This window comes from Callithrix jacchus, chromosome 1, assembly GCF_049354715.1.
Source record: "Callithrix jacchus isolate 240 chromosome 1, calJac240_pri, whole genome shotgun sequence".
NCBI lineage: Eukaryota > Metazoa > Chordata > Mammalia > Primates > Cebidae > Callithrix > Callithrix jacchus.
In genome coordinates, this window is record NC_133502.1 from 113,572,614 (window position 1) to 113,860,971 (window position 288,358).

At 40.9% G+C, this 288,358-nt stretch overlaps 3 long non-coding RNA genes and 1 pseudogene across 7 annotated transcripts; 1 reads left to right on the forward strand and 3 right to left on the reverse strand.

Moving 5' to 3' along the window:
* Nucleotides 1-30,799: 30,799 nt before the first annotated feature.
* Nucleotides 30,800-41,502, reverse strand: LOC128932122 (uncharacterized). The gene is made up of 3 exons (XR_008481570.2): nucleotides 41,350-41,502; nucleotides 37,876-38,046; nucleotides 30,800-33,449 (listed from the first exon to the last, which is right to left on the reverse strand). It is a non-coding gene; the product is annotated as an uncharacterized LOC128932122 (long non-coding RNA).
* An 11,665-nt stretch (nucleotides 41,503-53,167) lies between these two features.
* On the reverse strand, nucleotides 53,168-54,594 carry LOC100398523 (keratin, type I cytoskeletal 18 pseudogene; annotated as a pseudogene). Its single transcript, XR_621585.5, has one exon. The product of XR_621585.5 is annotated as a keratin, type I cytoskeletal 18 pseudogene (transcript).
* Nucleotides 54,595-62,097: 7,503 nt separating this feature from the next.
* On the forward strand, nucleotides 62,098-214,200 carry LOC128932123 (uncharacterized). Of its 4 annotated transcripts, none has more exons than XR_013526654.1 (5): nucleotides 62,098-62,171; nucleotides 104,999-105,239; nucleotides 138,992-139,078; nucleotides 148,555-148,698; nucleotides 210,513-214,200. It is a non-coding gene; the product is annotated as an uncharacterized LOC128932123 (long non-coding RNA). The 4 variants fall into 4 exon arrangements; XR_013526651.1 differs by lacking the exon at nucleotides 210,513-214,200 and adding an exon at nucleotides 185,225-190,019; XR_008481573.2 differs by lacking the exon at nucleotides 210,513-214,200 and having other exon boundaries at nucleotides 148,555-153,156.
* LOC144579317 (uncharacterized) lies at nucleotides 183,975-198,554 on the reverse strand. Its single transcript, XR_013526657.1, has 4 exons — nucleotides 198,333-198,554; nucleotides 197,847-198,128; nucleotides 190,016-190,214; nucleotides 183,975-185,317 (listed from the first exon to the last, which is right to left on the reverse strand). It is a non-coding gene; the product is annotated as an uncharacterized LOC144579317 (long non-coding RNA).
* Nucleotides 214,201-288,358: the final 74,158 nt, after the last annotated feature.

The following is a 288,358-nucleotide window of genomic DNA, read 5'->3' on the forward strand; positions in this document are numbered from 1 at the left end:
CCTCCCAGGCTCAAGTGATCCTCCCATCTCAGCCTCCTAAGTAGGCATATGCCACCACGCCCAGCTAATTTTTGTATTTTTTGTAGAGATGGTTTTGCCATGTTGCCCAGGCTGGTCACAAATACCTGGGCCTACCTTGGCCTCCCAAAGTGTTAGGATTACAGGTGTGAGCCACTATGCCAGGCCTATTATAGCATTAAAAAAAAAAAAAATGCGAGATTAAAAAAAAATTCAGTGTTTCTGTCACAGCTCCTGAAGACTAAGAGGCATTAGGTGAATATTTTCATAAGAGTGTATATTCTTGCATATGTAGATTTCTTTTGAATATATTATTTAGTATACTCACCCATTTGCAAAGTCTATATAGTTGGCCAAATATGGACTTGCCTTCTGTTAATTAGGCCAGGTGTGTGATTGATTGTGCTAGTGTGGGTGGTGGGTCTTTTCAGTGGAAGACAGGCTACAAAGAGGACAGGTGCACACTGGCCACAGAGCTGCCCTGGAAAGTCAAGTGTGGGGGGGGAGTCTGATCCTTAGCTCTAGCAGCCCCGAACACTGGACACAACCCTCTTGCAGCAGCTCTTTGGAGAAAGGCAAATCCCTTGGCCCCACACAGAAATGGGCTTTTCATACTCTACCTGTAGGAGTCCAGGGGTTCCAGTAAGGTTGACACCTCTCAGTTCACTGCATCTGTGTTTCTTCCAGTGTGCAAGTGGACTCCAGAAGGTGGAGTCAGATGGATCCAGTCATTCATCATATTTCAGATCGAACCCTTTTTTATTTGCCTCCTAGGTGGGTCTTCCTTTGCTTCCAGAAACATTTTCAGAACTCATTTAGGAGCAAAATGACCTTATCTGAACTGTTATGAAACTGCTTATATTTTTTATTCATTCATTTAGTATAAAAATTCACACACATCACTGCAGAATATTCACATGAGGTGTTAGGCAATATATAATATTTGGTAGGCCTTTCTAGAATCCGAACAATTCTGAATTCACACAAAACGAACCTAACTCCAAGTGTTTTGGATAAGGGATTGTGGACCTGCATTCTTATATTATCTGCTGTATTCATGCCATGCTCCACAGGCCTGATTTTTCTCCATATTTCCTGCACATATCAGATCCTCACTAAGCTTGGTTAAATACCAGACACTTGCCTGATTGAATGCTCTCACTGGTGTGATGGTTGATTTTGGGTGTCAACTTGACTGGATTAAGGGATAGCCAGATAGGTGGTGAAGCATTGTTTCTGGCTGTGTCTATGAGAGTGTTCCAGAAGAGACTGGCATTTGAATCAGTGTGCTGAGTGAAGAGGACTTCCTCTGATATGGTTTGGCTGTGTCCCTACCCAAATCTCATCTTGAATTTTAGCTCCTATAATTTCCATGTGTTGTGAGAGGGACCTGGTGGGAGGCAATTGAATCATGGAGCAGGTTTTCTCCCGTGCTGTACTCCTGACAGTGAATATGTCTTATGAGATCTGATGGTTTCATGAAGGGCAGTTCCCCTGTGTACACTCTCTTGCCTGCCACCATGTAAGACATGCCTTTGCTCCTTCTTTGCCTTCTGCTCTGACTGTGAGGCCTCCTCAGCCATGTAGAAGTGTGAGTCCATTAAACCTCTTTCCTTTATAAATTACTGAGTCTCAGATATGTGTTTATTAGCAGCATGGGAACAAACTAATACACTCCCTCACCCAATGTGAATGGGCACCATCCAATTGGCTAAGGGCTCAGATAGAATGAAAAGGCAAAGGAAAGATGAATTTGCTCTCTCTTTTCTGGAGTTGGGACACCCAGCTTCTCCTGCACTTGGACATGAGAAGTGCAGGTTCTCTGGCCTTCAGACACTGGGACATGTACCAGTGGCCCCTCAGTTCTCACTCCTCAAACTTGGACTGAGCCACACTTCTGGTTTCCCTGGTTCTCTGGCTTGCAAGCAGCATATCATGGGACTTAGCCTTCCTGATTGCACAACCAATTCCCCTAATAAACCCCCCCTCTCATATATATATATATATATATATATATATGTCTTTATCTAATCATCTATATCTCTCTATACCAACTGTATCTATCTATATACACCTTATTGGTTCTGTTTTTATGTAGAACTGTGACTAATACACTGGGCTAGGGGCTGATGGACTTTGCTTTGACTTTGGCCACTAGATTAACATCTCTGGGCTAGAGAGTAGCAGTACTGCTGACAAGCACAGGCACTCTGCCAGGTGAGGTTAGCTGTGAACACAGCAAGGCCCTGAGAAGGGGCATGGCAGTCTCCTGCCATCCTGATGGCAGCCCATAGAAGGGGCCAGATGTGCCAGAGGCTGACAAGGCTGCCTGCCAAGGCAGACTCACACTAGACAGACTCTTTCTTGCTTCCTTGACTCTAGAGATCAAATAGGTTCTTTCTTGAGGCTATAAAAATATAGGGGTATGGGCCACCTGAGTAGAGAGAAACATTTCTTGTTTGCCCCGAAACAAAGAGATTTAGACCCTAGGAGAGGGATTATCTGAGACCTGAAAGGCTGGAAATTGAAATGTCTGCTCAGCCCATAGAATGCCCTGCATCAACGCTTTGAGGCCGCCCCCTGTGGACTTCCAGTGTGTGACTTTACTGTGATATGATTATGCAGCTATTCATTTCATATTTTTCCTCCAAAATCAAAGCCACAATAAGAAAAAAGGCCTCGTAATCAGTTCTGTGTATTTTGGTAACAAAGGAAATGGCTGTTGATGATGATAATTTTAAAAAAAACTGCTATTCAAAAACTGGCACCCTTTGTTGCCATTTATAAATGAAGCCTGGTATCGTGGGCTCATTAGCAGCTGAACTTTATTTTGTCAAAGGAAATGGAGTCAAGAGAGATTATGTTTCATCTTTAATATGGTTGTTCAACAACAATGCCATTATCTTGAGTTTCAGATGAATTTAATTGAACCTTAATGAGCAAAATTAGTTGTTTTATGCAATTAGACTTTCATTTAAATGGGTTAGAAAATGAATAGGATTGTGAATGTGGTTGACTTGATTTTCCTCAAGACTGACTCTAGGCTCTTTTTGCCCCTAGGTTTTCTTTCCCCACTGAATAAACGGCTAATATTTTCCTAAGTTAAGAAGATTTTTGACTTCCCCAGTTTTCCCACCAGTCTATAGAAAATGCTTGGGACCTCTAAGAAGGTGGAGGCAGACAGAACTGGCCAGTGGGAACCAGTTACAGAGAACAAAGGTAGAAATGGTCTTCTTGTGCAGAATGTTCAGCCTCCTGCACAGCTGATCTCCCTTTCCTTCTGGAAATGGGAAGGTGGGTATTGAATTGCATCTAACAAGAGATAAGGAGAGATGTGCTTCAGAGTCAGACAGATCTGGGTACAAATCTTCCCTTTATTACTTAATAACTTGGTGACTTGGAGTGTATATCTTGACTTTGAACCTCAGTGTTTCTATTGGTACTATGAGAATAATATTTATTTCTGAAGAGTGGTGGTGAACGTTCAGTGAGGGAATGTATATAAAGTATTTGGTATAGTGCCCAGTTCAAATGTTGCTACTGTCATTATTGCTGTTCTTCTTTATCATCATCATCGTCATCACCATCATCATAATTATTAATATTGCAACTTCTTGCGACCTTGCCATGCTGAAGACCGTACAACTCATTAAGTTAGGCTGAAAATTCTGGTCAAAAATAAGCTTTCCCAAGTTATTGCCCTGAACACTTAACTGGAGGAAAAAGATAAGAGGAGGCCAATTTGCTTAGGGTGCTGGGAGGGTTGGCCCTCTTCTTGGGAAGAGTAGCAGGAGCTGGTAAATCTTGATATGGGGGAAGGCACGGTTGTGTGAAATTCATGCAGTGAGTACATAAACTCTCATCAGTTCCCTTGTCTGTGATGTGAGGGAAAGCCAATTCCTATGGACCTTTCCACCTCTGAAGGTTCTGACCCTGGCTTATGATTCTGACCCTGGCTGACTCTCCTGCCTAATGGACCACATTCCAAGGAGCCAGCCCTTGCTAAATACTCTTTCTGACTTGCATGGAATTGCCAAAGCTTCCTGCTGAGTGTTCCCTACCAGCATCAAGTTGACTCAGAGCTGTGGAATGTGGCTTCCTGAGACACAGCAGAGGTGAGAATGAGGATCTATGTGATTTGGCTCAGCTTTAATAAATACAGCCTTCTCCATGTAGCACAGCATCAACTGAGGTGAGACAAGGGAAGATCAAAGAATTATTCATGTTCACCTACATCCCATCAACCTGAAGGTTTGAATGGGTTCTCAGGGAAAAACCAAAGCATTATTTTTGTTCTAACTACAAGATGCTGTTGCCTCCTGTCAAATGCTTCCAAATTGTTTCTGAGAGTTCCCATGGGGCATCTCAGATGTGCTCATAAAATTCTGTTTCCACGTGATGACTGCCATTTTGCTCTGTTTCTTCCACGATGTTACTTCAGAAACGTCAGCTTTCTTGGCTGTCACTGTCCTCCAGGTGGAGGGAAAGGGCCTTTCTTCTCAGCCCCGTTGATAATGTTGAAGCTACCCGACATCACTCACAGAAACCAATATAACAAGGCCACAAGGCCACTGTTTTAATGTTTAAGATGCAGTGATGTGCTGCTACACCCCCTGCTGGTTGAAGTGGAAAATTGCAAGTCCAGGACTTCTGCCACTGTTCCTGTTGAGTTGGTGTTAACTGAGGCTGATTCCCAAGGGCATTATTCTGTGCCAGCCCTGCACTTCTCTGAAGCAGAAGTGATTGTTATCCCACCTTTGTGCCTCACTCCATGGTAGTGCTTGTCCCAAAGCAGTGCAATTTCATGCTTTTAACCTTTCTAGATTTTTTGTGCATGCTGACTTTTTGGGTTTTGCTTTGTGCAGTCCTTACTTTATAAGGGATTAGGGCACCAGAGGGCTGAATGTCAGAGGCTCTTAAGAATATGAAGAACACAAATTCCACAGATTGTTTCAGTACTGGTGGTCTTCTTGTAGGGACGAGAGGATAAAAAACTCAGCTGCATACCTTGGCCTTCGGGGGCTGTAGGAAGAATCTGGTCCTCATGACATTGCTGGCAACAGGCAGGTCTTTGTGTGACTTGCTTTTCCTACTGGGCCCTCACCCACAGTTCACTGGCATTTAACTTGAACACTCTGCTGCCACATGGCCTCCCTGTCAGCTTTCATGTTGGTTTTTTTCTTCTTCTGCTCCCAGTGTGACTCAACTGACTCTCTCTTTAAATATCCAAACCAAAAATGATCAGTTTAAGGAGGGCATAGAGTTTTGTCTCTTTTGCTTATTGATCTATCCCGAATACATCAAAGAGTTTCTTTACCACTTGATAATTAATTGATTAGTTGTTACTCCTTGGGGAAAGTTACTTAGGCTCTCTGCACCTCTAGTTTTCTTTACCTTAGAAAGAGAGAATAGTAGTAGTCAACTTATAGAGTTGTAATGAGAATTAAATGAATTAATATTTATAAAGCACATAGATTACTGTCTGACACAGAATGCACGCAATAGAAGCATTTATTAAATAAGATTTAAAAAATGTCTAAACATGGTGCACAATAAATATTTGTTAAATAAATTTCTTTAGGCATCAGATTGGCCTGCTTACTTGACCTCCCCTAATTGAGACCACTTTTTTTTCTACAGGGTATTACTCTGTTGCCCAGGCTGGAGTGCAGTGGTATGATCATGGGTCACTGCAGACTCTAGTGATTCACCTGCCTGAGTCTCCTAAGTAGCTGGGACTATAGGTACATGCCACCATGCTCGGCTAATTTTGACTTTTTATTTTTAGTAGAGATGAGGTCTTACTATATTTCCCAGGCTGGTCTTGAACTCTTGAGTTCTGGCTATTCTTGCTTTGGCCTCCCAAAGTGCTGGGATTACAGGCGTGAGCCACCACTGGCTGTTTGAGACTTCTTGTTCTAGGCTACCTCACATTCTCCTTTAGCCTCTATTGACCACCCTTGGATTACATTCCTACTCCAGGCCATTTTCTGGGGCTTGGGATCTTGTGTTAAGAGCAAGATAGCCTAAAGGAGGACTCCAGAAGTGGTAGGTGCCCTGAGTGTATTGGTCTGTTTTCACGTTGCTGATAAAGGCATACTTGAGACTGGGCAATTTCCAAAACAAAGAGGTTTAATGGACTTACAGTTCCACATGGCTGGGGAAGCCTCACAATCATGGTGGAAAGCAAGGAGGAGCAAGTCACATCTTACATGGATGGCAGCAGGCAAAGAGAGAGAGCTTGTGCAGGGAAACTCCCCCTTATAAAACCATCCAGATCTAGTGAGACTTACTATCACAAGAACAGCATGGGAAAGACCCATCCCCATGATTCAATTACCTCCCACCAGGACCCTCCCACAACACATGGGAATTCAAGATGAGATTTGGGTGGGGATGCAGCCAGGCCATATCACTGGAGCACACCTTGGGTTTCAAGGGTAAGGACATTTCAAAATATGCAAAATCATCCCTCTCCTCCAACGGCTGAATTACTGTGTTCAGGCACTGGCCCCTGCCTTAGGGCAATTATTTCCTGAGGGTTTTCTTTATCCCTTGCTGAGTTACTATGGTGGTTGCTCCTATTGGTTCCCTGAATAGGCTCAGTCTTCTCATTCTCTCACTGGTAAATAAAATACTGAGACTCTTGTTGTACAGCCCTCTTCTTTTTCTTTCTCTCATTCTTTGATCTTTTTCAGCTCAAGAACCTTCAGGTTCTAGAAAATTGGCTTCCTCCACTGTTTACCATGAGGACTTCATATGCAGTTACTGGCATTTAGATGCCAGGGTGTTCCATCTCTGACCTAAAGATACTTGGATTTTACATTTCCCAGCTAGGAGACCCCCTGAGAACTTGGAATAACACATCTGTGGCCACCAATCAAAGACTGAGCAGAGTGCTTTCTTATTTTTTCCTTCTGGCTCCTTTGAGAACTAAGTTCCATAAGAGGTCCTAAGTTATTAGGGAGGAAGTATTTCAATTTAGTTTTTTCAGGAAGTTGAATCCCTGAAGTCTCACAAGCTAAAATGAAGCAACCAAGGGAACTTGCAAGGGAGTCTCCATTGTGTGAGTGGGCAGGACCAGGTAATGAGGACAGAAGTGCTCCGACAAGGTCCTTGGGAAAGAGTGGAAGAGATGAAGCTGTTAGCTTAGGCTGTGGCAGGCTGGGTGGTTGCTGTCTGACAGGGTAAATGGTTACATTCTGGGAGCTGCCATTCTCTTACCCACGCCTTGAAGCCGGCGGGACCCTCCAGACCACTTCCAGGCCTTTTAGGGCAGCAGTTTCCAATTGAGCCACATTCTAATATCATGTAGAAAGCTATTTAAAAATAGATATTCTTGGCTGGGCACAGTGGCTCATGTCTGTAATCCCAGCACTTTGGGATGTTGAGGCAGGTGGATCACCTGAGGTCGGGAGTTTGAGACCAGTCTGACCAACATTGTGAAACCCTGTCTCTACTAAAAATACAAACATATTCTTGGCTGGACGTGGTGTCTCATGCCTGTAATCCCAGCTATTCGGGAGGCTGAGGCAGGAGAACTGCCTGAACTTGGGAGGTGGAGGTTGCAGTGAGCTGAGATCATGCCATTATATTCCAGCCTGGGCAACAAGAGTGAAAATCTGTCTCAAAATGCATATATATATTCTTGGTCTGCACTTTAGACCTTATAAATCAGAATCTCTTAGAGTTGGAGTCAAGAGATCTTAAGATTCTTTAATCTTCCACAGATGGTCCAATGCTGTTATGAAATCCAACTCTGTGGAAAATGAATCCAATGCCACTTTGATTGCCATTCTGAGTGGTTTATTAAAACATAAATATTGGCCGGGCGCGGTGGCTCAAGCCTGTAATCCCAGCACTTTGGGAGGCCGAGGTGGGTGGATCACGAGGTCAAGAGATCGAGACCATCTTGGTCGACATGGTGAAACCCCATCTCTACTAAAAATACAAAAAATTAGCTGGGCATGGTGGCGCGTGCCTGTAATCCCAGCTACTCAGGAGGCTGAGGCAGGAGAATTGCCTGAACCCAGGAGGCGGAGGTTGCGGTGAGCCGAAATCGCGCCATTGCACTCCAGCCTGGTTAACAAGAGCGAAACTCTGTCTCAAAAAAAAAAAAAAAAACATAAATATTGCCATTGCAGAAAGCAGGGACCAAAGGAAAAGCACCAACCTTGCTACTTCACTCTTGTTCATTGCCTGAATATCATTTCTAAGGTACAGACCAGCCAGACTGGAATCTCCTTGACAACTGCTAACATTACTTGAACTCATACTGTGTGTGCAGGCATTGTGCTGGGTGCCTTACATTTCTTATTCCCCAATCAATTAAGTAAGTACTGTTTTATTATAATTTTGTGCCAAGTGAAGGCTGATAAAAAGTGGATGTTTTGATCAAAGCTACATAGCTGGTGGTGGTAGAACTGAGTTCAGCCCCAGCCCCATGCTTCTGTTCATTACCTTGGTTCCTCCATAAATGAATCCTTCTTTTATAGCCTTGCTGATCCCAGGGATCAGTGCAGAGCAGGTGCTCAAAAGATTCCTCTTGGCTTCCTGACTGCTGCCCACACATTTCCAGAGTAGGATGCTAGGAAGATCAGCCTGGCTCAGTAGAGGGGCTGCTTCCCTGCAGACAGGCTGGGGCTCAGCAGCTGGGGTAGCAGTGACTCCTGTCTCCCAACCTGCTTGTTCTGCCCTTCCTTCCCAAGCTCGGGGAGCTCCCCCACATGCCCTTGATGTCCTGCTCCTGGGGAGAGGGCCCAGAAAGGTAGATTGGTGGCTGTCTGCCTCCTGGTGCATCTGTGGGAAGTGCTTCTAGCCCTGCTCTTGGCTTTCAGACACCTAGAGCATGAGCCAGGCCTTGTTAGTGCACTTCTCTCTCCCTCCCCCTCACCCCAGGGTCTCTAGCTTGCAGATTTGCTAGTGTACTTTAACCCTTGAGAAGAGTTACTCTTGAGCACTGTGACCTCTGCAGCCCCCAAGTTAGTGCCTGCCAAAGTGCTGGCATGGCCAAAGGTGTCTATCAGTTGAGACAATAGCCATGAGATGTTCTGCTCTCAGTCTCTGGGTCCAGGCTGGGGCAGAAGGAAATAATGTGGACTCCTCATGCTAATTCCTACTCAGCCACAGGAAGCTTGGCCACAGGACCAGCCTTACCAGTCAGAGAATAGGCAATTAGGCAGGTTTCTGTCCACCTCCTATCATGGTATGTTAAATACCTTTACTAGACACCTGTACTTTTTTGCCTTTGGAGTGTCCTATTAAAATTCAGATGCTCCTGGCAAGACTACATTATAAGTACCTATTACCTGACTTTTTTGCTAGGAATATTTGAGTGAGGTAATTATGAAAAACCTACAGTAATATCTTTAAGCAGATGAGATGGAGAAGAGTTGGAGCTTCTAGGTAACTAACAACAACAGGAATGGAAGAAAGACATGAATTAGGGAATTTTGAGGCACTAGGGACAGCCCTACATAACCATGTCAGTAAGGACAGGTTCTACAATTTAAATAAAACAAAATAAACTTATCCAAAAAAGTTATTAAGCCAGGAATATGTAGGAAATCCATCCATTCATCCGTCCATCCATCCATCCATTCATGCATCCATCCATCCATCCATTTATCCATCTTTCAAACCTATAACCTTTGTGCCAGGTACTGGGCCAGCTCCTGGGGTGTTATTTAGATAATTTAGGCATAATCCTTGCCCTCAAGTAGCTTCTAGTCTGATGAAGTTAGGGAAGAAAATATGTGATATATGTGAAAATGACCTCCAGACAAGATAGTAAGTGTTAAGGCTCATGAGATAGGGACAGATAAAGTGTTGTAGGAGTTTTGAGGTGAGCAAGCCCAGTGACACTGTGAGAAGCTTCCTGGAGGAGGTAGCATATGAGCCAGACCTGGAAGAGTGGGTAGAACAGAATTTAGAGCTAAATAAAGGCATTGAACATAGAAAGGGCAGAAGGAAAGGAAAGGAGCGGGGGATTGCAGGATACACTGTGACTGCGACTAGGAAGTGGCCTGAGTGGCTTCACAGAGTGTATGAAGGAGACGTTGGAGATGAAGCTGGATGGGCCTAGCCTGGACTCTGAGAAACCCTGAGGCCTTGGCTCAGGGTGGTCTCTGTTCCCAGGAGGGAATTGCTTTGCTCTGTTTGGGAAGCCTGGGAAGGCTGTGAAATGACAGCAAGCAGGGCTTTGTGAAACATGGAGGGCAATGGAAAGGGGGAAGAAAGAATGCTTTAGCATTAAACAGATCTGAGTGGGATTCTCAGCTTGGTGTTTTTCTTTTTTGCTGGGAAATTTAGAGCATGCTATTTGGGTTTTTGTGCTTTCAGTTTTTCTGTCTCTAAAAATGTTTCTTAAAATATTTAATATAATTAGATGTAGAACATTCTCAAACTCCAGGGCTGGAGACCATGGCCCCATGGCACTTTACAGATTTTTTTAGCTTCTGTGAGTTGCAAAGCAGGAAGAGGCAGTGTCTATTTCAACTCTCCTGTGCCCTACCCAGCACAGAGTGGGCATATCCCTCTGGCTGTTGGAGGCTGAGGTTGGAACAAGTGACATTATTAGCAGGGGATCAAGTAATTCTTCCCAGCTGTGCTCTGTGTCTTGAATGTAGAGCAGGGTTCCAACCTTAGAGCGGGGATTAAGCTTGGGCCGGGGCAGCCCCACGCTGACTAGCTCAGGATGACTTCTGCAGGAAGCACACAGTCAGGGCACCAGAGTCTAAGAGCCTGGCTTTTCATTCTCTGTATCAGTGAACAACTAAAAACAACCGAAATGTCCAATAAGAGGAGATTGATTAAATAAATTATGGAAGAAGCATGCTCTGAAATACTGTGAGACCATCTGGTATTGATCTAATTTTATTTATAAAGTAATATTATCAGAAGATAGCCAATTGAAAAGCAGATATTAAGGTAATATATATATAGTATAAGCCTATTACACATATGTATATGTTCCCTTTTATTATAATTAATCAGCGACCATTGTTCTAGCAAAGGCAGATTGCTCCACTTGTATAGAAGATTCTACTCACTCTGCCTCCTTTTAGGGCTTGGACCCGTCAGAATCACGTCCCCCATCTCCTCTGGATAATTCTCACCACCTTAAAAACTTGTCAAAGTATGACTCACTCAAAAAGCTAAAATGAAATATAAAACTTCACTTGACTCCCATCTCCTACAAGTTACTGTGTCACCTTTGCTTCCCTTCACAGCAAAGCTTTTGGAAACTTATTTATTTTTGCCTCTATTTCCTTTCTGCACATTTCCTCCTAAATTTACTTCGATTGTGTTTTTTTTCCTACTGTTCCATCCAAACTACTCTTGTGAAGTCATCAATGCCAAACTTGGCTCAGCATCGCCCACTAGATGGTCAGTTTCCTCCCCTCGTACTTAATCTTCCAGCAGCTTTTATTGCAGCTGGTCATCCCCTCCTGCTTATAACACTTCCTTTGTGTGGTTTCTGGGACATCAAACCCTCCAGCCTTTCCTCTTGCTTCTTTGGCCATCCTTTCTTAGATGATTTTGCCAGATTTTCCTCATTTCTCTTCCTTTTGAAAGTAGCTTTGCTCCAGGACTCAGTCCTCAGACCTCTTCTCTTTTTCATACTCTCTGTAGGAGACCTCATCTGGCCCATGGTTGGAAACATCCACACAGTGCAAATTCCGAAACGCCATCTCCGGTCTCAACACATCTCTGCTTGGCTGCTCAACAGGCATCTCACACTTTGTTCCCCAAATGGAATTTTTTATTTTTCCCAGACGTACCCCTTCTGTGCTCTGTGTCTCATAACATCCCCCTGTCCACGCAGGTTACCCCAACTTCCCTGTTTCTCTGACATCCTACGGTGATGCATTGGCAATTTTGCTGATTCTACCTGAGATCCGCTCTGATAGCAATGCCCTAAAACTTCTCCTATTTCATGTCACTCCACAGTTGCCAGCCTACTCTAAGCTACCAGTATCACTCTGATTCTACCTGGCCTCTCTACCTCCTCACTGTGTTCTCTATACAGCAGCCAGTCTCATCCTGAAGACATTCATCTCTGCTTACAATTCTCCAGTGGCTTCCAACACACAGAATGAATTCTAAAGTGTTTACCATGTCCACAAGGCCCTGTGATCTGGCCCCCACTACCTCTCTGATCTCGTCTTTGTCTCCCACCCTCTTCCTCTCACTCACTGCCCTCCGCCCACACCAGCCCCTTTGCTGTTCCGCAATCATGCCCGGAATTTCCTTGCCTTAGGATTTTTGCATTTGCTATTCCCCCACTTGAAAGTCTCCTCTCTCAGATTCCTCTGAGTTTTCTCTCTCACTTTTATTTTTATTTTTTCTTTTTGAGATGGAGTCTCGGTCACCCAGGCTGGAGTGCAGTGGCACAATCTCGGCCCACTGCAACTTCTGCCTCCTGGTTTCAAGCCATTCTCTTGCCTCAGCCTCCTGAGTAGCTGGGATTATAGGTATGTGCCACCATGCCCGGCTAATTTTTGTATTTTTAGTAGAGATGGGGTTTCACCATGTTGGTCAGGCTGGTCTTGAACTCCTGACCTCATGATTCTGCCTGCCTTGGCCTCCCAAAGTGCTGGGATTAGACATGAGCCACTGTGCCTGGCCAGGCTCTCTTACTTTCTTAAGATAACTCTTGAATATTCCCTATTCAGAGAGGCATTTTCTTATCTCTTATTCATAAAATAATATTTCTCCTTATTCTGCTTTATGTCTCATATCATTACCCATGATGTGTGGTATAGGCTGTGCACTGCCCAGTTCCTGGGGATGCCATTCATTTTAACTGCAGTGTGATTGGCTCCTGCTGGAGTTCTTCAGTGCACAACCTGTGTAGCCAGACCTGATAACACACATTATAATGGAAATTTATTTGGCTATTTTCTTGATTTCTTTTTCTTTTCTTTTTTTTTTTTTCTTTTCTTTATGAGACAGAGTCTTGCTCTGTCACCCAGGCTGGAGTGCAGCGGCATGATCGCAGCTCACTGCAGCCTCTGCCTCCGGGGTTCCAGTGATTCTCCTGCCTCAGCCTCCCGAGTGGCTGGGATTACAGTCGCCCGCCACCATAACTGGCTAAGTTTTACATTTTTAGCAGAGACAGCGTTTCGCCATGTTGGCCAGGCTGGTCTCAAATTCCTGATCTCAAGTGATCCTACCACCTCGGCCTCCCAAAGGGCTGGTATTACAGGCATGAGCCACTGCACCCAGCCTGGCTTATTTGCTTATTTTCTGACTCCCCCACTAGAATATAAACTCTTCAGGGACTTGGGGTCCTCCAGCATGTAGAGCAGTACCTACAACATAGTACATATTTAAAAATTATTTGACGTGCGAATGAATATGTGCTTGGTGTACGTGTATTTCTATGTAGATGCATACAGGAAAAAGGTCTAAAAAGAAATATCCAAATGTCAATGGTGATTATATCTGAGCAACGGAATTACGTGTGATTCTTCACTGCCTTCTTTATTCTTTCCTTTAGGCATGGATATTTTAATAAAATGAATATATTATTTTCACAGAGACAAAAGTATTTTGGAGTCAGATAAACCTGAGATTGAATTCTGGCTCTACTCGTGTAACCTTGGGCAAACCTATTACCATCCCTGTCTCTCTTTAAAATGGAGATTCTATCTAGTTCACTGGGCTGCTGTGAGGCTTAAAATATGTATGTCAAAGCTTAGCATGGCACCTGTCTGAGAGCAAGCCTTCAGTAAATAGTATTCCCTCATTTCCTCTTAATTATTATTTTTAATTTATATTTTATTATTTTATTTTTATTATCACCGACATGTAAATAAAGGCCCCCAAGCCTTGAGGATGAACCGGTCTATGTTTAACCCCCAACATCCTTCCCTGATGGAGAAGAGAATGGCTGGGCTAGGACAGTGCAGGGTAGTGAGTTAGTGAAGGAAAAGCCATCACACCTCAAGGGAAACCCATCATTAATACAATTTAAAATCTTTTAAGACATCTGTATGCCACTATGTTTGCTTGTGGACTGTGGGTGGAAAATGAGCTGGATGGGCAGGAAGAGGAGGGAGGTATCCTGCTCTTTAGTTTTCACTGGGTCTGGAAAAGGAAAAAACCCCAGTAAAAGAATGAGCGAGGCCGCTGGGGGCAAATGAAACGGGATCTCTTGGATCTGCTGGAAGGAAGAAGAGCTGCGGGTAGACTGTCAGAAGCCCAGTGTGCCCACCTGAGCTAAGCGCCCAGAACCAGGAGAACATCCTTACTTTGGGCCGGAGACCTGGGCGGCAGTGGAACAGGACAAGGCTCCAATCTCATGATGCCATCCTTTAGCTCAAACAGCAGAGGACAGGTGGGCTAGTCATAGATTTATGGTGATATTTATCTTGGTGAGAAGTCATGCTCATGTCCATCACAATGATGCACTTCGTTGTTCACCTGCTGGCTTTCCAGAGAGCACACCAAGGAATGTCTCAGCCAAATGGCTCAATTATCAATCCTGGCAATACTTCTGGCTTGAATCCTGCTACCTTCTTGCCATGGATGGTTCAGTAATATTAACTTAGAGTGAAATCTGAAGGTCCTACTTCCCGTCTGTTGTTTAAAACTGGAAGAGTGGTTGGGCACAGTGGCTCATGCCTGTAATCCCAGTGCTTTGAGAGGCTGAGGTGGGAGGAATGCTTGATCCCAGGAGTTCTAGACCAGCCTGTGCAACATAGTGAGACCTAATCTCCACAAAAATACAAAACTTAGTTGTGTGTGGTGACATGTGTCTGTAGTCCTAGCTTCACAGGAGGATGAGGTGGGAGGGTCACTTGAGCCCAGGAGTTAGAAACTGCAGTGAGCTGTGATTGCATTACTATACTCCAGCCTGAGCAACAGAGCAAGACCTGTCTGTAAAAAATAAGTAAATAAGTAAGCAAAAAAATAAATAAAACTGGAGCAAACCTCAAGCAGGCAGCTCCCTTCCCCCATCCTCTGGCCTATCCTTATTCCTGTAGAATTTCCAGAGCCAATCCAAACAGAAAACATCCCCAGCCCTCCAGCATGGGAGTAGCAAAAAGTAGAAAAAAGATCGTCAATAGCCAAAGGTCTTTCATTAGTCAGGAGTCTTAAAACCCAAAATATGATTCTTCCCAAACTTTGAACCTGATCCAATGACAGTGGAAACACTGGCCCATGAGGTTGTGTCACATAAAAGAAACTCTGCTCCAACTGAAAAGACCAGAGCAGTGACATTTGTGTCCTCAGGAATCTGAAATGGAGAAGATCTGAGACTGAAAGTTTGCATCTCCCAAGACAAGAGGGCCCATGAACCAGCTGTAGCTGGGATAAACCAAAATTGTGAGAAAGTAAAAAGCATGACATGGAGAAGACATGTATTAAAGGTGATGAGGCAGTTACTGGCAGCTTGGAAGAAGAGTGGTAGAAGCAAATGATGTTACTGAAGATTAGTTGTCCCTGGTAGAACTTCCGGATTTGATAGCTTCATAGTCATAACTTTGAGCAACTCCATAAACTGACCCATAGTATAGAGACTGCAGCTAGTTTTCCAGGCTCTTTTTTTTTTCTGCAGTACATGAAATAAGTAGGGTCAGTGTCACCGCAGGGCCTCGGTCTTCTAGCAGACATCACCAGCACATTCTTACTACTGACAGTCAGTCTTGGCAAGCTTGCTCTTCTCCAACCACCCATAAAGCTATTTTCCACTGGGCTTCTTTGAGGCCCACAGGAAGATGACATGAGAAGTAGCTTTTGTTTTCCCTGTTTGGCTCCGTGAACGCATTTCTATATTGAGCCATAACTGTACAATTAGACAGGTATATTCTCCTCCCTTGTCTGCTCCCATGTTCCTCAAGGGTGAAGCCCCAGGTGGATTCACAGCCTGGGCAAGCACATTTTTCATTTTGTAATAGAGCCCCTAGAGATTATGTGTGAAAGGATGCAACAGAGATCAAATCTCTTCAGACTCTTTGCTTTATATTGCATCTTGATTTTTGCCTTAGCTCCTCTAGTTTTTGCCTTTAATTATGTCCATAGAATAAGCCTAGAAGTTGCAACCAAGAAGATCAAGAGGGTAATTGAAAGTCATTTTATTACCTGGAAGAGGCTTAGCTTTAATAGGGAGTAGATAAAAAGATTGTAGGAGTCCCTACAGATCGAATGTTTATAAGCATACACATAAAAACAATTTATATCCTTCAAAAGCCAAAAAAATGTAAAATCCAATCAATTAATATAGCAGTGTGGGTAAGTGTGGCTGATTTGCCTGGAGAGATGAAAGAATTGGAAAACAGTTCCTATTCTAGACACATGGGAATCCATATGTTCCATCCATGCTGTGACAAAAATTCAGTCATCATCCCACAAGGAGTCTCTCTGGTAGTTAATAAATCATTGCAAGAGGGGATGGTAAATACAAAAATATTTGGGAAGATATCCCAAAATTGTTTGGGATTCTATAAATTAGCATCTTTTGCCTCAGATTTAGAATTGAGTAGAATTTTCTAAGAAAAGCAAATATAAATTATTTATATTTTTTGCATTAAGGAATCTGTACATGCTTAATATTTTATCATTTCTAAAACATAAAATAATTTTAGCCTGTTAGAATAAGTTCTGGTGTAGTAATTTTAATTTCATATGCATACTTCAGTAATTATTTAAACTTGTTATTTAAGTTGAAGTCTTTATAAATAGTATTGAATCTTTATAAATAGTATTGGAACATGTAAAAATACTAAGGTTTGCTGAACTTATAAATTCAATTCATAGCTTTAAGGGTTAAGTATTAGTTTTATATGCTAAATTCAGACAATCAGTGTATAAAAAGGCTATAGGATGCTAGTGATGATAGATTTGACACCCATATAACTCCCTTCCTCTTAAAATCCTACTAAAACTAGAGCAAATAAATTATCTTGTTTTAAAGACAGAAATCCATAAAGATGGGGAGAAAAGGCAAAAAGACAATGGCAATACATTTTGGAAGGTGAAAATAGAATGACTGTTAACTTACTTTAGCGATGCAAGAAACCTGAATCTTAATCCTGAAATGGAGAAAGCCAAGAATATCCTGATCTAAAGCACAGAGCCCTCAAAAGCCTCAGAACAACACACAGGTTCTTGGGAAGTTACTGGAGGCTATGTGTTATCACAACAATGGAATCAACAGTCCTCCCTCTGTTAAGAAATAACTGGAAATGCTGGGTTCTTGTATTCTTATTTTCTTTTAGGGTGAGAAAGTGGATCACTCAGCTTTGCTTTATAATATTGGGCTTCTGAGAATGATTAGTATTTAAGTGAGCAGAGATACTTCTAAAGTATTCTATTATGTAAATTATACAAGGATAAGAAAATGAGAGGTTAGCACAGACAGAGGTGGCGTGAACCCCCAGGGTGAGGGTGAAGAGAGATGTTTGGTACACAGCTCAGCCCCTGTTAGGGAGGACGAGCATCCAGACTCAAGCACTGAGATACAGGAAGTAGATAAGCTGTGAATTGTCATCACCACATCATTGGCCGCTGTACCTCCTCCTCCTTCTCCTTCTCCTCTTCCTCCTCCTCTTCCTTTTCCTCCTCCTCCTCCTCCTTTTCCTCCTCCTCCTCCTCCTCCTTCTTTTAATGGACTTCATTTTTAGAGTAGTTTTAGGTTCACAGTAAAATTGAATGGAAGATACAGAGGTTTTCCATAAACGCTCTGCCTCGACACATGCATAGCCTCCTCAATTATCCACATCCCCCACCCCAGTGGTATGTTTGTTCCAACTGATGAAACTTCATTGACACATCAAGATCACCTAAAGTCCATACTTTACATTAGGGTTTCCTCTTGGTACGTCCAAATGCTTTGGGTTTGTATAAAAGCATAATGACATGTGTCCCCCATTACAGTAACATACAGAGTACTTGCACTGCCCTGAAAGTCCTCTGTGTTCTGTTTGTCCCTCCCTCCCCCTTAACCCCAGGGCAATCACTGATCTTTTTACTGTCTCCATAGTTTTGCCTTTTCCACAATGTCATACAATTGAAATCATACAGTCTGCAGCCTCTTTCGATTGGCTTCATTCATTCATTAATATGCAGCTAAGGTTCTTTCATGTCTTTCATAGCTTGATAGCTTATTTCCTTTTAGTGCCGAATAATATTCCATTGTCTGCATGCACCACAGTTCATTTATTCACTCACCTACTGAGAAACGTCTTGGTTGCTTTCAAGTTTTGGCAATTATGAATAAAGCTCCTGTAAACATCCATGCGCAGGTTTTTCTGTGAATATAAGTTTTGACTCTTCGAGTAAATACCAAGGAGCATGACTGCTGGGTCATATAGTAAAAGTGAGTTTTTTAAAGAAACTGTCAAACTATCTTTCAAAGTGGCTATACAATTCTATATTTCCACTAACAAGAAATGAGAGTCCTTGTCACTCTACATCCTTACCAGTATTTGTTGTCAGTGTTTTGGATTTTGGTGATTCTGATAGCTGTGTAGTGGCATCTCATTATTTTAATTTGTATTTCCATATATGATGTGGGACATCTTTTCATATGCTTATTTGCATGCCCTCTTTTTAAAACTAGCTAAACTACAGGAGTATGTGCTCCAACCCAGCTGGGGCCAGACCAAGAAAGAGGGAGACATGAGGTCCAGGAAGCAGGGAGTTTTACTCATGAGAAAACAAAGGGTTTGGTATGCAACAAGATCTTTGAAGAAAAAAAAAAGACAAAAGGAATTCCTGGGATGACAGCAAAGTCATAGGGTGCTGTGCTGGACCCCTACTGAATCCAAAAGGGATGTACTGTGTCCTGTCCAAGAGGCTGAAGAAGAGACTGAGAGCCAATGGAGACACAGGGCTTATTGAAGAGTTGTATACAAGGATGGTCCATTGGCAGTGGGCTGGACAGGAGAACTGCTGCCGCTCATAAAAAACATGCAGTTTACATGGCAGTTTTCATTTAGCAGCCTCCACCTAGCAACCTCCATTTAACCCAAAACAAGGGCCTCAATCCTCTGTACAGCCTGTTACCCAAGGAATGGGTCAGGCGTTTGGATCTCCTTCAAGATAAAGAGTGGCTCTCAGCCAGAGCAGTGGCTCACGCCTGTAATCCCAGCACTTTGGGAGGCCAAGGTGGGTGGATCACTTGAGATTGGGAGTTTGAGACCAGCCTGGCCAACATGGTGAAACCTGTCTCTACTAAAAATACAAAAATGAGCTGGGTGTGGTGATGCAGGCCTGTAATCCCAGATGCTCAGGAGGTTGAGGCAGGAGAATCACTTGAACCTGGGAGATGGAGGTTGCGACGAGCTGAGATTGTGTCACTGCACTCCAGTCTGGGCGACAGCAACAACAATGCCCTGCATTGAACAGGATTTCAGAAGGACCAGGCATCCACAAATGTTGTCTGTCTGTAAAGGACCAGATAGTAAATACCGTAGGCTTTGTAGACCCTACAGTCTCTGTCCAAACTGTTAAATTGTGTCATTTTTGCACAAAAGCAGCCATAGACAGTATGTACACAGGCGAATGTGGCTGTTTCAATAAAATGTTGTAAAAACAGAGGGTGGTCCAGACTTGGCCCAAAGACTGTAATGTGCTGACCCCTGCCTTAGATGAATGTGTGAGGAGGTGGAAATGCTACGGACTGTGTTTCTAATGGTGGAATTTCAGACTGTTTGGCAAGTGGGTGAATATCAGTCAGAATATTGTTTGTTGCAATTATTGAAAGACTTTCCAAACTTGTTTAAGCCAAAAGGGAATTTATGGCCTATATAATTGAAAATACAGAGACAGATTGGCTCTAGGAGCAGGCGGGTGCAGGGATGTATTGACTTCTGTTTTTATTTTTCTCATCTTCAGGCTTGCAGTCTCCTCTGTTAAGTGTGTCCCCAATCAGCTTCTCTCCTCAGGTAAGAAAGTGGCTGCCAGCAGCTACCAGTGCAGATTCACATCCTGCAGAAAGAGCATGAGATTCCTGGCGGAAGATCTGAGATACACCCAAAGCACACCAGCTTCAGCTGGGCCTTGTCTGGATGGATGCCCCTTTACCTGCTCCCATTGGATCCCATACTGCCTGCTTCATAACATTAGCCACGCTAGAGTGTGGCAGCGCTCAAAGTCTCGCCTTCCGGCAGCATCAGTATCACCTGCACATTTGATAGAAATGCAGATTCTCAGACTCCTCTCACATCCTCTGAATCAGAAACTGTTGTGAGGGGCAGGCAAGAAATCTGTGCTTTAACAAGCCCCCAGGGGATTCGGATGCGCTCCCAGCTTGAGCGCTCTACTTGCTCTTCTGCGATTGCCTGTTTACTGTTGGGATCCCTCACCAGATGTAAGCACCAGGAGGCAGGGCTGCATCTGTCCCATTCACCACTGCATCTGCCAGGCCCATGGTAGGTGCTCCACTAATTCTAAGTGGTGGACTTCGAAAGACAAAGGTAAGAAAGATTGAGGGGACATGGCCGGAGACAGCTGCCGAGTGTCACACTTCTGCCTTCCTCCTTCCACTTTCTTACTTTCTCCTCTGGAGTCAGTCACAGTAGATGCCCCCATCTTCTTGCTTGCTTGTTTTTTACATTGTGTAGAGCTCCATTACCTTTCAAATAAAATGGCCTCTATAGAAGCAGTCCTGGTGCAGCCGTCATTAGCTTGAAGAAGCACCCTGGGAAAGGACACTCCCTCCTTTAGTGTTAGTGGTGGGATTTGGCTGAGCTCCTTCAAGTCTACGTCCCTCTCTGGGGGCTTTCAACAGCTTGTGGTTGGAAGGTGTGTTGTCTCCTCAGGAATTCATAGTGCAGCACAGCACATTCAGTGTGAGAGACAGGGTAGAAGCCAGATGACTGTGAGAGAACCAAGGGGACCAGCTGGGCGATTCGGAGGGTAACAGCCAGTGACAAAGGTTGCAGCATTGAAAGGAATTCTGAGGGTTCCCTCTGAGTTTTTCTTCCCTTCTCCACACTCCATCCCTACCCTTCTTTCCTTGTTTCTTTTACCGTCCAAATCCTGATGTATCCGTCATTCATATGTGGTCATTTTCAGAAAGGACAATGAACCCAAGTAGGAACTTTTGCTTGCTTTTTTTTTTGAGACAGGGTTTTGTTCTGTGTTCCAGGCTGGAGTGCAGTGGCGCTATCTTGGCTCACTGCAACCTCTGCCTCCCAGGTTCAAGTGATTCTCCTGCCTCAGCCTCCTGAGTAGCTGGGAGTACAGGTACATGCCATCACATCTGGCTAGTTTTTGTATTTTTAGTAGAGATAGTTTCACCATATTGGCCAGGCTGGTCTCAAACTCTTGACCTCAAGTGATCCGTCTGCCTCAGCCTCCCAAAGTGCTGTGATTATAGGCGTGAGCCACCACACCTGACCTCTTTTTCTTTTCTTTAAATAAAGTAAAACATTCACTGTACTGGACTGTGATTTCTGAGGAGCAGGCTTTCCTGTGTGCATGTAGAGAAGCCACTTTCCCCCTTCATTTCTAGACTGGCTTTTGGAACGACATTCAGGTCTGTTTCTTGGGCTAAGGTGAAAGTTGTCATCTCTGTTCCCATAGATGTCCTGTGGTTGTCTGTGGGGTGAAAGGGCTTCCCTTTGTGACTTCTCCTGAAGGTAGTCTGTGTCCCTGCTGTTAGTGTGAAGACAGTGGCAAGGGTGCTCCAGATGGCAGGGGTTAAAGATAGAGCCAGCCACAGGGAGCCAGGTAGACAGAATGTCCCTCAAAGGGACCCAAAATGAATGGGGGCAAGCAGGATCCTATTTGCCCAACTACTGAAGTCGGAGCTTGGCAAACTATGGCCTTTGGACTTGTTTTTATAAATGAAGTTTTATTGGAACATGGTCATGCCCATTCATTTACATAATCTCCAAGCCTGCTTTAACAATCCAATGGCAGTCAGGTAGTTATGACAGAGCCTTTCTGGCCCACAAAACCTAAACTCTTTACTCTCTGGCCCTTTACAGATAAAATTTGCCATCTTCTGCTCTGATGGAAAGTTTATTTCCCTTTTTATCACCAGCCTGGTCCTAGCCTGTTTATGTTTAAAGGGTCCAGCTTGATTTTATCTCTGCTAATGGGCTTCAAATATTTATTAAAAACATTTTAGTTTTTGAGACAGGGTCTCACTTCTGTTGCCCCGGCAGGAGTGCAATGATCATGGCTCATTGCAGCCTCAGCCTCCTGGGCTAAAGCCATCCTCCCATCCTCTTTTTAAATTTTTGTGGAGCCAAGGTCTCATTATGTTTCCCAGGCTGGTCTCAAACTCCTCAGTACAAGCCATCCTCCTGCCTCAGCCTCCCACGGGGGTTATGGGCATGAGCCACCGTGTCTGGCTCTAAATGTTTTATTTAGAAATAATTTTAAACTTAAAAAAATTATGAGAATAAGACAGTACCAAAAATATCATATACTTTTTACCAGACTCACCTATTGCTAACATTTTATGCTTTTTGCTTTATCATTTGTGCTTATTCTTTTCCTATAGAGGTATATAAAATTTATATTTTATTTTATATTTATTATATGTAATGTTTTTAATCATTTAAAGCTAAGTTATGTACATCAAAGCCCTGTATGTATAAATACTTCATGTACATGTACAGTTTTTTTAACAATTGGGATATTTTCTTTCATAACCAATATAGCTTTCAACTTTAGTGAAGTTAATATTGATACAATACTTTTATCTTTTCTACTATCCGCATTCCAGTGGATGTCCTTTGTAGCATTTTTTTTCTCCCATCCAGTACAGGATTCAGGGACAGGAATTGCATTTAGCTGCTATGAACATGAACCTTTGGCTTTTGAGGTTTGATTCTAATAAAGAATGAAGCACTTCCTTTAAAGCTCATCTTTAGAAAACTGTAAGGAAAAGGCAATCTTTTCTCCAGTCCTTTAGAGTTTCTACCTGGGGAGCACCTTCAAGAGTCTGGGGGAAATTTCTAGATAAAAGTCCATGGAGCAGGGCTTCTGGAAAGGCAGGTTCCTATAGCTGCCTACCCTATTCTCTGAACGTAGCGGTGATGCCACACATTTGGAGACCAGCATGGTCTTCAGATAAGATAGTACCATGCTGGCCTCCAAATGGCCCCCAGGGAGATTTCCAGTGGAAGCTCTTCATTCTCTGGCTGCAGTGGGTCCAAAAGATTCCTTTCCATGATGGATCCCAGCCTTACAGAAGAAATGCATGTTGCATCCTTCTATCATCCCAAGAATTTGGACAAGTGAAAATAAGCAAGAAATCCAGAACCAAATATGTATATTTGGAAGCTGTTGATCTGAGAAGGATCTAAGCTTGGTAACTTAATAAGAATCAGCTGCATGACATTCAAATTAATTATATCAATTAGAGCTGCTGTTTAAAGTATAATTACTGATCTTTTTAAAATAAAAAGAGAAAGATACTTTTTGTTAGCATCAATGGGTTAAGTAAAAAAATAAATGTATACCATAGGCAATGAAATTTGATTTGGTATATGTGCAATGTATATTCATGTAATCTTGTAGAAGTGAGTATATATATAGCATGCCACTCATTTAATAGTTCACTCATTTTTTCCACCAGTGATTTATTGAAGGTGTATTTATTGTGTGCTAAGTGCTGGGGATAGAGAAATGAATCACACATTCCTTGGTAAGCAGGGAAGGCCATTTTGTTTATTAAAAAATTTGGGGCCGGGCACGGTGGCTCACGCCTGTAATCCCAGCACTTTTGGAGGCCAAGGCGGGTGGATCACGAAGTCAAGAGATCGAGACCATCCTGGTCAACGAGGTGAAACCCTGTCTCTACTAAAAATAAAAAAATTAGCTGGGCATGGTGGTGGGCGCCTGTAGTCCCAGCTACTCGGGAGGCTGAGGCAGGAGAATTGCTTGAACCCAGAAGGCGGAGGTTGCGGTGAGCCGAGATAGTGACACTGCACTCCAGTCTGGGTAACAACAGCGAAACTCCATCTCAAAAAAAAAAAAATTTGGATTTATCTTTCAGAAAGTGTCATTCTCACTGGCTCTGGCCTGGACCAAGAGAATGCAAAGTTTGAAATTTTGAGACTTTTTTTAGAGGGGTCTGGTGGCAGTAATCTTTTGGAAAACATGAGCCCAGTAACTGTCTGAGGCTTAACACTGGTAAAGGGTTTAAGATTTTAACGAGTCTTCCAGAACAACCAGCCTGACAATGAGTAATATACAGTTTGATGTGAAAATTAGAAAACTGGCAGACGAACCCACAGAAGGGAAATTAGATTTCCAGAGAGACGAATGGGAGGCCATGCGGCTGAATCGAGTTCATAAGATGCAAACACATGCAGGGAGCTGCGGCCCTCCCTCATTCCCAGTGTGCAAAGGAAGTGCTTGCATTGCGTGCCTATTATTTATTTATTTATGGGGAAAAAGCGAGAGTTCCGTGGTGTGGTGTTTATTATCAAAATGGATGGATTCAATATCAGGCAATGATGTGTTCAAAATGAAAGCCACATCATTAAGTGTCACACGCGTTTATTAACAGAGTTTCTTCCTTAGTCGAATAAAACAGCCATTATCCCACCAGGTCCCACAACTCTCTCTCGTCTTGTTTCTTTGTCTGGCTTTGGAGGAGCTTCTGTTTCTGAAGGCAGCTTGGCCAAAAGCAAATCTGGGCATAGCAGAGATATCCAGGGGAAGGTGATGAGGAATGGAAGACTCCTAGATAGTAGTTTTAACAAAGAGGATTCCATTCTCTAAAAGTACAAGCATTACTTTTTAGTTGACTGCACTCTTGCAACCATCTATGCCATTAGCTCATCCATTTATTGTTCATCCCTTTTCTCCGCTCTCTTACCTCTTCTCGCATTGCGTATTATTAAAATCAAGAAATGGCTTCCATTCTGTGACCTGTGACTTCTAACGTGCCACATAGTGGATGGAGAGGTGGCAACCTTCATCTCCAAGGATCCCCTGAACTGCCTGCTCTATGCTCAGAGCAACCTCATGCTGGCAAGTACTGCACAGTTTTGAATGCCCGTGCTCCAATCAAAAGAAACCAATTTGTGAGAGATGATATAAATCCATGATTACTGCACTGAAACCTCTTTCTGCTCCAGGCAGAGAAGATAAATTGCCACCCGAGTGATATAAAGTTAGTTTGAATATTTCATTGGATCAAATGCGACATCATGTCTCAGAACCTCTCCTCTTTTAAGTCAGAATTAAAGAATTGTTATCAGGCATAATAATAGACACTATCATTTGCATACATTTTATCTCAAGAGACTTTTGAAGTTATGTAATACGCCAGTGGTTAATTGTTCTTCACACTCCTGACATATCAAATTACAGCTCAGACAAGGGAGCAACCCACTTATGATTGGAATGATTGACAGGAGCCTACAAGGAGAGCATCTTTGAGGACTGAAGGAGGAGTATCTTTTCAGGCTTTTCCATGGAGACCTTGGAGACCATGGGTTCTAGATGGTTCTGTTATAACATCATGGAGATTTCATTAGTCTGGATTCCTAGATGAGTGTGAATCACTTTCCCCGCTGACTGAATTATAATTATAATGTGAAAATAAATGTTTGTTGTGTAAAACTACTGAAACATCAGAGCTATGCTACTGTAGTATAGCAAATTCTGGCACATACATCCCAGCAGATTTTCAATTCCATTTAATTGGCTAGACCTAGATGATATGGTCACCCATAGCTGCAAGGAAGGCTTGGAAAGATGGAAGAGGATTGCTAATTTGACTTGAAAGAATCATGGTCTGCCCCCTGGGGCTGTTGTGACCCAGAAAGAAGTTGAGGTTCTATTTCACGGAAGAAAGATATTAGGTAGGCAACTTTCAGTGTCTGCCAAATCACCAGCGAGTGTTCAGGCTAAACAAGGAAGAAGCTAATGCCAAAAAGGCAGAGGTGAATATCCAGGTATTTCTGTAATTCCATGCCTCAGACTAAGTGTCCCAGAAACATCTGATCCCAAGTGGCTCCTTCTCCACTGTTTGAGCTGTCAAGATGCCTGGTTAAGTGACTGTTAAATGGCTACTGCCTCCTGCCTCCCACCTCCCAGGAGGCTGCCCTTGAGGTAGGGAGGGAAGTGATCCCACTATCCCTTTGCAGAATCTCTCAGAGAGGTTATGAGGCTGAACAGATTTCTGTTTGAAAGGAGCTTTGAGGCTCTGGCTTGAAAGGTACCACAGAAGTGCAAATGCCTGCAATTCATCGGCCTGCTGAATGGAACAGGAACTGAATTGCTTTAAACTAGAATTTCAGGGTCTATGGCTGGTGTCTGGGATTTGCACAATGGTTTTTTTTGCAAGTACTTTCTTCTGTGAAGGCTCCTTCTGTTCCCTCAGTTCCTCACCCAAGTTAACCCTCAGCACTCTCCTCTCCATCTCCTGCTGGAAGAGGCAAAACTGTGAATTGTCCAGAGTCTGGCTCTCAAACTTTTATCAGCTCTTTCCCTGACCTTTTCTGGTAGTCAACCCTTCTACCATTCAACAGTCTTCCCCTGCCTCATGCCTTTTCTGTTGGGAGAAATTGAACTTCTACCAGCCAGACCCAGGGATTGGCTCCATTGGGACAGGAGGATCATGATGGGACCCACCAAAAAAAACTACCTGGATGGTTTGTTAAAAGTGCATATTCCAGGTGGGCGGATCACGAGGTCAAGAGATTGAGAGCATCCTGGTCAACATGGGTGAAACCCCGTCTCTACTAAAAATAAAAAAATTAGCCAGGAATGGTGGCATGTGCCTGTGGTCCCAGCTACTCAGGAGGCTGAGGCGGAAGAATCACTTGAACCCAGGAGGCAGAGGTTGCAGTGAGCCGAGATTGCGCCACTGCACTCCATCCTGGCGACAGAGCAATACTCCATCTCAATTAAAAAAAAAAAAAAAAGGCACATTCCCAGGCCCAGGCCCAGTCCAGAGCCACTGATGCAGGATGTTCAAGGGTGAGTTTCAGGAGTCTGCATTTTCCCAGGCATGTGAGTGTTTTCTAGAACGTGTTCTCAGTAAAGATTCCCTACACAATGCAGGAATTGTGAACACTCATAGTGTGCCGGGCCCTGCACTGAGTATCTTCCCTTTAAATTCTCATTTTATCTTCTTAGGACCTTAGGAGGTAGCTGTAATTCTCTGCCTTCCTCCATTTTCCAGATGGGGAAACTTGATTGAGGAACTCAGCCAAGATAGGGATCCAGGCTCTACACTAACACTAGCCTGATTGAGTTGCCTCTTTCCCCTCCCTGAAAATTACCATTTTAAAAAGGATTTCAGGGTGAGAATCTGGTGTAATGGATCTGCAGTGGTGATGTCTCTGGCAGCAGAACTGGTGGGAGGCTATTACCCAATGCCGCGGTGTCAGGAAGAGTTAAATCTTTTTGACGATTCAATGGCTCCCTTTAGCTTTACCCAAATGGCACCTGTTGTTGAAGTCAATAGAGCTGACAATTTAATTTCATCTGCTTGCAAACAATCTCTTTCATTAGAGAGTGGAATGATGATAGGATTCTCCCAGCCATGCAGTTTCACTTTCTACAGGAGCAATGTATAAGTACAGTCATTGTTTTTTGCAGAGAGAGAGAGAAAGAGAGAGATTGAGAAAGACAGAGAGAGAGAGAAAGTCATTCCCAACACTGCCTGTTACAAGGAAGTAGGTGTCTGGGTAAAGGGGGGTGGGAATCAGCAGTGAGGATGAGAAGGGATGGGAAGGGGTCAAGCTGCACACGGGGGCTCCTAAGAGACTGCTCAGTCTTTTCTCTCTGTGAGCTGTCAGCTGTCCCCTTGCAGGCTCATCATTATGCTCAACAGACTCTGAATGCCTCCATTATCCAAATCACAAGGAGGTGGCTTTGACATCTATTATAGATGAACTCACAGCATGGACATGAGGGACTCTTTCTCTTTCAACTCTGAGCTAAATGGAACCTTTGGTTCAATAATAAAGGTGATGAAGATAATAATAACTAAGCAATAGCAGTGCTAGTAGTAGTTACCATTTACTCGCTACTGTACTAGGTGCATGGCATACATTTCTACAACTCTGGGAAGTAGGAATCTTGTGTCCATTTTATACAGGAGGAAGCTGAGACAAAGCTAGAAGAGATAACTGTCCAATGTCGCATAGCCAGTAAAAGAGAGCTAGGACTGAAACCCAAGTTTGTCTAAATTCAAATGTGTACTTTTCTACCACCCCCATGATACTCATCCTCCAACCGAGTTTCGGTAATGAGATAAAGGGTGCATCATTTTCTGTGGATCAGAACCATTTCCATGACAACCATGAAACATTACTTGTTACGTCCAGAGTATTGAAGGTATTTAGAGACTCCCTTCTTTTTTCCCCAGGGAATTTTTGAGAGAAATTGGCAGTTGGATACTGTTAAGAGATTTCATTTTATTTTATGAGTTATTGGTGATAGAGTGTACGTGTGTGTTTGCATGTTCTGGCAATACTGGTGTCTGGTGTGTGTGACCTGTTTTTTATTAAAGTTATAGCTTTTGCAGGGAGACGGGGTTATTACTGGTGCTTTGGGAAAGCAGGTGTCAATGCTGGAATGACTCCGGCATGTGGAAGGTGATTTCTAGTTCTTTGTCCAAGAGATGTACACGCTAATACGAAAAATACTTTCTTCTTTGCAGGCTAAGTAATGAAAGATTATACTAGCTCTGTGATTGCAAAAGGCAAATACAAGTACAGACATGGCCCTGGGAGGCAGACTTGGAAGGGACAGGAAAGGAAGAGAGAGCAATGTCTCTGAAGAATGCAAAGGAAAGGCACCGTTCTTTCCCGCAGCGCTGTGGTGTGCATGTTGCATGGGGCAGACAACTGGCCTGTTTCTATAAGCGCAGCTTTGTCTCTTCATCTCACCTCAACATCATCTTTTCCCAAACCTGCCTCCCTTCTTCTTATTCAGAACACTCCTGTCCCCTTGAGCCAATGCTCTTATCCTTGACCTGGGTTAGGGTTTATACTTTATTTGTTCTCTGCTGTTTCCAGATTCTGGTTCTGCTATTGTGACTGGGCAACTCCTCTTCTCTTGAAGTCTCAACCTGCTGCCTATACCCTGGCCCCTCATCCCTACCCAGTGCCTTCCAAGGCCTTCATGCTCTGCCTCTAGGTTGAGACCCCTTCTGCTCTCACTACCAGCTGTCATCCTCAGTGTCTTCAGTATTTATGTTACTGACCTTCCAGTACCTAAACTTCTCCTTTGCTTATTTTTCAGAGACAGGGTCTCTCTCTGTCTTCCAGGCTAACAGGAGTGGAGTGGTGCAATCATAGCTCACTGCAGCCTTGAACTCCTGGGCTTAAGCAATCCTGCCTCAGACTCCCAAGTAGCTGGCACTACAGGTATCCACCACCAAGCCTGACTAATTTACTTTTTTATTTGTAGAGATCCATCTCTATAAAAGATGGTCATGCTGTGTTACCTACTTTGGTCTCAAATTCCTGGGCTGAAGTGATACTCCCATCTCAGCCCCCAAAGTGCTGGGATGACAGGCACGAGCCACTGTGCCCTGTCCATCCCGAATTTCCGAATTTCTTCAGTCTCAAAGAGAGTCCTCTCTGCTCTTTCAGTCACCCATAGACACTCTTATTCTAGATCTTGTTACTGCTTAGGACCCTGCTGCTTATTATTTTACCAGCTATTTTGTGAATACCTTGAGGGTAGGAACATAGTTTAACTTGGATTTACTCATTTTTATCCCCTGACCCACCACTGAACATGGGATTTTGTACCTAGTGAGTGCCAGTGTACAATGAATGAATGGTGGCAGTGAATTCGAGGTTATAGAGCTAATGCTATGAAAAACATTGACATATATGTAACTTCCTATTCTCTAATTTCATGTTGAACAACAACCTTCCAATGGTGTGACAGTCAGCCAATCTCTAGGTCAGTCAGCCGATGTGCATGGTCATTTGCCATAATCATGGACACTCTACATCTTTTGAGCTCCCAGCTAACACTTTGGTGATTTTTCTCTTTGATATTTTCATCTTTGTACCCAGGTTCCAAGCCAGCCTTAACACTAATGACAGACGTGTGATCCAGTTTCCACCAGTGAAATGGGCCCCAAGACAAAGAAAGTCACATTCAGCATCCACCTTTCCAGAGAGAATGGCAGGAAGTAATGGGCTTTCAGGAGCAACAGAAGCAAAATACCTAACAGTGAAATCCTGTAGCCACCACAGCATGTCATGCGTGTGTCCACCGGGCAAGCTATGGTGCTGCATCCACAATGACAGTGAGACTGGCCTGTGAGTGATCCAGCGTCTGGGTTTACTTCTTAGCTGTAGGGTCTCTGAGCCTGATTCACTGGCTCTGAATTTCTGGATATTCTGTGAGTTTTGCATTATCTTTAATGATTTTCTTTTATGACCTAAACTAGATAGCGTAGGTTCTACTGTTTGCAACTGAAATTCCTGGCTTATGTGGGTGGGCATTTCTGTTTCTCACTGTGAGTTGAGAAGTGGCATTCTATCATACCTGTAATCTCAGCATTTCGGGAGGCTGAGGCAGGTAGATTGCTTGAGTCCAGAAGCTTGAGACCAGAATAGGCAACATAGTAAGACCCTGTCTTTATGGAAAACAAACAAACAAACAACAGAAAAATGAAGTGGCATTCTGGTTTTCCTGATTCTTGGCTGTTCTAGGACAGAGACAAGATCCACATTACTGAATCTGCAAAGCAGACAGTGTCAGGTCCTGGACCTGGATGGTGATGGCTTTTCCAAGGTTTCAAAGTGTTGTACTGGCTCGAGCATAGAAAGTCAACACTAAGATAAAAGTATGCTAAATTGCAGGGTCTTTATTGCTGGTGGCTAAGGAGGACTCACGTCTCTCCAACCCGTGTCCCTGAAAGGAGGGTGCTAAGACCTTTTATACTGGTAAAAATTATCTTGGGAGTGAGGGTGAGGGGCGGGGGTGGGGGTGAGGGGCTCCAGACATTCCGAGGGCTAGTGGATTCTGCAAATCACCTTCTGGGCGGAAATGAGGTGAGGGTGAGGGGATTCCGGACACTCCAGTGGGTTTCTGGGCGAAGATGAGCGTGAGGGGCTCTGGACATTCCGAGGGCCAGGGGACTTTTTTACATTCTGATTGTTACTTAAGTGGTTCACAAAAGCCAAGATTAGCATTCATTTACACATTGTCTGGGTAGGGTGGGGATCACAGTCCTTTATTACTTATTCACATTTGGGTTATAGAGAGCAGTTTCAACAGAAAGCTGAGGTATGGTTGAGGTATGCAGTTTATGGGGCTTTTTACCATGTCACATTCCCCCCTTGTTTTATTTACAGGAATTAAATCATTGATTCCTCTAACTGGTTAGTATTGTTTGTTTGTTCTAAGGACTCATATTGAGACCTTAATATTATTAATTTTATGGAGTCTACCCCAGATTTTATGAACTTGAGCAGTTGGTTTAGGAGGCAGGGGCCAAACATGAGACCCAGTAAGAGTAGGGCCAGATGTCCCACCAGGCCGGTGAGGAGGGAAGTGAGCCAACGGGACCTGGAAAACATTTTTTGATACTAACTTTCCGAAGCTTCTCGAAGTTGTTTTCTGGTTTTGAGATTCTGTCTGACCAGGGAGAAGCTCTCTTGGATGAGGCCTGACCTATTAGCATAGATGCAACATTGTTTGTTAAGGGCGGCACATAACCCCCCTTGCTTTAAGAATAGTAAATCTAGTCTTTGCCTATTTTGGAGGACTATTTCAGCTAAAGACTCAACCTGATCAGTGAGTTGGGAAATGGAGTTTTCTAAGTGGCTTAGGTCAGTATCTATGTGCCGAGAGAGAGTTTTAAAATTTTGGTCCCTAGTTATTAGAGCTGATATTCTAACTACAGTGGAGCCAGCAGTGCCTTAATCCAACCAGTAGGGGGATGACGATAGGGACTCGCTTTTATCGAGCAGTAATAATATCCGATGGGGTCAGGAGGTTAAGTCCCTGTTGGCCATCATAAATGTCAACTCTGGGGAGGATGTGTACCAGGGTGCAGAGTATGGGAGTGGAGCTGCTGAACTGGTATGTGGAAATGCAGTTGGTGAGGCTAAAAGTGCGGGCTAACCAAGTGGTATCTGGGTCCTGATGGTAAAGGTTTTTACTATTACATGTTACATCGTGGGAGACATTACAATAGTGCCCATAGGGAGAACTTGCAAGGGTGTAATTTGGGGAGTGGTAGCAGTGCCTATACCTTTCTATGTCTCCCAGGGTTAAATGGAGTGTGGATTGGGAGCATGAAGAATCGGACAGGTTGGCAGATAATTGGGAAGCCAACCCGGCATAAAATGGTGGTTGTGCGTTTAGACAGAGCCAACAGTCTTTTCCTAAATTTGGGTTAGATTTGTTGAGGAGGTGGTGAGCCGAGGACAACAAGGTTAACAGGGTTGTGTCCTCTTCAAGCTGAGTTGGAGTTGTAGGGGAAGATTGTCAAGGGGGGGTATTGATTATCTGGATGAGGGGGCTTTGTATTTTTAAGGGGGCCTCTTGTTGTATGACCTGGGCAATGGGTCCTATAGGGCGTTTGGGTCTGGGCAGGGTTATACGCTGGATGGTAAAGATGTTTCCCATGTCCCACCCACTCATATATACTCTGAGAACCCAGATTCACCCTGTTGTCCATCTACCATCTGGGGTAGTTACAGTTATTCTGAGTGGGTTACAAGACCTAGTGTAGCATGAGGATGGGGGAGAGTCTTGGTTAAAAGAGATGAAGGAATCTATGTTTTTGGTATATCCTGATATAGTGGAGATAGTTTCACAGCCCCAACGGGGGCAAAAGAATTCATTTAAGTCTCCACAGTTCTATCTTTTTTGTGGGGTGGGTCCTAGGCACAGATATAACCCCATGGTCTGGAGTTGTTGCTCTACCCCTAAACTGCTGCGCCCTGCTACACCTCCACTTGTTCTGAAATTTAGGTTGGGGCCCAGGAGGGCACAGAGGTCTAGGGAGAAGGTAATGGGGTTCTTTGGAATGTATTCCAGGGTTAAATTGACTAGGGTGGCTCCCTTCCTGGTTACGGAACTAACATATCCTCCAGTGGAGCCCTCGGTGATGACCCATTGATAGTAGGTGGGTTCCAATCGGGGGTTTGCTATAGGGATTTATAGCACAGATTAGGGTGGTGAGGGTGGTGACCGCGAAGAGTGCACAAGTCTTAGCTTTAGTGAGTCGGGGGATGAGTGTTTGATGCTCCATTGTCTTTCTGGTGGGGCATTCTTGACGTGATGTGAATCTAGGCCGTTAGTCCGTCCATCTTGAGTGCAGTGGGTGTAGTCAGGATAACCGTGTAGGGTCACTTCTAACAGAGAGTGAGGCCGGAGGTGACGAATCTTTTAATAAGGACAGAGTCTCCAGGCTGGAAGGGGTGTGTTGGCTGCTCTGCAAGGTCCAATGGGGTGGGACGGGTGTCCTTAATGAGCTGGTATATCTGGGATTGAATAGATTGGAGCACCTATAAAGACTTAAGGAGTATATAGTTATGGACTTCAGCATGCATGGTATCCACGGGTCTGGGGAGTAAGGGAGGGGGCCTACCGAACATGATTTCAAAAGGGGAGAAACCTTTTTGATAGGGTGTGCATCGGACGTGGAGGAGGACAAAAGGAAGCAGGCTGACCCAGTTTTCACCGGTCTCTAGGATAAACTTTGGCAGGGTTTGTTTTTGAGGTCTGGTTCATTTGTTTGACTTGCCCTGAACTCTGGGGACGATAGGCACGGTGTAATTTCCAGGCTACACCAGGGCCTTCACTAGGCCCTGAGAAATTTGTGCAGTAGAGGCAGGCCCATTTTCTGACCTCAGCATTGGAGGGAGGCCAAACCAAGGAACAAGGTCCTGTAATAGTTTTTTTGTGACCACCAAAGCAGTCTCAGACCTAGTGGGGAAGGCCTCGACCCAACCAGAGAACGTATCTATAAACACCAGGAGGTATTTATAGCCATTTGCTGGGGGGTTTAAATCTACCTCCCAGTGCTCCCCAGGGCTAGCCCCTCTGAGTCTCACTCCTACCTGGCTAGACCTGTTCCTGCCCGGATTTACTCGGGCACATACATCACACTGAGAAGTAATTTCCTTGATAAGTTCATGTAAGAGGGGAATGCAGTATTTGGCTTTTAGCAGCTCAGTTAGTTTGGTCTGTCTTAAGTGAGTGGCCTGGTATATGTCTTTAACTAGAGCCCGTCCTAGAACCTCAAGGACTACAATCTTTGTGTCCAGTAGAATCTACCATCCTGTGGAATCTTGTATACCCCCTTGTTCTTTAGCAAAATTTTCTTCATCAGGTGAATAAGGCAAGCCTGACCCTCAGTGAAAGAAATATTTGCTTGAAGTTTGTGGAGTAAGTCCTGTCCTAGGAGTGGGTACGGACACTCTGGAATGACTAAGAAGGAGTGGGTGACAGTGCCGTTCCCCATATCAACGAATTGGTTGGTGGTCCAAGGGCTTGTCGTGGTTTTTCCTGTGGCCCCCCTGGATAATTGTTTTTTACTGGATAGTCATCCTAGAGGCTGAGTAAGGACTGAGTGGGCTGCCCTGGTGTCGACTAGGAAGCTGACAGGTGTGCCCCCAATTTTTAAAGTGACCTTGGGCTCCTGGGGGCTTAATAAATAAGAGCCCCGGCCCCGTCAATCCTGGCTTTCTAAATTGAGAATGGCACTCGGTGGCTTTCCCTGAGCTGTTTCTTGCCTTCTCCTCTCCGGGCACTCGTTCTTCCCGTGGCCTATCTGTCAGTAGTACCTACACTGGTTGCGTCTTAGCCTGGGGTGGGGACCCCAGAGGTTCCCTGTCCCCGCAGGATAACTCAGGTTTCCTGAAGAGTTGTGATTACTGCTTTAGTAACTCTCTTATCCTGTCTGGCTTCTGAAGTGTCCCTATTGTAAAAAACCTTTTAGGCAATTTCTAGCAATTGGGACAAATTCATTCTCTGAAATCCCTCTAACTTCTGTAACTTTTTTTAAATATCTGGGGCTGACTGGGAAACGAAAGCCAGATTGATGGCCCGCTGATTTTCTGGAGCCTCAGGGTCAATAGGAGTGTAGGTGCAATAAGCATCCTGTAGATGCTCAAGGAAGGCAGCCGGCGACTCCTGCGGGCCCTGAGTTACAGTTCCTACCTTGGAGAGGTTAGTGGGCTTTCGGGCCACTTCCCTAATCCCTTCTAGGAGGTACCGGTGAAAATTGTTCAAAGCCTGTAGACTTGCCAAGGTGTTTGGGTCCCACTGGGACCGGGTGGAAGAGAAAGTTTCATTAATTTTCTCCTGGTGGTCCTCCACTGAGCCTCCCCGTGTTCCAACTATGGCCTTATAGGCCTCCTGTCTAATTCTGCCCCTTTCTTCTGCAGTAAACAGTATTAGGAGTAATTGTTGACAATCATCCCAGGTGGGGCGGTGGGTTAGTAAGTTAGATTCTAGGAGCCCTGTGAGTGCCTGGTGCCTTTCAGAAAAGGGGGGTTGTTAAGCCTTCCAATTGTATAAGTCACTGGAGGAGAAGGGGATGTGGATGAAGAAAGGGCGGCCCCGGCTACCTCCTTCCTTCCATTGAGGGCGCCTCTCAAAGGGGTAATACCTGGGGTGGGTATGGAGCCCTGTTACGGGTGTGGAGTGGGGACAAGGGCTGGCTACCAATGCTGTCTGGAGAGGGGTGCTGAGACCTCTGTCCAGAGGGTCTAAAATAAGGGGGAGGTAATTCTAGATCCTCTTCTGGGGCGGGGAGAATGGCCGGTGCAGTAGGGGCCTTCTTTGGGCCGGCTAACATGACCTGAAGCCCAGCCTGTTAAATGCAGTGCTTTAGCCATGGGGGAGGCTGTTGGACTGAACCTAACCATTGGTCGATGTATGGAAACTGGTCAGGGTATCCAGGAGTTTCTGCAACCATTTTCCATACAGCCTGGGTAATTTTTGGGTCTTAGGTCCCAGTATCTGGCCACCCAACTCTAAAAGACGGCCATTCTAGCTCACACAAAGAGCGGTGTTTTCCAGGGGTTAATTTCACCCCATATTGGCCTGAAAACCTAACCTTGAAGTTGGCCATCATGCATTGGACGGGGGTACAAGGCCGGGAGCTAGAGGACCCCATTTGTGGTTTTTTTTTTTAAATGCCAAATTTCCCCTAAGAGATTTCACTAATGTAAAACTGGCTTTACTGAGGATTTAAACCAACAACCTTGCAGTTGCAAATGCTGCACCCTGAGGCTGTGTGGCCTGCCTGAAAGCTGGGTGGGGCTGGTGGCCAGCAGAAAAAAAAAAAAAAATTTGTGTCACTTTAAAACGAAGCTCCCAGCTGCTGGGTTGGCTGCGAGTTCCCCACCCCTGCGGCTTTTTTTGTTGTTGTTGTTGCCTTGACACAGGGACCCTATAAAGCATTAAATTCCTCTCCTTATTTTTCTTATTTTTTTCTCTCTCTCTCCTACTTTTTCCACTCTCTTCTCTGTCTTCTGATAGTGACACGGGTCTTGTGGTTTTTGTAGTATTTCTAGTTTTGGCAGGCGTTATATTCATGTTTTGCCTTTTCTAGCACTGGTTTTAAAAGTGCTTCTACAGCTAAATCTTGTAAGGAAAGTATAATTAATTTAATGGGTCTGTCTTTTGTACGGGCCAGGGAATAGGTGGAAGGGGCCAAGAGTGCAGATAGGATTCCCTTAAGAAGCCCCAGAGGGGCCGGTAATAGGCCTTGTATAGGCTTAGTGCCACTCGGGCGTGGTCTTCTCTTAAATGACACCTGATACCTAGTGACCTTGGGAAAGTTGGAAAATGGCAAAACAAATGAACTAGGAGGTCTACAGGGTGTGAATTTTGAATCCATTATAGCATACAGAGTTGACAAGAGATTTGTTAGTCTGTTCTTATTAAGCCATGACACCCTACCTCCCAGCAGTCAGGGTGGTGTCAAAAAACTCAATAGGGGTGGGCTTCAGAGCACTGGCTATAACAACACTTAATATCTTTTTGAAAGAACAGACAATTATCTTGTTTCTACCCCCAACGGTCAAGAAGAGTTGGCACCTTTTTGTCCAGGAATTTATTTCCCAGGACAGAGAAAAAACTACACCCGAGACATCTCGGGCAGAATTCCCTTTTGGACATCAGCTAATGAAGGGAAAAGGAAATTATACCCAACATGGGCAGAAATACTCCTGTCCTGGGTGGGTGGGGGTGGCTGAGAGAACTTACAGGCCACAATGATTATAATAAGGAAGAAAACAGAGATAGGGCTAAAGCTATTTGTCACATGGCAGAGTCAAAAGAAGTGAGGTCTCAGTAGTAGAATAATAGGAGAAGGAGGGAAAACAGTGTTACTTCTAGGGCCATAAATTCAGTAAAGGTCCCCTGCAGCCAGTGGTCTGTTACCCACTGTAGAATATCTTCCACTCCAAGGGAAGCAGGCCTAAACTTCTGTATATTGGCCGACAGGAGTCTAACAAAACTGGTGAATCTACAATAAAGACAAAACCACATACAGGATTGACAGACAAAGGATGGGTGCCCCCCAGATGGGAGACCAGACTGACGCCTGCCAGGCCACGTCCCCAGAGGGATGTTTCAGAGCGTCTTGGCTAAGGTATACCCGTATAAACCCCGGGCCTGATCACTCCAGAATTTTTAGTCCTGAGGTGAATCACCGTTATGCCTTATGACGTCCCCGTGGAACTGCGGGTGAAGGCCCACACAAGCCCCGTAGCCTTGCAGCCATGGGACTACATATATACACATTCACTCTCTCACTCAACTGAGGTTATGGAAAACAAACAAAAACTAAATTACCCGAGCCTCCAGTCAGGTAACCTGAGCCTCCAGTGACGTCTCATGGTAGGCTTGCCTGGTCAGAGTTGCAGTGACTGCGTCTGGTCCCCCGACTCAGGCCCCCTGATGGACCGGTCCCCAGACCTGACTTACCTCTGGAGGTTCCCAGGACCCTAAGGAATTTCAGGTGAATATCGCTGGGTAGTTGCTTATCCTCCACGGGGCTGGAACTCTGGGGCCCTGGAACAGTTCAGGGGGCGCCTCCCCTAGAGGTCCCTGAGGTGGGGAGCGGCTGCCCGGGTGAGACTCTGAGATGGCTTTTGTCTGGTGATGGACAAAGATAAATCTCGGTGGAACCTCCAAAATGTTGTACGGGCCCGAGCATAGAAAGTCAACACTAAGATAAAAGTATGCCAAATTGCTGGGTCTTTATTGCTGGCGGCCACGGAGGACTCATGTCTCTCCAAACTGTGGCCCCGAAAGGAGGGTGCCAAGACCTTTTATACCCGTAAAAATTACCTTGGGAGTGAGGGTGAGGGGCAGGGGTGGGGGTGAGGGGATCCAGACATTCCGAGGGCCAGGGGACTATTTGACATTCTGATTGTTACTTAAGTGGTTCACAAAAGCTAAGATTAGCATTCATTTACACATTGTCTGGGTAGGGTGGGGATCACAGTCCTTTATTACTTACTCACATTTGGGTTATAGAGAGCAGTTTTAACAGAAAGCCGAGGTATGGTTGAGGTATGCAGTTTATGGGGCTTTTTACCATGTCACAAAAGTGGCAGATATTCCAACGCCATTGGAGACGTGCCTGCATGACAATCTGGCTTTCTGTAGGCAGCACTCTGAGCTTTGCTGTATTTCACACTGATTTTCCATTTACAATCACATCATGCAGTGATTATAATTTAGAGGGTCACATTTCTGTAGGAATCATGCTGGTCTTTGTTTCAATCTTCTTGGCCTTTTTTTTTTTTTTTTTTTTTCTGAGACAGAGTTTTACTCTGTTGCCCAAGCTGGAGTGCAGTGGCATAATCTCAGCTCATTGCATCCTCCGCCTCCCAAATTCAAGTGATTCTCCTGCCTCAGCCTCCCAAGTAGCTGGGACTACAGGCATGCACCACCACACCCAGCTAATTTTTATATTTTTAGTAGAGACAGGGTTTCACTACGTTGGCCAGGCTGGTCCCAAACTCCTGACCTTAGGTGATCCACCACCTCGGCTTCCCAAAGTGCTGGGATTACAGGCGTGAGCCACCATGCCTGACCTCTTCTTCGCTTTTATACTGCTTTGATGGTTTCATTACCCCATTCAGAAACTCATAATGGCTTCCTGTTGTCTATGGTCAAACTTCAGACCTCAAACTCTGGCATCCTGTGACATAATAAAAGCCCCATAAAACTGCATACCTCAACCATACCTCTGCTTTCTGTTGAAACTGCTCTCTGTAACCCTAATATGACAGGTAAGCAGTCCAAACCCACACCATGTTGGCCCCTGTGACTTGTAATAAGTAATTAAGGTCTGTGATTTCTACCCTACCCAGACAATGTATAAACAAATGCTAATCTTGACTTTTGTGAACCACTTAAGTAACAATCAGAATGTCAAAAAGTCCCCTGGCCCTCGGAGAGTCTGGAGCCCCTCACCCTCATCTTCACCCAGGAATCCACTGGAAGGTCCAGAGCCCCACACCCTCATCTCCGCCCAGGAGGTGATTAACAGAATCCACTAGCCCTCAGAACCTCTGAAGCCTCTCATCCCGACCCCTGCCCCTCACCCTCACTCCCGAGGGTTTTACAGGTATAAAAGGTCTTGATACCCTCTTTTCTGGGCCACGGGTTGGAGAGACACGAGTCCTCCGTGGCCACTGGCAATAAAGACCCTGCAATTTGGCATACTGTTGTCTTGGTGTTGACTTTCCATGCTCGGGCCAGTACAACAATTCCAAGCTTTCCACATCATGGTTTCCCTTTTCAGCTGTATTTCCCAATACTCTTATACCACTACCAAAGTGCAACATTTGCTTTTCCATTTCATTAAGAAAAAATCTGGCTGTTGATCATTATATTCTCTCTACCTGAAGGAATCTGTCCTATGGCTCTGTCTACCAGAATCTTACTCATCATTCGGCACTCCATTCAGATTCCAATTCTTCAGTGAAGCCTACCTAATGTCCTTCTCCAGAAATATTTGCTTTATCTTCTGAAATCTCTGCCACTGAGAGCATCTGTTCCATTATGACTTGCAGAAGAATTAGTTTGTCACTTTACTCATCTTCCAAAGTCAATTGTGCACTCTTTTAGGACTGGACTATGTCTTACCACATATGTTTCTTTCTGCATCACTGAATATTGAGCCTTGAATGATTTTGGCTCCAAGAGGAATAGATGTCATCAGAGTCAAGGAATAAACAAATTAGTAAACCACTCACAATAGATACACTATCTGTCAAAATAGAAGAAAAATAGTTTTTTTAAAAAGGCAAATGATATCTGGAAGTTTCACTAGATCTTCAGGATTGGGGTGTCCTTGGATTGAAAGGACCACACACATCACAATTCTTTAGCAGCACAACTTATAAACCTCGATTGTGACACGTAGATCTATAGTATTGGAGAATATCATGCTTAAGCATTATGGTCTAATGGTAATCTGTGGGTGAGAGAGAAACTTTCTCCATCCTTTTACATATCCTTTCTCATGTAGACTCAGTAGTGGGTGGGGGTGTCTTCAGAAGAGTAGGAAGAACAGAAGTCTTAAGAATCCAAAGTCCTGGTTTCTTTAGTTTTGAATCTGCCTCAAACTAGCTGGTGACCTTGGGCTAGTGATTTATTCTCTCTGGGCCTTTGTTTCCTCATTTAAAAGCTGGGCCATAACAATGTTTCATATGATTGCTGACAAGTACAATTAATGTATAAACACCTTGGATGTAAAGGAGAGGAAGTTGGGGATAGAAGCCAGTGGTGAGGGCAGAGAGAAAGGGATTAATAAGAAGGTAAGAAAGACAATGGTACAACAGAAGCAGAAATTGGCTGAGAGGCACTGGAGGTGGAGGGACTCTAATTCAGCAGAAAGGCATCAGGGAGTCCTTCTGAAAGTGTTTCTCAGGGCTGTAGCAGAGACAGCTATTTGCCTACCAAAGCACCAAAGCTTTCATTCTCCTTTCGTCTTCACTATCAGATGCCCATATTGTTAGGGTTAGCCACCTTGGGAAGAGCAAGGGTTCTCAAGCCTGGATCTAGGGCCTAGGAAAGCACTTGCATTTTCTAGGCATTCTGCAGACCTTGGAGTATCAGTGCTGTTGAAAAAGCCTTGTGAACTTCCTTGTGAAAAATTAGTTTGGAACAGAGTTTCAACAACAGCATGAGGCTGGGGCCTCTTTAGCTTGAGATACTAAAAGATCTCTTTTTACCTATTATCTCCTGGGGAAATATTTTCCCTCCTTCCTCTTTCCCTCCCCTTCCCTGCCCCTCCTCTTCCCTTCCCTTCCTTCCTTATACAGTCAAGTAGTCAGTGTTAAGTAGCAGATAGCAATGCTAAGATGTTCTAAAAGATCTATCATAAAAAGAATTGAGTGTATCAGGGAGCCCAGGCTAGCACATTTTAATCTACACTCTCACCTGTCCTCATTGCTGCTGCAGCCTCTTCCTCCTCTTTTTCATTCCGATTATGAATTTTCACCATGCTGTTTATCCCAAATGAAGAAAGATTTTTAAACACCCAGGTACAGTCTCATCCCTGTGGTCCTGCTTTGTACCAGCCTGGCCCGGAACAGGGCAGAACATTTTCTCCTCATTATCACCTCATCACTCAGTTCCCCTTGTCTGAGTCAGGTCAGGAGGTGGGGCTCAGAGCTTAAGCGCAGGAGCTGAAGTGCTAATGAGGAGAAAATGTTCAAGCATGAACCCTGCCCTCTCATTCAGGCCCCATGGAAAATGGTAACACCGTGAGCTCATCTTTCTTCTTACTCCTAAGTTCAAATGGATTTTAATGCAGCTTTTTCCTGGAGTAAGTAGAATGTAGAGTGCTTTAGTTTTAAGCTATAAATTGTCTGTTCCAGGGAAAAGAAAATTAATCAAATATTAGATTGATGCAGAAGGTTATTTTCTCTCTACCAAAAGAAAGACATCATTTATGTGGGGGAGGGAAATATTTTAGAGAACAAGGCAGAGCATTCAATCTGGTATATAAACCAAGTTTCTGTTAAACAACATTGGTGGGACACCTGCTATGTGACAAGCTTTAGGCTAATGATAAGAATATTTATACAAATAAATATTTAACACAAGAACCATCAGCTTGGAGCCTTTGTGATGGTTTTACTCTTTGTGGACTAACCTGAACCCCTTTTCCCAGGTGCCTTTTCTGGGACACTTCTGGGTTAGGAGTGACTGCAAGAGAAATCTGCCCGAGATTTGGAAGGTGAGACAGAACCTCAGCAGGTCTGCTCTGGAGGTAGGGTAGGGGACCAGGCGCTGCTGCAGCGTATGCACTCCTGACTGATCTGCCACTCACCTTGTCAGCATGGGGCAGCAGCGAAGCTGCAGGTCCTCGGAATCCCACACAATCTCCTCTTTCAGTCTCCTGAACCAGACACAGGTATGTCTTTGTGGCAAGGGAACCTGCATCTTTGAGGTAGAGGTGATGAGAGACAGGTGGGTTGCAGTTTGCCCAGTGGGTTCAGGTTTATGAATTCTATGTTTCCTCTATGTCCTCACTTCGCATCCTGACCACTGGCCCTGCTGACCCACCGCCACTGCCCAGGCTCTACCAGCTCCTCTTGGTGACTCTTCTCTGATGTCGCAGATATTCCCTTCAGGACTTCCACTTCACTGGTTTCTCCCACAGCTGTGCAAGGTGTAATCTATATAATAAATCCCTTGTTCACATCACTCATATGGCATTGGTTTGGGGACTGACAGCAGCTTGGAGTCCCATGGAGACTAGTTGTGAAAAATTGAAGGACAGTCAGTAAGCTGATTTTGAAGGCTGGAGAAAGGGCAACTCAAGTATGTGGTGATGAAAAGTTTGGGGACACAGTTGTATTAGTCTGCTCTCATGATGCTAATAAAGACATACCCAAGCCTAGGTAATTTATAAAGGAAAGAGTTTTCATCAAGTCACAGTTCTGCATGTCTGGGGAGGCCTCACAATCATGGTGGTGCAAGTCACATCTTACATGGCATCAGGGAAAAGAGAGCTTGTGCAGGGGAACTCCTTTTATAAAATCATCAGATCTCAAGAGACTTATTCACTATCATGAGAATAGCATGGGAAAGACCCACCCCCGTATTCAATTACCTTCCACTGGGTCCCTCCCATCACACGTGAAAATTGTGGGAGCTACAATTCAAGATGAGTTTTGAGTGAGGACATAGCTAAACCATACCAATAGTTAACTAGAATAATGTAAACAGTAGCAAATGTATCTAGTGAACTGGTAGATATGGTTAAGAAGATTTCTAGGAAGAATATGGAAAGTGCCAACTGGTTTCTTTTAGTAATGTATGATCAGGTAGAGATAGAGATGAGTTAAAAAGGAGACTGTTATGTTTTCAAGCAAAGTTTAGGAGCAATATAGAGGGCCCAGTCAAAAGCCAGCAAAGGGACTTCAAAGCGAGAAATGGTGTCAGGGAAAAGATCAAACTCCGGGCAGTAAAACAAGGTCTTAGAGTAAAATAAAAGTCAGGGGTGTGCCTGTGAAAGCTGTTGTTCAGAACTCTGAAGTACAGAATTAATTGTGTGTCTCGTAGACATCAGGTAGACAATAGTACTTCTAACAATTGTAGTGGTGTGCCTCTTACACATGTGCCTGACAGCAGAACTTCTAAGACTTTGAAGGGCATTTTCCTGCAGTGGCCTCACACCTGGCACAAGATAGAACAGGGCCTATCTCAGAAAGAAATCCAGATGTGGCATTTGCCCAGTGGAGTGGAATATAGTTTGATACATAAAAAACATATTTTAAAAGGAATTGTATTAAATTGAAGTGAAATGAACAGAGATCATTCAAAATGAAAAGAGGCCTGTGGGTCTTTCAACTTCTGCTGGCAGGAAGTAGGCTGAGAAAGCCACTCAGCTGTAGATGCAACCCATCTCTGATGGAAAAGGAAGGCCACCTGAGCAGAAGCTGAGCGCCTAGAGGGCGGAGTCAAGAGCGGCTTTATGGGCTTACAGCCTTCCCCTGCCGGGACCATGAGGATGTTCAGCCTGTTCAGGAGAGCCAGGAAGTACTGCAGGCTTAATGACCTGAAAGGCAACCCTCAAATGATAAGGAGCAGGATTCGGTGATAAATATGCCAGCTTCCATTTTTCCCGGTAAGCATATTATTCATGGTTTCTCAAGGGCTTCCCTGTGGGAATGAGCCTCAGTTGTAGAAAGTAGTTACCTCCTTTTTAACTCACTTCATTGGCTTTTCTCTTTTGCTACCTCACTTTCACCATTTCTTTTTCTTTTTTCTTTTTTTTCTGAGATGGAGTCTCGCTCTGCAGTCCAGGCTGGAGTGCAGTGGAGCGATGTTGGCTCACTGCAACCTCGGCTTCCCAGGTTCCGGTTCAAGAAATTTCCCTACCTCAGCCTTCCAAGTAGCTGGGATTACAGGCATGAACCATAATGCCCAGCTAATTTTTGTATTTTTAGTAGAGACAGGGTTTCACCATGTTGGCCAGTCTGGTCTTGAACTCCTAACCTTGTGATCCGCCCACCTCGGCCTCCAAAAGTGTTGGGATTATAGGCGTGAGCCACTGTACCCAGCCTCACCATTTCTTTATTTGTGCTTCCTAAGGACAATCCCCCCAATAGGCCACCTGCAGCCTTATCCTTATGTTAGGGTTTGTCTTTGAGAAATCTAAATTGAGACCAGGAGGAAATGATTACCTCTGACTAGGAGTGTGTGAGGATGCATCTGAGAAGGGTTCTCAAGGATTAGGAAACTTTTACCATGCCAGCAGGATGGGCGGGGTGGGGTTGGCTTTGGTAGTAGAGGAATAGCGTGTGTCAGTGCCTGGAGGTGAGAGAAGGGATGCTCAATTTGGAGTACCATTAGCTGCCTATACTGCTAGCCCATATACATACTTTGTGTGAAATAGACAAATATATCACTTTCCAGGTGAATTCAGCTTCATGAGCATGGAGTGCATTTGTCTGAATTAGAAAAAGTTCCTTAGAAAGAAATGGGCATCCTTTTCTCCAGAAGCTGCAGCCTGTTACCAGAAATCAAGGCTTGGCAAGTGGAGATGGGTGGGATTTTCATTTCCTCTTGACTCTTGGCCCAGTCCCCGTGTATGATGTCAGGAGATGGGATGGGATAGGTAGGCAGAGCTGATATGAGATGGGCTTATGGGTCATGCCAAGAGAGGCATCCTCTAAGTAATGGGGATCTGTGGAAATGTTTCAAGGGGGTGACTCGCATAACCAGATTTGTGTTTTAAGAAGGTTATTGTATCTGATGAGGATAAAGGAGCTTTGGTTTGGGGTCGGCACTGAAGGCAATGGTGATAAGGGCTTGAAATCAGTAATCTTTTTGGGGATGGGAAGGAATGGACATACTTTGTAGAAATGGGGAAGGTTCAGTGAGTAGGCATTGGTGACTGACTGGTCAGGGGTGGGGAGCAGGGATAAAGGGAAATGTAACTGACATTTTCAACAAAGGCATTCACTTCAAATTTCACTTGATCCCTACATTTCCCAGCCTCTGGCAGTTAGGTGGGTTTTTGAGGCTAAGTCTGCCTTATGGGCTATAGTTAGAAGTGATGTATAAAATATTTATCAACCTTCCACTGATCTATGATGAACACGTAGTTAAATGAAAAATAAACCATTTCAGTGAAGCCACTGTGGTTTGCTATCACAGCATAGCCTAGACTATCCTGAGTGACCAGGAGTCCTTAGGATGATGAGGCACATACAGAATAAAGACTCAAATAATCAAGGCAAGCCAGTGGCCCAAAGATGGGGAGAGACAGCTGCTGGATGCAGGCAGGGGGAGGTGAGTGAGTAGAGAGCTAGGTCTAAGGTTCCTGCAGTAGGGGTAAGGAGAAGGAAGCTCACTGGGATACACTACACTCCAGTAGGAAAACCGAGCTTAACATATGGGTGGCTACAAGACTCTAGAAGGTAACAGAGAACTAAAAAATAGAGCATCAGCCTGATACATTTGCCACGATAAAGACAATTGGAATGAACGTGAATCCCATGCAAATTAGGGTAGATTTGTCATGACTAGGTCAGACATTTAAAATTTCTTCCAGGTCATCTATCCCATATCCCCAAAATGATAAATGCCTCCATAAATAAAACGATAAATGCCCTCGTAGGCCAGTGGTAGAAAGGGATACTAGTGCTCAGATGCAGGAAGGCTTAGAATAGAGTGATTCTTTTTAATGCACCTTTTATTCCTTCTCCCCATCACCAGACCTCCCCTCAACATGAGTACATGCACAACATACACAGGCACATAATCGCACGCACCCACACTCTTCTTCCACTTCCTCCACCTCCTTGTCAGGAACACAGAGCTCCAGCCATAAAAGAGCTCAGAGAGCCATGTCTTGAATTGCTTCAGTCATGCGAGGAATCACTTTGTAAGAAAGCACAGAAAGGCAGCAGATTTCCTCTGAAGGGGCATGTTGGCTAATCGGATGTTAACAGAAGAGTCTCCAGGATTTGTAATCTGTGTGTTTATTTTTTTTAGCGCCTGGATGTATGGCTGCATCGGTGCTAACTTTCCTCACTTGGGATGTCTCTCATCTTCATTCCCACTCCTGTAAATATCTGAGCATCCGGCTCCCCAGTGCTATGGAGGCTATTAAATTAGTCTAGACAGCAGGTGGGTGCTAAAGAAATCAGAAACAACAGCTGATCTCAGCCACAGTGCACTGTGGACTCCTGTGAAGGGGACGTGAGATATTGACTCTATCATGAGAGCCCATTCAGCCCCAGAAACACCAGCTCCAAACCATCACTTACAAGTGGGAGAAAGGAATGCTTGGTTTCATTAGCAATGCCTTCAGCATCATCTCCACATGGAGTTGTTCAGCCTCTGAAGGCTGCCCGGGGCAGCGTGTGTGTGTGTGTGTGTGTGTGTGTGTGTGTGTGTGTGTTAGGGGTGGTTATAAACTCATAATTTTTTCTCCTTTTGACATCACAATAAAGGAGGTTCCATTTTACAAGAATGTAGATAGGAATGAGTGAGGACAGAAGAAAGGAAATAATAAAAAGAGCTAATCTTTGTTGAGTTTTCACCTATAAGCCAGGTACTGAGCATTACCTGCAATGCTTACCTGTAAAGTTTCGCTTAGTTTTCCTAACAGCCCCATGATGCAGGCACTATAATTTGTATGCATTTACAGAGGAGGAGACTGAAGCACAGAGAAGGCCTGATCAGCAGTTAACCTCAACAATCTCAACCCAGAGTGTGTACTCTTCACTACTGTGTTGGCAAGCAGCTAAAATGGGGAGGAGGTAGCAGAAAATAAAGAAGTGCCTTGAGTGAGCCACTGTTAACCTGCAGGAATAAACCATACCCTAGTCACGGGGAACACACCAGGCAGCACCTAGGAAGTTTAGCTGAACTGACTGAAGAGAACTGCTGCCGTCTTTGGGTTTTTGACTCGGAAGGATGTAGATAAGGGCTTGCTGGCTCTGCAGAAATAATTCTGCCCCTAAACACTCTGCTTACTGAAGATTGAGTTCTTGGATTTAGGATGGTGGGGAGAGGAGGTAATTTTCCCAGACTCTTCAGAATGGCTGGCCTGGAAGAAGATGAAGCTGGATCAGCAGCTGTAGAAGCATGGGGAGCAGTTGTAGGGGCCATAGAGAGCCTGGTCCTTTTCGCATTTTATAGTCATTTGCTCTTATGGGCATCCGGTTCCTAGTAGTAAATATGGTAGTAGTAGTAGGCTACTATGTGTATAGTGCTTTCTTAGGTGCTGAGCACTAAGAATGTCCTTTTTATGGTGAGAACTATGTGTGTGTTGTTGAGTATTTCACTCATATTTAGTCCTGACAATAACGCTATGAGGTAGGTATTGTTGGTATTATTTCTACATTATAGATGAGGCAGCTGAGGAAGTTTAAATGACTTGCCAAAGGTCACCCTGTGAGAGAGAGGCAGGCTACTAGGGTAGTCCAGCAAGAAAGTCCAGGTTCTTCACCACTGCAAGGCATGACAGAAGACGAGACATGGGCTTGTCTTCCGAGAGATGTCACAGATGCTGGTGGCTGTGACGTCCAGATTCTTCACCACTGCAAGACATGACAGAAGGCAAGATATGGGCTTGTCTTCTGAGAGATGTCACAGATGCTGGTGGCTGTGAAGTCTTTGTATCTAGCTAAAGAGCTGGGTACAGTGGCTCATGCCTGTAATTCCAGCACTTTGGCAGGCTGAGGTGGGCAGATTCCTTGAGCTCAGGAGTTCCAGACCAGCAATGGGCAACACGATGAAATCTTATCTCTACAAAAAAATTTTGAAAAGACTCAGGCTTGATGGTGTATGCCTCAAGTCCAGCTACTTGGAGGCTGAGGTGGGAGGATTGCTGGAGCCGGGAGATCTAGGCTACAGTGAGCTAGGATTGTGTGGTGGCACTGTAGCCTCCATGGTGACAGAGTGAGACTCCGTCTCAAACAACAAACAAAAAAATAGAAAACAACAATGAAAAAAGAGCTATGTGCACAAGGAGAGGAAACATTGGTTTCGCATTTAAGTCAAGAAGGATATTGCTGGGGTAGGGCGTGGCACCTGAGTGGAGGGCTGTGGCCTGTGCTTGCCATGGTTCCTGGGGATCCTCATGTGTGAGGAATCTCTGCTTTTTGGAAAAGTCTAGTTCCTTTCTTTCAAGATTCGACTCTAGTGGCTGTCAGAGGACGTAACTTCCTTTGGGACAAACAAGCAGCACATACTGCCATTTTGGAGCAATGTCAGGATTCAGTTTAAATGCACCATCCCACTGCTCTCTGAGTCTTTAACCCCCATTCTCTGTCCTGCTGGGGAATTCATTAAGGCATAGAAGCCTGACAGGCTGTGTGGCGAGTCCCCCCTGATCTGTGCCATGGGAGGTATGGGGCTCACCTCCAAGGGAGAGGAAGGTTCAGGGTAGCACTGCAGGGACCCTGGTACACCAGGGAAGTAAAAGGAGCATATGAAGCAAAAGGTCTCCTGTGGGAGGAGGAGTGGGGGGCAGGGTAAGCTCTCCAGAGCTTAGGGCAAGCTCACTGTAGGTGGAAAGATACCACTATATCACATCCATGGAGCAGGAAGGGAGCTAACGCTTCACCGAATATCCTTTTTATGGCAAGAACCATGTATGTGTTGTCTCATCCAATATTCTCAACTCCTGTGTGAGGATAGTATTTTGTTGTTCTTATTATACATAAGGAAACTGGAAGTCAGAAGTTAAGAAGTGTATCCGAGGATGCCCAGGTAAATAAGGGAAGAGCTGGAATTTCAGACCCCTTCAGCTTGCCTTTAAAGCCTGAAACTAACTGTGGATGCTAAGTCAGTGCAGCCCACTGCACTGTACCTGTAAACCAGCACGTCCACTGCTCTGTGCAGGTAAGCCAGGGCACCCCGCTGCTCTGTGCAGGTAAGCCAGGGCACCCCGCTGCTCTGTGCAGGTAAGCCAGGGCACCCCGCTGCTCTGTGCAGGTAAGCCAGGGCACCCCGCTGCTCTGTGCAGGTAAGCCAGGGCACCCCGCTGCTCTGTGCAGGTAAGCCAGGGCACCCCGCTGCTCTGTGCAGGTAAGCCAGGGCACCCCGCTGCTCTGTGCAGGTAAGCCAGTGTACCCCGCTGCTCTGTGCAGGTAAGCCAGTGTACCCCGCTGCTCTGTGCAGGTAAGCCAGTGTACCCCGCTGCTCTGTGCAGGTAAGCCAGGGCACCCCGCTGCTCTGTGCAGGTAAGCCAGTGTACCCCGCTGCTCTGTGCAGGTAAGCCAGTGTACCCTGCTGCTCTGTGCAGGTAAGCCAGTGTACCCCGCTGCTCTGTGCAGGTAAGCCAGGGCACCCCGCTGCTCTGTGCAGGTAAGCCAGGGCACCCCGCTGCTCTGTGCAGGTAAGCCAGTGTACCCCGCTGCTCTGTGCAGGTAAGCCAGGGCACCCCGCTGCTCTGTGCAGGTAAGCCAGGGCACCCCGCTGCTCTGTGCAGGTAAGCCAGTGTACCCCGCTGCTCTGTGCAGGTAAGCCAGTGTACCCCGCTGCTCTGTGCAGGTAAGCCAGGGCACCCCGCTGCTCTGTGCAGGTAAGCCAGTGTACCCCGCTGCTCTGTGCAGGTAAGCCAGTGTACCCCGCTGCTCTGTGCAGGTAAGCCAGTGTATCCGGCTGCTCTTTGCAGGTAAGCTAGGGCATCCCGCTGCTCTGTGCAGGCAACCTGAGAGTCATCAGGCGTGGTGTTCTAACCAGTGAATGACATTTTACAGGACAGGATATAGCAGAAAGAAACAAAAATGCTCACTTTAAAGTTAGCATTATGGAGCAAAGGTGAGAGGACCCTGCAGGGATTTGGCCCAGGATACAGAAACGTGGTAGAGCTGCCTCCATAACAGTTTGAAAGATTTTAAAGTTTCCTTGGTGGCATTTGGGAGCTGGATTTGTCATGAGAATAGATGAAGTATATTTAGGTCAGAGTCTAAAGGGAAAATTTCCTTTCCAGTGCAAAGGGAATTGCATTCTGGAAATCATGTAATCTCCTTACTTGAGTTCATCAAGTGAAAAAATAGATGTTCATTAGTGAAGGAGGGTAGATGCTGAAGGCTGTCTAATCTACCTGGTCTTCCCATCCCTATCTTGTGTGTAAAATACATAGCTGTATCCCAGTCTGACTGGGTCAGATCTGGAGGTGAGCCCTGGTATCTGTATAATAAACTCCAGTACTTTTTATGTTCCCCTGGGATTGACATCCACTGCGAGAAGTTGGAGACTTCCTCTGAAGCTATACCTTCAAGTTGGTGTGGAGTCCTTGAAAGCCATTTCCAGTAAGCTATGTAGCCATTCGGCAAACTAGCTTGCCCCCTTCCCTCCTCTCCCCTCCCCTCCCCTCCCTTCCCCTCCCCTTCCCTCCACTCCTCTCTCCTTCCCTTCCCCTTTCTCTCTCTCTTTCTCTCCTTTTTGTTCTTTCTTTTCTTGACAGGATCCAGTTCTGTCACCCACACTGGAGTGCAGTGGCACAATCATAGCTCACTGTAGTCCCCACTGCCTCAGTCTCCTGAGTAGCTAGGACTATAGGTGTGTGCCACCACACCTGGCTAATTTTTAGGTTTTTTTTTTTTTTAATAGGCAAGGGTCTCATTATGTTACCCAGACTGGTCTTGAACTCTTAGCCTCAAATGATCCTCCTACCTCAACCTTCCAAAGTGCTGAAATTACAGGCATAAGCCACTGCACTTGACCCAGACTAGGTTTTCTTAATCTGGGGTTCATTGCTGCCTTCAACATCACCAGGAACCCTGTAAAATTACAGGTAAAATTCTGTGTGTTTTTGTGAACAGAAAATTCATTATAGTCAGACATTGACACTGTCAAGATACAGAACACTGCCATTACCACAAGGATTGTCATAATCCCCTTAGATACTCATACACACCCCACTCCATCCTTAGCCCTGGGAACCACTAATCTGTTCATTTCTATAATTTCCATCACTTCTAGAATGTTATATACATGGACTATACTGTATGGAACCTTGAAGATTGGCTCTTTTTCACTCAATGAAATTTTCTGGAGAGTCATCCAACCTGTTGCATTTATTAATAGTTTCATATTTTTAATTGCTGAGTAATATTCCATAGTAAGGATGTACCACAGTTTGATTCATCCTTCACCTATTGAAGGATATCTGCATTGTTTCCAGTTTGGAACGATTATGAGTGAAGCTACTATTGATATTTGTGTACATGTTTTTGTATGAACATATGTTTTAATTTCTCTGGGATAAATGCACAAGAGTGCAATTGCCAGGTTGTGTGGTAGTTGCCTGATTAGTTGCATAAAAAACTGCCAGTTTTGTAGAATAGCTGTATCCGTTTACATTTCCCAGCAAGGAATTATTGATCCAGTCTCTCTCTATTCTCACTTCTTTTTATGTCAGACATTCTAGTAAGTGTGTAGTGATATCTCATTGTGCTTTTAATTTAGATTTCCCTAATGGCTAATGATGTCAAATACCTTTTTATGTGCTTATTGCCATCTGTATATCTTTTTCAGTGAAATGTTGGTTCATGTGTTTTGCTTATTTTCTTATTAGATTGGTTTTTTATTGGTTATAATTTTTAATTAACTAATGAGAGCTAAATGTTTTGAACACCTTGCATAGTTTGTGTAGTATGCTTTGCACTTCCACAAACATACCAATATATATGCACATATACAAACATACATACATATAACCAAAAATGTATGCATAAATACACACACACACCTAAAAATGTATATATAAATCAATCAGCTTCTTTTTCTTATAAGGATCTTAAATAAGCTCAGAGAAGTTATCAAAACATACTGAGGTTCTTTTTTTTTTTTTTTTTTTGAGATAGAGTTTCGCTCTGTTTCTTAAGCTGGAGTGCAATGGTGCAATCTCAGCTCACTGCAACCTCTACCTCCTAGGTTTACAGGTGCCCACCATTGTGCCCAGCTAATTTTTACATTTTTAGTAGAGTTGGGGTTTTGACATGTTGGCTGGCCAGGCTGGTTTCGAACTCCTAACCTCAGGTGATCCACCCGCCTCATCCTCCCAAAGTGCTAGGATTACAGGCATGAACCTTTGCCCTTGGCATCTGCTGAGGTTCTTAAACTGTTTTAATCACAGCTCAGGTTGGTGGGTGGGACTGAAACTGATTAACTTGGTTTTTCTGGTGACTATCCCCATCCTGAGGCTGGCTAGGGGTCCTATTCTCAGTTACCTCATTAGCATAAACTTGGGTGTGTTTATGTTTTTTGTTTTTCGTTTTTTCCCTAGCCCTGGCTGTAGTAGTGCAGTGGCATGATCATAGCTCATGCTTCCAGCTCCTGGGCTCAAACAATATCATAAGTGAATATTGCCTTCAATTTCTACCTCAGCTTCCCTTAGTAGCTGGGACTAAGATTGGCTCTTATGAAGAAGGGACTCTGATGAAGAACAGAAGGCACTCCTCTCTCAGGAAAACCCAAGGGTTTTAGGAGCTTTGTGCCGGGAACTAGGGACAAAGACCAAATGAACTTCCTATTGTACCATGAGGTCACATGAAACTGAAGAAACTTATTGAGTGAGTGTGAGTGTTATGTGCAGGCATAAAAATTGTGCTTGCAAAGTGCCCAGTGGGGCCAGCCAGCTGTCCCCACATGTATTATTTCACGAGATTCTCATGAAGGCCCTTCGTTTTGAAGATGAGAAAATGAGGCTTGGAAAGGTAAAATGACTTGCCTTAGGTCACATAACTAGAAGGTAGCCCAGGGAGTATTGAAACCAGTGTTTTCTTTTCTTTTTTTTTTTTTTTTAACCTCTGAACTTTTTATTGGCCTCCTGCTCCCCCAAGGGTCCCCTGCTTCTGCTGGCCTAATGTCTCAGAACTTTGGTGTCGTTGGTCTCAGACACCACTTTGCCATCCACTATCCGGCGGGTGGTCGTCTTTTGGATGGTTTGCATGGAGTTGCTGCTGCTGTTCAAGGCATCACTGAGACTGAAGTCCTCCCCATCTTCCAGCAGGCGACGGTAGGTGGCGATCTCAGCCTCCAGCTTGACCTTGATGTTCAACAGAGCCTCGTACTCCTGGGCCTGGCGCTGTCCCTCTGCCCGGGTCTGTGCCAGCTCTGACTCCAGGTGCAGCAGGATCCCGTTGAGCTGCTCCATCTGCAGGGCATAGCGGGCCTCCACCTCCCTCAGGCTGTTCTCCAAGCTGATCTTTGTATTTCTCATGGAGTCCAGGTCAATCTCCAAGGACTGGACTGTACGTCTCAGCTCTGTGAGTGTCATCCCAGCAGTTTCAACCTCAGTGGACTGTGTGGTGACTATTGTGGTACTCTCCTCAATCAGCTGAGTCCAGTACTTGTCCAGCTCCTCTCGGTTCTTCCGAGCCAGCTCGTCATACTGAGCCCGGATTTCTGCCATGATCTTAGCAAGGTCCTGAGATTTGGGGGTATCTACCTCCACGGTCAATCCAGAGCTGGCAATCTGGGCTTGTAGGCCATTTACTTCCTCTTCATGGTTCTTCTTCATGAAGAGCAGCTCCTCCTTGAGAGCCTCGATCTCTGTCTCCAGCTGCAGCCGAGTGACATTGGTGTCATCGATGACCTTTCGGAGACCATGGATGTCGCTCTCCACAGACTGGCGCATGGCCAGCTCTGTCTCATACTTGACTCTAAAGTCATCAGCAGCAAGACGAGCATTGTCAATCTGCAGAACGATGCGGGCATTGTCCACAGTATTTGAGAAGATCTGAGCCCTCAGGTCCTCGATGGTCTTGAAGTAATGGCCCCAGTCTCTGACTTGGGGTCCCTTCTTCTCCAGGTGCTCCCAGATTTTGATCTCCAGCTTCCGGTTCTCGGTCTCCAGGCTCCTGACTCTGTCCAGGTAGGAGGCCAGGCGGTCGTTCAGGATTTGCATGGTCTCCTTCTCGTTCTGGATGCCTCCCATTCCTGCCAGACCCCTGGCCATCCCCGCGGCCAGGCCCCCGACCCCCATGCCGCTCCGGACGCTGGTGGAGCGCGTCACGGAGACGCGGGAACCAGAGCCCCCGGCGCCTGCATAGACGCTGGCCGCGCTGCTGACCGGCCGGGCGCCATAGCTGGGCACCCGGACGGAGCCCACGGACCGGTAGTTGGTGGAAAAGGAGGAGCGAGTGGTGAAGCTCATGCTGCCCGGGGAAGAGAGCGAGAGGACAGGACTCAGGCTTCGCAGACGAAGGTCGAAACCAGTGTTTTCTGACCTTAAAAACCAGGTGCCTCCAGCTTTTTTGTGTAAATCTGCACAAGAGCTCTTATGGGAAGGGGCATTTGCTGGAAGCAAGACTAGCAAGGAAACCAGTAGGCCTTTTCCTTTCTAAGCCTTAAGCTGCTGGTTTGAATAACAGTGGAATTAAAGGAAAGCTGGGTCAGAGAATCTTCCTGAACTGAAGTAAAAAGGAGTGATTTCCCAGAATCTTTAAGGCAGAGGCAGACTGATTCCTCTGTCCTTTATCTAAACCTTTCTGTAAACTAAAAAGTTAACTCTGGTTCCCCCTAAGGACTCCCAATTGTCTGGCCCTTGGTTCCATATCCCAAGGGGAGAGTGTGTGAGGGCTCAGTGGATGGGCACTGGCCAGTCTCGTCTGTGCTCAGACTGCTTCACGTCCTTGGATGGCCTCTAAAACTTATGCCAGGGGACTACAGGGCTTGATGAGACAGACAGGATAGGGTGGCACCAGTCTGGGGCAGGCAGGATAGGATGGCAACCTGGGAGCAGTAGCCTTGGGTCCCTCTACCTCACCCTTTTTCTCTTCTCTGTTGGAAAGAGCACTTGGTTGAACAAATAAGCAAGACCGAGACGTAACAATGCAGTACTTAATTTAAAAATTATTTAAAAAGCAATTACATAACAGGAAAACCAGGAGCAAAAGTAAAAGTTAACAGTTAATAAAATACCACTTGATGCAAGAATAACTAACTGGAAATGTTGTGGATTCACAGTTTTATTGATTGAGCATTGTGTGCTAGTCGCTATGCTAAGGATTTCATATGAATTATGTCCTTTAGTCCACTCAGCAATCCATGAGGTGGGTACTGTTACTATTCCCAATTTACACACAAGAAATAAAGACACAGAGAAATTGTTACTTCTCAAAAGTCACGCAGTTAGTACAGGAGGGAGACGGAATTCAGATCTAAGTAAGTTGATTCAAAAGCCTACTTTTTTTTTTTTTTTTTTTTTTTTTGATACAGGGTCTCACTCTGTCACCCAGGCTGGAGTGCAGTGGTGCAGTCTTGGGTCACTGCAACCTCCACTTCCCAGGCTCAAGTGATCCTCACACCCCAGCCTCCAGAGTAGCTGGGACCACAGATACACACCACCAGGCCTGGCTAATTTTTGTATTTTTTGTAGAGATGGGGTTTCACCAGGTTGGCCAGGCTGATCTCAAACTCCTGAGCTCAGGAGATCTGCCCCCGTCAGCTTCTCAAAGTGCTGGGATTATAGGCATGAGCCACTATGCCAGGCCAAAAGGCTACTCTTAACTACACTCTACCAACTCAAAACCGTATTTATAATGCCTGGTAACCAAGCATCTCCCTTACCAATGTAGTGGTAGAAGCTTTGTGATTTTTCTAAGAGTTGCATGGCAGTCAGACTTCTCAGAATGCTGAATTGGTGTGTTTCATAAACTCTAGTGATCTGCTAATTTAAATTTGTGAATACTAAGCTTAGTCACCCTCAGCAGCTCATTCAGTGAATTATTTTTAAGGAGCTCTATCACTCTGAAATGGAGCAACATTCTGGGGATCAAAATGACTTGCATTTTTGCATTTTGAGCCATCAAGGAAGTCCCAGGAGCCCCAGACCATACCTTGAGAAATCTCGATATAGATGACCTAGTCAGAATTGCTGGACACATACTTTCTTCTGGTATTTTCTCTGGTGAGATCTCTTGGGACAGGGTAGATGCAACTTTTCAGAAGTTTTACTTCTAGCTAGAAGTCTGTAAGAATTTGCTCAGCTTATAAAAACAAGACAGTGCAACCAAGGTGCTGACTGCAGTGACCAGAGGGTCCAGCCAATCTCCCTATAAACTCGAATTCAGGACCAGGTCTTGTAAATTAGTTTGGGTTACCCCTTGCAGCCTGGAATCTTCAGAATTTGCATTCCTGAAAAAGGACTGGGGACAGTGCCTCACCAATAGCTTTACGTTTCCCCCAGAGCCTGGAGAGACCCTAGTGGCATACAATATTTAAATATAGATAGTTTCAGGCTCTTGTTAGGAGAGGGTTGCAGTGATTAAAGCAAATAGGAATTTTATTCAGATTCAACATTTCCCATTTGTAATTATCCTCTTGAAGTCCCTTTGTAATTATTCTTTTTTAGAAAAGATCATCTGTATTAGCATATTTAATCTAAAAATTTTAATTAGATGATGGTTTGCTCAAATTAGAGATGAATAAGTTTCCTATGTAACCCTCAAAAAAGATTGTTTTGTGCTTTGATATGCTGATGGAGAGAACACTCAAAAAAGCAAGGGAGGAAGGCGGGATTGCGCAGACATTGCCAAGTAATGATGTAAATTTCATATCCATGCTTTAAACTCCTCTAGCTTTATGTTACAGGCAAACACCAAGCTAACCACTTTGCATTTTTCCAGCTACCCCTAGCTAGCCTGTTCATTGATACATTAAACTCCATTAATATGCCAGACAATTAAAAGGAACTGCGGTATGGTGGAGCAAATATAGCATGTCTCGTAGTTTTTAAGAGCTTACAGTTTTGTGGCAAGACAGACATTAACTGAGCAATCACACAAGTGAGTGCTTACTTTCAAACTAAAATGAACACTTGGAAGCAGAGTAACAAGAGAGAGTGTGGCAAAGGAATATTTGAAGATAATTCTTTATGGGCCCTTCTGGTTTCTGCATGTCTTGTGTCAGTTTGTTCTGGACTATCTTTCCAAGGATATTTGTACAGCAAATAGACTTACAAGATAGAGATAGTACCTCCCTCCAGGGCAGAGGGCAGCTTGGTTTTCTGACAAGTATAACAAGATAAAGCCTCTCTTGTTATACTTAGGGCAAAGTATAGGGCAAAGACTGGGCAGGTTGGCTAGCAGCCTCCTTTTGAGATTAAAGGTTTCCTAAGATCAGGGTTCTTTAGCTATAATATAAACCTGTTGCATGTGTAATAACCATCTTGGCATGTGCAGTATCCATCTGGGATGGTCCACATCTCTTCTCCTCATGGGACTTGTGGCTTTGTGAGGAGCAGGGCAGGGGAACTCATACAAATATAAAGCCCATGCTGCCTGCTGTGCTGTGAGTAATAAAATCTTTTGTCTCTGATCCAGGAATCTTGTGTCTTCTGCCAGCATCCATGAACTGGTGGTAGGCTAACTTGTTAGCCCGTAAGTAGGGTAAAATCGGAGATCTTTCACAATTCTTGACACAGCTGGGAGGAGGACTATAGCCCAGTGTCATTCACAAGAGCTGCTTATAAGCTCATTGGTACTGAGATAGAAAGTGAGGGTTGGTCACTGGTTAACACCTTTCTTTTGGAGAAGGGAGGAAATGAGGCACAGAGCAGCCACCCTGATGGCTCCCCCACCCACCCACACACACACAGCACTGGAAGTCCTGTGCTTCACTACTGCTACAGAATGTGTAGAAGACAGAAAGCATAAGGTGTGGACTGCTATCTATTGTTGTTTATACTAAGCTAAGAGGTGGGAGAAGATCCCACCTCCCCAGCCTTTCTCAGGAAGGGATCAAGTTCTTAGGGGCCAATGAGAGAATTACTCCCCCCAAAAAGATACAGGGTCTGAGACTGCTCTCTAACTTCTGAACTTAGGGTCTGGCCGCATCCTAACTGCCAGTTTCTGTTTTTGGTAAAATGTGAAGCTGTTTGTCTCTTGCCCTTCTTGCAGATGAGGTAGGACCATGTGACACCATCCTACCTTAATAGCTATATAAAGTTTAAAGTAGTGAGGGAATAAGGCTGGTGGAGGAAGGGAAGACTGGCTGAGTCAGGGATTAGGATTGGGTCTTTGCTTGATTTTCTCACCTTGGCCCTTTTTTACAGTAGTTTTTCTTATCTTTTTTAAAAGACAGTTTCACAAAATAATTATGTACTTTAAAAATAGATCATGTTAGCAGACTTAAGTGAAGGAACCTAGAATGGTGGTAAGTCTGCAAAAGCCCTCTTAGCTTCCCTCCTTACACATGGCTACTCTTCAGAAGCCAAAGCAGGTACTCAGAGCTGAAGCTGGCCTCTTCCTTCTCAAACCCCAAGCTCTTGGGATACCTCAAACCTGTACCTCAACTATGGCATAGAAAGAATATATGACTGTCCTATTTGAAGAAAGACATTTGAGGAAAAATAAATATCTTTGATTATAAAAAGCAGAGACCATCCTGTCTGAAGGATGTACAGTAAAATAATTAATAGAGTTTCTGAAACTGTATGGAAACATTTTTTGAGCAAACTTTTCTTCTGAGGACAGGATGAAGGAGACAATGAAACATATATCCCCAAAGACAGAGGCTAGGTGGGGAGACAGTATCCTGAAGTTCTGGCATCACTGGGCCACTCTGATGGGTCCTGCCTTCATCTATAAGTTAGGGGTCAGAGAGAGGATTAATGATACTGGGTAGAAAAAAAAATCAATAACCTTAAAATTAATAGTCGTCCCTGCTGACTTGTAATTATGACTTTAATTCTATGTAGTCCTGGAATTTGAACTTACATTACTCCTAGTCTGAGAAACTTGTAATCCAAGAAATTAACTAGAAATGTTTTCAGGTTGGCGACTGCTTCCAAGCACCCAGCAGAAATCAGGACAAATCATTTCAATCCAAGCCCTTTGTGATTCCCAAAGTTAAATGTTAATAATAAGCTCAGAATAAAATCAAGCAAATATGAGGAATCAGACACATGAGCAAGAGTCAACACTAACTGCAAATTGCAGAAAAACACAGGCAAAAGCTGCAGACAGAAAATTACAAGCTACTGTATGCAAAAAAATGTGTGTTTTAAATGTTCAAAAAGTAAAGGATTGAATGTGTACACAAAAGAATTCAGTATCCAAAAAGACTAGGTAGTTCCACTTCCAAAAAGATGGCATATAAGTACTTTTCCTTAATCTTCCTGCTAAGCACAGCTCAAAACTCTGGACATTATATGTAAAGCAAACATAAGACCCCAAAAGGTGGACAGAAAAAGTCAGAATGACTAAGGACTTTGGGACTTGAGGAATAACATGGCATGAAGGCAGCATCAGCAAAGGCTTAATAGGGAGCCAGGAGTCCCACCCTTGCATAGCAGTAATGAGGGACTTTTCTACCCACTGGCTATTAACAGAGGCAGGCGGAGCGGAATGTGACCTTTCACCCAGTCAGGCTGCAATGTGGTGTGGTGCCCTTTTCCTCAACCTGCCAGAGTGGTATTAGAAAAGGCTGCCAAAATAGGAGATTTAATTAAGATCTGGTCTCAATTTATCATCCCAAGAACTTGATAGGTGAAGAGCCAATCAACAGATGCCGATGACAATATAACCCAAATGTTAAAATTAACTGAGAGGTCTGGCACTCAGTGCTCACGCCTGTAATCCCAGCACTTTGGGAGCCTGAGACAGGAGAATTGCTTGAGGCCAGAAGTTCAAGACCAGCCCTATCTCCACAGAAAATGAAAAGATTAGCCAGATGTAGTGACAAGCACCTATAGTCCTAGCTACTTGAGAGGCTGAGGCAGGAGGATTCCTTGAACCCAGGAGTTGGAGTCTGCAATGAGTTACAATTGTGCCACTGCCCTACAGCCTAGCTGACAGAACAAGCCCCATCTCTAAAAAAAAAAAAAAAAAAAACAAAAAAAACCTGAGAATGATTTTAAGGTAGCCATCACAAAAATGCTTCCATAAGCAATTATAAACATGCTTGAAACAAATAAAATGGAAAATCTCACCAAAAAAGAGAAAATTACAGTACTGTAAAAATATAATATCTAAAAGAAGAATCAAATGGAAATTTTTTTTTTTTTTTTTTTTTTTTTGAGATCAAGTTTTGCTCTTGTTACCCAGGCTGGAGTGCAATGGCGCGATCTCGGCTCACCGCAACCTCCGCCTCCTGGGTTCAGGCGATTCTCCTGCCTCAACCTCCTAAGTAGCTGGGATTACAGGCATGCGCCACCATGCCCAGCTAATTTTTTGTATTTTTAGTAGAGACGGGGTTTCACCACGTTGACCAGGATGGTCTCGATCTCTCGTGATCCACCCGCCTCGGCCTCCCAAAGTGCTGGGATTACAGGCTTGAGCCACCGTGCCCGGCCTCAAATGGAAATTTTAAAACCAAAAAATACAATAACAAAACTCTCAATGGATAGGCTTAACAGCAGAATCATGGGAATATAAGAAAGAATAACTGCACTTGAAGATAGAACAACAGAAATTTTGAACAGAGAGAAAATAGACTGAAACAAAGCAAAAAAGGGACAGTGCCTTAATGACCCATGGAACTATAGCAAAAGACCTAACATTCATGTCATCAAGTCTGGGAAGGAAAGGAGAATAAAGGCGATAAGCTGAAAGGCATTTAAAGAAATAATAGCTGAAAACATCCCAAATGTGACAGACAGCATAAAACTGCAGATTCAAGATGATGAGTAAACAACCCAGGATAAATCAGAGATCTATGCCAAGACACAGAACAAGCAAACTTCTGAAAACTAAAGACAAAGAGAATTCTTCAAAGCAATGAGAAAGTTTTACCGAGAGGGGGAGCAGTCGGAATGACAGTAGCTTTCTCATAGGAAATCATGAAGGCCAGAAGCAGCAGCCCCTTAAGGTCACATGCTGAATCAGTTTGTTCTTTCTAACAGTAATCTGCCCGTTAGGCAGCTTTACTCCAGGTAGACACCCCATGGGAACCTCAGAACTTACCCTCAGGTGGTGGTGTCTAGCGTTTGCTGTGTTTGTTTTTGCCTTTAAGGAACTTTGATCCTTTGATCCAGAGAAATAAAAATGCTTAGAAGGGCTGTCATTAGGAGATAGCTATTCATTAGCCCCTCAACCGCAAATTATCCTGCATGCTGAGAACTTCCGAGAAGCCTCCAGCACCCATTACAGCAGCACGAAAAAGCTAAGCCAGATGCCTTTTAGGTACATTTCATTCTGGGCCCAGCGTTATTTCCTTTATCTCACACTCACCTTGTTATTGCTCCTCCCTTTCAAACAGTTCTTAGTTTTTTGAAGGCCATACCCCTTCCTTCCCACACTTCGCCTTTTTCTCTATTTTTCTGGGACAGGGTCTCACTCTGTTGCCTAGGCTGGTGTGTAGTGGCGTGACCTCAGCTCAGTGCAAGCTCTGCCTCCTGGGTTCAAGGGATTGTCTTACCTCCGCCTCCCTAGTAGCTGGGACTACAGGTGCACACCACCATGCCAAGCTAATTTTTGTATTTTTTGTAGTCTTTAAAAAATATTTTAACATACACACACACACACGCACACACATTTTCAAAAGATTTTTTTTAAAAAAGGAATGGATTTGGGAAAGAAAAACGTGGGCCAACGGAGAAGCATGAAATAGAAAATGAATATATGGCTGACTCTTGAACACCACAGGCTTTAACTGCTTAGGTCAGTAAAAGTTACACCAAGTATGCCTGCCCCACCTTCCATCTCCTCCACCTACTAACCTCTGCCACCCCTGAGACAACAAGACCAATCCCTCTTCTTCTTCCTCTTCCTAGGCCTACTCACTCTGAAGACAACCAGGACAAAGACCTTGATGATGACACTTCCACTTAATGCATAGTAAATATATTTTCTCCTATTTATGATTTTCTTAATTTTTTTCTTATGATTGTCTAAATTTTTGCTCTAGCTTACTTTATTGTAAGAATACAGTATGTAATATATTAACATACAAAATATGTGTTAATTGATTGTCAGCTGGTTAGACTTCCAGTCAATAGCAGGCTATTAGCAGTTAAGTTTTGGGGAAGTGAAGTGTTATATGTGGATTTTTGACTGTGTGTGGGATAAGCACTCCTAATCCCTGCATTGTTCAAGGGTCAACTGTAAATATAAGGTAGTTTGTTAATTGTTTTATCACCCAAACAAACTAGTACAGAAAATGCCCTGTACAACGTAGGGCAATAAAGATTTAAAGATGGAGGTATTTCCTTTGAAAGACAGGATTTCAAAGTGTTGGGACTGAGGCTGCAGTCCTTGATTTTGGATGGATCATTAGTAGTGTGGCATCCGACTTGCTGTTGCTGTGGCTTTTTTTAAGAAGTCAAAAGCCTTCAGGGTCCAGTCATGGGGGAAGTCACACAATCTCCTGATGAAATCACTTCTCTTCCATTCTTTCTTTAATTTTCTTCATTTTTATTTTTTATGTTTTTGAGATGGAGTCTGACTCTGTTGCCCAGGCTGGAGTGCAGTGGCATGATCTCGGCTCACTGCAACCTCTGCCTCCTGGGTTCAAGTGATTCTTCTGCCTCAGCCTCCCAAGTAGTGTGCCACCAGGCCCAGCTAATTTTTGTATTTTTAGTAGAGATGGTGTTTCACCATGTTGTCCAGGCTAGTCTGAAACTCCTGACCTCAAGTGGTCCATCTTGCTCAGCTCCCAAAGTGTTGGGATCACAGCATGAGCCACCCCGCCTGGCCTTCTCTTCCCTTCTGAGGAGACTGCTCAGCAGGCCCATATTTCTGATGTGCTTGGAGAAAGTTTGCTCTGGTTTCTATAGCTTAGTTACAAAACTTTATAGTCATAATGCCTGTTCATAGCCTCTCTCCTCTTGGTAGTAAGGTCCATAAGTTTCTTCCTTATAGGGTAGAGCAGACATTTGGTCTTTGCTGGGAAGAACCTGAGTGTGGTAGCAAGACCTTTCTAGAGAGAACTTCGGGCAAAATGATAAAGAAAACGAAACTGAAATTAATCCACAGTGTCTGTAGCTGAAAGCAACTTCTAGGGCCTTCTGGTTAAGTCTTTCTGGTATGATAAGCATTGGATAGTTGGGTCCTGGGTTCAGGTCTCATCATCTATGAGACTTTGGGAAAATCATTTTAACTTCTTTGTGATTCAGTTTCAAAATCTATGAAGTGACCCTCTCAACAGGGGTGGATGCGATGAGCTGAAATGTATAGTAATAGACACCCAACAGATGGCCCTAAGTTGTTATGGCGGTGGTTCAAGGGGGTCTGGAAGGACTTGGGCTCCCTGCCTTTCTGCTCTGTCTTGTTGGTATGTGGTTGCTGTTTCCAACATCATCTCATGGTCTCAGATGGCTGCTGGGATTCCAGTCTGCTTCTCAGACATTTTGGTGTTACGGAAGTTGAAAGGGGAAAGAGCAAAAAGATCATATTTCACCACAGCGTCAGTGTTCCTTAAGCATATTAGCTACAGGAGAGGCAGGGAAATGTAGTCTTTGGGTTAGGCCCAGGGCTGCATGCAGTGGTGCAGGTGTTCTGTTGGTGAGAAGTGGCAGCATGGTGGGGAGGAGATGGTACTGGGTTGATGAGCAGCAGTTCCAGAGGCAACAGTTGCCCTGGATGGGGTTAGGAAACAGTCATCAGGGATGAGGTGGAGAGAAGAAAGTTGTCCAAGAGAAGGTGAGTGTTCTTCCATAACCATGCGGCGTTTTGATTTTTATTCTGTCAGTTAAGCATGAGCATATTTTGCCCCACAGAAGGGATTTTTTGAGGCTCTGTTTGGTTTAGTGTAGAGATAGGAGGTTTATATGGAAAACAAACAACTCAGCCAGCAGCTGGGCACACACAGTAAATGACTGCCAGGTTGTGGGTAACAGCAGAGTTGCTCTGAGCAGTGATTCTCATCTCTCTTCCTCTTTGATGAACACAAGGCCACAAACGTCCTTCTCAATGACAGTTGTTTTAGCATCAGCATTCTGAGTGACTGACTTACAGAGAATTTCAGAATAGGATGTTATTTGCCATTTCTCTTATCTGGAAGATGAAGCTGGTACAAGAGAGTGACATTTTAGGTGGGAAGTTTCAACTATAAGTACTCAAGATCTTTTCCACTTTTTTTTCTTTCATCCTTTATACCCAATCAAGAACACTGGCAATTATTTTCCTTCAGTATCTCCTACTTTGATCTTTCCCTCTCAGTTCACATTGCTCATGGGTCTGGATTACTGCCCCATCTACTTTTCAACTAACCTTTCACACTTAAACCTTCTCATCCTAACTAGGCTACTTATCTTGCAGAGCAGTAGCTCTTCATTAAATCTATTTCTCATACTGTTTTCTATCTGCTCAAAACCCTTCTACCACTGCCTCTTTTTTACATGAAGTTATCCATTTCTTCATAGGCATAACAGTGAGAACTGTTGGAGGGTAAAGGAGCAGATTACTCAGACATTGGAGTCTTAGACACTTCTGTAAGATAGCTTGCTTAGGCTTTATTTTCTATGTTGATAAAACATGGTTATTATTTTATATTTGCCCCAAGATAAATAAAATAATTTCCTGTTTTGTCTTTCTATAGCTTACTTTATGTATTTCATACAGTCCTATAACTTTTCTGATGTGTATGTGGTGTATGTGCTGCTTTTTGGCAGTTGGGTGAGCATCTATTTCTACTCCCTATACTATATTCATTCCTTCATTCATTAACTTATTGATTATTCTAACAAGTATTTTTCAAGATTTTCTGCTCACCAAACATAGCAGGAGCTGCTGGATTTATATTTGTATTGCAGTTGCAGGCCCATCACTCAAATTGATGTGGATTTCTCTCATCTCTTCATTTCACTCTTATAAAATTTTTATTTTTCAAGGCCCAATTCTAGATCAAATATTACCAAAAAAGTAATCCCCCCACTCCTCTAGCATTCATGGATTGATTCTGAATGTGTATGGGGAAGTTTTAGCTATGTTAGTCAAAGCTCTTTGAATGTCAGTGACAGAAACTCAACTCAGGTTGTGTAGACCCTCACAGCCAAATAGCAGGAGGGGCAGTTGCTGACAAGTTGGGTTTTTTGGAAGAAGAAAGTTGAAGGCTCTCAGGGCTTTCCCCTCCCTCTCTGTTTTCCTCTTTTCTATTTCTTTGCTTCCGTTGGTCCTGCTTGTTGCTTTCCTTCACCCCTAGAGCACACTGATGGGCTGTCAGGTATAGTTGGAATTTGATCTGTACAACCTTTGGGCTTCTATCATATAGCTTTGTAATCATAGAGGGAAAGAATCCTGGGGGATGATTCCATCTGGCCCAGCTAGAATCCCAAGTCCATCTCTTTGTGGTCTGTTGCTGTAAGAAAGGGATGGCACAGTGGATTGGCAGAAACGGTAGTTATTAGAGAGTCTTCCCTAAAATAATTGACCTGATCTTGTTCTGGGAAAGATAAAGAATTTTGTGTTGGCCAGTCGTGATTCTTCTGTGTTCATTTGCAGGCTGTGATTCAATGGGCAATCCCTGAGGACAGCAATCACATCTTGTATTCTGTTAGATCAGGTCTAGTCCTAATTAACATGAGGAAGGATGAGGGTAGGGCTCATTAAACACCCACTCTGACGAAAGAGATCATGAAGGCCACCGGGGCTTCCTCCATTTACCAGTCCCAGAGCTTTTGGGAGGCCAAGGCACAAGGTCTTCAAACACTTTCAAGAGCAGCATGTACCTGAGGCACACGGAAATTGCTGCCTGTCTACCCTGAGTTAAGTTGCAGTAATCCTCTGTATTAGTCCACTTTCACACTGCTATAAAGATATTATCTGAGACTGGGTAATTTATAAAGAAAGGAAGTTTAATTGACTCACAGTGCCACGTGGCTGTGGGGGCCTCAGGAAACTTACAATCATGGTGGAAGGGGAAGCAGGCATCTTCTTTACAAGGCAGCAAGAAAGAGTGAGAGGGAGTACAGAAAAAAACTGCCAGTTTTAAAACCATCAGCTCTCATGTGACTCACTCAATATCATGAGAATAACACAGAGGAAACTGCCTCCATAATCCAATCACTTCCGTCCCTTCACATGTGGGGATTATAATTCAAGATGAGATTTGGGTGGGGACACAGAGCCAAACCATATCATCCTCCCAGCTCTGACCTGCAGCCTGAGCTGGGGATGTGGCACTCTGAACCCAGACTAATAGTGGTTGTTACATCCCAGTGTTTCTGCCCAAAGGCCTGGTGAGGAGACTGTTTACTCAGTGTCCCTCATGGGGGCTTCCCTCTGATTAGAGTCACCCAAAGGCCAGTATGTGTTAGGACAGTTCACAGAGCTGGTCACCAAGGCTGATCAAGGCAGACCAGGAGGACAGTCTTGGATGAGTCTTGCATTGAGAGTTTTGATGATGAGAACTTGGATATAGTGGTTAAATATGAAGCCAGAATACTTAATTCAAATCTTGTTTTTACAGGTTATGAACTTTGAGATCTCTCATAAGTTACTTTATTTTTGTCTCTCAATTTCTTCAATAGTAAATCAGGGATAATCAGTCAAGCTGTTAAACCGTAATAATCTTCATAGATACCTGGTTAGACCAATCATAGTAGACTTGAGCACTGGTCCTGGAGCAAGGACCCAGGGACCCTCTTTAATCCTTTAGTTACTAAACATGGAGTGATGCAGAGGGTCCTAAAGGAAGTGCCCAGATGACCCCAGTGGCTGAGGACACACAGGAAGCTTGTGTTTTGATTTTTTTACCACCTGTAAATATTTCAATATTTTAAACCACTGCTATATGTGTAGGATTGGCCAGACATTACCCTGGGGATAGTAATGGTACTTCACAGGACTTTTGTCAGGGATACCAGTTAATGTGCAAGCCATGCATTGCTCAAGCCCAGCAGTGTCATTTACTTCTGAGCCATGTAGAAGTCTGGAGTTACAATGACAATTTTCTGGCAGACAGCGGTAAAGTGTCTCGAGGAAAGAGTGTACTCTAATTTGCACTATATTGCCATATGGTTTAGTGGAGGGACTGGCTGCTGTGGAGATTAAATGAGATAACCCATCCCAAGTGCTTAGAATAATGCAGGAGGGTAGTAAGACCTCAGTGTAAGTTAGTTATTACTCTCTATAAATGAAGTAATGTTGACTCACCGACAGCATGCTAAGAAGTAATTGTTCATCATTCAACTTCAAACTTGTTATATCACACTGTGCACTGTGTAAAATAAATTCACTTTAAAAAATTAGTTCTGCCTTTATCTGTTTTCTCCCAACATGCAAAATTCCAAACAGTCAGAAAAATTGAAAGAATTATGCACTGAACATCCATATGCCCATGGTCTAGATTTTCAAATTAACATTTTTCTTTGTTTGCTTTGTCACACATGTCTGCATCTACCTAACCCTTTATTTAGGCATCAATTTATTTTTAAGTGCATTTCAAAGTTCTTGACAGTATCAGTATACTTAATTATTGAACTTCAGCATGCATATCATTAACTAGTGTTCAATATTTGTGTTTTTTAAGGTAAAATATACATGTAATGAAATGTACAAAGTTTAAGTGTATCATTTGAGGCTGGCTGTGGTGGCTCACACCTGTAATCACAGCACTTTGGGATGCCTAGGTGGGTGGATAAGCTGAGGTCAGGAGTTGAAGACCAGCCTGGCCAACATGGTGAAACCCCATCTCTACTAAACATACAGTAATTAGTTGGGCGTGCTGGCACATGCCTATAATCCCAGCTACTTGGGAGGCTGAGGCAGGAGAATTGCTTGAACCTGGGGAGCAGACGTTGCAGTGAGCTGCGATCGCACCACTGCACTCCAGCCTGGGCCACAGGTATGTTTTATATCTTGATAGGGGTTTGGGTTACACATGTAAAATAGGCATTATTTTACATGCCCAGCCCAAAGTTCCCTCAGGCCACCATGCAGTCAACAACTATTGTCACAACTCCTAGGCAACCACTCTTCTGATTTTTTTCACTCTGTATTAGCTTTTTCTGTGCTAAAACTTTATATAAATGGATCGTTACTGTATTTATTCTTTTATGTAAGACTTCTTTCACTCAACGTATTATTTTTGAGATGTATCTATATCATTGACTGCATTAGCAGGTCTCAATTGATGAGTAGTATTATATCATATGATATGGCTTCTTATCCTCCTGCTGATGGACACCTGCAGTGTTTCCCACTTAGAGCTATTGTGAATAAAACTGCTGTCATCCTTCTAGTACAGGCCTTTTTTGTGGACATATGTTTTCATTTTGGGGGATAAATATGTAGGAGTAAAATTAGTAGAGTGGGTATCTGTTTCATTTTATTAAAAACTGTGGGACCTTTCCCCAAATTGGTCATATTTTACGTTCTCATCAACAAGGAATGAGGGTTATAGTTGTTGTGCATTCTTGCCACTATTTGATATTATCTGTCCTTGTCATTTTAGCTACTCTATGGGAGTATACTAGAATTGTGTTTTTAATTTGTATTTCCCCAATGACTAATTACTTGAGCACTTTTTGTGTGCTATTGGCCATTCATATATATCCATTTCTAAAGTGTCAGTTCAAATCTTCCCCATTAAAAACACCTTTTCATTTTGAATTAATTTTAGGCTTACAAAAAAACTTTCAAAAATGGTGCAGAGTTCATGTATGTGCTTCATCTGGTTTCTTCTAATGTTAACATCACATTTAACTATAGTACAATGGACAAAACCAGGACCTTAACACTGGCACAATACTATTCACTAAACTAGACTTGATTCAAATGCACCAGCTTCCCATAGTTTTTCTGTTTCAAGATTCTATCTAGGATCTCATATTGCATTAAAAATTTAAAAGAAAAAAATTTTTTGAGACAGAAACTCACTCTGTCACGTCGGCTCACTGTGACCTCCCCCTCTGGTGTTCAACTGATTTTCATGCTTCAGCATCCCGAGTAGCTGGGATTACAGGTGTGCACCATGATGCCCGCGCAATTTTTTTATTTTTATTTTTTAAGAGAGGAGGTTTCACCATGTTGGCCAAGCTGTTCTTGAACTCCTGACCTCAAGTGATTCACCGCCTTGGCCTTCCAAAGTGCTGGGATTACAGGCGTAAGCTACCGTACCCAGCTCATACTGCATTTAATTGTTATTTAGTATATTCCCTCCCCTTTTAAAAATTGAGTTTTTCTTTTTATCATTAAATTCCGGGCGTTCTTTTCTGAATACAAGTTCTTTTAGACTTATGCTGTGAAATTATTTTTCCCAGTATTTGACTTGCCTGTGCATTTTTGAAATGTTGAATTTGATTAGCAGACATTTTTAATTTTGATGGTCTAATTTATCCAATTTTTCTGTTATGGTTGTTGCTTTCTGTGTTCTACTTCAGAAAATTTTGTCTCTCCTTAACTTGGGAAGATAATTTCCTGTTTTCTTGAAGAGAAAATTTAAAGTTTTACCTTCTGTATTTAGATTTATAGTCCATCTCAAAGTAATTTTTATGGTGTATAGTGGTTGAGACTAATTTTTTTTCTCATATGGATTTTCAACTGCTCCAAGACCATTTATTAAAAAAAAATTTTCCTTCATCATTAGGTTTTTTTGGTTCCTTGGTTGGAAACCAAGTTATTTTATAGGTGTCTGACATTGGTCTATTTTTCTATTCTGCTGGTACTATAGTGTCTTCATTACTGTAGCGTTAGGGTAAATCTTGAAGTTGGTTAGTATCAGTTCTCTAAAGTTATTTCTATTTTAGGTACGTTGCATTTCCACATACATTTTAGAGTCAGCTTTTTGATTTCTACAACACAGGCTGTGGCATTTTTGCTGGGATTTGGGAAGAAATGGTATAAAAATGTAGTCTTCCAACTCATGAATATGATAACATTTTCAACATTATTTCTAAATGTTTCAAAAATTTCCGAAAGATCTTATCAGTCTTTATTTCCTTAGTTTCTCTGGGCAGTGTTTTGTAGTTTTTAGTCTTGTACATCTTCTGATGCACTAATTCCTAACTACATTATGGCTTTTGAAGCTATTGTAAGCGAATCTTTTTTTTTTTTTTTGAGATGGAGTTTTGCTTTTGTTGCCCAAGTTGGAGTGCAATGGCGTGATCTTGGCTCCCTGAAACCTCCGCCTCCTGGGTTCAAGTGATTCTTCTGTCTCAGCCCCCTGAGTAGCTGGGATTACAGGTGTGCACCACCACAAATGGCTATTTTTTTTTTTTTTTTTTGTATTTTTGTAGAAACGGGGTTTCACCATATTAGCCAGGCTGGTCTCAAATTCCTGATCTCAGGTGATCTGCCTGCCTCGGCCTCCCAGCATGCTGGGATTACAGGCATGAGACACTGCGCCTGGCCTGTAAGTAAAATTTTGAAACATTTTTTCTTTCTTTTTAAAAAAAATTTGTTTGGAAATATTGTTTTTTCTTTTTAAAAAATTTATTTATTATACTTTAAGTTCTGGGGAACATTTATTTTCCAATTTGCTACCAAAAATATACAAAAATGCAATTGGTTTTTGTATGGTGACCTTGCAAAATTCTCTTAGTTCTGATAGATTTGTAGATCCTTAGAATTTTCTAAGTAAACAATTATGTCATCTGTGAATAGAGATGAATTGGTTTTACTTTCTTCCTTTTTGATCTTTATGCCTATTTTCTTATCCACTGCATGAGATAGGATCTTTGGTACAATACTGAGAAGAAGTTAAAAAAAAGTGCTTTTCTCAAAACAATTTATGGGGAAAGCATTCAATATTTTACCATGAAGTTTAATAATGGGTTTTCTTAGATGTTTTTTGTCAGATTGATGTAGTTCCTTTGTATTTATTATTTGCTAGGAGATTCTAGCATAATGGCCATTGCATTTTATCAAATGTTTCTTATTTTTCTATTGAAATGCTTAAATAGTTTCTCTCTCTTAATCTGCTAATATAATGAATTATATTGACTTTCCAGTGTTAGTTTATCCAAGAAATATACAACCTTATATTTCTGGAATAAACTGCAATTGGAGTTTATATATATATATATTTACATATATAAATTTTTATATATTTCTATATATGATTTGCTAATATCTCTTTGAGGATTTTTTTTTTCTGTCTATTTCCATGAGGGATATTCAATCATTTTAAAATTTTTTGTAATTTCCTTATCAAGCTTTATATCAAGGTTATATGAGCTTCATAAATGAGTTGGAAAGCAGTCTCTTTCTATTTTCTGAAACAGTTTGTGTTAACATTCATATTAGTTCTATAAATCTTAGCCAGAGGCCATCAGATTTTTAGTTTTCCACATATAGATCTTGTATATGTGGAAGATATATATATATATATATATATAAAATTAAATATATACTTTAATTATATATTTAATATAATTATAATATATAATTAAATTTTATATTATTAATATATTATATATATATAGTATTGAGTACTATTTCATTGTCTGGATGTACCACAGTCTATCCCTTCACCTACTGAAGAAGGAGCTTGGTTGCTTACAAGTTTTGTCAATTATGAATAATGCTACTATAAATATGATTATGGAACTTTTTGTGTAGACAAGTTTTCAACTCCTTTGGGTAATACTAAGGGATGTGACTGCTGGATCATATGACAAGAGTATATTTAGTTTTTTGAGAAACTGCCAAATTGTCTTCCAAAATGGCTGTACCATTTCACGTTTCTACTAGCAATGAATGAGGGTTTCTCTTATTTCACATTTGCCAGCATTTGGTGTTGCCAATATTTTGAATTTTGGCCATTCCTATAGGTGTGTATTGGTATCTCATTATTGTTTTAATTTATATTTTCCTGAAGACATATGACATGGTCCATCTTTTCATATGCCTGTTTTCTATCGGTATATCTTTTTTGGTGAGGTGTCCCTTAAGGCCTTTGGCCCACTTTTTATTCATGCTCTTTGTTTTCTTACTGTTGACTTTTAGGAGTTCTTGGCATATTTTCGATAACAGTTCTTTGTAAGATGTCTTTTGCAAATATTTTCTTGCAGTCTGTAGCTTGTTTTCACATTCTCTTGACATTGTCTTTTGCAGGCAGAACTTTTAAATTTGACTAAAGCTCAGCTTGTCAATGATTTCTTTCATGGATTTTGACTTTGGTGTTTTATCTAAAAAGACATTACCATACCCAAGATCATCTAAGTTTTTTCCACTGTTTTTTCCTAGGAATTTTGTAGTTTTGTATTTTATATTTAGGTCTATGATCCAATTGTGATAATTTTTGGAAGACTGTAAGATCTGTGTTTAGGTTCACTATTTTGCATGTGGAGGCCCAGTTGTACTAGCACCATTTGTTAAAATTTTTTTTTCCACAGCTTTTACTCCTTTGTCAAAGATAAATTGACTACATTTACATGGGTCTATTTGTGGGCTCTCTGTTCTGTTCCATTGATCTATTTGTCTGTTCTTTTACCAATACCACACTGTCTTGATTACTATAGCTTTATTGTAAGTCTTGAAGTCAGATAGTGTTGGTCCTTTCACTTTTTTCTTCTCATTCAATATCGTGTTGGCAAATTTTAGGCCTTTTGCCACTCCATGTAAACCTTAGAATCGATTTGTTGATATCTAAAAATTATTTGCTGAGATTTTGATTGGGATTGCATTGAACTTATAGATCAATGGGAAGGACTGACATCTTGACAATATTGAGTTTTCCTATTTATGAACATGGAATATTTGTTTATTTATTTAGTTTTTTCTTGATTTTTTTCATCAGATTTTTAGTTTTCCACATATAGATCTTGTATATGTGGAAGAGATATATATATATATAAAATTAAATACATAATATATAATTAAATTATATATTATATAATATTTTGGGGAAGTGCCAATGTAAAAGTGTGTTTTAAATATCAAATTCCACATATTCACTGCTGGTATACAGAAAAGTGATTAACATGTTTATATTAGCTTTGTATGTTTCAACCTTGTTATAATTATATGTTATCAAGTTTTTTCTTAAAAAAAATCAATTCTTTTGGATTTTCTGCAAAGATGATCATGTCATCTGCCAAAAAGATAGTTTTATTTCTTTCTTTCCAATCTGTATACCTTTTGTTTACTTTTCTTGTTTTATTACCCTAGCTAGAACTTTCAGTACAGTGTCAAAAAGGAGCAGCAAGAGGGGACATCTTGCCTTGTACCTGATTTTAGTGGCAAAGCTTCTAGTTTCCTACTGTTAAGTACTCTTTTTAGCTGGAGGTGTTTTGTAGATATACTTTATTAAGTTGAGAAAGTTCTAATTTATTCTTAGTTATTTGAGAGTTTAAAAAAATCATGAATGGGTATTGGATTTTGACAATTACTTTTTTCTGCATCTATTAAGATGATCATGTTATTTTTCTCTCTTAGCTTTGTTGATGTGATGAATTACATTAATTGATTTTCAAATGCTAAACCAGTCTTGCACATGTGAGATAAATCCCACTTGGTCATGATGTATAATTCTTTTCATACATTGTTGGATTCAATTTGCTAGTATTTTGTTGAAGATTTTTGTATTTATGTTCATGGGATATATTGGTCAAAAGTTTTTTTCCTGTATAATATCTTTGGTTTTGGTTTGAGGGTAATGCTGGCTTTATGGAATGAATTAGGAAGTACTCCTTTTGCTTCTATCCTTTGAAAGAGATTGTAGAAAATAGGTATAATTTTTGCCTTAAATATTTGGTAGAATTTTTGAATAAACTTATCGAGGCCTAATGTTTTCTATTTTAGAAAGATATTAATTATTGATTCAACTTCTTTGATAGACATAGGCCTTTTCAAATTGTCTGTATCTTGTGTAAGTTTTGGCAGCTTATGTCTTTCAAGAAATTCATCCATTTCATCTAAGTTATCAAGTTTGTAGGCATAGAATTATTTATAATATTTCTTTATTCTTTTAATGTTCATGGAATCAGTAGTGATGCCCCTTCTTACACGTGTGATATTAATAATTTGTGCCCTCTTTTTTTCTTAGCCTGGCTATAGGCTTATCAATGTTATTGCTCTTTTCAAAGAACCAGCTTTTGATTTTCACCATTGATTTTTTTTTAATCTTCATTGATTTCTGCTTAATTCTTATTATTTATTTTCTTCCATTACTTTCGATTTAATTTGCTCTTCTTTTTCTAGTTTTCTAAGGTGGGAATTTAGATTATTGACTTTAGATCATTTTCTTTTCTATAAATTTTCTTTTAAGCTTTGCTGTATTCCACAAATGTTGATAAGTTGTGTTTTTATTTTTATTTAGTTTCATTTTCATTTCAAGTAATCAAAGTTTCGACTTAAGATTTTTCTCAATGTTTGTTGCCTTTTATTATTTTCTTCATTTAAATTACTCTGGGCTTATTTTGTTTTTCTTTTTCAGTCTCTTCTGGAAGAATCTTAGATCACTGATTTTTGTGACAGATTGCCTTTTCCCAAGTTGATCATAACAATATCTTTCATCCTACCAGTTCTTCTAGAATTTTACCACACCCCAACAAGAGTAAAGTCTAATTTTTCTCTTCTTGACTTTTAGGGGATTGTGAGTTACCTGTAACCAATATAATGCAGCAGAAGAGATGCTGTGTGACTTTCCAGTTAGGATGTGAAAAGTGATGAAATATCTTCTGCCTTGTTAGCTGTAAATTTTATTATTGGAATCTAAGTCTTCATATGAGAAGGTCAGCTACTCTCAGGCCACAATGCCGGGAGGAAGCCATGCTATGTAGGGAGGTATGTGTAGGTGTTCTAGTGGACAGTCCTGGCTTTTGTGTCCTCCAAGTCCAGGAGCCAGAGATATGAGTGAATGAGCATTGAGATGAATCTAGTCCCAGCCACTGACTTCTCCTTAGACTTCAGGTTGTTTCAGCGGATGCTCCTTCACTCCCCAGATACTGTAGAAGCCCAAAATGTAGCACTTTATGTGCTCTCTAGAAAAAAGGACTGTATTTAAAAAAAAATAGATCATGCAAGGCAAGTTTCTTCTTTGTTCCAAGTGTCAACTCTCTCCCTCAATTTCTGCTTCTTTTCGTGATGGTAGAGCCTTTGAATGGGTTGGTCTGATAGAAGCTCCTCAGCCCTTACCAGAAGTGAAACACAGCATTTGTCTTTCAAATCTATGAAATTATATTATCTGTATATTAACAGGCCATTAATCTGTTTAATGCACATACTTCATATTTATCACAGTTTTAGTAAACTTGTTTAGAATTTTTTTCATTTTAAAATTTGTTAGGAGTCTCACTTTTGAAAGTCCAGTCTCTGAGCTCCTAGAATGAGGAGAACTTGAGCTCAACTTCAGCTGCTCTCTCTGCCTCTGAATTTACACTGGAGGTCCCCGTCCCACCTTAGATTACACGCCTGGGAAACTTAGCAGAATTACCTTTCTCTCCAGGTATAATTTTAGGATATAGTCCAATAAACCAAATAGATAAGGAAGAAATAAGAAAAGTGAAGGCTTCTAGGAGTCAAGGAAAAAGAAATCAGAAAATATGCTCTAGCATGAGATTCTTTTGTTTTTTTTTTTGAAATGGAATCTTGAGATGCTCTGTTGCCCAGGCTAGAGTGCAGTGGTGTGATCTTGGCTCACTGCAGCCTCTGTTTCCCAGGGTTCAAGCAGTTATCCTGCTTCAGCCTCCCTAGAAGCTGGGATTACAGGTGCACACTACCATGCCTGGCTAATTTTTGTATTTTTAGTAGAGGTGGGTTTTCACTGTGTTGGCCAGGCTGGTCTCAATCTCCTGACCTCAAGTGATTAGCCAGCCTCAGCCTCCCTAAGTGTTGGGATTACAGGTGTGAGCAACCGCACCCCGCCGCAAGACCTTCTTAAAGCCACAGATGGAAGGTGGTGGGGAAATCAGAGAAGGCCTTACCTCTGGCATGTGCTTCTACACCAGGGAATTTGTCTCTGCATTCCCATCCCCCTCTGGGCTGCATAGAGCTTGTTTCAGCAGCACTGAATGCCATCCACTTCTTTGTAATGTCTAGCTTTTGCTTGGAACATTTTTTCCAGTGGGAGAATATTGCAGAAGGTAGGGACAGAGATGGCTTTGCAGAAAACAAAAAGTGAGGCTTATCCTCTTAAGTCAATTGGAACTTATTATAATTTATTAAAAGTGCAATTCTGTTCTGAACCTGAAATGGTGATAATGGCTTAATGGGCACATAAATGAGTGTTGAAATATGCACAGCTGAAAAGGGACCCACAGTAAAAGTGGAGAAGAGGTAATGATGCAGAGAGAGAACCAAAGCTTCTGATTAGAGTCATACTTAATCCACTGTGGAGGTTATTATCAAGAATTCAAGAAACTATTTGCTTACAGGGAAATGGGTAGTATGGAGTGTGTGTGTGTGTATGTGTGTGTGTGTGTATGTGTGTGTTTAGGGGGAAGGGTAGGTATGGGACGATGTATAGTATGAGAATGGGCTAATTAGAGAGATTGGAGGAAAATTCAGGAATCTTCCCACTCATTGTTTTTCTTTTCAACTTTTATACCTTTTTTTTTTTTTAACTAAAAGCACAGACCTAACTTATAGTATATTGCAAATGGTCAAGCTTTGGATTCAAGCAGCTCTACCACTTTCTATCTGTGTGGTCTCATTTTTTCTAATATGAATAATGGGAAAATGATAAGCAAAGATGAAGGATTGCTATGACAACTGAATGAGATAAACTGTCTGAAAGCACCTAATGCAGTGCCTGGCAGTAGTGGCTGCTGAAGCTGGTTTAGTTTACTCCCCTATTCCCCTTATCTCCTGCTCAGCCAGGCCAGTTTCTTTTACCCCTAATTCAAGTAGTAATTGAATTTGTTGTTACAGTTCTAGCATTTCTGTGCTGTATGAAATTACAAACTAGTCTAATCTTTAATGTGGATGGATCATAAACTTCAAGGGACTTGCCCACCATCTTTCAATTAGCTATTGAATCAACAAGTATTTATTTAACTTTATGTGCCAACTGTGCTAAGCATTATGATAGGCAGTGAATGATATCCACCCAGTCCCTGTTGTTTGTGGGGCTTTATAAACCAGTAGAGGGAAAGAGACTTTAAGCAAAATATTATTACAGATAATCCATGAGAACAGTGCTCTGTGGTAAGAAGGAGAAGGGAAGAGCTCAGCAAGCGAGCACAATGGTGAATTTGATGTAGACTTGGGTGTCAAGGAGGGGAGCCCCAGAGCAGTGGCTTTGGGTTAAGCCTTGAAGGATGACCAGGAGTTAGTTTGGTAAAGAGTGGGAGGAGAGGAGAGAAGACACCTTTGAGGAGCTGAGAGGTGTCAATGTAGCTGGAGAGGGATGGGATGAGTGGGGAAGGGTTGAGAGAGCTGTAAAAGTTGGCTGGCTGGGAGCTGTTGGGAGGAGAAGCTCAGGAGAAGCTGAACAGGTGAGGTAGCAGGGGCCGGATCATGCCATACAGGCATGTCAAGGCATCTGACAGTACAGGACAAAAACAATGTACAGAACAGGTCCTCCTTCCCTTGGGTCTTCTGGATGGTTCTCTGCTGCCCTCTATGGTCATGCAGGGCTGTGAAATTCTCCGTAGGGTAAGCATACAAAACTGGTTGAGGGTCTAAAGCTAACATTTTAAAGGAATCAAAATTAAGAAGTCATTTTTCTCCAGATGGATTAATGAAATGCCAAATAATGGATCTGAGTGCTCTTGGAATGTCAGGGGTACTCTTCCTCCTTTCTAGTTGGCAACTGGCCAGAGTTGAATGTTGACAGAAAATTGTACAGATTTTAATTTTCTTAAAAAACAACATACTTAACCTGCTTTTGAGAATGTTCTCAGAGAATGCTTCTTTAGAATTGCTATACACAGTACATATTAACTGCAGGGAATCCCTCACAGAAACCCAAATAAGCAACTCCAGAATTAAATTAGCCCTCAGCTATCTTAAGCAAATATCCTACAAGGGAAATTTTGTTATCTAACTGGCCAGTCGATTCTTGACTTTTTCAGCTTCAAGAAAGAATTTAAATGGCATCCCTGTGTGTTACTCTCATTTCAAATCCTCTGGAGCAGATAAACATTATCATGAAACTGGCCAAGGATGAAATTTAAATAAGTAGTGATTGGAAAGGATGACAGTAAGAGTTTCCAACCCACAAAAACAGACAAATTAGTTTAATTAACTGCAAAATTTGGAGGACAAAGATATGGGGAAAATTATTTATGTTGATGTGTAATGCATGCTCAATATTTTTGTAAACAGACTGTTAGAAAAAGAAATCCTACCAGTATAATTAATCCTTAAAAATGCACCGCTGAAGAGTGACTTGGAGCCAAGAACATGCTTTTGTCCTTGTAAGTTACTGTCCCTTGAAATGGCCATACAGACGGAAGACCTGTCCTCACCAAAGTTGGTCATCATGCTACTCTGCCAGACTGACTGTGATTGAACCGTCGTGTATATTTGTATAAGAATCACGACGGTTTCTCATGTGGTTGAATTATTGTCTGAATAGAGAAAATAGAGGCTGACTTATGTTGGAAGCAGCCGTCTTTTACTGATGACTGAAGGAAAAAGAACTTTAAATAGATAGCAGGGTGTTGCCATGCAGTAGCAGGAAGCCATGACAGTGGCCCAATAGTTAGCAAGAGATGTCTGCAAAACCATGTGGATAGCTAATGCTACTTCTCTCCTCCCTCATTATGAAACCAGGGTGTTCTTCTTTAGATTTGTTTTATCTCAATAGCTTTAGGGATACAAGAGGTTTTTGGTTACATGGATAAATTGTATAGTGGTAAAATTTGAGATTTTAGTGAACCCATCATTGGAGTAATATGCATTTTACCCAGCATGGAGGGTTTCTTTTAAATTCCTCATCCATCTCTCACCTTACCTGCTTCTGAGTTTCCAGTGTTCGTTGTACCACTCTGCATGTCTTTGCATACCCAGGTTGTTCTTTATGTAATTCTGTTATGCGTGCACATATAGACTCTGATTTGCTCTTCTGTTACTCTCGTTGTATAGATGAGGACTCATCCTAATGTAATAAGTTAGAGATGAATGTGTTTTAAATCTGGAGAACTAGGAAAACATTTTGGCAAGGCCAGGGTGCAGTGTAGTTCATAGGGAAGGTTTATTGATTTTGTCTGCCCAGCAATCCTTTTCTAACTCCTCTTGCTTTTCTCCCTCCTTCCCTCCCACCTCTCCTTATACCACCCTCCTACCAGTCCCTGTGGACCAGGTGGAACTGCCAATCACAATGTACCCTGGTTATGGAGTGTTACTCTGGCCCTGGCCAATCATAATACCCTATTTCTTGAAACATAAGGATTAATTCCACAGTAACATTTATTATTTAAACATGGCCCATTAGAATTCATTCCTGGGAGTGGTATACAGACATTGGGAGAGGGAGTATCTTTCTGCTGGAGAAGATAAGCTAGGAGGAAGTAACTCTGGGGCTGCTGCTTCCGTCCTTTTTCAACCTGCAGGTGCCAAGCTGAGAAGAGTGAGACACATAATTTTGGCATAGTTGAACCCCTAATTTTAGGTTCTGAGGCTCAGGTTCTTAGAATTCCTTTCTTCCCTCCCTCCCTCCCTCCTCCCTCCCTCCTTCCTTCCTTCTTCTGTCCTTCCTTCCTTCCTTCCTTCCTTCCTTCCTTCCTTCCTTCCTTCCTTCCTTCCTTCCTCCCTCCCTCCCTCCCTCCCTCCCTCCCTCCCCCCATTTTCTCTCTCCCTCTCCTTTCCCTCCCTCCCTCCCTCCCTCCTTCCCTTCCTTCCTTTCTTTTTTCCTTCTTTCCAATCAACAATTATTACTGAGGATTTATGATGTTTCACTTTTCTAAGGGTGCAAGAAAATATGGTGAACAAGATTGACAAGGTCCTACTTCTCTTTATCCTTATATACTAGGGAGAGGAAATTGCCAACATATTAGTAAGCAAATAAATAATTACGATAACTGTAAATAGGGATAAGTACTATGAGGAGAATAAAATGGAGGGTGATGTGATAAAGCCTGGCTTGGGGTTGAGAGGATAGATAATTTAGCTGGGGTTTTCAGGGGAAGCTTCTTTGAGGAGGTGATAATTGAACTGATGCCAGAAGGACAAGAAAGAACTAACCACAGGCAATCTGGAAGGCAAGAGGATCAGCAGAAGGAATAGTCAGAACAACAGTCTCACAAGGAAAAAGCTTAGGGTAAGAGCAGAAAAAATAAATGGTGGCAGAAAAAAGGGAAGTTGGAAGGAGGATGTGGAATCAGGTGAGTTTGGAGACTGTGTAAAACTTACAGTCCCTGGCCAGGGAAGAAATATTATTCAAGTGGCTGCAGGAAGACTCTGAAGAGAAGAATATGCCATTATCAAATCTGAATTTGAAAAGGATTGTTTTGTCTACTATGTGAAAATAATTACAGGGAGGAAAAAGTGAAAGCCAGAAAGCCAAGTCAGTGTTTTGCTCTTATGTTAATTAGGATGATTGTCATTATAACAAAGTTAATCAGACTAGGATTGTATTATTATTAATACACAAACAGTCCCAGAATGACTCTCCAGCCTCACAAATATCATTCAAGACCCACGCTCTTTCTGTCTTTTAGTGTGTTATGCTCAGCACGTTAACTTGGCTCTTAGGCTTCTATGCTCTTGTTTACAAGACAGCTACCTCGGATAGTTCCAGGGTTCTCATGTAGACACACAATATCTGGATGATAAAGAGACTGTCCTCTAGCGATCCTCTTTTTATTAGCAGTGACAACCCTCTCCAAAGCCTCTTCCCAACCCAGAGATCAGGAATGGGTCATGTGCCAAATGGGTGTAGAATCCCTGTGTTTGTATTAGACCCATTGTGGTTCATTCATTTCCAGGAACACATGGATGGGTGGACATCAAAAAAATAAGGATTTATCAACAAGGAGGAAGGGGCACAACTAATAGTGTCTGCCATGATTGATTTGATCACTCTGAATAATCCAGATAACTTAAAAAACCCTTTAAAAAATTCTTACCACCTCCAATCTTTTTTCCATGTTAAACTGTGATAGGCAGGAGAGACCTGGTGCTATGATGCTATTCTAAATATATTTACCACAGTTTATTGACCTTTGAAAATGATCATTCACAGCACTCTCTGAATTGTCATTTAACAACTCTTCTTGACCAAGGAGCCCTGTTTTTGTCATCTCTGAGTTGTGTGGGGCCAAAGATGTTGACTGGCAAGTTTAGGTAACCTTGTGCGTATTTGTAGGTTGGTGCTTCTTCTGCTACTTTGAGATTGCTTCAAGTCATCACTCTTCTGGCCCATTCCTATTCCCTCATTCTCTTTGTCTCTTTCATGTCATCTTCAATGCTGCTGCTGATCCACTTTCACTGCATTATTTATCCTCTTTTTAGCTGCAAGAGAGTTATTTCTCAAGGAGCCCCCATGCAGCAGTTCTGGTTTCCCTTCCAAAGCAGGACTGCTACTGCTATCCTAAGGGCAATCTCATCATCCTTCCTAACAGAGCCAGCATAGCCATTCCGTCCTGAAGTTAGTCTGACTTTGATTTCTGTCACTTGTTACCAATGTTCTGACCTAAATATATTTGCCTGTATAGATTGCATTTTAGATGGGAATAGAAAGATAAGTATAGATAAGTAAGGCTTAAAAAGGAAGACTGCTGTGTCCTAGTTAATCAGCTGAGTCAGGGACAGTGCTGGGCAGAATTTTTTTCGTTGTCAGTTTTGTGGTCTTTCCACTTTCTTGAAGCCATTTTTGTGAAATATTCTTCTCTAGCCAGCCTCACTCTTTATTTAAAATTACTCAAGTCAGTGTCATCAAGCTCTCTCAAGGGAAACAGGCAATGGCAAAGTCCACTCTTGCACAAAACTCCTGTGACTCTAGAGTCATGCTGTGCTGAGTCTCCAAACCAGAAATCCCCTTTAACTAGACATTGTGTCTGACTTGATGGAAATTCAGGCAAACAGCTACTCAAGTGGAGAGATTCAAGAAGTTACAAGATCTTCTTGTTTTCCATCTCTCCACAAGCAGCTGAAGTGACAATATCCCTAAAGGAAACAGAAATCCAATTGTAATCTGGGGAGGAGAGAGAAAGGATGCCCAGTAGCTCATTATCATATTAGCTTGAATTTGTTTATCGCATTAGCTGATGAACATTTCATTCAAAGTGGCCAGTAAATGGGCCACAGACTATGTGCATTTTTATAAGGCTGATGTTTGAGTAAAACAGAGTCTGGGACAAGATCACAGACTCTTGGAGTTAGAAGGAGTTCTCAAGTTTGTCTCATTTTCTCTTTGAGACTTTGTAATCCAGGGATGCATTATCTGAGGTATAGGCCTTAGAGGGTTCACAAACACCTAAAATAACATGAGAGATTCATGTGTCTGAAAAATTTTTGTTAAAGTGGGTTTGCTATGGCTTGAATGTGTCTTCCAAAGTCCATGTGTTAGAAACTTAAGCCCCAATGCAACAGTGTGGTGAAATGGAGTCTAATAAGAGGTGATTAGATAATGAGGGATTGATGTCCCTATTGAGGTAATGGGTTAATTATCAAAAGAGAGTGGTTTTGTTATAAAAGCAAATTCAACCCTTTGTGGCTGTGTCTTGTGAGTGCTCTTTTGCTATGTGAGGCCCTCTACCAAGTTATGACTCAGCAAGAAGGTCCTCACAAGATGCAGCCCCTTGACCTTGAAATTGAAAAATACATTTCTTTTCTTTCTAAGTAACCCAGTCTAGGGCATTCAGTTATAGCAATGCAAAATAGACAAAGCCAGAATTAATGGGTTTCATTAGATTTCCAAAATGCTTCTGAGACTAAAAAGAGTTAATGTCGCTGAGGCCCAACCTCAACGCTGCTTTGTGTGAGTTCTTATATATCACAGCCCAGTGTGGGAAAATTCCAGTACCAGAGAACTCCTCCCTCCCTCCTTCCCTCCCTCCCTCTCTCCTTTTCTTCCTGTCACTTCCCTCATTCCCTCTCCCCTTCCCTTTTGGAAAGCAGCCAGCCTCGTGCCAGCTTCTCAAATTGGAGTATGCAGACCCCTAAGGATATATGAAGGGAGATGGGAGGCTTCAGGATAAACATGGACCATTTTTCCAGAATGATACTTTCACTTGAAGATTTTGATGAAAACTTTATTCTTGTACTTAAGAGGAAAACTCATCTAAGATAATAGATCAAGTATGTAAAACTTACATGAATTTGAGAGCCAAAATGTTGAGTTGCTGAGTATAAGTGAGTGTAACTCAGCAACTCCTTTGGGTTCTGTGTATTCACCTTGATGTATCATTTTACTCTTACTATGGGATATTTAGGGAGACCTCAGTAGAATATTTGCAGAGGCACTGGCATTTTAAAACAGGCACAGTTTTAGCCTGGGTGCGGAGGCTCATGCCTGTAGTCTCAGCATTTTGGGAGGCCAAGGTGGGAGGATCATTTGAGCCCAGGAGTTCAAATGTTAAGGCCTGAGTAACATAGTGAGACCCTGTCTCTATAAAATAAATAAAAATATTAGCCAGATGTGGTGATAAATGCCTGACTACAGGGGAGGGTAAGGTGGTCGGTTCTCTTGAGCCTAGGTCTAAGCTGCAGTGAGCTGTGATTGTACCACTGCACTCTAGCCTGGATGACAGAGCAAGGCTCTGTCTTAAAAATAAATAAATAAATAAATAAATAAGGTACAATGTGTAGAGTAGAAGAACCTAGCCCTACCTCCTGTTAGCTCCTTGAGAAAATAGTTTTAGCTTCTGGGAGCCATCTTTTCCTCATCTATAAAATAAGAATAATAAAACCTCCCTTATATAAGAGTTGTAGGTTTCAAGGAACTGGGGATTGAAGGGTCCGTGGCTCACAGTAGGCCTGCTCTAAATGGCACTTTGCCCTCTATTTACATGATGAGTGGTATCCTTCCTCCAGGAAACTCTCTCACTGGTCTTAGTTTTGTCTTCTGGGGTCTTGGGAGTAAGTATATCCAATTCCTCCCCTTGCAACCCAATCCTTCGGTCATGTTTCTTAAAATGTGGTAAATTATGTGTGACATAAAATGTACTGTTTTAACCATTTTAAGATATATAATCAGAGACATGTAGACATTCACAGTGTTGTGTGACCATCACCACTACCTAGTCTTAGAACCTTTCCATCATAAACAGAACAGCAATGCCCAAACAGAAGCCCCGAACCCATGAAGCATCACTCCTCGTTCCCCCTGCCCCAGCCCATTGCAACCAATAATCTGCTTTCTGTCTCTAAGGATCTGCCTTTTCTGGCTGTTTCATATAAACAGAATCATAGAATCCATGGCTTTTTATGTCTGGTTTCCGCTTTCCTCAAGCTCTCAGAAATGCAAGACCAAGAAGAGCTCAGGCCAGGGGAAGGCAGTGTGCATTGACAGAGGCAAAGGCAAGCACATTTCACCTCACAATGTAGCCCCAGCCCCCTACCCCTGCTCCTACACCTGGTAGTTGAAGTCTAGCCATGTTGCAGTGGGCCATAGGGCCTGGTGCCAGCATCTGCATCAGTCATCTGAACGACGAGTGTGAGGCCAGGGGCACTGCTAGATCCAAGGTCGGCTTGGGCAGCAGGTGCCTGGGAAGCAATCGTTCAGGCTGGCAGAGTCCAGCTGGATGCCGTGCGCTGTTTATCCTTGTATGGCACAACAGAGCCTCGTTACAGGAGCAGCACTCTCGTACACATTCACAGGAAAGACAAACCAGCCTGGCCTGGCTGTGCCCTTTGGAAAGACAGAGTCTGCTAATGTGCGCAGCCAGCGAGCTGCATGGGTAATTAAATCACTCCCAAGGAAAACCTTGTTTCAGCACTAAAGGTCATGGCTATGATTTGTCTGTGATTCTTTGTCAATACGTTTTTCTAACCAAGTACCACATAAAGGGTCCATTATATGGGCTTCGGTGCTGCCTGCACGCCCAGGGATGGGAACGGAAAAATTTGTGGGCTGGCCCTGTTAAATGCACCATTTAACATGGTACAATCACTCTCCAGCCTCAAGTCTGCCTTTTGTTTACTCAAGTCCTAATTCATGTGGGGGAGAAATCAGTGTAACTAGAAGTTTAGGGTCTCATAAAAGGCTTAAACCAGTTTCACAAAGATATTCACAGATGGCTGCACAGTAAACATTGTAAAGGACCAGAGCTGGGTGAGGAGTTGGGAGAATGGAGCCCTAAATTGTGCTTGTGTTCCGCTCTCACGGTTTTGAGTTGGTTACAGTAAATCACTGGGATGGGCACAGGGATTTCTGCTTTCCCCTGGCCCCTGACTTGTCCTTTCTTACAGAGAGGACCTGGAGAAACTGCTGCATCCAACACCAGCTTAGGGCTTCAGAGGTGCAGGCACTTTCACTACCTCCTTTAGGAAGCCAGGTGTTGGGTGATGGCTCAAGCAACTTGGCCCATCTGTGCCAGCAGGAATGCTCCAGTATCACAGGCAGCATAGACCATGGCAATTAAAACCACATAGAAACCAAAGGGAGTACTTGGTGGCTCAAGGACCAGCCCAAGTAGAGAGGAGTCTCCCTCAAGCTGATGGAAACTCTAACATAGACCCCATCTCCTCCAGAAAGCCTTAAATAATCTAGAAGCTTCATTTTTCTCTCAAGTAATGTTAAACCAGGGCAGCTTCATGATAGTGTCATAGACTGAGACCCCTTTCATCATTTTGTTCTTCTACTTTTTAGTGCGGGGTTTTTGTTTTAAGTGGGATTAGGTTTGTTGCGTTTAATGTAAACACACACACACACACACACACACACACACAAAACAATACTTTAAATTTCTCTGTTATGTAAAAGAAGTCTAGAGCCAGGCAGTCCAGTTTGGTGAGTTTTTGATGTCATCAGGGACAAGATTCCCTCTAGATTATTGTTCTGCTGTACCTGGAGCTCTTATTCTCAGGGTCTCCAGTGGCCGTCCCAGCCATTAGATCTGAGTTCCAGGCAACACACAGTGAAGGAAGGAGAAGGGGCTCTTCCAACTTTGTTAAGGAGACTTCTCAGAAGCCTCACGTTCATTGGCAGAACTTAGTTCCACGGTTACACTTTACTGAGGGAGACGCTGGAAAAAGCCTTGTAGCTAGACACATTGTTGGATCCAACAATATGTGTTCTTTGCTGAGGAAGACAGTGAGAATGGATTTGGGTAGGCAACTAGCAGTTTCTATTTCAACCCTTGCAGTCTGTCCCACTAGCTTGCCAAACCTTTTTAGACATGTCTGAATCATTAGGAGTGAGCAGTGGAAGGCTTCGGCTCAAAATATGATGCTAGCTATATGTATAACACATGGATCATAATGCCTGGCTCAAAGAAAATACACAAAAAATATAGGTTTCCTTCTCCTCCTTTTCACAGTACCTGGACCAGAGGTTAGCCTTCTATGCCCTGCTTTCTGGTTGGTTGATTCCCCTTATTCTAAGCAAGCTGTTAAGATAACAATTCTTCCCTGAAATACTTCCCATGTTAGAATACTTCTGTGTGTGTGCTGCAGACCCATGAAAAGGAGGGGCATCCAGAACACCACCCACTGCAACCGCATCAGTGGTACTGAGGTTAGGAGAAAAAAAAGCACAGTTTGGAGGCCAGGGAGATAAGGATGAAGGCGGCCAATGGTTGATATCAAACTAAGGCAAAGTGGTCGTTTCATTGATTTGTCCTGAAATGTGTGTAGAAGAATGAGCCCACAATTTGGAGCCAGGATAAAAGATTCAGATCTTGTTCCATCGTGAACTTGACCTTTAGCTTCAATTTCCTATTTATGCAGGAAAGAGGTTAGACTTTCTAGCAACCAATTCATGAGGCTAGCTCTCTTGGGTCAGGGGTGTAGGGGGTTTTCAGGATGATCCCAAATGGTTTGTCTGGCAGGGCTCACTGGCAGGTTAGGAGTCCACTGAGAGGATGAGTTTGAAGAAAAATTCTGGGTGGAATCTGGGAAATGGAGCATAAAAGCTGAGAGCTAGCAAAGCAGGACAAATAGAATGTGGGCTGGAGAAGGTCAGCCCCAGAGGAAATGGAAGAAATAAGTTTGGAAATTGAGATAGCCAGAAATCAAAGTACTCAGGGGTCAAATGAGCTGTAAGAATGACTTCAAGGCAGGTGATCCATCTTCCCAATGTCTGTGTTACATCTGAGCTTCCCGGATCTGGGAGGTGTTCTGGAAGTGGGAAAGCTCTCAGGGCTTCATGTGCCTCTAAAAATGCTATGATTCTAGGTTGAATGAAGAGGAGATACAATTCTGTAAAAACAGATGCTACTTCCTGGGAGCTGGTGCCTCTTCACTCTCTAGTGCTACTGGCTGTTGGGTTGGGCCACAAGCTTCCCTGACTCCAGAATAGGAATGGGCAGTATTAATTTCAGGGTATTCAAAGAAAAACAAGATCTCTGTCAGGTTGAGATGAATGGATTGGTCCAAACCAAAAGATTGTGGGGAATAGTTGTGTTCCTTTGGCTTTTAGGAGGATAAACTATGTGTTATGTTTCTCTGTTTGGGGAAAGAAAAGGTGGGGGTGAAGAGGTGGGAATGAGCAAAGGCAAAGAAACCTGCAGAACAGTTTAAGTATCGTATTTTAAAATTCTAGGTAGGCAAATCTCCTTCATTGGGAAAGACAGATGATTATATTTCCCAAGGATACTAGAATTTTTCAGATACTCTCAATTAAGCAAGCAGAGTCAGGTGTGTGCTTCCAAATCGTTTTTTTTTCCTCCTTTCCTTAGGCTAGGATTTCAAAATGCTGCTCCAAATGCAGAAATCACTGGGCTCTTTATCCAAATTCTCAGGAACTCCTCTGCCCAGAATCCGTACTAGTTTCTGACGCTCTGGTGTGTGGTCTGATGGATAGCATGTGCAACAGAGAGATAGGAGCAGGAGGATAAAACCAAGGGCTGTATTTTTCCTGCAGGAAACAAGAGCAAGCCTCTCATGTTATGGGCATTTATTCTATCATGGGAGAAGATGGGAAGACAGGACTTTTGGAGCAAACCTGGTCCAATACCCTGCTGAACTGACCTGCGCTCAGCTCGGCCTGAGGGGATTTCTTGATATGATGAGAGAAAAACAGAGGGGAGTGTGTGTCTGACAAATGAAAGGGCATTTCTGTTTGCTTCTCCTTTGTATGTCTTGTGACGCTATCAAAAAATAGAATCAGGATGTGCTTTGGCAGTTAGACATTTATATTTCCAGCTGGACTCAAATAATTTTTAGAATCTATTTACAACAAGGACAGAATCACACTTTTTTTTCGTGTTAGAAGAAAACTACCTTGTTGGCATGGTAAATAGAAAATGAGTCAAAGGACTCTGGGAAATATTATTTTAATGTTTAAAATCACATTTTGAAGGTTAAATCATTAACACTAATGATTTGTTATATTAAGTCCACCCAAACTATAGCTTAAGATATGTAGGGGAGAAATACGTCAATTTTCCATAATCTGCAAGATTTTCAAAAGTAATTTGAGAAGAGGATAGCAATCTACAATTCTGGCAATATTTTCTTTAATGAAGAAAAGCCAGTGAACAGGTTGAGGAATTCCTTTTGTAACACATTTTCAGACACTACAGTGTATGTTGATTATTTCCTTTAAGGTTGTAAGGAAGATACATGAATAAGTAAATGAATAAAGAGTGATCTCTTTTCAGAAGGCAAGATATATACATAAAAAATATAACACATGGATGCCTACAATAAATGCCAAACAAGAAGACTCAGAGCTTCTGAACAGAAGTTCTGTTAAGAGCTTCACCATCTGCCTGATAACCCAGGAATGGAATTTCGGGGTCTCTAACTTCCCCCTTTCCCTTGGACCATGATAGGTGTTCCCAACACTTGGCCTTTATTTGTGCTGATTCCTTCCCTGGAATCCCCTCTGCTCATCTTTCACTTCTTTTAAGACTAAGGTCAAATGCCAACTCTTGCACGAAGACTTCCCTGATGTCCTCTGTACAAAGTAACTTCCGGGGCTTAAACCTACTTATAAAATCCTTGTGATCCAGAGGAGACCACACAGAAACAATCTTTTGTTTAAGCTGGAGGAAGAAAGCAGAGAGGTTTTACTCTTCCCCTGTGTGATCCACAGCTGAACTGGCTCTGCTAACCTTCCACCATAGGCGTTTTTAGGGGCAGTTCATATGTTGCTTCATCCCTTGGCTGCTTGGCAGGAGAATAAGAAGTGGTAGTTGTGCCTCTTCTCAGAAGAGTCCTGCACCTCTGAATCACATTGCAAGGAAGAAGGGGAGGGAAGAAAGAAAGGGTGGGGGGAGAGAGAGAGAGAGAGAGAGAGAGAGAGAGAGAGACAGAGCTGGGGCCTCTTCTGGGTGGGAACAGGCCCAGAACCACCCTGTATCTTTAGCTTCATGATAGCAACCAACGTGGCAGGATAATATTTGGATATATCATCTGCTGTGTTTTTATTCAGCTAGTTCTTGTGATTTTTGGCCCTTTTCCATTCAGTTACTGGCTGCCCTTGGTTTAGGGGAGCAACAGATGAGAATCTCAAAGAACAAGAACAGTACTTGGCTTTTTGAAACTCATGACAAAAATAAGAGTTGTGAGAGATGTAGGTGGGGGAAGTTTTAGTGCTGTAGGAACCTGGGCTTTGTACATGCCAGAAACAAGAGGCTGGGGAGGGTGAGCCAGCTTTAACCACCTGTCTAGCCCAGAGAGAGACTCCTGGGCAGGAGGCAGCAGAGATGTGAGGAAAGCTGGACAGTTGAATGTGGGGCCATGACTGACACCCCACAGCTCAGTGGGGCACTAGGGGAGAGCAGCTGTGTGCCTTGCTTCTCAGGTGGAACTCCAGGAAGGTGTTTTGCTTCTCAGGTCTCTTGGCTCATCCAGTTTGGCATATGGCATGTCTCTGAGCAACGAGAACCTGAGATGGCCCCATTGACTTTGCCTTACTCCTAGGGTAGCATGAGAGAACATCCAGAAGCCCCCATGCCACCTCATGGAAGGCCTCTCGCCTATCTGAGAGAGGACCAGTGGACCAGAAGAGAACTCAGATGCAGTGGCCACATAGGGAGCTTGAAACTTCCAGGATAGATGCAAAAAGACACAGGCTACTGGCACCGTTGGCAAGGCACACCCATCTAGGGGATACCTCTGTGGAGAGGCAGCAGTGATGGAGGAAGAGACACCTTCTCGTGCTCAGTGGGGCAAAGGCTCCAGACAAAAGCGTAGACCGAACATTCTGGGTTGCCTGTATTTATCCTAAATCGTCCAAGATGAAGCTTCTATTACCAAATGAAAAGGGGGCTTGAGGTAGAAATGATATAAAAATAAAGGCACTTATTTATGTATGTATGTATTTTTTTTTTTTAGCACTTAAAATTCTTTTCTCCCCAGCTTTTATTTTAGATTTGGGGGCACGTGTGCAGGTTTGTTACCGGGGCATATTGCTTGACACTGAGGTTTTGGGTACAAGTGAACTTGTCACACAGGCATGAGCATATTACCTAGTAGTTTTTCAACCCTTGCCCTTCCTCTCCCCTTGTAGTCCCAGGTTTCCATGATTGCCCTTTTTATGTGCATTAGCTCCTGATGTTTAGCTTCCACTTAAAAGTGAGACCATGTGGTATTTGGTTTTCTGTTCCTGCATTAATTTGTTTAGTATACTGACCTTCAGTTGCATCCATGTTGCTTCAAAGGACACGATTTCATTCTTTTTATGGCTGTATAGTACTCCATGGTATGTATACCACATTTTCTTTGATCTGCCATTGAGGGGCACCACAGTTGATTTCATATCTTTGTTATTGTGAATAGTGCTGCGATACAAGTGCATGTGTCTTTTTGGTAGAACGATTTGTTTTCTTTTAGGTACATAGCCAGTAATGGGAATGCTGGGTCAAACGGTAGTTCTGTTTTAGGTTCTTTGAGATTTAAAACACTGGCTTTCCACAGCAGCTGCACTAATTTACATTTCTCACCAACAGTATATAAGCATTTGTTCTCTTTTCTCCAGCTTCTGTTGCTTTTTTTTTGACTTTTTAATAATAGCCATTCTGACTGCTGTCAGATGATATCTCATTGTGGTTTTGATTTGCATTTTAAAGATACATTTATTTCCTCACCTTAGCTTGTGGCCTAAGGAATTCATACCTGCTGCACAGGTATTGTAAGATCTATCTATCTATCTGTCTGTCCGTCCGTCCATCCGTCCATCAGTCGGTTGGTCGATCGGTCTGTCTATCTATCTATCAATCTATCTATCTATCTCTATCTATCTATCTATCTATCTGTCATCTATCTATCTATCTGTCTATCTATCTATCTGTCTGTCTGTCTGTCTCTCTCTCTGTCTATCATCTGTCTATCTATCATCTATCTATCTATCTGTCGGTCTGTCTGTCTATCTATCTGTCTATCTATCTATCTGTCTGTCTGTCTATCTAGCTATCATCTCTCTTACTTTGACTGTTATCTTACCTCCTAACTTACTGGCAGAGTAAAGAGCCCCATCTCTTAGTGTAACTGTTAATAAAATGTTCTTAAGCCTGATCAACCTTGTTAATTGTCTTTGAATGAGAACTGGGCTGAGGATGGGGCCTCCACTAGAGGCCAGCACACACCACAAAGCAGCAAGCTCTGCTTTCCAATTCAACATGAGCCACTTCCCTAGAGTTTCTACAAGCCACTTAGCAAAAAAGACCGTCATGCAGAGTCCTAGCCAGAACTTGCCCCCTACCCTATATTTGCACTAAATCTTTTGGTGTGGGGGTGGGAGGGACTTTGCTTTTAGAGAGCTCTGGTGAAAGATTGCCCTGAAAGGAGTGAATGCTTTTTTTCAAGAACCGTTTTTTTCAAGTTGTTCTTCTCTTTCAGAGAAGCTGATGACTTCGAAGTCACTTGGTATAGTCTCCAGTTTCCTCTGTGATCTATGGGATGGCTGAGTCTGCAGTGTGAGTCCAGCAGCAGTGCCTTTGCACTGAACTCCTGATTGATTCTGTTGCACTCCTATCAGTTACCAGGAGAAGTTCCTGGATTGGGGAACAGCTGGGAAGGTGCTTTATCTTTGCCTATTTCTGGAACACGTGAGCACTTTAAAAGTCATTCCTGGCTGGGTGCGATGGCTTATGCCTATAATCCCAGAACTTTGGGAAGCCAAGGTGGGAGGATCACCTGAGGTCGGAAGTTCAGGACCAGCCTGACCAACAAGGATAAACCCCATCTCTACTAAAAATACAAAATTAGCTAGGCATAGTGCCACATGCCTGTAATCCTAGCTACTTGGGAGGCTGAGGCAGGAGAATCACTTGAATCTGGGAGGTGGAGGTTGGGGTGAGCCGAGATTATACCATTGTACTCTAGTCTGGGCAACAAAAACAAAACTCTATCTCAAAAAAAAAAAGAAAAGAGCCATTTCTTCAGGGTTTGGAGACCTAATCAGTGATCTCAATTTTGCTCTTTTTGATATGGTCTCTGAATCTTAGGTGTGAAATGCAGTGAAAGCTTGGAAATGTTCTCCTGCTGTAGTGAGCAGTCAGCCACCTTTCTGTGGTAGGCACAGGCCTGCCACCCTCCTCAATAGTCACCTGATGTTAAAACCAGATGAAACTCCTTCAGGAGAGCCCCCCACTGAGTTTAAGTCCTTAGTGTAGCACCAGAGGGTTTGTTAGTCGAATTTTTCCTTGATGTTGGCTCCCACCTCAAGTTCTGTCACAGCTCGTACTCTAGCTATGAAAATGCTTGTCGTTCATGGAGCACACCCGATCGTTCCACAGGTTTGCATCTTTGGTGAACACCTGCTCCTATTTCAACACTCAGACCTTCCCTGAGTTTTCTGAACTTCTGGGAGAATCGATTCTATATACCTCATGCCTCTACTGCACCTTGTTTTATGACCTCTTTAGCATTTTATTGGGGGCGGTTTAATCCTGTGGCTGTCACTCTTTTCAGATTATAAGGACTTTGAAGGCAAATACTGTATCTCAGCTAGCTCTGTGTTCCTAATGCCTGGGGTCTAATAGCCCCTTAGGAAATGTTTATTGAGTGAATAAAATCTGCTTTGATTTCTTGCAAAAATCTTGTGGTACTGACAGTTTAATACCGGTGCCAGGAAGCGCTTTTCCAGTAAGCAGAATGTGGTTGTGTTGAGGTGAAAGATTCCAGCTCAGGACTGGGAGGAACATGCTATCTAATCCTAACCTCAGGTCAAAAGGACCACAGAATCACAAAAATATTTCTTAAAGCAAAGAATACATCAATCAAAACTGGGTAAGGATTTTACTACAATTCATCATTTATGGTCTCTTTTAATAGACTTTGTTGCCATCAGGGATTCAGCAGACCAAGACCACACGTCATGTAAGGAGCTCCAAAGTAGCTCTTGAAATGAGCTCCTGGAGAAGCCTTGCTTGAACAGCAGGTTCCAAGCAAACTGTGACACAGGGAAATTTGTCTTTATCCAGCTCTTCTTCCTCCCTCTGGTTCCCCAGATCTCCCAGATTGTAATTAAGAGATTCAAAGTGTTCCATTCATTTCCTTTTAAAGACTACCAACTGCCTGAACACCTTTGATTACTAATCTACATCACGGTATATCGTAATCTACAGGCTCCTGTGGTTAGTATTTCCTGTAAAACCCTGGGCTTCTGGAGATCAGGCAAGTGTATCTTACTAATCCTTATGCCCTTGGGCTACGGTATAGTATTACAATAGTCAGCACTCAATAAATGTTACTTGAATAAATACATAAGTGAAAAACATATAGATTTCCTACCTCCTATGTTTTTGAAACTTCATTGAACAGAGAAGCACATATTTCCTGGAAAGGACTATACTCTTGGCGATTTTTAGACTAACTGGCAGCATAGGAAACTTAACATACATCTCAAGATTGTTCTGATTCAGTCATGGAACTAGAAGGGTTCTTGCCCTACATTTGTGGCATACTTTATAGTTTAAAAGGCACAGACACTACCTTTTTCTTTTTTGACAGTTCTAATAAGCTTGTGAGATAAGTGTTAATCTCAAAATGTTACCAATGAGAAGATTGGTGCTCAGAGAGGTTAAGTGACATCTCAGAAGATGCACAGATAGCAGTATCCCCAGTCAGCACCAGAGCTTTAGTGTTTTGAGGATAACTCAATGATTTTTAAATTATCATTCATAGACTGCCAGCTCTGTCACCTCTGGACCTAGTGAGGTCTCTGATGGTAATGCAGTGCCAGTTTGGATACAAACTCGATTGAAAGGCTTTAAAGCATGAGACTTATGTTAGTGTCCCATCGTTCTAAGAATTATGCAGTAAATCACTGGAAGAATATGCCTGTATTTCAGATATTATGTTACTAGCACAAATGAAATATATCTTTCATTTGTATTTCCTGAGGAGCTCAGCTATATTAGCTGTCTTCTGATACAGTCTGTGCAAAACATACTATACACTCGAAACTTTTCACTTAAACTCAACGTGACATAATAGCAATAGAAAAATTCAGTAAGTAAAGATATCTGCAGCCTATTCAATTTATGTATTTGCTCTATCTGTAGTACTAAGCAAATAGGAACCTTTATCATACCTATGTAGTGTTTACAAAGAAATGCTTGGCAAACTAGCAAACCAAATGCATGTTGTGACATAAATTTGGAAATCTGACTCTTTATAACCTTAGGCATTGTCAGATTCTCCGCAGTTCTTGTAAATCCTTTTGCTTATGGTTTTTATATAACTGAAAAGAGAAGTATATGCAAAATTGGATATTCTCCAAGCAATGTGTCTTTCATTTGTATTTCCTGAGGAGCTCAGCTATATGCAATAATGTACTTATATTTTAGAATGCTGACTATGGAATAAAGTACTATACTTAACATACAATGTCTCTCCCATCATTCCCTAAAATATTTGGTTAAATGTGGTGTGACTTGTATATGATTTATTATATTCTGTCAAGCCATGCTTATGACTCCTACTTTGTATTTCTGAAATTTGAAAACGTATCTTATTCTACCACTAGAATACGGATTTCTTGAGGGGGCATTGTGTCTTTTAAGATTGTGTTTAGCAACAAGTAGCAGAAAACTTTGCTAAGAGGTTGAAACAAATAGGGGTTGAATTATATCTTAGAATAAGAATTCCAGAGGTAGGTAACTTCTGGGGTTGGTTTGGTGGCTTAATGTTAACAGGGCAAGTTTCTTTTCTTTTTTTCGAGACAGAATTTCACTCCTTCACCAAGGCTGGAGTGTAGCGGCATGATCGGGGCTCACTGCAACCTCCGCCTCCCAGGTTCAAGAGATTCTTGTGGCTCAGCCTCCCAAGTAGCTGGGATTATAGGTGAGTGCCACTACACCTGGCTTATTTTTTTGTATTTTTGGTACAGAAAGGGTTTTGCCATGATGGCCAGGTTGGCCTTAAACTCCTGGCCTCAAGTGATGCCCCTTCTCGGCCTCCCAAAGTGCTGGGATAACAGGCATGAGCTACCATGCCCGGCCTCAGGGCAAGTTTCATTGCGGTTCTCTTGGCCTTTTCCTTATGCTTGTTGCTTCATTGTTGCAAGAGGGCTGCTCTCCCTCCAGCCATTCACATTAAGGGCAGGAAAGAAGAGGCAGGGGAGCAGCAACCATTTCTATCCCTTTTGATTCTTAAAAACCTGCTAGCAGACTTTTGACTTACCATCTCCTTGGAGAGAGCCATGCACCTGGCTACTTCCCACTGAAGTGAAGCCTGGTAAAGTGGGTATTTAACTCTTTTAACAGTGGATGGTGTGAAGGTGGAAAGTGGTTCAGAGTGACTGTCATTGGGTCATTGAGCCAGCAGCTTGCCACGGTGTCCTTTTCATCTCCGAGTCTCCTGCAGTCCTGTCACAGTGCCTTGAATAGCACAGTCATTTCTAATGGATGAAATCCCTCTAATATAATCCAATTTAGAGTTTATTACATTGGCCCTGTAGATGGTGGGTTTTTAAGGGAAAGGAACTAATGTGAGTGCCTGTGACATAAGAGTAGGTGTTTTATAGACTTTGAATCATTTTATTCCTCAGAACGATCTCCATTTTACAGGTGAGCAAATGGGAGTTCATGTGGATTAAGTGGTTTGAGGTTGTAGCAAATGAATTAAAAAGACCGTTTTCAAACACAGTTCTGTCAGACTCCCAAACTCATGCTGTTTCTACTCTACCACCCTGACTACTGAACGATTCCAATTGTCCTGTTATGAAGATCATTGTGGTAGACCGGCATGTTCTTGATACTATTTCAAATTTCAAAATGGAAAGTCTGACTCAATACTGTCAGTGACCTTCTGTGATGAATTTCTTTTTCATCATAGGCTGTGACATCATGAATTAGGTGTTCCGAACTACAATTGCTTTTTAAAAAGTATGCCTATTAAGTGGGGGTTAAGTGGAGTATCTGGGGTGGGATTGGGTGAGAGTTAGGGCTTATGTCACCCTCTGCTGCATCTGAGGGTAGAAACAGCAAACCACCTTGTATATGACTTTCCTTGTTCAAGAAACAGTAATTTGCACGAGCCCTCTCTGTTATGCAAACTGAAAGTGAATAAACCGTCCTTGCATGGGGGAGCTCTGCATACCAGGCAGCTTCAATGGGGCTGCCAAGCATACAGAGCTGATCTTTGTGGAGAATTTGCCTGATTCAAGAGCCTTTGGGGTAGGAGGGGTTGAGACCCCAACCCCTGCTTCCTGAGATTATGTTAAGAAAACCTGTTGGGTAGATCAGTTGGCAGAAGACAGGCAGGCACAAAAGGAGCTCCTCCAAGGAAGACTGAGGTTGTGAGCAGAGCTGATGAGTATGTGGCCCATTCAGGAGACCTCTGGCAATATGTCCCAAGCCGGATAATAAGAGTAAATATTAGGTTCGTGCAAAAATTGTTGCAGTTTTGGTATTAAAAGTTATGGCAAAAACCGCAATAATTTTACACCAAATTAGTGTAGAGTGGGAGCTCTAGTGTCTCACTACAGTACACAAAGGCATCACTATAGCATTCAAAGCTCTGATGGAACTGACAGGACTGGTCCTAGTCTGTGATATCCTGTGGCGGTGGGAAGGGATAGCAGAAATGGACTGAACTCTTCAGTTCTCTGCTTGCCTGGAGTTTGATTAAGGTAACTCCTCTGTGGACTGAGTGAGCTTAGGGGCTTTGGGGTGGAGCGTGAGAATCCTGGAGGGAAACAACAGGTTTGCAGCTTTGGAAGGCTGATACAAGGCTCTGAAGTTATATTTGGGAGAAGGAATCAACTGTATTTTACAGCGAGCAAATAAGTTATATTCCAAAGGTCAGTGACATAAAATCACTGCTAAGCTGAGGCTCTGCTGAGGAATAGATATTTCTGGACCTTCAGGTGGACATAATTAAAACCATTGCTGGATGATTTGGTATTAAACCGTCAAGTTGGATCTGAGAGATACAGAAAAATGTTAATGGAGGTATCTCTTTAATGAGAAGTGATTCCTGATGCAGATCAACAAGACAGAAACAAAGGTTACAGAAGAATAACCTGTGGATCGTAGTGTGCCTGCACTCAGAGAAACCAGAGTGATTACATTGATGGGAAACAAGGGGCGTGAGAGCAGGGAGCAGAGATTAAGGGGGCTAGCTAGGCAATTTCTTTGCCTTTCAATAGGTAATATATTCACACATTCAACATGCAAAAGGTTTGAAAATGTATGATGAAAATAAGTGTCTACATCCCTGTCCCCATCCACTCAGTTTCCTGCCTTAGAGGCAACCAAGGTTATGAGGCCCTTATGTTGTTTTTTGAGAGGTATTTTATGCATATGTAAGCAAGCATGTGTGTGCATGTGTGTAGGTAGTCACACTTTTTTTTTTTTAATACAACTGGTATTATAGTATATATAGTCTTCTGCACTTTGCTCTTTTTAAAAAAAACCTTGGCAATATGACTTGGAGATAATTTCATGTTAGCATGGAGAGATCTTTGTTATTTCTTTCTCCTTTTTTAACATCTGCTAGAATCCCATTGCTAGTTGTACCATATGTTATTTAACCAATCCTCTCTTTATGGACATATTAGGTTGTTTTTAATATTTTGTTGTTGCAAAGATAACACAATGATTCATCTTGTATGTACATCATGTCTGTGCCTATGAAAGACACAGGGAGAGAGACAGAAAGAGAGGAAGAGAAAGATTCTATTGCTAGAATAAATTCCTAGACAACCACATATTCTAATATGTGAGGACTTATTTATAAGAGTATTGGCCATTTGTGTTCTATAGCTACCAAACAGACCAAGAGGGCAGCAGCTTTACTTATGACGTTCAGTGGAACCTACCATGCCCCACTGTATTGAACAATAAGAAGTACCGGAGAGCCACGTATGTTTCCCATCTTGCTTTTCTGTGAGACTTCCGAATTTTCTCCCATGGTCTTAAACATGGATAGCGTTATGTTTAGACTGTGATAAGACATCAGCTTAAGTAGATCTCTCCGATCTTCTAAGATTGGTGTATCTTATTCTCCCATAGTCTCTGCAGACAAAGAAGGTAACCAAATGTTTGGTTTAAAATGCTCCATCTCTTTCATGCAGCTACACTTGCTATAAGATTGTACATAGAGGCAAAGTAGAGATTTTGGTAACTAAGCAGTTTGGGCTGGCAGAGCAGATAATCAGGGCAATGAGGAGCAGAGATTGAGATTTGTTATGGTAGATCCACTTGTAGATATGGGAGAGTTGGCTGTAATTGAACGTTTATTGTTCAATAGGAATGCAATACATCCACTGGCCTTTTAAATTTTTAATTGAGGGGACGTTTTTAAAGTTTTAAATTACTGGATCTATTTTGCTTTGATTGGCCACTATATAAAATCAGAGTCCATCCATAGTAGCACCTAATAGTTCTGCACCATCAATCAAAGTGCATTTCTTCATTTTATTTCCTGCCTCGACTATTAACTTGTCACTACCCACCTGCTTGTATTCTTTCACATAGTGTGTGATGGATTAAACTAGTTAGCTGGCCAGCTAGATTATACAGGGTACATTAACACTTAGTGTTTTTGATGGAGCACTCCGCAAAACAAAAGCCATTCCTTACAGAAGGCAATTAAGCCTGCTGCTTGCTGTGTTTTGAACTTCGTGGTTCTCTTTCTCTGAGTGGGCAGATAATAGCCAGGTAATCATTTTAGTGCAGGTGCATTTAATTAGTTTCTTTCTTAAGCGGCTTCTATTAAAGCAAAATGGTCAGTCCGTTGAGTAGCTGGTTTCCTTGCATCAGGTTTTTATCTCTTTCCTCCTGTGTCTGTTTTTGGCAAAATGACTGACAAACTCCTGAGGCAAACTACCTCCACAGGTTCTTTGTTTCTAAGAGAGGAGCCTTTGAGATTCTGGGCAGACAGCTCAAGAGATCTTCTCCAATTTTCAGTGTTTAGTTGACACGAGTCCTTGATGTTTTACTTCCTGCTATTTGGAGGCCGAATAATCCCAGCCTCATGTTCTGAGAGGCCTCCCATGGCCAGTGTCCACTGTGTACATTGTGTGTCACCCAGACAACCTGATACCCACACCATGGGTTTGGGGCCCGGCCTGGCTTGGCTCTGTCTTACCAAATCGGACAGGTGGCCTGTGATTGGCCCCCACCCAATCTCCCCTGCTGCTTAGGCCCTCACCTGTGTGCACCTGCTGCTGTTGCCTGCTTAATCTGTGCAGGTTGAATTTGTAAATCTCCATGGAAATGCCATAAAAATTATCTAATTCAGCACTTACACAGGAAGGACAGAGAGCATCTCTCTCTGGTTCCCCGATATCCTGTTATTGCTCCTGAGGGACTGTAATACCTCCAGTTACCTTGACCCCATGTCTTTGGTAATGTCTGGTGTCTGGGCTCAAGGCTAAGCTGTTTTCTGGGTTTCTTACTTCCCTGTTCTTTCCAAACTCCTGGGGTGGCTGGTGAGGCTTGCTGGCTCATTTGGATCTAGGAAAAACTGGGGAAGGAGCAGAACAAAAGGCTGGTATGCTGTTTTCTTACCATTCCTGTAGCATGGGGAAGCTCTCATGCGTAGGGGGCTTCATGCTGTCAACCTCCTGCTGACCCTCATTGTTAGTAGGGTGCCGATTCGATTTCTTGAATGAAAGCTGACCTTAAGCAAACTCTCCTAAAGGCTGGCGTAGTCCTTACTGGCAATCAAGGTAGGGTAAATAACGACTGAGAGTGTGCAATGAAGCCTGGAGCCTTTCTTCTTTGCTTGCACCTTATAAGCAAGCTCTGGGCTACATCTCTGTCTGTTCACCCCCAGAATATGAACACAATACCTGACATAAGCTGCTGCTCAGCCATCACACCACATTGCTGCTACTTCTGCTGATACTACGAATAAGAGTAACAGCAATAACACATGATACAGGAATTGGAACGAGGCCTCTTGCCAGGATTTTAAAAAACACCAGCTTCCCTAAGCCTGCCTCAGTCTCTAACATCATCCATGACCTCCCTGAGAAGCAAAATGATAGTATCTCATATTATTGATCTTCTACCTTGTTCAGGACTTTACACACACTATTCCACTGTTACTAATCCCCTAGCGTTAAGAGCCTGCCTTCACTTGCCACCAGTATGTCAGCTGCTCTTCCAGGTCATCTGTATCATTCAGTCCTCACAGTGACTGTGTGCTGTAGGTGCTCTTATCTCCCCATCCCAGCATGTCCAAACAACCTTTTTTAGATCAAAGGTGTTTGATAAAATAATAGCAGCAGCAGCTGTTAACATTTGTTGAGTACTTACTGTATACCTGGCACTGTTCAAAGCTCTTTGCATATATTAATTCCTCTAATCATCACAAAACTTCGTGAGATACAATGTAGGTATTATTTATCTTCATTTTGCAGATAAGAAGAATAACAAGGCACAGAGTTTAAATATTTTTGCCAGCCTTACACACTGATAAAGCTTTCTAGCAAATGCTATAAGATAGGTACCATTATTCCCATTTTTCAGTATTACTCACAAGAAAACCAGTGATTTATAATATATATTGTTATGCTTTAAGTTCTGGGTACATGTGCAGAATGTACAGGTTTGTTACATAGGTATATACGTGCCATGGTGAAAAACCAATGATATTTTAAGAGCTGGCTGAATTTGAGCAGGTTGACCTAAAAGGAAGTCAGAATTCCTCTTTCAGAGGCAAAAATTATTCTTTCGTTTAGGAAAATGCCTTCACAAGCTTGTTTGATGTTGAAAGAAAGGTATATGGGCATCACTGGAATAGAAGTTTAAACAAAGACCGGGTAACTTTTCTGTGGAGTAAAGTTACAGGAGTTTTGGAGTGGTCCATTAGCACCTTGAGATGGCAGGAGGACCTGGAAGAGAAGAAGGTTGGTACTGTAGAGAGAGAAAGAGAGGGAGGCTCAGTAGCATGGTGGGAAGCTAGGATCTCTGAAGGAATGTAGTCAGTGATAAATTCCATGTGGAGGAAATGAGCAGTGGACTCCTTGGGACAGGAATGGCTGACATGCAGTGTGAAGTTGTTTTTGCATATGTTGCCGTTAACCCCAAAACTTCAATAAAAGTTTGATACTCAGAGATTAGCACTGCTGCTTTGGGGAGTAAAGGGAGAGGACATTCATGGCTCTATGTTTCCAGGCAGGGAAAGGACTTAGAGACTTGGGCCAGAGCTAGGAGTGAGTCCAAGTCAAGTGGTAGCAGAGAAACAAGCTGAGGTGTAGACCCATTAGGGAACTGAGTGTAAGAGCCCCTGCAAACTCCCTTCCCCAAACATACTCAAGGGAGGTGAACCAAACAAGGGAATGTGGGAAAGAGGGAACAATTCATGGCTTGTATAATAATCAATTATTTTCTAAATTTGTGCATATGTATCATTCAGGGCTCAGCCTCAAGCAGTGGAAAGTATCATCTCAAATTGAACTAACCAACAAGGAAATGATTATCTTACATATGGGAAGGCTTAGAAGTAGGGTACTTTTAGGGTTGGTTGATTCATTGGGGCAGCATATCATCAAGGATGCAATTTCTTTCACTTCTCTCTGCTATCTTCTGGGTTGGTTTCATCCCTAGGGTGACAGATGAACTCCCACTGGCTGCAGAAAACTCCAGGAGTCACATTCATATATTTCAATATACAGAAGAAATGTTTTCTATTCCAGTAGCTCCCTTAGGAGTGAAGTACCTTTTTCAAGAAAATTTCTAGAAGATTTTTTCTGTGTCTCATTGGCTAGAAACACAATCATTTCTGAACTAATCCCTTCCAAGGGGATTGGAATTGGCCTTAGATAACCCAGGTTTATCCTCAGAGCCGGATATGGGGTCAGCTTCCTCTGAGGCACAAAACTATGAATGGGACAGGTAAACCCTGAAAACAGCCAGGACTTGGGTTGCTGGGTAGAAATTGTCAAGTGTGTACTACACAGTGACAACAAAGGAGGAAAAAAAATGGGGAGAAACATGTTTTGAGGTTTCTGTTTGCATGTTTCTGTTGTGTTTCTAGCCCTATGAATGAAGCTGTAGCTCTCTGGCCTTCCATAGCTAAAATAATCTGCTGGGATATGGCGGTCCTACACAATGGAAACTGTGCAACTGGTAAAGCGAGGAGGAATAGTTCTGCATATTGGTCTAATATGATCTTCAGGATATATTTTTAAGTGATAAAATCAAGGTGCAGGGTCTTGTCTGTATCTGTAAAAGGGGGAAATACATATGTAAACGTAAACTGTAAACTAATACAAGTATTTCTATGCATTGTTTTGTAGAATTGGCTTTAAAATCATGTAAATTAAAACAAAGCAATTTTTAGAAATTAAAAAAATGACATAAACGTAACTGTGTATTATGTAGGTGGTTTCACTGTATCAAGAGGAATTATTTAGAATGACATTAAAAACTCAGTAATTTGGACATCTTTGTGGGATATGTCTATCCTAAAGAGAAGAACTGCAATGAAATTTAAATTGTTAATGTCATTAGGAACCAAGATGTTTCAACATAAGAGAAACACATGCCATGGTAAAATCAAAGAAGTTAAATTAAAGCTCTGTAATTCTAAATTTGAATTGTAAATATCAGTATAAATTTTTGATATATTTTCTAATAAATATTTCCCAGCAATTTCTACTAAAAAGGCCTAGAGCAGACCATTAATAGAGCACCCAGATTGTGGTCTGTAAATACAAACACCCACAATATGAAACCTAAGTTTGTGGTGGAAATAGTGAATTCCATGTTTTGGGGGAGCAACTGTGCAAGGTAAGCCTGGAAAATCTTGTCATATCAGAAAGCAAGGAAAACATTGAGGTAATGGAGATTGTATTAAAAAGATTCTGAAGCTGGTTTGAAGAACTCCTACTGGCCAAAGATGGAACAGTTTGAAAATCAAAAGAAAGACAACTGTGAATGATACATGTAAGATATAAATATGCATGAATTTGTAATCATACAAAAATAATTGGTCACCTCTGAGAGATACTAGACAAGTAAACTATGATTTTGAAGAAAGGTAAATAAGAGCACAGAATCTGGTGCAGGGTATTGTTTGAAGACCACAGAATCTGGTCTTCAACTTGTTGTTTCTGTGTTACGTGTACCTCAGTGCAAACAAATATTTGCTGAAAGTTTTCTTTATAGAAAAATTCTAGTTAATGAAAGGAGAAGGATAGATTTAAAATATTAACATTTCAATTCTTTTTTTTTTTTTGAGACACAGTTTTGCTCTTGTCACCCAGGCTGGAGTGCAGTGACTCACTGCAACCTCCTCCTCCCCGGTTCAAGTGATTCTCCTGCTTCAGCCTCCCAAGTAGCTGGGATTACAGGCACGCACCACTACACCTGCCTAATTTTTGTATTTTTAGTAGAAACAGGGTTTTGCCATGTTGGCCAGGTTGGTCTTCAACTCCTGACCTCAGGTGATCCACCCACCTTGGCCTCCGAAAGTGCTGGGATTACAGGCATGAGCCACTGCACCCAGCCCAATATTTCAATTCTAAATGAGATAATTGATCTAGGCATTTAACATCAATGCCTGCTAAGACCTTCAGTTGTAAAGCTGATAGGAAACTTTATAATGGATGAGTAGGCTGGTGACACCTGGACTCCTTGATCAATATTAATATCAGGCATTAGGTACCTCCTGATGTGATACAATAGGAAATACACAGCACCATATATGAACTCTTCCTGCCAAAAGAATTGAGCCTAAGTATAATCAACGCTTTCTGTTTAAAGGAAATATTGGACATAGAAATGAAATATGATATATGGACTTTTTTGGATTCTAACTTAAGCCAACTACTTAAAAATATGTAAGATAATAAGAGACAGTTGTATGCTGACTGAATACTGGATGATACTGAAGAATTATAACCTTTTTAAATATGATAATGGTTATATTTTTAAAAAACTTTTTTTGTAGTTACAGATTGATACGTTTACATATGAAATACTATGAAGTTTGGAATTTGTTTCAAAGTAATGCAGTGTTTGTGTGAGGAAAGTGAATGGGGATATGGATTGACAAGTGTGAAGCTGCGTGATGCGTAATGGAGCTCACTGTAGTGTTCTCTTTGGCTTACGTTTGACATTTTCCATAATAAAGTATTTGAAAAGAATGAGCTATGGTCAACCACCTTTCAATCAATGCAATTTTGGCTTTTGCTGCTCTGGCTGTTGGCAGGGGCCTTGATGTGAAGGCTGTGGCACACAAGCCATGGCTGTGTAGAAGCTGCCCTGGGAGTGAGGAATTGCATTGCCAGGGCCTTTGAAATACCTGGGACCATGGTTTTCCTGGTCTCTGCTGTACTTGTGTATTGATCTTCCTCTTCCCCCTCCTCTCACTCCTGCCAGGTCCTCTCAGTCACTGGAGTGATGACAGGATTCAGTGGAACCATCTGGATGAGATGAACTCTGGAGGATTTGCTCTCAGGAATGGCGGCATTGGCTGTTAGTCACATGCCTCTTCTTGCTTACATTGTGATTCTGGGACTAACCACAGACCACAAATCCAAAACCATCCTCTTCTCCTGGTGCCTGAAACTTGACATCACTTCTCCATTGCCAAACATAGAGTCTTGGATCCTACTGAAAGGTAAAGTTCATGTAAAAGGGCTGACTCTGTGACTGATCAGTTTGCAAGTTAAGGTGCCAAGAAAAAAACTCATGCTCAGAGGGTTCTGTTACTTGTTTGGATATGACTGTTTTCATCTATTCTGGTAAAAATGTCAAGTAAAAGGATGGGATAGTATTTATCGTAACATTTTCCCCATTCAAATCTTTTCATGCTCTTGGTATATGCTATTGTTTACATATATTAGAACATAAGATGGTATCTGATCTAATACAGAATCATTATTGATTTTAATGTTTATATGGTAACTTTTCATGAGATTCCAAGAAGAACACTGTGATTTTTAGGGGGTTCTGCTACTAAGTAAAGTTTGAGAACAGAGTACTGCTGAATGACTTGTATTTTAGGGTGAGTGACGGATTTGAGGGTGGGTTTGATGAGAGGCAGAATAGCTTTATTCTAGGTGAGAACTGAAATTGGAAAAACCTTAACCCACCCCTTGTCTTGTTTAAGAATGTGTTTCCTTGACAACACCATGTAAGTACAATAACTTAAGTGAAGGTTAAACTCAAGAGCAACACCCAAGCACTGAGAGATGATATTTCAGCTTAGCTTTTCCTGGGCGTTAGTGACTGAACCTGCCAGGTCAGGGACTATAAGATTTATTTCTTATTCTAGAGAATATAGTTGTAATGACACAAGAATAGAAATTAATCAGAATTTTCTTCTTTTCATTCCTTCTCCTCTTTAAGTAGCTCAAGATCTCAGCTACAGGATGGGGACAATTGCTGGCAAAAAAGGAAGTTTTCTACCTGGGTGTGAACTTTGAAACCCTTGAATAAAGCTGAGTAGTGGGGAATTTCTTGAATTTAATTCACATTTTTATTAATCTGAAAAATTGGAAGGGCAGGAAGCATTTAGGATATCCGTGAATTAACTATTACTGTCTCAGGCCTCTCCTTCAATTTAAGGCAGCTAGGGTACGTGTAAGCCAGATGTTATCAAAGGGAATCTTGTTAAGATGTAGTAACTAGAAGCTTGAAGGTTGTGATCTCTGATCATCTACGGTTGTTGTCTTCTGGGACACAGAGTCTACGATTATGCTCCATAGATAGAATTTGTCATTTATTGCTCAAGGATGAAAACAAGCATCAAAAAATTATTTAAGTCTGTGTTATTCTTCCTATTCTATTTGGATCGAAGTCTGTGTTATCTCTTTCCCTCTCTCTCTCTGTGTCAAATCAGCATTCTTGCTATCTCACTCCTCTCATTATGCACCAGAGTTGTGCTGTTCACCAGCCACATGTGGCTACTGAGTACTTGGCATGTGGCTAGTTCAAATCGAGATGTGAGTATTAAATAAACAGCAGATTAGGAAGACTAAGGATAGAGAAATGACTGTAAAATATCTCCCCAGTAGTTTTAAAATGTTGACTACATGTAGAAATGAAAATAGATAAATTCAGGTAAATAAAACATTATTAAAATTAACTTCAGTATTTATTATTTTTAATATGGTTATGAGTGTGCTTGAAATTACTATGTAGCTCATATTATATTTCTATTGGATAGAGCCACACTTGAAAATATTCATGACATCTTTAATTTGTCCTGGAAAACAAAGGTATGAGATCAGAAGCTGGATCCCTCAGTTTGAATTCTGATTCTCCACTTTATACATATGTGGCCTTAGACAGTTCTAAAAATCTCCATGTCTTCACATCCTAATCTGTAAAATGTAGAGGGAAAGAGTTGCTCTGGCATCAGTTGGTTATGAGATTGCCTGAGACAGTGGCTGGTTTAGAGCAAGGTATGAGTACTACTTACTACTTCTGAGATATTCCTACTCTGTTGCCATAACCCAGAGCTAACCCCTTGTGTTGTTGAAATTCAGAATCTCTGTTGAAAGAAGGGGTGGGCAGCAGTCTCCCCAATCTTCCCACCATTTACTCATTTTTACTTGCAGTCAACTTCACACCCATATGCCCTTGTATGGTCTGAATGTGTTCCCGAAATTCATGTGTTGGAAACTTGATACCCAGCACAGCGGTGTTGGGAAGTGGGGTCTTTTAGGAAGTGTTTAGGTCATGAGGGGTCTGTCCTTATGAATTAATTAATGCCCTTATAAAAAGTGTTTGCGAGAGTGGATTCTCTCCTGCTCTTCTGCCATGTGAAGACATGGGGTTCATCTCTCTTAGCCCTTCTGCCTTTCATCATGTGAGGACACAGTATTAAGACCCACATCACATGCTGGTGCCTTGATCTTGGACTTTCCAGCATCCTGAACTGTGAGGAAATAAATTTATTTTCTTTTTAAATTGCCCAGTCTGTGATGTCCTGTTATACCAGTGCAAAACAAACTAAGATGTGCCCCTTTAACATTTGAGGGCAGGGATTGCACATTCAGTGCCTTCATTTCTCCCACATTCTTTACTATCCTGTCTTTACTCTCCTCTTCTGGGTGAAGATACATATGGAGGATGCTCAACAAATAATTGTTTATAACAAAAAAAGAGGAGAATATAACTTATCTAGGAAATACAGATTTGGTGATTGGAACAAGTTTAAGGAGTATCTTTGGAAACATGCTGAGATTCTATGACATCACCATGTAATATGTCTTTCGTTTCTCTTGGCAACCTGAAACATTATTAAATTGACTATTGACTACTGCTTTTAAGCGATATGCAACAAGAATTTCCTCCCAGAAGAAAAGCTATGAATTTTTCACAAAGAAAGAGAATGTGTAATGTCTGAAGATCTTTATTATAAGTCATTCTTTGTTTTAAAATTATGCTTGCTTGCCTTTCTGTTCTATTAAAAGTAAAAACACACTCCTTCATGCCTTAAATGAGGTAAGATAATGGTAATAGGATACCAGTCCTACACCTGTCCAGGGAGGTAAGGGGTTATAATTTAGGTGGCTCACTAAGCCTCAACCTTCACTCTGAGGAAGTAATCAGAAGTGGGGAAACACACCTCTTTTCTTCTCAAGTGCTGGTGGAAGCTTAGCTGGAGGCACTGATGCCCCCTTTTTTAGCTGTCCCCAAAGGTCAAATATCCTGATCACAGTTGCAGGTTAAGGCCCATCTGGATGAATGAAGACCAGAAACCACAGGTGGGGAGAAGAAGCTGAGCAGGTAATAACCTGTGGCTTAACGCTGCATTCTCTAGGGGATCAAAAGACAGCAAACCCCCTTGGTCAATCTCTGTCTCTAACACCCATCTCCCTAAGATTACGTCTACCTGAATGAGGGTGTCCCAGACCAAGGTAGCCTCTTTGATTTAGCAGCTTTTAAAACTGGCTACCATGTTGTTCATGGAATATCACAGTATCCAAGAAAACTATCCTCAGTCATTTTACTTAGAGGCAACTTACATGAAACCCACCTGAATGAGCTACGTGGTGGAATGTGAGAATGGTCCCAACTCCAACTCAGAGAAATCTCACTGTAAGGCATGTTCAGGAAGAAATGTAGGGATTAAATCCAAAGATTAATTAAAAGAGCTCATTTATTTGTAGTGTCTGTGCTATAGGATTTATGTTTCCTGAAGTATGGAGCTAGTAAAAATACTGTATCCCTCTTGGCAAAGTGCAGAGAACAAATAACTTTACACAAACCTCAGAAGCCACACTGCACAAAGGAACAGGTGAGCAGAGACCGCTTGCTTTTGGCAATTCCCTCACACAAATTTGTAAAACAAGTAACAGTTGATGCAACAACCACAGGCTTTGCTCTTGTTTCAAAGCCTTCTTCTCTAGAACTGGCCTTTTGCCTGAAGCCCTGAAGCCTGCTTTAGACCCATTCTTTACTATCCTGTCTCTACTCTCCTCTTCTGGGTGAAGGAGAACATCCATTTGTTGTTCTAATAAAAAGTACTCTTGTGAAAATGAAACTTATAACGCTTCAGTGACTTTCAGAGGCTTCCTGGTTCCCACTGTATCAATTTCAAACTCCTTGGTCAAGATTTCAGGACGCTTGACTATTGTCAAACACATCTCCCTTTCCCCATGAGTGCATGCCAAGCCTTTGTTCCTTTTGTTCATCTCATCTAAAAGTGCCTTCCTACTCCTCATGTTCTGGCTGACATTTAAGGCTCCATTTAAGTTCTGTTCCCTCTGTGAAGATCTCATTGTTTCTTTTAGCTATTCTGAGGACATTTAATCAGTACCCAGACCAGGAAGACACTACTCTGCCTTGTTCCCTCTCACTTCTGGTATGAGCTCATATCTGCCAGCTAGTGGCAAAACACCACTTGATACTTCACTTTTCATGCCCAGAACTTAGCTAATGCTGAGGTTACTGGGGCTCTTTCTACAGAGAGAGGGAAAAGTTTTTGACATTGGCATTACCCTAAATGGAATGAGGTCATTTAGGACATAATGAGTTCCTTGTCCGTGGAAGTTATCAACTAGAGGCCGCTGGAAAGGGCCTTCCCTAATGTATAGATCTCAGTTGATGCTTTAAATGTGTTTGATGAATGAATGAATGCAGGGTGTTGGAAAATAGATTCATATATTCAGTTGGCATGTGACAAAATTCTCAACACCAAGTTTCTATTGTTCTACAAAATAGTTGCTGTTTTAAAAAAAGCATTTGTGACAGTCATAAAAATCTTTTCTCATTTGGAAACAACTTCACATTTGTTAACTCATTTGATTTTAGCAAATTGTGAGAGGTGTGAATGTTCACCATTATCTAGGTATTACATGTGAGGAAAGTGATGCAAACCTAACAAGGATGCAAGGATGTGTGGAAGATGAGGAGGGAGGACACAAAAAGAACCGGGAAACAATGGTTGCCATGCTCTGGCCTCGGGCCAGTTAGTGGTAGAATAACAATGGGAAAATAAACCATAGTTAAACTCACTTCTCCAGTATGGTTCTGATCTCCCCATATGTGCTTGGATCCATTGGACCACTTGTTAAATCAGGACTCTGTGCAGAAGCTGCTGGTTCCTCTTCAACAAAGAAGTTAGAATTGCAATTTGGGTGAACATTTTTAACTGAGTCATAGCTGCTATTTTATTACCTTGTGATAGGGTCCAAAAAACACTCAGAAAATTTGAAAATTCCAAACCATGGGTCTTCAGGGGATATATATGGAATTTATTTCCTACTTTAGTGAATGGTGTATGTTGTCATCATATAACAAGGAATGGCTTCTTTTATTTTTTTGAGACAGAGTTTTGCTTTGTAGCTCAGGCTGGAGTACAGTGGCGTGGTCTCAGCTCAGCTCACTGCAACTTCTACCTCCTGGGTTCAAGTGATTTTTGTGCCTCAGCCTCCTGAGTAGCTGGGACAACAGGCAGACATCACCCTGCCTGGCTAATTTTTGTGTTTTCACTAGAGATGGGGTTTTGCCATGTTTGCCAGGCCGGTCTTGAATTCCTGGTCTCAATTGCTCTGTCTGCCTCAGCCTCCCAAAGTATTGGGATTACAGGTGTGAGCCATGGCGCCTGGTCAGAAATGCCGATTTTAAGCATAGACTGTGTTAAAGGGCTGAGGTAAATCATAGTAATATTTTCCTAATTCTGTCTTGTAAACCTTGACAGTATCATATGAATTCAGCAACACAGTTATCAATCAGATATAATGTGCAAATGATTTTGCTGAACACCTGTCAAAAGCTTTGATTATGCTCCCTGTTGAAGAGGACATCATGAAAAGACTTGGGCAGCATTTTAAGTGTGAAGTAGGAGAATGACAAATTGATGAGGGTGTATTATATGTGGCTGTATTTGTCTTCTGTTGCTACCTAACAAATTATCACAAATGAAGCAGGTCAAAATGACTCACAGGAGTCGTCGGGACTTAGCTACGATGTGCTCAGACTCCTGACCCTGGGCACATCTTAAGTACTGGCTGGATTGAATTGCTTTCTAGATCTCAGAATTCTCTTTCAGGTTCCCTCAGGTCATTGACAGAAATTGATTCCTGTGGTTGTAAGACTGAGGCCCCTACTGTACTGCTGGCTTTCAGCTGGGGCTGCCCTCAGCTCCTAGAGCCACTCAGTTTTTTTGCCTCATGGGCCTTCTCACAACATAGCAACTTATGATTTCAAGGCCAGGAGGAGAATCTCTGACCTCCTATGTTTCTGACTTTTAGGCCCTCTTTTAAAGGCCTTTCCTTATTAGGTCAGGCTTACAAAGCATAATCTTCTTTTTGACTAACTTGAAATCAACTGATTAAGAATTTTAATTGCATATACAAAATCCCTTCACTTTTGCCAAATAACATAACTTAATCACCAGAGTAAAATCCCACCATATTCGCAGGTCACTAAAGGAAGGGGATTATACAGGACATGCAGATCGTAAGTGGAAATCTTCAGGTCACCCTAGAATTTTGCCTACTACACTAGTGAATCAGAAAGCAAAACATCATTCTGTTAGGGGCTAGAATGATGTTTTTCCAATACCAGTTCTCCCAAACCAGTTGGGTGTCCTACAGTTCAATTCTGACGCTATCTGAAGTGAACATCAGATCCTACAGGTTAAGGTGCAGACTGTCCTCACATCAGACAGCAAATGTGAGTCCCAGGGGCCATCTGTACTTCTGTCTCATGAACTACAAATTTGGGGGTGCCTATGACCACCTCTCAGGTTCAGTAATTTGCTAGGATGACTCACAGAGCTCCGGGAAGCACTATAATTATGGTTACTGCTTAATTATATAGGATACAAATGAATAATCAGGTGAAGAGTTTCATAGGGCAGCAAGGTGTGTGAGCAGGGTTAAGAAGTGAGGCAAAGTTGCTAGATGATATTTCCGGGCACATCACCTTTCCAGCACATCCTTGTGTTCAGTAACCCCAAAATTTCCTAAATCTTGTTGTTTCAGGGTTTTTTTTTAAACATGGGATTTCATTATATAACATTCAAGTATTATGGACTGAATATTCGTGTGATCCCCCCATCACCCAAATTCATATGTTGAAGCCCTAATCCTCAATTTGATAATATTTGGAGATGAGGTCTTTGGGAGGTAATTAGGATTAGAATAGGTTGTGAGGGAGGGGCCCTCTTGATGAGATTAGTTGCCTTAAAAAGGAGGAAGAAAGATCCTTCTCTCTCTCTCTCTGGCCTGTGTGTTTGTATGTACATGCACTGAGGAAAGATCATATGAGAACATAGCAAGAAGGTGAACATCTGCAGGCCAGGAAGAGAGCCCTCACCAGCAATTATATTGGCCAGCACCTTGATCTTGAAGTACCCAGCCTCCTGTGTGAATAAGTTTTTGTTGCTTAAGTCGTCTAGCACATGGTATTTAATTGTGACAGCCAAGCCAACTAAGACATTAGGTGTATGTGATTAAATTATTGGCCACATGGTTGACCATGATCTCCAGCTCCTGTTTGCTTCTGGGGACCTCCTTGGTAGATTGGGGCTGAAAGTTTCAACCATGTAATCAGGTGGGAGAATGTGCATAGGTTATATGGAAATACTGTACCATTTTATATAAGGGACTTGAGCATCTGTGCATTTTGATGTGTGAGGGCAGTCCTGGAATCAATCCTCCATGGATACCAAGGGAAGACTGTATATGTGTGTGTGTACAACACACACACACACACACACACACACACACACACACACATCTAACGTCAATGTGATTTTGGTGGTAATTCTCCACACAAGGAAATGCTTAACCAGTGTCACCAAGGGGATATCTTTGTCCTTGTTTTATTCTAGACTTTCTTTCTTTGTGCATTTATGATTATTCCTGATCTTACCTTGATTTACCTCTGACATAGATCCATGGTAGATGGAAAGTCTCATTTGGGAACAAGGACTGATAAAGAATCACTGGATTCTTAGTTTTCCTGGATGTATTTGTACTATGTTTTTAAAATTTGTATTTTCTTTTTCTTATTTTTTTATTTGTACAAATTTATGGGATTTTATTACATGTATATAATATAGTGTGTACTAATCAAGTCAGGGTATTTAGGGTGTCCATCACCTGAGTACCAAATATTTTTGTTAAGTATTGTCACCTTACTCTATCAAACACTGAATTTATTCCATTTTACGGTATGTTTGTATCCTTTAACCCAGTTCTCTTATCTCCTTTGCTCCTCTCTACTCACCCTTCCCAGTCTCTGCTATCTTTCTACTCTCTACCTCCATCTGATAAATTTTTTTAGCTCCCACAGGTGAGTGATAATGTGATATTTGTCTTGTCGTGCCTGGCTTATTTCACTTACAAGTTCCAACCATGTTGCTACAAATGACATGATTTCATCCTTTTTCATGACCAACTAGTATTCTGTTGTGTACATAAAGCACATTTTCTTTATTCACTCATCCACTGATGAACCCGGATTGATCCCATATCTTTGCTATTGTGAATAGTACTGTGATAAATAGGGGAGGCAGTTTATCTTTTCCTGTGCACAGATCTCCCATTTGCACTATGTTTAAACTTTGCAGGGAATCTTCATCAGTTGAGTGTCTACAGGTGTGGTTTGCCCTGTTCATATTTATAATTGCATTCCTTGTCAGTGCCAAAAGTCAGACATATTCCTATCACCTGTTGCTGACGCAGGACAGCACTGCTTTCCTCACTGTTATTTTAGGAGGGTTTTACAATTTACTCTTACTTTGAGGACAAGAAGAACAATTTCGATTAATGCACAGAAATGCCTTCAAATGTTTTCACAATTTTTCTCTGCATATGTTTTATATTGCACTCCAAAAATGTATCCCTTAGCTGGAGCTGTGCTTGCTTTCCATGTCACCATTTCATTCTCATGTATGCTCATGCCACAGCTATAAATCACTTTAAACTGTTCCTCAGTAATTTAACACAACTTTGAACTGACACTGTGGTCAGAGCAATGAGCATCTTCTTTAATCCTGAGTGTCACCAAGCAAGTAAGAAATGCCTGTGGGTGTCAGAGACAGGTTCGTGTAATTGTCAGGGGTGAGGGAGGAGAGGAAGAAGAAAGAAGGAAAAGACATGGGAAGGAAACATGGAAGAACATAGAGCAAAAGACAGAAAAACGAGTCTGCTTTGTAGCAGAAGACACACACACACACACACCAAGATTACATCGATGATGAAACCAATTTAAAATCTGTCTAAAGGTAATTTAGGGTTTTGAAAGGTTTTCTTGTGGAAGGAGCCTATACCATGCCCCAAAAAGGCTAACTGAAGACCAGGAACCAAGAAACAGGACCAAATAGGGCAGAGAAACCAGGAGTAGAGAGGTGGGGTTGCAGTGAGCCTGAATGAATTTCCAAAGTGCAGTGCAAGACAGTCATAGTGTTTTTAATGGGGCAGTTTGTTTCGAGTCCCAGAGTTAGGGGTGAGAGGTAAAGACCTAGAAGCGGGTCTCCTGACCCCACTGTGGAACACACTCATCTCTGAGGCCAAGACCCTGCAGCAGGGCAGCACATCTGATTATGTGACTCTGAAAAAATGTCAGAGAAATGAAAACAAATGGCTGAGCAGTCCCTGGGGGTATAAAGAGTTCAGTTATTAAGCTCCCTGACCAGAAACATCGAGATTTAGTCATCTAGGATGATTTTATTCCATTTTCTATTATGGGCTGCACCACATAAATCTGTGTTTTATTGCTGGAGTGAGATGCCAGATAATTTCAAGATTACTTTGGCACTGTCTGAGTTGGCTCACTGCTGTGCCGACAAGTGCTTGTGGAAAATTAGCAGCAATGATATTAATCACCTTCTTTGGGGCTTCCTCCACCCCAGCCCTGCTAGAGCTTTGTTTTGTCCTTCTTCCAAAAAACAAAAAAGTTTCTTCGAAAATGCAAATATCTCAAGCGGAATTAGAGAGGGGGGTGGGGTCAGGAAAGAGAGGTGGCAGTCTGCTTGAGACACGGGAGAGCTGGGATGTAATGAGGCATCGATTGTGTGATGCTATTGTTATGTCATATTTCTCATGCTTGGAATCCTCTGGGATGAGACTGCTGGAAAATGGAAGGAAAAGTGATTGAAGAACATAAAAGTATAGCCAGTTTTCTTCTAGGATCAGCACATTCAACTGGTGCAATACAGGGATGTAAAGGAAGGCAACAAATGGAAATGGATGAATGGATGGGTGAATGAATGAGGGTTTCTGACACACACAGAGTTACACACCCATACACTACATACAGTCATGTAGCTATGAAAAAGGCGATTTATTTTCAGGCCAACTGCCTTTACAATTGATGCTTTCATTCTCTGTCTTGCAATGTCCCCATTAGTTACTCTGGTGCCCTCAAACATTCTCCTATCAAAAGCGGATTTCTTTCTTTTTTTTTTTTTTTGTTAACTTTTATTTTAGGTTTGGGAGTACATGTGAAGGTTTGTTATATAGGTGAACTCGTGTCACAGGGGTTTGCTATACAGATTATTTTATTACCCAGGAATTAAGCCTAGTACCCAATAGTGATTTTTTGCTCCTCTTCCGCCCACCCTCAACCAGACCCCAGTGTCTGTTGTTTCCTTCTTTGTGTTCATAGATTCTCATCATTTAGCTCCCACTTATAAGTGAGAACATGCAATATTTGTTTTTCTGCTCCTGCATTAATTTGCTAAGAATACCCCCCTCCAGCTCCCCTGACGTTCCTGCAAAAGACATGATCTTGTTCTTTTTTTTTATAAAATAGATGATTTCTTGAGAATTCTGAGCTTAGGTCAGAAAATGTATTAGTTTCAGTTACTGCATCATCTACCCAAGGAGGTTCTGTTTTTGATAGAATAGCAACTTTGTCATCTCAGCACCTAGCACAGTGCCTGGCATTTAATAGGTGCTTTATAAATATTTATTGAATTAAGTGTAAGCCTCACATCCAGACTTATCTAGAGAACAAAAGGGTTTGCTTCCCACTGCAGAAATTTCTGGTATTAAGCAAACTATTTCTGGGGGGCAGTATGGATAAGCAGACAACTGGGATTTCTTGGGAAGCCAACTTAGAAGTTGCCAAGCATTGCCTATGAACAAGGTTGGCTCTTATTGCTATTAATATGTACATGGAAATCCACAGAAACAGTCCTCATTGTGGACCAAGAGCACCTGAGAGTTCTTTTAAACCATTATTCACAAACTCTAGCCATTCACAGGCCCTCTCTCCACTACTTTTCTGTTTCTTTACCTCATACTCCCTTTATAGCTATTCAGTCCTAAAATTCCCATCAGTCAGCTAATATTTCCCTCCTGCTCACTCCCCATCTCTGGATGTTTTCTACTCATATTATCTCCCCTGCACACCCAGTATTCACCTGTCTGTGTTCCCTTTCGTGACCCTGGACAGCATCACGTGGAGGCATCATTAGGAGACAGGTCTATGGGAGGAGAGAGAGGAGGTGGAGTGTTCCCCTCCTTTCCTTTCCTGTGCTGCTGTGGTTTTCATGGTGGCTGCGACACTTTACAACACAGCTTCTACTGGGTCGTCTCACTTTCATGGTTTCCGCTCTTGCCAGGTTTGCTAACACCACTTGTTTTCCTGCCCCATCAAGTGTATAGGGCAATGGTTTCCCACTAATGCTGGTCATTGGGTACCTCATCATCTATTGTTGGTCTTTTGAGTATTTTGCCTATTTCCAGCTAGAACCCTGATTAATAGAACGATTTTCTAATCCTTTCCATTGTGTCTTTTAAACTCCCTTCCTTTCCTTGTCAACTAATACGTGTATCTTTTCCTTTTCTTCTTAAACACCCTTTATCTTTTCACTTAAGCTAAAATCATTTTCTCCACTGCACATATCACATGCTTTGAAACTCACTTAAATGCAAACTTCTCTTTCTCCCATGTACTCTATGTCTTGGGACTAAGTAGGGGAGCTCTTGGCTGTTTTCAGTGCATCATCCTGCAGCTTCTAGAACTTCAGACTACCTTAGACATTCCACACGCCCCTTTCCCTCTGATGCCATACTTGCCCTTCATAGTGACTGGTTTCCCTGCCCTGCTTCAATCACCAACTATCCTGCAAGCTAAGGACATTCTTCCCAAGGATTCTAGCTCTGGCTTGTCTTCTTCCTATTCACTCATCTCTTCATCCATTCTTACATATTGTAGGAACTCAACAAATGAGAGCAAATATCATTATTCCCTTCAGTCCTCCAATAGTCTGATCTGTTTTCCATTCTTTTAATAAAAATTTCAGTCTTCACCTTTGCTACTTCATTTTTCTGTTTTTGCTTTCTCTTCACTCCTAACAATTTTAACTTCTGTTCATTATTCCATTGAAAGTTTTTTGTTTTTTTTTTGAGATGGACTCTTGCTCTCTCACCCAGGCTGGAGTGCAATGATGTGATCTCGGCTCACTGCAACCTTCATTTCCTGGGTTCAAGTGATTCTCCCTTCTCAGCCTCCCGAGTAGCTGGGATTACAGGCACCTGCCATCATGCCTAGCTAATTGTCTTGAAGTCCTGACCTCAGGTGACCTGCCTGCCTTGGTCTCCCAAAGTGCTGGGATTAAAGCCACTGTGCCTGGCCTGTGTGAGTATTTTTTACTTGCACAAAATATGTAATGATCAATTCAGAATATTTGGGATATCCATCACTTTAAATACTTATTATTTATAGGTGTTGTCATCAAGTTCTCTCTTCTAGTTACTTTATAGTATACAAAATTTTCTTGCTACGTATAGCACGCTGGTCTTAAGTATTTCATACTTGAGTATTTCACGCTGGTCTGCTGTCAGACATCAGAACTTTTTTCTTCCATATAACTGAATTTTGGTACCCATTAGCCAACTTCTTTTCATCCCCCTCCCATACACTCATCCTTCAGTTGCTGGTATCTATCATTCTATTCTCTATGTCCATGAGGTCAAATTTTTTAGCTCCCATATATAAGTAAGAAAATGCAGTACTTGTCTTTCTGTGCCTGGCTTTTTTCATTTCACACAATAATTTCCAGTTCCATCCAAGTTGCTGCAGATGACAGGACTCTATTTTTATGGCTGAATAGTATTCCATTGTGTCTATGTAACAAATTTTCTTTATCTATTTGTCTGTTGATGAACATTTAGGTTGAATTTGTATCTTTGCTATTGTGAATAGTACTGCAGTAAACATGGGTGTAAGGAAACCCTTTGATGTACTGATAAATTTTTGGAGATGAGATTGTTCACTACTGAGAAATCTCAGTCTTGTTTTACATAGTGGTTCTGTTAATTTACATTCCCACCAACACTTCATAAGAGCTCCCTTTTCTCTGCATCCTCATCAGCATCTGCTATATTTTTTCTTTTTAACAGTAGCCATTCTAATTATTTATATCACATCATATATAATATGTTATATTATATCATAATATGATTTGCATTTTCCTGATAACTAGTGATGTTGAGCACTTTTCCATATAACTGTTGGTCATTTGTATGTGTTATTTTGGGAAAAATCTATTTAGGTCCTTTGCTCATTTTTAAGGGGGTTACTATTTTTTACTGTTGAGTTGTTTGAGTTCCTTTTATATTCTTAGTATTAGTCTCCTGTTAGATGAAAAGTTTGCAAATATTTTATTCCTTTCACAAGATTGTTGAAATTTTTTTTCCTGTGCTGAAGCTTTTCAGTTTAATGTAGTCCTATTTGTCATTTTTGTTTTTGTTGTCTGTATATTTGAGGTCATGGCCATAAAATCTTTGCCTAGACCGTTTACTGAAGAGGTTTTCCTATGTTTTCTTCTAGTAGTTTTATAGTTTTGGGTTTTTTATGTAAGTCTTTAATCCATCTTGAGTTGACTTTTGTATATGGTGAAGATAGGGAGCCAGTTACATTCTTCTGCATATGGTTATCCAGTTTTTCCAGCATCCATTTGTTGAAGATCCCATCTTTTCCCCAGTGTATGCTATTGGCAGCATTGTTGAAGATCAGTTGGCTGTAAATACGTGGATTTATTTCTGGATTCTCTATTCTGTTCCATTGGTCTATGTGTTGATTTTTATACCAACAACCATGTTGCTTTGGTTACTGTAGCCTTGTAATATGTTTTGAAATCAGGTAGTGTGGTGACTCGACTCCCATCCCCTCTCCTTTCTTCTCCTTTCCTCTCTTTTCCTTTCTTCTCCTTTCTTCTCATTTCTCTTTTCTTTTTTTGGAGACAAGGTTTTGCTCTGTCATCCAGGCTGGATTAGAGTGCAGTGGTGGGATCATGGCTCACTGCAACCTTTGCCTCCAGGGCTCAAACAATCCACCTGACTCAGCATCCTGAGTAGCTGGGATTGTAGGCTCTCTTTTCCTTTTAGGCTCAGGATTGTTCTGGCTGTTCTGGCTCTTTTTTGGTGCCATATAAATTTTAGGATTTTTTTTCTATTCCTGTGTAAAATGATGTTGGTATTTTAATAGGAATTGCATTGAATCTCTAGACTGCTTTGGGCAGTATAGTTATTTTCATGATATTAATTCTTCTGATTCATGACCATGAGATGTCTTTCCATTTGTTTCTGTCTTCATTTTCTTTCATGGGTGTTTTGCCATTTTCCTTTTAGAACTCTTCGCCTGCTTGGTTACATTTATTCCTAGGTAATTTAGTTCATTTTCTTGTAGAAATAGTGGAAAAAAATGATTACCTTCTTGATTTCCTTTTTATTGTTTCAATATTGGTGTACAGAAATGCTACTGATTTTCATAGGTTGATTTTGTATCCTGAAACTTTACTGAATTCATTTATTAATTTTCAGAGTTTTTTTGGAGTCTTGTATTTCTAAATATAAAAACATGTTGTCTGCAAAGAGGGACAATTTGACTTTCTCTTTTCCAATTTGGATGTCTTGTGTTTACTTCTCTTGCCTGATTGCTCTGGCAAGGACTTCTAGTACTATGTTGAATAGAAGTGGTAAAAATGGGCATCCTTATCCTGTTCTAGTTCTTGGAGAAAAGGCTTTCATCTTTTCCCCATTCAGTATATTAGCTGTGGTTTTGTCATATGTGACCTTTATTATTTTGAGATATGTTTCTTCTATGCCTCATTTGTTGAGAATTTTTATCATGAGGGGTGTGAAATTTTTGGGTTTTGCCTTTCATTATATCGATGTGGTATATCTTGTTTATTGATGTATACATCTTGAATGATGCTTGCATACTGCTACAAATTCTACTTGATCATGGTGTATTATCTTTTTGGGATGCTATTGGATTCCATTTGCTAGTATTTTGTTGAAAATTTTTGCATCTATATTCATAAGGGATATTGGCCAGTAGTTTTATTTTTTTCATTGTGTCCTTCTCTGGTTTTCGTATCAGGGTGACGTTGGCCTCATAGAATGAGTTGGGGGAATTCCCTTCTCTTCAACTTTTTGGAATAGTTTTGAGGAGAATTGGTATTAGTTATTGTATTAGTCCATTCTCACACTGCTAACAAAGATATAACCAATCCTGGGTAATTTATAAAGGAAAAATGTTTAATTGGCTCACAGTTCTGCATGGCTAGGGAGGCCTCAGGAAACTTGCAATCATGGTGGCAGGGGAAGCAAACACACCTTTCTTCACATGGTAGCAGGAAGTAGAAGAATGTGTGCCCAGTTTTATAAGGGGGGAAGCCCCTTATAAAACCATTGGATCTTGTGAGAACTAACTCGCTATTGTGAGAACAAGATGGGGGAAACTGCCTCCATGATTCAATTATCTCCACCTGGTTCCTTTCATGATACATGGGGATTATGGGAACTACAATTCAAGATGAGATTTGAGTCCAGGGACACAGCCAAACCATATCAGTTATCCTTTATACATCTGGCCAAATTCAGCAGTGAATCCATCTTGTCCTGGGCTTCTCTTCATTGGGAGATACTTTGTTACTGATTTAATTTTGCTGCTTGTTTTTAGTCTATTCAGGTTTTTGATTTCTTTCTCATTCAATCTTGGTAGCTTGTGTTTGTGTAGGAGTTTATCAGTTTCTTCTAGGTTTTCCAGTTTGTTAGCATGTAGTTGTTCAGAAGAGTCTCTGATGATCCTTTGCATTTCTGGTATCAGTTTTAAGGTTTCCTTTTTCATTTATGATTATGTTTTTTGGGTCTCCTTTTTTTGGTTAGTCTAGCTAACGGTTTATTAATTTTGCTTATCTTTTTGAAGAATCAACTTTTTATTTCATTGATCCTTTATATTTTTATTTGTCTCCATTTCATTTAGTTCTGGTCTGATCTTTATTATTTCTTCTGCTGATTTTGCATTTGGTTTTTTTCTTGTTTTTCTAGTTTCTCAAGGTACATTACTAAATTGTTTATTTGAAATCTTTCTCTTTTTTTTGACGTAGACATTTATTGCTATAAACTTTCCCATTAGCTTTACTTTTGCTGTATCTCACAGGTTTCGATATGTTGTAGTTGTATTTTCAGTTGTTTCCAGACATTTAATTTCTTCATTCCCATTGGTTCTTCAGAAGCATGTTGTTCAATTTGTATGTATTTGTAAAGTTTCCAATGTTCCTTTTAGTTTTGATTTCTAGTTTTATTTTATTGTGGTCTAAGAAGACACTTGATATAACTTTGATTTTTAAAAATTTGTTGAGAATTGCTTTGTGGCCTAACATATGGTCTATTTTGGAAAATGCTTCATGTACTGATGAGAAAAATGTGTATTTTGCCAATGTTGGATAAAATGTTCTATAAATGTCTATTAGGTCCATTTGGTGTAAGGTCCAATTTAAATCCAATGTTTCTTTGTTGATTTTCTGTCTAGATTATCTCTCTAATGTTGAGAGTGGGGTGTTGAAGTCCCCAAATATTATTGCATTGGAGTCTGTCTCTCTCTTTAGACCTAGTAAATATTTGCTTTATCAATCTGGGTGCTCTGGTGTTAGATGCATATGTATTTAGAATTGTTATGGCTGGGCATGGTGACTCAATCCTGTAATCCTAGCACTTTGGGAGGTTGAGGCAAGCAGATCACTTGAGACCAGGAGTTTGAACCAACCTGGCCAACATGGCAAAACCTCATATCTACTAAAATAATAATAATAATAATAATAATAATAATAATTAGCTGGGCATTGTGGTACACACTTGTAATCCCAGCTACTTGGGAGGCCAAGGCATGAGAATTGTTTGCATCCAGGAGATGGAGGTTGCAGTGAGCTGAGATTGCCCACTACACTCCAGCCTGTTATTTTTTTTTTGAACTCCTGGCCTTGAAGAAAAAAAAAAAAAAGAATTGTTATATCCTCTTATCCTCCTGCCGAAATGATCCCTTTATCATTATATTATAACTTCCTTTGTTTTTTTAAAATTATTTTTGATTCAAAGTTTTTTTTGTCTGATGTAAGTAAAGCTACTTCTGCTCACTTTTGGTTTCCATTTGCATGGAATATCTTTTTCCATTCTTTTACTTTTAGTCTATATGTGTCTTTATAGCTAAATTGTTTTTCTATAGGTAGCCTATAGTTGGGTCATATTTTGTTTTAAAATTACTTCAGCTAGTCTATATCTTCTAAGTGGAGAATTTAATTCATTTACATTCAAGGTTATCATTCATATGTGAGGTTTTGTTCCTGTCATATTGTTAATCAGTTTCTGGTTGTTCTGTATATCCTTCATTCCTTTCATTTTCTTTTACTTTTTGCCTTTTTGGCTTGGTGGTTTTCTATAGTGGTACCATTTGGATCTTTTCTCTTCATTGTTTGTGTTTTTGCTTTACCAGTGAGTTTTAGACTTTAATATGTTCGCATAATGGTAACTCTTGTCCTTTCTCTGCCAGGTTCAGTACTCTCTTGAGCATTTCTTGCCTGGTCTGGTGCTAATTAATTATCTCAACATTTGTTTGTTGGAAAATACTTTATTTCTTCTTTATTTATGAAAGATAATTTTGCTGATTAGAGTATTCTTGGGTGGCAGTTTTTTTCTTTCAGTACTTTCAATATATGATTCTATTATTTCCTGGCTTGTATAGTTTCGCTGAGAAATCTGCTGCTAGTCTTATGGGGTTTCTTTATAGGTAACTAGATGCTTTTCACTTGCAGTTTTTTTTTCTCTCTCATTTTTTTTCCATTTTCTTATTGTGCCACTAGACGATCTTGCTGTTGTTAGAATTCTCTTTTTCTTTGATTTTAGACAGTTTGACTATAATGTGCCACAGAGAAGACCTTTTTGAATTTAGTCCATTTGAGAATCACTGGGCCTTTTGTATCTGGATGTTTAAGTCTCTTGATAAACTTGGGAAGTTTTCATATATTATTTTATTAAATAGACTATTGAACTCTTGTTTGCTCACTCTGCTGTCCAGAGAACTGATAATTTATTTATTTGGTTACTTTAAGGTGCTTTTCTCTTGCTGTTTTATGGTGAACCATGTATCAGAAAGGCTTTATTCATTCTTTTTAATTCCCATTTATTTATTTGAAATGGAGTTTTGCTTTTATTGCCCAGGCTGGAGCGCAATGGTGCAATTTTGGCTCACTGTAACTTACGCCTCCTGGATTCTTTCAAGTGATTCTCCTGCCTTAGCTTCCTGAATAGCTGGGATTACAGGCATAAGCCACCATGCCTGGCTTATTTTGTAATTTTAGTTGAGATGGGGTTTCTCCATGTTGGTCAGGCTGATCTCAAGCTCTTGACTTCAGGTGATCCACCCACATTGGCCTCCCAAAGTGCTGGGATTACAGGTGTGAGCCACTGTGCCTGGCCCCCTTTTCTTTATTTTTGTCTGAATGAGTTATTTAAAAAACACCTGATAGCAGGGGGTGGGGAGTTGGGGAGAGATAGCATGGAGAAATGCCAGATATAGGTGATGGGGAGGAAGGCAGCAAATCGCACTGCCATATGTGTACCTATGCAACAATCTTGCATGTCCTTCACATGTACCCCAAAACCTAAGATACAATTAAAAAAAATAAAAAAATAAAAAACACCTGTCTTCAAGTTCTGAGATTCTTCAGCTTGATTTAGTCAATTGTTGAAGCTTTCAAATATGTTTTGTATTTCATTAAATGAATTTTTCTGCTCCAATATTTCTGTTTGACTCTCTTTGGTGATATTTCTTTAGTACATTTCTCGTTCATATCCGGAATTATTTTTGTGATTTCTTTGTCTCATTTTTCAGAATTCTCTTGTATCTCACTGAGCTGCTTTGGTATCTAAATTTTGAATTCTTTTCTGGGACATCATAAATTTCTTTTTGATTGGAATCTGTTGCTAGAGAGTTATTGTGTTCCTTTTCTTATTTCCCTTTTCATGATTCTTGTGTCTTTACATTGCTATCTTTGTATCTGGTGTATTAGTCACTTCTATTTTTTGGAATTTGCTTGTATAGGGGATGATTTTTACTGAAGATGTATCAATGATGTTGGTTGGGTGCATGCACTAGTGTAGTCTCTGTATGATTTCTTTGATTACAAACAATATTGGTGGTATCTGTGATTTCCTTAGTGGCTTAGTGTGTGGTTATTAGTGGAGGCTGTGATGAAGTTTTGCTGGGGACTGGGATGACAGGTGGGCCAGTCCTTAGGCTTCAGTAGTGGCAGCAGAGGATTGAGCATGCCGGTTCTTGGGGCCCAGGGTGGTGTATGCTGGCTGTGGTGTTAGTGGGTTCAGGTGGGCCAATCTTAGGCATCCAGGTGGCTTGCTCAGGTGCCAGTAGTGGCAGTGGTAGGCTGGTCATGGGGGTGCATTATTGGGCCCCTGGATAACTGGTGTGGTGTGGGTGATGTCAATAACAGTGGTAGGATGATCCTCTGGGTCCCAAGAGGTCCATGCTGGTGTTGGTGGTGGCTTCAGTGGGCTGGGCAGGATGGTCCCCCAGATCCTGGGTGGTGCATGTGGGTGGATGAGTATTGTCAGTGTCATTGGCAGCAGATTGGGTGGGTCCATATTCAGGTTCCTGGAGGGAGTGCACAGATGCTGGAGGTGGTGGCATGTGTGGAGTGTTCAGGTCCTCAGGCAGTGTACTTGGGCTCTGGGATGGGGGTGCCAGGCTGGGAAGGTTTGACTTCAGGTCCCTGGTGGTCTGCAGGGGTGTCTACTGCAGATAGGAGAAGGGATCCTGCCCTCTGCACACAAATCTGAGCACAGAGGTCCTACCACCACCACTTATATAGGCAGCCCTCCAACTTACCTACGCCATCCCAAATGGCAGCAATAGCAGCTGCAGCTGCAGCAGTGTGTAGCATGGGGGAAGGGCTCCCAGTCTCTATGTACAAGTCTAAGCACAGAGTGCACTTTGCTAGTGGTGACTGGGGACTCACCTGCCTGAGCTCCTCATGGCAGTGACTGCCATGGCAGTGTGTGGAGGAGGGCAATGGAGTCTACTCTCCAATTATGAGCCTGAGCACAGAGTCCGTGCTGCTGCTGGGGAAAAGATTGCTTTTCACAGGCTGACAGGGAGCTCTTGGGATCTGGAAAGCACATACTGTGGTTTCCCTTGCCAGGGGCTGCCTGTTTGCTGCGCTGCATTGTCCTTTTCCCAGGGAGTGGTACTCCTTGTGGATAGAGTGCTGGGGACCCTGCAGAACCTTTGGGTCCAGCCAGCACTGTGCTATTGTAGTCTTCCAAGTAGACACCGGAAGATGTCAATCAGAGCTCTAGAAATGTGGAGATACAGGGGCTATGGTTCCCAGGGAAGGATGCTATCTTGTGACAGCTATGCTTTCCCAATGGTGCCGTGCTGTAGCTGCTTGGGTCTTGGGGTTGTGAGGGATCCAGCCAGCACAGGTCATCTGTCTGCTACAGAGCCCTTGGGCCTCGAGACTACCTGTCCATGCTAGTCTCAGGGTTTGTGTGGATAGAGGAGCTCTCTCGGTCAGGATTGCAGCAGATTGTAGTGGGAATGGGACTGCTGAACATCTCTCACTTACCCTTTTCCCACAATAGGAGTTCCTCTGTGTCCCCACCAATCTCGGCCAAGCTAGCTGCTACCTGTTTCCCCTTCTGTGCCTCAGCTGTTTCCTGTGACGTCTCTGTTGAACTCCAGTGTTCACTGCTAGTTGTTCTATTTGAGGTGTGATTATCTATTCACAATTTTGGTTCTTTCTGGAGAAGGTGAGTGTTTAGTGTCTCTAGTCAGCCATGTTGGAGCTAATCTATAATTTAACAAAATCTTCCCTTTTCTGCTACTGCTCCCTAATCTTTACATCATCCCAATTTTACCTTTTCTTCCTAAATTATCTCCTCAAGGCTTTGCCTTGCCCTACTTGCCTCTACATTTGGGCAACTGGCTCTATTCACTTGGTTTCAAATGTCATCTGTTAACGACTTCCAAATTTATGTATCAAGCTCTGCTCTTACTCAAGCAGGATTAGATGTTGCAATTCAGCTCTCAGTGAGATAAAGGGAGTGGAGGCAAAGAATAGGTAATTCTTGCAATTGCTTACCTGGGTTTGTTGGTAGCAGGTTGCTGAAGGAACAGGCCTGAGCTTTTTCTATGTTCTAATGCTCTCTATGCCCTAAATATGCTTGATTTGGTCTAAACAAATTTATATTTGGGGTGTTAAAGAATTGGCATAGAGGGTAGGAAAAAATCAGTTCGTGCAGTGATTCACATGAGCCTGGGAATCAGCATGCTTGGATGCAAATCCTGACTCTTCCAGGCACTCACTGTGTGCTCTTGCTCAAGCTTGGTGAATAGCTGTGTCTCTGGTTCCTTACATGTAAAAGGGAATAAAAATAGGATCTTGCCCCTAGAGTCACCATGAGAACTAAATGAGATAATGCATGTAAAATGCTGAGGCCTGCACATAGTAAGGACTCACTAAGTCTTCTCTATCTCAAGCCTTTTGGCTTATTTTTCTTCCAAAAGAGAGAAGAGTATCTTTTCCAAGAAGTCTGTGACAGAAAGCAAAAGGCATTAAGGTGGAAAGCTCTGTCTTTTGTGAAGCAAAATGCTAAGCCCAGGTCTGGAGCTTTGTGGCCAGGATTCATTTATTGCTCATTATGAATAGACTGATGAGAAGTAGGTGGGTAAAAGATGAGCGAAAAGCTTTATGATGAAGTTTATCCTGTTTTCTGGGCCCAGCTCTAGGAAAGCTGATTGAATGAGGTTGAGGCTGAACAGGGCTGCCCTACTTAAGGCTTTTGTCAGCACTTTCTTTGCAGATTCTAATTTCCAGGGCCTAGAAATGGCTGTGTTGAAAATATTCTCTGAGGACTTGAGGTTGGTGTGGCAGATCTTTATCAGGCACCAAATAATCCTGTCGAGTTTTAAAAGAGAAACACAGAGAGAAAGAAAAACATGTTGGAAAGAGAATAAAAAGGGAAAACAGGAAAGAGAAAGAAAGGGGGCAGAGAGGTGGAAAGATTAAAGGAAAAGGAGAAAAAGAGAAAAGAAGTATTTTTAGGGCATCGTAGAAACTTACCTGAAAATGGCTCCTCTATCTCAGGCCGTTCTCCTTGCCCAGGCCCTCTGCTGTTATAATTAACTAGAAAGAGCTCTGCCACAGAGCTTCCTGCTGTCCGTCTGTTCCTAGGGTATGGTCCCTCCTCCCATAGGCTGACACACTCTCAGCTGCCTGCCCTCCTTCATGACTGCCAATGTGTTTACTCAGTTCCTTTTCCATCAAAGACTATGCCAATCCAGTCTCTGGCTTCTTTTAAATTTTAGGCCAGTGTTGTTGGTTCCCCAGAAGGATCTTTGATTCTCTTCTTGGAGGCTACTGAGTGGGTACAGAACTAAAGTTGAGGCGTGGGCCAGAATCTACAAAGGAAAGTGAGGCCACAGTTAGTTCGATCTGAATACCAACCCCAGTAATTCTGGATTGTTAGGTTCCCTTAGCATGAGGAGTCCCAATCCCTGTGGCAGAGCTGTGGTGATGACTTGAGAGAGTCCAAGGTTGGGTTTGCCATGTCAGGCAGGCATGTACCAAAGAGGTGTGGGTGGCCATGCCTCCACCTAGACAGGAAAGGTGGAGGTTCTTACCATGCACTGAAGGGCAGTCACTGCTCTCTGGCTCTGCTGTACTGAGAACTGTGGAGGCAGTTGTTTGTAATATACACAGGGCCACATTTGGGAACTCCCTTGTTGCTTTCAATCCTTAGTCTATTAGTCTCTCAACGCTAGAAATAGTAACTGTGAAAAAGCATCCTGAAGACGGACTGCATGTGACTCATTTTCTCTTCCTTCCTAAACCCCATGAAAAAAATTATAGAGGAATAAGATATATACAAGCCCATAAGCATAGAGAGAAGAGCAAAGGAGACAACTGCTAATGAAGACTTTCTATGTCTATTAGGAAGATAGAATATGGAGAGAGGACCGGTGGCTGACTGAACAAAGGAGAGACAGTAACAACCTGAGTGTCCTCAGATGGGGGAAGTTTCAATCAGTGCTGCAGAACTCCAGAACATTCCAGGACCTGGAGGGAGGGGTGAAGTGCAAAGCTGAAGCCGGGGGCTTGGTTCAAAGTCTGAGTGCAGAGTGGCGTGCAGACTTCCCAGTACTCTTCTCCCCGCACCCAGCCAGGCCATCACTCCACTGGCCATGAGGTACACAGAGGCAGGGTGTTAGTGATAAAACACAAAGCTGAAAATGGGAAAGATGTAATAAAAATATACACATTGAATAGTACACCACCACCTGCTCACCACAGCCTGCCCTTTCTTACAGAGCTTGCAGATATCTCTTTTATGTATAGGCGTAGGTATAGCAGTGGATTGGATAATTTTTCTGTAGAAGATAATTCTTCTCTAGAAGTGGCTAAGATAATTCTTCTCTAGAAATTTTGGTTCACACCAAATAAAATAGCTAGTTTATAAGATGTTAACACCCTGTGTTGAGAATCACAAGTCGACAGGTCTCATATGCATACACAGTATATCCAATAAATCTTTAATAATTCATTCCTAAATCTAAATGACCCAGCAAGAAACACAAGATATTTGAAGAACTCTTTCAATTATAATAAAGAAACAAAACAAAACAAAACAAAACAAAAACATAGGATCTATCCACCCTCAAAGAAAAAGAGACAATGCAGAGAGAAAAAATATCTAAAATTTGCATAATTATATTTTAAGAGAGTTGAGGAAAATATTGCAGTCTGGTTCTCAGCCTTTAAAGCTGATATCAAGGGACTCATGTGCAATGTTCACTGATTGGACTCTTGGAAGGAAGAGTAGTGATAGATTAGCACCTGCCTCTAACCCTAAGCTTTGGCTCTCAAGCTTAGGTATGTTCTAGAGAGCCAGATAAAAATATTAGCTTTATTAGTGGGGCCCCTTAGTTGCCAAAGTCCAGGGTAAAGCCAGGTCAGAGACTGCAATGGGGACCTACCGCCAACATGGAGTCTGGACAAATGCTTCCGCCTGTGGGTGAGCTGGCTCTGCTGCGCAGACTGATCTGTCATCACAGTTGCTGCAGGGAGAACCACAGCTCTCCTCCTAGTGTCTGGTGTGGGCAGTGTCAAGAGCTTCAGGGAAGGTAGAAAGGCTGTGGAGGACTTTCATGCACCAGATAGTGAGCTTGCCACTTCTGGAAAACCAAGAAGGAACCCTGGAAATCCTTTCTGCAGCATGCAGGAGGTGGTATAGACAGAGGAAACAGAGAGGATATCTCACTTTTGTTTCTTCCTCACACCAGCGTGTGGCTGGATGGATTGGGCTCCGCAGTCACAGGCAGCTCTTCTGAGGGGAGGCGTGAATGAAAGGAGGGGAAAGAAACAATCACGTTTGTTTGGCTCTTGCTAACTTCCACAGACAGGGGCATATAAATGGAACCTATGGAGATCTAGAGAGGGTGGAATAAGTGCTCCCAAACCAGAACTGTGGGGTATTATGCCTCTCTCATCAACATATAATTACATGTGAAGCAAATTTTATGGCCAATCATTGGTGGAAGAGACCTGGGAGGAGGTCTCTGTGGACATTTTGACCCAAACAATCTGAGTGAGGAGGCCAACCCCTGGTCTCTTAACAGCAGGTGACATTATTCAGGGTAACACCATCATTAACAGGATCAACTACCAGAGGCAGGAATTAGTGTGAATTTTAGAGTCAGAAAAATCCGTTTTAATTTAAGCTCTTCCAGCCTTAATAGTTTTGTGGCTACAAGGAACCCTGTCATGTCTATGGGCTTTAGTTTCCCCATGTGTCAATTGTTACTTGGAATTGTTACAACGATTAAATGGGAATTCATTCACCCCATTTATTCGACAAGTGTTATTTAAGCTTCGGATTTTTTGGCACCTATCATGTGTCAGGTGCTATGCTATGGATGTAATTAAAGAACTTGGCACTACACAGAAGTTAACAAATGGTAGTTTCTCCTCTCAGAATATTTTAGCTCTTTTATTATTCAGTAGTCCTCATCAAGGCTGCGTGAATTCAGAGCCTCGGAATAGGGGAATAGGGCTGGCTCTTTGGAAAGCAGGAGAAAGTCATTGTAGATCGTATTCACTCTCTGGCTTGCATTAAGAGTGTTCTGGCAACATTTCTATCCTTCAGATCTGTCTGAATTGATTTAACTGTTTTGAACTCTGAAGCCTTCTACCAAGCAATGACCATTTCCGCCCAGCCTGCCCAGTCCTGGCACCTCTAACCGGGCTCACATCCATCTTGGAGATGCCATTTATGGTGGCAAGAGGCCCTTCAGTGTTGTGGCCTTTGTACCGTGGACCACTGGAACTGAGGTCACTTCTTTTCCTCAGAGCAGAAATGGTCTGATGAGATGCTCTGAGTCATGGGTTATGCAGCTGTCTGCTTAGGACTTGACAGAACGCAGCTGAGTAAGGATGACTCGTTACTTAATGGACGTTAATTACTGCTCACAGCATCCCTGTAGGTCAGAGGACAGAAGGATTCTGATGTCAGATCTGACATGCTGTGGCTGGCGGAGGCTGGCACTTACATTTGATTAGGGTTGTGGTTAGTTTAGCACAGCCAGAGGGACCCAGATGGAAAGAGTTGCCAAACTTGCAGGACATTCACGGTTACTTTTTTTTTTCAGTGACATTTACATCATGAAATTTGGTCTTTGTTTCCCCCATCCCAAATTCTTACCCCATCCCCACTCCATACCGATTTAAACAAGTACCCCCAAGAGGTGCAGAGTCTAGTTTCCGAGCTCCGCCTTCTTTGATGGAATTAAAACCAGTACTTCTAGGGTTTATCTGAAGTCTTCATTTACCAAATCCCTGTATTGTAGCTTTGCAATGCTACTAAGTGTAGAGCCGATTAAAAAGCAAGAATAATTAATAGCATTACAAATGGGAGAAGCAAATGGCAGTCTTCTTAATGCTAACCTCTGGTTCCTGCAATAAAGCAGAGATTTGCAGGAGCTCCTACGCAGTATATCATTTTAAAACATCATTTCTGAAGTACTTGTTAGTTCCATTTTAGCCTAGGTGGCATATGGAAGGTGTCAGTTGTGAATATTTATTGGGATTAAAATGCACTCTTAAGAGGTGAATGCTGAGGGGAAGCATCTTGTAATATTAATAGAGCACATATATGTCATCCAGAAGATGGCTGATGGGCTGGCCCTCTGTCTATACAGTAGCTGGGTAATGATTCCTTCTGGAGATGGTACAGAACAATGTGGATTGGGACGGCCCTGCATCATCTTCTGCAGTTTGGACTTCAGACACTTGAATTCAAGTGCAGGTTAGGGAATAGTTACCTGGCAGAAAAAATAAGAGGCAAGTTTTCCCTCTTGTTAAGTGAACATTGAGAAGAGAGCCTTCAGCTTCGGCATTGCCAATGAGAAATGCTTGGCCTCTCTCCATTTCAGTGGTAAATCTAAGACAAAAGAGCACTTGTCTCAAAAAGAAGGCCGTAGAGGTGAACACAGTCAAGCCAAAGGAAGGGCTTTCATTTGTGACTTCATAAATGCATGGAAGTGGCACTTATGTTGATGCCTCGGACTTTCGAGTTTAAAACAGTCTAAAGGGCCACAATTTACATGCTTATTAACATATAAATTGTATTAAATATTAATTCCTGTTTAACTCCCCCTTGTTCACATTGGAGATTCTCCTTTAAAAATAAAGTTTCATAGCAAAAATCTTATTTTTTTTTACCTTTTTGTTAAGGTGTAATTTAATACTGTTAAACTTACCCTAGTGTACGGTTCTGTGAGTTTTGACAAATGCATATAGTCATATAACCCACACCCAACCAAAATATACAATAGTCCCATCCCCACCCTCCAAATGTGTATGTCACTTTATATTCAATTTCTTAGTCCCTGAAAACCACTGATCTGTTTTCTGTGTCTGTGGCTTTGCCTTTTCCAGAATGTCCTATAAATGGAATCATATGTAGCCTTTTTAGTCTGGCTTCTTTCACTTAACATATTGCGTTTGACATTCAACTATGTTGTTGTATGTACCAGTCATTTTGTTTCTTTTTTATTGCTAAGTATTCTATAGATGCACTAAAGCCTGTTTATTCATTTTTTAGTAGGCAGTGTTTGGATTGTTTCCAGTTTTTGGCACTTATATATGAAGTCACCTCTGTAAAGGTTTTTAAATCACCACAGTTTTCATTTCACTTGGGCCAATACCAAGTAAAAGGCCAAGCTGTGTGGTCAGTGCACGCTTCACCTTCTAAGAAACGGCTGCACTGGTTTCCAAAGTAAGTGTACATTTTAAAATTTTCACCAAAAATGGATGAGATTTTCAGTGCTCTACATCCTTGACAGTTCTTAATATTACCGATTTTAACCTAATAACTATTGTAGATATTGATTGGTATCTCATCATCAGTTTAATATGTCTTTCTGAAATGAGTATTGATGTTGAGTGTCTCTGTTATTTGCCATATGTAAATTATTTTTGATGACGTTTCTGTACATCTTTTACCCATTTGAAACAAATTATTAATCTGATAGGAAAATAGTGTTGTGTTTTAATTTTTTTGGGTTAGGTTGACGTTTTCAACTGTTATCTATACTCTCCTCTACCCCACAAAGCCTTTAGTGACATTAAGATCAACATTTAGTGTTAAAATTTTCTCTAAGTCAGACAGCAGAAAACTATATATGGAGCATTTTTCTGGATGTCTTTGGAAATAAAAAATAACTACTTCAGTCCCTCTGGAGGAGCCTACCCCATCCAGTAAAATGGGGTCAGTAAGCCAAGTTCTTCTTTATAGGAGAAGAAACAACCATAGGTGGTTCTTTAAGAAGGTAACTTGTTTTTCCTAGAGCTATAAGACACCAGAGGATTATAAGATTCTGGTTTTTAAAACAGCCTGAGGATTTCCTCAGGGCAAGTATTGATTATTTGTAACTGGAAGTTTTAAATCACACTTCAGATGTCATTTTAAAATATAAGAAATTGATGTATCTGTAAAATTGACATAGTTACTTTGGATATGATACAAATAGAAGCCACGGCAACCTTCACTATATAACAGATTGAAGAAAAAAATACATAAGACCTTGAAATATGTTATTATTTTAGTGGAATATACTTGTAGTGAACTTCTGTTAGGAATTTTTTTGCGGCTCCCAGTGTTTCCTTTCTTGAGGACCACCTTTCTTCTCCAAGTCATTTTGCATCTTCCACTGGGATGGGCCCTCAGCAGCCATGTTTGTAGTACATTATCCTACCCCTTGGCTAGAGCTGATGTGATTAGAGGTAGGCACCTGATTCATTCTGGGTCAATGAGATCTCCTCAATTGATGCTGAATCTAACATGATACAAATTTGGGAGTCATGATATTTCTTGCAATATAGACATGGAATTAGAGAAACTGAGTCTACAGAAAGAATAAATAAATAAGTAAATAAAAATTAGGCAGATTTTTGGAAAGATCAAGATGACAGACACAGAAAGGGCACTGCCTAGTTAAACTCACTTTCCTAGATGGCTTAGACCTCAGTTTCTGCCCTTTTACTAGACTTTTCTATGCTTGAAAACCATGAGAACTTCAATGTGTTTCCATTTAATTCCCCCTTAGATTAAAGGTAGATTAAGTCAGTTTATGATATTACAATCAAGAGAGTCTGAGGCTGGGTGTGGTGGCTCATGCCTGTAATGAGGCTAAGACAGAGGATCATTTAAGCCCAAGAGTTCAAGATCAGCCTGGCTAACATAGTGGGACCCTGTCTCTAGGTATGGTGGCACACGCCTGTAGTCTCAACTACTCAGGAGGCTGAGGTGGGAGGATTGCTGGAGCTCAACAGTCGGAGGCTATAGTGAGTCATGATTGCACCACTGCACTCCAGCCCAAGTGACAGAGTGACACCCTGTCTAAAAGAGAGAGAGAGAGAGAGAGAGAGAGAGAGAGAGAGAGAGACAGGAGAGAGAGAGAGAGAGACAGGAGAGAGAGAGAGAGAGAGAGAGAGAGAGACAGGAGAGAGAGAAATGGTCAACGGAGATAGCATTGGATGATCTTGGTTAGGAATTCCAAGTGGCAATTGTTATACAAATTGAGCTTTATAATACCAGGTGGATAACTGGAATTGAGAGTGGAGACGGCCGATCTGAAGAGAAGTTTCAATCAAGAAATGGAATTACTTCTTTGTTTTGAGCTCTAGTCAGATTTCTAGAGTCTTAGATTGGAAATGAATCTTAGAGGTAATTTGTTCATTTTGTTCAACTTTTCACACAGGGTGGAAGGCCACTCTCTTGAATTCACACAGTCGACCCATCTGGCCTCTGATTATGTCAGTTGGTTTAATTCAGGCTCTACACAGGCCTAGGAAGATAAATGTTATTTTATGTTTTAAATTTCACATTTCTCCCCACAAATCTTTTTCCAAATATTTCAAGACAGTTGTTGCTCTTAGTACACTCTTGGGATTCCTCCTTCTCATATACTTCTGGGGCCATCCATAGATAATGAGGATATTTTTGCCAGCAGCATTCCAATTTGGACTCAGAAATACTCATCAAATTTGCTTTTGGTTTCCTGGTTGTCTGTTGATGAGTCATGCTTACAAACTGCCTCACTTCATATCTTTTCCAGTACATTGTAGTCCACTGAATGTTTGGCGCAAGGACATTTTTGAGGGTACAGAAAGACTCACTTCACACAGGCATGGCTTGAGTCAAAAGAGTCAGCCCTGCTGTTGGAAGCCCACACAGATTTTTGGTGGAGAGGAGAAAAAATAGCACCTATGATGGTATTGGTACCTAATAGGTGATCAACCTGTTTGGTGAACTGAGTGAATTACTTGTGATCAAGCCATACCTCTTTTATGTAGAAAGGGTTTGTTTGTACCATTTTCTCAAACTAGAAAGAAAGTAGCTTGGAAGTTTTTAACTGTATTTCCCTTCCCTACTTCAGAACAACAGCGAATGTACTGTCTAGGAAAAGTGCCATTTTGCAGCTAGTTTTAAAGTGTCACAGACCAGCTGGAATTGGAAGTTCTTGGAACTTTGGAGGTGTTGGGCTGTGTCAGACTGATAAATTATGTAAAACCTGTTTCCCTGAGTATTATTAATCATCCTCAAGCAAATGAAGACATGCTAATTAATTTGTGGTGGTTTTCACCTGCAAATGCCAAAGGAACTAAACCAAATTAAATCTTCTATTCTCTTCAAGACCAGCACCTTGTTAAATACCCTATGACTTCTCTAATTCAATTTGAAAGATGTGATTCTTTGGAAACTTAGTTTTCCTGTCGTTTCAAAATCTTAAAGGCCCTTTCTTGAATGTGTACCCCAAAGTTTTGCACATAGAGACTTGGAAAATGAATGGTGGGAAGTCATGATTTATAGAGGACCCAGTGTATACAAGATTCTGTATTAGATAGTTTATCCATGCTATCTCATGGGTAGGTATTACCAAAGCCGATAGGAAGTAGGAGTTATCATTCTAGTTGTCTTAAGAAAGAAACAGTCTCAGAGACTTCATATACATTTCCCAGGCCACATAGTTTATTAGTGTGGAGCTAAGATGCACATCCAGGTCTATTCAACCCCACAGTTCATGTTCTTTCCACATAATATGGAAATGTTTGCCTGGAAACAGGCAATGTTTACCATGCTCCTCTCAAGGAGCCAGTCTAGTGTGTGTGTGAAACCTCACCAGCTAGACACCAAAGTACCGTGTATTGTAGGCTTTGCACTGTATTTTAAGAATTAAAATTTCTTACTTAATTTCCTCCATTGGAGAAAAGTCTCAAAGAAAAGAATTGTAGAGTTTTCTAATGATTTTCACTAGAACAGTGTCATGCACAATACTACCCCATTCTTGTCCTTGACTGCATGTGTACTTTGCTATTTTTGGAAATGTACCAGGTCATTTCTCTTTGGTAACAATTAAAATATTATTGCTCAGATGAGAGATGCCTTTCCACTCATGGTTATGGATCTTCCATGTGAGCCATGTTTAATGTGCCTCTGAAAACAAATAGTCTCTGAACATCCAAGCAAGACTCTGGAGAGACTGAGAAAAAGTAGTAGACTCCGATGAACCACAGATGGGTTGCAAAGGATAGAGCTGGGTATCTTATATCCCTATCTAGATCAATGGTCTAGAGTCTCTTCTTTATCACTGTGACTGTAAAAATTAAATTCAAGGCTTATTTGTGGGACGTTCACTGCCATTACTAGCATTTTTCTTGGCAATTACTTGGCATTCCTGGAGAGGTAAGAATGCTGGCAAATGCTCCACAGGACTGTTTAGATGTCAGAGTGGAGTCCTCTAATGTATCTCCTGACAGCAAGCCCAGTCCAGGATGAATGTGCTTGGCCAATATCCATAGCTGGTCACACTCCAGGGAAGAACCCAGGAAGCAGGATTCTGGCCAAGGTGTCTCGGGTCTTTTTACGGGGATTTGGAGCTTCCTTTTCTTCATGCATGTTTGGCTAGTTACCAGCCCTCTTTCAAGGACTCAAAGGCACTAGAACTGTTAGAGGAAGAAGCCCTATGGAACACTTAGCTGAAGACAAAGATCATGTAAACTGATGGGCATTCAGTTCTTTTAGGAAGATGTCTAATTATGTCCACCTTTACTTATTTTGTTTATTTCATTCTCTCTAAGTTGTAGAAATACTTGTGGTCTCAATAAAGATTTGAGACTTGGGAGTCTCTCCCTCACTGTTTCAAGCAGCAGACATCCCTATTTTGTCAAAGAGGTAGTGAGGTGTACAAGAGCATGTACTTCTGAATCTTGTGTCTGTCACTAACTGTCATGTAGGGCAAGTCACATTCTCTCCAAGCCACATTTTTCTTTCTCACCTGCCTCACAAGTCTGTTCTGAATGAAAATTCAATGTGAATGGAATTAGCACAGAGTCTGGCTTATGGAAGATGCTCAAAATCATTTCATTTCTTTTTCTAATATGAAGACCATTGCTTTTTACTTTTGAAAGTCCTCAGAAACCTCCCTTATCCCATACAACATGCTGCACATACACACACAATATTTCTGTGGGTTTTCTTCAGGACAAACATTTCCATATTTGTGAGTGCTGGCAAGTTGCAATCAACATTAAGTTAAATTTTCCTCACATTTCTTCTCTTGCCCTGCCCTCCTCCATAGTATAGAGCAAGAGAAATATGAATTAGAATTGCATTGTGTATAGCTATTTCTTCCCTGACTCCTAGTAGAACCTCCCTTTGCGTGCCGACACACAGACACACACGCTTTCCATTCTGTTATTCCACGTCTTCCTTTTCAGGTGTCTCATTGTACATGTCTTCATTGTTAGAAATGCTTCTTCTGAATTTGGAAATAGTAAAAGTGTCCACTTGGATACAGCACAGTAATGTGCATATTAGGTGCGCTGTCAAACCCTTATGAAAAATGAGAAAAATGCTCCCACCTTTAGGGGCAGGTCAAATGAGAAAGTGCGAGAGCTGTTGGGGGAGGAGCTGCTTTCCTCAGAAAGAAAGAAGGGAAACTATTTTCCTTGAGACTGAGTTGAGTATGTCAATTGTCTCAGAAAGAAAATCAAAGCAAATCCCTCTGTTCCACTGCCCTTCACAGGGAAAACGTGCTGAATTGGTCCTCTCTATGTAAGGGCCTTCCAAAGGTTTATATCCTTGATGAAATAATCTCTTCAGGAGTCATTTCTAAATTTTATGACCTTGTTTACTCTTTTTTACTGGCAATTTCAACACTAGTTCTACCCTCTGCTAGCTGTAAAGTGTCTGGTAAAGCCAGCTAAATTTATGGTGGCTTAGTGTGGTGCTTACCCAACAATATGGGTGTGGTAGCCTGCAGGAAGGCCCCAAAGACTCCTGCCTCATGATATGCACATACTTGAGTAGTTCTCTTCCACAAGGTGCTGTGGTTTGTGTAACCAACAGAATATGGGAGAAGTGATGGGATGTCATTTTTAAGATTATACAAAGATTCTGCAGATTCTGTTTTGACCACATCTCTCTTGGATCAGTTGCTCTAAGGGAAGCCTGCTGCCATGTCTTGAGGACACTCCAACAGCTCTGTGGAGAAGCCCACGTGGTGAGAAACTGAGGCTTTCAGGCAACAGCCATGTGAATGTGCCTTCATGGAAGTCGGTCTTCCAGCCCAATCAGGTCTTCAGATGACTGCAGCCCCAGCTGACAGTTTCTCTCCTTCTTTATTTTTTATTTTTATTTATTTTTTTTTTTGCATTTTAGCTGTGAATTTATTTTTTTTTATTTTTTTAAATTTTTTTATTGGATTATAGGTTTTGGGGTACATGAGCAGAGCATGCAAGACAGTTGGTTAGGTACACACATGGCAGTGTGCTTTGCTTTTCTTCTCCCCTTCACCCACATTTGGCATTTCTCCCCAGGCTATCCCTCCCCACCTCCCCCTCCCACTATATATATATTTTTTTTTATTTTTTATTTTTGAGACGGAGTTTCGCTCTTGTTACCCAGGCTGGAGTGCAATGGCGCAATCTCGGCTCACCGCAACCTCCACCTCCCGGGTTCAAGCAGTTCTCCTGCCTCAGCCTTTCAAGTAGCTGGGATTACAAGTGCCTGACTAATTGTTTTGTATTTTTAATAGAGACGGGATTTCATCATGTTGGGCAGGCTGGTCTAGCTGACAGTTTCACAGCAAACTAATGAGAGATCCTGAGCCAGAACCACCTGGGTAAGTCAATTCCAGATTCCCGACTCTCAGAAACAGTGATAAAATAAATGTTTATTGTTTGAAATCCTGTCAAAATCTGAGAAGGATCTGAGATATACCCTCCTCGAAAGCTAACAAATTTTTGTTTTCTGTTCAAAACAATTTTATGAGTATCAATAGAAGTATGACTCTTGAGTCAGAGATAAAAGACTTGTGTTATTTACAGCACAGCAGTCAGCATAAGCTCATGTCCGCATTCGTTTCTCTTGCCCCCTAAACCCTAAAAGGGTGATGTGGGGGTGGGCACAGGTGGATGCTGCACACTCAGTGGGTTTGCCTCACAACTGAAGATCTTCGTCTTAGGAAATTCCAATCTTTTATAAAAGTACTTCAAGAAAATCTGCTCAAACACTGTCCCGGCAGGAGACATTAACTTTGTTATACTGGATGGCAAACCAATCTGGCCTCTGTCCCAAAAGGATATACTATCTGTAACTTCCAACATTGTTTGCTGTGTAAATACTCTGAAAAGAGTCTGGACCAAAAACTGTCACAGTCTCTGCTCACAACACACGCAAGGTGCCCAATGGAGACTTGTCTGCTGGCAGCCACCAAGTTTTGGAATAGTTTTCTGTGCAGCAAGAGATAAGTAATCCAGTGGGATGCCTGTGCCTAGGCCTCACCTGTCAAAGTCACTGTACTAAGGGCCTGTGTAATAGAGTTGTATCTGTTGACAGAGCATGAGTACAGGGGTTTTAAACATGAGGAGTAAGTGAAGGGACAAGTAGGTCCTCTGGTTTTAGAGGGGGATAAAGAGGGAGAAAGGGAAAAAGCAACAGACGGAAGGGGCCAAAAGTGGAATTTATTAGAATTGAGAAGTGTAGCTTTCTCTTGTAGTAAAGATTTGTACCTTGAAAATAGATTTGTAAAATGAAGGAATTCACTACTTAGTAAACACCTCTTCTCGTCTTCACCAGCAAGTCGTCTTTTGACAGTGTGGGGGTGTTGCTACTGGATATTTTTCACACTTTTTTGGTCCCTAGTGAAGGAAAATGAGGTACAGTTAATTTTGAGCCAATCCGTAGAGAACCCAACTTTGAGGATTCTATTTGAAAGACACACGAAAGACAGTACTTAAAAGATGATTTTTGTTTATTCTGCGAAAATGAGGAATCAAAGACATCTTGGGTTTTCTGCTATCAGGCAAATATCTTCTATTCTCCTCGTGAAATCAATTGAGGGAGTAAAGAATTAAGAGTGATTTTAATTTGAAATAGTACTTGGTCTTATGTTTCATTTGATTTTAGCAATATTCAAACAGGCTTCATGAACTCATTTTTAGACACCCAGAACAAGTATAATTGACAGTTAAAAAATAAAACCGAAAGTGTGAATGAGCTTCCAATAGCCCATAAGAAAAAGAGGACCTAACATAAATGATAGAGGACATGACTTCAGGCTTCACTCACCTGGCATCTGTTGATAGGGCAGGGCTCAGGGATACTTTGTTAGTTTTCCAATATGTAATACCACAGCTGGTTACTGACATTTGCAGGAGCATCTCTCAATAATGGCACCCAGGGCAAGTTATAGCCTTGATTATAGCGTGGGGAATTTAAAAGCAGGCTAAATGTTGGCTCTTTAATTTCTCTCTTAGTTTCTTCATTTCTTAAACGGGAATACATATCTCAATGCTATTGTGAGGTTTAAATGTGCGAGAGTAGATAAAGAGTGTAGCACTGTGCTTAGGTTATAATAAATGCTTGCTAAATTAAAGCTTTCATTATTATTATTTTTATTATTTTGAGACAGGGTCTTGCTCTGTCATCCAGGCTGCAGTGCAGTGGCACAACCATAGATCACTGCAAAAGGCTTGTACTGTTAATCCTCAAAGATACTAGGCATGCTATTCCTTGGGATACATTATGTCGCTTCAAATGCAGTAGAGTTCCATTAGATGACATCGGGCTCTACCATCTTCTGTTTGATTGTATTACAGGTCAATTTGTAGTTCTTATTTATACAATATTAGCTATGTGCCTCTTTCCTGATGTGTGGAAAAGTCTCTCAATAAATGCTGGCTCTTGGTCTTGTCATTTGATATAGCAAAATAATAAATAGCACCCAATGATCAAACTGAGCAAAACCTGGTTATTTTAAAAACATATTGATTTCAGCTTTTTCTTAAGCAGAAAGGCTGTTTATGGAAAGTTTCCCTAGAGGTTGAATTTCTAACGGGTTGAAACTATTTTGTGTTTGAAAACCGCAAACCTGGTCTAAGAGGAGGCCAGGACTATGGGTTGCCTGCCGGTGTGACTACAGGTGTTGTGCCCACACTTTTTGCCCTTCTGGAAGGATCTTTTTATGGGGCCCCTGGTGGTGTAGTCAGCAGGCATTATCACGTGTGGCATTCCCAGGGGTTGTCACAGACCAGAGAAAATCTCCTTGAGGTACAGACAATAAAAAGGTCTTTCCTGTCTAAGGGGCGTCACAGTGTGCTTGAGAAAGGACTGAAGGTATGGCGGGTGCTACCAGAGCCCAGCCACATTTCCTGGGCACCCCCCATTCCTGTGCCTGCCTATCCTATAGCTTCTCTCTGCAACGACCTGTGACTCTTTGCTTAGGGCTTTCTCTGGCCACGGAAGATCTCTCAGCCCAAGTGCAGGGCAGGTTGGAAATAAGGGGAAGTACAGCCCTTGGGACTGAGGGTCTTAAAGGGTAAACACAAAGCGCCCTTGCTCTTTGGGTGGAAAAATTCCAAGGTGTGTTCTACACTGCCTTCCTGTGTTCCCCCATGTGACTGGGCCCCCGTTAGCCCATAGTGATACCATGCTTCATAATGTTCTCTTGACTGGCTTCTTTCCCTTTCCTCTTCTAGTTCTCTACTTCCTTAAAGACACTCCTAAGGAAATCTCCCAAACAAACCACTCCAACTCATATCCTTGTCTCAGAGTCTGCTTTGGAGGAAGCCAATCTACAATAAAGGATATGCTCACATTGCCTCCCTCCTTCCATCAGCTCTGCAGGTTCCTCAGATTCCCTTCTCCATGTACCTGTCTCCTGTTCTTCATAGGAAGGAGGGAACAAAAAGGACTTGACGTTCTGGTCAACACTCTATAGGTGATTTTAAATCCTTCTGCTCATTTCAATTCTACGATATAGTGTTTCCGTCTTGCAAAGGAGAAAACTGAGTCCAGAGGACTGAATATCTTGATTGCGGTAATGCAGCGTGTAGATGGAAGGGACAGGTCTTGATCCCAGGTTTTCTGACTCTGTTCTAAAATATTCTCATCCAGTTTATTTCTGAAGGTGTGAACAGATCAGAGGAAGAATAAAGTTTATCTCCTTATTGTGTTATAAATTTTTAAGCGGCACTTAAATCACATCATGTTACTCCAAAGGTTTTGTATAACAAGTAGAATAAAATTCCAGCTCTATCCTATGGCCTACGCTGGCCTACATGATCTGTTTCCTGCTGAAATCTTTGATGTCACCTTCTAGCCCTTGCCCGCTGTCTCACTCTGTTCTGTGCATACACCACACTTATCCCTCTTTATGGTCAGTGTTTGTCCTTGCTGTTTCCCTGCCTGGAATGCTCTTCTTCAGGTCCTTTGCAGGCTACCTCCTTGTCATCATTCCATCATTCCAGTCTCAGTGCAAATGTGACTTCCTCGGAGGAAGTCCCTGATCATTTTTTTTTTTAATTGCATTTCAGGTTTTGGGGTACATGTGAAGAGCATGCAAGATTGTTGCGTAGGTACACATGTGGCAGCATGATTTGCTGCCTTCCTCCCCATCACCTATACCTGGCATTTCTCCCCATGCTATCTCTCCCCAACGCCCCACCCCCTGCTGTCCCGCCCCTATTTCCCCCCAACAGACCCCAGTGTGTAGTGCTCCCCTCCCTGTGTCCATGTGTTCTCATTGTTCAACACCTTTCTGTGGTGAGAACACGCGGTGTTTGATTTTCTGCTCTTGTGTCAGTTTGCTGAGAATGATGGTTTCCAGGTTCATCCATGTCCCTACAAAGGACACAAACTCATCATTTTTGATGGCTGCATAATATTCCATGGTGTATATGTGCCACATTTTCCCTGTCCAGTCTATCATCGATGGGCATTTGGGTTGGTTCCAGGTCTTTGCTATTGTAAACTGTGCTGCAATGAACATTCGTGTACATGTGTCCTTATAGTAGAATGATTTATAATCCTTTGGATATATACCCAGTAATGGGATTGCTGGGTCAAATGGAATTTCTATTTCTAGGTCCTTGAGGAATCGCCACACTGTCTTCCACAATGGTTGAACTAATTTACACTCCCACCAGCAGTGTAAAAGTGTTCCTATTTCTCCACATCCTCTCCAGCATCTGTTGTCTCCAGATTTTTTAATGATCGCCATTCTAACTGGCGTGAGATGGTATCTCAATGTAGTTTTGATTTTCATTTCTTTAATGACCCTTGCTCCTCTCTCCCTGCCTGGCCCCAGGCATTTCCCATTCAGGTGTTCTTTTTTTTTTTAATTCAATGTGCTTATTTGTTTCTGGTTTGTTCTCTCACCCCAGCCTCATATACGCTGATTGAAGGCAGGGACCTTGCTTGTTTTGTTCATTCCTGTTTTCCCAGGGCCTAGAATAGTTTTTGTCAAATCTATACCTGCATACATGGAAGTGAGGCAGTAGAGAAGAAAAATTGTAGGCATGTATCTGATAGGACCTTAAAACATATTTGATGTATAACTAAGATTTATTTACCCAATTCTTTGTAATCAGCAGAATTAATATAACTTGAAAGCAAATGCATCTTGCTGACATTTGGAACCTCTGTGCATGCATTAATACCAATCAAATTAAGTGTGTGTTTCACAGCCTGCCATTTGGATGAGAGATGCTGGAAAGGCAGAAGGTGGACAGCTTCTTAGCTCTTTTTTTTTCTGGTATATTTAATGACATTCCAGTAAACTGGGCTCTGGGTTTGATTAAAGATTTGTTTGGGGTATGGAGAAACAGTATTGGGAAAGTCTTAACAATCATTTACATTTTGGATTTTACTCAAAAAACAAACATGTCATTGTTAAAAGGCCTACAGCTTAAGTCCTCTGAAATATCGTTTTTTAAAATTTCTTTTATTTTGGTATTTATATTTTTGCCCAATGATTTTTTTAAGGGGGAGTGGGAGGTAGGACATGGCTGTGCTCCTATATTTGTTTTAATAACATTCCCTCATTTTGCTGATTACAAAAGTTACTTTTATTCCTTAGAACATTTGGAAAGTAAAACCAAGTAAAGAAGATAAAAAAATTATCCATAAGTCTGTTTCTTAACAACTGCTCATATTTTTATGTTTCAGTTGTTTTTCTATAATTATGAATATTTGTCATATAGTTCTTCAATTCTAAGATACTATCTGTTCTAAAGTGGGATATTGGTTTATTTATTACATTTTCTTCCTTCCTTCCTTCCTTCCTTCCTTCCTTCCTTCCTTCCTTCCTTCCTTCCTTCCTTCCTTCCCTCCTTCCCTCCCTCCCTCCCTCCCTCCCTCCTTCCTTTCCCCTTCCCTTCCTTTCCCCTTCCCTTCCTTTCCCCTTCCCTTCCCTTCCCTTCCCTTCCCTTCCCTTCCCTTCCCTCCCCTCCCCTCCCCTCCCCTCCCCAGCCCTCCCCTCCCCTCCCCTCCCCTCCCCTTCCCTTCTTCTTTCATCACTTTAACCCAGTCTAGAGTACAGTGGTGCAATCTTGGCTCACTGCCAGCTGGACTACCCAGGCTCAGCTAATTCTCCTACCTCAGCTTCCCAGGTAGCTGGAACTGCAGGCACACACCACCATGCCTGGCTAACAAGGTTTTGCTATGTTGCCCAGGCTGGTCTCGAACTCCTGGACTCAAGCTATCTGCTTCAGCCTCCCAAAGTGCTGGGATTACATGCATGAACCACTCTATGCCTGGCCTATTTATTACATTTCAAGAAAAACAAATAAAGTTAAAGATTTTTTTTTCCTAAAAAAATGGCAATTGCATACCATTTTCTTTGTACAAAATTTCAGAATTAGTTTCCTTCTCATTATGAGTTTAAAGTTTATACTAAATCACTCTTGGCTTGTCCTAATTCTGCATATCATCTCTGTTTTGTGCTGCTCCTATAATGTGTGCTTCAAATCTTGATCCCTGTAACATTTGTGTCTATAGCCTAATGTCAAAGTATAGTGAACAATGCAGTTGACCCTTGAACAACACGAGTTTGAACTGTGTGGGTCAACTTATTGTATGTGGATTTTTTTTTCATTAAAATTACACCAAGAGTGCCTGCCTCTCCTGCCTCCCTTTCCATTTCTTTTACCTCTTCTACCTCTGCCACCCCTGAGACAGTAACTCCCACATTTTTAAGGGTCAGCTGTAATGGGATTTTATCCACATTCCCTATTTGGTTAAACTTACAATTTTTTCTTCGATTGAATTACACATCACAAGCCTCTCTTGAAATTTAGCCAGAAGCTTTTACTCATGGATTTTCAGTGCCCAAATAATAGTCCTTCATAGTGCATGAATCAGTCAAACCAAAGTCTCCAAGCTTTTAAGATTTCATGATATATTTGGAGAGACTGGGCACCTTTCCCATATGCATTGCAAGAAATGACAAGTATGTCACAACTTAATCTATTTGGCAGCTTGCAAGTTCTTTTTGATATAAATTATTAAATGCATCCTAATTAAAAAAAATATCAAGAGGTACAAAAATGCATCATAGAATCAAACATATATGGTATATATATAACAATGTGAATGCCTTTTTATTTCAGCATATGTTTTTCAACTCTGCAGCACACTAGAGTTTCATGGATATTAAAGATAAATCTATAACAACGCCACACCCTCAGACCTTCTAGAGGGGCCTCGGAACTAATATTTATATAAAAAATGAGACCAAAAAATCTTCTCAAATTCCAATGAGCAGGCTGACTTGAGGACCACCATTTTAATAATTGGTAGACTAGATTACTCTTACAGTGGGAATTGACTTTGGGAAATACCTAGATCAGCAGCCTAGGATAGAAGGCAGGATTTAGAGAGAACTGTTGTCTAGGAATCTCAGTGACAAAAGAGAGAGTCTAGAGGCTTTGCACAGGGAAATGAGATAATTTATTTTATTGCTCTAAAGGAGGAGGGGTAGAGAAGAAAGAGAGGGCGAGGAAAGATGTGCTCATGAAATATGAAACCAAGTGACCTAATGTGCAAATGGGCCATTGGAAGTTTTCCTGTGGTGAGGTAGCCAACGTAATTTTTGAAAATGATAATGTTCAATTTGTAATGATTTGCACATTGTTGTATGAACTTTTCCTGCATCTTTCTTCCAAATCCTTGATTCTATTATACTCTTGAATGCTTTATGAAATTATTTTCTTGGTTGAAACTGAATATTGAGGTTTGGGCTAAAAAATAAAAACCTAAAGAAATTAAGGAAGGAGCTGAGCTAACACTCTAAAATCTGGATTGAGGCGGGACCAAAAAGAGGATTGTGGAGCTGAGGTGACCGTGAATATATCATCTTTTAGGAAATCTTAGCAAGAGGTTTGCTTTCTTGTAAGGCATGGAATTAGTAGCTTAAGCTACTAATTTAGTTTAACATGTAAATCCAGGGAATCTTCACTTGACATGCCATTCAACACACAAAAACATACTCCTATATTTTTGTATTCATATTTTAAAGTAAATTGGGATCATACTGTGTATCCAGTTTTGTATGCTAATTCTTTCACTTAGTATAAAGCCACAAATACTTCCCTATATCATTAATTATTTTGAGAAATGGATACGGTTTGCTGTGCAAATCTCATCTTGAATTGTAGCTCCCATAATTCCCACATGTTGTAAGAGGGACCTGGTGGGAAATAATTGAATCATGGGAGCAGTTTCCCCCATAGTGTTCTCATCATAGTGAATAAGTCTCATGAGATCTGCTGGTTTTTTTAAGGGGTTTCCCCCTTTTGCTTTATCCTCAATTCTCTCTCTTACCCCTGTCATGTGAGACTTGCCTTTTGTTTTCCACCATGATTGTGAGGCCTCCCTAGCCACGTGGAACTGTGAGTTCATTAAATCTCTTTTTCTTTATAAATTACCTAGTCTTGGACTTGTCTTTATCAACAGCATGAAAACAGACTAATACAGAGCATGAATTTTAATAGTCTATCTTATAATCATACTATGATCTATGTAAACATTATCTTATGAGACACAGTAGGATACTGTCAGTATTCAGAATCTGAGGTCACACACTCTGCCTTCACTGCCCCAGCTGTGTTGCTTAGGCAGGCATTCCAACATCACTGCCTTGAAGCTGACACAACATTATCCTTCACAAAAGGATTTGCAGTTTCAATGGCTAAAAAATTGCTCTAAATTGTTTTAAATTTATGTCTCTTTGGTTAGTGAGTTTGAACTCCACTTTACCTGCTATTAGCATTTCACTAATTCATTCTTCTGAAATCAGCTTTCCAGGATTGAAATGTTAATTTATTTGAATGGATATGTATCCATGTGGCTCTGCTGAAAAAAGAAGGTTATCAATCATGGTAGAGGAAGCAGATCTACCTCAAGGAAGTGGCGTTTCATTTGTATAATCAAATAAATTACATACCTACTTCTTTGAGAGCAAATATTCCCAAGTGTTCAAACCCATCTAAAGATATTCAGATGAATAAGGCAGAGGAATACTTATGAGAAAAAAGGCAGAAGCTGCCAGTTGCTTAGGAAGTTAATCTCAGGATCTTATTAGGGTGTGATTTAGAATAACTGGGCATCATCAGCTTCACAATAGCGATGAGAAAGGCACAGGAGATGCTGGATAGCAAACCTAGCAGGCAGTCTGTCCATGGATCATGCATGGTCCTAAAAGCCGCTTGTCAGAAGACTATTTCATTCACAAAACTGACATAACAATTATAATTAATTTTTCAGCCAGAGGAGTATATTGAAGAGATGGTGCTCCTTGCTTTCATTCTCTAAAGGAAGCAAGATGATGTTTTTCTGAGGGCTTTGAAAGGCCAGTGTCACTCTTGACAGCTGCCACAAGTTATCAAGGAAGAGAACAGACATTAGGCAACTTGTTTATCTTCATCCTGAGGAAGTCACAGGTCTCTTTAGGGACTGGGTATTGGTTGACGTCATGATGTTTTCTGAGGACTACAGTAGAGCAGCTGGGGCTAGGAGGTATAATAACTCCTGAGCCCAAGCTCTTTGTATTGATACTCCCTTTATGTCAGTGAAACAAAGAAGGTGAATAAACCAATTTCTAACTCTTCTAAAGTTAAACCAAGAGTTCACCCAGTGTATTTTCCCAGGGGTTGACAAACTACCAAATGCGTCCTGAGAGCAAAGATTTTTTTCCTTTTTCTTTTTTACATTTTTAAGTGTAAAATGGAAAGGCCTGTTAGCCTTTGATAAGAACAGCTGCTTGATTTTGCCTTTTGGCTGCAAAGCCTGGAGTATTTATTCTCTGGTCTTTTACAGAAAAGGCTTGCCTATGCCTGTGTTATGCTCCCAATATCTGTACCTGCGTCAGGCTGCCCGGTATTCCTGTAGCTCTCTCAGATCTCCCCACTGGAGTCTCCTGTTCACCTAGACCACACCTACAGTGATGCCCTGATGAGAAAGGTATGTCTGTGATCCTGAGAGTGAGAAAAGGCAAGAGGAAACGCGGGGAATTCAAAGCTAAATTTTAGGTGAGACAGAGCAATGGAGGAAGGTAATACAAGGATGGGAAATATATGAAATGCTAGAAGAAAACCCTCCCTGACCCAGCTGGCTGGGTAGCAGAGGCTGTGAGCTTAATGGAGGAAAAGATGGTCATGTTCTTCCAGTTCAACAGGGAGGGCAGAAAGCCAAATGGGGAGCTTTTAAAAGAGAAGATAGATGGTCTCTAAATACCACTTGACTCTGTTAAAGATACTTGGAGAATATAGATTATACTTAAAAATAGCAAAGCTGTACAGGTCAGGCTTTAGCTCAGGGGAGAGGAAAGAGAAGGGCAATGCCAGAGATCAACAGCCTTGGAAACAAATGCTTTCCAGGCAGCCGAAAGGCATGATCAGAGAATAAGAAATGAAGCAGAGAACTGCAAAGGGTAGAAACTCCTAAAAAGAGAACTGGAGGAAAGTGGAGATGGGCCAGAAACCACAGAGGTCCAGCAAAAGGTCAGGAGATGGGGGTTGCAGGTGCACATGATGGGGGTTTAACAAAAACCATTCACCTTTATTTTGAGATCTTTCCTACCCTTTCAAATCTCTTTAGAAATTGCAGAAGAGATTCCTATTTCATGTTTCTTTCTGAATATACATATTCACTCTCTTTTGCCAAAATATCCAAAATAAGTTTGCAGACATCACAAGTTACTCCTAAGTACAACCATGCACGCATGTCAAGAACAGGGACAGATTATGAAACTACAGTTCATGACTGCACCTGAGAAAAAATTACTATCTCGATTGCAATATCAACAGAATTGAAACTCATGTTTCTGCAGTTGTTCCTAAGTGGCTGGGGTTTTTCCCACCTCTCAATCCAGAAATTAATCAAGGCTCATGCATAGCATTTGGCAGTTATGTCTTCTTAGTATTCCCGGATTGAGAAGAGACCCATTACTTTCCTTTGTTTTGCCTTATTTTAAGGTCACGTTTATTGAGGTATAATATACACAATTAAAAAATATTTAAGGGCCGGGCGCGGTGGCTCAAGCCTGTAATCCCAGCACTTTGGGAGGCCGAGGCGGGTGGATCACGAGGTCAACAGATCAAGACAATCTTGGTCAACATGGTGAAACCCTGTCTCTACTAAAATTACAAAAAATTAGCTGGGCATGGTGGTGTGTGCCTGTAATCCCAGCTGCTCGGGAGGCTGAGGCAGGAGAATTGCCTGAACCCAGGAGGCGGAGATTGTGGTGAGCCGAGATCGTGCCATTGCACTCCAGCTTGGGTAACAAGAGCGAAACTCCGTCTAAAAAAAAAATATATATATTTAAAAGCTTACACTTAATGTAGAATTCTGTGAGTTTTGACAAACCCATACAATTGTGTTAGTACCACAGCAGGTTAGAAGCCTAGATGTAGAATAGTTTCATTACCTTTATAAAGTCCTCATGTCTTCCACTGTCAACCCCTCCTCTAAACTCAGTCCCTGATAACCATCAATCAATTTTCTGTTCCTGTAGTTTTGCCTTTTCCAGAATATCATATAAATGGAATCACACAGCCTCTGGCCTTTTGAATCTGGGTGATTTCACTTAGCTTAATGCATTTGAGATTCATCGACATTGTTACATGTATTAGTCGTTTGTTCCCTTTTATTGTTGAGTGTTATTTCACTGCATGACTGTACTATGATTTGCTTATCTATTCACTAGTTGAAAGATCTATGGTTTGTTTTCAGTTCTAAATGATTAAGGGTAAAGCCATAAGAAACATGCAGGGTAAGTTTTGAGGTGAGTGTATGTTTTCATTTCTCTTGGGTAAATACCTAAGAGTGGATTTGATGCATGTTATGGTAAATGTATGTTTGCATTCGCAAGTAAGTGCCAAACTGTTTTCCGAAGTGATTGTAACATTTTGCACCCAAACACACAGCCATTTGCTTTGTTCACTCTGCAGAGACTCTAAGTAGTTGTTATCTGTGTGAGAGTTGATCTATCGGTTTACTCCATCATGTCAGAAGGGGAACACTGCTTTATCTTAATCAATATAATTATACAATCCTGAAAGCTAGTCTAAAAGTGTGATGCTACTGATATTTTAAAGTCTCAGAGCTGGATATTTTTGAAGGGACCTAGTGTAACTTTCCTATTTACTCATGACCAAATGGAGACCCCTTGATATTAAATTCATTTATCGATTCATTTAATGAAGACTTTTTAAGCACTTACTATGTGCCATAGTCTGTGCTGGGTACTGGGACAGTAGAGACGGCTTGCCCCTTGGCCTCCAGCCCTTGGATGAGCGGGCTTGGGTTCAGTCTTCCACCTTCTAGCTCATTGCTTTTTCAGCTACCGCTGGGGAGAATGAGTGAGAGTGAAGGGGAGAAGAAGCCTTCACAGCCTAGGCTGTGGGCATGAAAATGACCAAATTTTGGCAGCCTGAACCAGACACAGAGTTACAGTAGCCTTAAATTTTCATAAACTTTTTCTGCTGGGATCCTGGGGAACTGAGCCATGTGTATAGAAAAGCTTCTCTAGGATCATTGTTGTTAGAGTGAAAGTGTGAGATGTATCCCTCAACTACATCAATGTTCATCTTAGGGAGAGCCTGTTGCAGATACCCGTTGAAGAATGGCAGGCTTGAGGGTGCTAGAGTTAGTGCATTGGGCAGCCAAAAAATTGCCTGGCTATCCATGTTTCTTTCTTGGGCCTTGCCTAAAGAGTAACTGCCAGGTTTCCTCTCCTAGCCCTGTGAGTTAGTTCATGCAGCCGTGAGCTACTACTACTTACTGCCACGTGGCTGGCTGTGGCTCTCTGCAGGCAATAAATCAACCCTCCTGGATGTGGGAGTGGTTGACTTGGTTGCATTTGATTTCTTTCTGTAGGGAGACTTAGGAATTGGCTCTGTGAAAAATGGAGAGGAGAGGGTGGAGACAGGAGAGTTTAAACCTCTTTGTTGGGCCTTTTCAGTTATTCATGGAAAATCTATATACTCTGTTATCAGCTCTAAGCAAAGCAACTTTGTTGTTTCTATTGATCATGCAATTTATTATCTTTATTTAAACTCTTCAGGCAATAAATAAATAAAAAGCAGTTTGAGGGAAAGAAGCTTCTCAGGAGAAAGTAATTTTCCAGGAAAGTAGTTTAATCCTTTTAAAATTAGGTATACCAACTTAAAGATAGTATCTGATTATTCTATTTGATTCCCCTTTAAAGATGATACTGGTCTCGTTTTCTCCTTTAGTTGAAATCTTTTCAAGTTTCACTTCTATTCTCACCAAACCCTGCATTGCACTCATACGTTAATCTTCAAAGAAAACATAGTAAAATATATTACAACTATAAATAAGTCAGTTTCACAGTCTTATTTCTCTGTCACTTGCTGGTAAATACAATTGACTAAATCTTTAAATCTGTCATTGGTAAAACTGGGACGCTATTTGCATTGTCTACTCTGTGGTCGGATATGAAGATCATACAAGATGACAATGCTGATGAAAACACTTTTGTATAGTGATTCACTGTTCATTACATTAGTTAACATTTATCTTTCGTCTAGATCCTCTGATACCAAATCCAGCATTCTTTACAGCATAGCATATGTAGTATGATAAAATTAGAGAGTCGAATGAGACAACCTCTAAGTTCCTTTTTTTGATTTAAAATTCTGTGATTTTACTGCAGCTTTTCATAGAGAGTTGTTTGAAAGCTGGAGACTCAATAATTTCTCTTGGGATTCCCCTTGAATCTGGGGAAAATGGCCACTTATTGGGCAACTGAATATTTTACCACCTTCATGGATTCGCGGCCTCCCTCTGCAGGTCTGCTTGGCTGCCTCCAGGTCCTTGAGTGCCTGTGTGTGTGGCAGGGTGCTGTGCTCTTCCTCCTGCACCTCCTCATTCCGTCCCTCTGCTGTGTGTTGCATTCCCGCTCCGCACCTGCTGCCATGTCGACGTTCTTCACGTTCGTTCGTCTGTGCCTCCCTATGTTGCTGTTTCTATTCTTACATTTACTCTTTCCTTTGCCCTTACTAGATAAGTGCTCCCGAGTTTTCTTCATCAGTGAGATATTCTCGATTTCTAAGTTGAATCCCTTTTTATTTAAAAAAAAGACAAAAATATGTTCTTTCCTTAATACCAACATTGGTTTGCTCCCCTAAGGTAATTCACAGGAACTTTAATAGGTTTCTGTATGGGCACGAGAAGGGCAACAGGTGATGGTCTAGTTTTTTTCGGGGGGATGTATGTGTAGTTATAACTATGTCATTTACCCATAGGAATACAACATGATACCCCCCAATATATGTTTATGCTTAATAGCCTCCAAAAAGCTTCTGTATTTTTAATATTATTATTTTTAATTTTCTTAACTTAAAAATTGTTTGCCATAAAATTCACATTCATATAAAGTCTCTGTGTTTTTATCTTTCTTTTTCAACTGCTTTCCTTGTTCCGGGATACTATAGTTGCTTTTTTTTTTTTTTTTTTTTTTTTTTTTTTTTTTGAGAGAAGGAAAGAAAAAAAATGAGTAAAGGAGAGGAAGAAAGAGGAAGAGAAAGAGGGAGGGTTAACGGAAATATTGCTTTATTCTGAAAAAAAAAAAAAATGGGTATTAATAATGGCCAATCAATGTTTCATTTAAACCTATGAGTAGGTGTGATGTGGTATTGACAAGAATGTATATTTTGTGTATTTGAAGTGGAGAGCTCTATAAATATTTATTAAGTTTACTTGTTCCGGATCTGAGTTCGAGTCCTTGATATCCTTATTAATTTTCTGTCCCATTGAATCTAAGTCTCCATGTATCTGGGTGTTAGGATCGTTAGCTCTTGTTGCATTGATCCTTTTACCACTATATATTTGTTACTTTAAAATTTATTTTATCTGATACGAGAATTGCAACTCCTGCTTTTTATTTATTTATTTATTTATTTATTTATTTATTTATTTTTGCTCTCCATTTGGTTGGTAAATCTTTCTCCATCCCTTTGTTTTGAATCTTTGTGTATCCTTGCATGTGAAACAGGTCTGGATGTAACATGCTGTTGGGTTTTGGCTGTGTCTTTTGATTGGGGGATTTAGTCGATTTAAATTTAGGGTTACTGCCATTTGATGTTAACTGGCTGTTTTATCCATTCATTGATGTAAATTCTTCTTTATGTTGGTGCTTTTTACTTTTTGATATATATTTTTAGAAAGGCTAATACTGGTTGTTTCTTTCTGTGTGTAATGCTTCTTTCAGAAGCTCTTGTAAAGCAGGCCCGGTGGTAATAAAATCTCTGAGTACTTGCTTTTTCATAAAAGATTTTATTTTTCCTTCAGTTGTGAAGCTTAGTTTGGCTGGATATGAAATTCTGGGCTGAAGGTTCTGTTCTTTGAGGATGTTGAATATTGGCCCCCACTCTCTTCTGGCTTGTAGGGTTTCTGCTGAGAGATCTGCTCTAAGTCTGATAGGCTTGCCTTTGTGGGTAACCTGACCTTTCTCTCTGGCTACCCTTAGTATTTTCTCCTTCCTTTCAACCCTGGTGAATCTAACGATTATGTGCCTTGGGGTTGCTCTTCTTGAGGAATATCTTTGTGGTGTTCTCTGTATTACCTGGGGTTGAATATTGACCTGCTTTGCTAGTTTAGGAAAATTTTCCTGAATAATATCCTGAAGGGTATTTTCCAGCTTGGATTAATTCTCTCCGTCACATTCAGGTGCACCTATCAAACGTAAATTAGGTCTTTTCACATAGTCCCACATTTCTTGGAGACTTTGCTCATTCCTTTTTATCCTATTTTCTCTAATCTTGTCTTCTTGTTTTATTTCATTAAGTTGGACTTTGACCTCTGATATCCTTTCTTCTGCTTGAACAACTCGAGTGTTTAAACCTGTGCATACTTCCCGGAGTTCTTGTATTGTATTCTTCAGTTCCATTAATTCACTTATATTCCTCTCTAAGTTGTCTATTCTCAATAGGATTTCATCAAACCTTTTTTCAGAGTTCTTTGTTTCTCTACGTTGGGCTACAACATGTTCTTTTAACTCACAGAAGTTTCTTATTATCCATTCCCTGAAGCATGATTCTGTTATTGGGATGCGCTCGTTCTCCATCAAGCCTTGTTCCATTGTTGATGTGGAACTGAGATAATCTTTAGAGGGAGAGGCATTCTGATTTTGAGTATTCTCAGTCTTTTTACGCTGGTTTCTTCCCATTATTGTAAATTTATCCTCCTGTTGTCTTTGAAATTACCAACTTTCAGATTAGGTCTCTTGAGTGGACTTCCAAGTTGTTAGTTCCCATGGCCAGAACAGCGGCATTAAGACTGATGGTGCTTTTCTGCCCAGGATTCTCCTGTCTGGCTTCCTTCTTGTGTCTGTAATAGGCGACTCTGCCTTCCCGGGGCTCCAAACCTCGGTCAGAAGGGGAGCCAGTCCTGTTTACTCTGCGCCGAGAGCTGCCGTGCCGAGGTGTTGTCACAGCCGCTGTGCCAGCCTCAGGAGTCGTGCTGGGGACCCGTGTGGGTCCTCCAAACCTCGGTCGGAAGGAGAGCCAGCCCTGTTTACTCTGCGCCGAGAGCTGCCGCGCTGAGGTGCTCACAGCTGCCGCACTGGTCTCAGGAGTCATGCTGGGGGCCCGTGTGGGTCCTCCAAACCTCGGTCGGAAGGGGAGCCAGCCCTGTTTACTCTGCTCCGAGAGCTGCTGCACTGAGGTGCCGGTGAAACCACTGCGCCGGCCACAAGAGTCGTGCTGGGGACCCGTATGACTCCTCCACTGGGGTTCTTCTGCTCCGTGAGCGACCAGAATTTGTCTGAAAGTGTGGCAGTCTTCTAGTTCTCTGCGCTTCCACTGAGAGCTGCAATCCCGAGATGTTAGTGATCGGCCATCTTGGATCGTTCCCCCCCTGTAGTTGCTTTTTAATTTAAATGTATCTTAACCCAAGATTCCATGAAGCTTAATCATAAGGGACAGTGCTAGCCACAGGAAGACATGGCACACTTGCATGCAAAGGCAGCATGGTGCAGTAGAAAAATCATGGGCTTTGTAGCTGGCAGATAGATGTGAATCTTGGCTCTGCAACTTACTAAATTTGTTAGCCTAGAAAAGTTATATTTAGCCTCTTTGTGCTTTAACGTCCTTATCTCTAAAATTGGGTGATAATAATAATAACAATCTCATTGATCCGATGTGATAGCTAAGAAACTTTGCCCATGAGTCATCGCTACTAACCTAATTCATGGAGAAGGAGAATTGGTTGCCATAGGATCAATTAGACCTGAATAAGTATATAGTGAACAAGGACAAAAGAAAGGAAAGGAGTGGGAAAATGAGGAACAGAAGAAGGCAGTAAAGAAACTTGAGCCTTACAGAATATAGCCATGATGGAAAGACACTGAAGACAGCCCAGGAAGGACAGATTATGATGGTTTTACACTCCGAGACCTGGGCCAGTTCTTGGAAGGGAACTTTGAAAGAGGGAAAAGGGAGAGGCAAGCTGAAAGATTGGATCAAAGTGGAGCAAAGGGAGGCCAAAAAGAGGAAAAGAGGGAAAGAACAATGAAAACAGATGAGCCGAGAGGAAAGAGGAGCTAAGAAATTCTCGGTGGCTCTTTGGGTCCAGAAGAGGGAGCTGGAGGCAGAAAGTGAGATATTTGTTGAAATGGAAAAGTCGTTTTATAGTTTTTCAGGAGGAGGCTGTACTGAACCCATGAAATAGAAATGCATGAGTCGATATTAATGAATTAAGGAATTTGGGGTGAGCTTTAATTTAGCAGAGAAGCAGTTTATTTATAGAATTTCTCACAAGAAAGATTAACCACTGAGGGAACACTGAAAATGTTACTTGGGCTAATGACCTAAATAACCCATTCATTCTGTTTAAGAATAGGGGGCAGAAGAAGGAGATGTGACTTGATTACTGTTCTATGAATGGAGAGATTAAATTTAGCATTCTTTCTAAGAAGTGTAAAAGAGGACTCTGGGAGTGAACAGATGAGGTTAATCACCTGCCAAGTACCTTTCGTTTATGCATAGCACAAGGTTTTAACCAGTGCAGGGGATAACCAAAAACACTTTACCTGCATAGATTATGTGATTTTCTGTACATGATATAGCTGGAGGCAACTCTTCTGTAAAGTGAACAAGAATGGCTGCTTAGGGCCACTGAGGGATAAAGGACTCTGGTTATCACCATGAATGAACTAAAGTGGGATTGCAAGATGCTCAACTGCTGTATGTACATAGGCTCCTGCCTGAGTCACAGAGCGCATAGAGTACAAAAGAAAGTCTCTTTAAAGCAGAAAGTAGAGGGCCGGGCGCGGTGGCTCAAGCCTGTAATCCCAGCACTTTGGGAGGCCGAGACGGGTGGATCACGAGGTTGAGAGATCGAGACCACCCTGGTCAACATGGTGAAACCCCGTCTCTACTAAAAATACAAAAAATTAGCTGGGCACGGTGGTGCATGCCTGTAATCCCAGCTACTTGGGAGGCTGAGGCAAGAGAATTGCCTGAACCCAGGAGGTGGAGGTTGCGGTGAGCTGAGATCGCGCCATTGCACTCCAGCCTGGGTAACAAGAGCGAAACTCCGTCTCAAAAAAACAAAAACAAAAACAAAAAACAGAAAGTAGAAAATCAGTGAATCGCATCCACTGGTTTGTGAAAAGCCCATTCTTCTCTTATTAAGTACAAGAACTTTTAGGTATTTCTTTAGCCCAGCAGGAACATAAAACTAGAAAATCTGAGTAGATTACCCAGAGTCTCCATTTTATCTTTTTATTTCTATCTTGGCCCAAGCCCCTGAATTTATGTCAGTTATAGTCAGGGCCCTCTACTGAAAGAAGCGCTATGAAAACTTGAACACACATGAGAACCGGCTTTCCACCCAGGCAAGCAGCAGGAACCGAGGCTCTTCCTTCCCCTTTCATGAGGAATTTCTTCTCTAAGGCCCTCTGTTGATCTCTCTTGAGAGACGACTTTGGTCTGGGTCATCTTAGGCCATCAGTCATATTCTAATAATTTGAACCTTAAAATGAAGGGGTTCTGGTTTCTACTTCCTTTCCTTGTGTACTGTATGAACTTCAGATGCAGAAGATGTATGGGCACGGGGCTTTGCCTAACTACACTCACAACTCTTGGCCAAATTAACTAAGGATGGTACTAAAGAGAATCAAAACCCCATTCAATTACATATGGACTTCAAATTCCAGAATGAGTGCAAGATGAGGGAAATGAGGTAGTATTTAAAACAGAATCTCAAATAAGAGCCAACCAATACTGCCCCAGCTCTTGCCCCCAGTTCTAAATTCTTCTCTTGCACATCGAAAGGGAGAAAGAAGAGGAGCACGTGAGAGTGGCTTGAAGGACTCTGTCCTTCCTCACACATCTGGGCAAAACTCATCATAATAAGGGAAATCAGTTGACATCAAAATCCATCAAAGAGAAAATGCAGCAATTCTTGCTAGATTCAATTTTCAATTTTCATACAGGAATTAAAGCTAATTTATTTGTAATAGTCAAAATTTGGAAATAATCCAAATGTCCTACATTGAGTAAATGGCCAAACAAACTGTGCCAAGGGCCCACCATGGAACACCCACTAGCAATAAAAAGGAGCAATTCATAAAGATACCAACGTAGGGGATCTTTGTGGTGATGGAATTATGATGATGGATCTGTGGTTGCACAGATCAACACATGATAAAATTGCTATGTGCACATGCAGGCACATGCACACACACACAAGTCAACACATAAAATTGCATAGAACTATGTGCACATGCATGCACACACACACAAACACACACACAAGTCAACACATAATAAAATTGCATAGAGCTATGTGAACATGCACGCACATGCACACACACATGTCAACACATGATAAAATTGCATAGAGCTATGTGCACATGCACGCACACACACGTCAACACATAAAATTGCATAGAACTATGTGCGCATGCACACACACACGTCAACACATGATAAAATTGCATAGAACTCTGTGCACATGAATGCACACACACAAACACACACACAAGTCAACACATAATAAAATTGCATAGAGCTATGTGAACATGCACGCACATGCACACACACATGTCAACACATGATAAAATTGCATAGAGCTCTGTGCACATGCACACACACACGTCAACACATAAAATTGCATAGAACCATGTGCACACACATACATCAACACATGATAAAATTGCATAGAACTATGTGCATATGCACACACACACACAAAGTCAACACGTGATAAAATTGCATAGAACTATGTGCACATGCACGCGCACACACACACACAATTGTATGTGAAATGGGAGGAATCTGAATAAGATCTGTGGTTTGTACCAATGCTAATTTTTGCCTTGAATATTGTGCTATAATTGCATTACTATTGATGTTATCATTGGAGGAATTGGGTCCAAGAAAAATAGGACCAAGAAGGAAAAATAATAAAATAAAAATTATTTGTATTCCTTAAAAAAAGAATTAAAGCTAAATATTGACAAAGAAAATTTACTTCTTGCAAATAATTGGGGTTGAAGTGTTTGTATGGGGAAATTCATAGGTTATAATATGGCTGAGTTGGAAGGTATATGATCATGGATGTCAATTATGGAGGAGAAAATATTGATTTGGGAGTTTATAGTTCCACAGAATAAATGTGAAAACAAAAGTAGCAAAAAAAGGTGACATTACAAAGGGATTTTCTACTGTAGTTCATGAAAGATAATACCAGAAAGTTGCTTGTGTATTTAAACATTTAGTAAACATATGAGAATGTATAAAATAACTTTCTTTAAAAAATGTACATTAATAATCTGGGTCAGAATTATAAAAATTAGAATTAAGAAAATTTACCTTTTAGAAAAAAGGGGAGTGGTGAAGTGGAAAGTGAAATATTGCATCTTTTGCAATGGCACTCTCTAATTACTAAAATTAGTTTCTCAGAAGTTGGGAGATCTGGCAGAAATCCATAAATATAAACAACTTCTTGTCTGAAAAGAAATAAATGAAAACTGAGACATTACAGAGGCTGAAGGAGGAGCCCTGATTCTGTTCTCAGCTATCCACATGATGGGACATTTTATAAAAGAATTCAAAGGAAGTTTTCAAGGTGAGGGGTAGACTCAGAGGCTTTGAGTAAAATAGATATTCTGAATGGAGCAGAAATACCTAGAGGACACAAAAAGAGGAGACAAACAAACCAAACAAAGACAAAGGTGAAGACAACGGAATAGAAGAAATTCAAGGACAGATGAGACAAATCTTCCAGTTTGAAGCAGAGAGTTGTGTGAGAGAGGTCAGCCCGCCCTCAGGAAGGGCAGGGGTGCAGCCAGGCAGGAGTTGAGGAAGAAGGGGAGGTACTTAAAGAGGAGGGTGACTTTGAAAGAGAAATGGCTGATCATAGAATTGTGTTGAGATCCTGGGAAGCCAAGGGGAAAGGTGGAGAGAGAAAGGGAGGGATGCGGGCTCAGTGATGTGGTAGAGAACCGAGTGCTCACACGTCAGTGAAGTAGCAATCTGGCAGCAGCAGGCATCACAAGGGATGGAGATAACCTGGAGAGATGGAGATAACCAGGTTATTGAGGTTCAGGATACGCAGGAGCTGCGTTCCCAGAAGGGTTTGAGGATTGCCTGAGCTAATCATTGCCTGCTGCTGTTAATGCTGCATGGGAAAAGTACCATATGGCCAATGGAGAAAAAACAAGGAATATAAAAATTATATTGTTAGAGGGTGGAAGGAGATCAGAATTAGACATTTTTTATAAAGTTCTCTGAGATGTTAAATTATTTATTTTAATAAGCTGTAAGGTGTAAATGAGAAGATACATGTAAAATACTTAGAACAAGGCTGGGCACGTAAGTGCTCAATAAATGGTACTGTTATTTGAAATGTCATTATTTTATAAAAGTTTATAAGGCTCTTTTTCTTCAATAAAGTATTTTCTTTTTCAAAAATTATTTTATCTTTATTTTTTAGCAGGGCTGCTTTCATCCTTGCTATGGATGGCACAGCCTCCTCCAATAAAATATTTTCTTACCTGTCTCTTTTCTCTCCTCTCATGGTTTCTTATAGATTCAGTTTAATTAGATGTTTCCTTCTCCATTGCATATTATAACAGGAGAAAAAGCCCAGGAGAATTGCAAAAATCTCATCATTAGTGAGAGTAGACCTCCATCATCATTTATTGAAATTTATTTTTGAAGCATGATCTGCAACAATAGCAACACTAGGATGCATTGTAAAGAAGAATTTTAAGAACATGAGCTGTGATATTAGATAGATTTGGGTCTGAATCCTGGCTCTTCATCTTACTAAGTCTACATTCAAGAGGAGTTTGACTTTTGTAAGTGTAGTGTTCTTCTTTACAACACAGATATAATAGTGTAAGTTACCAAGAAAAAGTGATACATACATCATAGGGTTGTTTTCATAATCAAGTGAGACCAACTGATCTTGCTTTCACCATCCTCCTCTCCAGTAATGGCCTCTTCCAGACTGCCGCGGTCTCAGCCCCAGCTTGGACCAATTGCAGTTTCCAGGACACCTGGCTAAAATTAATCAGTTTACGTGTGAGCACTGGGTGTGGTCCAACCTGGGCCAATCATAGCCTTCATAGTTTTTTGAATATTAATTGAAAAAGTATGTGGAGGAGATCTTTTTATAGTGAGAAAAAGCCAATACATGGAGAAAAAAGACAAGACTTTGGGGGAAGAGAGGATCAAACAGAAAGTAAATATGATTCAGATCCCTTTTTAACTGTGATGCCTTGAGCTCTACAGACCTCTGATCTGTAGATCTCTCACTTTTGTGATTCTCAACTTAATGGGTTCCACCCTGATGCAATTCAAAGCAATGGCCTTAGATGAAGAAGCACTAGCTCAGTTCATAGCTTTGCCCCCTGGCTATATTTTTTTTACAGAGAAAGGACTGTGTTTAATAAGGCTTCCCTATAACTGTGATCTTTACTTTTTCTAAGGTTTAGTCTCAATATCTATGCTGGGCTACCATTGGCTTGGGGTAGAGAATTTGGTTTCTTGAAATTTGAAAGGCTCAAAATTATTGGACTTTTGGGTAACTGAAAGGGCTTTTATTAGCAAAGCTGTATGTTCTTTACTGTTTTACACTGATGTTAAACATCTCTTTCTTATAGTACCTCACTGAAAGCTGCAAGAAATTGCCAAAACATGCCAAGACCTGAAAAATTCCCATTAAAAAAAAATACCTTAGTTTTGGTGACTACATTTTATAAGTCCCAAGGCATACCAGGCAAACATCTAGCCACATATTTTGCATCTATGTGACAAGGGTTATAAACTAACCCTCTGGAAAGGCAGGGGTCCTTAGATGCCTCCATCTTTCTCCTCCATCCTCCCTCCTTCAGTCAGCTGATTCTACATTTAAGAGCAGACTGATGTTAACTTCCAAGTTCTAGAAATGAATAGCTAGGAGTTTGAAGTGGAAGTGTTGAAAATCACTTCTGGCTTATTTACACAGAGAAGCGTTGCATTCAAGAGGAATTGGGCAGCTGAAACAACTGTTTCGAGGATTAGAGAGCTATGCAAGGGAGTCTGGGAAAGTGAGTACAGTTGACCCTTGAACGACATGTTTTGAACAACGTGAATTTGAACTCCATGGGTCCACTTATACATGGGTTTTCTTCAGCCTCTGCCACCCCCGAGACAGCAAGACCAACCTCTCCTCCTCGTCTTCCTTAGGCATCTCAATGTGAAGATGATGAGGATGAAGACTTTTATGATGATCCACTTCCACCTAATGAACAGTAAATAAATTTTCTCTTTCTTATGGTTTTCTTAATAATATTTTCTTTTCTCTAGCTTACTTTATTGTAAGAATACTCTCTCTCTTTCTCTCTGTATATTACATATACTACAAAATATTCTCTCTCTATATATATACATATTACACATACCATAAAATATTAATTGACTTTATATTATTGGTAAGGCTTCTGGTTAACAGGAAGCTATTTTGGGGGAGTCAAGTTATATGTGGATTTTTGACTCTGTGTGAGGTAGTCAGTACCCCTAAACCCTATGTTGTCTGAGGGTCAACTGTATGTGGTATTTTCAGGCTACAGCGGAGGCAGCTTTTGTGTTCTATCGACTCTCCATAAAAAGAAAAGTTTTCTGCGTGGCCGGGCGTGGTGGCTCACGCCTATAATCCCAGCACTTTGGGAGGCTGAGGTGGGTGGATCACGGGGTCAAGATATTGAGACCATCCTGGTCAAAAAGGTGAAACCCCGTCTCTATTAAAAATACAAAAATTAGCTGGGCATGGTGGTGTGCGCCTGTAGGTCCAGCTACTTGGGAGGCTGAGGCAGGAGAATTGCTTGAACCCAGAAGGCGAAGGTTGCGGTGAGCCGAGATTATGCCATTGCACTCCAGTCTGGGTAACAACAGCGAAACTCCAACTAAAAAAAAAAGAAAAGTTTTCCCAATATAGAATGTGTTTCAGATGTTTGGTGGCCAAAATATGACAAACATCCAATACACAGGGTGATTGTGCTGATGAGGCACTTTCCTCTTCTTCCTTATGTTCCTATTTATTCTTGCAACAACTTCCTGTAGTGAAGAATCTGTGTGTGTCTTTCCCTTGTGACCCCAAGAAACCAGACCAGCTGGATTTTACAGACGAGTAAAGCATATTGGAGGAAAATAGGAGGGTGAAATCAATGAAGCAAGATTCTGGGACTTCTCATTGTATAAGAACTTGATCAACAGTATCTCTTTAAATATTTCTACTAATGCAAAGAAACCTCCATAAAATTTTTTTTTATTCTTTAAGATAAAACTTTGAAGATATAGGCAAACTGTGTTTGCCAACTCTTTGTATTGATATATAAATAATGCTTCTTAAAAATAAAAGTTTTAAAATAGAAAGTATTTAAATATAGACAAATCAGTGTAGGGAATACTATTTATCATTTAGTTTTAAATGTTTAAATAACTGCTTTCATTTCCCTAAATTCAGAGGCAACCATTTCAATTCCTTTCACTGACTAATTTAGTTTTTTATATCATCATATGAAATATATAAAATATGTCTATTTTAATTTTTTGAGGCATACACATGGAATTCCCACTATATAAGATAATGATGTGGCTTCCTTTTACTTTCCTTTTCTGTCACATTCCTCTGTCATCCTAATACATTGTAATTTTTGAAATCAGGTAGCCATTGCTTTTATTATAACCATGTAAATGCTGTCCACAGTTGAGATATTTGGTAGTCTGTGATTTTTTTTTTTAAATTTTTTATTGGGTTTTAGGTTTTGGGGTACATGAGCAGAGCATGCATGACAGTTGCGTAGGTACACACATGGCAGTGTGCTTTGCTTTTCTTCTCCCCTTCACCCACATTTGGCATTTCTCCCCAGGCTATCCCTCCCCACCTCCCCCTCCCACTGGCCCTCCCCTTTTCCCCCCAATAGACCCCAGTGTTTAGTACTCCCCTTTCTGTGTCCATGTGTTCTCATTTTTCATCACCCACCTATGAGTGAGAATATGCGGTGTTTCATTTTCTGTTCTTGTGTCAGTTTGCTGAGGATGATGTTCTCCAGATTCATCCATGTCCCTACAAACGACACAAACTCATCATTTCTGATTGCCGCATAATATTCCATGGTGTATATGTGCCACATTTTTCCAATCCAGTCTATTATCAATGGGCATTTGGGTTGATTCCAGGTCTTTGCTATTGTAAACAGTGCTGCAATGAACATTCGTGTACATGTGTCCTTATAGTAGAATGATTTATAGTCTTTTGGATATATACCCAGTAATGGGATTGCTGGGTCAAATGGAATTTCTATTTCTAAGGCCTTGAGGAATCGCCACACTGTCTTCCACAATGGTTGAACTAATTTACACTCCCACCAACAGTGTAGAAGTGTTCCTTTTTCTCCACATCCTCTCCAGCATCTGTTGTCTCCAGATTTTTTAATGATCGCCATTCTAACTGGCGTGAGATGGTATCTCAATGTGGTTTTGATTTGCATCTCTCTGATGACCAGTGACGATGAGCATTTTTTCATATGATTGTTGGCCTCATATATGTCTTCTTTCGTAAAGTATCTGTTCATATCCTTTGCCCACTTTTGAATGGGCTTGTTTGTTTTTTTCCTGTAAATCTGTTTGAGTTCTTTGTAAATTCTGGATATCAGCCCTTTGTCAGATGGGTAGACTGAGAAAAATTTTTCCCATTCTGTTGGTTGCCAATCCACATTAGTGACTGTTTCTTTTGCCGTGCAGAAGCTGTGGAGTTTGATTAGGTCCCATTTGTCTATTTTGGCTTTTGTTGCCAATGCTTTTGGTGTTTTGTTCATGAAGTCCTTGCCTACTCCTATGTCCTGGATAGTTTTGCCTAGATTTCCTTCTAGGGTTTTTATGGTGCCAGGTCTTATGTTTAAGTCTTTAATCCATCTGGAGTTAATTTTAGTGTAAGGTGTCAGGAAGGGGTCCAGTTTCTGCTTTCTGCACATGGCTAGCCAGTTTTCCCAACACCATTTGTTAAACAGGGAATCCTTGCCCCATTGCTTGTTTTTGTCAGGTTTATCAAAGATTGTATGGTTGTATGTATGTTGTGTTGCCTCTGGTGCCTCTGTTCTGTTCCATTGGTCTATATCTCTGTTTTGGTACCAGTACCATGCTGTTTTGATTACTGTAGCCTTGTAGTATAGTTTGAAATCCGGTAGTGTGATGCCCCCCGCTGTGTTCTTTTTGCTTAGAATTGACTTGGCTATGCGGGCTCTCTTTTGGTTCCATATGAAGTTCATGGTGGTTTTTTCCAGTTCTGTGAAGAAAGTCAATGGTAGCTTGATGGGGATAGCGTTGATTCTGTAAATTACTTTGGGCAGTATAGCCATTTTCACGATATTAATTCTTCCTAACCATGAACATGGAATGTTTCTCCATCTGTTTGTGTCCTCTCTGATTTCATTGAGCAGTGGTTTGTAGTTCTCCTTGAATAGGTCTCTTACGTTCCTTGTGAGTTGTATTCCAAGGTATTTTATTCTTTTTGTAGCAATTGCGAATGGCAGTTCATTCTTGATTTGACTTTCTTTAAGTCTGTTATTGGTGTAGACGAATGCTTGTGATTTTTGCACATTGATTTTATATCCTGAGACTTTGCTGAAGTTGCTTATCAGTTTCAGGAGTTTTTGGGCTGAGGCAATGGGGTCTTCTAGGTATACTATCATGTCGTCTGCAAATAGAGACAATTTGGCTTCCACCTTTCCTATTTGAATACCCCTTATTTCTTTTTCTTGCCTGATTGCTCTGGCTAGAACTTCCAGTACTATATTGAATAGGAGTGATGAAAGAGGGCATCCTTGTCTAGTGCCAGATTTCAAAGGGAATGCTTCCAGTTTTTGCCCATTCAGTATGATATTGGCTGTTGGTTTGTCATAAATAGCTTTTATTACTTTGAGATACGTTCCATCGATACCGAGTTTATTGAGGGTTTTTAGCATAAAGGGCTGTTGAATTTTGTCAAATGCCTTCTCTGCATCAATTGAGATAATCATGTGGTTTTTGTTTTTGGTTCTGTTTATGTGGTGAATTACATTGATAGACTTGCGTATGTTGAACCAGCCTTGCATCCCCGGGATGAATCCTACTTGATCATGATGAATAAGTTTTTTGATTTGCTGTTGCAATCGGCTTGCCAATATTTTATTGAAGATTTTTGCATCTATGTTCATCATGGATATTGGCCTGAAGTTTTCTTTTCTCGTTGGGTCTCTGCCGGGTTTTGGTATCAGAATGATGTTGGTTTCATAAAATGATTTGGGAAGGATTCCCTCCTTTTGGATTGTTTGAAATAGTTTTAGAAGGAATGGTACCAGCTCCTCTTTGTGTGTCTGGTAGAATTCAGCTGTGAACCCGTCTGGACCTGGGCTTTTTTTGTGTGGTAGGCTCTTAATTGCTGCCTCAACTTCTGACCTTGTTATTGGTCTATTCATAGTTTCAGCTTCCTCCTGGTTTAGGCTTGGGAGGACACAGGTGTCCAGGAATTTATCCATTTCTTCCAGGTTTACTAGTTTATGCGCATAGAGTTGTTTGTAATATTCTCTGATGATGGTCTGAATTTCTGTGGAATCTGTGGTGATTTCCCCTTTATCATTTTTTATTGCATCTATTGGGTTGTTCTCTCTTTTATTTTTAATCAATCTGGCTAGTGGTCTGTCTATTTTGTTGATCTTTTCAAAAAACCAGCTCTTGGATTTATTGATTTTTTGAAGGGTTTTTCGTGTCTCAATCTCCTTCAGTTCAGCTCTGATCTTAGTTATTTCTTGTCTTCTGCTGGGTTTTGAGTTTTTTTGATCTTGCTCCTTCTAGCTCTTTCAATTTTGACGATAGGGTGTCAATTTTGGATCTCTCCATTCTCCTCATATGGGCACTTATTGCTATATACTTTCCTCTAGAGACTGCTTTAAATGTGTCCCAGAGGTTCTGGCACGTTGTGTCTTCGTTCTCATTGGTTTTGAAGAACTTCTTTATTTCTTCCTTCATTTCATTGTTTACCCAGTCAACATTCAAGAGCCAGTTGTTCAGTTTCCATGAAGCTGTGTGGTTCTGGGTTGGTTTCTGAATTCTGAGTTTTAACTTGATTGCGCTATGGTCTGAGAGGCTGTTTGTAATGATTTCAGTTGTTTTGCATTTGTTGAGCAGTGCTTTACTTCCAATTATGTGGTCAATTTTAGAGTAGGTGTGATGTGGTGCTGAGAAGAATGTGTATTCTGTGGATTTGGGGTGGAGAGTTCTGTAAATGTCTATCAGGTTTGCTTGTTCCAGGTCTGAGTTCAAGCCCTGGATATCCTTGTTGATTTTCTGTCTGGTTGATCTGTCTAATATTGACAGTGGAGTGTTAAAGTCTCCCACTATTATTGTGTGGGAGTCTAAGTCCTTTTGTAAGTCGTTAAGAACTTGCCTTATGTATCTGGGTGCTCCTGCATTAGGTCCATATATGTTTAGGATCGTTAGCTCTTCTTGTTGTATCGATCCTTTTACCATTATGTAATGGCCTTCTTTGTCTCTTTTGATCTTTGTTGCTTTAAAGTCTATTTTATCAGAGATGAGAATTGCAACTCCTGCTTTTTTTTGCTTTCTGTTTTCTTGGTAAATCTTCCTTCATCCCTTTATTTTGAGCCTTTGTGTATCCTTGCATGTGAGATGGGTTTCCTGTATACAGCACACTGATGGGTTTTGGATTTTTATCCAATTTGCCAGTCTGTGTCTTTTGATTGGTGCATTTAGTCCATTTACATTTAGGGTTAAGATTGTTATGTGTGAATTTGATACTGCCATTTTGATGCTAAGTGGCTGTTTTGCCTGTTAGTTGTTGTAGATTCTTCATTATGTTGATGCTCTTTAGCATTCAGTGTGATTTTGGAATGGCTGGTACTGGTTGATCCTTTCTATGTGTAGTGCCTCTTTTAGGAGCTCTTGTAAAGCAGGCCTGGTGGTGACAAAATCTCTGAGTGCTTGCTTGTTCGCAAAGGATTTTATTTTTCCTTCACTTCTGAAGCTCAGTTTGGCTGGATATGAAATTCTGGGTTGAAAGTTCTTTTCTTTAAGAATGTTGAATATTGGCCCCCACTCTCTTCTGGCTTGTAGTGTTTCTGCCGAGAGATCTGCTGTGAGTCTGATGGGCTTCCCTTTGTGGGTGACCCGACCTTTCTCTCTGGCTGCCCATAGTATTCTCTCCTTTATTTCAACCCTGTTGAATCTAACGATTATGTGCCTTGGGGTTGCTCTTCTTGCGGAATATCTTTGTGGTGTTCTCTGTATTTCCTGCAATTGAGTGTTGGCCTGTCTTGCTAGGTGGGGGAAGTTTTCCTGGATGATGTCCTGAAGAGTATTTTCCAGCTTGGATTCATTCTCTTCGTCCCCTTCTGGTACACCTATCAAACGTAGGTTAGGTCTTTTCACATAGTCCCACATTTCTTGGAGACTTTGTTCATTCCTTTTTGCGCTTTTTTCTCTGATCTTGATTTCTCGTTTTATTTCATTGAGTTGGTCTTCGACTTCAGATATTCTTTCTTCTGCTTGGTCAATTTGGCTATTGAAACTTGTGCATGCTTCGCGAAGTTCTCGTATTGTGTTTTTCAGCTCCTTTAATTCATTCATATTCCTCTCTGAGTTATCCATTTTTGTTATCATTTCCTCGAATCTTTTTTCACATCTTTTTTCAAGGTTCTTAGTTTCTTTGCATTGATTTAATACATGATCTTTTAGCTCACAAAAGTTTCTCATTATCCATCTTCTGAAGTCTAATTCCGTCATTTCATCACAGTCATTCTCCGTCCAGCTTTGTTCCCTTGTTGGGGAGGAGTTTTGGTCCTTTCTAGGAGGCAAGGTGTTCTGGTTTCGGGTGTTTTCCTCCTTTTTGCGCTGGTTTCTTCCCATCTTTGTGGATTTGTCCGCTGGTCATCTGCGTAGTTGCTGACTTTTCGATTGGGTCTCTGAGTGTACACCCAGAATGTTGATGATGAAGTATTTCTGTTGCTTGGTTTTCCTTCTACCAGTCTAGCCCCTTCGCTGTATGACTGCTGAGGTTCGCTCCAGACCCTGCTTGTCTGGGGTGCGCCTCTAGCTGCTGTGGCGCAGTGAGGGATGCTACCAGTTTCTTTTTCTGCTATCTTTGTCCCAGGATGATGCCTGCCTAATGTCAGTCTTTTGGATATAGAGGGGTCAGGGAGCTGCTTGAGGAGACAGTTTGTACTTTATAGGGGCTTAATTGCTGAGCTGTGAGCTCTGTTGTTCATTCAGGGCTGTTAGGCTGCTATGTTTGATTCTGCTGCAACAGAGCTCATTAAAAAAACCCTTTTTTTTTCTCAAATGCTCTGTGTTGAGGGGTTTGGGCTTTATTTTTGGATGTCCGTTGAGGTCCTGCCCAGCTAGGACGCAGACTAGCCACTGTTTGCCTGCCGAGGCTCCACCCTGCTCTTGTGAGGCTTGCCCTGGCTCCGCTGTTCTGCTGTGTTCTCCACCACGCCCTGCGGCGGAGTCTCTCTGTTGTAGCGGGTTGCCTCGGGAACGGCAGGCTGCGTCAGCAGTGGGCGTGTATCTCAGTAGGGACGGGTTGCCTTGGCAACGGCTGGCTGCGTCAGCAGTGGGCGTGTATCTCAGTTGGGGCGGGTTGCCTCGGTAATGGTGGACGCCCCTCCCCCACAGAGCGTCTCGGGCCGTCTGCACGGGGCTTGTTTGAAATCGCGGTTTTGTTCGTCCCACTAGGCCACCCCTAACACTCTGTCTCTGCAATCCCCTGGGCTGACCCACTGTCCAAGTCTAGCTCAGTCTCAAGTCCAGCCCTCTCACGTCTCCGGTTGCCGGTTCAACAGGGCACCCGGACAAGCGTGCCCTGTGGGGAGCGCTGGGCAGGGCCGGCCTCTGCCACCCCGGCTGCCGGCTTCGCCAGGCAGAGGTTCTGCCTGGCATCCCGCATCTCCTCTTCACTTGGAAATTTCCCCGTTCCGTGGGCAACAAAGATCAGTCTGGAAATGCAGTTCAGACTCACCTCTCCGCGGACACAACGCAAGCTCCAATCCTGGGTTGTTCTCACAGCGCCATCAAGGTGAAGTAATTTTACCAAGATCGCAAAACTAGTAAGAGAGCTTAGATGCACACCCAAGTCTTGACTGTAAAGCTTACACCACACTCTAGTCTGTGATTTTTTAAAATTTTGTTGCACAACTTTTCTTTCCTCTGAGGTTAATAATGATCTTTTATTTTCTAAGTTTTTGTTACACTTATCTTTAATTCCTCTCAAATTTTTAGCCATTTGTCTAAATCTCCTCTCAATATATTTAGTTGTGTTAGGCATTCTATCAATTTCGTCTTTTGGAAGAAATTTCTTCTGAAGTCTCAAACCTACGCTAACCTGGCATGGATTCTTATCTGAGACCTGTCTTCATTAATCCACACTGGATTTCCTTGATATTTCTCTTATTTGGGCCCAGATTTTGTATTGGCATTTTCTTTCTCTTTTCTAACTTATTTTCTCCTTTTGGTGGCACACATGCCTCAGTAGTGTTTTGAAAGATGGTGTTTAGATAAAACATTTTTGGAGACCTTATATGACGAACTTTGTCTTTTTATTGTGACATTAATGGATAGTTTGGCTGGGTATAGAGCCAGAGGTTGGAAATAATTTTCCCTCAGGCTATTGAATGCATTGTTCTACTGTAATCTGGCTTCCAGTGTTACTGTTGAGTAGACTGAAGTCAGCAAACTACACCCCTGTGATACAGGGCAGGTGAGCCCCAAAGTGGAGTTTAGCCTCTGAGGGATTTTGGCTTTGCTCAGAAAAGAATTCAAGGTCAAGCCAGAGGGAGAAAACAAGCAGCTTTGTTTAACAGCCTCTTTGTTTTACAGCTCTGGTGGTATTACAGCTCTGTGTCTGCTCCTGAAAAGCAGGCCTAACTAGTAGGCAGAGAGTAGAAGCTCAGGGCAGTTTTGCAGTCATATTTATACTCACTTTAAATTGCATGCAGACTAAGGGGTGGTTTATTCAGAAATTTCTAGGAAAGTGGTAGTAATTTTTGGATCATTGGGTCATGGCTATGGAAAAGGGCAGTAACTCTCAGGTGTTGCCATGGCAATGGTAAATTGACATAGCACATTGGTAGGTGTGTCTGATTGAAAGGTACTTCTGCCCTGGCTCTGTTTTATCTAGTCTTGAATCTGATCTAGTGTCTGAGCGCCACCTCTGGAGTTGAGTCTCACCTGCCACCTCACCTGTGAACTATTTTTGTATGGCCTGTGAGCTAAAAATGGTTTTTACATTTATAAGGATGGTAAAAACCAACCAACAAACAAACCAAAAAAAACCCCCAAAAAGTTCCAAAACAAAGCAGAAAATGCAACAGATTGTATGTGGCCTGTAAAGTCTAAAAATATTACTTACTATTGGCCCCTTCACAGAAAAAGTTGCTGGAGTAGTCCCCCTGGAATAGACTGACAGTATTTTGATTTCTGATCTTTGAGTGATTTTTTATATTCCTTTCTGGGAGCTTGTAAGGTCTTCTCTTTGAACCTGATGTTCTAACATTTTTCAATAATGTGTCTATATATGGTCATGTTTTCATCCATTTTCCTGAACCCTTGCTGCGCTCTTCGAGGCTGGAAACTCAGATCCTTCTGTGTCGGGTGATTTCCCTGAACTATTTATTTGATAACTTTCTCTCTCCTTTTTCTCTGCTTCTTTCTGGGTCTCTTATTATTTGGATGTCAGACTTTCTGGTTTGATACCCTAATTTTCTTATCTCTTTTCTTTCAATTTTCACTTTTCTTTTTAATTGCTAAGTGATGTTGGTTGTTCTCTGAAATGTCTTTATGGCATCTTGTTCTCTTTTCTTAAATGAATGCATCATCTCTTATCTCTCTGAGCATAATGCATGTATATTTTTTAAATTTTCTTTTTCTTATATACCTCCTGGTTCCTCCAATTTGCTTTTTTCTGCTTATTAGCTTTGATCCCTATCTTTCAGCTTAGGGCTTTTTCTCAGATGTCTGATGTCCTCGAGTTGCCTGTTCATGTTTCAGAGTGCAACACTGCAGCCTAATAGGAAGCCTCTGAGTACCCAGGTGGGGTCTAGGAGGTCTGAGAGTCCCTGAAGGGGTATCTGGCTCTGGCCTGTTTTGCCGGGTAATCCTCCAAAGTGATAATCTTGTCTTTTTTGTGGGATTGTCACATTCTCTAGAGAAAATGCTTTCAATGTCTTGTGTGAAGGATAATAGACTTACTACTATCATTGTTCTAGGTAACAAGTGAGGGAAGAGGACTGTGGATTTAGCAATGCAACATATAAAAAGTCTCTTAGCCCTGTTTTTATAATTAAATTTTTTTAGAGACAGGATCTTACTGTTTCCCAGTCTGGAGTACAGTGGTGCTGTCAGCTCACTGTAGCTTCAAACTCCTGAGCTCAAGCAATCTTCCCACCTCAGCCTCCTGGGTATCTAGGACTATAGGTACATGCCATCACACTCAACTAATTTTTTTATTAAAACATTTTTTTTGAGATAGAGTCTCACTGTGTTGCCCAGGCTGGTCTTGAACTCCTTTAGTTCTATTTTTAATATGATTCCTCTGTTGTGCTTGGTCTCCTAGCTGAGAGACTCTGTTTTACATTTTTTTAAATTTTTTATTTTATTGAGTCAGGATCTTACTCTATCATCCAGGCTGGAGTGCAGTGGTGCAGTCATAGCTCAGTGAGCTGTGACCTTCTGGGTCAAGCAGGCTTCCTGCCTCACCCTCCCCAAATGCTGGGATTACAGGCATGAACCACCATGCCTGGCCCGCTTTACTTTCTTCAGGGAATCAACTTACAATTCTCAAGTAAAGTGAGTAGGGCAGCCACCAAGCTTCTCTGAGAGAGGTATGAATCTGAGATTTAACTGCGTTTAAATAAATAAAAAATTCAATTAATTATTACTTTTTATCTGCTTCTTCCACAGCATCCTCCTGTTTTCAACCCATCCTTCTATTTTGGCCAGACTGTCACCTATACTTCTAGTACTTTGTATTGCTAGGATCTAAACTTTCTTTTTTTTTAAATTGTATTTTAAGTTCTGGGGTACATGTGCAGAGCTTGCAGGATTGTTGCATAGGTACACACATGCCATGGTGGTTTGCTGTCTCCATCCCCCCGTCACTGATAACAGGCATTTCTCCCAATGTTATCTCTCCGCAACCAGCCAACACCCCACTGTCCCTCCCCTAGCCCCCCACCCACCAACAGACCCCAGTGTGTGATGTTCCCCTCCCTGTGCCCATGTGTTCTCATTGTTCAACACCCACCTATGAGTGAGAACATGTGGTGTTTGGTTTTCTGTTCCTGTGTCAGTTTGCTGAGAATGATGGTTTCCAGATTCATCCATGTCACTACAAAGGACATGAACTCATCATTTTTTATGACTGCATAGTATTCCATGGTGTATATGTGCCATATTTTATTTGTCCAGTCTATCATTGATGGGCATTTGGGTTGGTTCCAGGTCTTTGCTATTGTAAACAGTGCCACAATGAGCATACATGTGCATGTGTCTTTATAATTGAATGGTGTATAATCCTTTGGGTATCTACCTAGTAATGGGATTGCTGGGTCAAATGGAATTTCTATTTCTAGATCTTCAAGGAATTGCCACACTGTCTTCCACAATGGTTGAACTATTTACACTCCCACCAACAGTGTGAAAGTGTTCCTATTTCTCTACATTCTCTCCAGCATCTGTTGTCTCCAGATTTTTTGTTGATGATCATTCTAACTGGCGTGAGATGCTATCTCAATGTGGTTTTGATTTGCATTTCTTTAATACCAGTGATGATGAAGATTTTTTCTTGTATTTGTTGGCCTCATAAATGTCTTCTTTTGAAAAGTGTCTGTTCATGTCCTTTGCCCACTTTTGAATGGGTTTGTTTGTTTTTTGTTCTTGAAAATCTGCTTTAGTTCTTTGTAGATTCTGGATATCAGCCCTTTATCAGATGTGTAGCTTGCAAAAATTTTTTCCAATTCTGTTGGTTTCTGATTCACTCTGATGATTGTTTCTTTTGCTGTGTAGAAACTCTTAAGGTTAATTAGATCCCATCTGTCTATTTTGGCTTTTGCTGCCATTGCTTTTGGTGTTTTAGTCAATGAAGTCCTTGCCTATGCCTATGTCCTAAATGGTTTGGCCTAGGTTTTCTTCTGGAGTTTTTATGGTGTTAGATCTTATGTTTAAATCTTTAATCCAACTGGAGTTGATTTTAGTGTAAGGTATCAGGAAGGGGTCCAGTTTCAGCTTTCTGCACGTGGTTAACCGGTTTTTCCAACACCATTTATTAAACAGGGAATCCTTTCCCCATTGCTTGTTTTTTCCAGGTTTGTCAAAGATCACATAGCTGTAGATGTGTGGCATTACCTCTGAGGCCTCCGATCTGTTCCATTGGTCTATATCTCTGTTTTGGTACCAGTACCATGCTGTTTTGATTACTGTAGCCTTATAGTATAGTTTAAAGTCAGGTATCATGATGCCTCCTTTTTGCTTAGAATTATCTTGGCTATGTGGGCTCTCTTTTGGTTCCATCTGAAATTTAAAGTGTTTTTTTTTTTTCTTTCCAGTTCTGTGAAGTAGGTCAATGAGTTTGATGGGGATAGCGTTGAATCTATAAATTACTTTGGGCAGTATGGCCATTTTTTTCAATATTGATTCTTCCTAATCAGGAGCTTGGAATGTTTTTTCAACAGACCGGCAAACTGGATTGGTGTGTTGTATTGAGGAGACTCATCTCACGTGCAAAGACACACGTAGACTCAAAAAATAAAGGGATGGAAGATTTACCAAGCAAATGGAGAGAGAGAGAGAGAAAAAAAGCAGGGGTTGCAATCCTAGTCTCTGATAAAAAGGACTTGAAACCAACAAAGAACAAAAGAGACAAAGTAGAGCATTACATAATGGTAAAAGGATTAATGCAACAAGAAGAGCTAACAATCCTAAATCTATATGAACCCAATACAGGAGCATCCAGATACATAAAGCAAGTTCTTGACAACCTACAAAGAGACATAGACTCCCACACAATAATAGTGGGAGACTTTAACACTCTACTGTCAATATTAGATGGATCAACGAGACAGAAAATCAACAAGGATATCTAGGACTTGAACGTAGATCTGGACCAAGCAGACCTAATAGCCATCTACAGAACTCTCCATCCCAAATCCACAGAATATAAATTCTCAGCACCACATTACACTTATTCTAAAATTGACCACATAATTGGAAGTAAATCACTCCTCAGCAAATGCAAAAGAATGGAAATCATAACAAACAGTCTCTCAGACCACAGTGTAATCAAATTAGAACTCAGAATTAAGAAACTCACCCAAAACCACACAGACTACATGGAAACCGAACAACTTCTCCTGAATGATATCTGGATAAACAATGAAATGAAGGCAGAAATAAAGATGTTCTTCGAAACCAATGAGATCAAAGGCACAATGTACCAGAATCTTTGGGATACATTTAAGGCAGTACCTAGAGGGAAATTTACAGCAGTAAATGCCCACATGAGAAGCGAAGAAAGATCTAAAATCGACACCCTATCTTCAAAATTGAAAGAGCTAAAGGAGCAAGATTAAAAAAATTCAAAAGCTAGCAAAGAACAAGAAATAACTAAGATCAGAGCAGAACTGAAGGAGATAGATACACCAAAAAACTTTAAAAACCAATAAATCCAGGAGTTGATTTTTTGAAAAGATCAACAAAATAGATAGACTGCTAGCCAGACTAATAAAAAAGAAAAGGGAGAAGAATCAAATAGATGCAATAAAAAATGATAAAGGGGATATTACCACCGATTCCACAGAAACACAAACTACCATCAGAGATTACTACAAACAACTCTATGCACATAAACCAGTAAACCTGGAAGAAATGGATAAATTCCTGGACACTTGCACCCTCCCAAGACTAAACCAGGAAGAAGTTGAATCCCTCAATAGAGCAATAACAAGGTCTGAAGTTGAGGCAGCAATTAATAGCCTACTAACCAAAAAAGTTCAGGTCCAAACGGGTTTACACCTGAATTCTACCAGATGTACAAAGAGGAGCTAGTACTATTCCTTCTGAAACGATTTCAAACAATACAAAAAGAGGGAATCTTCCCTTACTCATTTTATGATACCAACATCATCTTGATACCAAAACCTGGCAGAAACACAACTAAAAAAGAAAACTTCAGGCCAATATCCATGATAAACATAGATGTAAAAATCAAAACACTAGAAAACCGAATGCAGCAGCACATCAAAAAGCTTATCCATCACGATCAAGTAGGCTTAATCCTGGGGATGCAAGGCTGGTTCAACATACGCAAGTCTATAAACATAATCCACCACATAAACAGAACCAAAGACAAAAACCACATGATGATCTCAACAGATGCAGAGAAGGCCTTCAGCAAAATTCGACAGCCCTTTCAATAAACTAGGTGTTGATGGAACATATCTCAAAATAATAAAAGCTATTTATGACAGACCCACAGCCAATATCATATTGAAGAGGGAAAAACTGGAAGCATTCCCTCTGAAATCCGGCACTAGACAAAGATGCCCTCTCTTACTATTCCTATTCAATATAGTATTGGAAGTTCTAGCCAGAGCAATTGGGCAAGGAAAAGAAATAAAGGGTATTTAGGAAAAGGGGAAGTCAAATTGTCTCTATTTGCAGATGACATGATTGTATATTTAGAGGACCCCATTGTCTCAGCCCAAAATCTCCTTAAGCTGATAAGCTACTTCAGCAAAGTCTCAGGATACAAAATCATTGTGCAGAAATCACAAGCATTTCTATACACCAATAGCAGACTAAGAGAGCCAAATCATGAGAAAACTTCCATTCACAATTGCTACAAAGAGAATAAAATACCCAGGAATACAACTAACAAAGGATGTGAAGGACCCCTTCAAGGAGAACTACAAACCTTTGCTCAAGGAAATAAGTGGGGACACAAACAGATGGAAAAGCATGTAAACTTTCTTAGGGGACCTGCAGAGAAAATCAAGCTGTTTTTCTGCTTCTCCATGGTCAGTATAGGATTTTCACTTCTCAATTCTTCGAAGTCAGAAAATCCCATCTGCTTTCCAGCTTTTAAAATTTGTTTCTGTTGTCTCTTTTCCCATTATCTTTCCCTTTTTAGATTTTCTGCTTTAAAATTACATTTATTATTATTTTATTGGGATTTGGAAGGGTGTGAAAATAAATAAATGTGTGTTTGCAATCTGTCATTATCCTGTTTAAACAAATCTTATTTTTCATATTTCCTTAGGATTTTTATTTAAGAAATAAAACATTATAAAACAAGGTGAAATTCTTTTTTAACCCCTTTCAGTCTCATTTCTCTTTCTTTCTCCACCAAAATAACCATTACCCTGAAGTCGATTTATATCCTTTCCTTCCATAGTATCTGCCTTTAATTTACATGTATCTATCCATTAAAATTCATCTTTGTTCTCATGTCTTAAACTTTAGATAAGTGATGTTATATGTAGCTTTTTCTAACATTAAATGTTTGAGATCTGTGCATGGTGAGAGACTTAGCTCTAATTCATTTATTTTTACTTCTTAAGGATATTCTCTTGGATATATGATTAAACTGCCCTCCTGTATTTCTACTAATTTACATCCCACACCAGCCATGTATGGAAGCTGCCATTTCTTCATGTCTTTTCTAATGCTGTACTTGGTATTGTAATATGTTCTTCAGATCTTAGGTGGTAACAACATGGGTTGTACTACTTGTGCACTGAATGGCACAAAATAGAACATTTGAATTCTGTCTTTTCAAAATTCACACAAACTAAAGCCAAAGGTAATATTGAGTCTGAGGACACCTAAATTCTATTAGATCTGACCTCGCTTTGCCTTAATTTCCTAGAATTCCCTTTGATTGCGACTACTGCTATGCATGATAATGCTATGTTTTTCCTTAAATGAATAAAGTTTGAGATATGATAATTTTGGGATTTTGGTAGATAATGTAGGGGAAGTGTAAAAGTAGGCTTCAGACAGATGGTGATGCTGGTTCTAGGAGTTCTACTCTCTTTCATTATCTCTCAACTTTTAGATTCTTATGCCAAGGTACTCATTAATCAGTGAAACATGGCTAGGAGACCAGCTTTTAAGGAGCAGCTCACTGTTTGACTTATGCTTCCTGGTGTGATCACATCTTCAGAGAGAGAGCACAATCTGCTGTGTATAACCTTGACTAACACAATCAGCTCACCATTGCTGAAGGGAAAATATCTTCCTTCATAGGGATTCCCTCCACTTTGCTCATCTTAGGCAGAGCTTTGCTACCACAATGTAATAGAAAGTTTTGACATGGCTCACCTATATTTCAGACCTCCTCTCACTAAAGAATGTAGTGTCAAGGCTGCTGAGTATTTCATTAATTTGTTTTTGTTTTTTAGAAAATGCTGAAAAATATATTTCAAGTTTAATACATACTTGAAAACATGCAAGAAAGAAATATGTGAAAGTTGAACAGCAAACAAACTTTCTAAGAGAACCTCAGTCACAAAGAGCAAAAAATATTTTAAATGTCCTGATTAAATCTTGCCCTCAGTATATAATGTTCAAGATTACATTTCCAGCATGATTGAGATGTTCTTTCTTTTTTAAATTTTTCTTTACAACTGAACACACATTCAATTGGCTTACGTTCAGCAGGAATTCAATTCAGACTAATGATTTTCTACTATTTGCATGGCTGATAAGTTCCTTCTTTCCTCAACTAGATTGTGTATGAGAGCTATGCATTTTATTGCTGGTGTCAGACATTTAATACTTCTTTTTACTCTTATCTATAAAATAATGGGTAAAAGTATACAAAATGAGTAATTGCATAAATTGTGCAGTGCACACAAATATAGTGAGGCTGCTAAAATGAAACAATTGGCTGGGAGGTGAGTTTGAGCAGTCATTTTTCACCTGAGATGTGAACATCCAGGCATGGAAATATATTAGTATTACACAAACACACACACATATGAGTATGTTAGTTGTCTGAAAACTAAACGTATTAATGTTGAGGCCATCTGGACTTCTATCTCATTCTTTTATTCCTTTTTGATTTTCTTAAGCCCTGAGTCTTTACCTTTCCAATTATTGGTATAGCACTCCTACTTATTATATTTCCATAATGGAACTTATTCTTGTACCTGCAATTGCAGATGCTGTTTATGTAGAAGTTTACTCAGTTATCCTGTGTGTGTCATCCCACCAACCTCTTGTAAACTACAGAAAAAACTGATGGTATTCATAAATAAATAGGTGAGATCATCAGAGGATACTGCGTCCCAAAGCCTCAGGACAGGCTGTGATGTGATACTCATTGTCTTTGACTCTTGGCTATACAGTGTCAAGCTTAGAAAGCCTGAAATATAAAATACCAAGGGTCCTGAAAGCCCAAAAGAGCACAAATGGATAGCATTTCAAGTTTCTAAAGGCATCATAAGAGATTTTCCAACAATCTGGAAGTAAAATAAACAATATTGCTGACTGAGAGTTAAACATTTAAAACAAGCATGTAGCTTGAGTGTGGTGGCTCATGCCTATAATCCCAGTACTTTGGGAGGCTGATGTGGGAGGATCACTTGAGCCCAGGAGTTTGAGACTAGCCTGGGCTACATAGTGGGACCTTGTCTCTCTAAAAAAGAAAAAATTAGCCAGGCATGGTGATGTATACTGTAATCCCAGTTATTTGGGAGGCTGAGGTGGAAGGATTGCTTGGGCCAGGGAGGTTGAGGCTGCTGTGAGCCATGATCATTTCACTGTGCTCCAGGTTTGGTGACAGAGCAAGACCCTGTCTCTGAAATAAAACAAACATGCAATTAATTTTTTCTGTACAAAAGAGAGTATCTCCCGTGTTTATAAAGCCAGACAGAAAAGTTGTTGAAACTGATAACATGTCAAAAAACGTCTACATCAGTCAGAAGTGGTGTTGATCAGCAAAGAAAGCCTAGAATAGGGAGAGCACAGGAGTGAAGTTGACTAAAACCATTCTGGAAAAGGAGAGCAGTTGAGCACACACAAGTGTGGGGATGCACCTGTCTGAGGGCAAATTTAATAATCCTGGTATAGAGATGAATACATTATGTCATTTCAGCCTGAAGCTATTAAACATCCAACTCACAACATTAATTCTCTTTATTTTGATTCTCAGACCAGGGGTCTGAGTGTTTGGGGCTTTTGACATTTTATCCCCCTGCAAATAAATAGGTATTCTGGTTTCAGATATTAGAGTTCAATGATTATGAGTCCAGCTCTGAAAAATGGATTCTAGAAAATTCAGTAAAGTAGTATAAAAGTAGCCCACTCTGTGAAGCTACTTTTGAAGTGGTCAGCTGGCGATGCCACCCACCGCCCCATCTCTCTCATAGTGTAGCTGAGCAATTGCACCTACAACACTTCAACCCTTAAGGAGGAAACCACAGCAAAGGAAACTGTCTTTAAGGTATTATTCAAATCTAGCTTTAGCTTTATCTCCCCACTGCACCACTGTTCATTTTTCTTCTGTTTTTCCTGCTCTGTTTGATTACTTTGGCTATAGTTTCCATGTTACAGGCTGTCTTGATCCTGCCTCTTTTTCCTTCCCCTCAAGCAGTTGTTAATGCAACCATCAATTTCTGTAGAAGGATTCCTACTCAAAGGACACATGTCAGCATCAGGGATTTTCAGTGTCCTTGTCCTAGGATTTAGGAATCCGTGTGACTCAAGAAAGCCCCTGATTTCTTTCCTAAGACAGGTCATGAAGGTCCAAGGACAGGGCAAAGTTCTTCAATTGAGAGACTTCCTGGTACAAAGGGGAAGGTGAGAGGCTGTGAGAACCTCTGGCCAGCCCAAGGCAACAGCTACTCCATTCTAGCCCTTCCTTTTGGGGAAAACCATTCATGTGGAACCAGATCGGTGAGAAGAATTCTTTCTAGACAGTGAATATCTGCTGGTTTCTTCCCAACATAATTCTAACATCATTGATGTTTTTACAGATATTTTAATATCTTAAACAAAACAGACAATTAAAAAGAAAAAGTTACAAGGATAAAAATAATCAAGCATATCAGAAAACATGACCTTTTCCAAATAATGGAATAATACAAATCATGTGTCAAAATATGCCATACATTAAAAGTAGGTAATTTTCACCTTGACTATTCAAAATGGCTAATTTTGGCCCTGTGTCTATCATAGTTTTTTTTTTTGAATAGGTAAAATCACAAAAGCGAAAAGCCCAAACTGAGTGCCACATCACGTGACACATATTACGCCCAGGTGTTGAATCTCAGGTGCAGGTGCAGTGCTGATTCTGGGGCAAATTGCTGACCATTAGCTTTGGGGACTGTAATTTCACATGCACATTATATTCAGGCACCTGTTTTATTGGCAAAATCTCAGGAATTTTAGTAAGAAAACAAAAGCTTGTATGTCTTGATTTACAAGTAATTGAAATAGCAAAAATGCATGGAGGTTGGTCTTAAAAATGCCAAATGCCACCATTCATTCAAAAGATATGTGCTTAAAGGGATAGTAAAGTCTTCCAAGTTGGGTGTCTGGGACTTATCACTACTGCAAGCACCATCCCTCTTCAGGAGGTCACCTAAATATGCAGTCATTTGCTGGTATCCCAAGCTATTTGTCTGGAATGTGTGAGCTGCTGAGCAAAGAAGGTGGCTCTGAACTTTGTTTAGGAGTTCTGGAGATGGGCTTAAGGGACAGAATGCCCAGCTTGTGAGCTGCTCTCCTTTTCTTGAGAACTGTATTCCCCTGTCTCATGACATTCACACAGGTGGGTCCCTGGCACCAATACATGACCCAGCTTCCTCTACTCACTTCTCCTCCAAGGAATAAAGGACATTTGTCTCAGGTTAGGCAATTTAAGTCTCTTTCCTGGTAACGGGAAATTTTGAACTTAGAAAAGTAAACCCTAGAGTGCTGGCCAAACCCTACCCTAGGGATGAGAAAGAAAGAACACTGTTTTCAAGGAAAGACAAGAATTAAGCTATGCAGAAAAGGGCAGAGGCAAGAAAAATAGAGAGGATATTTCTTAAGATTCTCCGGGCCGGGCACGGTGGCTCAGCCTGTAATCCCAGCACTTTGGGAGGCTGAGGCGGGTGGATCATGAGGTCAAGAGATTGAGACCATCCTGGTCAACATGGTGAAACCCCGTCTCTACTAAAAATATAAAAAATTAGCTGGGCATGGTGGCGTGTGCCTGTAATCCCAGCTACTCGGGAGGCTGAGGCAGGAGAATTGCCTGAACCCAGGAGGCGGAGGTTGCGGTGAGCCGAGATCGTGCCATTGCATTCCAGCCTGGGTAACAAGAGCGAAACTCCGTCTCAAAAAAAAAAAAGATTCTCTGATTTTCCAGTTGCTGGCTTCTGTTTCTTTATTAAGAATGGTTTTTGCCTTTGGGATTAATGAAACACCTCTCTATATCCTTAGAATAAAATGCTCCTTTTGGTTTAATGCTTGATTTAGTTACTTGTAACCCAAGAGTCTTAATTAATAGAAAGAAATAAAAAAATGAGAGACTATCAATGTTTTAGTCTTTCTCTGTAATTATCATTTTAGTGTGGGTGGATGTTTCCAGGTAATTTATCTGGATCTCTAAATATATATACATATATATGTATATATATTTTGTTCAACTTGCAAGTGTTCATGGTGTTAATAAAACCTCACAAGAAAAGCTAAAATCTCCGATAAGAATTTGAAAGAAATAAATCCCCAAATTGAGGGATGAATGTAGTTATAGTGATCATATTTCTTTGAATCTAAAAGAGGCTTCTTGTAAAAAATAAGTTTTATTTTCAGGAAATTGGGGTACATCTTAAAAGCAACACGTTCATTTTAAATACGGTTCCTTTTTCGTTTTGTCTCTAAGAAGCTGTTAATAATACAATGGAGCATTTGAAAAGCTCTGACATCTCAGAATCAAGGAACTGTATCCCATTGATGTAACATACTTTGTAACCTTCCCTTTTACACAAACACTCCTGGATTTCCAGATTCTTAAACTGTAAGAAATGACTGACCTACTTTGAGGATTCCTGTCAAAATTATTGTACTGTGGAATGGTTGGTTTTATTTCCCCAAGACATCTTATTCGACCTGGGCAATGTTTTCTTGTCATTAAACAGTAAATAATTTTCTTCTCACAAAATGAAGGCAAAAAAAGTAGAGACACCTGGCTTGGGGGTTGCACCCATCAGAGCCATTGCCAAGCAGAGGTGTATGGGGGAGGGGTTGGGGAGAGACGACTTCCTTTCTGAACCTTCTTTGGCTCTTCCGCTCAGTGAGTCCCTGTGTTTTCATTGCTGTCTGGCTCATGGTGAAAGAAAAACACTTCTGACTTTTTTACTCTCACTTTCCTTAAAATTGGAAAAAAAATAAACCTCAAAAAGCAATAATTTTTAAACACTACCTCCACTAACTGTTGAATACTTTGGTCCTTAAATAGATGCCTCTTACCTTTCATTATATAGAATAGCCTCTTCGAAAACTTTGTAATTTAAATACATAAAATCACTAGAACGAGTAATAGGAAAATCAATCTTTATTCTTTCAGATTAAATAAACCTGCTTGCAAGAAATATCCTATATGGATAACAAAATATTGAGAGCTAGGTGTTTTTACAGTCATTAGACAACAGTAGGTAAATCTTTAAAAGCAGGTGATTTCTGTCTGTCTTCGGGGGGAAGCTGATCCTCAGGCACCTGGAAATACTTAGGTCTAAGTCCACACTCCATCAAAGAGTGTGATAGGGGAAGAATGGTGGGTGTTGGAAGCAGAGGGGCTTTTTATTGACTTCTTATTTTTATTTCCATAGGTTCTGAAGGAACAGGTGATGTTTGATTACATGTATAAGTTCTTTAGCAGTGATTTTTGAAGTTCTGGTACACCCATCACCTGAGCACTATACACTATAGTCAGTTCGTAGACTTCATCCTTTACCCCACTCCCACCCTTTCTCCAGAGTCCCCAAAGTCCATTGTATCATTCTTATGTCTTTGTAGCCAGAGGGACTTTCTATGAAGACTGGCTTCTGCACTAACTGGCTGTATGTCTCTCTACAATTCACTTAACCTTCCTAAGCTTCAGATTTCTCCACTGTAGCGTGATAGTAATATTACTTATCTTTCAGGATGACCATATAGATTAGAAAACGTGTGTCCAACCACCTGCCAAGATGCCGATCTGTGCACTGATTGACACTTAGTAGGTAGCTTCTGTTGTCTTCACTCACATTGTCAGCAACTTTATCACCTGCCAGAGAACTCCCTTTGGCAGCAGCTGAGCTGGGTCCTCCTAAATGAAACAAACATGTCAGTCTTCTCCAAACAATGACTCTTCCCTTGTATAATTGATAGGGGAGAAGCTCTAAGTGCTGCTTTAGTTCTTAGTTGCAGACACAAAATCCTCTTTAGCAGGTTCAAGCAGAAATGAATTTATTCAAGATTATTAGAGAACACAGAGGAAGGCTGCACAGCATCTTGGCTGAGTTTGCATTTCAGAATCACACTGCAGTACTGGCCTGGAGAGGGGGCCTCTGCCACCACCAACCCCAGAGCCAGGTTTATCTGCTGCCATCAGGGTGTTTTTGTCATTCCTTTACCCTCAAATCATGCTGCCAGTACTACCCATGCTTACAGAAATTTGCCAAAATTACCAGCAAAATAGACATGTCATCTTTCACCCCTCTCATATTGCTTCAGAATCAGTCTTGTTTGGGTGGGTCTGAGTGATGGCATCTACATCACAAGTCTGTTCTCTAAATAGCAAAGAGGGTTAGGAAATAGCTTTTTTGGTTTTTTGAGTCTATGTTGAGAAGGTGGGATTCTCCATGAGAATTACCAAAGGCTCTGCAGCCACAAGTGACAAGTGTCTACTCCAGTGTCTCAGGTGTGTTAGCATGTTTCTCCTGTCTCCCCAGGTTGTCGCGGCATGAAGGCAATCATCCTTTGTCATCAATGTGACGCCCACAGTTACCAAGATTTCCAGGGTCTATCTTCATCATGTTGCTGACCTGGTTACCAAGAGACAAATTAAAAATATCAGTCGTATTTTGTGCGTTTTACGATTTACATAGTTCTTTTCACATTATTGCACTTTTTTCCCCCCTCACAAAACCCTGGAAGGTGGTGATTATTAGTTCTATTTACTTAAAGGACATAGATGATCAAAGAAAATGTATTTTGACAAAGGTCATTCAGCCTTTGGATGCAATAAAGGTGTTTATCCAAATAGGTTGTTTCTAACTCAAAACTAACAAATTATCAAGAAAACAGACTTTTGAGGTCTGACAGTTGTGGGTTCAGAGTATAGCTCTGCCATTTATTAGTTTGCCACTTAACCTCCTTTTCTCACCAGTAATGTGAAAATGATAGTAATATCTGCCTTGTAAGGTTATTGTGATAATTAAGATAATAGCTTCTAGTACAGTGTAACTGTAGGCTGCCAGTGAATCATGTGTAATATCATTACTGTGATTGGGATAATTCTTATTTCTGTTATAGAACACTCCGGAGAACTGGGGACACATACCTTTCATATCCTGATGAATATGTGCCCTAAGTAGCCCTAAAAAGAGGAAGCTTTATCTATAGGGTGCCCAGGCAGACAGCACTTTGTTTATTGACTTTTTGATAACTTGGCCAAATGTCATTTTAAAATTATAAGCAATTTTCTTTCTTTAGAGGGCAACATTTATTCACTCCTGGGCAGCCTGTCTTTGTTCTGGGAAGGACCACCAAGTGACCCCTTTAAGGTATTTATGTATCTGGCAAACCCCCACTTCACTTTAATGTCATTCCATGAATTTACAGATTGCCCCAGGAGCCTTTGGAAATTCTGATGAACCGGGATATCTAGTTACCTGACCTACATACTAATGTAGGTCGGAGAACAGGGAAGGTCAGCAGAAGCTCTGAGATGAAATTGCCCTAAGGGAGAAAGGAGTGTGAATGAGGGACCCCAGCACAACACCAGGGTAAGTGAGCTGTTTCTGGGGACAGTTTCTGGCTGATACTAGAAATGCTGATCCAGGATGTGGTCTGCCTTGGGGAAAACAATGGGTGAGCTGAAAGAGCTAAGAACACAGCGATTGGAGCCTCAGGTTGGGGTTTGTGGGACCCTCTATTGTTGGGGTAGGGTTGAAGGAGTTACTCAGGCAGAGGGTATGGAGGTGTCAGCTTTGGGAGCCTCTTTAGTTTGGGTGGTGACATTGTGTCCCACATGGAAAGGCATTAATGTGGACTGAAAATGACATTAGAATGGAGTGGGGTTCCCACTCCATTGTAAGCAACAGCAACAGTGGCAGCCAATGGGCGTTATTTCTCATTCCCAGGTTATTTCCACTCCTGTTCCAGTTCCCAGTGGCACCTTCCTGATTTAGTAATGATGTCAACCTTGGCCGTGAAGGAGGCACTTCCTTCGGCTTACTCACTCCATCCACATTTACCCTTAAAACAAGAGAATCCAGACTGCATCTGAGGACTGAGTGAGCACGCTTGGGAGTTTCAATTATACCAAGGAGGGAGCTGTTTCATGTGAAAGGAGAACGCTCAGATATTCTGCTAAACTGGATAAGTGGGGATTTCGTGGCATTGTAATTTGTATATGAAAGAAAAATGTAACCTGACGTGGTGAGCCCACACTGGTAAAGCCTAGGTTACATATGTAAATAACTATTGTGTATGGACTATGGAAACGATTAACTGCCATTGATAATATTATAAAAACGGTGGTTCATCAATCACCAAGGAAAGGTCAAAGACTGACCTATCACTAGGTTTGCTAATGCTTAGCAAACACAGGCTAAGTGTCACTTGGAATTCAGAACATGGGTAAAATGTCTTTTTAAGGCTGTCACCGGAAAGGAAGGCTCGCTCGAAAGTGGGAAAGGACTACGTGGCCTCTTTGTATTCTCAGGGGAGTTCACAGCTTGAGTGGTGGAGTGGAAAGAGCCTAGGCTCTGCAGTCAATCAGAATTGTCTTCTAGCTAGCCTTTTTAAGCTCTGGCTCCTCATCTGCAAGATGGTAATAAACATACCAGCTTTTGATGGGGCTGTTCCGGCCCTGGTGTGACAGAACCTAGGGAGGCACTCTAGGGTGATGCCTAGTGCATTTCCACTTTCTTGGTCCCCTTATCAAAGCCAAACCCCTTTGATATAGTTTGGCTGTATTCCCATCCAAATCTTATTTTGAATTGTAACTCCCACAACTATTCCCACGTGTCATGGGAGGGACCCAGTGGGAGGTAATTGAATCATGGGGGCAGGTCTTTCTCATGCTGTTCTCTCAGTAGTGAATAAGTGTCAGGAGATCTGATGGTTTTAAAAGGGGAGTTCCTCCGCATAAGCTCTTTTTGCCTGCCGCCATCCACGGGAGATGTAACTTGTTCCTCCTTGCATTCCACCTTGGTAGTGAGGCCTCCCCAGCCATGTGGAACTCTAAGTCCATTAAACCCCGTTTTCTTCCCAGTCTTGGCTATGTCTTGAACATCGGCGTGAAAACGGACTAATATACCCTTTTTCTGTATTTGATGGGTGTGGGGTAAAGGGGTGGTGACCAGAAGCCATGAGTTTGCTCTTCACTGCTGGTGGGCCTTGGGAGATTTTTCTGTGAGGATTTGATAGTTTTCCCCAAATCCTAAAAAAAAAAAAACTCACCTGTTTGGGGGCTTTATGATTTGAAAATAACTAGTAAAATTTTGAAGATTTGAACTGATATTTTGGTTTGTTATAGGACTAGGCTAATAGGGGCATGGGCTCCATTTCTATCCTGAAAATTTTCTTCTCATAAAATGAAAATCCAATGCAGACTCTTGTCTGCCTTCATTCTGGGCACATGTGAGCATGGGGTCAGGGAGTCCGAAGGCAGGGGCCCTATGGAGAATTTGCTGCAGGCAGTGGAATTGTCTTTACCTTGAAGGCGAGGCCTGGGGAGGGTCGAGACCACACAGTGTGGCCAATTATGGGGCAGCCTGCCATGACTAAGACAAACTGGTGGGACAGACCCTCCAAATCTGCCATAAATAGCCAATCCAGGAGGAGGGGTCTTTCCAGCTCCGTTTCATATGTATACAAAAAAAGCGGAAGCTCAGAGTGGTTAAATGACCCATTGAAGAAAGGAACAGAAATACATGTGATTCCATGGCTTTGGATTCAGAGCACTTATGCACTACGCCAGAGCCCAGGGCCACACCTTCCTTTTTTACACTAAGGCTGCTAAATTGGTCTTAGTTCTTTAGACTTGCACCAAAATTAATAAAGGTCTCCTTTCCTAATTGCACAATCAAAATAAATTATGTCTACAAATTAGAAGGCAAGGAAATTGCATGTGCATTTTGGGTGCCCTGATAATGTCCTGCAGTAAATTGTTTTCATATAAATTGCATGCTTAATTAATCGCTTTCAAAAATGCCCATGTATTTCTCTGTGAATACATCTCTGCCTGCAATTCATAAAATGCAAAGACAAATTAAATTGCTGATCCCTATATAAAAGTGTCACCCTTGGTGTATCTTGGCTGCGCTCAGTTATTTTGCCTTTTTCCAATGAGTGCAATAAACCTAGTGAGCCCCCCTCCCTTTTGGAGTTGCCCCTGGGTATCTGATTCAACAGATTTGAGGTCTCTCCTAAATTACAGCCAGATGAGGCAATAAAGTTAGTCTATGTGCTACAACTGGCTGTGTTGAAAATCTGGCTGGCTCAGGTGATGCCTGAGACCCTCTCAGAATGGAAGACACAAAAAGGCAGTGAGCTTTGAGAAAGCTAGCCATACTAAAAAGAAAAATACATAAAAAAGATTTATCTCCAAATCCCAAACAAAACACTTCCCACAAAAATGCATGCATTGTTTTGACTAAAATGTAGAAAAATAGGAAAACATTGTCTTTCACAATTCCAGTACCCAGATATAATCACAGATTACCATGTCTTCTTTAGACAGAATATTAAATGTTAGAAAAGTTAATCATTGCCAATTTAGATAATTTGTTTAGAAAGTGATTTGAGTTTTGAAGATGAGTTTGGGTATGCATAATTTTCATTAGGTAGAGAATTTGTCCCCTGTTTCAGATTCCCAAATACAATATGCTTCAGGCAAAAGTTAATGTTTAGAAATGACCCTGGTATGGCTAGCTTGCTGCAAATAAATCTGCTCTGATTTCTAGGGAAGAACTGTGCTAACAGAATGTGAAAGGAACGCCTTGCTAGATATTAGAGTTTGTTTATCAACAAGATTTCAATGCCTGAAAGTTTTATTCTTAAAAAAGAGATTTCAACAAATGTTCTTCTTACAGAACACCCCCACTCTGGCTTCCCCTTCAACACTGGGGGGGAAAAAAGTCCCCAGGTGACTCCTCTCAGCTCAGCCAGTGATATCTGGCTGAGAGGGGACCCAACAGAGTAAACTCATTAGCCAGCACAGCTTGTCTTTAGCTGATAATCCTTGCAGCCAGAGATGAAGCGCTTGCCATGTGAGAGCAAAGGAAGTACATGTCAGTACCGCTAATTTGTGGGGTGTCTGGGCTGTGATGCCTATTCACTCCTGTGAAGACTAGGGTGGATTTTCTCTTAAACTGAATTGTAGCAGAGGAGTGAAGCCGAGGGTTAACATCTACTGAGGTATTATTTCCAGTGATAACCAAAACCCAAAATCAAGACAAAACTGAATACCCTGCACTGTTGCCATTTTGCAGACGTTGTGAACTTGGCCTCACCTTCTGGTGCCAATGCTAATTCAGGGTGCATCGTGGGAAATTTAGCTTTAGCAGGGGCTCAGTTCGTCTCTCAAACAGCTGCACCTGAGTTGTTGCTTGGTGTTAAGAAGTTGCTATCCCCACAACATGATTTCACTGATAACTTTCTGGCTGACTCAAGCAGCTTTGGAGATAGAGGTCCACTCAGGTATACAAAAGCCTGAAAAAGAAGTTGTTTTTAAGCAAATTCTGTGGTAGGCCCTGCAGATGTACTAAAATGACAGAAAGGAGGACCAGAGGAAAATGCTGAGACCAAATTCCCTTATATTCCATTCTCATTCTTTCTCATCTTAGCACAACAAAAATCAAAATAAAAAGCAACTCAAGCCTGTAATCCCAGCACTTTGGGAGGCCGAGGCGGGTGGATCACAAGGTCAAGAGATCGAGACCATCCTGGTCAACATGGTGAAACCCTGTCTCTACTAAAAATAAAATTAGCTGGGCATGGTGGTGCGTGCCTGTAATCCCAGCTACTCAGGAGGCTGAGGCAGGAGAATTGCCTGAACCCAGGAGGCAGAGGTTGCGGTGAGCTGAGATCGTGCCATTGCACTCCAGCCTGGGTAACAAGAGCAAAACTCCATCTCAAAAAGAAAAACAACCAAAAATAAGCCAAAAAAACCCAAAATACTATAAGGTCAATAAATTATGCTATCATAAAATGTTAGTTTAAAAAGTATACATATAAATGATATATGCACGAGATATAATATATGCATGAGCACACGCACACACTTCTGAATAGTGTTGATTCTTGATAAACTCATAAAACCAACAAAATTTATATGGTACTTTTCTAAACCATTTTATTTTATGCCATTCATTTTCTTTCCAGACTTGGTAAGCCCCCCTCTGCCCTCTTTCCTTCTCCAGATATCATTTTCCATTTAGGCCTGATTTTTGTTTAATGATAGTAAGTAATTGTTGGATTAAATAAATATTTATTGCAAAAATGCCCTTCTTTTGAGGCTTAAAATTTTGTATGTCCTGTGTAAAATATCCTGTACAGAACCTTGGGATAAAAAAGAATTTCAGGGATCTTCAACTTGGCAGTGTGGGTTGTTTTATACAATTTGGACCTTCAAGCCATGTAACAATAGAATGATGAAATTTTCTTTAGGAAAGAGGGGACTTTCTTTCTTTCTTTCTTTCTTTTTTTTTTAGACAGGGTTTTGCTTTTGTTGCCCAGGCTGGAGTGTAATGGCGTGATCTCGGCTCTTGGCTCACCACAACCTCCACCTCCCAGGTTCAAGCAATTTTCCTGCCTCAGCCTCCTGAGTAGCTGGGATTACAGACATGCGCCACCACACCTGGCTAATTTTGTATTTGTGGTAGTGATGGAGTTGGTCAGGCTGGTCTTGAATTCCCAGTCTCAGGTGATCCGCCTGCCTCAGCCTCCCAAAGTGCTCGGATGACAGGCATGAGCCACTGTGCCTGGCCAACTCTCTTCTTTTTTTAGGGTGTCTCCTTGAAGACGTAACAGGCTTAATAAGAAGCTCAATCTTTTGATTTTATAGTGTAACATCATGGGCATTCTGAATCTGAGAGCTGTAAATACATACCTTCTAAGTCTAAGGTACACAGGAGACAATTATAAGGAGTATCTATTTTATCTCTCAAGGAAATAAGACAGTTTTTCATTATTCCTTCTTTCATGCCACTGTCTCAGTTTTTGTGAAATTCGATTCAGGCTTTGTAGTCACTTCTGTGCTATCTTACATGTGTGCAAATCTGATCTGCCTATTCTTTAATAATAATGCCTATTCTCTCTTCTATGTTGGTGTAAAGGAGTCTTCTGTTGGCAGGATTGTTTCATTTCCCCAACTGCTTATAGCAGCATTCTAAGTATAGCTAAGCCTGAGTACTTCTTTAGAAAAGAGGTATTTGAGTGCAGAATGATTAATATTATATGCATTCAGAGGGTGATATAGTTGGAAATCCATCCAGGTATCAGTGACTGCTGGCGGTGCTTACACTTTGGCAGGAGTAGAGATGACCTAGGATTTGTCTTGGGCCTAAAGAGAGCCAATGCCTTAGAAAGTTGAGGTCATTTATTTTTGGTGCATAGCAGGAATCAGTAAGCATCTGTTGAGTGACTAGTACGTTTCAAGTAGGTTGCTAGAAGTCTGTTTTCATGAGGTACTGATGACCCTCTTAGGAAAGGGGCACTGGTATGAAGACCTTGGTTCTGTTGTAACTAAGTCTTGGTAGTCAGCGAGAAGGGCCATCCTGGTACCGTGGGAAGGCTGCCACTCACATCTATCTCTTTCTGATTCAATCTCAGGAATTTGTTCCCAGTTCTAGGAAGATAAAGGGATATGGGTAAAATATGACACAGCTATTCCACTGAAAGCAGTGGAAAGCCAAAGGGCAGAAGCGATACTGCTTTCTAGCTCCTCTGAGAAGGTCTAGCTCACATCAGAGGGCTGAGTGTCATCTTTTCCCCATCACCATGGACCAAGGTTTGGCACCATGAGGGTTTGTGTTCAGTAGAAATAGAGGTTCTGGTAGGAATGGACTGGTTTGTGAGCATATGTAAGATTCCTTGGGGATTCCTGGAAATAGATGAGATAATAGGGGTTATTTCATGAGGGACTATGGCTGTGTCTTAGCACGTGAAGTCAGGAGTCTATTCAGTTTTCATTGTCGCTGTAACTGTAATGATACTCTCAGGTATATAAGGCCTAGGTGAATTTATGTTTTAAGAGTTAATATTAGGCTGGGTGTGGTGGCTCACGCCTGTAATCCCAGCACTTTGGGAGGCTGAGGTGTGTGGATCACTGAGGTCAGGAGTTGGAGACCAACCTGGCCAACCTCATGAAACATTGTCTCTACTAAAAATACAAAAATTAGCCGGGCATGGTGGTGTGCGCTTGTAGTTCCAGCCACTTGGGAGGCTGAGGTACGAGAATCACTTGAACTCTGGAGGCGGAGGCTATAGTAAGTTGATGTTATGCCACTGCGCTACAGCCTGGTGACAAAGCGAGACTCTGTCTCCAAAAAAAAAAAAAAAAAAAAAAGTAAATATTGTAGTTCTTTAATATCAAACAAAAAATTTTAGCACTTGAACCCAGATTCCCTCATATCTGTTAGGAGCATTAATAACATGGTAAAAATTCAGGTTTCCTCAATTCCAAGCCAGACATCAGCACGACCGAACAGTCTGCCTAGTACCAGTGAAAACTAATATTCTAGGTTCTTCAATCTCACTTCTGGGTATTTACCCAGAACATTTTGAATCAGCATATCAAAGTGATATCTGCATGTCCATGTTCATGACAGCACTATTCAAGTTATGGAATCAACATTAAGTATTTAACAACAGATGAATGGATAAAGAAGATGTAATATGTATACACAATGGAATACCCTTCAGTCTTAAAAAAGAAGGAAATTTTTTTTTTCCTTCATTTGTGACAACATGGATGAACCTAGAAGAAATAATACTAAGCAAAAGAAGCCAGGCACAGAAAGAGAAATGCTGCATATTCTCAGTTATATGTGGAATCTAAAACAATCACACTCATAGAAGCAGAGAGTAACATGATGATTACTGAGACTGGGGATTGGGGGGAGTGAAAGATGGTGGTCAAAGGGTATAAATCTCAGGCTGAAGAAATAATTGCTTTTTTTGAAATCTATTTCACATTGCGGTTAATATAGTTACTATTAGTGTATTGTACATTCCAAAATTGCTAAGAGACTCAATTTCAAATGTTTTCACTATGAAAAATGATAAGTATTTGAGGTGATAGATATGTGAATTAGTTTAATTTAATTATTCCACATTGTAATCATAAATCATACCATCACTTTGTACTCTACAAATATATACAGTTATAAATTATTGATTGTCAATAACATTAAAAAGGAAATAAGAAAGAGAAAAATGATATTCTGCATACTCCTTTAACTTAAAAATTTTACTTCTTTTTAACAGGGACAGAGGAATGTGGTATCACTACAATTCTCTAACTGTTGCTTCCAAGCCAAGATTTCAATGGGGGCTAGTTTGTGGCTTTTCTCACTCTCATCCTTTGTTAAAATCTTTAACTCTTCACCAGATACCATACGAAACTGAATCCAAGCATCTGTTTTCTGTCATCTCAGCTGACAGTATATTTTCAGAACTCTGGAATTTCTGCTGTTGCTTAATCTTATATCCAGGAGCAGAATCTCTGAGGCTAGAACAGGAGGCAAAGCCTGTAAACTCTCTGAGCTCCTGTCCTAAATTTTGCCTTTCAGAGGGGTGGGGGGCAGCTGTCAAGTTTCAGTCTGTGACTCTGTGCCTGCCTCCTTGGGACTTCCCAGCAATAATGGCACAATGATTTCCCAGGCCTCTGAAGGTGGTTGCAAGTGGGGAGCTGGGTGGAAGCTACAAAGAAGGTGCCTGTTTTTGAATGAGTCCCAGTATGGGAACAGGATGTGAAAATCAGAACCAGACAATAGTGGAAATACAGGAAGCATGGCACAAATGTAAAATTAATTGCAGAATTTTTTGTTGCTTAGTTGTATAAATCGGCTTTGTGAAGCCCATAAATTATTGCTCTGAGATTATGGAAGAGAAGAAGGCAAATTATTATCAGGCAGGTGTACAGCTCTTCAGACACATAGTCAATTCAAACTGGATTTTCTGCACAATATATGATGCTGTCTTTTATCACCCGAGAGACCATCTTACTGGGAGTGGAATGGGATGTAGGGCAAAAAGCCCAGCCTTCAGCACCAGGAGATCCAGGTTTTGTCATCAACATGACACTTACTGGACAAAATCTTAATTTCTCATGGCCTTGGTTTTCTGATCTACAAGATGGGAATTTTCCTTGGGGAGGACGGAATGTTTTCACCATCGTATTATATCTCTCCCAGGATTGCCATGAGGATCAAATCAAGTCTCACATGAAAGAGACATATGACAGCAAAATAGCTGCCCAGGAGCTCTTGTTTCATTATTGTTGGGAAGACCCAGGTTGTCTGGCACATATTCCAAGAGATTGAAACTTGACAGCTCCTTACCACCTCTCCAAAAGACAAAATTTAGGACAAGATCCAAGTTTATGAACTTTGTTTCCTGCTGCAGCCTCATAGATTCTGTTCCTGGATATAAGGTTAAGCCACAGTAGAAATATTAATAGTAAAGTGCTGTTCTAAAGTGGGTTCTGTGACATGTTGTGCCTCTGGGTAGAGCTCATATAGTCCCTTGATGCCAGCTAAACTATCTTCCTTGCCCAGGTTGGAGAGGTTCTGCTGACTTGTGATACCAGCTGCCTCTTAAAGAATGTGCTGCTAATGATGACTTTGCTTTTTCAGGCATTTGGTCAAATGAAAAACAGTTTTGTGGCATGTATCAGGTTGTTATTGAATAAATGGTTCATGAAGTTGCTTAATTTCCAGGTCACTGTCCCTCTCAGAGCCCGTTTCTTTATCTGCAAATGGGCGTGATAATGACCCTATGGTAGGCTTACTGTGAGCATTAGGTGAGGAGATGTTTGGCCTATTATGTTCAAGAACGGTTAGTTTCAAAGTGAATATAACAAATCTCTGTGCCACTCTTTTCCTCAGCATAACATTTTGTTTTCCTTGATAGAGGTTATGCTTTCTTTTCATTAGTTAATGAGTGTTTTCTGCAAATCATTGTATCTGCAGAGCAGTTCAAAGTTGGATGATCAATGAGTTGCTGTAAATAGCCTCGATTTTCTGCAGCAATGGTCTCTCCTCCCCATACTCTCTTCACTCCATAGCTCTTGTTCTTTTTATCCTTCTTTTAATGGTTCTATTATAAGCCAAGAGGGTTAGTTTTTTTCCTTAGAAGCCAATGCAGACCTTTCTGGGACCAAGGATATGCAAGTATTAAGAAAAAAAGGAACAAGTGGAAAACAGTAGGAAGAGCAGAAGGAAGGAAGGAAGGAAAGAAGAAAGGAGAAAGGAAGCAAGGTAACTATGTAGCTAGGTTGGTTCTTCCTGTTTGGCTCGCTGTGGTCCTGAAGCCTTTCTCTATCAACAGTTGTTGAGTGAATGTTTAAATTTAAAACCAGCTGCTATTTTCCTGAACAATTTGTTGGAAGGGAGGCTTTGGGGTCTCATCCAAAGGATTTGCGCCTTCATCCTGCCCAATCCCTCTCCTTCAGCCAGCTTTTCCACCCAGTCAGCCACTGCATTTTTTCTGTTGTGCTTTTCCTGGGCCTGTCCAGCCTAGCAGCCCTGAGCTATTCCCTCAGGGCTTAGCAATTCCCTCTCCCACAACTTTTTCCTGATGGATGCGCTGAGAGATTGGTATCAATTTAGATGTGAAAAAAGCCTTAAATATGGACTAATATATGACATCGGGTGCTTTTTGTGTGAAGGTGAATGCTCCCTCCTTAGACAAGGGGCTCTCTTATTTTGTTCTTAAAGTGGAATGTCACCCTTCTTCCAGTGGACAGGAACAACAACTGTTTGGCTTTACTGTAAGACCCTGAACTCTGAGTCTTTCTCAAACTCAAGACAAGTTGAGTGTGAAAGGAAAGGTTACAGCTTTTTTCCTTATATGAATATATAACTCATTTTAAACTTTGTAGATTTTGTAATCATTTCAATTACTTTTTCTCGGTGAAATACTGAATGGATGGACCTTGGCAGGAAGAGAGAACCAGGGCGGCAGATTTTTCTGGCTGCCAGCATCAGGCCTCTTACTGATGGAAAATGGATTGGGAGAAGGAATATCAATGCACAAATGCTGAGTCTAATATAGCAAGTGGAGCAAGTTGCCAGAGAGTTCTGGGTTGTGTACTCTTGGAAGGAAGCAGCCATACCCTGAGGGGCCTCCTAAAGGAACAGTCAGAAGCAGAAGCAGACAGGCTTGCTGTTGGAAGGTTTGGAGTCCTTTGGGGAATACTGGAAGCAGCGGGGTGACCTATTTTTTCCTTTGTGTTTCAGGTCTTCTGATTGGGGTCCTGAAGTTTGTGTTCTAAATCTGCTTGCCATTTGATTGTAAATGAGAGAGGGTGGGGAATGATTGTGTGTGTGTGTGTGTGTGTGTGTGTGTGTGTGTAAGAGAGAATATTTGTCTTCTTACTCCCTAATGGCTATGTTTCACACTTTTCACTTTGCCTTTAGGATACCATGTGCTTTGTACATGGTACTACCATTTTCAAAGTCCTTATTTTCTTGTTAGTCATGCTTTCTGAGGGAGGCTGAGAAAGAGGGTCTCTTTGGCCATTAAGGGGTGTCTTTTGGCTGATCATCTTGGCTGATGAATTTGATGTGTGTGGGTGTGTGTGTGTGTGTGTCTGTGTGGCTGTACATTCGTGTGTGTGTATATATATATATAGATTTATATAGAGAGAGTCATTGTTATTGTCAGACTGAGGGTCTATTTATATGTTTTGCATCATTGTGAAATAAAAATGGTGACTGTACAATGACTTGGGCTTGACCACAACCATGTCCTATTTTTCTGCCTGTGAGATCCACCATGATTAGATTCACCTGTAGCTGTATGATGTTGTCAATCAAGGTGGAGTCACCACATATCCTTCACACATTCCCCCATATGTGTGTACACACACATGTATGCTTACCCATGCTCGTTTCCACCTGCTCATTCATGCCACAAATTCCTTTAATAAAACACAAAGCCTGAGGGGGTTATGCATTAGCTTCTGCCCATCTTATATGAATGTGTGAAATAGAAAGCTTCCCTGAGAGCAGTTTCCAATGAGGAGATGGCATTGGGTAGTTGAATAGTAATGGTGCCTGCCGTGTGAATAGAATTTTATAATTTCAGACAATGATCACAGTTTTCACTTACGCTCACCTGCTAAGAGTGGATGTTTCTAGAGGCCCCTTCTGTTTTCTCTGGAGTCACAGGAGGACTCCAGGTGTAGTTGTGTTTCCTGGAATGTCCTCAGTTCTTAGAAGGGATCTTCATTGTTTTCACTCCACAAAGCTGCTGCAAAACTTGAGCCTCTGCCCATTGTTTGGATTCCTCTTTGTTACAATAGAGTAAGAAGCCCTTACAGTAGCCCTTTCCAGCAGAACCATGGTGAAAGCTCCCTGCCCTCTCTGGACATAGAAGATGGACTCAGAAAAGGTCAACCTTTTGGGAAGAAGAGCAAGAATTACTTTCTCAGTTTTTTTCAAGATAAAAATGATCTCATGTCTTTCCTGCCACAACTCTGAAAAGGGAGATGTGGCCTTTTCTGTGAGATCCCCTCAACATAAATCATAACTTCAAAGGATAGTCACTAAAAGCTGTGGTTCTATAAGGCTTGGATACAAGAAGCCGAAGTATCCAAGTCACCTGCATTATGTGGGTTCAGACAACAGTTCTGTCCGCTGTAGTTCTGGTCTTTACACCCATGAAGCCCCTGAGAAAGAGTGCAAACCAGATTTCTTAAGAGTTGGACCTGAATTTTCAAGTATCTTTGATACTGTCATATGGATAAAGGAAGGAATCTTATATTCATCTCAAATTGAAATTATTTCCTCCCAAAGTTGTTCCTCTGTTGTTAGGGTCTGAACATTTGTGTGGCCAAAGTTCATATGTTAAAATCTAATCACCATTGTGAGGGTATTTGAAGGTGGGGCTTTTGGGAGGCGATTAGGTCACAAGGGTGGAACCTTTAGGAGGGGATTAGTGCTCTTGTAAAAGAGGCCCCAGAGAGACTCCCTCACCCCTTCCTACCTGTGAGGTACAGTGAGAAGGTGGCCGTGAGGAACTGGGTCCTCATCAAGTATCTTGATCTTGGTATTCGCAGCCTCCAGAACTGTGAGAAATAAATTTCTGTCATTTGTAAGCCATCCAGCTTATTGTGTTTGTTACGGCAGCCCCCTTAGGACTGAGACTTACATCGCTGCAACCTAGTCAATGGCATCACAGTCTACCAAGTGACCAGTGTAGGAACTATAGATCAACCTCTGCCATTTTTCTTTTTTTCTAATGCTTCTTTCCAAACTCAACTTCAAGTTCACCCCAATCATAAGGTTTTCAAGACATTTTACCAAGAATAATATACCAATATATTTTTATACCTCTGTTAACAAATTTGTTAACAAATCTGCCTTGTAGGCCTTAATTTCTTCTTCCCTAATTACTGTATTTCCTCCACCTGAGGTCTTTTGGGGGCAAATATTAACGCCTTCTTCACCTTTATATTTTTCTGCCTCCAAGTACCAAATACTTGTATATGGTTCAGACTGACAGAATGTTTGGGGAAATTTAACCACGTACACCCCTCATATCCTAGTCTCTATTCCCTCATGATCTTTTGACATTTATACGATTTCTTGATTAAGGGGTCGCAGGGTTTTCTGATGTTCTAGAAGCAGATGTTAAATGAAATATCTCATGGCATGGTGACAATTTAATAATAACATAGTGTATATTTTTAAATTGCTGAAATAATAGATGTTTAACATTATTACCATGAAAAAACTGGTGTTGGTGAGGTGATCAATCTTTCTCCCATTGCAGAAAGATACATAGATAAAAACATCATGTTGTACTCCATAAATATTTATTATTGTTACCTGTCAATTAAGACACAAATGTAAAAGGTACCCAAAATAATTTCAACTATTCTTAGTGTGATCTTGGCAGCATTCTCAAATTGTCTTCATTGTTCATCCAAACTCTCAAAATGGAGCTGTTTTCCACAGAGTTCGGTTGTGGTGTTTTTCTCGTAATGCCACGTTCACTCTGCTGCCTCTCACTTTCTTCTTGAGGTCTGGAAAGCGTATAGCGAAGTGAGGAGAGAGACAGGAAGGTCGTGACCGGTTAGATGTAGCAATCATACATTGATTCCCTGAAAGATTTTGCAGGGCTTACTAGCTTTGCCTTTTAGGAGACAGCGTCCCTTACGTGCCACCTTCTTCAATAACCTTTTGACCCTCTTGTAGACAAGGTTTAAGGAATCATACTGTCGATTCTTAAAGCTATTTAAACAAGATGGCCTTCTGGATGCTCAAGATCCTGCTGAATGTGCCACTTTTGATCTCAGCTCAGCTGGGAAATCTTTTCTTTTGTACAAACTTGGGGAAAATCAATATAAGTGGGTGTGAGATACTGAAATTAATCCCCTCTCACCCCTTCCTTTTCCTTACATGCCATTTGATTGCTACTGAGATTAAAAAAATGGGGCTGCTTGGTTTCATGGAATATTTTACATTACTAGCTAAAATGGAAATCGTTGCTGTTTTCTTCTGGAGAAAAGTGAATGCTAATCCTGAGTGATTCAGATAATGAAGGCAAAAGCTTAGTTTCTGGAAGATCTAAGGGTTGTATGGTTTGAGAAAAAAAATTCCATGGAGGGTATTTGTTGTGATATTTCTCCAACCTCCCTGAAATGTAAGGAGCAAGAGTAAGAGAGTTATGGGCTTCTCATGAACTAATGAGACTTTCTATGCACTGACCTCTAATACAACTCATTGAAAATATCCCTTTCACAGCATGTTTACACAGTGACTATTTGGCTGTTAAGCAAATACAGTATTTAACAGGCCCGGAGTGGTCTGCTTACATGAGAGCCTGTAATAATCAGAAGAAGACCACGCCAGAATATTAAGAGATTAATACGTGGCTTAGACAAACAATGATCCTTGAAGAGAACAACAGTTTATGGAAGACAAGACAAATGCCACCTGCTACAGTGACTCCAGGGGAAGATCGAGGCTGTTGTCTCCTCTGGAGCAAAAGCAGTTTTCCAGTATCTTGAACAGCCAGCTGAGGTGGAACGCTGGAAAAATGAGTCAACTATCTGGTTGTTCCCTGGGTGGTCATCTTCTACATCACTGGGGATGACACTGTGTAACTTACAGCAGCTGCTGTTTTCGTGCCACCAAGTTTACTCCCAGTTTCTGTGGCACCCTATGGATCTGTGTGGAACCTTAGAGGGCTCTGTGGGTGTACAGTTGTCACTTATCGTGTGCTTACTGTGTGCCAGGCTTTGTATTCTAGTGCATTATGTCACTTTAGGCGACATTATGTAATATAATTCTAATGAGAGGCATGTGCATTTGGAATCTCCATTTTATAGAAATGGCAGCCCAGAGAGGACAAGTGACTTGTTCAAGATCACACAGCTTTTAAATGATGGAACTAAGTTTCAAACACTGATTCTTTTTGTTCCAAAGCCATTGAATTAAGACACTCACTATACTGTGATCAGAGGAATCACATATAGTTGTTGGAAAGGCAACTTTTTTAGAAGCAAATATGATAATGGATGATAATGTCAGCTTTGGTGACCCCCAGGGATTGAAGCCCTTATAAGATGACATGGATTTTCCTAATCTTTGCCATTGCCACATTATCCACAGAAAAGAGGATATTTGAGAGAGTATTTCTTGATTTGAAATATTTGATTTCTAAACCTAATCCTAGTATGAAACCACTCTTAAATGAAACAGTGAAAATTTATAATATAACATATCACCATTCTAAGGCTGGGGATAATCATGAAAGAACAAAAATACTCCCACGTATGACACCCTTCTGTTATTTCATTCAGATCCTTAACTTTGTTTTGCCAATGGGACATGGGTGATGTGAAGAGACACACAACTGGTTTCCCAAATACATCTCCAAAGGGAATTGGACAGGGACAGGGAAAGGTAATTTGGAGCTTTGGGGTCAGAGAGAGCAATTTGGTGTAGCTGTGATGATGAATAGATTGGCGCTGTGGAGAGGAAAAGAGAATCTGTTAGACATTAGTTGTGTCATAATCGTCTAAGCTTTCTCAGAGCTGATTTTTGTTTTTAGGAATGCGGCACTTTTAGGATTTTCCTATGAGGCAGATGGATAATGTGGATTATTGAGAAAATGCTACACCACCATGTGCACAGCACCTTGCAGTTTAGAACGCTTTATCTCACTTGAGCCTCACAATAACACCGTGACGTAGGGAGGAGAGCTGTAATCAAGCTCATTTCACAGATGAATTCATGGAAGTTTGGAGGGTTTTCTTCAATCACACAGCTTTTAAAAAACCATACCAGTATAAGAACACTAGAACAAAAGATATGCCATATTGGGTCAATCTAATGGCTCACCTCACCAAATATTTCATTTTAACTTTATGGAGCCAGATTTCATAAAGGAGGCGGCAGCTGCCTCTGTTAACATAAAAAAATTGGAAATACATCTGACATCCTGAACCTCTCTTTGGCAACTGGCAAAAGATTGGGCATTTGAAATTTTTTCAAACCCTTCTTGAAACTGTTTACATTTCTTGGCTTGCTCAACTCTTGGAGAGTAACAAGTTCCACATGTTTACCACCTGCTGTGTGAAGAAGTACTTCCTTTGGTTATTATTCTAAATGACTGCTTTCCAGGCTTAAGCACTCCCCTACCCAAATCCCCTTCCCAACTGGTTATCGTCCCCAGGAAGCAATGTCTGCCTGGCTCACAGCCCCTGGCCTGCACACTTCTGCTGCTGTGGAGGTGTGCCTGATGGTCGTATCTTCCGCATCACAGCATGAGGAAGCCTGAGATTGCTTTTAGGGTGCAAACGCTGCCTATGGGCTGGAAAAAATAAATTGGAATCCAGGCTTTTTCCCCCAATGCTCTGACAGCTTGAAAAAGTGAAGCAAAGATTGCCATTATAAAACTTTTGCCTTTCTTGTGACTACATCCTTTTGAAAACCTTCACTGTCCTAAGGAATTCCACTTTAGTCCAAATGCAAAAGAACTACAAAATCATACTTGCGTGAATGTGCTATTCCGGTCTGAAGCCTTTCTAGCGACTGACCTTGCTAATGTGAACATGTTCATATGGTTAAGATTAATGAGTCAATTATTTTTATACAAGCTATCCCTCATGTAGGCTGTTTTCCTTGACTTGACTATGTTAATTAATAAAAAGCATTCAATCCTCTTTTTATTGGAGTTTGTGGTTAATCAGGTGCAATTATCAATAAAACTATGGTGAATGTCTCTGTGCTCAGGCACCTCTAATGAAAATAGGATATATTTAGCTATGAAGAGAAGTTTTGAAGTTCCTCTTCAGTGAGTGTTTCCAGAAAGAAATAAGGCTATGAATCTTGGAAGGCAGAAGCTGCCATTATAAATATAGTTGTGTTTTTAATTAAATAAATACTGAAACAAATGTGATTGAATATGAGATAATTCATTCATGTGGATATTATTTCATGCCATGCCTTAATTAATGCTTCCTGGGGCTTGGCCTGGCTCTTGCTAGTTGAGGAGTAGAGTAGGCAAATATATCTGCTATAAATACACAAAGGCTTTTATGCAATCAGTCTACCTGTACCAGAGGTCTGCAATGACAGCATTACTTTAGGAGAGTCCAAAATTTTTTTTTAAATCTCAAAGTTATAGAAAAATTTAGGGGATAATTATTTACATCAATTTTTGTTGTTGTTGTTGCTCTGTAGATGGTGGTAAAGGAACGAACACAAATAAAGCAATCTGCTCCTGCATGTTGGCTCTCATGCCTATAATCCTAGCACTTTGGAAGGCCGAGGTGGGTGGCCAGCATGGTGAAATCTGTCTCTACAAAATTAGCCAGGTGTGGTGGTGCATGCCTGTAATCCCATCTACTTGGGAGGCTGAGGCTAGAGAATCACTGGAACCTGGGAGGCAGAAGTTGTGGTGAGCTGTGATTGTGTCACTGCACTCCAGCCTAGGCAATAGAGTGAGATTCCACCTCAAAAAAAAAAAAAAAGCACTTTGCTTAGTGACTGGCATACTGTAAATAGTTAGGATGTTATCTTTATTATTATTCTTCCCAATCTTCCTTTAAAAATGGCCTCTCTTAGCACTCTTAATATCTAATTGGATCATTATATCATTTATCAGGGATACAACTTTTATATGAAAAAAAAAAACAAGCTTAAGGACAGTTTCATTTTTAGGCTGAGATGCTTAAAATAAGAGTTTCAAGACTTCCCTTTAAAAAAGAGAGCAAGTTGAATTGATGACTTCCTGAACTTGTGGGCTTAGTTGAATGGTCAGTTTGCCTTAGTTTAGGTGAAAATACTAGCCATTTTTAAATATGAGTTTTCAGACCTTGAGTATTTACAAATTTTGAAATGTCATTTTCAATACTGGTATTTCTACAATGAGGCTGTTCCTACATACACACAAAATAATTAACTGCCTTCAAAATTTTACTCCTGCCTGCTGCCATTAAAATTATCTTAATTTTTTTTCTTTTTTTTCCCTGCTGAAAAGACTCCCATGACTTCCCACTGCCTAAATGGCCAAACCCAGATTCCTTCACATAAATTTCAAGGCTCTCTGAGACCTAAACCCAAACCACTTTCAAGCCTCATCTTCTACTATGTCCTTCCATGCACCTTGCCAGGCTACACAGCCTACATTCTCTCACACAGGTCATGTACCCCAAAAGTCCACATTTACTCATGCTATTACCTTGGGCTAGAATTCCTGACATCATTCCTCCCCAGCAACCTAAATAATGATCCTCATCTTAGATCAACAGAAAGTTGTTTGTAGGTTGAATTCAATGCTGTTCAGGCAGCCATGACAACCATCTACTGTGACCCCAAACCTAACCATCAACACAGGAAAGCACATGAGCTCCTTCCAAATCTACCTCCTATCTTTCTGATATGCAAATCTTGATTACCCCACTCCCACATCCCAGAACAGCTGCATGCCAGTCACTGGCTAGTGCTCTAAAGGGAACAGGGCAATATGGATTACTTTGCCATCACAGCTGGCTCTTGACTGCTGGTATCCAATCTGAGGTCTCTCTACTTTGCAACTGCTGGTTTGGGTTTTCTGAGTCATAATCAGATACAGACACAATTTCTACAACTTCTGGTGAGTCACCAGGCTTTCTAGTACTACCTCAGCAAAAGCACTGGTGCCAGATATGTGCTATTAAAACGCTAAGATCTATCTTCATGGTCCACTTCCAGGCTTCTGGTTTCTACCTTACACTCAGCCATTAATAGTAGGACTGGCACAGTGTGATCTAATGTCACATCCAGTAAAATGTCTCAAAATGCATGATGGCATCGTTAACATCCACCTGTGTGCTAATGAAATTAACCATTCAATAGTCATCATGGCTAAGTCATAACCATGTGCAAATTCTTCCAGTTGCTAGGGAAGTCAATATTATTATTATTTTTTTTTTGGAGGTTTCAGTGGGACGGGAGAATCACAAGGAATCAGGTGTTCAGAGGAATGTATTGAGTAGAGGTGAGGAACTAGGATGTTGAAAAGTTAAAAAAAGGAGAGAAGGAGAGGAAGAAAGAGGAAGAAAAAGAGGGAGAGAGAACAGAAATATTGCTTCATTCTAAAAATGGGTATTAATAATGGCAGATCAATATTTTGTGTATTTAAAATGGAGAACTCTATAAATATTTATTGAGTTTACTTGTTCCGGATCTGAGTTGAAGTCCTGGATATCCTTATTAATTTTCTGTCTCATTGAGTCTAAATCTCGTTATGGGTCTTATGTATCTGGGTATTAAGATCTCTTATTGTTGCATTGATCCTTTTACCACTGTATCTTTGTTGCTTTGAAATCTATTTTATCAAATGTGAGAATTGCAACTCCTGCTTTTTGTTTATTTATTTATTTTTGCTCTCCATTTGGTTGGTAAATTTTTCTCCAACCCTTTGTTTTGAGTCTTTGTGTATCTTTGGATACACCATTAGGTTTTGGCTGTATCTTTTGATTGGGGGATTTAGTCAATTTAAATTTAGGGTTACTGCCATTTGATGTTAACTGGCTATTTTATCCATTCGTTGATGTAAATTCTTCTTTATGTTGATGCTCTTTACTTTTTGGTATATTTTTGGAAAGGCTAATACTGGTTGTTCCTTTCTATGTATAATGCCTCTTTCAGAAGTTCTTGTAAAGCAGGCCTGGTGGTAATAAAATCTCTGAGTACTTGCTTGTTCATAAAAGATTTTATTTTTCCTTCAATTGTGAGCTTAGTTTGGCAGGATATGAAATTCTGGGCTGAAAGTTCTGTTCTTTAAGTATGTTGAATATTGGCCCCCACTGAAATTATCTTAATTAAGGACAATGAATCATTGTCTGAAATTATCTTAATTAAGGACAATGATTCATTGCTCAGGTAGAGGTAAGCAATGAATCTGGAAACAAGACATTTAAAAATTATTCAGAGGTGTAAATGACTGCTACCAGAACCTTTCCAGGCTGTACTTTATGATGGGAAAGGAAAAGAGAATAAGGACAATGAGAAACTAAAAAGGAATTTGGGAAGCTGATGAGAAACCTTATGAATTTTATAAGACCTGTTCCCTGTATCTCCAGAGAGGCAGGAATGCCAAAGAGACTGGAAAGCTTCCTGTGACTTTGCTTCCTCAACAGGTATTATCTGAGGAACCTACTCTGGGCCGGAGAGGGGGCCAAGTGCTGGAGCCGTAACAGTAAAGTATTGGTGAAGTTCCTGTCATCAAGGAGCTTACAGTTTATCAGAGGTGGGTGGGATGGATATATAACCAAAGGAACACATACCGTAGAGCGGTGCCAAGCACGGCAGGTGACCACGGGAAGGAGAGTTATTTTACATGGGCCACAGTGGTGTGCTGCAGTCAGCTTGCACCAGCTTATGAGAGCTTATTGTGTGCATGTATTTCCAAGTATGCATTCAGTGATATCAAACTCTTAGCTTAAAATCAGCCATGGGGAGAGCATACTACAGAAACTGGCAAACACTACCACTGAGGGCTTTTCTTTCTTTCCTCTAGAGAACCAGCCGTGAGACATTCACTGGCATATTCCTGCCTGGGAGTGGGGAAATACTGTAGAAGAAGAGGTATTATAAAGAAAGGTATTATAGAGAATGGTATTATTGGGCTGAGTCTGGTAAAACAGAAAAAATATCTATTGTTGGCTTTGTTGGGAGAGGAATTTGAAGTTTTTTTTTTTTGCAGAGAGAGTAGAATTTTTTTTTGAAAAGATAGGGAAAAGTGGAACTTGCATCAGATATATTCTCATGATTTTATAATCTAGCCAATATTTTAATCACTTACTGTTTTCTGAGGTCAGACTCTGGGTTTTATTTATTTTTGTATACATACATCCTTACACATGATGAACACATAGTAAGTGTTTCTTGTATAAATGGATAATGTTGATATTCTTCCTACCTCCTCAATTACCTGTCTGGATGAAGTCTATCATTTTCACAAACTGTTTGCCAAGCACTGTGCTAGGGAATCTGTATAATTTTATATATACATTTTACAGAAGAAGAAACTAAGGCTTGGAGAGGGGAAAGAATTTGTTCAAGGTCATAGAGCTCATAGCAGCAGAAGCAATAATCAAACCACTTTGATTCCAAACCCCACAATTTTTCAACAGTCCCACATTTTCTTTCAAATCGGGGGCCATTTGTTACATGTGGATGAGGAATAGAGACACTAAGTACTCCCAGAGTGAGAGATCATCAAGGGCTGGGGGGATAGTCTTTAGCTTGGAAATTACGGGTGTAGGTGACAGTACATTCTCTCTGTTAGATTCCTTTGGTGACATTTATGTTGGCACCCTGGCTGATCTATGATAACCTTTTCTATCAACTCCAAATCTGAAATGCAGTTTGACACACTTAGGCAGTACAACAGAAAGCTGAAGAATGAGGTTTGGATTTCTTTTCCTATCCCACCCTCAATTCAGTTACCACAAAAAGATCTATCAGATCAAAACACTTTATCTCCCCACCTCCAGGAAAAATGTCAGACAAAAATATTTAGAGATAATTTTGGATGTGGTGCACTTGAGTACTGCATCCAAAGACCGTATTTGATAGGCATGCAGGTTAGGATTATCTATACATCAAAAGTGGAATACGGTAGGCCCCTTTCTCTGAACTTTTGCTTTCTACAGTTTCAGTTACCTGTGATCAAGTGCAGTTCAAGACCATAAAATGAAAAATTCCAGAAATAAAAAATGTATAAGTTTAAAGCGCACACCATTCTGAGTAGTGTGGTGAAATCTGCCATTCCACTTTGTCCTACCCAGGGCGTGACTCCTTCCTTTGTCTGGCATAATCTACCCTGCAGCGACTACTGCTCATCTGAGTTATCACATGGACTGTTGTGATAGCTCAGTGCTTGTGTTCTAGTAATCCTTGTTTTGACTTAATAATGGCCCCAAAGCACAAGAGTATATAAGCTGGCATATTGTTATGGTCATTCTATTTTATTATATGTTATTGTTAATATTTTATTGTGACCAATTTATAAATTAGACTTTATCATAGGTGTGGATATGGAAAAAAAAAGAGATAGGGTGCTTTCTGTGGCTTCAGGCACCCACTGGGCATCTTAGAATGTATCTCCCTGGGTAAAAGGGTTCTACTCTACTAAATTTTGGCATTTTAACAACTTGCTTCATGCCACTTAACTCTTATTAGGACCTCTCAGTGAGACTGCATTATATTTATTGCCATTCTTCAGACTAAGATATTAACTCTTTCTTCTTAAATAATAACAAAGTGACTTATCCTTCTTGCATTCTCAACCCAAAATTCTTACCATGGTAGAAAAGAATACAGAAGTAAATCTGTACATATGTAGATTTTTTTTTTTTTAAAGTGAGAGATATAAACCCTGCTGGGGAAGGGTTTGTATTTAGACATTGCCATTTTATAAATACCTGTAGGTGGAAGATCACTTACGTATTACTGGATCACTAGAAGCAATGATAAAATCCCCTTGTGTTACCCTGCACTAATAGAGTTCTTGGTTGGAAACAACCAAAGCCTACACTGGTTAATTTAAGGGAAAAATGAATTTCTTAGAAAGTGATAGGGTAGCTCGTGGAATTCAGGAAGGCTGAACAGCAGGTTTAGGAAGGAATTGAGGAGGGCAAGGCAAGGATGAGGCAGAGTCCCAGGTGGGTTCTGCTGAGGACACATTCATTGCTAGCTGGGGACCCCACCCCTGCTGGCCCTCGTCGTCCTGCTGGGCTCGGTTTCCCTTGGACATTTGCTGCCCTGTCTCTGAGTCCCCTACTCCACCAAAGCTAGCATGAAAAATCTCTAACCGATCCCACACCCTTCCCTCAAAGATCTGTGGTCTGAGTAGGAGCATCTGAGTGGCTATGCGGTCACAGGGCCACACTCTGCCTTCTTGGGAGGAGGGAGAGGGACCATCTGTCTTTTTCTGACTCCCCCAATAGGAAGTGAACTCTGTCTCCTACCATTTCTGTGATTCACCCAAATTGGAAGGGTGTTTAGATATTGGGCAGAGCTAAATGATGGATGTTTCCTCTAGATACCAAGTTTTAGCATAGAAATGTGCCTAAAGGAAGCTGAGATAGCCTCATTTGTATGGAACACTGTTCAAACAACGCATGCTGTTACACTAATGCCAATGATTCTAATTATGACACATTTATGTTTCAAAATCCATGGCCCTCCTGAACCTATTATTTACACAGAGTGAATTCATCCATGGTCTGGGTTTGTCTGACTCCAGCAACAATGCTCACATGCAAGCTGACTTCTTTCTCACTGTGTGGCTTTGCAATTCAGAAGATGTAAAGAGGTTTTCCCTGGCTTTCAGCCTCCCTATCTATTTTGATCATGGAGGTTAATAATGCTGAAAAGCACTCAGAGTATATAAGGCCGCTGAAGAAATGAGAGCTCTATGTTTTATGGGTGAGACATGACTGGTAATGTATCTGCCAGGAAAGTCGCCGTTCAGAATGCAGCAGTGAATATTGGATTCCATCAATTCCTTAGCCATCTCTCCCTTCCCCCACCCTACACTGCCTTCTTGCTTCTCACATGGAAAGGGAGCATTTGGAGCTGAGATCTGAGTATGCTGGTCGTTTCTTTCTCTGTAGAGCTCTGCCAGGGTTGGGCAGTGGCTTACCATTCTGGCCGCATATTGGAATCACCTGGGAGCTTTTAAAAACGCTTGCTGCCCAGGTCACACATGAAACCAATTATATTAGAATCTCTGGGGAGGAACCCAGGTGTCAGTATGTTTTGAAAGCTGCCCAGATGGTTCCAATGTGCATGCAAGATTGAGAATCACTGTGTAGCTCAAGTCCCTAAACTCTATAAGCCAGCCCTGCCTCAGAACAGCGATCAGGCAGTAGAAATGGAAAGCTTCCACTACCCCATCTCCCAGCCTTGCTTTTGTTTTCCCCCTAGGATTTGAGTGGTTATTCCTGAGACAAGTGTTATGCGGTACAATAAACACGAGCTTGAATTCCAGGTTTCAGCTGTGTAGTCCTGGGAAGGTTGTTTTAGCACTCTGGCCTTCAGCTTCCTCACCTGTGGTAATTTCTGCCTTACAGCATTGTTGGGAGGTCAAGAAGCAGTTTTATTTCAGTTTCTTAGTGCAGTACCTGGTCCATAGCAAGGGTTTAGTAAATCCCAGCCAGTCTTATTGCTATGCAGCCCTTAGAGCTTTCAGAGCATTTTCATATCTACCATTTGACTAGATTCTCCCCACAATACTTTGCGATAAGCTAGTTTGGAATTTATCATCCTGTTTTAGAGGTGAAGATGGTAACATCCAGAAAGGGTGAATATTCTTCCCTGGCCGCACAGAACTTCTCACGTGGACACTGTCTCAACGAAAAGGTAAGCAGGGAAATTTCTTTTCTTTTCCACTTCTGCCTTGACCAGGCTAAGGGGCCTCTGATCTTCAATATACTACTTGCTTCATGCCCTGAATCCAAGCAGCAAGTGTCCCAGGAGCTCAAGAAACTAGCCAAACTGTCAAAAGGGACAAGTTGATTGTCAGCTCCCTCAACCTCTACTTTCAGTTTCCACGTTTCCAATTCTTTCTTTGGTCAAAGTCTGCTTTCAGAGAAAGTAACTGATGTCAGTCATTCACACTTTAGCATGAATTTAGATGGTATAATGTTAGAGTGCAAAGAAATCTAATCCAACCACTCATTTGGTAGGTGAGAAAGTCCAGGCCCAAAGAGAAAAATTACTTAGCACAGGCTCACTCAGTAAGTGGCGGAGCTGGGTCAAGTCAGCTGTTATTCTGACTCTCCTCATCCAGTGCTCTTTTCAAATCAAAATTACTTTTCCCAGGGACATTCTCATTTGTTGCCTTCTGTCCAATTGTGGACAGATATTTCTCCATTTGAACGAATTTCTAGAGAAAGATACTAAAGAGACTAAGATTTTTCTTGGTATTTCTGAACCTCTTTAACTTCAAGAGGACACAGATGGGCCACAGGCATTACTTGTTCTTGTTATTCATTGTTACATAACAAATTGCCCCACACCCACGGCTTACTGCCAATAATAACGACAATCTATTTTTCTCATGAATCTGGGCGTTGACTGATGAGGCATCTCTCTCTCCCTCTCTCTCGGGAGGTAGCTAAACTGCTTCCATGGGGTCCAAAGGACCCCAGAGTGATTGTTGCAAGAGAAACCATTGGAAGCTGCATGCTTCTTTGTAACCTAGACTTGGACGTCATGCAGTATTACTTCCCCTGTGTTCTGTTCACTGAGGAAGCCACAGGTTTAAGGGGAGGGTCATCGCCTCTATCTAGTACTGGAACAAAAAATTTTCAGATGTGTTTTAAACCACTATATCACCCTAAAAAATATCACAGCCAAGTTTTAATTTCACTTTTTCTATATGCCTGGCTCTGCAATAAGGGCGTCCCCTTTCAGTTCTCTTGGTGAGATATCAGAAATACTATGGTGAATAAAAGAGGATAAAATGTATTTAACTTTTTAGACTTTAATTTGATGGAAGGGTGTCAGGAAGTACAATGAAATGAGGCTGGGTAGTAGCACTTATGGAGTATTTTGGGTTTGATACACACCGGGGGCAGAATTCCAGCTGCAAATTGTCTTTGGAGAACTCAGCCAAGTGCCTTTGATACTGAATGAGAGTCTAACATTTTCATGTCTGTGCCTTTTTCCAGAGTTGCATAAGAGTTATCTTTTGCCTTTGCTTAACATGCAGAGAAGAGACTGTTCTAGGAAAGCTCCTGTGCATTGGATTTAGCTTTGATGTGTTAAAGTTATAAAAATAACAATTGTTTAATTTATTCGAGCAACTCCTAGATTCAACTTGTGCTTCATTATTGGTGGGTTTATGGAGTCTGGGAGTTGAGGGAGTTAGTAGAAAGTAGTTATATGATCTACCTCTAAGAACAAGGGTGAAAGTAAATCTTATTATGTTGTTTTGAGTCTGAATTAAGGACTGTGATTATTATGTGGGGTGTGTTTGGGTGTCTATTTGTACACATATGTTATAGTCCTATATATGCTTAAGAAAAGAGAGAAAAATAAAATGTTAGGAAGTCTAAGGGCAGTTGTCGCAGAGTGGCTAAAAGCTGAGCCTTCAGAATTAGTCATAGGTAGATGCAAGTTGCCTAAATTCTCTGACACTTGGTTTCCTCATCTGTAAGTTGGGATAATAACAACATTTAGCTCATTTTATGAAGGATTAAGTAAAATATGGTAAGTACTTTGTGCAGCAAATTGTACATGACTGACTCATAATGAATGTTAGTGTAATCAGCCAATCAGTCAACCAATCCATCAATCAGTCAGGAATTGGAATTCTGGGTTCAGAAACATAATGACTCATCCCTGTGCTTCTGCTGACGTAGTTTGAGACCGCCGTGATGTTAAATTAACCTCTTCTCCATCAGTTTCTCCATATATGTCATGGTAAATATGAAATCTTTTTAAAAATCAACTTTTACTTACCTTCTTCTTAACTGTCTTTGGAAAGAAAGAGAAGTTAGGGTAAAGTAGTTTTTTGTAGGAGCCAGGAAGATCCAAAGAGTTTGGGGATTTATTTATAAATAAAACCTGTAACTTTAAAATAGAAGCCAGTCATTATATTTTATATAGTTAGATAGCGATAAAACCCATAGCTTTAAAATGGATAGAAGCTAGTCATTGAGTTTTATGTAGTTAGACAGTTTCCTTTATTTGGATTTCCATCTCTTCAGTTAAAAAGCACACAATGGTATTTAAAGTTTGATATTTATAGAAGGATGCAAGATGAGACATATTGAGAGACTGGTCATTTCCCTGCTTTACAGGTTTCTTGTTTTGTTTGCTGTGTTTGAATGGCCCTTGGCTTGTGGCTTTTCCACAAAACTGCACTAATGGTCAACAGCACTCTACAGGATCAAATGCACAATGTGCCATCTTTTATACCAGCTTGCATGACAAACAGGAAATGAGAGTCTCAAGAGAGGGGAAAACGTGAATAAGATGCTGCTTTCATAGAAGGTTTATTTTCAGGCGATGGCTGAGAAGCAGAGTATGCATGCATAAGGGGGAACACACTGGAGTTAGTTCCCCTTGGAGCTCGTTCCACCATTGTGCTTCCTGGCTGTGGGGACCAGACTAAGATACTTCTCTGTACCTCAGTTTTCTCTTCTCTAGTATGGAAATAATAATAGTAAAAGGCTTGTCATGAGGATTAGATGAGAAAATCTTTTTAAAATGCCTAGTAAAGCTCTTACACATAGACAGTATAAAAAACTTGGCTAACTTCTAATATTTTTATAATTGTTCTTTGTTACAGAATCAGAAAAAAAGAGGGAGGAAGCTACCGTTTACTGGCCATCTTTTAGGTGTCAGGAACTTTGCATATTATTTCTTCTAATACTTCCCAGAATATTATACAATAGAAATTCTTAGTCTCAGTTTACAGATGAGCAAATGAGGATCTCAAAGAGATCAAGCAATTTGTTTAGAGTTAACATAATTGTAAGCTGTGGATTCCAGAATTAAACTTAGCATATTTGACCCTTAAGTCCGTGCCTTTTCTGCTTAATTGAACAATGCACATTGAAAGAGATTAGAAAAATAATGTAACACATCTATTGGCCATTTTATTGACTCCATACCAAATCCAAGACCCAACTGATGATTTTATTGAATCAACTGGTTATAGGAATGATATAGACCCATTAATGATTCAACCATGAAATGCTTCCTTCTACTTGGGATTTAACAGCCTGCAAAGGAGTACAGTAGAATCTCCCTCCCCTAGAATGCTCTAAAAGCTGAACAGGCAATCTGTCTTTGTCTGTTTTATCACTGGCCTTTGAGGGGGCAATGGAAGAAAAGTGGCCTCTAAGAATTCCTTTCTCATTTATTCTATCTCTGTAATATGATTATATTGCAAAAAACATTTATTTCTATTGCTAAGCAAACCCTGGGAGTAACTCAGTATATAAAACAGTGAGGGCCGGGCGTGGTGGCTCACGCCTGTAATCCCAGCACTTTGGGAGGCCGAGGTGGGTGGATCATGAGGTCAAGAGATCGAGACCATCCTGGTCAACATGGTGAGACCCTGTCTCTACTAAAAATACAAAAAATTAGCTGGGCATGGTGGCACGTGCCTGTAATCCCAGCTACTCAGGAGGCTGAGGCAGGAGAATTGCCTGAATCCAGGGGGCAGAGGTTGTGGTGAGCCGAGATCACGCCATTGCACTCCAGCCTGGGTAACAAGAGCGAAACTTCGTCTCAAAAAAAAAGAAAAAACAGTGAGGATTATTGAAAGGCGTCAATAGTAATACACCAACATTTTATAGGCCATTTTTAGGGCCTCCAGTTTTATTTTCAATTAAAACTCATACCAACTATTGAAAGAACAATAGATGAGTATTATTACTATTTGTTTTACTTTTCATGTAGAAGAAACAGAAACTCAGAACTTAAAGCATTTACCCAATATGCTGAGGGTAATAAGTAGCTGAATTCTAGCTGAATCTGTCCAACCCTATGATTGGACATGTTCATCTCTCTACCTGAGATCTTGCCACTCAACAAATAGTACGTGAACTAGGAGTGTGGGCTGCAGCGAGGAGTTTGTCAGAAATGTAGAATCTCTTATTTCACCCCAAACCCACTGAATCCACGTCTGTAGTTTAGCAAGATTGTCGTGTAATTTGAACACATATTCTTTTCTGAGAAGAGCTGATTCTTAGGTGATGTGACTTCCCACATCTGTAGCATTATATTAACCTGAAAGCACAAGGCTGCCCGTCGTTAGAATGTATAAGCTTTCCAACTCAACACGGCTCCTTCCCCTTTTAAGTAAGTAGGAATCGACTTACTTGTTTTTATTTTTGCTTGCTGATGTCTTTGAGTAATGTTTTGGGGAGTCTAAAATGGCTAAGTTGGGGTGGGGTGGTAGAGGCAGCTCAGCCAGTAGTGCTAAAGCAGGAGGAAAGGGGGCCCCGCCACTTGGCATGGAAATAGGAAGTCCTGCAAAAGCACATCTTAGGTGCTACAGGATCCATAGCCTGGTTTCTCTGAGCACCTTCTCCAGGTTTCAAAGCAGTTATGTCTGGCTTACTTTGAGCTGGGATGTGCTGAGGCCAGATGCCCTGCATGAAGAGACTCTTTTCAACAGCATGTGTCTGGCTAGCATCATTCAACTGCAGCAAAGCCCCAAGAGAGCCTGAGCAGGCATTTCCTGCTCAATGCCTGGGCTTTCTCTTCTTTAAAGAGCCAGCTGTGTTTCTAGTGAATGTGTGCTCTCCAGAAGGGCTTCCTCACTTACACATCATTCCCTTCACCCCTGGAAATAGTGTCCAGAGGGGACCCAGAGCCTGTTGGCATCGTGGCCCTGGCCAGCACACTATCCTCTTTCCTGGTATGCCTCTTCATCCTCTGCCAGGTGATGCTGGTGAGTGAAGAAGAGAACGCTTTAGAAATTTTTGCCCTGCTGTAAAAACAAGAAATTTATGAGCACGCTGGTGTGAAAAGAGGGCCTGGGGAATCATTACTGAAAGCATAAAAGACTAATTTTCCCCATAAAGTGGCAGCAATAAATGTCCTGTAAATATGGGCCTCCACTGACTCCTTCTTCAAAAGCATATTTTTACCCCCAATCCAGGAGAGTCTATTTCATATTTAACAAAGTAAATAACATAGACTGAGTGTCTATTCAAATGCACCTGAAGTGCCATAGTATCCATTAAGGCAAGGGAGAGCAATGAAGGAGGACACAGTCAGCTCCGGATGCCTCCAGTCTGGAAGAAAGAGAGAAGGAAGGGAAAAAACAGCAGGAATAGGAGGAGGGTTGCAAGGGGCAGCGAAGGAGACTGTCATGGGTGGAAGTCCAGAAAATGAGCGACAGGGAAATAGAGACATTATCCTCTTGAAGCTCCAGGAGGCTGGGATGATTATTTTCCTGATATTGAGAGAGTTCTGGAAAATGTTTACATTTTCACTGACTTTTGCATGGTCAGCAGATCAATGAGCAGATGTTGTATTTTCAGCATGTCAGCCAGGAAGATGACCCTTGCTTCCCTGAGATGCTGAGAGACTGGCAGTTCCTGGCTTCATGGGAGTGGGAAATGAAACCTATGTCCAAAGTGGAGGAAGGAATATGCGCTTTCACTGTCAGTTAAAGAATCTCTATTAGCAGTAATTATGATTTCAGAGAGATAGAGAGAGAGAGAGAGAGAGAGACAGAATGTTGGCAGATAGATTGTCATAGATCCTTTATCTATAATATATCAATAAACCTAGAAATATTTATTTCTTTAAATTTTGCTTTCTGAGAGTAGGGGTATGAGGTTGATTAAGGAGTTCCGAGCTGGGAGAATCTGTGGAGCTAGGCTCAGGATCAAAAGGATTGAGAGGGAACTAGAAGACAGATGAGAAATGTCTGCTGCTGCTGCTGCTGTCACGTCTGTCACCTGGCTGAAAAGCCCACCTTAAAAGGCACAGTGACATAGGGGTGGGGCAAGGCAGCTAAGATCATGTACCTGGAACCCAAATACTCTGGGATCAAATCGTAACTCCTCCTTAGGTGACCTTATGAAAGGGTGACCTTTGGAAAGACATTAATTTGCCTGCAGCTTGAATTCCTCATTTGTAAAGTGGGGATAATATTTAATAATAGAGTCAGTATGTGAGTTAAAAGAGGCGATATTGGTGCATGACTTAAAACATTGCTTGGCACATAGTAACATCGCATGTTGTTGAAATTGGCTTCATATATGTGTTGGCTACTAAGTTACAATGACCCGTGTAAGTATCCCACTTCACTTGCCATGCATCACACAGACAGGTATTTGTTATATTAAATGAACTCTGTTCTTCTCCCACATAGACTTTGGAGGCATGGCTGACACCAGATTGTGTTTATATATTAAAACCTATGAAAAGCACACATTATTCAGCGATTACTACATGATTCTGGAAAATTTGCTTTTTGCACCCAGACTCTATCACACACTGTTGCATTTAAGGAAGTGCTTCGCTTGAGACAACTGAGGGTTAGCCATGTTCTAGTTCGTGGTTTTGCTGGTGACTGGGCTTACATCTCTGATGCCTGAGTTGTGATTTATTCTATGTTTTCATTTTTCTGGTGTTCACACTGTGATATCTCCTCTTTGTGAGGTGCCTTGATTCACGAAGCACTTTCTCAGCCGCCTTTGCAGGCTGTCATGCTACCCTGTGGGACTCATGCACAGTGGGAACATGTCCTTGTCTCCTTATTCGCAGTCACCATCTTTTTCCTCTTCCTTCATGAGTGCTGCCCTCCCCTACACACACTGGAGTCTTGCTTTGTCTCCCATAGCTCTTGCCAGGAGGAATTTCTGAGAGCTTTCTCTGGTGCATCCTGACTGGAGTCAGATACTGGGAGCTGAGGCCACACTAAGTGATGGCTGGTGTGGTGGCAGAACAGGTTGATGCTGGGGAAAAGCTACTTCTGTTTCTGGGACTGCCATAGCAGCATTTGGGTCTGCATGAAGGATGGGAGAAATGTCTGCTGCTTCTGAATCCTGGTAAACAGAGTCCGGAGGTTATCTGTATTGAATGTTCTTTAATCAACCAATCAGATCTGAGAGTGTCTATAAGTATCTCACACTGTTCTTTGGATTACAGGGGATTAAAACAAAGGGTAGGTGATGTCCCTCAGCTACAGGAATGCAAGCAATTATAAAACTGGTTTGTTGAGATGCGTAGTTTCAAAATGACACTGAAATTTGAAACATGAAGTAGATAGAGGAATTTGGATAGAAAGGCGGGAACATTCCAAATGTATGGGAGAAGAAGGGTATAGGATGTGGCCCATGCTGTTTTGAAGGACTCCACATGGGACAAATGGGTATAATCCACTTGTAGAAATATAGTACCTCTCCGTTTTCCCACCACATTCACATGAAATGTTTGATTGGGAATGGAATTAGTTAGGTTGGAGATCACGGAGCTTTGCTAAAGTAAGATCACAGAACTTGAAAAAGTGAAGAAAAGCTGCTCTGGCTAACTCCAGGGAGTCAGACGATCAGTTTGTCTGGCTTGCTTACTCTAGATTCATGGATTCTTTGTCCAGAAGGCCCAGTCCTAACTGAACTGCTATTTAGGTACCTGGGATTCCAGCCTCAATTTGCTGGCTCTGTGCTTCTGTTTCTCTTTCTTGAGTAACTCAGCCTCCTACTCTGTATCAGCTAACCCTCCCTTAGATCTGAATGTCAGCCTAGGTAGAGCATGAAAAAGACTTCTACCAATGCTCTTTCTTTTACTTGCTGAAAAAGAAGATAGGTCCATCTGTTTATAGATTATTTGGAGATAATTCACACTATTCCGCAGCTGGGAAGAGGCGCTTGCTAATATAGCAAAGTATCTTTATAAGGAAAAAAAATGAAAAATGCATATATTAGTTTGACTTCATACTTTATTATTAGTCATCATTTTCAACTTTTCAGAGTGCTGTCACCCACCCCCGAGGACCTTCATCAGGGCTGATATTGGCATTGATTCCGCTCACATTAGTGTAAATTTGGGTTTTCCATTGCCTGCTGCTTAATAATAATAATCTGCAGTTTTGTCCCCATAGTACCATTAGCGCTTTCTCCCTCCAGGTGCTAGCAAGGGGCTGCAGAAAGCCCCCAAGCCTATAGCAATTCACACTTACGACTCTCCCTGCAGCTAATTCATCTTCATAATCTGTCAGGTTCTTCACTCAACTTCTTAACTCTCTCACTGCTCTTATAGAATTGGCCTGTCCAAAGTCAATTGATTTTTGAGCCTTGTAATAAGGCTAGGGAGGCGAGGGACCTTGCACATCATCTCATTGACATCTTCTGTTTTCCAGATGAAAAAAGGTAAAGGTCAGAGAGGTTAAGTGTTTTGTCCAAAGTCACACAGGAAAGTAGAGGCAGAGCTGGGCCTAGACTCTGTGTCTCCTAATCCTTACTGGGCATTCTCTCAATTGCCCTGACTGTATATAGCTTGGAATCAAGTAGCCACCCCATGACCCAGCAAATACATGAATTGTGTGGTCTCTTGTGATGGAACTGAAGCCGTAGTACTAAGGGACAGTCTCTAGACTGAACTGTCAGGTCTTACTATAACTGAAAGAAGCTAAAATTGAAGGTTACAGAAATGTTTATAACCTTGTAATGTGTTATCCTTGGAAGTCTGCTTACATATTAAATTTCTAAAAGGCATATTTATTCTTTACTATAATGGGTCAAATAGTCACTTTTCACTTTCTTTCCTTTTCTCCCAGAATCTGGTGGGTCATCAATCCTGCTGAGCATTGCCTCTTGGAAGTGTTTTTCAAATTCTTTACGCAGTATCTGCTCTAAAATCTCTCCTGTTTTAGATCCCAGTGACTGCTATAGCTTCTTAGCTGGTATCTCTGTGCCCTGCACTCTTGATGCCTGTAAATCTGTCTTCCACACTCATTCTAGGGTAATGGTTTAAAACCGATCTTGTCCTTCCTCAGCACATTTTATAGGTAATAACTTCTCCTCATTTAGAGAATGGTCTCCAAACTGGGCTAAACACAGACTTTCTATGGGTTACATGTGCATGGATAAATTTAAAAAAATCAATGTCCAGATGTTCATTATCTGAATGAGCTAGCAATAACAAGATTTCTATACCCCTTGCAAAAGAGAGGTAGGCTTTTTAATGATCTGAAATCTTACTTTGTGCATTGCCCTAAGGTGTAAAATCCTCAGTACCAAAAGAAGGGATGCATGGGAATCTTGTTTTTTAGGGAAGTTTTCTTTGATGCTTAACCATGACACCTTGATCCCACGGGGCTTACTGTGTTTCCTCTCTTATACATCTTCCTGGTAAGGGTAGAGCTTGGATTTGGTTAGAGTTGGGATGGTCTGAATTCAAAACAGATGGAATGGTACAGCTTAATGATTCTGATTCTTTCAAATGTAACTGGAATGTTCAGGAAGACTATCACATTTTCAAGATAATTGTGTAAAAACAAAGAAATAATTTATATGATTTATCTCAGATTGAATGTGCTTTATAGCAAGGTAGTTAAAATTGATTAATACCTAAAATACTATACTTGTTTCTTAAATAGTCAATTCGCATCTTATTTCATTTTATAAAATGTTTAACATTTTCTATGTTCCTTTGTTCAAAAAAAGTAAACGTATGATGAAAACCTTAAATAGATGAAGGGTACTCTGTTGGGGTCACTACTTGCAGGAGTCTATCTGGCAGATCTTGACTTAACGATGGATGAATAAAGTACACTGACACACAGATAGTATGCTCTGCCAGTTTGGCTGAGGGTCTCTGGCTGCTTTCAGACCACTGTAAACAGTTATGACTGCTGGCCTTCTTTAGCTAGTGAGACTTGCATTTATTTAATAAAGTTTAATTGACAAAGGCTTCAGTCAATACCGCTAGAGTGAAGATTAAGGCACAGGTTCTGAAGTTTAAAGCAAACACCATTAGAGGGAAATTTCTCGGGTTAACCTCCCCCTGAGAGGGCTATCTGGCTCAAAGTTTAGTTTTAAGACTTCATGAGTAGACAAGCTAGTTAGGTAAATTTCTTTACATACTTTAGCTATTTGCTTTACTTATTAACTAAATGTAAAGGGATTTAGGCTGCCATCAGCCAGAACTTCTACTGAAACTATGAAAAAAACCCTTAGGCCTTCCAAAGGGTTTGAGACTATATTTTGTAACTTTCTCTATTTTTCCCTTAATATTTTTTCCACCATCATGAGTGAATTCCCACAGGATACATAGTTTTTTTCTCTGATATCATTTTTATGATGAAAAAAATTTAAACCTATGCAGAAGATCAAAGAATTGTATAGTGAACATTCACATATGCACCATTTAGAGTCTATAAACTTTTCAATATATTTGCTTTATTGCATATCTATTTACCTAGCTGTCCATCTATGTATCCATTAACCCACCTTGTTTTTCCATGCAGTTCAAAGTAAGTTGCAGACATTAGGCAGATAGATTTTCAGTTATTTAGAGGGCAAACGAACAGAGTAAGTTTAAAGAATGCAGACCTAAAGAAGGAAGCCCAGACTCAGTCCGGCTTTCAAAGGCTTCTGTGGTAGACAGGACCGAGTCTTTGGTAGACAGTAGTTTTATTGTGCGCCCCTCCTGTGCTTTGTCCTTGGCATTTGCTGTATCCAGCGCTCCAGCAGTATGAAGCCACTTGAAGGTACCCAGAACCAAGCTGATTAGTGCCTCTTTGTCATGGTAGCATTGTCTGTTCTCTCTGCTAGGGATTTGTTTCCTGCCTTGCAGCTTCCCTGTCTCTCTTCTACTTATCCTTTAAGACACAGCCCAAGGGGTACTTCCTATTTCTTACCCTATGTAGCAGAGGGTAAAAAATAAATAAATAGAAATTAAAAGCCTGTTGAATTATATCAACTATGGTATGGTGAAAATTCCTTGGATTACAAATCAGAAAACCTGGGAGTTCAACTCTTTCCTCAAAATCTCCCTCATAATTTTTTTTCTATACCCTCCTATTATGTACAAGCTCCACATGGCCTGAATCCTTTGTAATTTATATTTGTATTTAATTATATATAATTTATATATATTTATAAAATAATATAGTTATATTTAATAATATAAACAAATATATTTAAATATATTCGTTTTTATATTCCTATATTTTCCATCTTTTTAGGGCATTAAAACCAAAGTCAGAGTCCCTTCTCTAACATGAACATGTGGCTTTACAAAGGTCATTTAATCTTCCCCGATGTTAGGTTGCTTATCTATTAAATAAAGGCAGAAATACCTGTTTTACTATCCCCAAATGTTTACTTGAGATAAAATATATGTGGCACAATGTTTTTTAGTTCTTTGGAAATAGGAAGTGCTGGAGAAGTGTAAGATATTCCTTGTCTTTACCAAGCACAGTGGCTCATGCCTGTGTTCCCTGCACTTCGGGAGGCCAAGGTGGGAGGTCAGCAGATCGAGACCATCCTGGCCAACATGGTGAAACTCCGTCTACTAAAAATACAAAATTTAGCTGGGCCTGGTGGTGCACACCTGTAGTCCCAGCTACTTGGGAGGGTGAGGTAGGAGAATCGCTTGAACCTGGGAGGCGGGGGTTGCAGTAAGCCAAGATGGTGCCACTGCACTCTAGCCTGGTGACAGAGTGAGACTTGATCTCAGTTAAAAAAAAAAAGATTCCTGATCTTTATATGCCACATAGAGGGAGAAGGCGTTGCTGATGCAGGTACTACAGTTTTGTTTATCAGCTTGTGTTATAGTTTTGGTCACAATCCCCTCTCTTTTTCTCAAAATTCTCCCACATAGCGGCTTTTTCTTATCTAATCTCAGGGCCAGCTGAATCTAATGTGAGAGTCTGGCAGATCCTGACTCAATAGGCAAGCCATGTTGGAGGGCCCACAGAAATGAGTGGAGAGGCCTCTAATCAGAATCAAATTTGAGCCTCAGTGAGGATTTTTATAGGAAGCTTTACTACATTGTTCTTCATGCAATACTCAATGGCAATGAACCATTGCATAGGGTCCATGTCTGTGCCTATTTCCCGGCCAGGGCAGAGCAAAGATATGGTACCTCCTGGTGTCGGTTAGGATTCCCTCAGCACAAGTAACAGAAACCTGAAGCAGCTGCCTAAAGCAGTGAGGACATTTGTTTTCTCACATAGCATGAAGTGGAAAAGTAGGAGCTTTAAGGCTGGTTAGTTTGGTGGTATAGTCATGAGGAATCAACCTTCTTCCATTTTCCCACTCTACCATCCTAACCTGGTACAGCAGCTCCAGGCACCACATCCAGACAGGAAAATATCTGAGAGAGAAGAAAAACAAAAACAAAACAAAGAAAAAAAACAGGTTTTTTCCTTGGGTTCACTTTTGAAATCAAGGCAATCTTTCCTCGAAGTCTTCCAGCATCATAGGCCACAGTTTTTTTGCTTTCTCATTCCCAAACAAACCACTGGCAGGAGGAGGTTTAAGGCTACTATGATAGGCATGGCCCAGTCAGGATTCAGCCTTGTGGGGTTAGTTTGTCTTAAAAGTCAAAGGCTATATGCAGTGTAGCCACTTGAATAAAAGCAGAAGAAAAACAATGGATGTTGAAGTAACCAGTAGCATCTACCAAACTCCTTTCATCTAACTTAGCTGGATAGCCTAAGAGAAACTGGGAAGATACAAAGTAAGGATGGTGCAGAAAAGGTCTAAGCATATTTTGTTGATACCTCTTTCTTTGTTCTTTGTGGTTGGGCATTTTGACCAATTATTCCTTATTTAGTTACCAAATTACTAACCTCTACAAATTCTACCTACTTATATTATTCTTGTATTATCTTTAAATATTTCTCCTTCAGTTTGCTCTCTCAAATCTTTTTGCAGAATTAATCTCTGTCTCCCCTGTTTTCTCACAGCATGGTTTGGTACCTCTTGACATAGAGTCCCTTCTGCAAAGCTATTTCTGTTGGCTTTGCAGAAGGGAGTCTGTGTAGGCATTTGTTTTCCAAATAGATAGTAAGCAAAGAGAACTCAGAAGTTATCTGTACTCATTTCAGTTCCCTGAGCACCTTTCCAGCTTTTCAAACATAGGCACTTAATACATGTGTGTTCATTTGAAAAAAATGGCCTATTTTCAGGGCCACGTGCAAATGTGGTCAGGAAGTAGATTCTTCATTCTCTTGTGAATAAGACTATAAATGATGACATTGATTCCTTTGCTTTTGACAAAATTATTTTTCAGTTAGCCTATAACTCTTCTAAGGCTTAAAGCCAAAAAGAAAAAAAAAATTAAAGTCTCTGTGGCTTTCTTTAGTCTAAAGAATATCTGCATCAGCCCTTTTGAATGGCAGGTTTCAACCAGATACCTTGGTGGCGTTTCCATGCTTTACAATAGTAACTTCCAGTGTGGCTCTAGCCTCCAGTTTCTGAAAGAGCTTTCTTTGGGATAAAAACTGCTCTTTTATTTGTTTGTAGGTTGCTTTCCTTTTGCCCATTTATACTCTTTTTATTCTCATTGCCGAGTGGCATTTCTTTTGCTTGGTTGCCACAAAGGCTGAGCTCCTTCAGGAAGACTGTACACTTCGCATTGTCCTGGGATATGGGCCTGAGTAGCCAGTGGAGAACTTCTTGCAGAACTCAGGGCTGTCTTAGCTCCAGAAGGCAATGGTGTACTTGTGGAAAATATTGGTTTCTATCTGTTTAAGCTTATTTTTTCTTCAGAGTTCTTCATGTAGTGACTTTGAATCATGGACACATTTATGTCTTTTATAGTTGAAGGCTTCGTTTGTGATATGTTAAGAGTACTGGATTTATCATGGGGCCCTAGAGAATTAGAAGGGTCTTTCAAACCAATATAGTCTCTTTTTTATTCTAAAAGTTGATCAGGAGCTGTTGGGTCTTAAATGGGAAAGGGGAAGTTATTTGTGATGTGGCTTTATTTTATCCTTAGCTGGCCAACACCGTAGTAGGTTCTATAGGAGCTGAGGCAGAGTGGCTAGAGGAAGAGGAAGAGACTAGGAGAAGCAGATGTGTTTCTGGTGCTCTAACATAGTGTGTCCTGCATGGAAACAATGCTATAAATAATGATTAGGTTCAAAGGTTAACCCAGAAAATGCTTTTTAATCAATAAAGTGTATAAAGTCTCAAAGTATCCTGTATTTATACAGAACTATAGTTATGGCATGATTTTGTGTTTAGTATCTTGTTTGACCTTAATAATTCTGTATGCTAGTATTACTGTCCTCATTTTGCAGATGAGAGACATCCCTACCACACAGGATCTAGCACACAGTAAATGCTTAATAAAATGTTTATTGGATGAATGAACCATCAGTAGACATAGTAAACTCAGTCTCACATGGTATGGTGGTGAAGCTGGGGCTTGAATGCACTTCTTCTGAATCTTGGATCCACTCCAGAATTTTCTAGTTTTTTTTTTTTTTTTTTTTTTTTTTTTTTTTTTTTTGAGACAGAGTTTCATTCTGCCACCCAGGCTGGAGTGCAGTGGCACAATCTCAGCTCACTGCAAACTTTGTCTTCTGGGTTCAAGCGATTCTCCTGCCTCAGCCTCCCAAGTAGCTGGGATTACAGGCACGTGCCACCATGCTCAGCTACGTTTTGTATTTTTAGTAGAGTCGGGGTTTCACCATATTTTGGCCAGGCTGGTCTTGAACTCCTGACCTCAGGTGATCCACCCACCTCAGCCTCCGTGAGTTCTAGGATTACAGGCGTGAGCCACCATACCTGGCCCCAGAGATCTTTTTATTTTTTTTGAGATGGAGTTTCGCTCTTGTTACCCAGGCTGGAGTGCAATGGCGTGATCTTGGCTCACTGCAACCTCCGCCTCCTGGGTTCAGGCAATTTTCCTGCCTCACCCTGCCTAGTAGCTGGGATTACAGGCAGGCGCCACCATGCCCAGCTAATTTTTTTGTATTTTTAGTAGAGATGGGGTTTCACCATGTTGAGCAGGACGGTCTCGATCTCTTGACCTCATGATCCACCCGCCTTGGCCTCCCAAAGTGCTGGGATTACAGGCTTGAGCCACCGCGCCTGGGCCCCAGAGATCTTTTTATCTCAGTATTTCTCAGGTTTGCCATGGAAAGACCCCTGTGTGAGAGGAGAATCAATGAATCAACTGTGTCTGGGGACACAGACTGAATTTACCCAGTGACAGATTTCTTAGAGCATCTATACTTTATTGATTTAAAAAACAATTTTTTCCCCTCAATAAATACAGTCTTGGTTGTTGGAAAAAGGCAGTTCAAACAATGCAAATTTATATGAAGTGATCACAGGGTTAAGTGCCATTTATAGTTTCTGTACACATCTGGGTTTTATTTGGAAGATTCATGTGAAGCTTTCCATTCCACACACTCATATACAAGTTATGTTTAAAATGACTTATTAAGAACAACTGATTCCAGGAAGACACGCTGTGTATATCCTGTGACTGTGGTATCTGCTGCATTATGGCTTATACCTATGTTACAGAATATCCCAGTGTCTTAGTCTGTTTGGTCTGTTCAGCAAAATATTTTAGATTATAATTTATAATTTAAAAATAACAGAAATATATACTGGAGGCTGGGAAGCCCCACATAAAGGCTCCAGGAGATTCAGTGTCAGGTGAAGGCCTGTTCTTCATAAGTGGTGTCTTCTGTGTCCTCACATGGTAGAAGGGGTCAACTAGCTACTTCCAGTCTCTTTTATAGGGACACAAATCCCCTTCAGGAGGGCCTTGCCCTCATAACCTAATCACCTTCTAAAGCCTCCACCTCTTAATACTATTGCTTTGGTGATTGAGTTTTAACATATGAATTTTAGGGGGACACAAACATTCAGATTATAGCACCCAGTTAGGGAACAATGGAGTGCCCCTGCTGTTCCTGTTTCTCAAGACAGTGTGAATTATGAGGACAGATGCCTCATAACCATAACAATAATCCGGTTTCCATGGGAAATATATGCTCAGTTCTCAGCAGATTAATGTTGGGAACAGTAGCTTGGGACTAATTGTGTGCCTGTAAGGTCCTTGCTAACCTCAACGTGGTTTAATTTCAGTCTTAAACTTTCTGTGAATCACAGCTTAGCTGGGTCAGTTATAAAATGTTTCCTTCCCCCGTGGCATGCATCCCACTGATCATATCCGGAGATACTGAGAGTAAGTATGTTGGTGGAGCCTGTGTTAGTCGCCACGACATTTCAGGCTCATGGCTATGGTGGCAATACATCACCACTTCAAGCAGTGATTTTAGTTTTAATCAATCCTCTCCTTTGAATCAGCTTTGGCAGTTCCATCCTGATCTTCTAACCACAGCTGCCCATGTTGAAAGGCTGAAGGTAAAGGTCTTTACAGAAAGCGTCAGGGTTTCACTTTGTTATTTTCAGTCACACTTGTTTGATCAGTAAAGATGAGCCTCAGTTCTGAATTAGGAGAGGGTAAGAATGATGCTCCTTTCAGCCTCACCTTGGTCTGTGAGTCAGCTTCTGAGGATAGAACATAAATTTCCTCACCCTTTCTTTCCTCTCCCACATCATCCTCAAATCTGCATATGTCAAGATGGATGGCCTGACTTTTCTGGGGGAGGAAATCACTCCAATTTAGAGTCTGCAAGAGGTGGGGAGGGAAACAAAGGATCAGTTCAGTTAGAAATAAACTGAAAACCGTCCCCTTCTTCCTGACTCAGGAAGATAAGTATTGTACTTTGCTTAGTCTCCTTGTTTGATTATTTTCTTGCACATTTCAGGGAATAGCTCTCTGTGTAGCCATTGCCTTCCTGTTGTGTTGGGCCCATCACCCAGGCATTACTTGGATGATTAAGAGCAGCACATATACTAGGTCAACAATAATAGACCTCTTCTAAAAATATGTATGTGTCTAATATGGTGTCATTGTATTGGGAGCCAGGAAAATGAACTCCACTCTCAGGAGAAATAAAATGGAAAAAGAATCAACAGCATGATTATAACTCACTTTCCCCTTAACACTTCTTGTGCATTTTAGTTTCTTGTAAATGTTTTTCCTTCTATGCACTGTCTTGATACTTATTAAGAAAAGCTGGTACCTGCTGAAATTGTGGCCCTGTCATCAGAGGACTATGATTTTTGTCTCATTTGTTTTACTGGAAACTCTGTGAAGTGGGGAGAGCTTGGATTTAAAGTAAGATGTCATTGACAAGCATAAGAAAGTAATTAGTTAATGTGATGGCTGTCTATTGGTAGGGAAAAAATAACCTGGGGTACATTGGAAAAGACAACCTACAATGGAGTGAAATCTAAATAAGCTGGCTCAGAAGTAAGCGATCATTGTCCTTATTGCATCTGGAAATAAAAGACTCAAGGGAAGAGAGCTAACATGTATGGAGCACCTACTGTGTATGAGCCACTGAATTTATTTTAAGGAAATTAAAACATTTAGATCTATAATTCACTCTGATAAGAGTTTTTTCCCCTCATTTTACAGATTAGGTTGGATTGAGGTTCAGATCATTTCAATGATTTGCCCAAGGTCACATAGCCTGGAAGAAGGTAAAGCTGTGCTTCATACTGGTTCTGCCTGATGGATTCCCATTAAAGTACATAAAAGGGCAAAGTGTTAATTTTAGTATTTGTGATAAAAGTAAACATATATATGCAAATCTTATGTGAATGTAATTTGAGAATGCAGAGGAGGATCCATTTGCTAAAATCACGTCTATACCCAGTCTATGTTAGTCAGTTCTCACATTGCTACAAAGAACTACACAATACTGGGTAATCTGTAAAGAAAAGAGGTTTAGTTGACTCACAGTTCCCCAGGCTGTAGAGTGTGCATGGCTGGGAGTCCTCAGGAAACTTACTATTCTGGTAGAAGGCAAAGAGGAAGGAAGCATGTCCTATATGGCTGGCGCAGGAGGAAAAGAGAGAGGAGGAGAGGTGCTATGCACTTTTAAACAAGCAGATCTCATGAGAATTCTATCAGGAGACAGCACGTAGGCGGATGATGCTAAACCATTAGAAACAACCCCCATGATTCAATCGCTTTCCACCAGGACCCACCTCCAAAGCTCATGATCACACTTCAACATGAGATTTGGGTGGGAACACAGGGCCAAACCATATCACAGTCCAAAATTTGACCACTAAAGATTTATTCTTTCGGGTTAAATGTTGACTGTTTAAAATACCTGGAGGAAAAAATGCATAGTAAAACCCCAATGTTTAAAGGTTTGATGTTGTGAAAGAAAACCAGAGTCTCAGGATCCCAAACTGACTATGCCAAAGGGAGACATTAGCGCAGTAACGGAGTCATGAATAACAAACAAATGAAAACTGCCTCCCTTTTGTTCCCAGACAGCTGCATCCTAGAAGGCCACAGATCTCCTTAGCTGGCCTCCCTCACAAATTGCTCACAGGGAAAAATTCCTGTGGGACCCCAATTCTTTCAGAATATATGTGCCTCCTATAACCTAACCCTGAAATAGAGTCCTGTTGAATCTTACCCCCACAATGTAAATTAACAGCTTATCTTCTCAGGTACGGTATAAAAACAAGACTAGAAATCATCCTTCCTCCTACCCCAGGCAAATGCATAACTGACTTCTTCTTCTACTCTATGTTTACTTTATCTTATGTAAAATATAGATTTACTGAGCATAAGATGAATGCATAATTAACTGTTCCTCTACCTCTTTGTTTCATATTTAAAATGTGAATTCAGTGAGTGCTAATCAAAGCCTTATAAGAATATAACCAGTTGCCTCAGTGCTTCCCCTCCTCTTGTGTTCTTTCTCCTCCCCTACTCTCCTCTCTTCTCTTTAAATATGGAAGTCCTCAAAACCCTCTTCAGAAAAGGTGCAGAGGCACAGATCACACATGCTCCTGTGATTCCCCATCCCCCAACCTAGGAGTGTCTGCAATCTTGGCAAAATAAACCTCAAAATCAATTGAGACTTGCCCGCATCATTTTCTTTTTTTTGGTTTGCAATGTCCAGTTCTGTTCTAAGATAAGAGTAAATTTCATATCCCCCAAATCTTGAGAAAATCAGTAGTTGCTGTTGGGCAGAGATGGGAATATTTTGGGCAGGCTGGAAGTGGGAAGGGCAATGCTGACCAGAAGTGAGCAGGGGAGGGGACCAGCCACCATGTCACTTTTCTCAGCTACAGGTAGTCTCAATAAAATGGTAAGAAATGTGAAAGTAACATTTCTGTTACTACACACCACAGATTGTAATGAGCTCTGAGAAGAGACCTTGGAAATATCTGAAATGCTGGCAGGAGACGCGGGGAGGGAGTCTGGCTGGCAGCTTATGCTGAGAGAGAGGGAGGGAGGGAGAGAGAGTGAGAGAGTGTGTGTGTGTGAGAGAGAGAGAGAGAGAGAGATAGAGGCAGAGACAAAGAGGGAGAGAGACAAGACAGAATAAGAGACAAGAGAGAGACAGAGAGAGAGAGGAGAGAGAGAGAGAGACAGAGAAGGTTAAGGATGAATGTGTTCTTATTCCCAGAGCCCCCTTCTGAGTTCCTTATGTCTGCTTATGTCTCCAGAAGCCTCCCATTTACCCCCGTGTGCAGAATATTTATCATTTTTAATTTTCCTTGCTCTGTCACCCACCCCCTTTCCCAGCACACACACACACACACACACACACACACACACACACACACACACCCCGTCTTTTCCAGTGGCGCTTGAAGATCTCCTAGGATCTTGTACAATTGATTGCAAATGGCTTTCTAGATTTTCCAGTAAATATTTAGCATTAAAGTGTCTATAGGTGGCACTCTTAGCTCTGATCATAGCTCTACCAACAGGAATGTGAATAGGCTGTGGAGGAAGTACAGATGGAGGCTGACTTTGGCCTGTGGCTCTAGGACAGAGAGCCCAAAGTACAGTTCAGTATCTCTTTGGCACCCGGAGGTAGTTCTGTTAACTCATAGGTGTTCCCTCAGGCTAACCCTAACTCCCTTCATCTACTGTCTGGCATTTAGAGATTCACTCATTACCAGTATAGTCTCTTCCACTCCTAATTTTTTAGCAATCAATGGTTTATGTTCTTGTGGTTTGGCCGTAGGACCTAAATATTAGGATCCCCCATGGTAGGAATCCTAGGTGTTCCAGTGCTCTGCACTGTGATTTTGGCTTCCAAGGAGATCCTACAGCTGGGGTGTAATCCCCTGGATATATCTCCCTGCTGGAGAACAAAAGTTGAAAAGCACAATTGCTATGAATCCATACCCCTTAAAACCATTGGGGACTTAGTGGAGTTTCTGAAAACATGCCTTTAGTGGGTAGTTCTCCACTTCTTTTACTTCTCATTAACAAATAAATAAAAAACAAGAAGAAACTTAAGACAGGAGAGGTGGGGGAGAAACCATGCAATTCTTTCAGCTGCATTTGAGGTTCAAATAGAAGCAAGGAACGCTATAAATGTTCTGACAAGGATTGGGGCTACTTTTATATTGACAGATGCACATGTGGGAGCTGCCTGTGGTACCACTTTGGAAGGAAGGCTCCCAGCTTTCAGGGTCATTAAAGCCAGGTGTTCTTCCTTGCTTTCACATTAACCTCTGTTTGGGAAGGAAGCTTATATTCTGCCTGGACCAGATTGGCCTCACTGGTGGGAACAGATTTGAACTTGAAAAGAAAAACCATCCTGGTCAAAACAAAACAAAACACAAAACAGACTGGAGTTTATTGTGAGCTGATAACTATAGATTGGCTTAAACTTTCAGCTTTGCTTCTCTGGGCCCAGAGGACCTGGAAAGACCTGGAATTGGTTATAATGGTTTGTAAACTGCTAGCAACCCACAGCCCAGACCTAGGGGAAATGCATGGAATGCTGAGAGAGAAAAGAGAGAGAGTTGTACTGGGGGTTCATGTTCAAATAAGAAGAAAAGAATTACTTCTTCCCCATATATTACCTTCTTCAATTTTTTTTTTTCTGTTAATGCTATCAGCATTTCTCCAAGGTGAAAAATCTGAATTTTCTCCATCCTCCTTCATCTTTACCATTTATAGCCAATCATCAGTCACATTTTGCCATTTTCACTAATTCTGTCAATTTTCCTTAAGTCTTCATGTCGTGTGTGCGTGCACACACACACACACACACTCACACACACACACACACACACACACTCACATCCCATGTCTTTTCAATCCATTGTCACTACTCTGGCTCTGACCTTTATCAAAATTCAATAATTCCATTGAGTTTATTGATAACTTCTCATCTCACATACCTGTTTCTGCCAGTTTGGGGCACTCTCCACTATGAAACTAATGATCTGATCAGGTTCCTCACCTCCTCCTAAATCTTTAGAGGCTACTCACTAGTCAGTCAAGTTCAGACTCTTTGCTCAAGGACTGGATACCTCTTGAAGGAAAAACCATATTTAATTCACATTTTTTTGGGGGTGCCTAGCACTCTTCTGATTTGAATTGAAATGAAGGGAATGCAATGTCTTTGATGTCATCTGATAATTTGGTGTTTTAGTTTCGCCCCCTGCAGCAGATGCTGTTCATGGCTCATCTCAGAGTCACCTGCAGCTTCAGTAGATAGTTCTCTGTACACTTGAAGGATTGCTGCCTCAAGTGTCTGTGTCTCTTTGCTTGATGGCTTCCTCTAGCTGAAGGTGCTGGCTCAGTTGAAAGTGCCTTGGAATTACGCCCCAGGAAGCAGCAGCCCTCAACCAAAGACAGATGGGAGTTGGTGGGTAACAACCCTAACTTCCTTGTCCCTTGGGAGGGCAATTGTGTTTCATGCAGTCTCTCAATAGGTCTCCGGTGGGAGTGTGTTCCACTTATCCACAGTGGCAACCCACCCATTAACACACCCTTCATTGGCTTTCCCTTCTTTCTCTGGTTGATTTCACTATTTCCTCTACTAGGTTTCCTGGAATCATTCCAAAATAAGCTATATGAGCCCATATTTTTGTTTCAGGTCTGCTTTTAGGGGAACTCAATCTTTCCTATGCAACCCTAGCTCCACACACTGGGCTATAGACTGTCCTCTGCACAAATCCTGTGCTTTTCTACCTCCACCAGAGTTGTTCCCTCTGCCTGGAATACTACCTTTTATTTCTGTAGATCAAGACTCCATTTATCTTTGAGAACCTCACAATCTATCCTTCTCTAAAGATGTAAAACATACTCTCCCTTGCATGGTAATCTTTTTGGATGTTTTATTTTTCCTACTAGACAATGAGCTCACTGGGGGTGTGTTGTCTTTATGTTAGTGTTCATCACACTGCCTGGCACTAGTAAATGCTCAGTAAATGAATGTTGACTAATAGTTAAGTAGATGGTCAGGGATGGAAGTCATTCATTCTCCATGTGTCTGATTCCTCATTGTCTGACACATGGGAGATAATTCCCAGGACACTAATGAATCAAGATGTGATTTTACTTCAGTGGGTTTAAAGATTTCAAGCATTCACTGAGTGACCCTTCTCTGCAATTCCAAAAGCAGAGCAACAGAATCAGATTATTTTTTTCAGGCTTGGAACCAAGTAGTTGTAATACCTTCTGTGGTACTCATGGCCCCTTGTGTTGTGGCTGGAGATGACCTGTAGCAAATGTATTTTTAGTGACCTCAGAGCATATTACAACCTCATTTTTCAACTATAATTCCTTCTCATTGTGCTAGATGAAAAAAAGTGATGACCAGGGGTATTATGGAAGGAAAGCTAAATGGGGTTACACAGAAGGGGCTGGTGGAACATGTGTGGCCTGTGCATGTCTCCCAGAGGATCAGCCATCACATGTAGTGTTCTCCCTTCCAAATTATGTGGTTACTGAGATGGCCCAGGGCCTGCTTTCCAAGACTGCTGGGATGTAACATAAGGCTATCTCTCTCTGGGAATAAATGCCTCAGCTGGGTCCTGCCTTTCAGCCTGAGCTGCATTCATCATAGATGGTTAATTGAAGGTCAGATTCTTAAGATAAACAGTTGGAGTGAAGCAGCTAACTGTTGGTGGGTTCCCAGATCCCTCAATTTGGGGGTGAGGCCTGAGCCTGAATCCTTGACAGACTGTCTCCAACATGATGTCTTCTACATACATGAAGCTGAGACTGTGTGTATGTGCCTCTGTGTGTCTGTGTTTAATATGATACATGACCCTAAGAATCTTGATACATGATAGAATTATATTTCTAGATTTCCTTGATATGGTTTGGCTCTGTGTCTCCACAGAATTCTCATCTGGAATTGTTGTCCCCACATGTTCAGGAAGGGAAGTGTTTGGATTATGGGAGAGGTTTACCCCATGCTGTTCTTGTAATTGTGAGTGAGTTCTCATGAGATCTGATGACTTTATAAACAGCTGACATTTTTCCTGCTAGCACTCACTCCCTCCTGCCATCTAATGAAGAAGGTAACTGCTTTCCCTTTGCCTTCTGCCCTGATTGTAAGTTTCCTGAGGCCTCCCCAGTCATGCGGAACTGTGAGTCAATGAAACCTTCTTTGTTTATAAATTATCCAGTCTCTGGTATTTCTTTATAGCATTGTGAAAATGGACTAATACATTCCTCAAAAGAAGTAAGATGAAGTCTCTAATGACTTTTATCCACACATCTGCATAGCAAATTCAGGTCAGACAGAGTTTCATTTTCCCTTGATTAATTCTTTTTATTTTCACTGTTGCCCAGATCTGTGTGCTTCTTAGGAAGTGAAAATTTGATTCCCATCAAGATTAGGGCTACTATTTCTCTCTTCCACCTAGAATTGGGACCATAAAGCCTTTGTTTCAGAATCATAGATCTGTCCCCATCTTGAAGTTTTAGGATTTCATCTATAACATCCAGTTACTGGAATATAGTCTCCCTAACCCACGTCTTGAACAAATGTTGCTTGTGGGATGTGATCAAGCAGTTTTATTTGTTATCTCCCAGAGTCCATGTAACTCACTTCTCTTGGTTTACTTCTCCTTCTGTGAATTCTCAGGCATCCCTGAGAATTTTCAGATTACTTTAGGTATTATCAATAGTCTGAGCCAGTTATTAAAATTCCTAGCTCCATGTAATCATCCAAATTTCTAACTTGATTTAAAGGTAAAACTTTCCCTCTCTCTTAGGGTGGCCTTGCAGCAGGATGCCCATTTCCTGTGGGAGAAGGAAGGTGGCAGCCTCTTTTCCCTTATCCTGCTTTCAGGCTCTCCTTCTTCCCTCTTCCATAATGCTAAACAGCACTTCTGATCTCTCCAGGTTTAGTGAAGGAGACTAGAAAGTGTGGAGAGAGATAAGAACAGGAAAGTTTTTATTTAGTCAAGACTATTGTGAACTGATGTCATTATCTGGATCTGGTAAGTTTTAAAAGTGGATTCTTTTCCTTAAGAGGCACTTTGTAGGTTCTTCAGGTATTTCTAGGGCTTTCTCACCTGTAGTCACCCTAGTGCAGGAGATGACCCCTATTCTAGCTTATTCCTTACAAGTGTAATCACTCTTAAATTCTGAGGCTTCAGTGAAATTTTCATTTTAATGCCCCATTATATATGTGACTTCTGTAAGTGACATATCACGAGGTAGTAGAAAGAGTTCTAATTCTGGAATCCCATTTCAATGCTTAACTATACAAGGCTTTGAGCAAGTTAATTAACTTATTTAACCCACTGTTTGTTCATCTTTTAAATGGGACTTATAATATTGCTTTCCTTATGGTAACCATGAGGATTGTCATTAGTGCATATAAAGGGCTTGGCATCAGTAATGCTACCTCTATTCTATACATCTTGGGGGTGAGGGAGACAAAACTGTGATCACAGATGACTATGTTCTATAGTCCTGAAGAATTTTGAAGTCATTCTAGGATTATCCTTTCTCAAAAACTTCCCAGAAATAATCCTATGGAGTCAAATAACAACAACAACAACAACAACAACAACAACAACCATCATCATCATTTCCATATTCTGGCCCCAACTTTCATATTATGGCCTGAACTCTGGCTGTTTCAGGCCATAAAACTATCAGAGAAAGAAATGTTGAAATTTATAATGGAATTTTCCCATTAAGCCTAAAGCCCAAAATTATTTTCAAATGATGGCTAGAAGTGGAAAAAAAACCCTGCCATTCAAAAGGTGTCAGCAGTTTTTCTGTGTCTTTGGATGTGTAGACTTGAATTCACCTTTGAGAGCAGATTTCTCCGTTGTTTTGAGGAAACACCAACAACCAAAGCAACAAAGAAAGCCCTCACCTGGAACTTGGTTGTGCAAAGGGAAGTCAAAGATATTTTTCAGATACGGGGAGGTGCCAGGCCAGAGGCTCAGAGAGGCAGCTGCCAGCCTGATCACCCCCATCAATGTTTGATTCATTAATGCTATTTACAAACAAGTATGCCATACATAAAAATTAGGAGCTGTCATCTAAGGCTCCACATTTTTCTTGAAAAATCAGAACAGTCTGATGCATATCCTGGTGTTCTCACATGGAACCCTGGGTGCTAAGTAGGAGCTGCTCTCTTTTGGTTGGAGTGGTCCTGTACTGGTTTTTGTTATCTGCTTTGGCCTTGTAAGAATGTGAGTTTGGATTCTGGTTTTAGAAAGCAGCTAAAATCTTCTGCACAATAATTAAAAAGTTCCAGATTAGTTCTTCTGAAGCACAGCTCTGATCCTGCTGAAAACCGTCCAAATGCCTCCACTGCCTAAGGAATAAGACTCCAGACACTCCATTTGCCAGGCTTTATCATGCTCCATGGTCTGGATACAACTGGTTTTTCATTTCCTGTCTTTTTCTGCTAGTTGTCATTAATTATGATCCCTTCTACGCACCCTGCATATCACCACTTCTATGACTTTATTTAAGACTAACAGCGATCATTACTAGGTGCTATGTGCCAGGCATGAGAACTGGAGCTATTAGTCCCATGTTACCAATGATAAAGTTGAGATTAGAGGGGTGAGATATTTTGTCCAGGTTATACAGCTTAGAGTAATGGTACAGGGATTTGAAGTTTGATACCACAGTTCACTCTATCTCCAAGACACCTGATTGCCTCCTCTGCCCTTTGCTAGGAATACCTTTCCCTTTATCCACTGCATTCTTGCACATCTATCAGTCTTCTAATTTAGAACAAATATCAACTCTTCTATTAAGGTTTCCCTGATTTCCTCCATGTTCCCCATCCCATCCCCCGACCAACCACCACACTTCTAAAATAGTATCTGTCGAATCGTCTTTTTCTAAATATCTGGAGAACATGCTATTTACTTCATGAAACTAAACACATTTGATCATGTATTATTTTGCTCATTGACAACAATATCCATGCCCCTGTGCCCCCGAAATATTTAGCATTTTGCATCAGAGATAGCAGGGCCCCAATAGATGTTTGCTGAAAAAAATGAATCTAAAAGTTGATTATTACTCTCCTTTGATGCCTCAGCTGATTTTGTCTGGTAGCTTTCCTAAGTGCCACTTATAGACAGCTCAGTTTGTCTGACATAACCCATGGGAGTCCACTAGAAATGACAGCCAATTCTGTTATATGATATACACGCACACTCCAAATTGGACAGGCACAGAGTTCACCTGCTTTAAAATAAGGCAACTCTTTATGGAATATTCCAAACTAATAACAACAGTTTAATGTTGCTATAGCAATTATGATGAAAAACTCTCTTTGCCCCTCTTCCGAGAGCACCCCTGCGTTCTTCATCCTGAGAGTACAGGATGCCCAGCCAGCCCCTTCTCTTCACCTCCAGCAAAGCGGCTCAGAACCTCATTGTTGGCCCTTTGGAATTTCCAGCCAGGTGTTAGGAACAGGTTCATTCTGTATCCCAAATTACAGAGCCCCTTTCTCTTGAGGTAGTGGAAGACATCCCTTATAACCTGCCCTCTTGCCCTTGGCTGTGGGTAGCAGGAATACAGCCCACTAAATGTTCTCTTTAAAAAATTTTCTGTGGTTTTGGTGAAACCCTTTCCACGAGGCTTAGAGTTAGGCTGCAACACTCTGTTGTATCCACCTCTCACAGACTGGGAGAGAGTGTGGGCCACACATTATTACCCTCTCCCAAAAAAACAGTATCCAAATAACTCTTTCTTCCATCTTCCTCTTTTTCAATCCTCCATTCATAACCCTTTTATATGCCCTAGATGTGATAGGAAGTTTCAGAATCATGAAATGAGGTTTTGTTTCATATTCTTTACATATTCTGCATTATCTTCTGCATATTTATTTGTTATCCTTATATTAATTAGATGGTTTGGTATTCTCTGACAGTTCTCAAATGCTTGGTCTGTTTTTTTTTCCACTTTTTTCCCAGAATTTAAGTTTGGATACTTTTTATTGATCTGCATTTAAGTGCACTGATTCCTCTCCTGTGTTCTATCTGCTATTTCACTCTTAGAAGTTTTCATTTCGGTTTTATGCTTTTTAATTTCTGAAATTTTCATCGGCTGCTTTTATAATATTAATTTCCCTGCGGAAATTCCCATCTTTGAATGCATTTTTTTCTGCAAGTCTTATTACTTATGTCATTTATTTTAAAATTCTTTTTCTCAATAAAATACAGCCCCCTTTCATGTTAAAAACTCTCAGTGAACTAAGTATTGAAGGAACATGCCTCAAAATAATAACAGCCATCTGTGACAAACCCACAGCCAACATTATACTGAATGGGCAAAAGCTGGAAGCATTCCCCTTGAAAACTCGCACAAGGTTGCCTTCTCTCACCACTTCTACTCAACATAGTATTTGAAGTTGTAACCAGAACAATCAGGCAAGAGAGAAAACGGCATCCAAATAGGAAGAGAGGAAGTCAAACTATATCTCTGTTTGCAGATGACATGATTCTGTATCTAGAAAACCCCGTAGTCTAGGCCCAAAAGCTCCTTCAGCTGATAAACAACTTGAGTAAAGTTGCAGGATACAAAATCAATGTACAAATATCACTAGCATTCCTATACACCAACAACAGTCAAACCAAGAGCCAAATCAGAAAGGCAGTCCTGTTCACAATTGCCACAAAAAAGAATAAAATACCTAGGAATATAGCTAACCACGGAGATAAAAGATCTCTACAATAAGAATTACAAAACACCGTTCAAAGAAATCAGAGAAGACAAACAAATGGAAAAACATCCCCTAATCATTGATAGGACAAATTAATATCATTAAAATGGCTATACTGCTCTAAACAACTTACAGATTCAATTCTGTTCTTATCAAACTACCAATGACATTCTTCACAGAACTAGAAGAAGCTATTTTAAAATTTATATGGAACCAAAAAAGAGCCTGAATAGCCAAGGCAATCCTGAGCAAAAAGGAAAAAACTGCAGGCATCATGTTACCTGATTTTAAACTATACTATAAGGCTACAGTAACCAAAACAGCATGATACTGGCACAAAAACAGACACATAGACTAATGAAATAGAATAGAGAGCCCAGAAATAAGGCCGCACACCTATAGCCATCTGATCTTTCACAAAGTTGACTGAAAACAAGCAATGGGGAAAAGACTCCCTAGTCTATAAATGGTGATGGGATAACTGGACTGAAGATTGAACAACTGAACAACTGAAGATTGAAGCTAAACCCCTTCTTTACACCATACACAACAATCAACTCAAGACAGATTAAAAACTTAAAAAACCTAAAACTATAAAAGCGCTGGAAGACAGCCTAGGCAATACCATCCTGGACATAGGAACAGGCAAAGATTCATGACAAAGACATCAAAAGCAGTTGCAATAAAAGCAAAAATTGTCAAGTGGAATATAATTAAACTTAAGAGCTTATGCATAGCAAAAGGAACTATAAACAGAATAAACAGACAACATATAGAATGGGAGAAAATATTTGTAAACTATGCATCTGATAAAGGTCTAATATACAGCATCTGTAACAAACTTAAATTTACAAGAGAAAAACAACCCCATTAAAAAGTGTACAAAGAACATGAACACATAATTCTCAAAAGAAGACATACATACGTCCAACAAGCATATGAAAAAAGCTCAATATCACTGGTCATCAGAGAAATGCAATTTAAAGCCATAATAAGATACCATTTCATACCAGTCAGACTGCTATTAAAAAGTCAGAAAATAATAGATGCTGGTGAGGTTGTGGAGAAAAAGGAATGCTTATACATTGTTGGTGGGAGCGTAAATTAGTTCAACTATTGTGGAAGCAGCATGGACATTTCTCAGAGAGCTAAAAGCAGAACTACTATTTGATCCAGCAATCCCATTACTGGATATATACCTGGAGGAATATAATCATTCTATCATGAAGGCACATGCATATGGATGCTTATTGCAGCACTATTCCCAACAGCAAAGATACGGAATCAACCTAAATGCCCATCAATGACAGATTGGATAAAGAAAGTGTGGTACATATACACCATGGAATACTATGCAGTCATAAAAAAGAATGAGATTATATTTTTTCCAGGAACACGGATAAAGCTGGAGGCTATTGTCATTAGCAAACTAATGCAGGAACAGAAAACCAAATACCACATGTTATTACTTATAAGTGGGAGCTCAATGATAAGAACTTATGAACACAAAGACAGAAACAGCAGACACTGGGGTCTACTTGAGGGTGAAGGGTGGGAGGAGGGAGAGGAGCTGAAAAGGTAACTATTGGGTACTGGGCTTAATACTTGGGCGATGAAATAATCTGTACAACAAACCCCAAGGACATGGGCTTACCTATGTAGCAAACCTTCACATGTACCTCCAAACAGAAAATAAGAGTTACAAAGAAAATAAATAATACATTTAAAAAAAAGTTATTTTCTTGTACTTTCAAGTTTGAATTATTTGGGGACCTGCCTTTATTGAGTATTTCTTCTCTTAACCTTGGATCCACCTTTACATATCTTCTAACCTTTAATTGTATGTTGGAGATTGTGTGCCAAAAAAAAAAAAGTAGAGATTGAATTAAATAATTTTTACCCTTAAAGAAGGACATATTATTTCTTCTTCTATCAGGTCTTTAGTATGAGATCTGATAGAAGATGTATCAGAATCTAGTGTGGGAATCTACTCAGTAGTTGTGCAAGTTGTGCTGGGTTTTGTTGCATCTTTAGATTCCATTCCCCATCTACTTCAAATGTTTTGAGGACAGGATTAGGACTTTCCCATTAGCAGGTCATGAGATTTGAGTGTCTCTGAGATACTTAGATCTCATAACCTGCTAATGGGAATACTCCATCCATCAGTGTACTAAACCTTTCACTTTGAGAAGGCTAGTAGAAAAGAGATTTATCTCCGTTTTAGAAGATAGTCATCAGATTTCTAAACTGTGATTGATTTCTCTGCGTTGGTGCCTAGATGCTAGATTTTTGGGTCATGGAGAGTTTGTTTTCTTGGCTTTCTGAACTTAGTGAGCTCTCTCTTTCCTTCTGCTTTGTTCCTAGCTTTAGAAGGACAGCTTCAGTGTACTAGGAGAGGGTGTAGACTACTTACTGGAACAACTTGAAGGACTTCTGTCAGTTCTGTCTTTACACATGGACTTGAGGAACTTCCCACGTGCTTCATGTGGGATTTCTCTCAGCTCTCCTGTTCTGCCTCTACCCATCAGTGTACTAAATCTTTCACTTTGAGAAGACTAGTAGAAAAGAGGTGGTAGATGGGTATGGACTCATTGTGTGGCTGGCCCTCTTCAGGATTTTAATTTTTCATTATAGCCCATAGGTAGCTATTAAAAATTTATGAAAAATACAGATTATTTTTCCTTATTCTCATTTAAGATGGCTTCCTCTTTCTCCTACCTCTGTGCTAAGGATGAAAGCAGCTATGTGTTTCTTCTTTTCTAAAAAATTGTATCGTTTTTTGAAATCTGGTTCATTTAAGTTTTTTTCTATTTTCAGATCTCTGACAGGTTTTTAAAAAACTATGACTTTGTAGCTTATGTGTTTTGTTCTTGTTAAAGTGAGAACTACACTCTTACTTTTTATATTTAATTGGAGGCCAAATGTGAATATTATTCTTGTCTATAAGTATACCATGATTTATTTAACTATTCCTTAAGAACTGGATATTTATAATGCTTGTAATTTTTCACCATATTAGATAACTTTGCAATAAATGATAACCTTATCATCAGGTTATAAGTCATAGTCTTTTTTTCCTAAATAGTTGCTTAGTATTGATTCCTCTAAGCAGTGAACGGAAGGGGCTTGAGGGAAGCTTCTGAAGTGTGGTTAATGTTCTGTTTCTTAATCAGTGCATTGGTTACACTGGTATGTGTTTTTAAATTTTTTTTGTGAAAATTCCATGAGCTGCATAGTTGTGATTTTTTTTTTGGCTTTTCTGTATATATGTTGAAACTTAAAATTTTATTGGGTTGGAAGTTTTTGTATACAACTGTGTTCCTCCTGAGAGTTGTCTATTAATCTTTATGACCAAATAATTTAACTTTTATATTATACTTCATTTTCTTTGTGTATAAAACGTGACAATGAACATCACATATTTATGTGAATAAAATGAGATGAACTCTTGAAAATGCTTTGAAAACCATTATGAAGTTGTATACAAATGTAGGAAACACCTTTATATTTAACTATAAATATAACAAATCTATAAATATAACAACTGTAAATATAACAACTCTATAAATATAACAACTATAAATATAGCAAGTTGAATCAAACACAAGTCTGAGTTTCCTGGGATATCTAATTGTGCTCCAGAGAGAGCGATTGTGTGTGAACTTTGGGAAAATCCAGAATGAAATAGAATAGCATTGACTCAGTACAAATTTGTGATCAAAATTTGCATTCAGTATCTTTTCTACCCCGGAAATTCTGTCTGACTTCAAAGTCAGTGCTCTTCCTATGCCTCCTATTCTTGATTTCTAGGCAAGAGGAAATAGCTTGGAACAGTGGCTTCCCTGATTCCTGATTGCTGCCATTTTGTTCACCATGAATTTGTTAGCTCCTTCCAAAATGGTGGTTTCATTTGCCTTATGTATAGAGGCTACAGGGTCAAAATAAGTAAAAACAGCAAAAGCCTCGCAGAGAGGAACTCACAGGTATAGGTTAACTTTTCTTACAGAGTATTTGAGTAGTCATTTGTATGGAATAAAGTTAGAATGAATAAACCCGGGTGAAAATATCAAATATTGCACGTGGCGCACCTTAGACCTTCAGTCAATGGGAGTTCCCTTCTTTTCTTTCCTTTCCCTGGATCCTCCTTGCTTTTTGTGTCCGTGGAAATATGCTGCTTTAGAGCTTTCACCCTAGTGCCCCTGCCCTAAAAAGAATTCCTGCTGGTTAACAAACCACGGAGGCGGGGCAAAGCAGAGAGGGCTTAGCAACACACCCTGCTAGGAAAGGACTCTTCTCTGAGATGGTGAAGTACTTTCAGGCCCACTCTTCAGAATGCACAGTGCTGTGTGTAAAAGTATCATTATTGTAAACTCAAGCAAAGTACAGCCTAATCATAGTTTATAAAGGAAAGGAGAAGAGAAGGCTGCAATTCACATTTTAAAAAATCAGTGTTTTCTCTGAATGACACTTCTTTCCTGCCAGGTCTTTTCTTGACTATACCATCTCACTGGCTGCCAACAATCTTGTCAAACAGCACAAAATTTTTGTAGTAGAAAATTATTTAAAATGTCCTCTAGGCCTGTTTTCTGAACACCTATCTCTAGTAATGGAGATGATGTAGTTGCTCTTTGGGGGCTTGACATTTAGCAACCTTCTAACACTGGAATTGCTTCTTGGAAAATAGACCAGAAAAGTTTCAAAGAACCTCTGAGATGGTTTACTTCAGTGTCCTCTTTCTCTGGATTCTGCAACTGAAACTCAGAGAGGTTAAGTTACTAATCCAATGGCTTTGAGTTACTCAGGACCCAGGGACAGAACCCAGGTCTAAATATTCCTGAGGGGGGCATTTTCCAGAACTGGCAAATCAAACTTTGTTGCTTTATTGGTGATTGTATTAGTCTTTTGGTTGCCATACCAACGTATTCCAGACTGGGTGCCTTAAACCAGTGACATTTATTTTTCACAGTTCTGGAGGCAGCTAGTCTAAAGTCATCATTGCTGGTTTATAGTGAAGGCTCTCTTTCTGGCTTGTAGAGGGCCACCTTCTCACTGTGCCCTCACATGCCTTTTCCATGTGAATGCATGGAAAGAGAGGGAGAGCTGATTTTTGCTCATTCTCCTTTATAAGGGCATTCATATCATTAAATTAGGGCCCTACCTTGATGATGATATTTAATCCTAATTAACCGTCAAAGCTCTCATCTCCAAATACCATTACATTACGGTTCAACATATGAATTTTGGGTGACACAATTCAGCCCATAATAGTGATGAAAGAAGCAGCCACTGCTTTTGTCAAAGTGAAAATCTAGATGTTACCATATACAGGAGAAGAGTCTAGGTCTCTGAAATGTCACCAGTTTACCCTCAAATTGCCTGACAGGCATTTCCTCATTCTCCATTCTACTTCACGTTTGTGCAGTTACCACACGCTGTACCTTGGAGCCTCATTCTGAAATGCTCACTGAGCTCCTCTTACATCAGTTGTCTTTCTCCTTCTCTGCTGGCTCAGGCACTTTCCATAGTTTTTAGTCATGTTTCTTCATAGAATTTAGATGCCACCTGAAGTTTTGTGTTTGGCCTCTTCCCATCTTTGTCTAATTTCTTACTCTCCCTGTCAAACTTCCGTTGATTCAATTCTCATCTCTCAACTCTCAGACCTGAATTCTAACTACCCACTGGAAGTTTCCATACAATGCCTTAGAATTTAGAAACTGATCTCATTATTTCTCTCCTTAACACCTTCCAGTCAACTCCCACTCCTGTCTTCTCAGATTTTGAGTTATTTTCAACTTTGCCTTTATTCTCTCTTATATCCAATTGCTCAAAAAGTCCCTTAGACACAACCTCCTCAATGCTTTCTGTTACTGAAGTTTTCCCCCTATCATCTTCATCAAATTTAGGAATTTAGTACATTTAATCTGATATAATATATTGGGAACCCAACTAATGACTTTTCAGTCTAAAGCATTCTGAAAATGGTTTCCAAATATATCGTTCTAAGGTAGCGATCTGATTATTGACCCTTTCTTGTTAAAACAAACAACAAAACCACCAAAATAATTTTAAAAAAATTAGTAAAAGCTATTCTGAAATTAATATGCAACCAAAAAGGAGATTAAAGAGCCAGAGCAATCCTAAGTAAAAAGAACAAAGCTAGAGTCATCATGTTACCTAACTTTGAATGATACTAGAAGGCGACAGTAACCAAAACTGCATGGTACTGTACAAAAACAGTCATATAGACCAATGGAACAGAATAGAGAGCCCAGGCATATGACCACACAACTGTAGTCATCTGATCTTTCACAAAGTTGACCAAAATAAGCAATGGGGAAAAACTCCCTATTTAATAAATGGTGTTAGTATAACTGGCTGGCCTTATGCAGAAGATTAAAGTTGGACCCCTTCTTAACTTCATACACAAAAACAAACTCAAGATGGATTAAAGACTTAAATGTAAAACCTAAAACTATAAAAACCCTAGAAAATAACTTAGGAAATACCATTCCAGACCCTGTTACAGATTCCGTGATGAAGACACCAAAAACAATTTCAGTAAAAATAAAACAGACGAGTTGGACCTAATCAAATGAAAGAGCTTCTGCATAGCAAGAGAAACTATCAAAAGAGTTAAAAAACAACTTACAGAATGGGAGAATATATTTGCAAACTATGCATCTGACAGAGATCTAATGTCCAGAATTATAAGGAACTTGGACAAATTAACAAGCAAAAAACAACCCCATTAAAAAGTGGGCAAAAGATGTCCACAGGCACTTTTCAAAGGACATACAGTCAACAAGCATATGAAAAAATGTTCAACATCATTAATCATTAGAAAATGAAAATCAAAACCATAGTGGTATACTGTCTCACACCAGTCAGAATGGCTCTTATTAAAAAGTCAAAAAATAACAGATACTGACAAGGGTGTAGAGCAAAGGGAACATTCATACACTTCTGGTGGGAATGTAAATTAGTTGAGCTATTGTAAAAAGCAGTGTGGCAATTTTTCAAAGAACTTAAAATAGAACTACTATTAAACCCAGCAATCCCATTGTTGGTTATGTACCCAAAGAAATAGAAATCATTCTACCATAAGGCACTATTCATAATAGCAAAGTCATGGAATCAACCTAAATGGCCATCAATGATAGATTAGATAAAGAAAATTTGGTACATTTATATCATGAAATATTATGTAGGTATAAAAAAGAATAAGATTGTGTCCTTTGCAGCAACACAAATGGAGCCAGAGGCCATAATCCTAAGCCATCTAACTCAAGAACAGAAAACCAAACACTGCATATTCTCACTTATGAGTGGAAGCTAAACATTGAGTACACATGGACATAAAGAAGAGAACAACATGTCTTGGAGCCTACTTGAGGGTGGAGGTTGAGAGAAGGAAGAGGATTAAAAAACTACCTATCAGGTACTATGCTCATTACCAGGGTGATGAAATAATCTGTACATCAAATCCCTGCGACTTACAAAGAAAACCTGCACATGTACCTCTGAACCTAAAATAACAGTTAAAAAATTTAGAGATTTAAAAAATAATCACTAATTTATTAAAAGATTAATTACTTCACCTTGATGCTCAAATCCTATGATAGTGTGAACCCAACCTATCATTATAACTCTTTCTCCCTCTCTTTTTTATATGTCTTCCTGTATATATTCTAGACTTCTCTCTATTGGAATGGTCACACTTCCACTATTTTTTTCTTGTGAAACCCTATAAAGGAGGTGTTGTTGTTGACTCTCCAACACCCCTTCTCCCTGTTGTATAGTAATAGGGACGTTTATGCAATAGGGTAGGAATAGAATGAATAATAATTGGTTCAAGGTTGAAGGCTAACATTGACCAGGGTATGTACGCATTATGTGACCGACATTGGCCCAATCAGAAAGCAAAACAATTATTTTAACTCAAGATTCATGCAAAATATTATTTTATTTTGTGAATAAGAAAGGATATAGCCCCATTTTTGTTGAAATAATCTGATGGTCATAAATAGAAGCAACATTAGAAAGAAGCAGATGCTAAGGATGGTGGAATAGAAATATTAGTGAATAGAGGGTATCATTGAGTCATCAAGCCAGCCAGTTTAATAGCTTGCCTTACATATGCAGTTTTTAAAATAATTTCAACTTTTATTTTAAGTTTGGGGGTAGAAAAGCAGGTTTATTATATGGATATGTTGTGTGATGCTGAGGTTTGGGATATAAATGATGCTATACCCAGGTACTAAGCATAGCACCCTCAGGCTTCTTTCCTGCCCCTCTAGTAGTCCACAGTGTCTATCGTTACCATCTTTATGTCTACGACTCCCCAGTGTTTAGCTCCCACTTACAAGTGAGGACATACTGTGTTTGGATAGCTCCATCTATGTTGCTGTCAAGGACACGATTTTCACAAACCACATTTTCTCTAATCTACCATTGATAGGTACTTAGGTTGATTCCATGACTTTGCTATTGCGAATAGTGCTTCGATGAACATGCAAGTGTATGTGTATTTATGGTAGAGCAATTACTTTTCTTTTGGATATATACTCAGCAATGGTATTATTGGGTCATAAGGTGTCTCTGTTTTAAGTTCTTTGAGAAATTTCCAAACTACTTTCCACAGTGACTGAACTAATTTACATTCCCACCAACAGTGTGGAAGCATTCTCTTTTTTTCTGCAGCTGCACTAGCTTCTGTTGTTTTTTGACTTTTTAATAATGGCCATTCTAACTGGTGTGAGATAATATCTTAACATGGTTTGTCTTTTGCCCACTTTTGCATGTTTTTTTAATTGATTGATTGATTGATTGACAGAGTCTCGCTCTGTCCCCAGGCTGGAGTGCAGTAGCATGATCTCCGCAAACTGCGACCTCTGGCTCCTGAATTCAAGCAATTCTCCTGCCTCAAGTAGCTGGGATTATGATTGGGTGTTACCATATCTGGCTAATTTTTGTATTTTTAGTAGAGACAGTGTTTCCCCCTGTTGGCCAGGCTGGTGTTGAACTCCTGACCTCAGGTGATCTGCCTGCTTCAACCTCCCAAAGTGCTGGGATTACAGGTGTGAGCCATACCCAGCCTTTTTTTAAAAAAAGTTTTTATTTTTGCTTGTTCAATTGTTTAGTGCTTTATAGATTCTGGATATTATACCTTTGTCAGATGTATCTTTTGCATATTTTTTCTCCCATTCTGTAGATTCCTTATTCTGTTGATAGTTTCTTTTACTGTCTAGAAGCCCTTTCATTTGGTTAGGTTCACTTGTCAATTTTTGGTTTTGTTGCAATTTTTTGAGGACTTTGTCATAGGTTCTTTCCCAAGGCTGATGTCAAGAATGGTGTTTCCTAGTTGTTGTTGTTGTTGTTGCTTTTAGAATTTTTATAGTTTGAGGTCTTACATGTAAATCTTGAATCCATCTTGAGTTAATTTTTGTATATGGTGAAAGGGAGGGGTCTGGTTTCATTTTTCTGCATATGGCTAGCCAGCTATCCCTGCACCATTTATTGAATAGGGAGTCCTTTCCTCATTGCTTATTTCTGTAGACTTTGTGAAAGATCAGATGGATGTAGGTGTGCAGCTTTATTTCTAGGCTATCTATTCGGTTCCATTTGTCTGTGTCTGTTTTTGTACCATGCTGTTTTGGTCACTGTAGCTTTATAGTCTGAAGTCAGGTAATGTGATGCCTCCAGCTTTGTTCTTTTTGCTTAGAATTGCTTTGGCTATTTCCTCTGCTTTTTGGTTCCATATTAATTTTAGAATAGCTTTTTCTAATTTTGTAAAAAATGATGTTGGTAGTTTTGTTGGAATAGCATTAAATCTGCAGATGGCTTTGGGCAGTATGGCCATTTTAACAACATTGATTGTTGGAATCCATGAGCATGGAATGTTTTTCTATTTTTTTTGTATCATCTGTGATTTCTTTCAGTAATGTTTTGTAGTCCTCCTTGTAGAGATCTTTCACCTCCTTGGTTAGATGTATCCCTAAATATATATATAATGTGGATATTTTCAATTGGATTGCATTCTTAATTTTTCTCTGAACTTGAATGTTATTGATGTATAGAAATGCTACTTTAGAGTGAGTTTTAAGAATACTTGGGAGAGAGGAAAAGATGGTGCTATAGGAGCAACTCAGGATTGCAGCTCCCAGTGAAAGCACAGAGGGTGAGTGGATGCCGCATTTCGAGACGGATCTTTATTGCCCACAGACCAGGAGATTCCCAGGTGTAGGAGCCCCACGGGCCACCAGTGCGGGTGTTTAGGCCAGTGCAGCTGTTTTGGCCGGTGCTGCAGCGCAGCAGCACTCCGTACAAAATACACTGGTCTGGTTGCCCTGTTAAACCAGCAATTTGAGATTTGGGAAGGCAGATAAGCACATTCATCTGATTAAATGGGACTTAAACAGTAAGCTAGGCCAGGAGCATCCCAGGCAGCAATGTTGTTTCAGCCAGAGCAGTGAGTCGCCGCACAGGAAATCACACAGATCCCGGCGCCCATTCAGCAGGCGACTGGAGCACCGGGGAGAGAGTCAACCATTCAACTTAAAAAAAAAAAAGGGCTCTGAGGCAGGGAGCCAGGTGATCAGGCTCAGCAGGTCCCGCCTCAACAAAAACGAACAAAGCAGCAACTGGAAACTCTCTGGGTTGAGAGTTTCATGGCAAGCACAGCTGAACCCAGGATGTTGCAGCTCATTGGGGGAGGGGCATCTACCATTACCAAGGCACTCCACCCCTACGGAGGTACTCTGCAACTGCTGATGCAGCCTGCCGTTGCTGAGGCAACCCGCCATAACAGAGAGAGTCTGCCATTACAGAGGTGAGCCATCATCGCCATGGCAGTTCTAACAACACCCATATAAATAGGACTACAGGGAATTACACATGGCAGCAGGGCAGAGCCCATGACAGCAGGGCGGAGCCCATGGCAACAGGGCAGAGCCCACGGAAGCAGGGCAGAGGCCAGAGCAGCTCAGCATAGCCTCTGCAAGCAGGCAGTGACTAGACTGCCTCCTTGCTGGGCAGGACAGTGCACCGGATACTCATAAATAAAGCCCTAACTCCCCAGGACAGAGCACCTGGGGAAAAAAAGAGGCTTTATGAGTTCCGCTGCAGCAGACTTAAACCTACCTGCCTAGCAGCCCTGAATGAATAATGGAGCTCACAGCTCAGCACTTGAGTGCCTATAAAGTACAGTCCGTCTCCTCAAGCAGCTCACTGACTCCCGTATATCCAAAGGGTCACCTCAAAAAGGACTGATCAGACTGACATTTGGCGGGCATCATTCTGGGACAAAGATAGCAGAAGAAGAAACTGGTAGCAACCCTCACTGTTCTGCAGCTGCTACAGGTGTTCCCCAGGGAAGCAGGGCCTGGAGTGGACCTCAGCAGTCCTATAGCAGAGGGGCTGGACTGTTAGAAAGAAAACTAAGAAACAGAAATACTTCATCATTAACAATCTGGATGTCCACTCAGAGACCCAATAGGAAAGTCAGCAACTACTCAGACGACAGGTGGATAAATCCACAAAGATGGGAAGAAACCAGCACAAAAAGAAGGAAAACACCTGAAGCCAGAACACCTTGCCTTCTACAAGGGACTACAACCCCTCACCAGCAAGGGAACAAAGCAGGACAGAGAATGAGTGTGATGAAATGACAGAATTAGACTTCATAAGGTGGGTAATGAGAAACTTCCATGAGCTAAAAGAACATGTTCTAACTCAATGCAAAGAAATTAAAAACCTTGAAAAAAGATTTGAGGAAATGATAACAAGAATGGACAACTTAGAGAGGAATATGAGTGAATTGATGGAGCTGAAAGACACAACACAAGAACTTCACGAAGCATGCACAAGTCTCAACAGCCAAATTGACAAGCAGAAGAAAGGATATCAGAGGTCGAAGATCAACTCAATGAAATAAAATGAGAAGGCAAGATTAAAGAAAAAAGTGCAAAAAGGAATGAACAAAGTATCCAAGAAATGTGGGACTATGTGAGGAGACCTAACCTACGTTTGATAGGTGTACCTGACTGTGATGAAGAGAATGAATCCAAGCTGGAAAATACTCTTCAGGATATAATCTAGGAAAATTTCCCCAACCTAGCAAGTCAGGCCAATATTCAAGTCCAGGAAATACAGAAAACACCACAAAGATAAACTGCAAGAGGAGCAACCCCAAGGCACATAATCGTCAGATTCACCAGGGTTGAAATGAAGGAGAAAATGCTAAGGGCAGCCAGAGAGAGAGGTCGGGTCACCCACAAAAGGAAGCCCATCAGACTCACAGCAGATCTCTCGGCAGAAACCCTACAAGCCAGAAGAGAGTGGGGGCCAATATTCAACATCCTTAAAGAAAAGAACTTTCAACCCAGAATTTCATATCCAGCCAAACTGAGCTTCATAAGCGAAGGAAAAATAAAATCCTTTGCAAACAAGCAAGTACTCATAGATTTTGTCACCACCAGGCCTGCTTTACAAGAGCTCCTGAAAGAGGCACTACACATAGAAAGGAAAAACCAATACCAGCCATTCCAAAACATACCAAATGCTAAAGAGCATGAACAAAATGAAGGATCTGTATCAACTAACGGGCAAAATAGCCAGCCAGCATCAAAATGGCAGTATCAAATACACACATAACAATATTAACCCTAAATGTAAATGGGCTAAATGCACCAATCAAAAGACACAGACTGGCAAATTGGATAGAAAGCCAAAACCCATCAGTGTGCTGTATCCAGGAAACCCATCTCACATGCAAGGATACACAAAGGCTCAAAATAAAGGGATGGAGGAAGACTTACTAAGCAAATGGAGAGTAAAAAAAAGCAGGAGTTGCAATTCTCATCTCTGATAAAATAGACTTTAAAGCAATAAAGATCAAAAGAGACAAAGAAGGTCATTACATAATGGTTAAAGGATCGATACAACAAGAAGAGCTAATGACCCTAAATATATATGGACCCAATACAGGAGCACCCAAATATATAAGGCAAGTTCTTAATGACTTACAAAGAGACTTAGACTTCCACACAATAATAGTGGGAGACTTTAACACTCCACTGTCAATATTAGACAGATCAACAAGACAGAAAATTAACAACGATATCCAGGGCTTGAACTCAGACCTGGAACAAGCAAACCTGATAGACGTTTACAGAACTCTCCACCTCAAATCCACAGAATATACATTCTTCTCAGCACCACATCACACCTACTCTAAAATTGACCACATAATTGGAATTAAAACACTCCTCAGCAAAAATAAAACAACTGAAATCATAACCAACAGTCTCTCGGACCATAGTGCAATCAAATTAGAACTCAGAATTCAGAAACTAATTCAGAACTGCACAGCTTCATGGAAACTGAACAACTGGCTCTTGAATGTTGACTGGATAAACAATGAAATGAAGGCAGAAATAAAGATGTTCTTCGAAACCAATGAGAATGAAGACACAACATACCAGAATCTCTGGGACACATTTAAAGCAGTCTCTAGAGGAAAATATATAGCAATAAGTGCCCACATGAGAAGAGTGGAGAGATCCAAAATTGACACCCTATCATCAAAATTGAAAGAGCTAGAGTAGCAAGATAAAAAAAACTCAAAACCTAGCAGAAGACAAGAAATAACTAAGATCAGAGCAGAATAGAAGGCGACAGAGACACGAAAAACTCTTCAAAAAATCAATAAATCCAAGAACTGCATTTTTGAAAAGATCAACAAAATAGACCACTAGCCAGATTAATAAAAAAGAAAAGAGAATAACCAAATAGATGCAATAAAAAAACAATAAAGGGGAAATCACCACATATTCCACAGAAATTCAAACCATCATCAGAGAATATTACAAACAACTCTATGCACATAAACTAGTAAACCTGGAAGAAATGGATAAATTCATGAACACTTGTGTCCTCCCAAACCTAAACCAGGAGGAAGCTGAAACTATGAATAGACCAATAACAAGGTCTGAAGTCGAGGCAGCAATTAAGAGGCTACCACAGAAAAAAAGCCCAGGTCCAGATGGCTTCACAGCCGAATTTTACCAGGCACACAAAGAGGAACTTGTGCAAAGGGTGTTACTATTCCTTCTGAAACTATTCCAAATAATTCAAAAAGAGGGAATTCTTCCCAAATGATTTTATGAGACCAACATTATCCTGATACCAAAACGCGGCAGAGACTCAACAAGCAAAGAAAACTTCAGGCCGATATCCATGATGAACATAGATGCAAAAATCTTCAATAAAATACTGGCAAGCTGATTGCAACAGCACATCAGAAAGCTTATCCACCATGATCAAGTAGGATTCATCCCGGGGATGCAAGGCTGGTTCAATATACGCAAGTCTATAAACGTAACTCACCACATAAAACAAACAAAAAAAACCCACATGATTATCTCAATTGACACAGAGAAGGCCTTTGACAAAATTCAACAGCCCTTTATGCTAAAAACCCTTAATAAACTCGGTATTGATGGAACATATCTCAAAATAACAAAAGCTATTTACGACAAACCAACAGCCAATATCATACTGAATGGGCAAAAACTGGAAGCATTCCTTTTGAAATCTGGCACTAGACAAGGATGCCCTCTCTCACCACTCCTATTCAATACAGTACTGGAAGTTCTAGCCAGAGCAATCAGGCAAGAAAAAGAAATAAAGTATTCAAATAGGAAAGGTGGAAGCCAAATTGTCTCTATTTGCAGATGACATGATAGTGTATCTAGAAGACCCCATCATCTCAGCCCAAAAACTCCTGAAACTGATAAGCAACTTCAGCAGTCTGAGGATACAAAATCAATGTGCAAAAATCACAAGCATTCCTCTACACCAATAACAGACTGAAAGAGAGCCAAATCAAGAATGAACTGCCATTCACAATTGCTACAAAGAGAATAAAATACCTAGGAATACAACTAAAAAGGAATGTAAAGTACCTCTTCAAGGAGAACTACAAACCACTGCTCAACGAAATCAGAGAGGACACAAACAGATGGAGAAACATTCCATGTTTATGGTTGGGAAGAATCAATATCATGAAAATGGCCATACTGCTCAAAGTAATTTACAGACTCAACTCTATCCCCATCAAGCTACCAATGACCTCTTCACAGAACTGGAAAAAACTACCGTCAACTTCATATGGAACCAAAAGAGAGCCCACATAGCCAAGTCAATTCTAAGCAAAAAGAACACAGCAGGAGGCATCACACTATCAGACTTCAAACTATACTACAAGGCTACAGTAATCAAAACAGCATGGTACTGGTACCAAAACAGAGATATAGACCAATGGAACAGAACAGCGGCATCGGAGGCACCACAACATATCTACAACCATACAATCTTTGATAAACCTGACAAAAACAAGCAATGGCGAAAGGATTCCCTCTTTAATAAATGGTGTTGGGAAAACTGGCTAGCCATGTGCAGAAAGCAGAAACTGGACCCCCTTCCTGACACCTTACACTAAGATTAACTCCAGCTAGATTAAAGACTTAAACATAAGACCTGGCACCATAAAAACCCTAGAAGAAAATCTAGGCAAAACCATTCAGGACATAGGAGTAGGCAAGGACTTCATGACCAAAACACTAAAAGCATTGGCAACAAAAGCCAAAATAGACAAATGGGACCTAATTAAACTCCACAGCTTCTGCATGGCAAAAGAAACAGTCATTAGAGTGAATCGGCAACCAACAGAATGGGAAAAAATTTTTGCAGTTTACCCATCTGACAAAGGGCTGATATCCAGAATTTACAAAGAACTCAAACAGATTTACAAGGAAAAAAAAAACAAGCCCATTCAAAAATGGGCAAAGGATATGAACAGACACTTTACAAAAGAAGACATACATGAGGCCAACAAACATGAAAAAATGCTCATCATCACTGGTCATTAGAGAAATGCAAATCAAAACTACATTGAGCTACCATCTCATGCTAGTTAGAATGGCGATCATTAAAAAATCTGGAGACAACAGATGCTGGAGAGGATGTGGAGAAATAGGAACACTTTTACACTGCTGGTGGGAGTGTAAATTAGTTCAACCATTGTGGAAGACAGTGTGGCAATTCCTCAAGGACCTAGAAATAGAAATTGCATTTGACCCAGCAATCCCATTACTGGGTATATATCCAAAGGACTATAAATTGTTCTACTATAAGGACACATGCACATGAATGTTCATTGCAGCACTGTTTACAACAGCAAAGACCTGGAACCAACCCAAATGCCCACCGTTGATAGACTGGACAGGGAAAATATGGTACATATACACCCTGGAATATTATGCAGCAATCAAAAATGATGAGGTCGTGTCCTTTGGAGGGACATGGATGAATCTGGAGAACATCATTCTCAGCAAACTGACACAAGAACAGAAAATGAAATACCGCATGTTCTCACTCATAGATGGGTGATAAACAATGAGAACACATGGACACAGGGAGGGGAGGACTACACACTGGGGTCTATTGGGGGGAATAGGGGAGGGACAGTGGCCGGAGGGGAGCTGGGGAGGGATAGTATGGGGAGAAATGCCAGGTGTGGGTGAAGGGGAGGAAGGCAGCAAATCACACTGCCATGTGTGTACCTATGCAACTATCTTGCATGTTCTGCACATGTACCCCAAAACCTAAAATGCAATAAAAAAAGAAATCCTACTTTATTATGTTTAATTTTTGTGGGTTCATAATATATATATACACACATATATTCATGAGGTACATAAGATATTTTGATACAGGCATACAATGCATAATAATCACATAAGAGTAATTGGGATAGCCATCATTTCAAGCATTTATCCCGTCTTTGTGTTACAAATGATGCAATTATACTCTTTTTGATCTTTTTAAATGTACAATAAATTGTTATTCACTGTAGTCACCCTGTTGTGCTGTCAAATACAAGATATTATTCATTCTATCTAATTATATTTTTGTATTCATTAACTATCCCATTTACTCTCCTCCTCCCACTACCATTCTCAGCCTTTGGTCAGTCTCATTCTACTGCACATCTCCATGAATTCAATTGTTTTAATTTTTAGCTCCCACAAATAAGTCAGAACATATGAAGTTTGTCTTTCTATGTCTGGTTTATTTGTAATTAATAGCATGTCCTGCACTTAACATAACGTCCTCCAATTCCATCCATGTTGTTGCAAATAACAGGATTTCATTCTTTTTCAAGACTGAGTAGTACTCAATTATGTGCATATATCACATTTTCTTTATTCAGTCATCTGTTGAGGGACACCTAAGTTGCTTCCAAATCTTAACTATTGTGAATAGTGCAGCAATAAACATGAGAGTGATGTCTTTGATATACTGATTTCCTTTCTTTGAAGTACATACCCAGCAGTGGAATTTCTGGATTTTATGGTAGCTCTATTTTTAGTTTTTTGAGGAATCTCCAAACTGTTCTTCATAGCGGTTGGACTAATTGACATTTCTACCAACAATGTATGTGGGTTCCCTTTTCTTCACATCCTTGCCAGCATTTGTTATTGCCTGTGTTTTGCATAAAAACCATCTTAACTGGGGTGAGATAATATCTCATTGTATTTTCAATTTCCCTCAACCTCCCAAGTAGTGGGACTACAGTGTATGCCACCATGCCTGGCTAGTTTTTTGTATTTTAGTAGAGATGGGGTTTCACCATGTTGGCCAGGATGTTCTCAATCTCCTGATCTCGTGATCCACCTGCCTTGGACTCCTAAGGTGTTGGGATTACAGGTGTGAGCCACTGTGCCTGGCCGATAAATAATCTTTTTAAGTGCTGTTGAATTCAGTTTGCTAATATATTGTTGAGGGTTTCGGCATCAATGCCCTTTGGGGATATTGGCCCAAAGTACTTTTCGTTTTTGACATGTCTTTGGTTTTGGTAACAGAGTTAATACTGGCTTCATAGAGTGAGCTTGGAAGTATTCCCTCCTCTATTTTTGGGAATAGTTTGAGTAGAATTAATATTAGTTGTCTTTTACATGTTTGGGAAAATTCAGCAGTGAAGCCATTGGGTCCTTGGCTTCTCTTTCTGGGGAGACTATTTATTGCAGCTTTGATCTCATTACTTATTATTGATCTGTTCGGGTTTTGGATTTCTTCATGATTCAATCCTGGTAGGTTGTATCTGTCTAGGAACTTAATCATTTCTTCTGGGTTTTCCAATTTATTGGCATATAGCTGCTTATAATAGCATCTAATGATCCTTTGAATTTTTATGGTATTGGTTATAATGTTTCCATTTTCATCTCTGATTTTATTCATTTGGATCTTGTCTAATTTTTTTTGTTAGTTTGGCTGAAGGTTTAGTTAATTTAGTTCATCTTTTCAAAAAACAACTTTTTATTTTGTTGATCTTTTGTACTTTTAAAATTTCAATTCCATTTATTTCAGCTCTGTTATTTATTGTATCTTTTCTTCTACTAATTTTGGGTTGCTCTTGCTTGTCTAGTGCTTTAAGGTGTGTCATCAGGTTGTTTATTTGGAGTTTTTATATTTTTGTTGATGTAGGCACTTACTGCTATAAATTTTTAAACTTTCCTCTTAGTACTGCTTTATTGTATCCTATAGGTTTTAGTATACAATACTAAATATATTTCCAGTTTTATTTGTTTTAAGAAACTTTAAAGTTTCCTTTTTAATTTTTTCAGCAACCCAGTGATAATTCAGGAGCATATTGTTTTATTTCCATGTGTTTGCATGTTTCCAAAATTCCTATTCTTAGAGATTTCTAGTTTTATTCCATTGTGGTCAGAGAAGGTGCTTTACATAATTTCTTTTTTTTTTTAATTGTTAAGATTTGTATTGTGGGCTAACATATGATCTATCCTTGGAAACTGTGCTGAGGAGAAGAATATGCATTTTGCAACCATTAGATGAAATGTTCTGCAAATATATTAGGTTAATTTTGTGCATAGTGCAGATTAAGTCCAATATTTCTTTTCTGATTTTGTGTCTGGATGATCTGTCCAATGCTGAAAGTGGAGTGTTGAAGTTTTGAGCTATTATTGCATTAGGGTCTATCTCTCTCTTTAGTTCTAATAATATTTGTTCTATACATCTGGGTGCTCCCAGTTGAATGCATGTATGTGTATATATATATATATATATATATATACACACACATACACATACACACACACACACACACACACATACACATACAGAGAGACAGACAGTGTCTCATTCTGTCTCCCAGTTTGGAGTGAAGTAGCATGATCTCAGTTCATTGCAACCTCTGCCCCCCAGGCTCAAGCAATCTTCTCATCTCAGTCTCCCAAATAGCTGGAACTAGAGGCATGTACCACCATGTTTTGCTAATAATTGCATATATATTTAAAATTGTTATATTCTCTTGCTAAATTCATCCCTTTATTATTATATAGTGACCTCCTTTGTCTCTTTTTATAGTTTTTGTCTTGAAATCAATTTTGTCTGATATAAGTGTAGCTACTCCTGCTCTTCTTTGGTCTCTATTTGCATGAAATACCTTTTTTCATTTCTTTATTTTCAATCTATGTGTGTCTTTATAGGTGAAATACGTTTCTTTCTTTTTGTTTTTTAATTTTACTTTAAGTTCCGAATGCATGTGCAGACTGTGCAGGTTTGCTAGATATGTATGCATGTGCCATGATGGTTTGCGCACCTATTGACCCATCCTCTAAGTTTCCTCCCCTCACTCCCCAGCCCCCAACAGGCCCTGGTATGTGTTGTTCCCCTCCCTGTGTCCATTTGTTCTTGTTGTTCACTTCCCACTTATGAGTGAGCACTTGTGGTGTTTGTTTTTATTTTTTGGTCCTGTGTTAGTTTGCAGAGGATGATGGCTTCCAGCTTCATCTGTGCCCCTGCAAAGGAGATAATCTTCTTCCTTTTTATGGCTGCACAGTATTCCATGGTGTATATGTACCACGTTTTCTTTAATCAGTCATCAATAGGCATTGCATTTGGGTTGGTTCCATGACTTTGCTATTGTAAATAGTGCTGCAATAAACATATTTGTGCAAGTGTCTTTATAGTAGAATGATTTATATCCTTTGGGTATGTACTCAGTAATGGGATTACTGGGTCAAATGGTATTTCTGGTTCTAGCTCCTTGAGGAATTGCCATACTGTCTTCCACAATGGTTGACCTAATTGACATCCCTACCAACAGTGTAAAAGTGTTCCTATTTCTCCACAGCCTCACCAACATCTATTGGTTGTTTTCTTTCTAATAATTGCCATTCTGACTGGCATGAGATGGTATCTCATTGTGGTTTTGAGTTGCATTTCTCTAATGATCGGTGATGTTAAGCTTTTTTTCATGTTTGCTGGCCATGTAAATGTGTTCTTTTGAGAAGTGTCTGTGAATATCCTTGACTCACTTTTTGATTTTGATGAGGTTGTATGTTTTTTTTAATTATATATTTAAGTTCCTTATAAAGTCTGGATATTAGATCTTTGTCAGACAGGTAGATTGAAAAAATTTTCTTCCATTTCATATGTTGCCTCTTCCCTCTGATGATAGTATCTTTTGCGGTGCAGTTCCTTAGTTTAATTAGATCTCGTTCGTCAATTTTGGTCAATTTTGGCTTTTGTTGCAATTGCTTTTGGTGTTTTTATCATGAAGTCTTTGCCCATACCTATGTCCTGAATGGTATTGCCTAGATTTTCTTCTGGGGTTTTTATGGTTTTGGGTTTTACATTTAAGTCTTTAATCCATCTTGGGTTAATTTTTGTATAAGGTGTAAGGAAGGGGTCCAGTTTCAGTTTTCTGCATATGGCTAACCAGTTTTTTCAGCACCATTTACTGAATAGACTATCCTTTCCCCATTGCTTGTTTTTGTCAGGTTTGTTAAAGATCAGATGGCTGTAGATGTGTGGTGTTGTTTCTGAGACCTTTCTTCTGTTCCATTGGTCTATATGTCTGTTTTGATACCAGTACCATGCTTTTTTGGTTAGTGTAGCCTTATAGTATAGTTTGAAGTCAGGTAGTATGACACCTTCAACTTTGTTCTTTTTGCTTAGGATTGTCTTGGCCATACAGGGTGTTATTTGATTCCATATGAAATTTAAAGTAGTGTTCTCTAATTCTGTAAAGAGTATCAGTGGTAGTTTGATAGGAATAGATTAGAATTTATAAATTACTTTGGGAAATATGGCCAATTTCACAACATTGTTTCTTCCTATCTATGAGGATGGAATGTTTTTCCATTTGTGTCATCTCTTATTTCCTTGAGGAGCGGTTTCTAGTTCTCCTGGAAGAGGTCCTTCACTTCCCTTGTTAGCTGTATTCCTAGGTATTTTATTCTCTTTGTAGCAATTATGAATGGGAGTTTCTTTATGATTTGGCTCTCTGCTTGTCTATTGTTGGTGTAAAAGAATCCTTGTGATTTTTGCACATTGATTTTGTATTCTGAGATTTTGCTGAAGTTGCTTATCAGCTTAAGGAATTTTTGGGATGAAATGATGGAGTTTTCTAAATATAGAATCATGTTGTCTTCAAACATAGACAAATTGACTTCCTCTCTTCCTTTTTGAATATGCTTTATATCTTTCTCTTGCCTGATTGCCCTGGGAAGAACTTCCAATACAATGTTGAATAGGAATGGTGAGAGAGGGCATACTTGTTTCGTGCTGGTTTTCAAAAGGAACGCTTTAAGCCTTTGTCCATTCGATATGATATTGGCTGTGGGTTTGTCATAAATAGGTCTTACTCTTTTGATACGTGTTTTCAATACCTAGTTGATTGAGAGTTTTTAATGTAAAGAGATGCTGAATTTTATCAAAGGCTTTTTCTGCATGTATTGAGATAATCGTGTTTTTTTTGTCTTTGGTTCTGTTTATGTGATGCATTACATTTAATGATTTGTGTATGTTGAACCAGCCTTGCATCCTAGGGATGAAGCAGACTTGATCATGGTGGACAAGTTTTTTGACGTGCTGTTGGATGTGGTTTCAGGATTTTCTCATCAATGTTCATTGGGGATATTGGCCTGAAGTTTTCTTTTGTTGTTGTGTCTCTGCCAGGTTTTGGTATCAGGATGACGCTGGCTTTATAAAATGAGGGAGAGCCAGGTGTGGTGGCTTATGCCTGTAATCCCAGTGCTTTGGGAGGCTGAGGCAGGTGGATCATGAGGTCAGGAATTCATGGCCAGCCTGGCCAAGATGTTGAAACCCCATCTCTCCTAAAAATACAAAAATTAGCCTGGCACAGTGACAGACACCTGTAATCCCAGCTACTCGGGAGATTACAGGAGTAATGCAGGAGAAGTGCTTGAAGCCAGGGGGCGGAGGTTGCAATGAGCCACATTTGGATTGCTGCAGCAATCCAGCCTGGGTGACAGAGTGAGACTCTGTCTCAAAAAAAAAAAAAAAAAAAAGTTAGGGAGGAGTTTTTTCTTTTCAATTGTTTGGAATAGTTTCAGGAGGATTGCTACCAGCTCCTCTTTGTACTCTTGTAGAATTCAGCTGTGAATCCATCTGGACCTGTGATTTTTTTGGTTGGTAGGCTATTAATTACTGCCTCAATTTCAGAACTTGTTATTGGTCTATTCAGGGATTCAACTTCTTTCTGGTTTAGTCTTGGGAGGGTGTATGTGTCCTGGAATTTATCCATTTTGTCCAGATTTTCTAGTTTATTTGTGTAAAGGTGTTTATAGTATTTTCTGATGGTAGTTTGTATTTCTTTTGGGTCAATGGTGATATCCCCTTTACAATTTTTTATTGTGCCTATTTGATTCATTTCTCTTTTCTTTTTTATTAGTCTAGTTAGCTGTCTATTTATGTTATTAATGTTTTCAAAGCCAGCTCTTGGATTCATAGCTTTTTTGGAGAGTTTTTTGTGTCTCTATCTCCTTCAATTCTGCTCTGATCTTTATTTCTTTTCTTCTACTAGCTTTTGGAATAGTTTTCTCTTGCCTCTCTAGTTCTTTTAATTGTGATGTTAGGGTGTCGATTTGAGATCTTTCTAGTTTTCTGACATGAACATTTAGTGCTATAAATTTCCCGCTTAATGCTGCTTTAGCTGTGTCCCAGAGATTCTGGTACATGGTATCTTTGTTGTAATTGGTTTCAAAGACCTTGTTGAATTCTGCCTTAATTTCATTATTTACCCAAAATTTATTTAGAAGTAGGTTGTTCAATTTCCATGTAGTTGTTTGGTTTTAAGTTAGTTTCATAATCTTGAGTTCTAATTTGATTGCACCATGATCTGAACGACTGTTATAATTTAATTGTTTTGCATTTGCTAAGGAGTGTTTTACTTCCAATTATGGGGTCAATTTAGAATAAGTGCCATGTGGCACTGAGAAGACTGTATATTCTGTTGATTTGGGGTGGAGAGTTCTGTAGATGTCTATTAGGTTCACTTAATCTGCAGCTGAGTTCAAGTCCTGAGTATCCTTGTTAATTTTCTGTCTCATCGATGTGTCTAATGTTGACAGTGGGGTGTTAAAGTCTCCAACTATTATTGTATGGAAGTCTCAGTCTCTTTGTAGGTCTTTAAGGACTTGTTTTATGAATCTGGGTGCTCCTGTTTTGGGTGAATGTATGTATAGTGTAGTTAGTTCTTCTTATTGAATTGTTTCCTTTACCGTTATGTGATACGCTTTTTTGTCTTTTTGATCTTTGCTGGTTTAAAGTCTGTTTTGTTGGAGACTAGGATTGCAATCCTTGCCTCTTTTTGCTTTCCATTTGCTTGTTAGATTTTCCTTCATCCCTTTATTTTGAGCCTATATGTGTCTTTGCTCCTGAGATGGGTTTCCTGATTATAGCATACCAATGGGTCTTGATTATTTATCCAATTTGCCAGTTTATGTCTTTTAATTGGGGGCATTTAGCCCATTTACATTTAAGGTTAGTATTGCCTTGTGTGAATTTGATCCTGTCATCATGATGTAATCCGGTTATTTTGCACACTAGTTAATGCAGTCATTCTTTATACTGTCATTGGTCTTTATATTTTGGTGTGTTTTTGCAGTGGCTGGTACAGGTTTTTTCTTTCTCTATTTAGTGCTTCCTTCAGGAGCTCTTGCAAGGCAGGCCTAGTGGTGATGAAATCCCTTAGCACTTGCTTGTCTGGAATGGATTTTATTTCTCCTTTGCTTATGAAGCTTAGTTTGGCTGGATATGAAATTCTGGGTTGAAAATTCTTTTCTTTAACAGTGTTGACTATTGGCTCCCAATTTCTTCTGGCTTGTAGGATTTCTGCTGAGAGGTTCACTGTTAGTCCAATGGGCTTCACTTTGTAGGTGATGTGGCCTTTCTCTTTGACTGCTTTTAACATTTTTCCCTTCATTTCAAACTTGGAGAATTTGATGATTATGTGTCTTGGGGGTTGATCTCTCCTGGAGTATCTTAGAAATGTTCCCTCTATTTCCTAAATTTGAATGTTGGCCTGTCTTGCTAACTTGGGGAAGTTCTGGATAATATCTTGAAGTGTGTTTTCCAGCTTGTTTCTATTATCCATGTCTCCTTTAGGTACTCTAATCAATTGTGGGTTCAGTCTTTTTACGTAGTCCCAGATTTCTTGGAGATTTTGTTTGTTTTTTTCATTCTTTTTTCTCAAATCTTGTCTGCATGCCTCATTTTAGCAAGGTGGTCTTCATAGTCTGATATCCTTTCTACTGAGTGGTGGACTTGGCTATTGATACTTGTTCATGCTTCATGAAATCCTCATGCTGTGTTTTTGACCTTTATCAGGTCATTTATATTTCTCTCTAAATTGGTTATTCTAAGTGGCAGCTCCTCTAACATTTTATCAAGGTTCTTAGGCTCTTTGCATTGGGTTAGAACATGTTCCTTTAGCTCAGTGGAGTTTTTTTTATTACCCACCTTCTGAGGCCTACTTCTGTCAGTTGATCCATCTCATCCTTCTTCCACTTCTGCACCATTGCTGGGGAGGCACTGCAATCATTGGAGGAGAATAGGCACTTTGACCTTTTGGGTTTTCAGCATTTTTTCATTCTTTCTCATCTTTCATGAGTTTAGTTTTGATCTTTGAGGATGGTGATCATTGGATGGTGTGTTTATGGGGACTTTTTGTTGTTTCTGTTGATGCTGTTGTTGTGCTTTCTGTTTGCTTTTCTTTCAATGGTCAGGTCCCTTTTCCATAGGGCTGCTGCAGTTTGCTGGGGGGTGACTTCAGGCCCTATTTATCTGGTTTGCTCCAATGCCTGGAGATGTCACTCAAGGAGGCTGGAGAACAGCAAAGATGGGTGCCTGCTCCTTCTGGGATCTCTGACCTCAAGGGTACCAATCTGATGCCAGTAGGATCATTCCTGTATAGGGTGTCTGACAACTTCTCTTGGAGGGTCTTACTCAGTTGGGTGACACAGGGAACAGGATCCATTTAACAGAGCACATTGACTATCCCTTGGTGGAGGGGGTGTACTTTGCTGGAGAGAAGCCCACTCATCTGGACTGCCCAAATTCCTTAGTACTACTAGGGCAGATAGGCTAAGTCTGCTGGTCCATAGAGTCTTTGGCTACTCTTCCCCTTAGGGGTTCAGGCCCAGGGAGATCAGGGTTCTGTTCTTGAGCCTCCGGCTAGAGATGTTGGAGTTCCTGCAGGGAGGCCCAACCCAGTGAGGAAGGATGGGTCTAGGTCAGGCCCGAAGAGACTCTCTGGCTACAGTCTGCCATAGCTGGTGTGTTGGGCAGTGGGGATCACCACTTGGGATTAAGCTATCCAGTCTCTCTGGCTCCAGCAGGAAAAAAGTGTGGTCTGGAGCTATCAAGATGGGTGCGCCTCTTCCTGTACCCAGGAAGTTTAGTGTGTTAGACACTTATAAGTCCCAGTGGCTGCTGTCCCTCCTACAAGGAGCTTAAATGGCTTAAGACAGCAGGCAGCCACAGCTGTGGTGCTGCTCGCTCCTCTCCCCAGGACCTTGGCAGATTTAAGCAGGTTCTAGCTGAGAGGCTGTTGAGAATAAGTTTGGCTCCAGGGTTGGGACCCCAGGCCCTGGTGGTGTGGGTTCATGAGTGGGATCTTCCAATCCATGGGTTGCACAGTTCCATGGAAAAAGCATAGTTTTCCTGGGTGGGTAGCATGCTCACTCACTGCCTCACTTGACTGGGGGGTTCAGAGCTCCTGTGCCCCATGTGGCTTTTAGGTAGGCTGCTGTACTACACCTCTCTTCTTCCTTCTCTGTGGATCTTGCCAGCCTCCTAGTCAGTTTTGATGAGAGAGGCTGGATACCTTGGCCGCTGGTGCAGGATTCACACATTATTTATGGTTCTTTTTGATGGAAGTCTCTGACGGCTGCTACTTCTAGTCTGCTATCTTGGCCCCACCCACTAAAGTGCGTTTTATGTAGGCAACAGATCACTGGGTCTTGTTTTTTGTTTGTTTTTTTTTGTTTGTTTTCCATTCATCTACTCTGTCTTTTGATCGGAGAGTTTAGTCCATTCACATTCAGTATTATTATTGATAGGTAAGGCCTTACTCTAGCTATTTTGTTATTTGGTTTCTGGTTGTCTTATGGCCTTTTCTTCTTTCTCTCCTTCCTGTTTTTCTTTAGTGAAGGTGATTTTGTCTGGTGGTATGATTTACTTTCCTCCTTTTTATTTTTATTTTTGTATGTGTTTTGTTTTTTGATTTGAGATTACCATGAGGTTTGCAAATATTTCATAATCCACTATTTTGAACTGATGACAACACTGATTGCAAAAACAAACCAATAAAGTAAAGAGAAAGCTAATAAAAATACATTTTCACTTCATCTTTACCCTCCCTCCACTTTTTAACATTTTTTGTTTCTATTTGTATCTTGTTATAACGTCTATATCTTTGAAAAGTTATTGTAGTTAATATTTTTGATAGGTTCCTTCTTTAGTCTTTCTGCACAACGTATGAGTAGTTTACATACCACAATTAGTATTATAACATTGTTTGTCTTTGTACTTACTTTTAACAATGGGTTATGTACCATCTAATGGTTTCTTATTGCACATTAATGTTCTTTTTTTCAGACTGAAGAATTCCCTTTAGTATTTTTTGTAGGACAGATCTGATGTTGACAAAATCAGCTTTTGTTTATCGAAGAAAGTCTTTATTTCTCCTTCATGCTTGAAGGATATTTTTGTTGATATGTTATTCTAGGATAAAAGTTTTTTCCCTTCAGCACTTTATGTCATGCCACTCTCTCCTACCCTGTAAAGTGTCTACTGAGAAGTTTCCTTTCAGATGTACTGAAGCTCTGTTGTATGTTATTTGTTTGTTTTTTTTTCCCTCTTGCTGCTTTTAGGATTCTTTCTTTACCATTGACCTTTGGGAATTTGTGTATTAAATGCCTTGAGGTAGTCTTATTTGGGCTAAATCTGCTTGGTGTTCTATAACTTTCTTGTAGTTGATCATTAATATCTTCCTCTAGATTTGGAAAGTTCTCCGTTAGTTTTCCTTTGAATCAGTTCTCTACCCTGATCTCTCTATCTTCTGTTTAAGGCCAAGAATTTTTATATTTTCCCTTTTGAGGCTATTTTCTAGATCTTTTTAGGCATGCTTCATTCCTTTTTATTCTTTTATCTTTTGTCTCCCCTGACTAGTTTCAAATAGCCTATCTTGAAACTCATTAATTATTTCCTCTGCTTGATTAACTATGATACTGGGGGACTCTGTTGCATTCTTCAGTATGTCAATTGAGTTTTTCAACTTCAGAATTTCTGCTTAACTTATGAAAATTATTTGAAACTCTTCATTAAATTTATCTGATAGGATTTGAATTCCTTTTCTGTGGTATCTTGAATTTCATTAAACTTCCTCAAAACAGCTATTTTGAATTTTCTGTCTGATAGGTTTCATCTCTCTCTCTCTCTGGGATTGGTCAGTGCTGCCTTATTTAGTTCATTTGGTAAGGTCAAGTTTTCCTGGATGCTCCTGATATTTGTAGATGTTCATCAGTGTCTGGGTATTGAAGACATAGGTACTTACTGTAGTCATTGCAGTCTGGGCTAGTTTGTATTTGTCCTTCCTAGAAAGGCTTTCCAAATATTCAAAGGGATTTTGGTGTTGGGATCTAAGTCTTGCCATGATAGCCATATGTGCATTAGGGGACACCCCAAGTCCAGTAACACCGTGACACTTGCAGACTTGTAGAGGGATTCATGGTCTTGGCTCACCTCTCCCCCAAGTCCAGGCAGCTCAACACAGACAGAGAGACTCTATTTGTTTTAGAGAAAATAATGGAAGGGAAAAAGAGTCTCTGCCTGGTCATCTAGGGAATTTTTTGGATCTTAGCCAAGATAACCAAAGTGGTACCTCTTTAGTCTGTAAGAGGAGTGAAACAAGCATTTCTATGGCCACCAACACTGAGACTGCACTGGGTCATACCTGAAGCCAAGGTCTCAGCCAAGGCCTACAGTGACCACTTCCTGGCTCAAGGTCAAAGGTCTCTCTGTACAATCAGCAGGTAGAAAATCCATTCAGACTTCTATCCTTTTCTTCAGGTTGATGAGTTGCCCCTGGCCCGGGACAAGTCTAGAGATGCCATCCCAGAGTCAGGTATTGGACTCAGGAACCTTAGGTATCTACCTAACACTCTATTGTACTGCAGCTGAGCTGAAATCCAAGCTACCAGACAAAGTTTTTCCCATTCTTCCCTCCCCTTTCCTCAAGCAGAGGAATATCATTGTGGCTACTACTGCCCTAGGACCATGGAGAATACTTCCTGGATACTGCCAGTGTTCATTCATGGTCCAAAGTCTCTTCAGTCAGATTGTGATGAATGCTGCCAGGCTTGGGTCTCTCCCTTCAAGGCCAGGAGTCTCCTCTGGCTAAGAACAAGTCCAGAATTGATGTCCAGGGGCTAAGGTCTGGCATGGGGAACTCCGGAAACCTACTTGGTTGCCTTCCTCGCTGTGGCTGAGCTGGTACACAAGCTCCAAGACAATTGTCTTTACTCTTCTCTCTCCTTTTTTCAAGCAGAAGAAATCCTTCCCCATTTTTACCATACCTGGGAATGTGCTGGGTCACACCTGAAGCCAGCACAGCTTTGAGTCTCATCCAAGGCCCACAACAAGTATTGTCTGGCTACCACTGCTGATTATTCAGGGGCCAAGGGCTCTTTATTCAGCAGGTAATGAATTCTGCCAGGACTGGGTTCTTTCTCTAAAGGAATTAGGTTCCCTTCTGGCTCAGGGGGTGTTCAGAAATGTCATCTTGGAAATAGGGCCTGGAATGGGGGTCTCAGGAATCTGCCTGGTGTCCTATACTTTGGCTGAGCTGATATCAATATTACAAGACAAAGTCTTCTTTACTCTACCATCTCCTCTCTTCAAGTCAAAGAAAGGAGTATTTCTCAAAGCTGGGAGCTGTGCTGCTTGGGTTTGGGGGATGGTGACACAAGTGCCCCAATGATTACCCTGGCTATTGTGTTACTAGGTCACATGCACCTTAAGTTCACTGGCTCTGAGCTCAGCAAAGCACTAGGAATTGCTGTCCTTGTAGACTAGACTACCTTTCAAGTTTATTTAATACCTCAGAGAATTTTAGCCATTGATGTTGAGGTTTGTTGGAACCCAGATTCTGATGACTAGGATAGATTATTTAACTCTGGCTAAGGCTCATTTAAACTTTCCCTCTGTGGGCACTGGCTGAGTGTCACCCCTTGTTGCTTTCTGCTGTAACAGGGTAGCTCTGAGTTCCAATGTAACCTTTTACAGTCACTGCACTCTCCCTCCTCCAAGCACACAGATTCTTTTTCTGGACCATGCAGCCACTGTGGTAGTATAGGCAATTCAAGACTGTCTTTTCTATGCTTTTCAGCACCTCTTTCTCTAATGTGATTCTAATGTGATGTTAAAACTAGGTACTGCAATTCCTCATCTGATTTTGGATTCTCAATAAGGTGCTCTTTTGGCGTGAAAAGCCGTTCAATTTGGTATTCCCGTTGAGTAATGTATCTAGAGGTTTCTGTTTGGCAATCTTGTTCTGTCTCCCCTGTCTACTACTAATTTTTGTATATTAATTTTGTATCCTGAAGCCTTACTGAAGTAGTTTATCAGTTCCAGGACCCTTTTGGTGAAGTCTTTTGGGTTTTCCAGGTACAGAATCATCATCAGCAAAGAGAGAGTTTGATTTCTTTTTTTCCTATTTGGATTCTTTTTAATTTATTTTTTTCTTTTGTCTGATTGCTTTATCTAGGACTTCCAGTACTATGTTGAATAGGAGTGGTGAGAGTGAGCATCCTTGTCTTGTTCCAGGTCTCAAGGGGATTGCTTTCAGCTTTTGCCCATTAAGTATGATGTTGGCTGTGGGTTTGTCATACATGGCTCTTGTTATTTTCAAGTATGTTCCTTTGATGCCTAGTTTCTTGAGGATTTGTATCACGAAGGGATGTTGGATTTTTCTGCATCTATTGAGATGATCATATAATTTTTGTCTTAAGTTTTGTTTATGTGGTGAATTACATTTATTTAGTTGAGTACATGGAGCTAACCTTGCATTCTAGGAATGAAACCTATTTGATTGTGGTAAATTAACTCTTTGATGTGCTGCAGGATTTGGTTTGCTAGCATTTTGTTGAGGATTTTAAAATCTGTGTTCATTAGGGATATTGGCCTGTCATTTTCCTTTTTTGTTGTGTCTTTGCCAGGTGATGCTGGCTTTGCAGAATGGCTTAGAGAGGTATAATTTTGATTATTTTGAATTTGTTGAAACTGGCTTTTTGGCCAAGCATGTGGTCAATCTTGGAGTATTGTCCTTATGCATATGAGAAGAATGTGTATTCTATGGTTGAGGGTGGAGTATTCTGTAGATGTGTATCAGATCCACTTGATCATTTGTTTATCTAAGTCCAGAATTTCTTCATTAGTTTTGTGCCTCGATGATTTGTCTAACACCATCAGTGGGGTTTTGAAGTTCCCCACTACTATTGTGTGGCTATCTAAGTCTTTTCAAAGGTCTAGAATTAGTTGTTTTATGAATGTATGTTCTCTGATGTTGGATACATATATATTTAGGATATTTAAGTCTTCTTGTTGAATTGAATTCTTTATTATTATGTAATGCCCTTCTTTGTCCTTTTTCACAGTTGTTGGTTCAAAGTCTCTTTTATCTAATATAAAAATAGTGGCCCCCTGCTCTTTTTTATTTTCTGTTGTGTAATAGATCCTTCTTCAACCCTTTACTTTGAGCCTATGGGTGCTATTACATCTAAGATGGATCTCTTGAATATAGCAGATGAATGGGACTTATTATTTTTTTAAATCCAGCTTTCAACTCTGTGCTTTTTCAGTGGGGCCTTTAGACAATTTACATTCCAGGTTAATATTGATATGTGAGGTTTTGATCCCACTGTGAAGTTGTTAACTGATCATTTTGTAGTTTTATTGTGTAGTTGCTTTACAGAGCAAGTGAGCTATATACTTAAATGTATTTTTGTAGTAGCAGGTATTTTTTTCTTTGGCTTCTATGTTTAGAACTCCCTTAAGGATCTCATGTAAGGCTGGTCTAGTGGTAATAAATTCCCCTCATGTTTGCTTGTCTGGAAAAGACTTTATTTCTCCTTCACATATGGTGATTAATTTGGCAAGATATGAAATTCTTAGTTGAAATTTCATTTTGTAAAGAATGCTGAATATAGGCCTCCCAAATCTCCTGGCTTGTAAAGTTTCTGTAACAGTTTGCTGTTAGCCTGATGCAGTTCTCTTTGTATGTAATCTGATCTTTTTCTCTAGTTGCCTTTAAGATTTTCTCTTCAACATTGACATAGGCACTGTGGTGACTATATGCCTTGTGATATTCATTTTGTATAGTATCTCACAGGTGTTCTCTGGATTTCTTTTATCTGGATATTTGCCTCTTTTGCAAGATTAAAAACATTTTCCTGAATTGTTTTATTAAATATGTTTTTCAGTTTGTTTACTTTTCACCCTTCTCTCTCAGGAATGTCAATAATTCATAGGTTTGCTTGTTTTTCTTAATCCTATATTTTGTAAAGGTTTTCTTCATTTAAAAATGTTCTTTTTCTTTTTTTCTGACTGAGATAGTTAGAAAAAACCCAGCCATCAAGCTCTGAGATTCTTTCTTCTTCTTGATTCAGTCTGTTGATAAATATTTTAGTTATGTTTTGAAATTCCTTGAGTTTTTCAATTCCAGAACCTCCAATTAATTTCTTTTTAGGATGCTTATCTTTTTCTTCATTTCTTGAATTGCTTTAGAAGTTTCTTTGTATTGATTTTCAGTATTATTTTGGACCTAATTGAGCTTTTGTGAAATTTATGCTTTGAATTCTTTGTCTGTCTTTTCTGAGTTTCCTTTTTCTTCAGGGACCACTGCTGGAGAGCTAGTGTGATTTTTTGATGGTGTCATATTCAGATTCTTCATGATGTCATGATTCTTGCACCAATTCTTTCACATCTAGAGACACTGACACTTCTAATTTGTGTAATTATTTTAATGTAGGTAAAAGTTTTTCTTTTTCCTATATACTATTATTGTGTCTTATCTTTCCCTTTCCCCCACTTTTATTGGGTAGAGTCTTTTGGCTTTGATTTTATATCTCTTTGTATTTCCCTTGGCAGGTTTTATACTGGGCTAAGTGGTTCAAGCTACAAGCTGTTAGATGATGCTATGGATAAAAGCTGGCTGCAGCCAACATGGCTGGGTATACATTTGATCCTTGATTACCAGGAGAATCTCTCTATTGCCTTAGGCAATAGGCTGATTCAAGGAGTTCACATGCTCTGAGCTCCCTGGTATACTGGGTGAGCAGGTTGCAGGGGGCAAGATGGGGACTAGTCTGCAAAGTCTCACCTACAGGTCTGCCAATAGCAGGCACAAGCACCAGCACTGACGAAGAATCCAGTGGGTGGTCACCAAGAGCCCTGAGGTGTACCTAGGCGTGGAACTGGGAAACCCCCCTCAGTCACAAGTTCTCTGCATAGGGGTTGGGGGCAGCCTAAACTCCTCATCGAAGAAAATAGGTGCTCCACATGCCTGTAGACCTGCCTGAGTGTGGAGCAGAGGGACCTCCTGTACCAAGATCTTTGCATAGGAGAGGTGGGGTGACTCAGGTTGCTGAACAAGGCAATCAAGTGACTTGAATCCCTGCAGATCTGCCTATGCATGTAGCATAGAGGGCCCCCTTACACTAGGATCTCTTCACAGGAAGGGTGTGGTGGCTTAGGCTCCTTATCCAGGAGAGCTGGTGCTCTGAATGCCTGAAGATCTGCCTTGGCGTGGACCAGAGAGGGCTTTTCTGTGCCAATATCTCTCTACAGTAAGGGTGGGGGTGGGTCAGGCAGCTGGTCTGGGTGAGTGGGAAAATCTCGGAAATCTGCCTGCATATGGAGTGGAGAGGTGCCTCCAAAGCAAGATCTGTGCACAGGAAGGGTGGGGTGACTTAGGCTGCTGACCCAGGATAGTAGGCACTCTGAATGCCTGGAGTGAAGGCCCTCTTGTACCTGGATCTCAGCACAGGAAGCGTGGATCAGCTGGGCTGCTTATCCAGGGAAGTGGATGTTCTGGGTGCTTGCAGATATGCCTGGTCTGCTGTGGAGAGGGTGTCATTGTACCATGATCTATGTCCAGAAAGAATGAGGTGGCATGGACTGCTGAATTAGATGAGCGAGTGCTCTAAATGCCTGGAGATCTGCCTGAGCATGAGGCAGAGAGGGCCTCTCTGAACCAGGATCTTAGCACAGGATGGGTGGAGCAGGACAGGCTGTTGATCTAGCTGAGTGGGTGCTCCGAATGCCTATAAATCTGCTTGGCAGTAGAGCAGAAAGAGCTCTGCTATATCATGATCTATGGCTAAATAAGGTAGGGCACTTCAGGTTGCTTTTCCAGGTAACACATATAAACAAGAGCCTTCAGAATGAAGAACCCAACTCCCAGTGAGGTACAGAAGGTTATAATACCATTTTCAGGTTACAGAAAGAATGGGGATTCAGAGAATGGCCACGAACAGGTTTTAGTGGTAAGAAAGATTATGGAAGGGAGAAAGAAAGAGGCCTGTCTAGCAAAGGCGGCCTTGTTATGTACATGAGATCTCACAGGTAGCAATCCTCAGAGAGAATAAATGGTAAATTGATTTTTTTCCCCCAGAACTTTAAAGATATCAGACTCTCTGTTAATATATTCTTGATCTGGAAAAGACCTAGAAAGAGAAGTACTGGTTGCATTAATGGAGATTCTTTACAGATGAAAATTTCCCCCACAAAATTTCAGGGCCACTTTGGTCTGCTGGCCCTGTGGCAGTCATTTCAAAATATGTCAAAGAAATGTATTTTGGGGTAAAATATTTTGATTTTCTTCAAGTCATTATCGTCATGCCTACAAAATATGACTAAAACAAGAATTGGTGTGTGTGACACACTTCTTTTACTGGTTGTATGTGGAAAATAGAGGGGGATTTTCACACATAATTGGAAGCATCTGTATGTGAACATCAATGTTCTTGTTTCACCGGTTTACCAATTATTCCTTTCCACAAGAAATATTCACTGAAGACTTTCTTCTGTACTGTCTGCTTCCCTGTCTCTGGGGCACATCCTTTCCTGAGGACCCTTTTCTGGCTTTTTGCTTCTGTAAGACCTGTACTCCTATCCCACCAAACCAAACAGCCCACACCATAACAAAAAAAGTTTTGTTTAACTTTTATTTTAAGTTCTGGGGCACATGTGCAGGATGTCCAGGTTTGTTACATAGGTAAACGTGTACCATGGTGGTTTGCTGCACAGATCAATTCATCACCTAGGTATTAAACCTAGCATCCATTAGCAATTCTTCCTGGTGCTCTTCCTTCTCCTGTACCCCCTGACAGGCCCCAGTATGTGTTCTCCCCTTACCGTGTCCATGTGTTCTCCTCATCCAGCTCCCACTTATAAGTGAAAACATGCAGTGTTTGGTTTTCTGTTCCTACATTTTTTTGCTGAAGATAACAGTTCCGTCTCCATCCATGTCCCTGTGAAGGACATAATCTCATTCCTTTTTACAGCTGCATAGTATTCCATAGTGTATATGTACCACATTTTCTTTAACCAGTGTATCACTGATGGGCATTTCAAATCAAAATTAAACACAAATTTCCTTTCACTCTTTGAAGAAGAATTGTCTGCTACCTTCTTAGGCAGAATAAGAACATTTATTGTTTTCTCTATTTATTCTTAATCCAGACTATGCTCCAGCTATATATTTCATAAACATGGCCTCTTAAATAAAAGAATTATTTGTTTCTTCAAGAGGAATTCTGTTGTTTTCTTAGAGTAACTGGCTCAGACTTAGCCAGCTTTTAAAATAGTATTTCCCATGCACAACACGAGAAGGACAATTCCTATAAGACTCATTGCAAGGATTTAGTGAGATATCATTTCTTAGTCCAAGTAAGGAAGCTGGTCAGATGTCCATGTGAACTTAGCTTATGAACTTGTGAGGCTTTTCCTGGGACAAAGAAAGGATTCCACAAAAAAAGTACCCATGACTCTGCAAAAATTCTGCATACCTACCATAAATCTTAGTAATTTTTTGTGTGTGAGTGCATACATGTATATGTGCAATTCAGTAGTTATTGATGACTTGTCATAATTATCTCCTCTATTGGATAGAAATTCTGCTTCCTTTAGAACTGTTGTGAGGATTAAATAATTTATATAGAGTGTTTAGCATAATGTTTGGCATGTAGTATATGCTCACTAAGTTGTAATTACCTTTTCTATTTTTTTTATTATACTTTAAGTTCTGGGGTACATATGCAGATTGTGCAGGATGGCTACATAGATATAGCAAATAGCAAAGACTTGAAACAATATAGCAAAGACTTGGAACCAACCCAAATGCCCATCGATGATAGATTAGATAAAGAAAATGTGGCACATATACACCATGAAATACTATGCAGCCATAAAAAAGGATGAGTTCATATCCTTTGCAGGGACATGGATGAAGCTGGAAGCCATAATTCTAAGCAAACTGACACAGGAACAGAAAACCAAAAACCACACGTTCTCACTTGTAAGTGGGTATGCCATGGTGGTTTGCTGTATCCATCCCCCCCATCACCTACATTAGGCATTCATCCTAATGTTATCCCTCCCCAATTCCCCCACCCCGTGCTATCCCTCCCCTACCTCCTCATCCCGCAACAGGCCCCAGTGTATGATGTTCCCCTCCCTATGTCCATGTGTTCTCATTGTTCAACACCCATTTATGAGTGAGAACATGCAGTGTTTGGTTTCCTGTTCTTGTATCATTTGGTTTGGTTCCAAGTCTTTGCTATTGTAAACAGCACTGCAATGAACATATGTGTGCATGTGTCTTTATAATGGAATGATTTATAATCCTTTGGGCATATACCCAGTAATGGGATTGCTGGGTCAAATGGTATTCTATTTCTAGATCCTTAAGGAATTGCCACACTGTCTTCCACAATGGTTGAACTAATTTACATTCCCACCAAGAGTGTAAAAGTGTTTCTATTTCTCCACATCCTCTCCAGCATCCATTGTCTCCAGATTATTTAATGATCGTCATTCTAATTGGCATGAGATGGTATCTCAATGTGGTTTTGATTTGTATTTCTCTAATGATCCTTGATGATGAGCATTTTTTCATATGTTTGTTGGCCTCATGTATGTCTTCTTTTGTAAAGGGTCTGTTCATATCCTTTGCCCATTTTTGAATGGGCTTGTTTTTTTTTCCTTGTAAATCTGTTTGAGTTCTTTGTAAATTCTGGATATCAGCCCTTTGTCAGATGGGTAAACTGCAAAAATTTTTTCCCATTCTGTTGGTTGCTGATTCACTCTAATGACTGTTTCTTTTGCCATACAGAAGCTGTGGAGTTTAAGTAGGTCCCATTTGTCTATTTTGGCTTTTGTTGCCAATGCTTTTGGTGTTTTGGTCATGAAGTCCTTGCCTACTCCTATGTCCTGAATGGTTTTGCCTAGATTTTTCTTCTAGGGTTTTTATGGTGCCAGGTCTTATGTTTAAGTCTTTAATCTATCTGGAGTTAATCTTAGTGTAAGGTGTCAGGAAGGGGGTCCAGTTTCTGCTTTCTGCACATGGCTAGCCAGTTTTCCCAACACCATTTATTAAAGAGGAAATCCTTTTGCCATTGCTTGTTTTTGTCAGGTTTATCAAAGATTGTATGGTAGTAGATATGTTGTGTTGCCTCCAATGTATATCTTCTTTTGAGAAGTGTCTGTTCATATCTTTCATCCACTTTTTGATGGGGTTGTCTGTTTTTTTCCTGTAAATTTGTTTTAGTTCTTTGTAGATCCTGGATATTAGCCCTTTGTCAGATGGGTAGATTGCAAAAAGTTTTTCTCATTCTGTTGGTTACCAGTTCAAACTAATGATAGTTTCTTTTGCTGTGCAGAAGCTCTTAAGTTTAATTAGGTCCCATTTGACTATTTTGGATTTTGTTGCCATTGCTTTTGGTGTTTTAGTCATGATGTCTTTGCCTATGCCTATGTCCTGAATGGTTTTGCCTTGGTTTTCTTCCAGGCTTTGTATGGTGTTAGGTCTTATGTTTAAATCTTTAATCCATCTGGAGTTAATTTTTGTATAAGGTGTAAGGAAGTGTTCCAGTTTCAGCTTTCTGCACATGGCTAGCCAGCTTTCCCAAAACCATTTATTAAACAGGAAATCCTTTCCCCATTGCTTGTTTTTGTCAGGTTTGTCAAAGATTAGATGGTTGTAGATGTCTGGCATTACTTCCAAGGCCTCTGTTCTATTTCCTTGTTCTATATCTCTGTTTTAGTACCAGTACCATGCTGTTCTGATTACTGTAGCCTTGTAGTATAGTTTGAAGTCAGGTAGCATGATGCTTCCATTTTTGTTCCTTTTGCTTAGGATTGTCTTGGCTATACTGGATCTTTTTTGGTTCCATATGAAGTTTAAGGTGGTTTTCCCATTCTGTGAAGAAGGTCAACGGTAGTTTGATGGGGATAGCATTGAATCTATAAATTACTTTGGGCAATATGGCCATTTTCACAATATTGGTTCTTCCTAACCATGAGCATGGAATGTTTTTTCATCTTTTTGTGTCTTCTCTTATTTCCTTGAGCATTGGTTTGTAGTTCTCCTTGAAGAGGTCCTTCATGTCCCTTGTTAGTTGTATTCCTAGGTATTTTATTCTCCTCATAGCAATTGTGAATGGGAGTTAGTCTGTGAAGGAAAGGGACAAATAGAAAAATTGAAGTGGTGGCCAATGAGATTTAGGGAAAAAAAAGGGCCCAAAGTGTGCTTAGAGGCCACCCAGACAGATAATCCAGACTTAACTTTGCTTCAAGGAAACTGAAAAAGAAATAATTAGAAAAATCTTGTTGGGATCTACTATAGTAAATCATGGTGGCCAAAATGCTTTATATTTTTGAAAATGAATTGGAAATTCTTGCTGGGTTGGGCAGATGAATAAGCACAGCCTGAAATCAAGTAACATTGACTCAAACTAAGCAACTAATGAAGAAAAGAAACTCACCTCTTACACGAGAAAAAGGGATATCACTGGACATGTGTGGCTCATTCTATACTTTACAAAGCGTTTCCTTTCTTTGCTTGAGTTTTACGCAGCCTTGTGAGATAAGATAGAGAAAACATCAATATCTTTACTTTCCATGCAACAAAAAGGGCTGTGTAATCACCTGACAGGTTTTTCCTGCCCACTGCATAGACAAAACCAGTTCACTGCGACCATGGCATGACAGTAAAGAAACTGTTCAGTTAACACAAGGCTGGCCATGTGGGGAAATCAGAGTTATCACTCACATCAGTCTCCCCTGAAAACTCAAAGATTAGGGTTTTTGAAGTATAGCTTGGTGGGCCGCGGCCTAGGGAATGGGAAATGTTGATTGGTTGGGGATAAAATCATTGGGAAACAGTCCTTCTGTGTTGAGTCAGCCTCTGGGTGGGGACTACAGGACCAATTCAAGCATGAGTTGTGGGTCTGAGTGGAGTCAGTCAGTCACCAGAAATGCAAAAGAAAAGACATCTCAAAAGGTCAATCCTAGATTCGGCGATAGTGATGCTACCTACAGGAGTAACTGGGGAAGTTACATAAGTCTTCTTACCTCCAGAATGATGGCTGATAATAGTTTGACTATGCCTGCATCTTAGCAGAATTCACACCCCTCTCAAAATCCCAATCTTATGCATTTTCATTAGTTTTACAAAGGGGTTACATTTTGGAAAGGACCATTATGATCATCCCTGCTTTAAAATTAAAGTATACACCAAGTTTTTCCCTTGTCTGTGCCCAGGAACAGGTGAGGACGGCCAGCCTATAAGGTCAGAAGCAAGATGAAGTCAGCCATGCTAGATTCCTCTCACTATCATAATCTTTGCAAAGGTGGTTTCAGCTATGAAAAGCTGAGGGAGTTGGTAATTCTCATATGCTGAGGAAGTAGGTTTGATCATGAATGTCATCTTAGCATTCATCAGCAGAAGCTTTTTTTCATCAGTTCTGGTGTCCAGGGCCTTGCCTGTTTGGAAGAAAGAAAGAAGACCTAACTGTTATTCTTTGATTTCTCCCCCTTTCCTTTGATTTCCTTAAAAATCTGGTTGAATTCATAATAGCCATTGGAGGTGAAATTTATGTAAATGTGTGATTTAGAGACAAGATATACTGTTATTCCACATAGATTCTAACCTAATATATGTGTTTTCCCTTATTTATTTATTTTTGAGCATGAGGACTCTTTTTTTTTTCATGTCATGGTCTTAACATCTTCAAGCAAAAGCAAAACTTAATTTTCTAAGGTTATGTTCAGGAATCTTTCTAGTCATTTGTAGGAGAAAATGCGTATTCTCTAATTACAGACTTTCCTTCCATGTGATCTCCTCTCTTGGTGGAGACACCTCTTGGAGGAGTAGAGACGAGCTGACTTAACTGTAACTACAATTTTAGGAAGAGAAACTGGGCATTCATAGCCCAGACTTCATCTTCGAAGTGGAGCTTCCCACAGGAAGCGTACATGTCATTCTTTCTCTCAGAAGAAAGAATGAAGCTGCCAACGTCAGGGGATGATTTTAAAAGCCTTGGATGGCCTTAGGGTATAGGCTATCACTTGAAGATAACATACATGGGTGTAACTGAGGCCAATATTAGGAGAATTGCCTTTCCAAATACAAACTTTTTACACACTGGAAGCAGTACAGTATTTACTGCTTGTAAAGTAAAAGTCAGCTGAGATTTGTACATGCTAGATGGATAAAATTAGATTGGTTGACCCAAATTCCATTGTAAATTAAGGGTAAGAGGTAAGGAGAGTGACAGGAGAGGGATACACTTGGGTTCAGCCCGATACCATTGGTATTCAGGCTCAAAAGTGATCACCATTTTGTTCCCAGTTGACCATAGGTTAGCTCATTCTGAATGAGGGAAAACATTACCTTGGAGTTTGTTTCTTAGGTCTCAGGAATTCTTTATTAAGAATTGGATTTTTTTTTAAGCCACTGTGGTACAGCACCGAAAGTGACTGCTCACAAAAGAATGTAGATGCTATGTTACTAGATAGAGTCCGTACTCATCCCAGTCTTGGGGTGCCAGAGTCTAGGACCTCCAGGGGGAAATGGAAAATGGAAGGCTTTAAATACAGCAGATGGAAAAGAAAGCTTCCTCAAATAATATCTGGCGATAGGAGTTGCTGCTTTTCAAAAAAAAAAAAAAAAAAAAAAAGACTGCATCATCCTCTGAGGGAAAATATAATGTATTTTTCCCTTTAAAATATGGTGAATATATAGTGTCAAATATATAGTATTCAAATATATAGTGCCAGATATACAGTAACCAAATATATAGTGCAAATATACAGTAACCAAATATATAGTGCAAATATACAGTAACCAAATATATAGTGCAAATATACAGTAACCAAATATATAGTGCAAATATACAGTAACCAAATATATAGTGCAAATATACAGTAACCAAATATATAGTGCAAATATACAGTAACCAAATATATAGTGCAAATATATAGTACCTTAATGAATTTAAAGTCCAAGTGAGCTGAAGCCCAAAGATCATGTATTCTGAATACCTGGCATAGATTAACCAGCATGTGGGCAAGACTGAAGCCAGTGAGGAGCTGGCTTCTCATGGTGATTAGGAGTACTGGGTCTCAGGGCAGCTGCCTAGGATTTGCCTGTTGGTGCTACCACTTACTAGCTAGCTATCTGACCTTGAGCAAATTCCTTGAGGGACTGGCTTGCCTTCTAAATATGTTGGGTATACCCTAACTAATTAAACTTTAAGAATTCAGGCACAATAAAGACTTGCCATTAAATTAACGTTGTAAGTTAAATTGTGGTTTCCTAAACAAAACTACATGCATTTCAGTGCAAGACCATTGTGCTAAAGAACATATTGGTTAAAAAATTCCTAACTCCACCAAGGCATTGAGAACTCTGAAATTGAATTGACAAAAAGAAGAAATTGGGGAGAAATAATTTGGACTTCATTTCCTTAGGACTTCTAACTCATGAGAGCAAAATAACTTAATTTGACACTTTAATCACTTGGGGCTTTAACTTTCATGGGAATTTAATTTTTAGACTCTATTCCCTAAGATTTTGATAGTAAAAGTTTACATTAAAATTTGGTTATATTATTGTTGACATTTTTAATATTGTTGTATCATATTCATTTTATTATAGCAGTATCATGTTAATTGGGCCTGGGGAACAGGGAGTGGCAAGCATTCTGTATGCTCTTGTAAGACACAGGCACACTGCTGAGTGGGACATAAATCCTACCCAATGCAGGGGCCTGCTGCAAAGACGAAGCTTCTAGGGATCAGGGGTCTGGATACATGTTATGTTAGACTTTCCTTTGTATCTCCTACCACTAAGAAATAGACATATACTTGTTATGAAAACTTTGGTTATAGCACCAACCACATTTGGGAATATATGCAACTCATTTATCCTGTGACTCATAAGGCTACCAGTTTTGAATGCAGTATAAGAAAGAGGTTTCTACAGCAGTATCAGTTTTCAGTACAAGTTCAGTATAGCTGATTGGGCCATATGACTCAGCACATCTCAAGTTATTAGAGGTATCTGTGACAGGGTCTCTGGCAAACCCCAATGGGAGAATCATAGAACAGACCCCTGGAGCAAAGCCATGCCATCTGCAGCAGAAAAGTATTCATTGTTTGAGATGCAGTTCCTGGCATGCTCTTCAGCCTCATGGAGGACATTAAATGATTATGCAATTGAAGCTCATTGTGATTAGTTGGATATTGTCAGAGCTATTAAGAGGTAAAGCTGGGAGAGCTTTCAGTAGCAATCCATTGTATGATGAAAATAGTGTACTCAGGACTAGGCCTGAGCAGGTCCCCAGGGTGCAGCTGATGAATAGGTTGCTGAGGCTCCCACGCCACCTACCTCTGTTGTACTGATGCCTCTTCTTTAGCTCACATGCCTGTGGCTTCCAGGGGTTCACAATGACCTACTGATAGAGGAGGAAGGTATCCACAGGCCTGGATCACAAAAGGGTTGTACTATGAACTGTTGGTGCACTAGAGCCACAATCAGGAGTGGCCCTAGGAGACAGTGATGAGGGAAAATGCTCCTGTTGTGCAAAGTTTTGCAGAGTATACCTGATTGGAACTTGAACTGATGTAGTGAAGAGATGTGTAGTTAGTTCTATAGGAGTGTGCACAGAGTTTACAAATCTCTGTGTTTTCTATTGATGCTCACTAGAGGAGACACTAAACAACCAGGTTACATCAATGACTTTCCCAGTAGAAACCAGTGAAGTTTTGTCTGTGGCCACCAGTATTTGTGCAATGAACTCATGATTAAAGTAGCCATGGTGACAGAGAGGGAGGCTGTGCATGAGCCCAACCACAAGGACCCTTTTTCACCAAGGCTGATCCAGTGGCCACTGCAGACTCTCCAAAATGTCAGCAGTATGCTGAGCTCTCAGTGTACTATCATTCTTCAAGGAAATCTGCTAGTTCCTCGATGGCAAGTTGATTACTTTGGACCCTTTCCACCTGGAGAGGGCTGACATTCATTTCTTCTTATATGAATATGGGTTCTAGGCATGGTTTGCCTTCCTTGTATACAATGGCTTAGTTGGCACTTCTGTCTGAGGATCCAGAGTGATTATGTGCTTGTTGTTTGATTTATTATTGCAGAAGCCTGTATCACTTTGAATTAAGCAACCTATTTTTTCAGGAAAAAATGGTATGACAATGAGTACCTTATGACCATGGGATCCACAGATCTTAAAATATGCCTCCCAATTCTGGTGCTGCTACCTGCTGGAATTGTTGCAATGGCCTCTTAAAGCACTGCAACATTCAGCTGGCTTGGTGAATACCCTTCATGGTTGGGCTACTGTCTTTGGTGGTGTGACATGTATTTTGAAATAATGTCCATTTTACAGGTTTGAGTCCTCAATAGTTAGAGAGCTTGGTTCTGGAAAGCAAGATATGGAAGAAGGAATGACCATTTCCATTGCTCCCAGTGACATATGTGAGGAATTTGTGCTTCTCATCCTCACAAATTTAGTCTCTACTAAACCACAGGTTCTGGTCTCCAGTGGGAGTAGGTGGAGGACATTTTTACTAAGGAACACATTAATGGTTCCACTAATCCTAAAGCTATGATTGCAGCTTGGACTTGTGAGCTCCTCATGCATGTAAACAGGAAGGCTAAGAAGTGAGTTACTGATAAGGATAGATACCCATGATTACCATACAGAGATAAGATTATGGCTATGTGAGGGGGCAGGAGGTGTGTCTAGAGCTCAGGGAATTCAATGAACTACTTCTAGGTATATTCTAGCCCATTTTTCATTGTGAATGGGCAAGCAAGCCCAGTAACTACAGCCTGCCAAGGGCATGTTAACTAGGAGCTTAGAATCCCAGGGATAAAGGCAATCTAGATTGAAAAAAGTGCTTGACTAAGCGCAAGGAGCATCTATTATGCATGGTAGGAAGAGAGACAAAAATATAATTTGTGGAAGTAGAGACTTATGTTTTTCGCACTGACCCTTCTGTTGTAAGTTTTTGTTTTGTTGTAGAAATTGCAACCACCTTCAAGAAGCAGTGACAGTCTGAGTTTATTTAAAATGTGGGACATTGCAAGAAATGGAATGTAGCAGGTGTTTTTAGTGCCCTACCCCACACTGGCAGCTGATTAGATGGTGCCCACCCAGCTTGAGGGCAGGTCTGCCTCTCCCAGTCCACTGACTCAAATGTTAATCTCCTTTGGCAACACCCTCCCAGACATACACAGGAACAATACTTTGCATCCTTCAAGCCAATCAAGTTGACACTCAGTATTAACCATCACATTGCTGTATCTCACTTCCTCCTTCCCTCTCAGTGTTTCCTGGGATTATCTCCCAAATAAAACTCTTACACTCTTTGTCTTGTGGTTTGCTTCTATGCTTCCAGGCGAACCTAAACCAAGACAGTACACAAATGAATCACAAAATCAAATGTGCAAGAGCTTTCCCTTATTTTTGTGAATTATTTATATCATAAGTTGTCTAAGTGAAGCTGGATAGATAGAGTTAACTGTGCCTTGGAAACTTGATAAGGACCTAAACAATAGGAAGGTATCTATTTGCCTAGATCAAGAGTCAGTTTACTTTTTCAGATGATAACTATTTTAGGCTTAGGGGCCTAACATGATACATTCAGTTTTGGATATTATTCTTTGTACATTTTATTGTTATTATTTTATGATTTTTAAAAATATAAAAATGATTCTTAGCTCACAGGCCACATAAAACAGGCCATGGGTCGAATTTAGTCCACAGGCTATTGTTTGCTAGACAGAAACAAGTAAAATAAGGAGATGCTGGTTTTATGACATAACCTGGCCTCAAATGTGAGAATTAGCGTTTCAAACAAGTTCTCATTCTTCAATATTGATTTATATTTACACAGATAGCCAAGGGTATTGGCTGTGGGTCAAGAAGCGTTTAAATCTTGTAATGATCTAAGTTTAAATAAGACAGAATTGTATGTTCTCCTGCAAATGTTCTCCTCCAAAACCACATGAAGGAAAAAAGTGCTTGGCATAGCCTTCTCTTCGGGGGAGGACTATTATTTGAACAAAAACATTTGTAAAATAGTTCTGGAGAGTCAACAAACCAAAGAGGTAATTGACTTTGCCCTTAGGAGTCATTCTGCACCTTCAGCCTACACCCCAAATATGTTGACATTTTAAAGCAGAATTTTAGCTTTATAACCTTCACAATGTGTTTACAGCATTAAATATATTGAGGGAGGAAAGTCCAAATGGGGTGATTTATTTGAGAAATTCCCAGATTGGGGGAAGGTGTCTCTTGAAATGGTTGCCTCAGGGAAAGAGTATATTGTGATATATTTAGTAAATGATGTTGAGAAAGGCTTCTGCGGACTATATATATTGGGGGTTGGGGAGGGAATAGAAAGAGAGAAAAATGTTTTTGCTGAAGGAGATTTATGTACCAAGAAATAGATAGTTTGGAAAAGAAATATTTTCTTTTGTTTCCTTAACGCCTGATAGATTTAAAGGCTTCAGAAAACTAAGGTAGAAAATTATTTTCACCTTTTCTGCTTTTGCACGACTCCTTACTGTTTCTCCATAGTATATCACATGGCAGTACGTTTTCCTGTTTCCATTTCCTGCTCATAACACAAAAAACTATGAATTTCTGAACTCTGTTGCTTGAAGACAAGCATAGTTTGAAATCACATCCATTCCTCTTAGACAGTGTTTAGATGTATCGGTCCTCATGAGAACTAGTAGCTGTTGTCTAGAGCCCAAGTGAAGAAATTGTGTTTCTGCTTAGAAGTCCTGTTTCTGTAGCAAAAGAAGTTATAACTCAATATCCCTTTATGAATAAGGCAGTCGGAAGCATCAGTCCTCTTGGGCTTTGAAGTGTTTAGCTGACTCGATTCATCCATAGTAATGGGAGACCAGAAGAATATGATGGTTAAAATGATCAGAAAATGTGTAAATCACTAATGAGTTTGATATATCCTCTTTGAGCTTTTATCTCAAAGCTATTACTGTGTAGTCAAGTGGATGTGCTGGGTACGTGGCTCCTACCTGAATTTCTGATGGAGATAATATCATTGTAAAATAAGGCAAAAATCCAGGAGGAAAGAGAGAGAACTGCAAAGAATAAGAATTTCTTATTACTAGATATTCAACCTGTGAGAAGTTGAAGGTTAGCTATGTGTGGCTTTGGGAAGGGAATTTCTATTTTTCCAAACTTCCTTTTCTTCTAAATTGTAGAGACTTGTTGCATCATGGTATGCCTAGGTGAGTCAAGAGTTTTGGGCTTTATAGAGATTCTGATAATTTCTACAGATTACTAAGGAAAACTATTTTTACAACATGTTAAAGCTATTTATAGAGGGTCTTCTATGCTCAGCCTAGGATAAAATGCACTGAAAAGAAAGAATAAGTATATTTCCCTGGTGGAGTTGATGATCTTCTTGGAGAGGGATACTTTCATATTTCTGAGCCTTATAAATGCCATTCCTTTGGACTCTTCCTGTTTCTAGCTGTTAACCTGGAAAATGCTTACTCATTCTTCTAGATGGAACTCACATGTCACTTCCTCTCTGAAGCTTTCCATAATCCCAATGATAAAGGACAGGCGAGCCCTAAATGGATGCTTAGCTCAGGAGAGTTCTTGGGTTTGCTCAGGATGGAATTCAGTGGAATTCTGCTGGCAGTGGAAGAAAGCAGGTTCATTGAAGCAGCAGAGTGCAGCAGAGGGATGCCCCTTGTGGAGCAGGGTAACCCAGAAGCAATGCACCCAGAGTAGCAGTGTATGGGATATTGGCTAGCAGTATTTATACCATTTTTAATTACATGTAAATTAAAAAGTGGTTTAGTCAGAAATTTCTAGAAAAGAGACAGTAACTTCAGGTTGTTGCCATGGTATATGTAAACTGTCATGGCCTGATAGGAGTGTCATGCCGATGAGCAGCGAGGGCAACTAGAGGTCACTTTTGGAGCCTTTTCTAGCTTCACCTGTTTCTTTATTTCATCATGCCAAGACTTGGAAATAAGTCCTTACTTCGCCCTCAGCAGTGCGTTTTCTTTCCTTTGTACGCTCACAGTTTTGTGAGACTCTGGCTGTATGACACAGTCATCATCCATTTTCTTATTGATTTTCTCTGGACTGTAGGCACTTTGCAGGCAACAAAATTGTATGTATTCTAGCACCTCACACAGAGCCTGAAATGGTGTGGGTTCAATTAATAATGTACAGTCCAGAGGCCTAATGCAATCTGCACACGTTTAGTTTTGCCCTAGCCCTGTGGGACTACATAGTTCTTTGAACTGTTTTAAATTAATTGCCAAAAAATGAAATGTATGATATCTCTTGAAAAAATGGAAGACCCTGAAGTTACTGTCTCTTTTTCTTTTATATGGGACAGTTGGCTGGAGCTTCGAAGTGGTTATTCCACATAAAAAAGCGTGTTTTCCAGTTTGCCTTTATTAGCAGCACTCCTTAACATCACCTTGACCTAGATTGACCTAATTTACTTATTTATATTACTTTCCTGGTCCCGGTACATACTGGAGATTCCACTCCTGTGTCACAGAACTACTTAGCACTAAACTTGTCACTACTTTTTCAAAGTCATCCTAGTTTTTACTCCCCCCATCCAGGAAGTAATCTTTACGTCTTTTGAACTTCTCCCTGTTCAGTGGCCCTTAAAGAGGGGGATCTGTATATCAGAATAACTTAGGATGCTCTTCTGAAATACCATTAAAATTTTTTTTTATGAGATGGAGTCTCACTGTCACCCAGGCTGGAGTGCAGTGACACCACCTCAGCTCACTACAACCTCAGCCTCCAGGGGTCAAGCAATTCTTCCCTCAGCATCCCCATTAGCTGGGATTACAGGTGCTTACCACCGTGCCCAGCTAATTTTTGTATTTTTAGTAGAGACAGGGTTTCGTCATGTTGGCCAGGCTGGTCTCAAACTCCTGACCTCAAGTGATCTGCCTGCCTTGGCCTCCCAAAGTGTTGGGATTACAGGCAAGAGCCACCACACCTGGCCTTGAAATATCTTTTTTTTTCTTTGAGGTGGAGTCTTACTCTGTCACCCAGACTGGAGTACAGTGGTGTAATATTGGATCACTGCAACCTACACCTCCTGGGTTCAAGTAATTCTCCTGCCTCAGCCTCCCAAGTAGCTGGGACTACAGGTGTGTGCCATCAGAACTGGCTAAATTTTTGTATTTTTAGTAGAGATGGGGTTTCACCATGTTAGTCAGGCTGGTCTTGAACTCATGACCTAGTGATCCAACTGCCTTGGCTTCCCAAAGTGTTGGGATTCTAGGCATGAGCCACTCTGCCTGGCCTGAAATACCATTTTTAAATCTTAACATAGAAGAAACATATCTTTAAAAATCTCCTGCATATATCACTTGTACTCACTTTAAGAACCAATGAATTTGGTCTTTTTAATTTATCCTTTTCTTTATTATTATTGGGTAGATCATTTATCTCCTTTACTAGATTTTTAAGCCCCTTGAAGGCAAGATCATGTTTCATTTTATTTCTATCCTGAAGCGTATTGAACATGGCGCACACACACTCTCTATCTTTGTCAATCTCTCCCCCTCTCTCTATATATAAATATAAATGTAAATGTGTGTGTGTGTGTGTGTGTGTGTGTGTATGTGTGAAGTTTCCACTTTTACTTTAGATTCAGAAAGTACATGTGGAAATTTGTCACAAGGCTATGTTGTGTGATGCTAAGGTTTGGGCTTCTACTGATCCCGTCACCCAGAGATGAGATGGTGAATGTAGTAACCGACAGGAAGTTTTTCAGCTGTTTCTTCCCACCCTTCCTCTCTCCCTCCTTCCTTTTAGAGTTCTCAGTACTGTTCCCATCTTTATGTCCATGTGTACCCAATGACAAATGCTTTTGTAGAAAAGCCTTAAGTACAATAGATAAATCCAAAGAAAAAAGACCCTGCATTGTCAGAAGTGATTATACACGGTTTCTGGAAGTATGGTGGACTTGACCGTTACCAAAATGACAATACTCTTATGGTCAATTCTAAAGGATCATTTGTTTTAGGTGCAACTCCAATGCAATGGTCTATCTATAAGGCCTAATTTCCAAAGAGAGTAGTTAAAGCCCTGAAAGAATCTTATTTATTCAAAGAAAATTGCTGTATTAAAGAATCTGAATCTTGACATTATAAAATATTTGACATTCACCCTGCATCTTCATTAGAATATCTGTCTTACAGAAAAAGAAAAAAAATCAGTACCAGATGTCACTGAAGAAAGGACCCACTGGAATATTTTACATGCAGTTGTCCCTCGGTGTCCATGAGGGATTGATTCTAGGACCGTCTGCATACTCCAATCCATTCATGCCCAAATCCCGTCTTACTCAGGCCTGGCACTCCATATAAATAAAAAGTCAGCACAGTTTCATAGTTTTGTATCCCACAAATACTGTATTTTCCTGCTTTCTGTTGGAAAAAATCCACTTAGAAGTGGACCTGTGCAGTTCAGACTTGTGTGGTTCAAGGGCCATCTGTGTATTCTTCTTGTCTATGTTCTTCATGACTAAGACCTTAAGGATATACAGATAGCTGAAACTGGATTTATGTACCTCAAATCACAGGAATATTGAAGTTTTTTTTTAAAAAATGAACAGTGCCTTGTTTCTATTAAACTCTATGACTCCTGTAAAAGAAAATG